General features: G+C 39.7%; 1 protein-coding gene and 1 long non-coding RNA gene across 3 annotated transcripts; one reads left to right on the top strand and one right to left on the bottom strand.

The window, feature by feature from the left end:
* Positions 1-274: 274 nt before the first annotated feature.
* GALNT18 (polypeptide N-acetylgalactosaminyltransferase 18) lies at positions 275-210,885 on the bottom strand. 2 transcript variants are annotated; one of them, XM_053946332.1, is made up of 12 exons: positions 210,636-210,884; positions 210,228-210,493; positions 120,037-120,229; positions 108,563-108,729; positions 77,438-77,621; positions 76,320-76,517; positions 73,430-73,544; positions 58,705-58,890; positions 54,195-54,332; positions 48,705-48,800; positions 18,351-18,515; positions 275-746 (listed from the first exon to the last, which is right to left on the bottom strand). In XM_053946332.1, exons 2-12 carry the CDS (start codon positions 210,460-210,462, stop codon positions 600-602), a joined length of 1,824 nt encoding a protein of 607 aa, XP_053802307.1. In that variant the 5' UTR covers positions 210,463-210,493; positions 210,636-210,884; the 3' UTR covers positions 275-599. The 2 variants fall into 2 exon arrangements, with proteins under 2 accessions (XP_053802307.1, XP_053802308.1); XM_053946333.1 differs by lacking the exon at positions 18,351-18,515 and having other exon boundaries at positions 210,636-210,885.
* Positions 210,886-220,057: 9,172 nt separating this feature from the next.
* Positions 220,058-224,378, top strand: LOC128789756 (uncharacterized). The gene is made up of 3 exons (XR_008431520.1): positions 220,058-221,424; positions 222,510-222,705; positions 223,579-224,378. It is a non-coding gene; the product is annotated as an uncharacterized LOC128789756 (long non-coding RNA).
* The last annotated feature ends 63,980 nt before the right edge of the window (positions 224,379-288,358 follow it).

A 288,358-nucleotide genomic window follows, 5' to 3' on the forward strand; every position in this document is an offset into this window, starting at 1 on the left:
TGGGGGCATAGCACCTCCACACCCCAGACCTTTCCCCTGTATTTGCACACCAGTAGCTACAGTGGACTAGACAGATGTCTGGAGAGGAAGAATGGAGAAAATCCTCCTTTGCTGTAGCTATTGGTGTGCAGGTAGAACTTTTTATCAAAAGTCTGGAGAATTCTGATGCTCTGCAGCAACATGCCGAGATCAGGCTTGGGTTAATGAAAGCAATGAAACCAGCACTTAACTTCCAAATGGATTTCCATGGAGACACCTACACAGTAATAGTGTTTAGACTTTTTTATTCAATAAAAGCTTGAGATATAAATATTCTCCATTTGCTTAATATTTACAGTTGTAAAATATTTTAGGATAGCCTACCCGTCACCTGTCATTCAGCATCTCTATAAATGTTGTGAAAACATAATTTTGAAATAAAAACTTCTTATTTCCAGCCCACAAACCCTATTTCCACACACTCACAAAATCAAATCAGAGACAAAAAAGGGGAGAGAAGGAACTGGGGGGGATGGGGAGCAGAAGGAATACAGTACAGCAGGCGACAATGCAGTACTTGCTACACAGTAGCAAAAGAAATGGGTACAAAATTTAGTCTGCTATAATGACAAGCTTCTCAGGACATTTGTTATGGACCAGCGTTGTCCAGTGCACTTCTGAAGGACCACTTGAAATCCAAATTCATTTTCATTGTTTTCCTGCAATTCCAGGCAGCGCTTGGATTTTCGGTTCTGGATAGGACCTCCCTGTAAAGATTGGGGAAAAAAGAAAAAGAATTGTTTGTGTTAAACACTGACCTTGTTGCATTGCTACTGTGGGGTAATATAAGATATAGAACATTCCAGTGTCCATCTACTGTGAAAAACTTGCCAGTCAGAGACAAGATCAGCGCTGGATTTGGAATGAAGGTTCCTCTGTCACAGGCTGGTTTAATCTCTGATGCAATTTGCAATAGTCTCAATTGCCTGGTTTCCATTTCAGCAAATGGGATTTCTGGAATTGAGCTGTGTTTCTATCCATGCATTTTAACCATAAAAAAGCCAAAAGCTTCCCTGTTTGCTTGAATTCCCTGATTTTGTGGTTCTGCTGCACTTCTGAACACCAAAATAAGGCAAAAGACAGCCATGCTGCATAAATGCAAAAACTGTTTAATCCTTGAATACTGAAATGTCTTTTATAATCTTTTCTTTTTACAGAAGTAGAGTAATTGCACAGAAGTCTGAAAATGGCTTTCTCTAAAGTACTTTGGACTTGTTGTCATGGTTTGACAAGGAAGTGAATTTTCTCAGGAAGTTGGGGTCAAACCAATCAGTGCTCAACTTTGAATATTGACACCTGGTGTGACCACTGAAGACACGGGCACACCTCTGAGAACAGGGGGTTAAAAGCAGAGAACGCCCAGGGGAACTCTCTCTTTGGTTCTGGTCTGTGAAGGATGCAGATCTCCCCTGCCCAGCCACAGGCTGGGTGGTGGAGGGGGAAGCCATGTGGCCTGGGAGAGGTAGGGAGTGAAGGGAATAGAACCGGGTCAGCCCCTGCGGACAGAAGGGTGGAAAGAAACTGAGATGTCTTTGTTCCCCCCACTCCAGAGGGAGAGAGAGAGACAGAGAGACAGAGACTGCAGCCACCTGGAAATTTGATATCATGTGCTGGCAGTAGCCGGCAGAGGAGAAAGTGAAGCAGGGTAGGGGAGGAGGTGCCCAGCCGTGGGAGTTCTGGGCAGCTGAGATTTCAGCTGTCCTGGGAGCCCGAGACTTTTAACCCCTTCTTGGATAAAGAAAGCTTTGTGAAACATTAATCCTCCTTGATCTGAAAGAGAAGAGAGACGGCCTGGGGCCTGAGATGTCAGAAGAAGATGGGGAAAGAATCCTAGGTGGGAGGAGATGATGGAGTGGCCTTGGCTGGACTTTTCTTGTATAGCCATAGACTGAACCAACTTCTCCTGCAACACAGACTGCATTACTGGGGGGATGCAATGGTTTGAGCCAAGGGAGTGACCGGCTGCAGTGACTGCCAGGGCCAGAGTGAGAGTGACCTGCTGCAGTGGTGCCAGGAGAGTGACAGGAGTGGAGTGAACAGAGGAAGATGAGGAGGGTGTGGTGGTGCCCTCTGTCTTCAGGGAAAAGAAGATCTCTGTTCTTGAGAACCTTGGCCCCAGGGGAGGAGAAAATGGGGGGCACTGTTGTCCCAAAATGAGAAACTGTTGTTCTTTGGTCCTTGGCAAAGCATCCTTAAAAGGAACCCTGTGAGCAGTTTCTGTCCATGCACAGGGGTGAGAGCACTGAACATGGAAGGAGGATGTCACACTGGCAGACCTTCTCTGGGTGGTGCCATGTGTGACCTGGAAATACCAGATGCTGCAATTGTGTTTCCTGGGGGGTCTATGGTGCAAGAGAGACTCCTCTCTCCCCTGATGGACTGAAAATTAATTATTTGAGGGGTAGTAACTTAATTAAGAGTCCAAGTTTTGTCTCACTGTTTTTTGTTGGAAATTGGGGGGGGGGGAGGAGGAATGTTTTAGAAGGTTTTCATTCTGAATTCAGTGTGTGTATTTTATTATAGTTGTAGGTTAATAAAGTTCTTTATTTTTAAGCTCAAGCCTGCTCTGCTCTGTCTCTGGTCGCATCTCACAGCACTCATTTGGGGAAGGTGTATTCTCATGGGGGCACTGGCATTGCGCCAGCATCAAACCATGACACTTGTGTAGAGAATTACTTAATCTCTAAATCAAAGAAAGGAGTTGGTGCAGATTAGTACATCTGAAGTATGGAAAGAGCAGAAGCATTGAAATTGCTTATATATACAATGGGAAAAAATAGTTGCTGTAAAAAAACCCAAACCAAACATGTGATTCCATACGAAAACCCACCACCTCATAGTTTTGTTCAAGTCTGTGTTATACCTTGCATTATAAAGTCATAGCTGGGAAGGGCATTGGCATAAACTGGGAAGGACTGGGAAGGATATTGGCATAAACAAGGCTGTGTGCTGTTTCAGAGCAGGCTGCTCCCCAGACAAGAGCAGCTTGTGCCATTCAGTACAGGCTTCATTTAGAGAGGTGGCTGAGGGTCCCCTCCTATCCCACCAGTAATGCTTAGCAAGAACTTTCTCTAAGATGTGACTTCTAAAATAGCATTTTGGGCCTGGTTAGTGAAATACAGAATTAGGTTTGAAAACTCCACATTTTAAATATAGTTTTGGATAAGAGGGACCATTTCTAGAATAATCCACAAAAACTCAAAACGTGTGGCTCCCATAAATCCTCCTGGTAGGTCTATGTGCAGCCTTGATAAAATTTCCACTGATTACTTTATTAGACAGACAGGCTTGCAGAGGCATTTTAATACACCTCCATAATGAAATGCTGAGTGAACTGTATTTTCCCACTGCTGTATAACTGTTATTGACATTTGTATTAATAACAGTAGTTAAATTTGGCTGTCTGGTGGGAGCATAAACTCCAAACTATCCAAAAACAGTAACACGCCATGACATACAAGAAATTTGAAGAAACTAGGATGAATATTTTGTCAATCCTTTATTTCTTCTCTTATCCTAGACACCCACACTACATCCCACTCACCCCCTCCCCACTAACCTCATTCCCCCTTTCCCTTGGTTACTTTCGCCTTCTAGAGATCATTGTAGTGAGGCTGATTTTTTTTTCTCCAAGTTAATTTAATGAGCTCTGAAATAGGTTATTCACATGTAAAACTCTGAGGTAATGGATATTTTCTCATTGTGAAAGGAACAGTTACCTTGTTTTCTTCTAGAATGACATGACCTTTCTATTATTGATGAAAGCTGTAGAGTGTGGTTTTCCACTGCGTAGACTCAGTGTTGCATGGCACCTCAGCTCTCTTGCCTTAAACTGGGAATTGGGAATTATACCTTACAAGTGTTTCTGCCTAAACCCAAAATCAAGATTAACTTCCTTGTGTTTTCAACTGGAGGTGCTTGTGTTGCTGTTAGTTATGCAAACTAGTTTTGTATCTTTGATTTAAGTCTCTCATCCAACTTTTGGTGCTTGAGACATTCTCAGCTCAGAACCTGCACTGGAAGCTGAGGAAAGTTGTCCCACTTTGTCTTGTTAGAAAACTAACTTAGTTGGGTCCATTACTTGCCTGATTTCTGGACTTGGGATATGACTCTATGCATGGTACTCTTAGGCTTCTCCTGTCATTCCTAACTTACTGGCATAAGGGGAGGAACAGAATTCCCTCTATCCATTTTTTTGTGAAGTACAGCACTTGGAGCTCTGTTAGTAGAGGAAGGCACAGTGTTAAGATTTAAAGACTGCCATGCAGAGTTGGAATTTTTCTGCTTAATTTCCATTTGTTTCAGTGGTTAAGGGTTTCTTTCACTTGAATGGTCCCAAATGCTATGTGGATTTGGGGGTAGAGGAAGGAGGATGTTCACAGTGGAGACAATGTTTTTTCATTTTTTTCTAGATTTTGTAGAGCAGATCTAGGTGTTATAGTAAATGTATTCATGAGAAACACTTTAATACAGGCAGCTACACAAACAAAGTGTAAACCATTCCTAAGGAAAAACAACACAAGCAAGCAACCAAAAAAACATATAAAGAGCCCCCTCACACTCCTTCGCTCTTTCTGATGTGCCCTCATGTGAAATCTGGCTTTTATTTCACAGAAACAAGTGAATTGGGACATAAAAAGCCAAGGAAGCTCATTTTGATGTGGGGGAAGTGCTCTGCATTGGCTACTGAAAACCACCCTGCTGAGTACATTGGAGTTGCTGTATGGAGTATAAAAGAGACACCAAAATTAAATAGTGTCTAATATGTGTGAATTGAGTACTGTACAGAGCACAGATGCTTCCAGCAAGATGCGCTTTTTTTAACCACAAAAGAGAAACGTGAAGGCTCAAGCCCTGTTAGGAGCTAAGCTGTTCTGTTTCTAAGAGATGAGAGCAGAACCACTGCTTCAGCCCATGGAGTGGGTGCAGTGTACACAGCATTAGATGCATTCAGCAGGCACAGAAATGAAAGAACTGCTCTCAAGTACAGGGAGGAATTAAAATTTCCTGTTATTTTTCTACTTAACTGTGTTCATTTTCACTCCTTCATATGCCCAATCCAAGCCTAGGACAGTGGTATTGTCCTGTCAGCTCTGAGTTGCTGACAGTGCACCTCATACAGGTTGCAAGGCCTGAATTAGTGAGCTGTGTAAGGATTAAAGCACACAAACTGAGTAACTCCAGGAAAAAAACTCAGCAGGCAGGACTGAGGCATCAAAAGCTAACACTATCTTTTGCTCCTCTAACTGGCTTGGCCTACAAATTAAAGCATTCCTGAATGGTTTCTGCAGTCTGTTGTTGTCATTAGCATTTGGAACCCTAAAGCCAAATGCAGGCAAAGGTGCCCTTTAAGTTAATTATTTTTTGCCTTTTTTTTTATAGTAAGCAGTTATCCAAACTTGTATAAAACTCTCATAATTGGATTTACTGCATGTTTGGCAAAAGGGTTTATTGTGTTACTTCACGCTCAGTGAAAGGCGAGTTGCCCGTCTGAGTTCCTTTCCCCATTCTAGGCAAGAGCTCTGCTTTCCAATTTAAAGGCAAAAATGGATAGCCTAGAGTCATGTTTTTAATCAGGAAACATTAAACATAAATCTGTAGGCTGAAACAAGTTTCAAGAGAAATTCTGCACAATTGAACAGAATTAGGATTAAGATCACTTATGATGAGAGACAGCTCAATGACAGTAGAAGTCACAAGAGGATAAGTAAGCAACCAGGTCAACTATTCTGTAAAAAATGGACCGAACGTGTCAGCACTAACAAGTTTGACTGAAAACTAAATGGTTTTTGCAAAGTAAATTAAAGAAATTCCTATGAGAAGCACAAATGTTCTCAGCTCCTGCTGGTACTCAGACACACAGAAAACTGATCGAGTGCTTTGTAAGTGTACTTTTAATGTTAATACTGTCTCAAATCAACATCCTGGTACACAGAGTGGAAAGCAATGCTTTTGACTTCCTTTAGAGTTATTGCACTTTCTGCATTTCTGCTGATGGAAGAGATTTCCTTACCAGTTTTTCATTAAAGCAGAATTTATCCAATAATATGGCACTTAAGAACACCATTTGACGTGCCTGCAAACCCTTGCAGTAGCAAGTTGTGCAAAGTAATTAGACAGTTTTTGCTAAACTGTTCTATGGGATCTTTTTTGGTTTACTGGGGGTGGTAGATTCACAAACCTGATCACTTTGTAAGACCTGGTCACTTGTAGAGAAGAAGGATGTTCAATGAGCGCTGGAGGTTGTCAGCATTACTGAAAATCAGACTGACGCCTATTTTTAAAGAGTTACTCTAAAGTGAACACTTTTCCTTTCAGAGTTTAAACCTGCTTTTTGCTCATCATATTGAAACTCATGTTATTCTACCTGAAAGAGAAAAAACATGCTTGCCTAAACATGGGTATTTCAGAAAAAGGTCTTAAAAGGTTAATAAGTATATCCAGCCTCCTATCACATACACTGTATAAATCATTGTATTCTCTAGTCTATTAATTTTCTATTTGGACCTCAATCAGTGACCTCAAATATTTACATGTTCATTCTGCCTTTGAGGCAGAAAATCCAATCTTTGCTGTTGTGTTAATACATTTGAATTGAAGAATTATGGTGAGGTGTATGAGACAATCTCCACTCCAAAGAGAACACTTGATCTCCTTGTGCATTTCCCCAGAATACTGGGGTAAATTTTCAGTGACTGTTGGTACACCAAATTTAATCCTAAAGAAAATTACTCAAATTATACAAGGCTTTTTTTTTTCCTCTGTGTGATTCACTTCTGTATGGATGTTGAAGCAATAAGAAAATGTTCATAGGAAGACAGGAATAATTTAACCCATCCAGTAATTTATGCATTTTCAGTATTGCCAGTTTCTTGGAAATATTGAATGATGCTATTCAGTTTAAATTTTCTGCTTTTTAGCTGTAAAAAGGATATAGATATATATAATATAGAGGTAACTAACTTCTTGAATCCAAAGAAGTATGACAAATTTTCCAACTCTTTGTCTGACAGGTGTGCTGTAAGTAAAGCAGACTCTATAACATATCTTTTGCAGTTCAAATCCTTCATCAATTAACTTGAACTATTTAAATTGAAACATCTCTCACTGAAGTATATTGATAGCTGCCCTTACTCAAAGACATGCTTCCTAATATATTTTATATGAGTACTGTGAAAATAAGGTGCATTTAACTGCTTTTATGAAGTATCATATAAAGCAGGTTTATATATTAAAAATATATTGTTATCTGTTCAGCTATTTGGATCTTTATTTACAGGGTAGATAAGAAAATGAGAATTTTTACAAGACTCACTTAAAATGTGAATGACTCACTTAAAATGTGAATTTATTTTTCCAATACTAAACAAAATTAATTACTATGTAAAATGTAAACTTAAGTGGTGTTATAATAGGGATCAGCCAAACCATTTCTTAAGGAAAAAGTAAATTTATTCCCTCCTTCTGCACTCAAGTTCTGTTGTCAGGTAGCCACCCAAGCACTTACATCCACCTGCTGGTACTCAGTGTGTAAATACTGTGAGACATCCTCTGACAGTGGGATTAGACACATCATTCAACAGTTACACCACTCCAATATCTACATCACAATTTTGTCTCATTCCTTTCCCAAGACATCTGAGTGTTCAGGTTTTACATGATCATAAATGCTAGATTTTAATAATGCTGCACTAAATTTTTAATACTGCAGCCGTGACAAATCAAATGAAGCAGCCTCATCTGTATGTCCAGAGCAGTTTTAGTAACTAGACATCTGTGCAATCATTTTCTGTTTTGTTTACCTCTAGATTGGATGGTCTGATTTGCTTACTCTCTCCAGGATGTAGAAATAAACTACACTGTTAATTAAGGTATTAAAATAAAAGCAATTAAACCTGGTACAAGGAAATGCAGTTTCATACAGAGAATGTAATTGGAATAGAAAAGAAATTACAGAGATGCAGCATAAAAATCTGCAAATGGAACACATGGATCTATACCTATCACTAACATTTCTCCACATATATATTAAAAAATTATCAGAGATTTATAACAGGTTGCAGTCCTGTTAATAGCAAGATTAAGAAAATAATAACTTGAAAATTATTGAATTCAAGCCTTTACAGAAATACCAAGAAGCTCTTTGGGATATGATAGCTGGAAATGTGTTCTACTGCAGAAAATTGGAATAAGACTACAAAAACAGAAGTTTTAGAGAAGAATATATTAGCCAGACTAAGATATTTTTCAGAAAGTAAACATGAATTATTACTCTATCAGCAGTGGCCAGGAAATCTTCCTGACATGCTTGAAAAACATACAGAAACAACTATTCCAGGTTTATGATGTGATTTTTATAATTAATTATTGAACACTGTCTCAGGGGTGGAGGGTGGCTGTGGTAGAGTGGAAAGCAGATTAAAAAGGGAATCCCTTATCCATACATAGCCCTGATAATTATGGCTAAATGTAGAATTTACAGTTGAGTGCACTGTTTGGTTTTTATTTGGCAGCAAATCCAGATGATGATGTATTATGTTGATCTTCTGAGAGCCAGGATTACCTAGCAAGTTTTTTGTGGAAAAGGAAGAACTGTCTTGATGCTCTGCAGTTGAGGATGATGTGCTTGATTTTTCTGACCACAACTGTCCTGAGTAACCAGTAACAGGACTCAGAAATAATTGCCTTTTTGGGTACTTAAAGGAGTAAGCTGCAGAGATGCATGTTGGTGAGGGATGATTCATAGATTGATATTTCTGATTTTATTTTCCTCATCACTAAAGAGAATGATGTTCACACTTGTGTCTTCCTTTTCCCTAATTTGCCTGCTTGTCCTACTTGGTAGCATTCAGACAACTCCATATGAAGGACCCACCACATTCAATGCTCACTGGCTACTTAGTGCTCCAACTTTGATACTCAAGTACTAAATTAGAACTTAAGATGTGTTTCTACACGATGTCAGTTCACAGCAACAACTACAACTGCTACATTTTATACTCCCTCTAGTAGGAGAAGAGTTGGATATAGGCAAATACTGCATTTTAAACACCTCTGGAGTTGTGTGTAAGACTTGACCTACAGAAAATATCCAAAGTTAATGCTGTACCCAATGTTTTCTGCAGGGTAATTTTTTTCTAAGTAAAACCCAGAATTCTTTACTTTCTTTTCATTTATTGTGCCATGGAACAGCTGCTTGTGTAGTGAAACAATATCTTGATACAACCAAGAAAAAGACAGGAGTGCTGGAGACATTTGATTTATTTGTTTTCATACTGCATTTTGTGAAAAGCTCAGAAAAGTTACTTTTTTCATTCTGAGATTACATAAATTATTTCTGCAAACAACTCAGGCTTGATTCATCTGCTGTGATCTAGGCTTGCTTCAAGATGTTTAAAGTGTAAGACAGAGAAAGGCAACAAAGATGTTTTGAAGTGTGATGGACTATTCAGATGGCGGGGAATTACAAAATATAGTAACATGAAATAAAAAAAGGACTTTGCCTAGTAGGGGAATGATAATTAGTGGGACCTGCCTTTAGGGTTCAAAAGTATGCATACCTGTGAATAGCAGTGAGGAACTGGTAAACAAAGTTTCTAAGGAAAAAAGGAGTGTTAAATTAAACATTTGCTACAGCTATTGGTGATTTATGAGAGTATAGGAAACCTGTTGAATTCATAGTCTCAGACATCAGTGTTCAGTGACTGACTAGATAGTTTTGATGGGCCAAGTTAATTTTAAGAGTCCTGATACCTCTTTTAAGGCATGCTGAGATGATCATTCAGACAAATCAAGCCTCAATCTTCACAAAGAGAGCAAATCAGGGGTCAAGAAGGGAATCCTCTTCTTGGACTTACAATGATCTGCTGGCTCACAACAGAGCTCATTTCTGTGGAACAGCAAGCACTGCCCCATTGCCTGGGGCAGTCTTCTGGATGAGGTAATTAATCCCGTTAATTAATTTTGTGATTTGTGATGCAGCAAATTGTATATTCCTAGGTTTTCCCTTCCTGTTTGGTTTTAGTAAAAGTAATATCACTGTGGTACATAGAATTGCAGAAGTGTTTCAGTGGCAAAAGACTTTTTAGATTATTGAGTTCAACCCTTAATTCAACACTATCAGTTTCGTAACCAAACGAAACCATGTTCCTAAGTGCCACTTCTATGTGTCTTATAAATATCTCTGGGAATGGGGACTGCACCACTCCCCTGGGCAGCCTATTCCCCTGCTTGACAACCCTTTCCTGATATCCAGTCTAAACCTCCCCTGGCACAACTCGAGGCCATTTCCTCTCATCCTATCACCTAGAAAAGAGACCAACATGCACCTGGCTACAACCTCCCTTCACACAGAGCAATGAGGCCCTCAGGAGCCTCCTTTTCTCCCAACTAAACACCCCTGTCTCCCTCAGCTTTGTTCTCCAGACCTGTCACCAGGTGTGTTGCCCTTCTCTGGACACATTCCAGCATCTCAATGTCTTGCTGATAGTGAGAGGTCCAAATCTATACACATTCACATCTTGCAGCTGTAGCTCATGCCTAGGAGCACCTCACTGCCTTATTCTTTCTCTTTTTCTCTCTACAGATGAAAATATTGTTCTAACGTAGCACAGATGCAAAACTGATGTGAAGAACACAACTCCACATTGCTATTTACCAGCCTTAGCATAGGTTATACCTAGTTATTCTTCTTCAGACAGATAAATGAGAAACTCCTTTCAGCACAACTAGGAAACCCAAGATTTTTATATTTTTCCCAGACATGTTAACAGATCTAAACCCCATAAACCTTTGGAAATGAGATTATTTGTGAGAAATAACTCCCTTGGAAAACAAAAATACTGAATGACAATATTATTTCTTTTTTGTGTGTGTTGTATTCAATTAACCTAAATTTTCTAATCTGAATGCTCCATAAGAAGGAGGCTTAATGCATTTTAACCCAGAAACTGAACTACTTGCATTATCATTATATGCTTATGATTAAACCAGTCTCTAGGGACTAAGAAATAAATTGAATGCAAAGTGAAGAAAATTAGGAATTGCACCAGTATTTCAATTGATCTGCATATTCTAACATGGGATTTTAGGCTGGGCTCCTTGGGACTCTGATCAAAAACTAGTGCCTAGTTTTTGAAAATAGCTTTTTCCCCGCTAACCACACAAATCTGATTATAACTCATATTGGGAAAGTAATGTCCTTGCTGCTACAGCACAAACCTTGTGCAGTTTACTCAGACAGTAATGAAAATAATCTGTTTTTCTGTCTGATGTACTGAGTGTCACCATTCTTGGTTTCAGGACACCAGGCTTGATGGCCTGATCATTTCACTGAATAACAAACAGTCTTTTCTTGTCAATTTTTTCATCCTGATTTATCTGATTTCCAAGGGAACATTTTTCCCATCTTCTTATCTCAGACTGTAGATGATTACTTGGTAGCCAGATCTTGCTTACATACATACTGCTTTTGTCTCCATTGGGATAAAAGATGCAACTTTTACTGACTTGATAGGGACAGAGTTTTGTTTTCAGCTGGGAATTTAGAAATAATAAAAGCAAAACCCCTTCCACCCCTCCCACAGCTGGGGAATGCAGAACCCAAGCAGAAACTGGTGTGGTAATGCAAAGGAGGAACCAAAAGCAGAGTTCAGATCTCCTGAAACTCACACCCTTCACTTGGTAAGTGCTGATTATCACTCAGGTTGTAGGAGACATTCTGGATTTGGCCACTGCTTTGCATGACTGACATGACAATACCATGCAGTGCCTTGGCAGCAGCTGTCATCTACAATTGTTGGATGCAGCCTATCTGGACAGCTGAAATTAGGAAGAATCATGTGCAACTCGAACAAATAATTTCTTTGTAAATAAATGTGGCATTTAAAATTAGATGCTGAAATATGCAAATAGGCTATCTGTTTTGAACGAAAAACATGGGTATGTGTGAACTTTCTTCTAAATTAATTCAGCACAAGTGTCTTTGGAGCTTAAATGTAGTTCTCAGGAGAGTAAATACTGCATAATGTGATATGCTAGAAAAGATTTGAAATGCGCCCACTAAAAGCTCGTTTTACTGCTGTATTTCACACCAACTTTCTAGCTGGCAAGTTCTACACCAATTTGCAAAGATTAAAACTTTCTGCTAGAAAATTACTCCAAATAGAAAACTAAACTGATACAATGAAATTTTGGTTACCACTAGCTACGGCAATAATTAACAAGTACATTTAGCATCAGTTAGCAATAATTGCCAATCAAATCTCAGTTGTTAAAACACAATATTGTATAGTAATATTTCTATTCCATTTTTTGTGCTTTTTTTTTGCATATACATTTTTGGTTTTAAGTTGCAGCCAAGTATTCAAAAAGGAGAAAGCCTGTGTGCATTTAGATTTTTGTACTTCTCCATTCCATTCTGCATAAATGATACTAAAATTTATAGTAAGACATGGTTCATGGTGAATAAAAAAAGAAGTATTTTAATACACCTCTTTTAAAATCCATATTGTCATATTAAAATATAACAAGAATATTAAGTTGCACATGTTAGAGACCAATTTACTAGAGAAAAATGCAAATTGAAACATTAACTATAGTTTTCTCATGTCTAAGCAGAACAATGGTTCAGCTTCCTCACCCTCCAGCTATAATACCTTGTGCAGTTATCCAATTAGTTCAAATATTAAGGCAAGCTGGGGTAATATTTGATCAAAAAATTGGCAAAGAATACCTAAACATAGAAATGCTGCTGATGTACTGGACCTCTACACCAACACTGAGCCATGGGGGTTGTGGAAGGGCTCTTTTATGTCTGAGGTTCAAAACTCCACACTTGGCAACACTGGTTACTTAAAAATCAGATTGCCTCACTAAAAATACAGGGCTTAACCTAGTCTATTGGCTCATTTAATCAAATAATTAGGTTCTGTTTTTCTTTATATTTCTCCTGCAGGATCAAAGTCTGTATCTCTTTTAACAGGATCACCATCCCTTTCTGTTCTGAGCTGCCAGGCAAACAGCTCTGCCTAATTACAGAGTTCTATAGCAGTACAGCATGGCTTAAACTACAGAGACATACTGAGAGTATTTGTATCCCTTGTGGTTAGAAATACCACATAAATCCAAACTCTTGATAAATCAATGATGCTGCTTTGCCAGCCTGTGGCTCCCAAAATGGAAGAATCTGATGAAGTGGATGGGGGCCACTGTTCCTTTAGACACACAGAGCTCTACTGAGATGAATCCCTCTTGCACGCTGATGTCCTTGGCTAATGGATGGGATGAAAACAGGAGTGGACATGAGAATTAGGCTGCTGTATAATGATGTTGGGCTCTGCTTCTGCACTCTGTGTGCTCAGCAAGGGGGCATCTGAAATTGGTACAGAGACTCTCTTCTTTCTTCCCAGCCCACCAGTTTAATGTTGCCATGCAGCTGCACTCCTGTACTTCCCTGGGCTGTGGCTGTGGGTAACATAGTACCGCACAACCTTTATTTTTATTAGATAAAGGTGGGTAAGAGTAATTTAAAGGCAAAAGTCTTCAGGAGGAACAAGACATAAATTCAGTAATTTTAAGGTCTATTCTTTCTTTATACAGCTAAACAGAAGATCTCCTTATCTATTACTTAATACCTATTTAAATAAGATCTAAATCATCATATTTATCTAAGGAATACCTGTAACAACTCAGTAATTAATATGCTTGTCTATCTTCCCTTTTCCTTCCCAAGCAATTCCTACTATGATATTTAGGATATACGTGTTGTAACTACAGCTGTCAGCAACAAATTTTATTTACAGTTTCTGGCCATAGCAGAGACCACTCCTTCCAAGCATTTATGAATGGGAAGATATCCTGTGGAAACCTTCAGCAGTGACCAGAATCACAATTCTCCACACCATGCACAAGCAATGTTATCAGAAGATATGGGAACAGGATGGTGCTGAGAGCAGCACATCTTCTCCCTCCCATGAAGGATGTGGTGAGTGTCCATCTCTATAGATGCAGGTTCTTCCTACCTTTCTATGGCAACCACACTGGAAGCTGAATTACTTAAATTAACTAAGTATGAAACAGCTGTAAATGATTAATCCCAAGTTTTTAGCTCAGCCTGGTGTCTTTTCTTTTGCCTCTTTTTACACAGAGCTCTCCCCTGTTGCATTTCTCAAAACAACAAAAAGCAAGACCGTGGCTTGTCTGGTTAGAATGGAATAGCCACATACCTGTCCAACTGAACAGGAACAGGACAGTTCTAGATAAAGAGTAATTACAGAAAAACTTCCTCCTTTTGCCTTTGCTATGCCTCTGGAGGAGCCCTAATGAGGTAAGTGAACTTTCTAACTGATCTGCTACCACCCAGATGAGGCACACAGAGACAAATTTCACTTGTAGGGCAGGCAACTGACTCTGCATCAGCAATAAACCTGGGAAATCAGATTGGAGACTGAGAGACTTCTTAAAATCCCACAAATTTGGGATTTGTCCTCCAAAAAACCTGATTGCAGCGCTGAGAATTTACTGCTTCTCCAGAACATCAACAAAACTAATCATATCAGAGAACTGATATAATGGCCACAAGCAGTTTCTACCAACAGATGTCCTGAGGTCTCACCTGCCCAGGTGCTCTGGCCTTCATTTTCCACAGCTCGTAGCACCTTCTCTGCCACCTACCAGCCCCTGCAGCACCATCACTGCAGCAGCCCCAGCAGCTTCACTGAGCACAGTGACAAATGCTGCTGAGCTGGTGCTTTGTGCCAGCAGTTGGTTCCACGGGAGCTGCTGCTGCTGCCAGCAGTGTCTGCACCTGCTCCTCGCCAAAACCAGCTCACAGCCTGAGTTTTTGCTTTCCTCATGCTTCATGATGCCAAAGCAGCTTCCTTGAGACCATGTTTCAAATCATATTTTACTAAAATTCTGACCTTTTTTCTTATTCTTGCCTATATCTTCTCTGACTCATCTAATTTCTGATCACTTACTGGGTTTTTTTTTGCTACAAGCTCTAACTTTGTTCCAATTAAATGAAAAAGTGGTGAGACAGACTGAACTAGATGAGCTGTCAAACACCTAGAAAACATTCCAGCATAAAAGTATTTCCAAAACAAACATTTCCCTAAGAGAAGACTTGACAAACAGCCTGAACAATAAAATTCCTGAACACCACCCAGCTGATGGGATTCTTTTCTGGGCTAGTTTACATAATTTGACATAATTACTGTTATAAACACTTGAAGAAGCTTTGCAAGCAAGAATGCCACCAAAGCCTACATTTTTTTGGGTCTCATTGCATTTGGCAGCTGTACAAAACTGTGGAGCATAGAAATGTGCACAGATAGATCCTGGTTATAAAAACACATACTACAAGCTTTGAATGCTCAATGCAAGTTTCTGTACAGGACAAAGATACCAGAGGTAGTGATTCCCTCCAAGTGCCTGCCCATCAAACCACAATTCTGTCCACAAAGTAGCAGTGGACATCTGGCTGCCTGACTCCAACTGCCTGCTACTGAAGATAGCCAGGGAGTTTGAAATTTTAAAACCAAAGTAAAAGATAAAATAAAAAAAAGAAATCAAGTTTGATGTATATGCCCAAGCATATATATATATATATATATATGTATGTGTATACACATACTTCTGACCTAAAAGATGTGACTTAATAATTAATTAAATAGTTCTTTAATAGATCTACAGAAGCAAGGAGTCCCCTGAGGATAACCCCATCTTCTACTTTTGTCATGTGGAATTCACTCATCATTACACAGTACAAAGGAGGAGGAAAGTGTTACCTGAAGGATTGTTTTTTTTTTTTAAGCTGTACAGTTTTCTATCAACCAGACTGCTGTCCATGTCCCACCACAGACTATTGTGGGGCCTCTCAGATTATAGTGTTTCCTTATTCAAACTAATTTACCATAAATGTCTGTAAAGCAGGGAAAATATAGATTTTTGTGCTGGTCAGGGAAATCTAGTTCAATTGGTTTATCCTACTTTGGGTGGTCAGTCTGTTTCCTGTTCCCCTTCTGAGACAATCCCTACTTGCACTGCTGTATTTTTATTTTTACTTACCTATACTATCAGACATTCCCATGGAATGGCTCAAGAGCCCAGAGAAGTCAAAGCATAGCTGCAGCTAAAGGAAAGTGCTACAACAGGCTACAACCAGCATCTACATTTGAATTAATAGTTCACAAATTTCAAGACAACACAAGCATTCAGTATGATACTCACAGTAGTCCTGCTCACTGCACATATGGAAAAAAAATACCAGAGCTTTAAAAAAGTAATAAAAAGAGTCTTTTTAGAGAGAACTTCCAAGACAGTTGCACAAATACATCTTTTCACCAGACTAAATGGATGCACTTCAAATGGAGTTCATCAGTTGATCTTGGCAAGCCCTGATTACATTAACTTTCTTCTAACTTACAGAATGTACCCCATTGAGCAATAATGACATTTTAATTGTACTGGGTATTAGCAAAGTCTTTTTTTGAACAGAAAACTTTTAATTACTTCATTTGTCTCTTAATTTATCATGAAGAAACAACTAATTAGCTTTCACTTCTCTCAGGGAGAGAATGTTCCTTTGCAGAAGGAAGAGAGAGGTCATAGAGTTGAGTTTACCAGTGCTGCACCTTCACTGAGAGATTGTAGCTGGAGTATGGAATTGCAACAATCCTAATACTGCTAAATCCCATTTTTAAAGATTTTAATAGCTAATTTATCAAGGCCTTCTACTGCTGCTCCCTGCCCCAAAGTAAGATCTAACATAATCAGTATTATGAAATAGCAGCAGTATCCTGGAGTAGAAACCATTAATTGTCAACAAAACTTTGGGGTATACAGTGCAATCACTGGATAGGTGGACCATGCTAAAATGTTACTGAAATACTCTTCAATTTTAATTATACTTTTTAGAAGTGGTACAAAAAAAATCAAGTGCAGAGTTGGATACAGTGAGGCTCCCCTCATGAAAGGACTAGTGTTAAAATTGGTGAGACGATATAATTAAAACTTTGCCCTTGAGTGGCCAATTTAGGGATATAAGGTCTGTTGCTTGAGAGTTACCTCCTAAAGACCTAGATGACTTTCAAGTATAAATTCAAAATAAGCTAATACTTTGCTTTACTGATTAATGTCCAGATGCTTTCTGCACCAAGATTGATACTAACAAGTATTAAAAAATGTCTTAAAGCATATGGATAATGGCTATTAAAGAAATTACTGAGTTGACAGAAAAGATATTTGCAAATCCACGTGGATGTTACAGAAAAATTAAATGCAGGGAAAAAAAATGCTTTTATTGGTGAGCCTCAGCCTGTGGGCTGGAGTACTCAACTAGATTTGTTGACTCAAAACTGCAGAGGAGCAACTGTGATACCAAGCAAACTCACACTAGCTATGACATTTGCCCCAGAAGCTACATCATGCATGTGTTTTAGAAAGTAATGTCATTTCATTTCATTGATTCACCAGTGTGCCAGCACCTGACATGGCAAAGTTCCACTGTGTTAAACTTACCTTTGGAAAAACTCATCTTTCTTTGAAAAACAGAATTTGACTGTCTTTGACTTCCAGCCATTGGAACATGTTTTGTTTTCAGGGTAACCTATACCCCTCTGTGGGAACACTGAGATGCCTTGTGTCACCCTTCCATTTCCTCTTAGCTAAACCAGAGTGATCTCCTTATGTGGCAGAGCACCTTTTCTAGCCCCAGAACCTTTGTGGCTTCTTTACTCTCCCTTATCTTTCTAAATCCGTTATGAATGCAGACACCAGGCCTGGCCTTAGTGTCCTATCAGCATTCTCATCACTATGAAAGCACCTCTCAGCCTTTCCTTGAGCCTCTTTCTGCATCTCTCACACTCACGTGTAAAAGCATGAGCCTTTTTAAAAAAGAAACTGCAGAACTAGCTCATTATGAGGCTCTTACCACCAATGATCCACTACCACCATTTCTGAGCGGCTATTTAAAAAAAAACCAAAAAAACAAAACAACAGATTTCTGTTCCTCCTTCCTAAATAGGTTACTTTGCATTTGACTCCACTGAAATAACCATTCCCCCCCCCGCCCATAACAGTACTCTGCCTTAGAAACAAGTTATTAATGGTGAACTCAGAAAATATAATACAAGTTTTGTACCCTACTGAGGTAGCTGACATCGGGATCAAACTAAACACCACTTCCTGGCTCTAGTGCAAAGAAAGCAAGGATAAATTTGGTTGTGTTCTGTTAATAAACAGATTACTCACACTTCAACACAGAAACAGAGCTTTAAAACTTTCTGAAATGGCTGCTGGGTAAGAATTACCTGAGTAAACTGCCAGTAAAGCTTCATTCTCTTGGCTTTGGCATAATTGCATTCAATGAGCCTGGGCCTGCTGTTCACATCCACCAGGCATCTGTTGTCATCATCGTCGATCGTGGGGCTCAGAACACCCACGTGGAGCTGCTGACTGCTCGTGTAATAAACATTCTGCAAGAGGAAGCACAAACAGGATTTGTGGCCTCTACACAGAAGCAGCACTTTCACCCAAAAGCTAATGGCAAAGATAAATACGCTGAAGAGCAGTAGGCTGACCCCATAGTGGCTTTTAAATTATTTCCTTTCATGCAGGAAGCAACACAATATTTTAAAAGTTGGTCTAAATGAACAATTAATTGCTTAAATACTGGTAAGTATTTAAGAGGAAATATGCAAATACAACTGATTATTGTCTCATCATGTGACTTTTTACTTCTGTTTTCTATGGCCATACTGAGGGTCTTCAAAGAGGAAGATACACACACCCTGGGATTGGCTTGAATATGGCCATCAGCTCTGATTAGACTATTTCATCTGAGCATAACACCTCACTGGAGAGGTAAAAAAAGAGAACAGCAGCACAGGAGTTCAGAGCATCTCAGTCTTTTATAGTACAGATAAAAAGATAAATTAAAGTTTTCTGCAAACAAATGCTAAAACCCACACTTGAAGCAGCTACTGTATAGAAAAAAAAATAGTTGTTAGCAACTGGTGACAGATACAGGCAGGAGAGAGAACAGAATGGCCACGTTTCAAGGCATTTGTTCTCATTTTACTTTTTATATGTCAATACACACAGATACAAGAGATAAGGAAAAGGGACAGACATGCTCTGTATTTCTAGCAAAGAAGGGCCCTCAAAGGCCTCAGGGATTACACCTGGGACCAAAGACATGAGTTTATTATGTTATGTACATTCTTCCTACTCTGTTTGACTACGAAGATATGTGAAGGTTTCTCTAGAAGAAAGAAAAAGAAGGGGAAGGATGGAGGGGATATGTCCTCTTTCAGATTGGCAGGTTACATGTAAGCCCAGGAAGGTAACACAGGACTATGCCAGGATTGCCTGATTGCTAATCACAAATAGAATTTATTTTTCTAAAATCAGATCTTTTTCTTGGAAGGACCATGAGAAAGATGAAATGGAAACATCATGCTTTAGGTGTTAAGTCTTTGATAACTCAGTGGTGGCAGAGTCACAACAGACAAGAGTGGACAGAAGCACCAAATTAATGCCCCTGTCATTTACTGTAGCTATTCTATTTGTCTGTAACAAAAGGGAAACTGGAAATTATGCTGGGTGTATTTGGGAATCTTTTTGGTGCCCAGATTTTCCTGGTATTTGTTCATTGTTGATGTTGTAAATTGTTTTATGTGTGAGTGTTCTCATTTGTGAAAACTCTGGTAAAATAGGAGAGAAAGCAGAAAAGCCAGGTGTGACGAAAGATTTTGGAGTTTCATGTAATAAACAAACAAACAAACAAATAAATAAAATGCTGGAAGCAGTCAATGCAAGGATTGAATACAATCACAACAAATGGTGGTGTTTTGGGCAAGACTGTGCCCCCTGTTTACCCTCCTGTAACACTGCCAGGGCATATGTAACCTGCCAGAGCTGCATTAAAGTTAATTAAGTTACTATTAATGGTTTAGACTAATCCAAGGTTTTGCCCCCTTAATGAAGTTTCATTGTTTTCACCCCACATAAACAATAACAAGCCTGAGCTGCCTGAAGTGAGGTGAGTGAAAGTTTTAAGAGGTTGAACAGAGAAAAGTTGAATAGTTCAGTCATGCCCTACAGGAGCAGAGCAGGGTGATAAAAGGAACTGGCAGAGCACATTTCCAGAATGGATGGTTATGATTGAAGTAAGGATTGAAGTAAACTGTAAGAACTATAACAAGATCACACTGCATCCACAATTCAGGTTATTAACATTCCTGCAAACAAAAACTGATGCCTTAGAAAACTAATAAACATTTAGAATGCACTTTCTAGACAGGCCAAGAGCAACTATTTTAGACATGTATATAATATATTTAGACAAATTTTTTTGGAGAGACTGAGGTAGTGACAGAGCACGACTGTAAGATCAAGATCTTAAAAAGGGACTGTTAGGACACCCTATAGATGAACTTTTTGTTGCAGCTCGTTTACCTCTTACCTGAAATTACTACTAGAAAACAAACTGAAATTGTCAGTTATGTAAATTTTTAACTAACAGGAAGGGGTATTTCATTGCAGCATGTTGTCACTACTGAAAACATGATAGAAGAAAATAAAGGGGGGGTTGCAATTTTTTCTTAAGGATATGTATCAGTCACTGGAAACAAATGAGCAGGCTTGGCTGTAACTCTGAGAAGCGCATTCTCTGGCTTAAGGTCTGCACAAAGAAAGCAGTGTGCCTGCAAACCCTCGCGGCTGAGCTGTTTTTATCAGCTCACACACCTCAGCCTTTTGCAGCATGGCCTGAAGGCTGCAGGTAATCATTTCACCTTCTGGAAGGACAGAGCAAACCCAGTTCACACTACAGCTCTACCAGCTTCTCCTGGTGTCAATGCAGCAATGGCTCAGCCTGAGCCTCTTTCTGGGCAGAAGCAGAGTGGTGGCTCTGGCTGGAGGAACTACTCAAATTTGCTTGTTGGCAAAACTGTACAGAAGCAGAACAATCAAACAGATTTAATTAGCAGGTTGTTAATTAAGGGAGCCTACCTGCTAATATAACTTCATTTTTCATTGTGGGCCAGTCAGAAAAAGAGGTGAGAAATCCTGAATTCTCACCTAAGTGTTGGGAAAGGCACCTTTCAGCTTGGTAATTGGCATGTAAAAATAAGCTCAAACTAAAACAGAATGTGGTATGGTGGCAGCCTGTCCAGCAAGGCTCTTCCAAGATGTTGCTTTGCTTATCCAGTAATGTGGACAATATTTAACTGTTCTATGTATCATTACAAACATTTTAGTCTCTTATACAATAAATCCATTTCTTATTTCACTTTGGAATTGAAAACGTTGCACAACCTTGCAGCTTGACTGCTGTGTTCTTCTGCTGGAGGAATCAAATCAAAAACACACAAGCTCTAAAAATTCAATTTGAGCAGCATGTTAGCCAACAAGGAGGTACTGGTTTGTGTTGCACTTGGCCAGAAAACTTTTCTCAAAACCTACCAACAGTCCCTGGTTCCTCTCCCCCACCCTGAGAATTAAACCATCCCTGCACTGAGAGAACACAATAATAACTCTGTAGGGATGAAGGGAGGAGATCCATTTGGTAAAAGAGCATTAACTACTACTGATTACTGTTCTAATCTGAAACCTAAAGCTAATAAACATGAAACCATGGTAAAGCCTCCCTTTAAACAATTTCATATATTAAAAATACTTTAATTGCTTTCATACAAGACCTTCCTGTTTCTATTTGCTTACTTGCATTTTCCAAAATACTTTTGCAAGTTGTTTTGTTTTGGGGTTCTTTTCGGGTATTTTTGGGGTTTTTTTTTGGTTTTTCTTGGTTTTGTTTGTTTGTTTGTTTTTGTTTGTTTGTTTTGGTTTTTGTTTGTTTTGTTTGGGTTTTTTTTGTTTAAGGATGGTACACAAATTAGCTGTCTGGAGCAGGCTGTAGGAGATTACCTGAGTTACATAAACTGAATGACCCCCTCAAAATGTACATGTTAGCTATGTACACTATGCCTTTTTATTGAACATATTTTAAATTGACCTTTAGGTAAAGTATGGCCTTACAGATTATAACCATACTCATGCTTTAACATCCTGTAGCCGTACAAACACACAGCTTGCACTTGTGATTTAAACAAGCTGTTAAATACATCCTCCTTCTTTAGGAGGATGCTTTTAAGAAGCATCAACAGGCACACAAGCTGTTTTGCAGTGCACTTCAGCACAAAATGGACAATTGAGGCTCTCTTGTTAAAACCACTTGAAAAGATACAAGTGAAATGCATTTCACTAGCACATTTGTCCTACAATATTGTGAACATCATCAACCAACACAACAGGACAAAAATTCTGCAGTTATTCAGGGCAGTGATTTATTGAACAATCACTCCAGTACTGTCCTAGAAATCCAAATGACTGAACGCTAAATATGAACTGCTAAGTTGTTGGGGTAACTCTGAAAATTTTACTTAGAACTTGGACTTTTTTTATTTGAGCTACAACAGCAAATGTCACAGCAGTGCTTGCTCAAGGGTCTAGACCTTAGACAAAAATGTATTTTGTTCCACTGAAGTCAAGACACTTGCTGTATGCTGATTTATAGCATTCATTCCAAGTTCCTTAGCAAAACAAGCACACATTTTCACATCACCATCAACACATACTCCCGGAGGAGCTACTGAATTTCCACAGGAAGAATCCTGCTTGAATATTGGTACCAAAGCACCAGGTAACAACTCCCTTTGTCTGTAATAAAATAAGCCTCCTTACATTTCATTAGTCTGTTCTAGCCCACAGCATTTTACCAGCTTGTTTTTTCACTATAGAAGCACTGATGTACAACGATGTCTCCTGGGCACCTGGCAGGGAGCACTTCTGTTCAGGAAATCAGTTAGGTTTGACAAAAGGCACTTACCTTCTCAAAAAGTGAAGCTCCAAGGATTCAGCATTACTGTCAGTGAGAAACTCTAAAACCCTGGGCAGGATTTGTGATCCACAAAGTCTCTCAGAGTCAACGTGTGCCCTGAGCCTTTGGTACTGCCACCCCTCCTTCAAGCATTCTCCCAGGTGGGTGCTTACAGGGACAGGCTGACTCTGGAGGCAGCCATGGGCTGCCTGCTGTCCTTGCAGGTCCAGCTGCATTCAAGGACCTCAGGAAACTTTCCCTGGAAGCCTCCTGGGGCTCACAGTGGACTAAAGTGATAGGAAAGAAATTCTTCAAAACAAAACCCTGGGTTATCAGTCGAAAGGTTTGCAGCAAGCAAATGAATAAAGTAACAGATGTTTCCGACCTGGGTCTGAAGAGAAGCACATTGGCTGCCTTCAAAGCATGACAGAGGTGTCTGCCACAAGGCTTCTGTTCCAGTCTCTTTTGTGTTCTCAAAGACCAGCCTCATAACTAAACTCTTCATAATTAATCTTCCCTCACACTGTAAAATGTGGGGATTTCTTGGAAATTGTTTCCAGGATTTTCAGTATCTGCTGAGAAACCTGGCTTGCAAATACCCTTATATCTCTAAACTGGCACCTTCCAACTGAAGAACCAATTAGTCTGTAGCTTTATTGAATTATTTTACTAGAAGTATCCTATCTAAAGCCATCGTTTAATTTCTATTTGCTCTACCCAATAATCTCTCTGTCTATTCACATTAAGACAAGCAAACTGAGATTGGTATCACATAATTAAAACTAATAAAATGGTTCCCGAAATCCTCATATGAGGTTAAAGTGTGAGATTTAGTCATGGCATACTTATTTTTGCTAAACAATTTATCTTTTTCTCTTAAGAAAAACATTTATTTGTCCTGAAAAAAGATATCTAAAGGATGAGAACATGAATGAGTGGTAGTTGAGAGCTGCATAGGATTCTCAGGAAATCAGCATAATGACTAGGAACTATTAGAGAAAATTAGGTGTTTTAAATGTTCTCCACACGTGCATTTCAGGTGAACTAATTTGCTCAATGTTGTTTTTTTCTATTTAATCTTCTAAGCTTAACATTAAGCTTAACATAAAAGTTTGCTTGACTATCAAGAAAGCTTACAATATTGCAATGAAAACAAAAGCTGTATTCAGTACTGCTGCTCAGACCAACTCCAGAAGTAAGGAGAAGCAGCTTCACCCTTTGTCATTGCACCAAGCCATACCCTTGCTCATTTTTGGGGAATGCCAGGACTCCCCTCTCTCCTGATGCAATCTCGTGTAGCAAATCAGCAGGGAAGAAAAAATTGAGTTTATGCTTGGAGTCACAATCTCCCCTAAATCTCAGTTGTTACATTCAGAACAAAGGGTCTTTTGGCCCTTCTACTTCACTCATCTCCTCTGAGACAAATTCTGCTTTCAGCTGTAATCTTGAAATATCACCTGCACAGCCCTCTCATTGCTGAGAGTTCACCCTCTGCTCAGCTAGCGCTCCCTGAAAAGCCCTGCACAGCTCACACACAGATGCCAGGGAGCACAGCACGAAGCAGAGCTGAGCAAGAAGGCTCAAAATCAGAAAGTAAGAGTTAGTGATTTATAAAGGGTTAGAGCTGAGATAACCTAGCACGTGCATGTAGAATACTTCTTTGCTGGTATTCAAGACCTATGGCAAGTTTTGGTTGCTTCTGTTTTACACAGGGGGATGGTGCTAAGCATGATCCACAGAATTTCCTCCTGTACTTCAGCTCTGGCCCAGCCTGGTCAGACAGAGCCAGACCAAAAGTCTGAGACAGACCTCACTGGTACAGATCAGCCACTCAGTCAGGGCCTGGCAAACTGAAAGGTGCTGCTGCTCTTTCTGAAAATCACCAACTTGATTGCCTTGGCAGGTTTTCTGTAGGGCTGCAAGGATAATTTTGGTGCAACACTCACATATTGTGTGCTGTTTTGTAGTGGCAAAATGCAGGACAAACCAAAATCTGCCATGGGAGAAATGAAACCCAAGGCAATTCAACCAACATTTTTGCCCAGTGAAAATGTTTCAAACACCTACACAAGATAAAATCTGCACAACTCCCCATGATGCTGTAGAGTACAGGGGAGGGTAAATGAGCTCTGCTTACTTGGACACAAATGCACACTTTTGGCCTTTTCAATGATGTCATGTAGAACTTCTGTCCTTGAGAAGTTTGCTCTAAAAGGTCAAATTGTGATTCCCATTGCAATTAACACTGAAATTCCACTGACTTTGAGTGCAATGAGATTTTTGGCTCCAAGTTTGTTATTAAACTTTGAAAAGTCAACAGACTTTATGAAGACTTCAGAGCTGAAGTGGGTTGGCAGTTGCAGTAAATTATTCATAGGAGCTGGTTTATCATGTAGCAAAAAATTACACTTAGATGTTCAACTTAACACAAGATGATTATCTGAAGGATAAATTGCCAACTCCCCACTGTAAGTTTAGAGCAATACATACCAATTTTCAGGCTGAAAGCCATTTGTAATCCTTATGGCAATGTTCCCAGATGAAATCACGCTGGAGACTGGTACATGACTCTGCATTTATAATGAGCAAACTTAATGCTCACCACCAGCAGTATTTATTTGCTACTTTGCCTTTGGCATAACAACTGAGGGATAAAAAGCCTGATTCACCACTGCTTTATTCCATCTTTGAACCATATTTTTTTCCAAATGAATCCATGAAGTCATTTATTGTCAGGATTAATATATTAACATACTAGGTCCAAAGTCTCACAGTAGATTCATACTTGACTGTAACTCTGGCTAAGGAGCAGTCTGGTGGATTCTAGTAAATCCTGACTTAGCTCCCATTGCCTCTACTTGCCTGTTGGTATTGTTCCTGATTCCTATTCTGGCATTTCTTGCTACATGAATACATCAGAAAGAAAGAGCTTTCCAACCCTGAAAAGAAAATGCCCAACAGAATCCAAGTTCATTCTGAACAACACAAACATATACATCACTAAGATAAAAACCAAGTGTTTTCCCATTTACTATTCATGTAGGAAGTGGCAGAGGAGAGAGGCTGTGCTGTCTTGTAGCAACAGCATCTCTGTTTCTTGTGCTGCCCTAAAACACTGTTGAGGAAGGAAATCATGAGAACATAGAAATTATGTTTATAATAGAAATTATGGCTGAGAATTATAACTTATAATAGAAATTATGGCTAAATATAATAGAAATTATGGCTGAGAATTATAGAAAGTTACCCCTAAGCCACAGGTCAACCCTCAGAAGATTCACACTGGTTTTGGAGGCAGGTTTTCAGCCTGATGATTCAACTTTAAAACCATTATGATGATATTTTATTCATGTTGAGGGATCTTGCCTTAGTGAAGAGCTGACAAACAGCTCTGGTATACCAAGTGTAGCAACACTTTAACTTAGATTTTAATTGTATTAAAGTGCGTAAGAAAGATTCACTATTTCACTTCAGTGTTCAGATTTGTATCTACTGAATTAAGGCACCAGCATACTGATTATCTGACCTACCTGCTGTTCCTCATGCCCATGCACTAATTAAGACCTGAACTCCGAGCAATAATATTTGATAGTAATAGAACCAAGGTGCTCAGAAACTTTGAATACATGCTTAAAGACACAAAAGTGTTAACATTTTGATAGAAAATACACAGGTACTAAATGCCAGACCTTTTCTTTTTAATTTAAATTCATGAACTCATATTGCAGTGGAATACCTAATTCTGATGTTGCCTACTTTGGTATTCTGCTTTGGTTTTAGTTTAAACAAGCAAACAAAAATCCTATTACTTAAGCTCCAGTTTTTAAATTAAATAAAGCTGTCACTCATGGGTTTATATATGCTCTCAGTATTTACTGCCATAGTTCTCCTAATTCTGGTAAGTACAGAATTAACAGGCCTGATAAATTAGAATTGTACTTGATTTGCCTCCTAATGTTTCTCTGAGTTTTGCTCTTTTCTCTGTACAAGATCTCTACATCTCTTCCACAAGGGAAAAAAAAAAAAAAAAAAAAAAAAAAAATCCAGAACCATTCTGGCATCTTTGTCCTGCTTTTTTAAAAACATGTTGTCTTATGGCTCCTGTGACTTGGACCTATCTGCAGTTTCCTTCACCCTTTCCCAAAATCTCTTTAACCTTCACAGTTTTCTTTGTGGATTCCTAAAGAACCCCATGTCTTTCTTATCCTGTTTTCTTTTCCTTCAGCATATACTCACCAGGAAACAAACAGCCTTTGTTTCCATATGCTGATGCACTGGTCCATCCTTTAAAGCAGAACCGACTTCTAGACAAAATCTGAGCTAGTTCACTGCCATCTGTGTATAAACATTTGGTAGCTCAGCATCAATAACTTTGAAAGCAGAATTTTTTACCTTTTGATAGCTAGACCTCCAGATTACTATGGGCACAGTCAAGTTCACATAATTGTGTGTTTATATAATACACATATTCACCTTGAACCTCTTCCCAATCATCAAATCTTGCCATACAGCCTATTTTTCCTGCAATAAAATACAACTTTTCCACTTAAAGGTGTCCGTTACTGGTTTCCTCACTGATGTTAAGATTCATGCCCACTTCAAATCCCTCCTGAATGCTTCTGAATTTCAGTTTTCAGGCTGCCTTTCCGGAAGGCAATATCTTTCCTCTTGTTCTGTTTTCTACACTGCTTAAACTTGCTTGTCTCCATTTTCAAAGCCCTTCTGAACTCTTGTCATGTTACTTATCAGCCAAGCAAGTATCACTAGCTTATCATCCAGCTCTTAACTGCCAGCCTTCACTGCTCTCTGCCCATTCCACAGAATTTCCCAAATGTTCAAAAAGAAAAAAAATAAAACAGTAATTTAAATTTTTCTGATTAGCCCAAAGCATTACTCAAGAATGCTCTGTCAATATGTCCTAGCATTCCCTTCTCGTCTCCTCTTTCTAATACTCTATTTGTAGGCTTTAGCTCTTCAAGTCAAGGGTGTAGGTTTTATTCTGTGGTAGTAGAGCACCTGATATAAAAGACATCTGGGTAATTATTGGAGTGCCTAGAACTGCAATAATAAGCATAACAATAAAAAAGATGCAGTGCCAGGGATGTATCATGTAGCTTATCATTCCTCAGAAAGTGGTTCTTCTAGTGGTATAACCTTCTGAGAATTTTCTAAAAAAAATTGTGTTATTTCTACCACTATTATGTTTTCTAAACTAAATTTGATTAAATTTTTTGTCTATAAGGGATAAGTTAAGGCAAATTACAAACAAATGACACACCCTCTTAAGATGCTCTATAGTAAACACCTTGATCTCAAGGGCTTTGAGGTTCTTGATTGTTTGTTTGAGGTTTTCAGTTTGTAGACTCATTTAGTTTTGCTTTCTAATCCAGCCCTGTCACGTTTAATTTCGTGTGGCAGTGAGCAATGACTATGGATACAGAGGTCCTTTAATTCCTCTTGTGTTCCACAAGTGCTGTAATTTTTCATCATTTTGTGACAGGAACAAAGGAAGGTAGTTACTGTACAACTCTGGAAGAATCCCCAGCTCCCTACAGGTATTTCTTAACACATAAGCCTACTCTTTCTCCTGGCTTCACTGAAAGGAATCACAAATCTGTTTCTAAGATCAGATGAGTCTCACCCATTCTTAGACTCACATGTGCATTTGATGTCAGTTTTCCAGGGGTACCACATTTTCACCAACACATGCAAATTCAAGAAATTAATTATCTAAAATGTAGTTACTTTTTGTGCTGAAGACAATAAAATAAAGACATCAGAACTTCTACACTGTGAAAAATGCATACTTTACGATTGGCTTTTCGCAAATATTACAATGAATATTATATGTGTAATGTTAGAAAGTTATGCTGTATTAATTCTCTTAAGTAGTGTGTTAAATATATTTTTAGGTTATAACACAATGTTAAAATAGAAACTATGCTATGTAAGATACTTTTTAACTAGCTCAAGAAAGAGATGAGATAATGAAGAAATTCTTTGCACAGAAATAACAGCGAAAGGGCCCATAAAGAGTTATGGCCTCCTGGTCAGAAAAGACATTCTTCCACCTTCCCTCTGTCTTTATGGAACCACCAGGATTAAGGGGAAGAAGTTGACAAAAACCAGAAAAGTTCTTAATTTGCAAGGAATTTATGCATCATGCATGAGATATATGAATATGCAACAGGCTATTGCTTTTAAGGGTTATTCCTTTGTTCATGCTTGTCATGGCTTAAGTGCCCAAGAGTCTGTAATTCTTTGCTTTTTTATTGTCCTGTAATTGTCCTAACTCTAAATTTTATTACTCTAATCATATTACTATTTTTATAACCATTTTATTATTATTAAACTTTTAAAATTTTAAAAACCAAGTGATTGGCGTTTTTCACATACACGGAAGTGAACCAACACATTTTAACCTAAGTTGGTTAGTGACAATCTCTCTTTTCTTGGTTTTTTTTAACTACTAGCAAGGACATATTCTTGTGGGAGGATGGGAATGGAGATAATGCTGAAGGCAGTCTCACCCCTGAGGAGTTGCAGCTGTGCTAATTACCAAAGAGTGGGAACAGCCCTGCCCTTAATAGGGCACAGCTGTGTCCAATAAGGATGGTCCAGTAAGGGTGGGTGTTATAAAAGCTGGTTAGCTGGTAGAGAGGGGAGCTGGAGTCAGTCAGCTGTGATGCTGCCAGGGGTAAGGGTCAGGCTGTGACCTTCATGCAAGCACCTTTGAGAGGACAAATTGAAATGCCAAACCACCTGCAACCAAAGAACCCGCTTAGAGACTTGAGTTACAATGGCAATGCCAAAATTAATATAAAAATTAAAACTAAAAGAATAACTTAGAATATCCTAGCGTGTCAGAGCACTTTGACAAAAGTGAAGCCCTGAAGTTTTCACTTAGTCCTATTAGCAGTGTTTCCTTCAGCAGCAGTTTTAACCTCCCACTTGATCTCCTAACCTCTCTGAAATAATTATACTCTGAAAGTCTTATTATGGATATTATGAAAGTTGTGAATTAGTTAGGAACACAACCCATCTGGAGACCCACAGGATGAGAAGCACCAGTGGTCTGGAGCACTACCAGTGTTCCAACACAGTGAGGAGGGACAAAAGCCTCTGCAGTGCAGCAGACGGCCTCAAACACCAAAACAAAAATAATTTCACTCTGTTCAAACACAGGAATGTGAGAAACTCAGCACAGACGCACAGCAATCACACAGACAATTTTCTTCAGTGTTTTGTCTCTCACCTGGTTTCAGGAATTGTCTTACAGCTGAGATATTGCTATCTGGGAATGCCATCTTAAAGGCTTATTACTTGCAGGTACATTGTGCATTTCCATGAACAGAACATTCAGTGCTGCAGTTTCAGTGACAAACAGCAGTTTTTGTATCAAGCTCCACCACTTGAGCTGCTCAGTGGGTACTCCTGTAGTCTTTTCCCAGGTTAGAATTAGTCACTTTTCAGAGTAAAACCCAACACTATTCGCCTCAGGTTATCATGTCATACGTGCCTACATTGACAGAAGAGGCAAATACTATATGTAGCCTAGTTTCATGCTCAGTAACATTATTTTTAATAAACTATAACAAATGACATCTCTGTCACATTTAGCTGCCTGCTTTGTCATAATATGAATAAAATTTCAGACATCTGATGTCTGAGCTGTGATGTGCTTTTCTTTAAATTACTTATGTGACTTAACAGCCAACTTCACAACAGAGTATTAATGGATGAGACAGCTTGAATTCTGATGTTGCAGACATGACTGATAACCACCAAAGCAAAGAGTACATTTACCATTTTTTGTTGATTATCTCTGTCATCAACAGTTAAGCTTCTCTCTTTTTATAAAAGAACAAAGCCTTTCTTTCCCTTTGGGTTTGTGCTGATGGGGGCCTGTGGTGTGGCTGTTCAGCGGCAGGGGTGAGAGGTGCAGCTTGGTGCAGTCTCCATTTTATGGAGAACAAAGGAAAGTTACTCTGTTCCCACCTGGGCACACTCAGGAGTATTTTTCCTCTTAAACCATGTTAAGCCCATTAAGCTGAAGAAAATTTCTCCTATTTTAAATGGACAGCATCAAAATCCAAGCAAATCCTTAATCGCAGTAGCCTACAAAAAGTAAAAATATTATGCCTTAGCTGTAGATAATGTATTTCAAGTAATAAAGCCTATCACTTCAACTGATTTATTTTACTCTTTACTGTTGGTCTCTCTCTGTAGACTGACAGGAGCTCATGAAGTTTTATCCATCCCACCTGTATCCTCAAAGAAAATTTCTTTCCCAAAACACTTTTAAGCTCTCCAAGGCAAGTGGAGAAATATATGTGCCTTACTAGAATAGGCACTTTCCCGCCTGCCAAATGTCTTGAAGGAGTAGCTCCACTGTTTTAAGGTGACAGCAAATGACACTCAGAAAAAGAAATCACATCTAGAATTTAAATGAGGATCCTGAACACTGTGACCTCATGCAGAAGTTGGAGCTTCGATCCTGCCTGAGTTTATGAATAAATTGCAAAGTTCACAAGGCTCTGCAAGTAAGATTGAGATGTGTTTCAGGCTGGAATACTGTGCTCATATCTCAGAGATTCCTCTTTTCTTCTGCTCTTCTGGCCCCCAAAAGAAGTGCAAAAAAAAGCATCACCTAATACATTTCTGTCAGTAAATGTACTTTTCGTGCTAATGGCATTTTTAGTGGAAAAATGGAAAAGAAGAATGCCATTAGAAGCAACTATACACCAAGATTTCTTACCATGAGTATTTAAGTCTTAAAAGATTTTCTAAACCAGGAACAAATAAACAAATAAAGCAGTTCAAAAAGCAAAAAATTGCTTTGATGTCAAGGAGGACATTAATTCAACTGCCTGAGCTGTGAGGGAAGCCTTACTGTGCTTGGCTGAGTGAGCTTCACTTCTCCTACAACTACAAATGGTGCCAACTCTGTGTTGTGCCCCTTGCACAAAATCAGGCTGTAAACCTTGGCAAGAAATGAAACTGCAAATACTGTGATATGCAAAGGCATGTTGCTTAATCATGCAAATTTTATTCATTTCATTTAATTTCATTTCTGGGCCATTCAGTCATACAGTGAAGGCTAGATATAAACTCAGGCCTTCACAGGCTAAGCAGAAGAGGCTCAGATTTCTGAGTAGCAGCTTATCAGATGGATGAGGCAGCAAAATAAAACCAACAACTCTAAACCCAGGCTGTTTAAATGACCTTCAAGTACAACACTGAATAGCTAAAATAGCTCTACTAAGCTCCAGGCTGCCAAGATACCACTGGGCTGTGACGCTGAGCTGCTCTCAGCACCAAAGACAGATTATGTCAGGTTTTTCCCTGCATTTTCTGCATGTCTTAGGAGGCTTTATTTTAATATCTGAAGCAGATTATCCAATAACAGTATCTACAGGACACAGACTTAAAGAAAAGAAAAAGCCTGCTGTCTTGCTGTTTAGAATGAATACAAAAACTAGGCACATCAGGCACTCATAATTAAAAGTCACTGCATAGTCACAATATAAATAATAGTTCTTTCAGGACTCTTTTAAGTAAATTAATTTTACAATATCCTTTTGATTGTTCTAAACCAACAACAATGACTACTGTTAGCTTCTTAATTTACATATGAATAGAAACACGAGTAAGGATTATTACAATTGTCTGCTGTACCATAAGCCATTTAGTGATTTGTATTATTTTGTGCAGATTCTCCCTAAAGCACAGATCTCTGGCCCTACACAGGCCCTTGTTATGGTTTGACACTGGCGCAATGCTAGTACCCTTATGAAAATGTACTTTTTTTAAATAAATGCTGTGAGATGTTATCAGGGACAGAGCAGAGCAGGCACAAGTTTAATAACAGAGGAAAAAAACTTTATTAAACTACTACTAATACAGAAAACACATAAACTAAATCTAGGATGAAGACTTTTTAAAACTACTTTTCTTTCTCTTAATTCTAAACACACCTAGCCATGAAACATCACCTGGGATTCTTGATTAAATTACTACCTTTCAGGTAATCTATGCTTAAACTATCAAGGGAGAGAGAAGTCTCTCTTGCACCACAGGCCCCCCAGGAAACACAGCTGCCCCCCTGTGTTTCCCTGTCACACATGGTAACTGCCCGGAAGAAAAATCTGCTAGTGTGACACTCTCTTTTCTATGTCACAGTGTTCTCACTACTGTGCATGGACAGACTGCTCATAGGGTTCCTTTAAGGATGCTTTGCTACGGACCCAAAGATATAACAGTTCAGTTTTTTATTTTGGGACTACAGTCCCCCCCATTTTCCCCTGGGGCCGAGGGGTCTAAAAACAGGACTCATCTTCTTCTTGAAGACAGAGGGTATCACCATTCCCTCTTCAGCTCTTTTCGTTTTTCGCCATTTTTGTACTGTTTGAAGCTGAAACAGGTCTCCCTGGGTCACTACTGCATCCCTCTAAAATGTAGTCTCTATTGCAGGAGATTTTGGTTCAGTTTATGGTTAACAAGAAAAGTCTAGCTAAAAAGCTACTTCATCATCTCTTTTTACTTAAATATTTCTTCTTCTAACATCTCAGGTCTTGGACTATCTCTCTTTTATTACAAATTAAGGAGGAGTAATACTTTCAAAAAGCCTTCATTCTTTCGAAAGGGTTAAAAGTTCAGACTCCTTGGACGGCTGATATCTCAGTCTGGCATTCCGCTTCTTACGTTGGGCATTTCCCCCCCCTTCTCTTTCTCCTCTGCCGGCAGATTTCTAGGTGCCGCCAGGCTCTCTGTCTCTTTTTCCCACATGGGGGGGGGCAAAGGTATCTCTGCTTTTCTCCACCCTTCCGTCCACAGGAGCTGGCTGGGTTTTAGACCCTCAGCCCCCTCGGCCTACTTGGACAAGGCCGCGTGGCTTCCCCTCCCCCACCTAGCTTAAGGCTGGGCAGGGGGGGAGTCTGCACTCTCTGACGACTGGAACTAAAAGAGACAGTTCTTCTGGGAGTTCTTGTTTTTAACTTCTTGTGTTCTCAGAGGCGTGTCTATACTTTCAGTGGTCACTCCAGGTGCTAATATTTAAACTTGACTACTGATTGGTTTGACCTAACTTCCTGGAAAAAATTTATTTCTATGTCAAACTACGACAGCCCTCTAGGGCTGGATGTTCCCTCAGAGGGCAGGGGTGGCAGAGGCATGCACTGGGGAAATAATAGTTTGGGAATTTATTAATAATTAGTGGAATGACATTCTCCCCTCCTTCCCAGGGGACACTGGACCGTGTCCACAACAGAGGGAATGCTGTGCTAGAACACTGCCAAGAGGAGACAACACCACTGCAGTCCCACCCTATGTATCCCCCCCAAACTGTATGGAGGGAGGACAGTGACCCTCTCAATTCCTAGAGACAGCTCCAAGGCCCAGACAGCCTGTGCAGGAGCTCAGGAAAGAGGCAGTTCACACCCTGTCCTTGTCCCAGCTGGGCTGTCATGACTGTGACATGAATTAAGTGTGGCAAAACCCCAAAAGAGCAGAGCTAGGTTTGACCTAAAACCACACTACTTGTATTTAGCTTTCCCTCCAGACTAAATCAGACTGAAGTAAAGCATCAGATTTTCAATCAACAAACTGTTGGTCCAGATCTCCCCTTGGTACACACCTGGAGGACACAACTACAGTCAGCTACAAGTCATTCCTTCAGCATGCTCTTTTCCAAGCCCACTGTTGTCGGCCTCTTAAACAGAATCTCGGGGCAGAAATTTGTCAGTCTCCAGTACAACTCACTCTGTGACTTGTACCTATCAGATTCACTGGAAGACAGTGGAACAGTTAAAATCACTACTCACAGTCTTGATCATTCAATATGAAATCTCTTTGTATGCTTCAAGCCAACAGAGCCCTTTCCTCATGAACTAAATTTCATCAGCCCTAAAAGGAGGTGCCAGAAAATTTTGTTCCTTCAACAGTCACAGAACAATCTGGGAGATGAATGGGAAGCTGAGGTGACAGGCTACATCCTTATCTGAGATGCTGAATCACACTGATGTACCTGATCCTGGTACAGTGATGAGCACTCTCTAAATAAAACTAACTCCACATTCTCTATGGCACATGGGGCACCACACCAGATTTACTCTCCTGTTGCACAGAGTATTTCTCAGACATGTTTGCAGCTGCTTTGCATTTAAAGTCTGATTTAATTATTATTTAATTAAACCCATTTCATGGCTGTTACCCAGAAAGCATTTCATTAGGCACTGACTGAAATCCTTGGGCCAGCCTTATTGAAATTAGAGCTTTAGTCACTGTCCTGTTATCCCAAAGCACCCAGAGTTTATCCTTCATGATCAGCTGGGGGACTCCATCCCCACTGTTATTTACTCTATTGATTCACTGCTGCCACTGTTTCTTACTGAAGATGAAACATTTCATGGGTTACTCTGTTTGGTTATACTTACCTTATATCTTTAATGCTTGGTTTACTCCTTTAAAGAAGAGATGTCAGAAATATAAGAGTTTCTTTTATATCTTTCTCAAGTCTTGGGGAATTTTTAGCCTTTTGGGGAAGTAATGGACCTGAGATCATGGAACCTTTTTTTCACCCCTATCCAGACAATGTATTTGTCTTGGAGGTGGCAAATTTGGGAAGAGATGGAATTATTTTCCCTCACAAGGGACTCTTCTCTTGCCCAAGATGAACTGGGCTTCATCTGCAATTATGGATAGAATAGGAAAATAAAATATAATGAGATATTTTCCCTGCTCTAGCTAACCTTGCTTAAGCAGGGGGGTTGGACCAGATGAACTCCCGAGGTCCTTTCCCACCTCAAATATTCTGTGACTGGGGGAAATAGCTTCCCATAAGAACAAGACTGAAAAATGCTGATGAGCAACGAAGTTGGAGGGACAGGAAGAATCCTAAGAGGTAAATGTGTTAATTAACAAAAAAATTAATCAGTACTGATGTTCAGAAGTCTAAACAGTGCCAAAGAAGCTGAAGTAAACATCAAACCTGACACAGTATTTGTAGCTGGTGTTGTTTCTTCTTAGTGACCTTAACTACAGTGTTATCTCAGGGAATACTGATCAAATTACAGAAGTCCTTCAAATTTATGTGCAGCAAGTTGAGTCTGCAGAGGGCAGATTTAACTTACTTGAAAACATGTGACATAGGTTATTAGAAGATATTTGGAAGCCAGAAATGGATGCTCTGCAGCATACAGTTACTCCATGATCATTAGGTGTGGCTCCTGCTGAAAGTGGGGAAATCAGGTATCTCAGAGTGCTAGCCATGTCACACATCTGGCAGAATGACAGGCAGCTCACTTGACAGCTCATATTTAAATGTGCCTTGAGTGCTCAAGAAGGTCCCAAGAGTCTCAGTCTATTTTTATGCAAACACTCACTCCCGTTACTATCATATTGAATTTAAAAATGCCATTTGGGGAAAACAACAACCTGCTCCAGAAATGCTTAAACCCCCCCCCAAAATTCAGAATTGCTAACAAGAATGGGGTTAAACTTGATGTTTAAATCAATGCAGTAGGTGAAAGGACTTAGTGTTGTGACTGCATTGGACACAAATAAATTAAATTATGATTAATAATAATTTGATAATTTGATCCAGCAGTGCTGACAGCACACAACCCTGAGGTTAGCAGGTAGCCAAAATATGTCCCATATAATGAAAACATATACAGGCACAATTTAGCAAAGGAAACCTTTTTAGCACACTGTATCCCTCTAATGCAATGGTATTTGATAATTTCTATTTGAACAATTGAAGATTTCCTCACATAAACATATTTAAGGACAAGTAAAAAATTTAAGGATTTGGTTCTGTGTTAATATAAAATAGAAGATCAAATAAAACCCCCAAACCAACATGAAATTTACAGCTCTCATTTACCATGATCTACTTCTTCCATACTGAGTTCAGTCCCTGCCCTTTTGGTCACAGACCTCCATCCCACAGGCAAAGCAGCATTATCTAAAAAATTCCAGGTTTAATGCAGTAACCTCTGTTTTATCCTTTTTAAAAATTTTTATTTAAATCTCATGTTATTTTTACTAAAACTAGTGAGTTCATGATCTGTGTTGCTGTTTTTAACTTCCTAAACTGCCATTTGTGAGTCAGTCAATGCAGACTTCACAGTTTTAAGGCTAATTTGAGAGCTTGAAAGCACCAAAAATAACTGCTGAAATGGAATATGCATGCTGAACAAATCACTACATCTTTAACACAAGAATAACAAAGCTCCAATGTCCACAATCAGTGCAGTTCCCTGCCAAAAAAACCCCAAAGTTAATTCTGTAGTAACATCAGAATGACTTAAATGCATTCCTCAGCTTTTCCACTTGATTGCTTTGAGCCTTTATGGACAGCCAGCTGAGCAGACAGGCTTGGCATAACACAGCTATTGCTGTATAATTTGTGCAATCACACTTTAGGAGAAATAAAACAAAAAAAAAAAAAAAAAAAAAAAGGAAAATTAATTCAAGAAATTCAACAGCTATTTTTAAAGCTATACAAAAATGCATTAAACACCCCCCCACCCCAATTTCTTTAAAGGCACACCATTATTCTAGATGAACAATTAAGTGTTATTTCTGAACCCTCTCAACTGAACTGAAATTCCAAGAAGTCCTAGCTGTGATTGCCACTTGGCTGACATGTCAGTGGATTCATAAGCCAAAAAGGATCACCAGTTTTTCACTCTGCTCCCCCATATGCATGAACTCCATATTTCCATGTGCTTACCTCTAAGTAAGATTTGTATTGTATTAAATTATATTGTATTAAATTATAGTTTTCAGAGTTGTGTCCGCTTTGATGATGTCAACAATTGCTTCCTGTGATGGCCACTGACCTGCTCTGACAGGAATATGCACCTTATTCCTAATAGGCATCCAGCTGGCTTTAATTTCTAGCCATTGGCTCTTGAAACCACCCTAGATTAAAATCTCTCGTATCCCATATTTTCTTTGGGAACAATAAATCCACTTTGTAAATATATTCAGGTTTAGACTGAACTCAACTCTTGCTAAGAGCTAGTTTGATTGCTGACTTCAAATAAATTATCTGACAAACATAGCTCTTTCCTTGGCTTCCAAATCAATGCAGGTTTTCTTTTTTCAGAGTTACTCATAAATATTCAATCAACATTTTATGTGAACAAATAATTTCTGACATTCTCTGTGCTTCCCAATTGGACAAATGATGGTTAATCAGCAGGACAAAAAAAAAATCCTCTATTCACAGAAACACACTGTGGATACAATCACTCCATAAACATTTCTGCAAATAACCACATTCTGCAAGTGCAGAACAGTATCAGGGAGAACCTAAGCTGAAGCTGAATTGCTGATCAGAATCTGAATGAACACTATGGAAGTAATATGGCTCACGTAATTACAGAGGGAGTTGAATATGCTTTCATGGGAACTGAACTTGGTCCATGAATTCTAAATGAGCCAGTGGATGACTTCAATTAACGGACTGACATAATAAAATTATCAGTAAAACTAAAGTAACTATAAAGTGAATTTTCCATTTACTGTATTAACTACCTTCTCTAATAGTTAATAACATACTGTTAAGAATTTGAGAAACAAAAATCTGACCTTCAGAACTTCTCTGTCTGATGAAGTAACAAGAGGCAGTGTAATATTAATCAAAAGAATGTTTAAATTGACAACCATCCCACAATTACTACATCATCCATCTCCAAGTGCTCTACATGTGCTCCAATAACTGTTAGTTTTATGCTGAATTTAGATTGTAAGTGACAATTGGTTTTAAAAACTGCTGATTGAACTGCCAATTTGCAATGAGAAGAGACATCTTTAAAATATGGATAACTCTAGTAACAGCTACATAATATCCAATTCTGATTTCAAATTAATGCACTTACAAAACGTGAAATGCTCCCATAGTATTAGATTATGAGACTAGACTGCAGGTACCCAAAACAGCTGCTCTGTTTCTCCAACAGTATGAAATAAAACCATTTCCAAATTAGCAAAGGAAAGCCCTTCCTTTCTTTTGTGGTTGTACTGCATAATCTCATACAAGAAGTGCTCATTTGCCAAGTGGCTGAGGGAGAGCTCAGAGGGGGCAGCTTTTGGCCCCAAGGTCAGGACAGCAACCAAGCACTGCAGAAAGGGGCAGCAGCCTCAAAACCACAATACCCTGAGTATTCTGGGGGGGTGTGGGCTGCAAAGCCCTTCAGCACCAACCCACAGCTCTGAATCCAAATCCAAAATCTAGTGTCAGGCTTATCATCTAGTAGCCCAGCAATATTTCACCTCCACATTTTCAAATATTTCTGATATTTTAGCCTGCTGAAATCAATTTGGCCAAAACTAGCCTTACCAAAAAAAAAAAAAAAAAAAAAAAAAAAAAAAAAAAAAAAATCACTTATTATAGCATAGCACAAGGGAAAAAAAAGAGAAGACCCCTGGAAATGTATGTGCATTTTTATTTCCTAGATGAGAACAGTTCTAAACTGTTGTGTAATATTCAGGATAATGACTCTAATCTTTTCTAAATTAAAAAAAGTACATGAGAGCTTGAAATGCTCTGATAATTTTAAATTCTTAGGCACTGCAGTTGCACTCAACAGTTTATTTCAATTACATTTTCAATGAAGGGTTTGTTTTTATTACAGATATTCTGGGCAAATTGCCTTAAAAATGTAAACTAGGGAAGAAAGCTCTTACAGTGACCATGAGAAGCTCAATAATAATTATTTGAATAATATAAAATTAAAAAAAACTATCAAAAGAGGGCATTATATAGCCTGGAAATCAATTAGGTTTATATTCCATTTGCCTTCTTCCTGCACCAGCCTCACTTATTTAACAAAATGCTGAATAAATTGTTTCTGGTCAAACTGTAAAGACAGCAGATATATGCCCCTCTCCTTCCATATCAATAACAGACATATCAACTGTGGACAAGACATCCAGAAAAGATGATGAAGATGGATATAGTCATACAGAAAGGCAACAGAATTCAAGATGAAGAGAATAACCCGAAGGCTGAAAGGCAAACGCAACTCCTAAGCAATACAGAAAAACAGGCAAGGTAATGATAACATGACACACAAAACACGAAGTGAAAATACTTTAAAGATTATTAAAACAAAATTCTGTGAGGAACCTTCTGTCACATACGTTGTGGAGGCTGGTGGCCCTACAAAAAAAGGATCCATTACGGTTCCTTGGAGAGACAGACCCTAAGTTGGAAAAATCTCCCCTGATCAAGGCGACTGAGCAGACCCTCTCCCAGGATGCTCGTGACAGTACAGCATCATCAACTAACCAGTTTTTCTTAAAAGCAATAAATAAAAACCCTCCCAAAGACATCACACAGTGAGAAAGTCCCCAGTCTAAGCCATGTGGTCCAGCAGAGGGGAACAGATGTGTTAATTGATTAATTGATTAACCCCACTGTCTTTCCACAGGAGAATCCTCTGTGGTCTCAGGGTGGTGCTCTAAGCACTCCACAAAATCCCTCACTACTATTTTTTTGCTGACACAATGCATTATTCTTTTCTGCAGTAATGTGATGAAAGCTGAGTTTATCAAGTCTAGGCAAATTACATCAGATTTTTTTGCCAGTTGAAGTTTCTATTATCTCTATGGAAATCCTGCTTTACTAGGCAAAAGCTGAGGAACTGAATGTCTTTGATAGCATTTTCTGAGTACCCTTCTGACATTGCTTCTGATCAGCATTTGCAATTTTTCCTCCCATTAAAGGTTAACTTATGCTTCTCTGTCTTTTCAGCACATCTTCCAATATATGGAAAATTGCAACAGTACCCCTACTGTAAAATATTAAATAGTTCTGCTATCATAAAAGAGCTCTTATCCATTCTCTAAGATGAGCATTTCCCTCTTATTTAGAAGAATGGATGAGTGAACAGATACAGTGTATTACAGACAACTGCTCTCATTCCTGTTACATTTTGTGGTTAGGAGTTTTATTTGCTTTTTCAAACACATGTCTTCCGTGGCACTGGCCAAGTTATCTTTGACTCTCCTGCTGCATCTATCTGCTTAAACGAGCAGTCATTTCTCAATCAGAAAAATACTTGGTCATTCTTTTTTTCTTAGAGCCTTCTAGGCTCTAAGTTTTGCAGTAATTCAAGTTCTTAATACTCTTCCTCACAGCACTTAAAAGAACTGAACTACTTTTTGAATTCTTGCTTTTTAACTTCAGCACAGGTGCTGAAACCTCAACATCAAGATTAGTGCTTTAGCCAGATCACTAATTTCACCTTACAGTGGTATTTTCCTTTTTCATTATTCATGCTTACCTTCAGCAGTAAGCCTGTACACTACAGAAGAATACAGATTTCAGAAGCATATAAGACATTTTAAACTTCCTTTTCATTCTATTCTATTGAAACAAAGATAAAATTTCTTCAAAACAAAACCATTTCTCCAAGACTACAAAAATTCTATCTGCTTCCAAATGAGAAAATCAATGTTACTCATAGGAAAAAAAAAGATTATTTTTCAACTCTTTAATTTCACCATGGCTGGAGTTTCAATTCCAAGTGATCAGTTCTCTCAATTCTCACAGGTACACTCAATGTTTTCACACTATGGTTTCGAACACAAAAATAAATAAGCAGAAATATCCATTCTATTATTTCCAAATTGAGGGATGTAAAAGATATTCCCTCTGATCCAGAATAATGCAGTTCTACAGCTTTTCCCCCTCTGCTTTTGTTTTCAATCAGCAAAGTGTAACATACAAAAGACCTATCCCAGGTCTGAAACCTGAAGAAGGGATCTCTTGCTGATTCTTTTGAATTCCAGTGCCTTGTACCCTCTGAACAGAGAATGACATTCATTATGTCTGATACTTTCATAAAATGAAGAGGCAGGTTGGTCTCTGTCCTATTATTATAAAGACTCTTATTCAGTTGCAAAATAGAATGTGCAAATCCTTCAGACCCATCAGATTCACACATATAAGCTACAAATTCAACACCACGGATCTTCACCTGCAATGAAGAACTCTCTTATTTAGGTTGGAAAAGACTTTTAAGATTGAGTCCAACTGCAAAGTTAATGCTGCCACAGCAAGTACAGAAAAAAATCACTCATGGCAAATGGCTCAGTATAAAACTGCTCCAAACCCAGAAATCAGATTAACAGATTCTCCCTCTGAAACTCTACTGAAGGAAATGATGAGAATTTGGCCAGAATCAAGCTTAAGGGGAAAAAAAAATTTAAAAAGAAAGTATTATATAATGTGAAATATCTTCATCCACAACACATCCCCAAGAAGAAAGCGTTGCACTGCTTGTGCTAGGCCAAAAGGACTGGTTGGTTTTGGAAGCCTCTGAAACATCTCTGTAGCTCCCTGATGTACCTGTCATATATTCTAAAGAGGCTGCAGCTTTGAATTAATCTTCTCAGGTATACATAGGAAAACTTGACTTTGAAAAGGATTGCAAAAAACTATCACCAGATTTTGCTTCCCTTGCAAACAAGGTCACAATTCCTATTAACTTTACTATGATCAAAACCAGGATTTATGCACTAAAAGAAATCAGCAGAAATATAAATAGACTTAATAAACTACTCGGCAGGAATGTCTTATATAAGACATTAATTGCCACGACAATTTACAGAATATGTTTAAAATCAAAAATATAATTTAATAATGCTGATAACCATGCTTGCCAGGCAGTTCCACTGACTCTCTACATTATCTTCTATAACTTGGGCATCTACCAAACTGGGCAATCTAGACTGGGGGGAAAGAAAAAAAAAAAGGCTATTTATTGTGGAAAAGCATCCTTGACCCCAGAAATCAAGCATGTACATAAAAGTTTGAGTTGGGCCCAGTGCTTAGATCATTCCACAAGAGTTCATAAAAAAGGCAAAGGACAACCTGTAAGACAACATGAGCTGGCAGTGCTGTCAGATGCAGCCCCTGGAAGAGGAGCACATACCCTGGGAGTCAGACTGCCCAGCCAGGCTGCCTCTCTGCATGGGAATAATGACAGACTCACTTTGGCTGGACAAAGAGAGGAGTGTGCAAATCCCTCAGATCCACACCATTCAACACCATTGATCTTCACCTGCAGCGAAAAACTCTCTACTTCAGGCTGGAAAAGACAGTTAAGATCATAAAGTCCAACTGCAAACCTAACACTGCCACAGCAAGGACTTGCTCTGTTCATGATCTGACTGCTCACTGAAAAAGTACCTGGACCAGGATAGAACTGGATGCTTTGTACAGCTCAGGTCTGTGCAGCCCTCTGTGTATCTGCACACATGAAAGGCTCATCCTCAAGGAGGTGATGGCCCAGCTCAGCCTAACAAGTTAGAAAGAACTGGTGCTGTCAGGTCAGGCTGCCCTGTACACAGCTGCTGAATGTCTCTAACATTTGCCTCCAAGACAAACATGAACACCAACCCTAAGTTTTCATGTAACTGAGAGCTGGTAAACAGCTGCTGTGCTCCCTTTTACTGCCTATAAAAGGCTGCCTGAAATGTTTTTATTGTAGACACTTCATCTTCACGGCAGTGATTTTTCAACTCTAAAGGGCCAGTCATTGATCCATCTGCAGGTTTTGTTGTTTTCTTCCTTATTCCCTGACAGTCCGCATCCGTTGCATCTGTTAAACTGTTTTCTTGCACTGAGTCTCAGTTTGCAATGCTTATGTGTTTTACACACACACTTAACAAACTTCTAAATAACAGAAGATATTTTCTGAAATGTATGAAAAATATCTGTGTATGAAAAACCACCATGCTAAGAGATTAAATAGAAGAAAACATAGCTTTTATAAAAATATGTATTATAAATACTTCAAAAGAAGCATTCATGAACCATACAAAGAGTGTTTGGAAGTTTCTGGGAGTTTTTTGCAACTACTCCCAGTACTTCAGACACTGTACTTAGAATACATTATGCTTTCAGGCCAGAGTCTTGTACAGCGTGAACTGGCACAGCTTTATGTGTTGGCAGGACTCTCTTCCACTGCCTTGAGTGGAGATGCAATAATTCATACCAGGTAGGGCTGTAGTCACTGGTGTCAGTTCCGCAATCTCTATGAAATATGAAATTATATAAATGGATGTCCCTTCTCACCTGCGTTTCTTTTCTAGTGATACTCCCCATTTAGTCTTCTGACCCTGGACCTCAACTTGAATTCCTCAAAATCTAACTGGTTTCTATGGACTTTCAGATGTCTGGATGAGCTTTGGGGTTTAACTGCTTATAAATTTAGAATTATATGAGCCAGAAGCTATTGAACAAGGGAACAGAACTGCCCATTATCCCCTCAGTCACAAGCAATTTTCAAAGTAAATTTCTACTTAAAATATCACTTCATTGATTGATGCTACTTATTTATTATATAATAAAGTCTCTAATAATATGGTATTTAATTATCATAAAAAGAATGTTTTAAACTCTCACTCAGGAGTAGTTTTAATGCAAGTGACATGCTGTCATCAGCCTGCCTTCAAGATTACAAACCTGGCTAAACAGCAGTCTTAAACAACAACAACCAACCAGGCTCAGGCAGATCCCAGCACCAGGAACGGAATGCAGTCAGGCCTGGGGCATGCATTTACAACAACCATCGCTTCCATGCAGAACAGGGGCACAGCAGGAAACAGATCTTCTAAGACCTAAATGTAGGACTGAATTGTTGCTTTACTTTAACAAGTTCAGGAATTAAAACACTACCTTTATCCTCTTCTATATAAACCACATAAAAAAAACCCACAGCAAGACCCCTAGAGCTTCACATGAACTTTATGTTTTAGTTACTCTTTTGCCAGAACTGTTCTTCTGCCTTCACATTTATCTCCTCTCACTGCCACCTCATCTCCCAGTTTTCCTGATTCTCTTTACCATCATTCTGATGGGGAGCTGTTGTGTTTTGCCTCTGAGCTGATCTTATGTGATTAAAGCAACAGGATTTCTACCATCACTAAACAGTCTATTAGGAGCCTGGTTTGACTCCTGCAGTTAACTACGTTACCATGTTGCATTTACTTTTTTGGCCGTTTCAACAGTTGCAGAAGCTGGGTTTTGTCCAGCTGTGCTAAGCAGCTACACAGCAGGAGAGGCTTGATGTGGCAGGCTAACACAGACACTAAAGGCCCCTTACAAACAGTGGCCAGCAGCACATCAGAGGTACCAAAATCACCTGATGGCCTTGGTCTAACAGCTGCATATCTAACAGCTGCCTGGTACTGTGGTGGCTGGAGGAGCAGCAGCAGATGCTCAGGTGTGATGGCAATGTTCCTGCAGGTGAGCTGGGGACTTATGCCAACACTCTGTGAGCAGCTGTACAGATGGAGCAGAAATGACAGTGTTGCATTGGGCAGAGACTGTCTAAAGGCAGGAATGGAAAGATGTGATGCTTAGGGAGAAATACTCTTCAGCAACAGAATCAGGGGAGGATGAGCTACTTAGACAGCCATTGCTGTTCAGATGCCACCACTTAGACAAGGATCCTCTCAACAGAAACTCTAATTATCTGGGCAGCATTTTGTAATGAATTCGTTCTTACCAGAGGTAAAGGAATAGCAATTCTTCCCTTAAATTCATGTGAGTGCATTGCAGGATCATCACCTTTTTTGTTTTTTCCACTAGTCAAACATTCAGGGTGCTCTACTCAGCGAATGCCACCATAATTCTTGAAGTGTCCAGACTCTGGGGACCAGGACAAAATACAGCTGCCCTAGAAGGCACCCTCTGAAGATGAAGGGAGGGTAGGAAACACACCTAATCACGGATTGTAGTTTTTCAAGTGCCTTCTGTCTTTTCAGGCCAAGCCAAACACTCTATTGTGAGGAATTCTTTCATATTAGTAGTATCAGAGGACTACAGAAATGGACAGATTATATTATTATTTTCTATTCCATCTTAGTATTTAACCACACATAAGATTTGCATCAGTTTGTCTGCAGAATGGAAACATGAAATAAACACAGTTTATTTCCTCCACTCCAAGATACTTGCAGGAATGAACTGCGAATATGCCAATGTTACTTACAGTAGACACAGAGTGGACTGTGGAAAGGTTTGGAAATCTGAATCACAGAAGTCTTACCATCACTAATCCTGATTCTATTTTAAATGAATCAGAAACACCATGGGAAAATATACTGCTGATCATTTCATTGCAATATTTTAGGATATTTCCTTGCAATTTTCTACTGCTTCTAATTATGAAGCATTGTGTTTTTGATACTGTCTAAAAAAAAAGGAGCATGGAATTTTAATATCAGGTATGCAGTTTTCTTTTTTAATGACTTTGATGATTTCTTTCCTATATAAAGCCTATTAAAAGGAAACAGTAGCTGTACCTATGATTGTAAAACAATTCCTTGATGTCAAACACCTTATCTAAGCCACTTCTCCTGCAAAAAGATGAGAATTCAAAAACATCTGAAAGCACTTACTGGAGGAAAAAAAGACAGTTACCCAATTCAGAAGAGGGGCTGTAAAAGTAACTAATAATAGCAACTTAACTGCATATGAGGGAGTGGCTCCTGGCAGTCAGATATATTATTGCACATCTAGATGCAAGTGTGCTAAGTGGTGGCAGCAATAAAACTGTAAATGGAATAGCTACAACAGAAAAATTTTGCATCCAAGCTAAGAACAGCATCACCCAAACACTCAACCAGGAAGTCCTGAATCAGGGCACTAATCTGTTTTTGTAAGGACTGCCAGGTAGGAAAAACAGCCCCCTTTATACAACATTTCACCACTACTAGAATAAAATTAACATCTTGCCGGTATCTTTTGTGGCTATTGGCAAGATCACTAAGATTAAAAGGAATATTTATGCAAATATTTCCAACATGCAACAGAAAAAGTACACGGCTGGGCTACAGCTCTGCTTAAGCAAGAGATGCAACATTGCAGTGGAAATCTCGTAGAGGTACGCTGAGTGATGTTAGTTCTTTCCCTCTTAATAGCATAATCCCTAACACAGAAAAAGTCTAATTCTGTTTTGAAAAAGTTCTCAGTCATTACTGGGATCTTACCCAAATATGGGCCCTTTTGGATGTTGTTTTTAACATCAGTAACAAGTTACAAAATGAAATGTTACAAAATGAAATACATAGCAATGGGGAGGAGACGCAACACTTTAATTATGAAGGAGCAGAGTCTTGTCTAGAAGTTTCCCTTGTCTCTTTCTCCTCTGCCATTTGTTTGCTGCTATCTCATTTGTACAGAACTTGAGCTGACACTCAAATGTGCATACTGAGCCGTGCTAATTGAAGTGACTTTGGTTATTGTTGTTTGTCTCTCAACTATAATTAAAGTTTCTAACTGGAATTTACAGGCATGCCTGCAGTGTGTTGTTCTCATAGATGAGGTGCCACCAAGCTATGGTGCCAGGGGATGAGGAATAATGGCTCTGGCTCAGGGGTGAATTGCACAGTTCCTTTGCAGACACTGAGGACTATCTTGAAAAGCTTCTGCAGGCCAACAGTGCAGCAAACAGTGCCCCACATCATTCTGTGACAAATAAGGCACAGCCCATGCAGTAAGTGAGTCTGATTTTCAGATATTTCTAGCTTCATCATCCATAATTTACTCAAGCATGATGCCACTAGTGATCAATATTAAAGGTTCTCAGCAAAGGAAGCCAGTGCAGAACAGAGCTGCAGCATGTGCAACTTGGCAGGAAAGTAGAGAATGGTATCTGCAGCTCACCAAATTAATGTTTCCAGTTCACTATGAGGTCCAGGCACAGGGGACAAGACCACCCTGCTGCTCTGTGTTTTATTTCTGAGATACTGTGAGGATTCATTTGCTGTATAGTCAAATCAGGTAACTGACAACTCCTGGGTAGAACCACATTCCATAACTCCATAGGGTGGAGTGTTATGGGGTCCTTTCAAGAAAGTAAATATAAAACATAGTCAAGTAGAAAAATCATTCAAACTGGAGGGTTTTTTCAGTTTCTCCGGTCACTCCCACAAATATATCCATTTCCTTTACATTGTTTTTGCATATGTTACTTTTAAGATTAAGTCATCTGCACATCTGTCTTTGACAAGCATGTTCGAGGCCATGCAACGTTATTTTTCCTGTCAAGATTTGCCTCAAAACCCTTTCACATAAGCCCATGTACTTAGCTGGGGAGACACATGTCTTAACCCTCTTGTCTGCCAAGTTAGTAATTCCAGCTGTTATGTAGGAAAATGGAAAGGTTTTCATAATTTGAGTCTTTGGCACATATTGCAGTAACAGGACAACAGCAGAGAAAGATAAAAAGGAGATTTATAGGAGGGGTTTTCACAAGAACAGAGTTTGGAATTTGACACAGCTGTATGGTGTGAAGAAGGTGGCTGTGCATTTCACATTTGTGGAAATGACACATTTAATATATAAAGTAAAAAACCACATAGCTTCAGATAATATACACATATATATATATATATATATATATATGAGTATACCTATGCATGTATGCAGAATGTTTTAAAATGCATTGCTTCATTAATATGACATGCACAGTTAAGGATCAGGAATGAAAGCTTTTATCAGCAAATCTGGGTCAGTGCTGACTCTCATATTCCTTAAATTCTTTCAAAATTTATAAATCAACTTCTTTATCAAAGCATTATTATACCACTGCTTCTCAATTTACAGCAGAAATAATGCTGTCTCTCTATAAAACAGCTACTAAACATCTTACCAAGGGATTGTTGCAGGAAAACAATGACAGGTACAAGATGGTTCCTCCCACACAATCTGCTAACAGCAGCAGCAAAATCAGAGATCATTAGACAAACTAACCTGTGGTGTCATCCCGTGGCAGATATACATGATTGGGATATTCTCTGTGTCTGGCCCTTGGTCAAGGCATAAATCACTTTTCAGGGAATTCTGCAGCTAAAATAAACAGAAAGAAAAATAAATCAAACAAGTTTTACATGAGAAAAAGATGGTGTGATTACTTTCTTTTCTTTGAGAAAGTAAATAGTATGTAGTTGAGGAAGGAAATATGCAAAATTAAAAATATGTTGCAGTGAAGAGAAAGCGTCTGGACTAAATTCTTCCTTGCAGATAATCTAGCACCACTGATTTCAATAATGTTGCACAGAGTTTCATGCAGGGTATATTTCAAAAAGCCTTCAGAGATAGCAATAATTTATTGATACATGTTTTAAAAATATTTAGTCTCTGGTACACACTCTATACAGAACCTGAATGCATCCTGCTGAGCAAGACAGATGAGGTATTAAACAGCTTTTAAGAATCACTCATGAGAGTCTTCTGATTTCCAGAAATAATTCAAAAAACTGCTTTCAGCTGACATCTGGAGACTTCAGGGCAATTGTTATGCACCAGCTCCCCTGATTATTCTGTGCTAACCCACGCACAGCAATGAACAGACTGCAAAGTACTTGGCCCTGGTCAGAACAAAGCCCTGTGAAAAACCTGGGCTATGCTGAGACAGAGTTTTCTAAAACTGAAGTGCTAAATTAATGAGCACAGATAGCTGGGAGGTCTGTTCAGAGTGTGAGGACAAAGATGTGGACTGCATACCCATGGATGTGTATAAAGGTGTTCAGTGCTGTATAGACTGGCTCAGAGAACAGGAGACAATTGCCTGATGGAGTGGGGATGTGGTTTGCAACCACCTGTGATTAACTGGGCAGTTCTGTCAGCTGTGCACAGGGGCCTCTTTTGAGGAAACCGAATTATATCTTTAGAAAGGAAGCCTAGACCTGCACATAGGAGGAGTGGACAAGCCAGAGGCTGAAGCCAGGCAGTGAATAAAATCAAAACCATCAACTCATCTCTACAAGACTTCCAACTCTAAACCTAACTCTAAATCCAGTAATGGACAGGACATGTCTCAACACTAGAGAGAAAATATGCATTAGGTATCAATACTGGCATTACTCTCAAGAATTAAAGCCTTGAGAATTACATAAAATCTTCTCTCTCAAAGCCTTCTATTTCTTATTCATAATGTAACCATACCCATGACTCTAATCACAAACAGATGTCTAAGCACCCCTCTCTGTCCAAACCAATGATAATTATCAGCCTTATTAATTCATGGCTGGGTCTATCACTACCTGTGAGAAACAACCTCTCACATTAAAATTTCAAGGGTTTATTAAACCTTAAAAAATACAACAAATGACCGAATAAGGAGAAAGAGCAGCACTGGGAGCGTGGAACTAAACCACCACGTGATCACCCACAAAGTGGCTGCTCCACCTTTTATACCTCTGGTGTTCCATCATGTAGCCCTAGCCCCTCCCAAAGTCTGGCAGTCAATTCTTCTTCACTGTCCATTGGTGGAGACTGCTTCCTTGCAATTTGTCTGGAGGTCAGGTGTTGCCATGCCGTGCCTCCTGGTACTTACCCTGCCCTCCTCCCAAGTGCCCTGACTACCAAGGCCATCCAGTGACAACAACACAAGGAGGAGAGGAAAGAGGACCATGGGGAGAACATACCACAATAACATAACTATGCATCAGTAGAACTCCTCTTAACATACACATAATATTTATCCCTTAATTGCAAGAGCCAACCATCACATTACCCATCTATAACACTACCTCTGTGTTTTCAAAACCTCTTCCCTAAACGCCAATCCTAATGCTTGTCCTAGTGCAAATGTTATAAACTTTTCCACAACAATCCCCATAATAAAGGAAGCAAAAAACCAGAAACAAAACAGCCATGGACCTGTTAACTAATAATGCTGTTTCAAAATCTGAGGCCCAGATTCTCAGGAACAATCCCTTTACAAAATCTAGAGGCTCTGTGGCAACCAACAATTAACCTGAGTAATGCAATTTTAGCCTACCAAGACTTAGTCTTAAAAACAATCCAAAACATAACAGACAATCCCTGTGCTAAAACTCAGAAGTAATTATTGTTACACTGAATACAACAGCTTTTGGCCCAGTGACATTGCTTTCTTCTAAATAGGAGGGTACTGCACAATTTAGAAAGAAGTTTGCTTCCCAAATATTTACTCTGCCACCAATCCCAACCCTAGCTATGTTCTACAGCATAAGCTAGACCTGAATGCTGCAACTATTTCCCTAGCTCTCACAGAACATGAGGAAATGTAGGATTCAGGAAATAAATATGTGGGTTGCCTATATCCTAACCTTTACCCCCACTCTGACAGCTTTTTCAATTACTCAGGATTTTTTAAAATTGATGATAATGCTATAGTAGCAGTATCTCTTTTCTGAAAAAAAAAAAATGAAGCCAGTTGATGAATGGAAGCACCTGACTTGCTTTGAAATATCACACCTTTCTCTGCTATAAGATATGAAAGCAAACAGCAAAGCAGACACAAAAGAAGACCAGACATCCAAATGATTCTTTTACTAGAAGGATAGGGGCGCTTAATCTTGTATCATACAACAGTATTTCATAAAACAATGAGCTGTGTATTTCACAAAACATGCCTTATCTGTTGTCATAGTTGTCCACTACTTCCTTTGTGATGGTACAAACAGGGCCTGCTCCTCACATCTCTCTCAGCTGATGATAATCATGTGCATTATTGGGCAGTACCTAAATCATAGGATCATACAATGGCTTGGGTTATGTTGGGGGTTGGGTTTTTTCTGTTCTTTCCTTATGACCTGTGGAATTTCTTCCCATTGTGCTGCTAAGAAGCTCTGATGACTGGGTGCTTGAGAGGAACTCCTTTGGTTTTTGGGAGTTTCTCTGTTGGGGGGGTGGGGCAGAAATACCACGAGAATAGGGGTAGGTAAAAAAAGATGGGTTTTCGATGAAACAGAGTAAAAATTTAACAGGGTAGAAAATCCATTTTATTTGAGCTTGCTAACATAAGTAAAATATGCTGTTTGGTAACTGCAGCACTAGCAAAACTGCCCCAGCTGAGGAGAAAGAATGCAAATTTCCAAGCTAAAGAGATCAGAAAGACTCCTCAGACCTTGAAACAGACAGTGCAGAGTGACCCAGGAGTTCTCTCTGTACTTTCTGACAAAAACTGAGTACAAGTGTAACTAGCTGTAAATGTAATGCGAAATCAGCAGAATGAATATGCATGAACCTGTTGTGAAATTCTATGAATATGTAAGTTAGTAAGGGGTAATAAAAGAGGATCAGGAGTTCTCAGGGGCGCACATGCCCTTTGAAGAGAAATCCCTGCGTGCACCCAGCGCTATAAATAAAAACATACCGTTCCCTACAAATCTCTATTAGAATTGTAGAGTCTTAATTTTTCACCACAATTCAGGGGGCAGCTGCTCTCTCGCTCACTCCCATCGGAGGAGGACGGCCAGGCTGTCGCTTACCGAGAGGAGAATTTACCAGCACTGCTGGAGCTCAGCCCTGAGGGACTGTCTTGTAAACCAAGACAGGTTAGAAGACATATTAAAGATTATCTCATTCCAACCCTCCTGCCGTGGGCTAGGACACCTTCCACTAGACCAGGTTACTCAAAGACCCATCCACCCTGGTCTTGAACACCTCCAGGGACAAAGAGTCCATGATCTCCTGGGCAACCTCTTTCAGTGCCTCACCAGCCTTAGGGTAAAGAATTTCATCCAAATATCTAATTTAACCCTGCCTTTGTTCAGTTTAATGCCATTCCCTCTTGTTCTATCACTACACATCCTTCTGAAAAGTCCCTCTCCAGCTCCCTTTAACCATCTTTAGGTACTGGAAGATTGCTCTAAGGTCTCCCTGAAACCTTCTCTTCTCCAGGCTGACCACTGTGTTCAGTATTTCTGTAAAAAACTCTTCTTACTCTTTCTGGTTGACGAAAATCTCTCAGCAGAGTATAAAATCATTGTTGCTGATTTTCCTTTTGACTTGCACAATGTGGAGTTGATCCTAAGATGAGTACTTTAGCTCTTCCACAGCCCTTCCTTTATTTATATTGTATCATTTCTACCTGAAAAGACTTTTTTTGTCCAAAGCCACCTACAAGCAGAACCATGCATTGGTTAGCTGCTAAGCCTCCTTCTCCTCAGGAAACTCCACACTTGATTGGATCACAGCATCACTGAGGGCAATTCCATGGTGTGTAGCAGAGGCTCCTTGCACACAGGTGTGATTTTGGCATGGTTCTGAACTAATTTGGGAGGTAACTGTTAAGTCATACATTTAGCAATGACCTAAACCTTTGCTGGAAGTGCTTTTCCTGTATGATTGTATGAAAAGCCAGCATGGTTATTTTAACATATTATCACAGCCATGGAACTTCACAAGAGGTACCATCCCTTCATTTGCCAAAACACAGCAGCTGCTCTATGGCACCCTCAGGGCTCTTCCAGAGCCACACTGGCCAACTGCACAGCTCAGTTTTCTGAAGACAATCCTTTCACTTGTATGATCTGCTCTCACATTTTCTAATTAGGATTGTCTTACAAAAAGAAGAAACTTAATTCAAATGATTTTTTTTTTGTGAAAATGACTGTGGAAGAGAATGCAAAAAGAACATCCTAGGTCTACTACCTTATTATGGGCCTGTTTTAATTTCCTCTGTTCATCTTCCATGCCATGCACACCTGCCCTCCCTGTTTGGGGCCCTGCCAGTTTCCAAGGGGCAAGAATTGCTTCTGCCTTAATTAGCACAATGCAACTCAAGCATGATTGCAACACAAACAAGGGCACTACTGTCCCACAAGTAATGATGAGCCCAAAATGCATGGATTTAGCTGCACTTTCTGTTGGATGCAACATAATTCTCAAACCTCTCTAGTGGTGCTTTATACATGGGATGTATATGTGAGATTTGGTTAACTTGGAATGTTAGTCTTTGATTGTGATACCTGTTCTAGGGTGGATCAGGATTTCCCTTAAATGGCTAAAAGTCTAATAAGGGAAAGCATCAGCCTTTAACGGTTGGATTTGATGGCATTAAAGGTCTTTCTATCCTAAATGACTTCATGATTCTAAATTAAGATCTGGCTACAATCTTAAGAAGGTTGCAGTTGAAATACTGAGTCTATTTTGCGAATTCCCTGCTGCCACAAACCTGCCAGCTTCAATGTGTCTGCAAAATCACACCTTGAGTATTTCTGTGTGGAATGCAAGCCATGAAGCAAACAAATAAACAACAAAAAAATCATGGAGCAAGATAATGTTCAGGACATCTCAGCAAAAATGACAGCAGAGAGCTGTCTCTGTCAACTAATCATATTATTTAACTAGTGACTTTAAATTGATCTGATTCTTTTACTTTGAGTCAGGCATTGTCTTCATTAATTACTTCCACTATTACACCCTTTCCCCCCATGTTTGTATAATGGGAAATGTAAACAAGATCCTTACCACCCCATAGGCAATGGTATCTGAGTACATTCTCATTTCTGGATACACGCTGACAAGATACCACCTAAAGGTCTTGCACTGGAGCTTTTTCCTTAGGGCCTTCCTCTCTGAAATATCACCAATATCAATTCCGGAGTCCTGCACATGAAACAAAGGGCAGAAAAAGTCAAGGAGACATCAGTGATACACTTCTGTGTAAACTACACACCCAGAATCTCCCTCATTGCAGAATCACGGAATAAACTGAGTTGGCAAGGACCCATCAGGATCATCGAGCCCAACTCCTGGCCCTGCATAGCACCATCCCCAAGAGCCAAACATCGTTTCGACCTATGCCAATAAACACGTTTGGGTTGTGAAGCGAGTCTGCTACCCACACATACCCCAGAAGTGCCCCAGGTAAATATGATACAGTTCATCATGGCAGGGTCTCTTTCATAGTCTGCTTTGGTGTATGTGAAATGTTGACGAAAAATCAAAACCCCACAATTCCGATAAAGATTTGTAGGGACAGTATATTTATTACAGTGCTGGACGCATGTGGGGAATTCTTGCCCTCCAAATGACATGCTGCCCCTGAGGACTCATGATCCTTATTTATTACCCCTTACTAATTTAAATAGGCATAGATTTTCACAATAGGCTCAGGCATATTCATTTTGCTGATTTTGCGTTACACTTACAGCTAGTTACACTTGTACCCAGTTTTTTGTCAGAAAGTACAGAAGAAAGAACTCCTGGGTCACTTTGCCCTGTTTATTTCAAGGTCTGAGGAGTCTTTCTTATCTCTTATCTCTTCAGCTTGGAAATTCACATTCTTTCTCCTCAGCTGGGGCAGTTTTACTAGTGCTGCAAAGTTACCAGACTAAACAGCATATTTTACTTATGCTAGCAAGCTCAAAGCAGCACATTTCACCTAAATCCAAATGGATTTCTACCCTGTTAAATTTTCACTCTGTCTCATATGGGACTACTCCTGTTGACTTCAGTGGGTTCAGATCCAATGAATATCACTGCTGTTCTCTAATTTTCTGGCACTTTCCAAATCCAAAAGGAGTTGGCAGGAAGTAGCAAGTTGCCCTAGAAACATGGGCATTGCGGGTGTCCCACTGTGGCCTAATCAATAGCGTATGACACTTTCTGGCCATTTCTGAAGTCTGGATTACTGCTTGACTGCAAAGAGCAGAAGCTCTGCTCACCTCTCTGAAATAACACTTATTAACATTCTTTTGTAATGTAAAAAGAGAAGTTGTTATTTTTGTTAAAAGCAATTGCTGAATATTCTCTCCTGTAATTTTTATTCTCCTTTTCATTTCTGGCTAACCTAGTTTCTACTTTTCATAAGATCAGATCACAAAGCATGACTTTCATAATGGCCCTGTATAAAAAAATCAATAATTCATCACATCAAAATCACACAGCAGAAATTTTTAGAGATGGATCTAAGTGCAAATTTGGCTGCTCTTGACATGAAGTAAAATGAGACATTTTGCTCTATGCTGTGCTCAATGACTTCTGCCTCAGAGTAAAACACAGGATAAATACATTTTCATAGGGAAATCTTATAATCTATCTCCTTAAACAACAGCCTTTATTGGGCCATGAACACCCCAAAGATTTTGACAAGATTAAAAAAATACACTGAAAGCACTGAATTTTCTTAGTTACACACACAAAAAAAAGGTATCTGTGTAAGTATCTATATTTCTGAGCTGCTGAAACAACCACTGCATCCCAAAGCACTGAATTAATGCTAATCTGGAACAAGTATATTTTATTATGGAAGCATTTTCTAACTAAAGTAAAATTGACTTCCACATTGACAAAGTATGCTAAAAAGTAGGAAACAGTGATCTGGCATTCACAGATTAGACGTAACACTTTTAAAAATGGTGACTCCCCTTCTCAAGCCCTACATCATCTGTAAAACCTTATGTGGAGCTACTCCTTAGGTGGCAATTTTTTTTCTGAATTTTGCAGCAAATGACTAAAGAGGCCGTATGTAGTGTGCTGAAAGACAATCAATGGGTCTTGTGAACAAATCCCACTCATGCACTACTCCAGCTGCACTTGCCTGTGTATCTGACACTTGTGTGAAGGAAAAGGAGGGTGCCAGCACACAAGCATTCCACTTCAGGCATTAACAAGGCTTCCTGGGATCAAGGGCTAAATGGGTCCACTGCCTCCCAAATCCTTTCTTATGCAACCCTGAAGGCACCAGTGCCTGTTCCCTCACAGTTCACTGTATAAGAAAGAGCATTAAGGGCCTCAGTAATCACATCCTTTCATGCAGCTGGAGAAGAAAAATAGCTCACATGTAGCACACTGGCTTTATCACCACCAATAAGAGAATGTGTTCCCCAAGGCTGAGAATATGATGGGAAAAAAACCCAACAAACAAAACCAGAAGCACAGGCACAACACGTGGAAAACACAGTTCCTGATTCTGGGACTTGAAGAATCTTTCCTCTGGGTTTCAAGTGCTTTTCTGAATCTATTTATCCATGTGTCAATGATGCAGAAGTCACCGTGGCAGCGGAGGTCTCCATTTGAAGCCCTCAGTACTTCAGAGAGAAGCCCACAGAGATCCTGAGAGGGTAGTCACAGCACACTGCAAAATGCACCTGACTCCTCTGGATTATTATTATTATTATTATTATTATTATTATTATTATTATTATTATTATTATTATTAGCGCCCAAAGACTAAAACCTTTGGAAACATCTGATTTCTCAGAGATCTAGGAATTCTTCCATGGAAAAAATCAGGTCCCGTGTTTAACACTTTGGAATAACATATATTGTGGAAAGTCCTGACTATTGTAACTAAATACATTTCTACTACCTACACAGTCGGTTACCAGTATTCATTAGCTTCCAGATAGAGAATTACTCCTGTAATTGTCCAGCTGCAACTTATCTTTGCATTCTTTATGAATTTGCTCTGTAATTGCATTCAAATTTGCAGAAGATTAAGCAACACCCCCATCACCTCTGGATGAATATGCTGCAAATCAGTGTATGGTGCTGTACATCCTCGTTAGCAAAAGGAATTTCTAAGTTTTGTGTTAATGTTTTGTTTGCAAGTCAAAAAACTAAAACTTGGATCAATCAATGAAGATGAAGCAACGTTCAAGAAAGTAATTAACAATATGAAATAGAAACTGAAATTTAAATCTACTAGGCTAATCACAAATAAAATTCATTTGGAATTGCTTTGACATAAAATAAGTAACCTTACCCTGTGCAGAAATGTCTTTACTCTTGTATGGACTTCTGTGCAACTACTCAAAACAGGGACATGCAGAAGGCAGTTTGGATTCTGTGAACATGGGCCTTTCAGAAAAGTCCTTTCCTATATCACGTTACAGAGGATTTTTTTCATGGTCATAGCAAATTAAGTGGCTAATGCTGCAACCTAAAATAGGACAATACTTCCCCACTTTGCCTTATCTAGTTTTAATCACGAGAGATGCAAGAAGCCACTGAGAGCAGCTGAACCAACATCAGTTCTTATGTATTTAGCTGATTTTTTCTTTCTAACATTTTCTTCTAATTAAACTAAAGGAGAAGTACAGCATTTTATTTTTTTACACAGAAATTGCAGAAAAACCAATTTCTCTGAACTGTTATCAATTTAGAGATATTTTATTAAAGAAAAGCTAATCTGCCCTTTAATTTAAGTCTAGACTTTGCTTTTGCTGTAATGATGAGAGCTGTACTCTAAGTTAAACTCCAATTCAATAGAACCATGCTTCCCAGCTTCTAGGTGGAAACAATCACACAGATTCTGAGTACGTACAGTCCCCTTGCTCTGAGCCCTTTAGCTCATAGCTGTTCACAGATTAAATACCAATGACTACAGAAATGAAGAACAGCTAAAATCAAACTGAACTGTGATGTTGGCCATCTGACATTATCTCTTCAATACAATGGACCAAGCAGTACTCATCCATGGAAAAGAAATCAGGACAAACAGTCCAGTGGGGAGTTGCAGCAAGAACCTGCAAAATGTCATGACACCCACCAAGCCACCTTCACTCTGATGTTCAATACTTATCAGACACCCCACACTTGCATCCATAGATGTCAACACCTCCTGGCAGATCTCTCCTCACAAATCTGATGGAATTATAGCTCTCTGTGATGGTAAATAGGAGACTAAAATTCAAATTAAGAGGTGCAATTTGATGGTTTTTTCCCCCCTCATTTCTGCAGCTACTAGTTTAAAATATCCATGAAGAGTTACCAGTGAAGAGAATGAACTCGACAAGAAATTAATTTTTAAGGAACCTAAAGACAAAAAAATTATTCTAGAATAAGATACGACTACCTATATATGTTTATATGCAATTGTGTATGTATGGGCATATACCTTATGCCTGTATGTGAGACATACATACATACATACAAATAAAATCCTACTAGAAAAAAATCAAAATTCAGGATAGTAACCAAAATGAAAAGGATCTAAAGCCAAAGCTTGGAAGCACTGGTCTCTGTGACTTACCTCCTGGGGTATGTTCCAGGCCATATAGACATGGCTCTTAAACTCATCCATCCAGACCTCAGCCACCCTCAGAGCGTTTCTCCGGACGTGGGCAGTCAGATCCTCTGTGTATGGTTTATGTGCTCTTTCGATGTGGGCAATCCTGGAGCAAGGCAGAACCTCAACGCTTCCTCCACACTGCCACACCTAGCAGGGAACAATAAAAGGACATTCTGCTAGTGGCAGCTCCCTACACCACTGCTAACCTCCAGCAAACACACTGGAATTGTTTTATTTCATTGTTAGAAAGGAGAAGAACCACTCAACACTTCTTGGACTATAAAGAGGTTGTGAGGGGAGGGTTATTACCTTGCCTTTCCATAAATTATTATTGCTACTTCACCTTACTACAGAGTTTCTACATTACCAGTAGCCGCTCATCGCACTCTGCCTGGATCAATTAAGTTGCTTTCAAGATTATTAATAAAATTATTTATAGGGCATTCAAAACAGTAAGACCTGGCTCAAGTTTTAAGCCTTGCAAGACTTTTTTTCTGAGGTTCTGCATAGTCCATACATGCACTACCCAGAATCTCAAACTAGGCAGCTTGTCATAATAGGGAAACAAAGACAATCAGCCTTTTAAGACTGCTGAAGTTTCAGGTTCTATGAAGATGAGGAATATAAATGCACCTTACTCTTTGCTTTAAACATGGTTGAGAAAGGACCAGGTTTATTCCTTTTGAGAAGGAGAGAAGAAGACTGAGACTGCCTAATGAAAATGTTGTGTGAAAAATTCCATCAGAAACTACTCTTATAATAGCTTTTTAATGTAGGTTACCCTACCTGCTCAATTAGATTTCAGTTTTGCCCACCACCACAACTGAGCTAAAGTACAGAGTATTAATCATAATTATTGCTTTCATTTCTGATTTACTCTTTCTGCTTTCAACAAAACAGAAAACCACTTTGGCAAACTTAAGAGTCAGTGAAGTACATGAGTTATTTTTTGTACCATGTAAGCTTCCTAACAAGATCAAGGCAGCCCATTCATAATGGTTGAGTGGATGCTGCTCAGGTGAAAGACCAGATGTACCCAAACTGTTTGATTCTACTGAACAAGTACCTGGGTGTCCCAGAGGCAGGTGTACTCACTGAGAAGTGACAGAGTTTGCCTTATGATACTGCCAGCAGAAACTCCTGAGGCTCAGTACCTCATACTAAGAGAGCAAAAAATGAGAATGAGGGTGCTTCTTTCTTGAACACTCATCCAGAGGGTCATATTCTGGTCTTCCTCCTGGTGGCCAGGGATGTGGGCTGGAAAAACATCCTGTTCTGGAGCTGATCTCAGGCCCCTCAGATCTGTCCACCCTATAGGCATATGCTCCACTAAGGAGGCACTTTGTTCAGTCATTCATTTTATATATTTAGACATCTGGCTTGAATACAGCATTTAGGCATTTGGCAGCTCCTGAGACCAGAAAATGTGGCATGAATTCAGAATGTTTACAAAGCTTTTTTCTGAACTGGTGCCTAATTGCATTCAGCATATGCTGGGAGAAGAGACAGAACCCTGGTTTGCAGAGCTCTGTAGAAAGGGAGCTAACCCATGAACCTGCTGTACAGTCAAAAGGGAGCGGAGAAGACTTCAGTACATCTCTGTGTCCAGAACTTGGAAGACCATTAGAGTAAATAAGCATAACCATTATCAAAATCAGGGCAAAACTGAGATGATCAGAAATATTTAAAAATAAATATGCAACCGATCTGGCACAAAAATAAATAATCCAGAAACAAAATTTGTGTTCTGTCTTTCTAAATATCATATGAAGTGGGCAATCCAGTTTAGCAATCTGACAAAAATAATAGTTTGTCAAACATTTAATTATAAACGGTCCAGCTACATCTCCTAATAGAGATTAAATGTGAAGTACCACCAGGCTGTGCTTACACAACGCCTGCTTTCAGTCCAAGTAATTTCTCAGTTCAGCATGGACATCCAGCTATAAATTGTTTCAGAGTTACTCACTGTACAGTGCCTAAATTAGTATCATAAAAGACAAGAAGGATGTAAAGATGGTCATAACTTACCCAGGACAGGGCAATTCAGAGCACACATGCACTGTGTACTCTGCCCAGCCTCTGCTCATTCCAACCAGGGATGGTCTTGAGCCAAGGCCAGCAAGTTAACACCAAATCTTTTGTGGGATTTTCAGAGTTAGGTCTCAATGCTGTCTTGACAACAAGTGGAGCCAAAAAGTTTACAGTCTACAATAAGCTGAATTTCCAAGCAAATTTCTAGGAACTGAAATTTGGAAGAGCAGTCACAATTTCAGCAATGATTCAGTTATCAGGAAACTATGATTTGACTTAATAATGAAGTGAGATGTTTTCAAAAAACAACCTGAGATGACCAAGTCCTTAACAGAGTTTGCAAATAAAAATTACTCACTACCTGAATAAACACCAATTAATCAAGTCCAGTGGCCACTCCTTTCTCCCAGACACTGTCAGTCTTTGTTCTATTTTCAAAGATTAATTAATTTTATATCAATTAATTAGATATAAACACAGAACTGCTAAGTTGCATTGAACAGTTTCAAAACCATATTATTTCCAAGCAAAACTTTCCTAAAATGCACAAAAATTAGCTACAGCACTCAGCAAGGAGCATGACCTTAGATACAGGCTATGAAACCTGGCCAAGTGGAAGCAGAGGCAATGCTTTAAAAAGGCAGAAAGTAGAATTCTGACATGCTCAGCTGGTCACATCTGGGACAAGCCAATGTCCCTTCTCTCTCCCAGAGTTCTTTGCTACTGGGATTACAATCCAGCAAGAAATCTCTTTTTATCCAAATGTTTCATTGCATTTAGGGAGTGGTAAATTGTTAAAAAAAACCAAACAGAAATGTAGGTAATGGGCATTAAAGTAGGACTTTCAAATGACATGATGCTCTCCTGGAATCTCATGGAAGTCAGGATCCCCAGCTCCCTAAAATATGCAAAATCTCCAGGCAAGGAATGAAGGGCTTTGCTGTTCATATACTAAACACTACACTGAACCACATCTATGAATACTAAATAATAAACATAATTAATTGCTACAAAAAAGCATCAGTTTTTTTTTAATTCTTCCCTGATTATATTTTAAATAATGGAATTTTTTGCAGTTTCTTTCTCTTCTAGACCAAATGTCCACTTTATTCTAACCACTCCTACTTCCCCCCATCTCTTTCACTCATTTACATTAATCCCTGGTGCTCTAACCATTGTGTTGGAGCTATTGTGGATAGCTGGATGGTTTTTCAAGAGAAAAACCTTGAGATGGTATAAATCTCGTATCAGAAGTGCACAGGAAAGACTAATTAATTACTCTGACCAAATACCTTTCAGTCAGATACAATTTTAAATTTTTTAAATTAATATTTTAATACTAAGAAATACATTTTCTCAAAGACCCTACTCCGAGGGAAGTTGAGAAGCCTTTTAGAGTGGCCTGTTCTTCCTCTAATAAAATTCCTGTAAACAAGAAGGAATAGTAATTGAGGGGTTAGTTCCTCGCAGCTTCACACATTTCCCCTGTTGATTTTGCAGCTATTTTTTGCTGTCATTAGCAATCTTTATTCAGGCTTTATCCACACCGAATAGCACCCTTCTAGTTTTCTTGGACTGCTATTTTTTTGATGGCTATAAACACATACAAAAGTTAAAAATCAGTAGAGCTTTTTCAAATTATCACCCATGGCTTTAGCAAGAAGTCTAAAGATAAGAGCTTCAAAGACTTTTTCAAACCACATGGAATGGCTTGAAGTAAAATGTTAGATTTCTGAGCATACTGTGGCTGCAATCAGTAATACTTAATGACTAACCTACTTGTACAGATTGCAAGGAAAACACTTCATTAATTTCCTAAACCATGGTTAAAAGGAAATTCAGCAAATTTTCCTGTTGCCCATGAAGATAATTTACCTATGATAGGCAAGCAGTGGAAATTGCCAGCAATAATCTCCATTTCCTGCCAAATCTTGAAATTTACATATGCAGTTGAAAAAAATAACATATGCTTTCATCACTGTGACACAATAAATAGTAATTCACATGTCATGCTGTAAAAGCATCAATTGCAAAACTGTACCAACAGCCCTCAGACTTTGCCCTAGAAAGTTTTGAAGTGTGAGGGTCAATGTATCTCTGGGAGAACTTTCCATGATTGCTGGAGTCTCAGATAGGCAAAAGGTTTGCTTTTATCTGGAGGAATTTCCTGAGGTTCTCGTCCTGCTGGTTTACATTGCAAAAACAGTCTTTCAGGAAAAGAACACAGCAACTGGAGTCTGCCTTCCAAAGAGCTCTGAGCCCACTTCAGTGCGTTCTCAATGTTCCCTTCCAAGGCAGCCTGAGAAAGGGCTCTTTATTCTTGAATTTCCTGAGGAGGTTCATATATTTGGTACAGCCCCAAGAAGGGCTTAGAGAGATTTCTCTTCTTGAAAGAGTTCCTTGTTCCTTCATCACTACCCAAAGGTAGTAAAATTCCATTAAAAAAATTCAAAAGGACAGTAGCAGTGCCAAGGCCAACACTTACAGAGCTGAAAGACTAAAATCAGCACACCCATGACCTAAACTAAGCAAATCAAAGGAGAGATGACAGGGACATTAAATGAGTACAGAGAATCTACTGGAGAGCAGGTGAGGGGGAAAGGAGGGGGAAACTCCCTTTTAAATCTTCAGTTGTTGTGGCTTACATGGACAATCTGTCCAAGCTCTAAGCACTTCACACTGTTAATTTACTGAATGTTTATTGGCACATCGTTATAATTGTGGCCCTAAATCTGTGAGAATTTGAGTTTACCAATGTTAAAGTAGCACCACTGAGCAAACAGAAAACAGGCGCTCCATGCTGGGAGAGCCAGGAGAGCAACTTAAAGTCAGGGAGAGGACACAGGTGGTGGCACAGCAGCTCAGCTGTGACTCCTCCTCTGTTGGAGGGGTACAGGACCTGAGTATGGGGCAGTCCAGGGGGACGGTACAAGTGAGGCAGCTACAGGAGCAGGAACACACCAAGTGGCTTCTCAGAGCAACTTGCGAAGTGCTGAAACCCCTGTCACCCCTCTCTCACTCCCTCCAGGCATCCCACAGCACTCGCAGAGCCATCTGTCACTCATGCTTCCTTACAAATACCCAAATCAATCTGGTTACAAGTTTTTTTAAGAAAATTCCATTCATATCTGGAAAACCGTTTTCACTACATAATTTAGTAAATCCTCTCCAATTTCACTTAAATGTATTTGAGTTTGCATATTTAATCAAAACAATCACAACTCTGAAGCCGATCCCTTTTTAAAATATTTAATTTATACTTCATTATAAAATGATATAACACTTCTTCATTAGAAGTTTCTTTTTATCTCTTTAATCACAGAGTGTACTTTTTATGTTATAGAACCTTAATCTAATAAAAAAATAAACCCTACAAGTCATCCAGCAGTTTGTTAGCATGTACTGCATTCATTAAATTTACACAGATCATGCAGTTTCTCCAAGAGCTGATGTGACCTTGTTTGATACCATCACCTCATTTGGACTGCAAACAAAAACCTTTTAATAATTAAGTGATTTCTCAAGAAGCTGAAGTAATTTCTAGATTCTGTGAAGGTTGCAAATTACAAAATTAGAAGTACTCATTAAAGATGCCCCGAAGTTAAAAAAACAGTCAGTGTAAATTAATTACTACTGTAGATACAAACTAATTAGTTACCAGTATCTTTGAAAATATATTTTTGGGAACAATTTATTGTAAAAACTACTTGTGAATCTTGTCAATCTTTGTCATTACCATTAATTGTTTACAGATAACCAGTACTGAGCTTGATGTTTTACAGACAAATATGAATAAGCTATTTTCATTCAATACCATAATCATTTTGAATCTGCATTTTTATTTTGGTATCTTGACAGGTGACTGCAGAAAGGACAGAGAGAGTTGTCAGACACAAAGATCACTGAAATCAATGATCATATTTCTAGTTGCTGTCAGTGGGTTTTTGATCATACCCTGGAAGTTTTTGGATTGTCATGCACATTTGTTGGGTATCTGTCTCTGCAGAGCTGGATGAAATATGTTAATATTTATTTAGGTAATATCTCCACTGAATTCAGATAACCTTCACTAAATATTTCTGATCATCACACAATCCTGTCATACTTTCAGGTAAACTTATTTATTTGTATGGAAGAACAGTCTTTTTTCATAACCAAACTGATATTTTAATGTGAAACTGTAAGTAACCTACAAAAACACACCCCCACAATCCAAAAGGCTTTTTAAAAGGAAAGAAAAAGACTTTAACATAACTAGAGCTGCTCTTCATTTTTAAAATGTAAATTATCCCTTAAATCTAACTTTTGAAGTCATCATTAATTGCCTCACAGGCCTCATTTTACATTAATTGTGCCTTCATAAAACACTCTCATTGAAAACCTAATACATGTAAAGATTCTTCCCAAATTAAATTGTCATTACTTTTCTTCCTCTTTTAGCTAATTGCTTCATTATGTACTTTTTATATTGTTTTGTTCTGCAGGGATTAATTTTGCATGCACCTTCATGAGCTATGAAACTCTTTACAGTGTACTGTTAAACTACGCATGGTGTGCTGCTGGTTTGAACTGCAGGAACCACTCTCTGCCTGTGTCACTTGGAGATAACACACGTGTCAAGGGTCACTGAAGGCTTATGGCTCCATTCACTTCTCTTCCAAGCGTGTCTGCCTCATTGCCAGGCACAGTAAATAACCCACACATCAATCACTACATTGCCAAGTTTAAGTTATGAACAGGAAGTAAAATAAATCACTTTTTGTCTTAAAAAGCACAAAAGCAGGAGAGTGAAAAACAGGATCACCATTGGTTTAGTATTCATGGAGCAATGTACTGCGCTGGCCATCTTTTATGGCTTTACCTTTCTCTCCCTTACCACAGCTACACTTAGCTTGATCAGTCTTGTTCATCTTGCACTGTGCCTAAAGACCTGGTCATAGAACACAGTATGCTGGGTCGGGAGGGACCCACAAGGATCATCACAGTTCAATTCCTGGCCCTGCACAGGACACCGCAAGAGTCACGCCATGTGTCTGAGAGCACTGTCCAAACACTTTCTCAACTCTGTCAGGCTTGGTGCTGTGACCACTTCCCAGGGGAGCCTGTTCCAGTGCCCAGCTACCCTCTGTGAAGAATCTTTTCCTAATATCCAACCTAAACCTCCCCTGACTCAGCTTCAGGCCATTCCCTTGGGTTCTGGTGCTGGTCATCACAGAGAAGAGGTCAGGCCTGCTCCTCTTCCCCTCACGAGGAAATTGTAACTGCATTGAGCCTCAGTCTCCTCCCAGGCTGAACAGAACAAGTGCCCTCAGTCCCTCCTCACACACCTTCCTCTCCAGACCCTTCATCATCTTCACTGCCCTTCTTTGGACACTCTCTAACAGTTTAATGTCTCTTTTATATAGCAACACCCAAAACTGCCCCAGCACTCAAGGTGAGGCTGCCCCATTGCAGAGAGAGCAGGACAATCCCTCCCCTGCCTGGCTGGCGCTGCTGGGCCTGATGTCCCCTAGGACAGGGCTGCCCCTCCTGGCTGCAGGGCACTGCTGACTCATATTCAACTTGTCACTAACCAGCACCCTCAGGTCCCTTTCCACAGCGCTGTAGCCCAAATACTATCAGTATTATTAAAGACTGAGGCAAGAGCTCCTGAAGAATTCCCTGCTCAGCCAGGCTGGGCTTTTGCCTCACTCGCTTGACTTACAACATAAGGTGCTGTCACACATGTAAAGGTATCTGGCTTTCACACCTGTGACCTGAACGTGCTGGATCCATCCTGGTGAACCCATCTCGGTCATCCACTCACTTCTGTGTCACCACAACAACCCCTTGCTCTCCCACACTGGTCTTCCTCTAATCTTTGTTAGATTACTAAATCAGTCTCAATCAATGAAATTAAATACTGGAGGAAAGCAACAAATATGGAATCTTCCCAACTTAGGCTATGAAGACTTGGAATACTAGACGGTACAATGGCAATGACACTATGCCATGACTTAAAAGTGCAGGAGGGCATTAAACATGAGGCTAATAATGCACTAATTAACTTGGATCTACCTGAGTCCATTGATTTGTAAGAGTATATTTACTATTTCCCATACCACTAAAAATAATAATTTCCTCTCATAAAACATCAATATATATCTATATTACTTCCCAGTTGGTAATGTGCAACTACACATGCACAGTTGGTGAAAAAACATTTGTGAGAAATCTCCAAGTGCCTCCTCATCCTTTCTTTTAGGGTATAGCGATGTCCTATGTTAGCTGCTGCTGTAATACTTTTCTTTCCTGTGGGAACAGCTAATAAAATGTTTTCTCCCCAGAAATTGCAAAACCACAAAACTGATTCACTAGTAATGTAGAATTACAAATGCTGTAGCTGCAGATTACCTGCTGAGGCATTCATGAGAAGAACAGAGGGAAAAACAATTACTCCAATGTAGGAGTGACTGAAACCAGAACAAGCCAAAAAAAAGCCAGTAATGTCATGACTGGCAGAATTTGGAGGCATGACAATTACTTATTTTATTCTCAATAGAGCCTTTCTTTTTTAACCTGTTGGAATTGCAATCCTGTAAATAGAGAATTTTAGCCTGTGTCATCTTGAGATTCAAATTGTTGACACAGTGAGGTACTTTGCAAAACAAAATTAACCTCAGGAATAATCCTGTGCACACTGATAAGCCACTGCTGGTTACACAGGGTGCTAGGCAAGTGCTTATGCCATACTTGCACTGCTAAGGAATTATTTTTGTCTTGGTGAAAGTGTGAGCTATGAAAAGCATTGGCTACATCTTGCAAGAAGTAACATTTGGTCAATATTTACAATTTTTTTCTTTCAGGCTTCAATCTAGAAATAGTCTCCTCTTAATTCACAAAATGGATAAAAGCAAAATAAACTGCTCTCTATTTAAAGCTTTAATGCAAATTTAAAGAGAAATCATTATATGAAAAAGCTGTATTTAAAAGTTATCTCAGAGTAACGACTACGGATATTTCTATTTTTGGACTTCTCAGCCCTCTGCCTTTACACATCACCAACCTTGTACTGTTGACCAGTATAGTAAAAATGCGGTGAACCCCAGATATGGGGAAGAAACGATGATGTCTGGCTCCAGATCAGAAGGCTGAAGTATAGCTTTATTAAAACTATACTATAATATATTAATATACTACTTAAAAAGATACTATTCTACATACTTCCTACTTACTTACCTAACTCAAAGTCGTGACTCTCTGCTGAGAGTCCAAGCCACAGCTGGATCTGATTGATCATTGAACACAAACAACCTTCACCGGAATCCAACCCAGCAATCACTTCAGGTAAACAATCCCCATACCACATTCCACGTGGGGAAAACAAAGGAGCAGAGATAAAGATTGTTTTCTCTTCTTCTCTCTGTGCTTCTCTAAGAAATCCTGAGAGACAGAATTATGTCTCTCTGTCCAGAGAATGTGAATGTCACAGAGCAGCACTTGCGATCACGTACTAAGGATGTTTTCTGTAGAGCAAATCATTCCCTACTGGCAAAAGATGTTGGCCTTCCTACTGAAAACAAGCTAAAAACGTGGCTTTAGGACTACAACAAGTGATGATAGCTGCAAGTGCAAGAATGGGGAATGTGTTGATTAACTTTCCTGAGGCGTATCTGGGGAAGATCTACATTGCTCAGAGGAGTGCCATGAAGGGAGGCCCACCAGCAAGGACAGAAAGGGACACCAGGCACACATGACACATCCCACTACACTCTCTCCATGCAAACAGTTCCACAAGACAGCAGTTTGGTGGAAAATCCCTTCATCTTCTTTGTTCCTTTCCTGACATTTCTACCTCTTGGCACACCAGCCTGTCAATCTGCCTAACAAAACAGTTTGTGAGGCAGCACCGTAAATCATGATCTGATTAACATTAAAATTAACCCTGCATTTGAAAGAAAATAAAAGTTTACTGAAGCAGAGGTGTTCAAAGGCAGCAGGTGTGGGGCAGACCACTGTGCTGGCAGGGCCAAAGCACCAGTGAGCAGCTGCAAGAATTAGAACAAGAGCATGGCAAGGAGAAGGAGAAAATGTAACCCAGTGTAGCCTATGTGCTGTGAAACTTCACTCAAGCTTGAATACTGTTGGTGCAGTTTAACATTATCCTCATCCTAAGCCCAAAACACAGTTCTACCAGCTGCTAGGAACAAAATTATCTCCACCCAGCCATGCCCAGACAACTGTGGAAGGGCTTTCTTTAATAAAATCAGACATCCATTTACATGCAGTATAGTCATGGTTTCATGTAACTTACAGCCTGTGTTAGGAAAACTGACAGGTAAAATTGCTGGAAACTTCGAGGTAAAGAGGAAAAAGGGCAAAATGTTTCAATATAAATACGGAGATTTGGGGCCAAGTGTAAGTATCTTCACTTGCTTGTGATTAACAAAAAGAACACTATCCCAAGGGCAATATTGTTAGAAAGATCTCAGGTGAGAAATCATCAGGATACACACACACTGTGGACTGGAAATGGCTGGAACATGTAAGCAGCCATCAGTTTCTATGCCCCAAATGGGAGAGACCCACTTAACTAACAGGTAATGAAAAATCATGATTCCAGAAGTATGTTGTGGGGGGGAGGTTAAAGAAAAAACAAGATAAGTAAGACCCAAAACCACATTAAAAAACCCCAAACAAACAACAAACCAAGACCCACCCCAAAACTAACAAACAAATAATAACTTCTGAAATTTAAAAACAATAGATCAGAGAGGAGGATGATAGACTTCACACCTGCTTGCTTTGCCACAGAGGGACCCTAATGTATGGAAAATACCCCAAAGAACACTGGGACTATTTTCTGCTCAAATAACTAATTTCTCAATCTCTATTCATTAACTGCATTCCTCTAGATGTCCAACATCAGAAACAGCATCAGCTTCACAAAAGGTCTGCAGACAAACCACCAGACTAGCAAGAAATGAAGCAATTAATTTCACTACAGCAATATACTGTACAAAAGTAGCATGCCACACTCAATCTAACTATAAATACAATTTTCCTCCTGGGTCAGCTGATGTAAAGTCCTGATATACCATTTAGTTGGAAGAAGACCCAGTCCTTTTCCCTTAAAGAGTTTTTACCTTCTAATAAATTTTCCTCTTACCCACTTAACAGGGCCATTATATCCTTGTGAACACGAATTCATCTGCAAGCACAAAGTCTTTGTGACACACAAAATTATTCTAAGTCAAAGCCTGGGCTTGCATTCCCATGACTCTGATGATGACTTAGTGTGGGACCTGAGGCAAATCACCGAGTATTTGTTAAGGCATCCCTAAAAGTGGCACAAATAACTTCTTGTAACAGATATTCGAGAACTTTATCAAGCATGTAGGCTGCTTGAAAAGACAGAAGAATTACTACAGGGCTGCTTTTGATAGAAAATCTTCTTCTGACTTCAGAAGGAATTGGAAGAGGCCTTTAAGAAGCCTACTGCAAACTAGACTTGAACCATCCAAAGCAGAATCTGACTGAATGCATCCAATTGATTGCAGAGGATTTGTAGGGTCTTCCATGGCCACAAGAACTGCTTGTGCAGGCACAACCCCAAAGCTGAGCCCAAGTGACACTGAGAAACACCAGCCTTACACTCACATTCTTTTTTCTACTTTAAGGCAGTTAACCAACACAGTTCCTGCTTGGTCACATGGATAAGAATGTGATTCCAATTTGCCCTTTAAATGCAATCTGGTAATTTAAAAGCACACTTAAGTCCATTCAATAGGGAATGATTGAATGAAAAAGAAGCACCACTCATCCTAACCTGAATTTACAAATATGATGCTTCTTCACAGTAAATGAATCTTTTAAAATCCCAGTTAAAGTGATTGAACTGCTCAAAAAGGATTCTATCAAGTCTTGCATCAACCAGCCTGCCTTTTTTTGTCTTAAGGGGCAAATAGATTCACAAGAAAACGTTTGGTCAAAGAGTAAATAAAGAGTTTTTTCTAAGAATCAGATGCATTTATGTTTTGAACTCATCTAACTCATCTGCCAGCTTCTAGCACGAGGCAAAAGATCCCTATTAATATCTACTTAGTAATATATGTTTAGTATTTTACAAATGCTGTTACAAATCCACAGACAAGGGTAAAAATCTTAGAAGTTAAAATAGTATTCCAAATCAGAGACCAACAGAGCTGAGTAACAGCTCTGAAACAAATTCAGAATCAAGAGAATAAACCTCCAAAGTCCTGTTTTCTGTGGCTTGTTATGGTTTACCAACAATGGATACTTCAAATACAGTTTCCAATAGTTGGGAGTTTTTTTGCACTCATGTAACACAAATAACTAGGTATTTGTGCAGACAATGAGGTGACAAACATTACTCCTGGTTGAGGATAAGTGGGAAAAGTCTCCATTTGTCAGGATCTAATTCCTCAGAGTAGTTTTACATCCTCTGGAACAAAATCAGTAATATAAGGACATGGGACCATGTTCTACTTACCATGTTTAAGATAAACAAGTAGCTCAAGTGATCCTAACACATGCTGCTATTTCTGCAGTTAAAAATAAACTCTCCAGTTCCTCTAGATGTTTGCTCTTACAAGCTTATGCATAAAATTTCCCTAGCAGGCCATTTTGGACAGACAGTGTCTGCTTGTCCATTATCCTGAATGATAATGCTTTTCACGCAGCAGAATACTAGAAAAATCTAGATACTTCTTAAAAAAGAAGGAAAATGACAATGAAAGATGAGGTGCATAGTCACAGATTGGAGAGCAGCATTTTAAAATGGAAACATTATTTATTGCACTAATATTGTAATTATAAGGTAGTTTTCGTAGAACAATGACTATTTTGATTAAGACATGCATCATTAGCCCCAAAGTGGAAAGTGACACAAGTAATCTAGAGATGTTCCAGTGCCCAACCACCCTCTAAATGAAAAACCTTTTCCTGATACCCAACCTAAACCTTCTGTGACACAATTTCAGGCCATTCCCTTGGGTCCTGCCACTGGTCACCAGAGTGAAGAGATCAGTGCCTGCACATCTACCTCCCCTCGTGAGGATATTGAAGACCACAATGAGGTCTCCCCTCATTGAGTCTCATCCTTGTATGATCTCAGACACAGCGAGGATTGTGAGAAGAGCTATTAATAAACTGTTGAACAATCTGTTTATTACAGCTCTGTAATTTGTTTTCATACAGCCAGATGCAAGCCAGCATAAAGTCAGATAAAGCAGCATATATTATGCTACCTTGCACACTACAATCTGTTACAGATGAAAGTATTTTATGTAGGTCAGGCACTGCATCCCTGGAGACAAAGAAAAACCCATAAGGAAATCAGAGCAGTGTTGGGCCTTATTCCAGTGATCCAGCCTACTCCAAAATTTCAATTATGCAGAGATTGTGTCTCTCTGATCTTGTCTATCAACATACCAACCATCAACTCCTCCAAGGCTAAGTATTGCAGACCAGACAGGGTACATCTCATGATGCAAACCAAGAGAAAACTCCTCGCACTCATGAGGAAACAATAATTTTTTGTCAGTTGTAAAAAGAACAGAAAAATCAAAGTGACGTTTATTTTCAACTCATTGCAACATTGAGTCTCAAAGTAAGTTTTTGGGAGCAGAAGGCAGTTCTCTGGCCCTCAGAGTGAGAAGACAGTGTTATTAAAAGAAGTAGTCTTGCATTTCTCTCTCCCTTTCCTTAAAAAAGTGCTCTGCTGTAGCTGAAAGGGGGTCTGTGCTTCACTCTGGCTGAAAAAACTCTTTATCTCTAATAGGCGTACGAAAAAGAATTTCAAGAAACCAGAACTAAAAATGAATTTTTTTTGTTATATCTTGCTGTCTCCAGAGATAATTCTACATTCTTACAGTAAGTTCCATTTTTTTTTTTTTTTTTGCTATTTTACAACTGTATGCTTTTATTCTGGCAACTAAAAGGCTCAAAACACAATGTTACCTTTCCCTTACATTTCCTAGCAGGGTTCAGAACTTAGTTTTGTAACACACCACACCATTTTTCATTACCATTGTCTACCTAAGAATTCCACTCTTATCAAAAACCTGAAAGATTCTCAAAGAGAACAGAAAGGTATTTAGCTGTGAAGAGATACAGAAAGAAGTACACAAATCATACAAAATACTGCATTATAGTAAGCAGGTGAAGAGTGTACAATGCAAAAAGAAAATATATGCACTTATGCACTTTATGAATATCTTAATTCCCTTCCATCTGGAAGGCAGCATAAATACCCCTATATTCTACTTTGCTCCACAGTGATTTTCCTAATTTAAATAAACTAAGTAATCTGAAAAGGTTTTTCCCATCACACTTGTGAGAAACTACTCTCCTTACTGAGTCTGGGATCATAGGTAAGCAGGGAGTTTTAGCTATCAATTCTGCAAAATTCTAGCACTGTTGAAAGAACATTCTTAAATTCTGTACTTCTACCCTTAATCTTCCCAGATTAAGTTCTGTAAAGAGAGCTATTGCTCTTTTTCCCCTCCTCTCTCCTCAAATAAATTTACATGTCTGCAGAGCTGTGGATCTCCTTTTCGTGCTATCATCCATGTTTTGGACTGCTTTCCCCCCTGCAATAAGAAGCAAGATATATTTTAAGTCACCAGTACTGGCTAATTATTTTCCTTACCCTGATTCCGAGCTCCACATTCTCTCCTCCGTATACTTCCATGCCTTCATCCAGTAATCCAATTTCTTGGAAGTATTCTCTATCTACTATGAAGCATCCAATCAATGCAGGACTTCTGGAAGAATAAATCATCATCAACAAAAATTAGCAGATAAATTATGAAGAATTTTATTATTCAGACACAGATTGTATTTCTCATTGCTAGGTAAAATGATGCAGCAAAACAGATTCTTAAGAAAGTATTTCTCAAAGAGTTTTATTGAGCCTTGCCTTCTAATACTCCTAATTCTGAAGAGAAATTAACACCATTGCAGGAAATTAGAGTTGAATTATTAGACATAAATATTCACCACAGCAGCTAGGATTTCAGTGCTAATAGTGCGAGATCCAGGAGCCACAGTTTTGTTTCAGTGTAGTCTCTGTCCTTGCTAAGTCCTCAAGTCTCTTGTCTTTGACAATTGCAAATGATACCCACAGTTCTGTGTGTTCAGCCAGAAGCCAGGCTCACCTAGAGCTAAAAAACTTGTGTCTGTAAGCTTGCCTAAAAAAAGAGGTTATTTCTTGAATAGGACCATCCAGGTAAGTTTTTTTAATACCGAATCAAGAAAAGTCTGCCTTTACCAGCATCGTGTAACATTAGTCCATTGTCCTGAGCCAAATCTAAACACATCACATAGCTTTACTGGATCAGTAAGCTCTATTTATGTCATGGTGTGAACCAACTGATTTTTACTATACAGAACCAATTTTAATCAGGTAAGAGTTCAGCCACAGAGGGTACAATTTTACCTTATGAGTAGAGAAGGACATAGAGTCATTTAGGCTTTTCATTTTTCACCTACCTTATAATCCACAATTGCAAGAAATAAATATGTCTTTTCAGATTATTATGCTGTTATCAGCCACTCTGGTAATGACAGGATATTAATTAGCAGTACAGAGGCAATCACTCTGCTTTTATTGAGAACACTCAAGCTACAGCTAGTGGACACATCTGTTTTCAAACAGTTCTCCAGAAATCTATGTATTAATGTCTCGAAGTGCTATAGTATCTGCTTTATAACAATTAAAGACCATTTCTGATGTATTTATTAATGAAGAAAATAGCAGTTAACATCAATACAAAACTTATGCTTCTTTTATGATAAGGTAGTTTAGATTTTGTTGTTGTTTTTAAGTATTTATCAGTGCCCGGCTTCCCTTTGTTATAATTCTAGAAGGATAATGGAGGCATGATAGAAACCATCCATCAATACACATGGCTTTGTTTGTTGGTGTGTTTGTTTTAATTATCCAACACACACATGCAGCATATTGCACTGAATTAAAAAAAAATGCACCAGGGAAAGAGCTAGGGAACAAAGCTGAAATTCATATAGGACACTCACACCCCAGTCCTCATATAGAACAGAGTTTAGGGGTAAAATGGAAAAGTATATTCGCTCATTACTTTGTGTTTCAATACTTTTAATTTTAAAAATCATAATAATTACTCTATGTAATTAATCACAGGATCATAGAATGGCTTGGGCTGGAAAGGACTTTAAAGATCATCTCATTCCAAACCCCAGCCATGAGAAGGCACATCTTCAAATAGATGAGGTTGCTCGGAGCCCCTGAGCAACCCTCATTCAGCCTGGCCTTGAACACTTCTATGGATGGGACATCCACAGCTTCCCTGGGCAACCTGTTCCAGTGCCTCACCACCCTCACAGTAAAGAATTTCATCCTAATATCTAACATAACCCTGCCCTCTGTCAGTTTAAAGCTGTTCCCTCTTGTCCTATCACTGCCTACTTTTGTCCCTTATCAGCTTTCTTGGAACCACTGTTTAGGTACTGGAAGGTGCTGTAAATCTCCCTGGAGCCTTTTCTTCTCCATGCTGAACAACCCAAACTCTCTCAACCTGTCTTCACAGGAACGTTTTTACAGCATTAACAGAGTTCATTAACAGCAGTAACTATTTCTAATTATGTGGAAATTATCACCCCTTTTTTGTCTGTGACAAACCTGTTCATTTTTATCTCTTGCTTTCCAATTCTAGGTCCTGTTCATGGGTCAGTGCAGTTTAGACAGTGTTAAACTGACAGAACCTGAGAAAAGTGCCTGCCTGTAAAGATAGAGCTACTGGATGAAAAACAGCTGCCAGTGCTATTTGAGGTTCTGCTTTTCATGTGGTGAAAACAGCCCTCACACTTTCTTTCTGCAGGGAGCTACAGCACAGGTAACAGTGACCTCCTTGGAATGAATGTGTATCTACAAGAAAGGCCTGTAATCTCAGCAGAGCTGCTCAGTGGGTTCAGAGGCTACTACTCCCCTCCCTGAGACAAAGGTATTGCTCTGTACCAGCCTAACAACACTCTGGACATGATAAGAAAGTACAGACTCAGATTGTCCCAAAGCAAGGACCCGATACAGCCTTTGCTCACAGCCTTTGCAATCATTGACTCCTAGGACACAGCACAGCTGTACACCTATGTGACAACATTATAAAGAATACAGTTATCAGATCAGCTCTGCTTATATAATGTAACTGCAAAGAAAATGCCATTTCTGGCCTGTAAGCACTAAATTAGCAGGTAAGACATTTGGAGAAAGCAGTGCTGGTGAGCAGCCCTGCCTACCATTCCACTTGGGCAGGAAACCTATTTAAAAAGATCTACTGAAAACAAAAGTTTCCTTTAAAAACCTTTAAAAATATCTACTGAAAACAAGAGGTTTTTTTGATGACTGTGTAGGCATCAAGGACAAAGCTGAAGAGGACAGGCCAAGGACATTTAAGTATTTGAACTTTACAGTCAGTAAAAGCTATTACATAGCTGAGCCCACTCGCCCCCTGTCACACCTAGGAGAGCTTTGCCAGTGACACTGTAATTTGGGCCACCGTCACCTTATTGGAGCAGTTGTGTTCTCGAGTTTCCACCAGGACTTAGGAGGGTTCAGATACCGGCACCACAGCTCCCAGTCAAACCCTTGTGCTGAGAGGGGATACTCCTCTATTTCAAAATTATCATACTTAATGTTATCGAATGATGGAGAAATTACTCTTTTTCTGTTTTCTTTTATCCTGGTGAGCACTGGTTCAGCCCTAAAAAAAAAAAAAAAAAAAAAAAAAAAAAAAAGAAAGAAAAAGAAATACAGTGTTAAGATTACACCAATACAAGCTGATGGAAATCATAGAGTAGTTTGGTTTGGAAGGAGCCCTTAAAGATTATTTAGTCCACCACAAATAAACAATACAGCAGCTTATGCCGTATTTTTCAGAAAGAGCAAAGTCTAAAGCTGTTACCCATTCAGAGCCCTCTCTGCTTCAGGATGGAATTTTGACAGTGCAGGATTTGCCCCAAATAACACACTGCAACATATTCTCTAAGATGCCCTCTTGTTAACCTTGATTTGAGCTGGTGGATGGAAGAAATGAGTATCTGCATATCACAGAGCATTTATACCCTTGCTACCAAGTAATGATAACTTCAGGCTCTCAACATTATCAAGAACATCAGAGTTAATAATAGATCTATCCTAGAGACAGAAGCTCTTGCCTTTTTACCATCATTTTTACTTATGGACCAAGGGAGATAGTAAATCCAGACTGAACAAGTTAAAATACATTATTTTAGTTCTGTTTACTTTTGCAGAGTGGCCAAAATAACACTTTTTTATACTGCAGAACATAAAAAAAAACCGTAATATTTTTTAATGAAAAGAAGGTACACTCACCCTCATGGGCAAAGGGCTACATTACTGGAGGTTTTTTTAAATGTGCAGTTTTCTAATATGATCTAATAACATTGTAATTAGATTAGCAGATTACTCAAACCATAAAAATGGATCTAGATCATATTACACAGCACAAACACATTTTTCCTACTTGCGTCCATGATTATGCCTGAATTTTCATTAAAAAGCTCAGAATTCTAACTCACCCTCTAAATGCAAGAGGAATGCCAGTCAGTAATTTAGCACCAGTGCTTGGTAAAGGTCAGAGGAATTGAAGGAGGCACATACCAACCCACATTGAATTCTACGTGGGCATCGAAGAGAGCAACGACCGGCGCTGTGGCTGCTCTCCAGCCGCTGACCCGGGACCGGATCAGTCCCTCCTGCTTGCTGTGCCGGACAACCTTGATGAAACCAGGCTTGTGGGCATTCACCTCATCCACATACTTCTGCAGCTTCTCCTTGAGCTCTTCTGTAGAAGGGGAAGAATTAGGTGTTAGCAAGAAATGTCAGCTTGACAAGATGTAAAAATCTGTTCTTTCAGTAAAACAGGAGTAGCCTTCACACAGCTACTCAAGAGTTCTCAAATAGTCAGTCTAAAAGGAGGCAAACAAAAAGGGGAAGGACCATGAATTATATAGCAACAAAAAAAATTCAGATATAACTATTTAGCCTACATGACTGCCATCAGAATCCTGACACTGTTTAATAGTAACATGCCACAAAATGAAGTGTCATAGCTACATAAGAGCATATTATATTACTGTAACAATAAACAAGGCACCTATCTTATATTCCAGGAAAAAAAATAAAAAGCCTAAGTATTTTCCATGAATCTTCTCTACCAATATTTCAAGAAAGAAAGACAAGTAAGAATAAAATGCATTCTTTTTCCTCTTTCCATTTTTCTTTCTCAACTTTGACAACTGGTTTCTGTCTTGACTAAGAAGTTAAACAACTTTTGCTCTTAGAACAAAGACCAGTGAAAGCTCTAGAGAAGAATCATTCCTAATTAAAATATAATAACTCTTAGATCACCAGCTATTGTATCTCTGGTTTAAAGACCACTGCATGACAAAATACAATATGTGGAGTATAAATACTGTGTTCACAATTATTATTAACTGAAAGCACTGTTGACTTTATTAGCACTCCTATGTTCTATTTACATTATGGTATCACTCAGAATTCCCTTTGGGACAATAAATTCCCTTTATTCTGAATCTCTCCACAAATCCAGGAATGTCTTTGCTGTGATGGAGAATAGTCACAATGGCTATAATGCTATGCTGGGCATTATCAAATCTGCCTTAAAGCTCAATGCTGATTGTGAAAACTTCAGCAAGCCACTTAACTTCTCCTGAGGAACAGGTTCCCCAGGGAAGTGGTCACAGCACCAAACCTGCCTGAGTGCAGGAAGCATTTGGACAATCCTCTCTCAGATACATTCTCATGTGAATTTTGGGGTGTCCTGCCATCGAGCCCATGCAGCTTCTCAAACCATCAGCATTCCTCTCTGGGAGCTGGTCACCCCAAACAGATCTGGACAACTGGCATGCTAGAATGGGTAATGGCACAGAAAATTAAAAGCAAGCACACTTTACGAGCCACATTAAACATTCATCCTTGGAAAGGAGATGGGTGTGTCCTCTCTTAAGCAGACAGAAGAACAGAGTTCATCAAGTCCAAAGACTCCTAAAGTCTACCCCTGTTTGTAAAGACTCTTGGACATCCACCAGGTGTGATGCAGCTGGTTTCTCAGGCCTTGCAGGACTGTTCATGCCATGTACCTTTATGTCAGTGAACTCTGCATGAAATGAGAACACCGCAGAAAAGTCCTGATACTTACAGGTTTTCATAAAAAAAAAGAATTAAAAAGAAATATTCTGCTGATCAGGTCCATCACAACATTTAAACTGCAGCAATATTCTAGGAATTGGCTGGATATATTCCCAAAATTTTCAACATTACATTGCCAATATCGATTCAATTTGTTTGTCTGTGACTGCATCACCTGGAATAAACAGTATGAGCCACATACATATCAAAGAGCACTTTTCTATTTTGTATTAGACTTGCTGCTTATTGATCAATATGCTTTTTCTCCTTTATGAAATAAAAAAAAAACCACATTAATTTATTTCTTGCTTGTGCCAAACCACATGTTCTTACTGCTCACCTCCTAACACACAGAGATTTGTAGCAAGCACAGAACTATCAAACCAACCACTAGCTAACAGCACATTAAATTGGAAAGAAGACATTTATGTTACGGTAATTCTATGCACCTAAAAATAGTATAAACCCATTCTCTATTCCCAAAATGCAACACTGCAGAGGGTGAATATCAAAACATGAGGATTAAAGCTTTGTTCTTGGTGTAAGTGGCTGCTCACAGCTTTGCAATACCAGGAGGCTTTATTTGCCACAACAATGCAGTATCATCACTGAGGATAAAATATGTGAAAGGGAAGTAGGCTCTAATCAAGGACTCGAAAATCAGTAGCCTTGACAGAGTCACTGCCCTCTCAGTCACTCCATTTCAGTAAGTGGGCTATTCTTACTCCTGCCTTACAACATTTCCTAATCTGGACTGACTTTAGAAGCTTGAGTAAACACAAAATCTATTTCATAGCTAGGTGTAGAATGGAAAGAGATGGAAATGGAACAGAACCCAAAACCTTGGCTTGCCACCAGCATGACTTCAGCTACACATTAGAGCTGTGACACTTTACTAGGCAGTGCACGCTTCTGATTTTCTGGTTACACTGCAGCTCTTTGCAAATGAAGTGGATGGCCTAAGAGCATCTCAGGGGAACCTTGGAGGCTTACCCATCTTCAGTCAGCATGGAGGAACCATCCCCTGGGCTTCAGGATCACCTCAGGTGGTTTAGGAAACTGCTGCTTTTTCCTTAATCTTCAACACTGGCACACAAGCAGTGACTTTGTGGCACGTGCACAGGAGACAGAGCAGTAGTTTGCAGTCAGGCACTTTCTGGCCTTTATTATTTAAAACAGATCAGCTTTGCTCTGCAAAGGCAGAGCATTTATAAGCACCCTTTGTCTTACAAGACCTATTGGGCAGATTCTCCCAGAAGAAAAGATAAGGCTGTGAAAAAAATTGATTATTTTCACTCAGCCACAGCACAGAGACGACATGCTAATGAAGTTTAGAAAGTCACAACTGAACACTTTAAAAATGCCCTAGCAAAAGAGTTGAGTCAGTTTTTCCCCCATGCATTCCATGTCTTCCTGAGTTTTACATGAGAAATCTGAGTTCAATTGTATTTGACAGTTTTAGAGCACCCAGTCCAACTGTCCTGAATGATGGGATTCTCCCCCCAGAACTATTCATACACTTTTCTATGGCTCTGATGGTCTTCAGCAACATCATTTTAACCCAAGTTCTTTTTTTTTTTCCCACTTCAAGATATGTTGCCTGAATAATAAACAGGCTTTTTCATTAATTATTGTGCTTCACAGTTTTACGTCACCACAGGGAGAAGACAGGGAATAAGCAAATGTGTCATCTTCAATACACTGTTGATTCAGTGTCTAATTATGGAAACAAACACGCTTATAAAGATGGATACATTTGCCTTTCAGCACAGAATCTCTCAAATAAGGACTCAATTTGACTAAGCTGAATGAGGCTCTGCAATTGGAATGAAAGAGCAGCCATATATGGAATGGGAAGATGGCACTTGGAAATGTTGCACTCTACCACCTGTCTCTATATGGTACAGATGTCTGGAGAGCACAGCACAACTCTCCTCACAAATGTAGGAAACATAATTAGTGTGCCATAATTATGTTTAATATTAACATAATTAGGTTCAAACTATTCTAATAGGTTGTTTATTTTTAACAAATTGACAAAGATTTTGTTTGTCAAGTTCTCGTACTTGGTATGACAAAGCAGTGCTAAAGGATTCACACAATTTTGCCTTCTTAGGAAATGGCAGAAACTGGACAGATGGAGCAAGGAGCATGAGGAGTCAGAAGGCATCAGACACCCCATTTTCTCAAACAGAAAACCATCTACAGATCATGCTTTTCATCCAGCTGCATGAAGTGGGCTACCTTTTGTAAGCCCCTGTCCCCACTAAATTGAGAAGTGAGCAGGCTCAGTGCTATCAGGTGCCTCAGCCCCTTAGTGTCCTACAGCAGCTGTGGGTCTGTCCCCAGACTTCAAATTTCAAAGTAATTAATATAAATAGCGTTGCCATACAAAACAAATTACTGCCTCACAGTCATGGAGAAGGAGCTTAAAGAACATCTAATTAAGGCTAACTTTCAGTAATTTTCATACTTTAACAAACTCCCACTCTGAGTGCTTGAATGCGCTTGCATGTCTCAGAACAACCATGTTTATGAAGCCTCACACTATGTTTGGCTGAGACATGCATTTTACTGACCTTTTTCTCAGCTGTAAGTTTGCCAAAAGAGCTAAAATAACAAATACATAAATAAAACAACACTCATAACACTCTGCATTTTCTAAAGCCTAAGAGTCCCTGCTGACTTTGGCCCAGCAATGCATGCTGCATGCATCTCTGCAAACCTTGTGATTTTCCTTTAGGGAAATATTTACTTTCATGTCAAATGCCCAGGAATTACCATGTCCCTCTTTACCTTGGCCCTTGGCACAAATGTGGCCTCTTTTACTGTGAAGGGAAATAATTACTTGTCAATACAGAACTAGGTTTAAATGAACAATTGGCCTCCTTGTGCCAAAACCAGTGGATTGACATGTTATATGAAAGGGGTAAAATCCTGCCAATTCATTTTTTTGTCTCTGTGTGTTCACTCAGCTGCCTAGAAGGCACACTCTGGTCCCCAGGTAAAGAAAAGTGTTGGACATTTCCTTGGATCATAAAGGACACTTTTAAAGGCAAATCATTACAGCACCTGCAAGAATACAGCAGGAGTTTATGCCTGCATTTGGAGCCAAGAGACCACTGGTCAGCTTGCTTCTGGCAAGAGTCCCAGAGCCTTCCTGAATTCCCTGTGCAGCAGGTCAGAACGGGATCCACTGCCCTGCAGGAAGGCAAAACAGTCACCTAGCACGGCTCAAGAAGTTGTTTTGCCACACTGGAAACATCTGTCTCATGAGGTACATCTTACTTCTGCATGAAAGACCAGTAAACTGGCAAAAAGACAGAATTCACACAAGCCAATTAATTATAAACCAAGTTTTTTCCATCCTCTTTACCCAATTATTTTTGGCTCTAAGTCTGAGGAACAGGAAGAGCTGCTTTTCCAACTTTAACATGTATTAACATAGCTAACTTTCTGGCAAATAAAGAAAGTCTATTATAACAGGTTTGCTGCAAAACCCCTCCTCTCTTCCCCCTAAATCCCTCTGTAGGCAACCAGCCTGAATTAATGTAATAACTTGAATTCATGGCAGCAGCTAGGCATATAAGAGAACCTGTTTTGTTGCACTTTATCTAATAGGACATGTGGATTACATCACTTATTTCGTATGCAGCTCAGTGCTTCATCATTTTTATTTTTCTTACCTCTGGTCTCTTATCTTTCATGCTTAAGTGATCACCTCTCATCTCTGTAGCAGAAGCAGATAACTCCAAATGGAAAATATTTATAACCAGACAGAGGCATGTCATTTGTAATGCACATGTGTACAGAGAATGTCTGCAGCAGAGGGTAACCAGGCTCAAGCAGATAAGGAGGGCCTGCTGTGCACACGTATTTAATAGCCCTGTGTTATCTGGTAATAGATAAACCACCCAGGGGAAATTACCAACATGATGCAAGGAATTGATCTGGACAGACATGAGAAACAAAAAAAGCAGTGGAATCCTTCTCCTCCACTCCCATACCTAACTTGCACTGTTGACAGAGATGCATAGTCTAATCTCAGAAATTCAGGCTATCAGTTTAATCTCAGAAGTTCAGGCTATCCACATGTAAAGATAGAGAGCGTAATGAACTTTTACAGTCACAACCTTTGCATTCAGCAAGCCCAAGTCCCAGTTGCTGTCAGACCTCCTCAGGTTTACTAAGATAAATTGCCTACAACAATCTATTACAGCTCACATCTTGGATTACAAGCCAAGGGTTTCTTTAGCACATGAACAGCACCCTTCTCCCACAATAAAGGCAGGGAAAAGAAATGCATTTCCCCTCTTACCTCTACACACACACATTCTTTGAATTTCCCAGGAGAATCTATACAGAGGAATGGGAAGTTTTCAAGGGGTTTAATAGGGGCTGCTTTGATCCATTCTCAGCTCCTTCACAAACATACCTCTGCATTTCACTGAATCCTCGTGTAAGGTCCTGGAAATCCTATACCAAAAGGACAACATACAGCAAATAAATCCACCTCAAAACAGCAATTAAACAGCTTCCAACAAAAAATAGGCTTTGCAGAAGAAATCTGTGCCAGCAACTCTTCCTTGAGTCATCTAGCAAACACGTTCACTGCCTAGGTTCGTTCTGGTTTTTTTCTAAATGATGTATATTTCCAATTCCAGCCATGAAAATGGGATACCACACTTCAGATCATTAAGTCCTACATAAAAATATCACTGTGTCTCAATAAATCCCAAAAAAAGTATGGAAAGAACCATGAAGATTATCTTTTGGAAACTCTGATAGATCAACACTCTGTTATGAAGGAGGGAGATACAGAAGAAATAAATATTACAGCTGTTATTTTTTGTTACTACTAATCTTCTGGGGTAATGTCTTTATTACAAGGGTTGTAAGTCCCTTTTATTTCCCTTCTATTGAGTATTGTTTGAGTATATATCTATCTTCACAGCACTCGATTCATGTAAGGTGCATCCCGTCTTAAGGATCACCAAGCCCACGTTATATCAGCAGTCTCCCAACATTTTGCAAGACAGAGACATAAACTGAGATGCCAGATGAATCTCCAAGGTGACACCAGAAGTTGCAGAAGGGGAGGAATAGAACCTGGATCTCCCAAATGCCAGGGCTGCAAATTATCACCGCACAATTTCCCTAAGGCTGTAATTCTGCATTTTGAGCTGTGGCCCATATGGAGCCCTGAGAACTCTGACTCAGAGCAGATTCGAGGGCTCCTCCACATCCCTGTGCCAGAATTAAGAGGCAGCTGATATCTGGGATCTTGCTAATGTCAACGGAAATGCACTGCACCAAAGGAACTGAACACTGCCCTTCCATCCCACCAACAATGGGAGACTCACATGCTTACTTCTGAGTACAAGAGCAGGGCTTACTAAAGGGAAGTGGTAGCATTTAGAGAGGAAAAGAAAACAAATTTCCTCTCAGGTGAACATTCCAGCTCTTCAAGAGGCAAGGCAGGACTAATAAAAAAGCACAAAATGTCTTTTCTTAGATTGCCAGTCAGGTGTGCATGTGTGGAACGTGCAAACACAACTAAACACAGAACAGGGACCTGCCAAGTGCTGCCACCAGCCACACAGACACCAGAGGGACAGAGGCTGCCATCTTTCCCTTCAGGGCCATACCTAGAATCCTAGAAAGGTGCTTAAATTTCAAAGGATCTTTAAATACAGAGCTAATTATATAAACTTAATGGTCCCACTTGATGTACCGATTGCTGGATGCTTGAATTAATCTCAGCAGGAGCACTGTCCCACTCCAGCTTTCAGTGCATGACTGCTTCCTGTTTAGGGGCTGTTATTGCATGGATCAGAGCTACAACAATGTGATCACAACAATGAGGGCAGGAATAAGCACTATTGCTGAAGTCAGATACTTACATCACATGTGATGCAAGAATCACTTCTGATGTTTGTTTGGATACAACAGTTTTAGAAAGGGGCTGTAGAGTGAGAGGCACAACAAGCACCAAGGCCATGCATTAGAGCTGACACATTGATGTAACACTGCTGGAATAGCATCAGTCAAAATTCTGAGTTCATAATTTCATTCCTTGGTGTTCCTGGATTCATTTGTAAAATGACCTTTAAATGTTAAAAGAAGTGCTTGAGAAATGCATTCTAGTCACAGCTGTTTCCAGTAATCCAAATGGCACCTTTTTGTTTTTTTCTAAATACACAGCATTTAATTCTAAACTATTTCTTGGATGTGTGTGGAAAATCACTATTCAGAAAAGAAACTAAATGCCTGAACAGAGCTAGATCAGATTGTATAAATTAAGAAAAATACAATCTAAAGAGCACATTAGAAACCTCTGTACTTACATAATCATAAGATGCAGCAAGCCTCTCACTGTACTGTAAACTTGATAAATAATCCTGACTCCAAGAAACAGCATGGCACTTCATGTTGTGATAACAGATTCACAAGGAAAAAAAACCCTGCCAATTAAAACACACTAGTCCAAATGTAACCACTTTATTTCAGGAGCGGATTCTGAGGAAATTAGTCACAAAAGTTGCATTAGAAATGGAATATGCAAATACTCAGTTAGAACTGGATGAAACAGAGGCAGCCTCTGCAATCCAATCCTTTAATTAAAACAGATCCAAGTAAACAATATGAAGTAATATTCACTGTTAAATAGTTATTTAAAAGTATGACACAGAGCACTAAAAGGTTTTGATTTTAATAAATAGGACTTAGCCTTGCATACCATTTTGATTTTTATTAAAATCTGACTTGGTATCAGATATTATAATCTAATTTTATATTTGTTGCATAGAATCCTTTCCCTGGGAGCAAACTAACATGCACAAAACCTGATGATACTATGAAAGCAATCTCGAGGGTCAGGAAAACAAATAACACTATTTCAAAGTGCCTTTTTCTTTTACCTTGCCCAAATGTAGAGTTACATTTGGTAGCTTTTTATTTTGACTGAATGACTCTTACTGTACCAGACAATGCCTACACATCAGATGCAAACTGTTCTGTCCATATTCCAAGCCAGAAAGATTGATTTCTTGGCTACCAGTGATCATGTTCTGTGTGACCTGCTATTATCTTCTCCTTTCAACGGCCACTTGCAGAATAATGTAATTCACACAGCAATAGCAATACAGCACCCAATCCACCAGGGAGAAATACAGCCTGCCTGGGCAGGAGGGCTCTTTTGAACAGATGGGATTGGTTCACAAAAAGGACTTGTTTTGTATCAGTAGAGCTGCAGATACAAGATGCTTATCGCTCAAGATGTTTCTCAAAATAAAAACAAAATTATCCCAATATGAGCAAATTTGGTCGTTATTCTAATAGCTAATACATCTCTGGCAATACAGCCAGAGTAGATCAGGTAATACCCCTTGCAGGTAAAAAATTTAAATGGGAAATACTGTAGTCACTGAAGTCAATGAGAACTTCTCAGAAAACACTGTTATATATCCAGGGCCCATCATGGGGCCCCAAATGCAACATCACACATGATGTCACTGGAAGTGCAAGTTCAAATCACACCTCTTAAGAGTCAGCTCTCATATATCCTCTTATTTTATCATACAGTCTTGAAAAATTCTGCCAAACACTATTTATTACCGGCATGGCCACCAAATCCTGCTCACCTGGCATAAAGGGAAGGAGCAGGACCTACCTGATCACCTTCTAAGCAAGCAAAGAGCTGCCTTCAGAGAGCACTTCCACTACAACCCTTCAAGGAGTGTCACCTCAGCAACACTGCCAAGCTCATTTGGGACAACCTGGGAGGCAGCTACTGTGCTATGTAAGTCATGGCTTTGAATTCACATCATTTGGAAGAACTTGGAAGTTGCAACTGCTCATTTTTGAAGTATGGATAAAATCCAAGTAGTTTTTACACCTGTAAATCTTCCATTCAGATCAGAAATTATTTGGTTTGAATACCACAAGAGCCAAAGGGTTTGTTTCCATCTACAGATAGAAACTGGTTTTTTGGAAGAAACAACTATGAACATTTTCAAATTAAAGCAACAAATTCTGCCTTGCTTCTTTATCAGCATATTTGCTTACTCCTTAGGAGTAACACAATAATGGGATGGTACTATTTGGTACCTGTGGAAAATCTCTAAATCCAGCACTTATGATCTCCAAGAAAACGGCTTATTACACTACTGTATCATCCACTGCTTCCTAAAAATCCTGAACTCCAAGTCTTAAAAGAACACAATATCACAGAATTTGTATCTTTAAATGTATCACCATGTAGCAAATTATTCCAAGCCTTTAATCAGTTATTATAGAAAATTTCTTTGTAGGCACCTAATCATAATCAATCCATTATTTCTAAGGACATGTTTGGGAGTTAATTGTTATATTACAACTGCTTTTTATGGCCTGCCTTTTTGCATCAGAAACATGTGAAGGACAGCAGCAGCAATCCTTATGGTTTCAGGAAAAAAAAAAAAAAAAAAAGGCTAGGCATTAAAAATAACCCAGGTAGTAACTTGAACTAAAATTCAACATACCTTTTCAATTCAGCACAGGAACAGCATTGATGTTAGCATCTTACTGCAGTCTGGGAAAGATTTGGTTAGATCCTGCTTAATTGACAGTATGTTATTTTAAAACTAAGGTATGTTAATCTGGCTGTTAGTATGCCTTCCAGCAGGGTGGAAACCCTGCCTGCATAAAACATGCGCACACAAGAGCACACACCAGCCTTGCCTTTCCTGCTCCCTAAAAGCAATTGGCAGTAGAGCCAGTATTTTTTTTTTACATTATAAGCAGTGGAAGTGCATTTTCACTGTACTGAAGTAAGACAGAATCCCACCAGCTGCAGCACTCGCTCCTGGATTTACAACCAAATGAGCAGCTGGAGGCTCAGGTGACTGGGCTGCTCCAGGTTTCTGCTTTACTCTGCAGGTGGCTGGAATTTCAGGGAAGGACAGCTCCTCCTGTGGACAATGGGAAGCAGGCTGGGCTACTAGTTCAAGTTCTGTTTTTATCAGCAAAAGCAGAGCTGGCTGGGCTGGCTGAGAAAGCAGGAGGAAATACATAGCAGTTCTTGACCTGTTGCCTGGCATTGCACTCAGGATCAGTCAGGCATTGACACCCAGCACTGCCAAGCGCAGCACTCCTGGCATGCTGAGGGTGAAGGTCACAGAAAATGGCCTGACATCAAAAACAATGCCTGGGCACTGAAATGCCTCACATCCTGGGAGAAAAGAAAAGTTCCACAGGTGAACTAAACTTAACAAAAACACTTTAAAAAGTCTTCATTTTTTTTTCATTGAGTGTTAGGCAAACAAGAGTTGAGGAGAATATTCTTGAATTACAGTGCCTCCTGCTAATATTTAGATATATTACACCAGCTTTGTTCAACATTCCTGGTAGAATTCACAAGAATTTCAGTTTGTTTCCTTTATTTTTTCTTTTTTTTTTTTTCTTTTTTTTTTTTTAATTTAATTTTAGCCCTTACTTCAAAATTTACCTTCTGAAGCAAGGCTTGAACACCTGTGGTCAAAGTAGAGATACTCTTGGGACCCATCAGTCACTGCCCATTAAGGACAACTCAGGATGTGTGAAACTGATTGTTCATGTGGAAAACTATGCACATGGGCACTTATATCCAGGCCCTCCCCCACCACATTTTTCAAATAGCTTAATTTTCTCGATAAATTGCAGCAAATTTAAATTACTTCCATAAGAACTCCCAGCTTAATTTTTACTGACATTATATTTTTACACATTAAAATTCTGAATCCTAACATTGACATAAAATATTACTTGGGAAATGTAAAGGTTTTTTTCCCAGGACATCTTTCTGTGAAGGACTGTTAGCATTAAGTACTACCTGTATCTCATTCAGCCAGCTGTGCTGTAGTCTGTATCTTTGCAGAAAACCTACCAGACTCCATTTATTATAGATATCCAAAGGCTTGAAACTACCTCCTATTCAATTCTTCCGGTATCCTGTTTGACCTTTCACTGTGAATAATGATTTTGCACAGATAATGGCTAATTTCCTTGCACTGGATTTTATTTGCAATGATTTGCAGTTTGATTTGTAGTATATCCACATTTTTCAGAATAGTTACTGCCTGACTTCTCCAATTTAAACCCTTTAGCATCTTCAAAAGAACGCTTCCTGAACAGCTAAATTTGTAATGGAATTCCACTATTCAATTTCCTCTATCTATGAGCACTAAATTTCTTACTTGTCTGCATACTGCAATATGTTGCATTGAAGACAACTTTGGACTGGGTAATGATCTCATTTTCCTGCATAGCATTCATCTCAGTTAACCTCAGAGGGTTTATACAGCTATATTCTTATGTCATAGGAGGAGGTTGCTTCCAGCTGTATAAACTCAGAGTTATAATTAATATACAAACCTTAAAAATCCTGAGCAGCATTTATTCCATAAAGCAATACTAAGAAGCTTCTTGAGGTGTGTGGCTCTTCCAACTCCAAGGCTCTCACATCACCCCCACTTTCTAAACCTGCTCTATGTTAAGTTAAAAATGTGTCAATTGTACCCTACATAGCAAACACAGCGATCCTACTGACACTGAGAGTGTTAAGTGGCCTAAACAAAGTGTAATTAATTTCTTCCTTATATTTTCTGTATATACCATCCAGTATGCTTAAAGCAAGGTTCTGATTATGGAAACAAGACAAATTAACATTATTTGAATAATTTATGATAACCACTAACTTTTTGGTTTCATAGCAGTACTACATAGATAATCTAGCATTTTCCACAGAGGAGTGGAAAATGCTGGATTAACAAAAAATCAAATGCAGCCACTTACATTCTGCACAGTATTTCTACCTGAGGGGTTTACAGATTCCTCCGAAGAGCTGCTTGTAAAACTGCTGTCAAAGGAACTGGCAGGGTTTGCTACCTGAGCTACAATCAGATAATGTGAAGAACCTGAACCACATACTGCAATTCCAATTAGGGAACTCAAATCAGGAAAATAAGTAACTCCAGTAAATGTAACAAACATAAGATGACAAAATGCCTGAAGAGGCAAACAAAAAGTGGTCACAGTTCAAATACTACAAATTGGAAACTAGTCAATGCTTCTGTCTTTCACCACAGACAAATCAGGAGAGCCAGTAGATTTCCTAACATCTCTCTGAAAAACATAGCAGGTGAGTTTTTTTCTTTTTCTATTTTTTTCATCCACCAGAAGAACAAAAAGCTCAAACCTACAGCAAAAGCAAATAACTTTCTGAAAAGCAAAAAGACTACCAGTTTCTAACAATAAGTTATTCTCAGTCTTTTTACTAAGCTGTATATGAAAGCTTATGTCAAGAGTTCCTTTTTTTTTAATTTGCTATGTGAGTGAATCTTTTTGGTAGCTGAAAAGCTAACACTGTACGTGTTAATTGGAAGCATTTGTGAAAACTAATTAAAATTGCTATGCTGCAATTGTGCTTCAGAAAAGGTTTTTTGTATCAAATCCTAATAAAGATTTGTTCATCTTGTACATGCCTTATTTAATCCCTTCAGGTGGATAAACAAAGAATGTATCAGTTGTATCTTAGCAGAGAGGGAGTCACTCTAAAGACATCAATTAGGGAGCATGGTACTAGTTATCCCTGGATAAAACTCAAAAGCATGCATGACCATGCCACCACTGTTTCCATGTGACCATTCCCTAATGAATTTGTCTCCCTCATCCTTTTGCTCTCATCAAGTCTATCCTTCCCTAATGATGTGAAATGGACCTGATATTTCATATGCACTAGCACTCACAAATCCCTCTGATACCAGCTGGGATTAAATGTATGTAAAATTCATGAGTAGCTGGATGAGCTACGTCTCCATTTCCTCTTGGCTGTGTCCACACATAACACCTATCCTTATCAAACAATGCCTTATTTTTCTCCACCCATCTGCTACTTCAATTTTGGAACCCATTGATCTCATTGGTTTGACTTGTAGTGTAATGAACAAAACCAGCAGGAGAATCAGGGAAAACATCTTGAAGGTTTCTCACTGAAATCCTGTCATTCTCTTCACTAAAATCCAGTCATTTCATCCTCTTCATAAACACTTTGTGTTTCACTACTACATGACCCACCACCATTAAAACCTCTCTGTCTGAAAGCCTAAAATATCCATGATCTCAGTGTTATCGGGCATACATGATTGGGATTTGCCACTCAGCAAGTAAAGACATCCTGTGAGGACAGGGCACCATGGCAGCTCCCAGCACATGAAGCACTGTGCAGATGTGTCACTTCCAGCTCTGGGAGCAGCTTGGCTGAGCTCCTTGGGGCACGGTGTCAGGAGCAGCTTGGCTGAGCACTGTGGGGCACAGTGTCAGGAGCAGCTTGGCTGAGCACTGTGGGGCACAGTGTCAGGAGCAGCTTGGCTGAGCACTGTGGGGCACAGTGTCAGGAGCAGCTTGGCTGAGCTCCTTGGGGCACGGTGTCAGGAGCAGCTTGGCTGAGCTCCCTGGGGCATAGTACCAAACCCCTGAGCCAGTTCGTGCACAGTTACCTCAGGTCTGCTGTCCTGCAACTGCAGTTCAATGCCAATATGGCATTCTTAAAATACTACCAACTATTCTCTTTGAATCTGCATTTTAATAACCATAGTCTTTTAGTCATGAGAGGTTGCTCTGGAGCTCAATCCTTTTAATTGTTGAAGAGAAGGCACTTTTACAACTCCTTAGCATCTGGCCATCAGAAATAATTCTGTGAATTGAGATGACAAGAGCAGCTTTGGTGAGAACTATTCAGCATCTGAATTAAACAAATACAGTCAGTGAGGCTCAGCTGGGCTCATAAATCAAAAGTGATTATGTTTACATGCCAAAATGCAGTCAACACTTTTTAAAGTTTTAAACTTGTATTTCTGGCTTAAATTTTCAGTCACCTTAAGCCTTTTTAACTAGTGTAATAAAGATACTACTGAGATTGGAGATTTTGAAATCTAACTGGACATGGTCTTGGGTGACTTGTTCTAGCAGACCCAGCTTTGAGTAGGTGGGTGGGACTGGAAGGTCCTCAGGGGTCACTTCTCACCTCAGACACGCTGTGACTCTGTGATGGAGTTCACATCTGCCTTGGAGAGGACACACTCACTTCTTTTGATGTACTTCTGATAAAATAAACAGGCAGTCACAGAACAAATTACAACACTGAGTAGATGGTTTGAGAGCAGTACAGGAACTGGGATGAGAGTGATTTGGCCCTTCTGTGAGCTTGCAACATCCAGTCAGAATTTTACAGAATCTGATTTTAATAACCGTATTTTTTAAATTTCCTAGATAAAATGAAACCCTGCCAAGAAACTAAGCACATGTTTCTGACACTGTAAGGTCAAGGTTTTTGAAACAGATGTCTAAAGCTTTACTCCTTAACCCTTGCTTTCATCATTGAGTAGAAATTTCCTAATTTTGACAGACCTGCAGAGACTAAACACTACAGCATCCAGTTGAACAAACAGACTCACCAGTTGCAAAATAATGGGATTGAGTCTGTTTCCTTGTTTATGAAACTCTGCCTACCAGTGAGTAAGTAAAGCTATAAAATGCTTCCACTTTAAATCTATGTAACAACAGTTAATAAACACCAATCAAGCTGTAGCTGATCTGTGTTACAAGTCTTCCAACAGCAACAGTTTGATAAAGAAATTGAGCTTTGCAATTACTTGTTTGCCAGTGGCAAATGAAGAAGCATTAATGTGAAGGAACCTGGTGATCTTACGCACCACAGGCTGCTATGCAAAGAACAAGCTGTGAGCCTTTTTATGTGAATTCTCCATACATAATTCAAACAGATTGCAGAGCCTGATGGTGATGGTTTTTCTTTCATAAACAGGCATCTCTGTTTAAAAGTACATCTCAAAAACATTTTTTCACGTGGAGACAGTCAATGGTGACCAAATACTTTGAATATTACAACATGAGAGATACTAAAGGTATCTCTAGCTCTATCTGTTGGCAGAAGAACATTCACAGTACTGTTAAGGGCTTTCAGAGAATCGTATTTTTTTCATATTTGTCCAGGTCAGATGCTGAGGTCAGAATTATTTACAGTAGAATGAAAATAAACCTACCAAATACAGAGAGAAGTTTCTACTGCTGGTTGCAACTCTGCCACCTTCCCTGTAACAGCAACAACAGCTTCTGAAGTATTTTTATGACAGGTCAGAAACTATAAGAGGTTTTTTTGAATATGAAATCCCTGCCAGAAAATCCACATGCTGACTAAGCAATGAATGTTTATGAACTTCACCTTAGTGCTCTTCTGCTAAAAGACCAAAAATAGTTTGACAAATATACCATCAGCCTGCAGCACTAAATGGATTTTGAGAGATCATCTGGTCTTTCTTCTTGCCCCAACACAGAGAGAAATTTGTTCCAATTAATCCTGACATAAGTTTGTCTCATCTCCTTTTAATTTTCCTCAGCAAACATTGTCCCATGCTCCTTATAGATAGATCAAATGAAGCACACTGTAAAGACAAATATATTAAAGGTATACCTAAGTCTGTTGTCTGGCACACCCCAAACCTGCAGTGATTAAGTCTAGATACCTGCATTTGAAACCATAAAAATAACTTCAGGCTAACCACTTACAAGAGCCACAAGCCATAAAACCAAAAACTGGCATGAAAGCCCTAAAACACTTTCTGCAACTCTCCACTGACAAGAATACCTTTTCCTCATAAATCTCAAGACCAAGAGCTACTCTTGAGTAACAAGCCCCTTTGAACATTCATAAATATTAACGCATTTCTGATGGCAAATTCATTGTAGCAACTTTGCTTTTCAAGCTGGTATTTCAGGATGCCCCTGGGATGGGGGAAATGGAATGACAGATAACACTATCTCCCATCACCAAGCTGCAAGAGAATCCTCCCACGAGCAATGCTGGATAGTCACACCAGTAGCCTGTAGGGGGATGATAGCTTTAAGGATTTGGCAAGACACATAGCTGGCTCTAAACCCTACACAGTCATCAGTAACATTTAAAAACTAGCTTTTATACAGAACACGGAAAAACCATCCAAATTTGCTCACTGCCAAATCACTTGAAGACAATCAAAAAAAGAGCAAAGAACTAGTTTGAGAAAAAAACACTTCAAATACAAAATTGCAGGAGGAATACAGGGAAGGTGTTAGGATATAAAGCTATCAATTTCAATAAAAGAAGGAAAAATAAGCATTTTAAGTCTTAAAAGGTAAACCAGGAAAGCGTCAAATATATCAAATCCCACAAGGACATAAATGATTCAAGAAAAGTATTTTACAGCACTTTAAAAAAAATTAAAATTTACTGAAGTCAGCTGATTGAGAATGAAACTCATCTACCATCTCAGACAAAAAGTCTACAACTGTCTTGCAATTTGCACTGAACTCCCTTCAGAAAGAAATTAATTTGGTTATTTAACGTATTCTCAATGTTAAAAGAATAATAAGATGACAGGAATTTGTAACTTGTCTAATAAATATTCCAGATAGTTGTCACAGTACATACAGTTCCCTGGATTTTAATTTTTTTTTTCCATGCGTATATCAAATATGTGATGAATTATTACTCTGTTTATGGAAGCCAAGAGATTGAAGTCATTGTTCATGAATTCTGGTACCATATGATACAAGTAATTTCACTGAATGTAATGGCATCAAGGAGGATGGGATCCATTATGCATCTAATTGCTGAATAGCACCTAAACCAAGGAATACCTCCCTGTTTCCACGTAGGAGCTTACAAAATAACACAAGTCACACAAGTAACCAGGCTTACAATATACACAGCTGGCTGCATGATTAGGTGTTCAGTCCATAAAGCACAAAACAGGACATTTATGAGGGTTAGATACTTTTCAAAAGGCGACTAAATTTTAAGTGAGATTTTCTTGAGCAGACTTGTTCCCATTTTAGCATCCGTGCCAGTAACAGCACATTAGCAAAAGAGTCTACTGAAAGAAATGCCAAGTAAACACATTGAGGAACCTGGAATGAGATGCCAGGGATGAACCCGAGCAAGCAGTGTAATTCCTCAAGTCTTCCCCGGTGGAGCTGCGACTTGGCATACATGGGAGAGGCATTTATTTCCTACAGAGAAAGGCAGAAACATCCTGCATGGCCACACCACCAACCTGCTGTCACTCCTGCCTGTCCTGGGAAGGCTCACCCATTCCAAGCAGATCCAGCCCTAGCACTCCTGGTCCTGTCTGGCAGGCACTTCTGCGCACTTCACTCACAGAAACAAAGTTTTGTCTCCTGGGGGAGATGAAACAGTTGGAATCAGAATTGTGCTAAAGTATGTCTTGCAGAACATTTACAGAGAAATTTGACTAATTTTTTCCAGAAGAATGCCAGACAGGGCATTGGTGGTGCCTTACCCTACCAAGCAGATGTGGAACTGTCAGGCAGCTATGCAGGTACTCTCAGGATTACTGTACCATACCTACAGTGACAGGCCAAAGATCTGTTCACTACTCCCTTCAAAACTGGCTATTTATTCTCTGTAATTCATGTATTTCTCAGCTGTCACTAGTTAATCCCTTTTGGGATGCTACTGAGTTTCTGGGCTGCAGCTTAGTCAACACGGGTTCTGCTGGTAATAGGATAATGCAGGCAGTTTACTCCTCAATTTCAACAGTATCTTTAATCAAATTATCCAAAACTCAAAGAGAATGACCTTCCATTTCTAAAAGGACCCATTAAAAATAGAACATATTTATTTTATACTTACTGGTGCTTTTATAGCTTTTTATCAGTCAGGAAACCACTGTACAAGTAACTGATTACACAGGTAACTGCACGTGGCATCACATTTTAAAAATATAGTACAAAGGCAGAGGAAACACTTTTCCCCTGCCACAGCCATTTATATAAATCACAGGAATTCCTTCTGTAATGGGTATGTATGGCACAGACAGAAATGCAGTTTCACACTGATACAAACTTTTAAAAATGACCAGAATCAGAAATCCACTCAGTTCAACTGGAGATGGGCAGGTTGGGGAAGTTAAAGCTGCAGAAAGCCTGGATCTGATAACCAGACAAACCTGCTGTGATTAAAAGTTTCTGAGTGTGGAAACTTAACCGAAATAAAATCCATCCCCAGCACACAGATTCTCTAACTCAGGTTGTATCTGGTATAAGCTAAGTGATCATTGTTCTGTATTAAATGAATCACCCCACTATTGCTCTATTAGGATGGGGAAAGACAGCCAGAATAGCAGTGGAGCAGAGTCCATCCAAAGAGTTCAGAATTTTCTAGAAAATATTCTATATGAACTCTAAGCCACAGGGTGCACACAACACTGTGCAACACCATAGAAATTCATGCAACTTTTGAAATATAGTTTGTCAAACATCAGAGCCAAGTCTTGATGCATAAGATCCTGAGCAAGATAAATCATCCACTGCTGTTTTTCATGTTACTTTGGTAACTTTGATAATCCAAACCCAGGAAGTCAAGAAAACTATTGAACATACATCTTCTTTTACAGTTCTACTAAAAATTTCCTCTACTTTCTTTCTTGCTGACCTGAAGTTGATTGAGCTATTATGCAGTATTATGCACAGTTGATTAAACCCAGTTTGATATACTCTGAAGCAAAAGGCATATTTTTCTAGGGTACTTTCCATTAAAGGAAAGCTGATTAGACCCCTTTTTTTTTTCCATTTTACTGCACCTAAGTAATTTCTCTCAGTGTTTCAAGTTCAGGGCCATAAAATGATGGTTAGTTTAACAGACCATTTTATTAATTCACCTTCCCTAAGGTTTTTCTTTTTAGATATTTTAAAAGACCCCTGACTTCCTAATTTTTGTGTGTGATTGAAAGAGTGGTAAAAAGAACAAATATTGGACATGTCTAACCTGTGCAGAGCTTGCAGTATGAATTACAGATCTCTGGAAGTGACTCAGGCTCAGTTTTGCAATCCTCTTCCTGGTAGACTCCGTTGGCTCCCAGATGGGTGCTCCAAGGAGCTGAAACTTCTGGTGAGAGCTTGACAGGATCACAGAGGTTCCATTTGGGAAGACAACAGGCATTTACTCTCTTGTGGTGAACCACTTCTAATTTGAGGAGATGAGCTATATAAGCTGACCTAGCACCACTAGGATTGGATTTCCTTCATTTGGTGAAGGATTAGATTTCTGGACTAATCATACAACTTTATGGATAATATTTTTCCTATGTCACAAGAAAGAACCTATATCACACTGTAGAACATAGGCTATTAATGAAAAATTAAGTCCTAGGAGTCAGCACCTTTCAAGATTGGTCCACAAATTAGAAACAACACTTAAAGGCTTTAGACATTTGGTAAAGATGGAGTAAGAGACATAAGGATAAAAAAAGCTATAGAAAAAATAAAAGTAAAAAAACCCTAAAACTTTTTAAGTAGTTGAAAAACTGCATTTTTTTCCCTTTTGTTTTTAAAAATAATTTTCAACTGAAAGCTTTCGTGTATCTAATCTTCTTTAGATTGAGTATCATAATTAGTTTAATCTCAGCATCATTTCAGAAAGGCAGCATATCAGCACCAAGAGCTTTCTGTGATGGAAGCTTGAACACTGAAATTATTGTACCATTCTCACCTCAGGGACTGTGACTGCACATCTCCAAAACCAACTGAAAAGCCCATTCTACAGCATGCAGTAAAACACTAATTTTGGCTGTTTTGCACTGGATTTACTCATCTGGCTCCTGCAGAAGTGCTCCTACCCATATGATGTCTGAAGCTTTGCAGAGTATTCCAGGCTGCTGTATTTCCATCTGAGAGAGAAACACCGAGCAGCTCCCATGGTCAATGTGTTTTCAAGGATATGAACTACCAACATTCCCTGCTATCAAACTCTTCCCAGAGCTCCTACTGGGGCATACAGTTATAGAGGCATTTACTCAGATTTCAGGAGAAGAGTAGATCAGTAACAGTTTAGTTGGAGTTACATAAAATACTGCTGAGGGTCAACTGAGTATCAGGAAACCTGTAAAGTACTTCTGTATCACTGTGTAACAACTGATCTTTTTAGGCTTGTAGGGTAAAACTAAAGTACAAATTCTCTTATTTCATCTGAAATTTCTCTTCCTATGATCTATATGATCATTCTGTGCCCACATGTGATGATGTTCCTTTTAACAAGCCATTGAGGTTTCCTCTAACTTCATTATTTTGTGATGTTCTTCTCCTCTGGGAGATATAATTACTGAAGCACAGAGACCCAGTAAATGAAAATTTCCAAAGTCAGATCTAGAGGAAAAAAAAAAAAAAAAAAAAGACAGCAGCAAAATAACCTAATAACCTTGACTATTTCTCTTGCTCTTAGTCAGTCTTTGGGCTCCCCAGGAGAAGGGAATTCTGCACAAAGTCTTTGCTTTTCAGTAAAAAAAATCTCCCTTTCTTTTAACCAACCTACCTTTTTTTTTTTTTTTTTTTTTTCCTTGGCTATGTTACAGCTGAATTTTTCTGGTGAAAAAGCTTTCCTAAAGTCTATTTTCACACATTGGACTAATGCTCTAAGCTCAGATGCCGTAAGATTTATTCCTAGAACAGGAACCTTCAGAGTCTAGCAGGTCTCCCTCTTGGACACAAGGCATTCCAGAGGTTGTCATGGCACAGCTTCATTCAGTTCTTGCCCTTTTACAGAACACTGTGCAGCACAAATAGCATTAATAAAGATTAAAGCTAACTGTGGAATACATTTTGTCTTTGCCTGTGAGATATTAACCATACACACAGTCACACAACTTTTGCCTCCATAGTCCTTGCATTTTATCTATTTGTGCGTGGGGGGAAATTGGTAAAGAGAAAAAAAACCATTTCTTTGGAAACAGAGATACCAGATGAGAGAACACACAAAACCTGACCCAGTGCTACTCAGTTTCACTTGCATGTTCCACACCGGTTGTCAAAGCCTATGAACGACCAACAAAGAAGTTTCAAGTGCACAAATATCCCTGAAATGCAATCTAGACATTTCATATAAGAAGCAGACCTTGGGGAGATGTTTCAAACTTGTTGCCTGTACAGTAATAACAACACTAGAAGGCAGGGAATCACAGTCTTATTTGACATGGGAATGTAAATACATTTTTCAAGTACTGACACTGCAGTCATTCATGGTAATAAAAACCAGAAATCATTGTTTATTTGCTGGCAGACAAGTTGTCAACTTGTTTATTTGCTGGCAAATTAGTTGCAACTTGTTTCTCATTTTAGAAGACCTTGTTGTTCTCCTTCCACTTCATGTACATGAGCAAAGCTTGAGACTAGGAGCAATAGGACAGGAGAAATAATTATCTCATAGCCTGAAAGACTGATAGATCATCTATTTAGCCCCAGAAATATCTTCAGGCTTCCTTAAATTTCACCATAATTTGATTAGCCATGCAGATTTTTTTTTTCACCTTCATAAAACATTAATGCTTTTAACATCTCATTTCTTATTTATTTTTTTACTTTATTTTTACAATTATTTCTATTTCTACTGTATGCAAATCTTCCGGTTATTTGTACTGTTTGAAAAGGTTGCTTCAAATGGAAGGCAGCAGCTTTTGAAACATTAAACAATTATTAGACGGGCACTGGGCCAAAGGAGTGTGTCAGTGAGGAGCAAAGGAATAATGCAGCAGCTGACACTGAGCTATCTGGAGAAAACTGAAAACACTTAGCAATTCCATCGAGGTTTTCCCTGCTGCCAAACGAAAACAACAATGATTCATGCTACCATGTTACTTAGCATTCATCATGATTCTGAATTACTCAGTTGAAAGTTCACACTGCTGTGCAGACAAACCCCTTTAAATTTAATGGAAGACAATATGTCCTTTGAGTTGGTATGTTTGAAAGGAAACTAATAAGAAAAAAATAAAAATAAAACCATAATTTTATTCACAAACTCCATTGCAAAATGCCATATGGATGTGGCAGGAGAATTCAGCTCCACATAGGTCCCCAGTCAGAAGCTGTCACTTATCAGATGGCCAGGAGAGTAAGATTTGCCCAGTCATGTAGGAAATTGGCTGGAGAATTTACCCAAAATCTAACTCTAGACACTTATGAAAATGAAAAAGAACAGGAAGGGTATTTATATTTTCAGCATATAATCTCTATCTCCATCCATACAAACTCATGCACCCCCAGACCCTCACAACAGAGTTCCACCAAGTGGTGTTAACAACTCTGGTCATGGAGACCCAACGAAAACAAAATTTTTTTTCCCAAATAAACCAGGTGAGGAAAAACAAGCAGGAATTTGCACTCTCTCACTGTCTAACCCCTAAGTCCTCATTTTTCCCTTGTTAATTGCATCATCATAAATGAAAGTTTTAGCTCTTATTCACATTCATCACATTTTCCATAAAGTTTTAAACTGAGCTTCCCCAAAGTTTTCCCAAGCTGCTACTTGCAGCACACTGCTTTAAATAGGCTGCTTTTCCAGGGTGAAAGGAAAGAACACCATTTCAGTAACATCCCCAGAAATCACTAGCAGTAAACAAATGAAGTCAAGTAATTTAAAATTTGGCCATCAAATATACTTAGAGAACACTTTCAAAGAACTCAATGCCAAACATATCTACAGAAAAGCAGACCAAAAGAAAAGCCAACATGAATTGTTTTAGTTCTTTTAGAATTCACATATCCTTTGTTAAAATGTTCTCTACTTAAACTTTAGGCTTACACAATGGTTTCACAATGCCTTTAAAATATCTAGCAATGCCTATAAATATGCCTTTGTGTGGTGACCAAAGATTAATCTGTAATTTATGAATACATTTTGCTAACAGATTTTTATCATTTAGTGATATGCTTGAATACTCTTAAATAGTTCTTTAGGCAAATCTCTTCTCATGTCTTGGATCCTTCAGCACACTAAAAAATTTTGAGGTTCTATCATCACAAAGAAATTGAAGTGTTTGAAATTATCAGCTCTGGCAGGAAGTGTTACCACTACATAAAGTTAAGAACTCAGCATTGTTTTTATGAAAGTTATCTTTTTATTCATTTTTCTTTTTAAGAAAAATATGCTTGGGTTGAGAAGAAAAGGCAAATTTTAATGAAGTTAATTTAAAAGGCAATTTTCATTTCTTAACTTTCTGTAGGACAGAATCCTTTAATTCCTTTGTCTGACATTACAGAGTATTCTCCCCACACCCTGTCAAACTCTTTCAATTGTAAGTGCCATTCTTTTGATAAGGAAAGAGAAAGAAATCCTTTAAGAAGTCATTCAGGCTCCTAAGAGCTTACATTACTAGAATATTTCAAATACAATTTCTGTTGAGGACTTCATGGGAAAAGACGTCAAAAGGAAATAATCTGATCAAAGCACAGTATCTTACTGACATCCCCAGATATTGGCACTTTTCTCATGAATGTTTTTCACTGCACCAAATCTATACCTGTGGCTGCTACTTGAATTTAGTGACATGTGCTTGAGAACATTATCAACAGAAACCATTCAAGCATTTTTGAAGGCAAATAATCTGACAAATGTGAGAGGGGGGGGAAGAATGGGGAAAGAAAAAGCTTTTTCAACCAAGCAATTTCTCAGAGTTCTCTAGAGATTAATTTTAAGGCTAAAATCACAGTGATGGTACTGAGAAGTGCACCAAGGCAGTATTTATGTGCTGGCATCCTCAGAGTCAGGATGCCAGCAGCCCAGAGCACCTCCAAGGCACACAGGTTGAATTCCTCATTACTACCAGAAGAGCTTAATCCAACCCTGTTCTCACTGAATGTGACTGCAGCCTTTAAGCGTGGTCACATTTGACACAGATCGTGCTATTTTCTGTAAGTTGACCCAAATCATTCTTCCAGAATACCACAAAATGCCAGTGTGCCGCTATTTATCATCACCTAGAATCTGGAACTGTAATTTATTCATCTGTTTCAGGCTTTGCTATGACCAAGAACATGAGGGCACACATGAGTATGCCCACACTAAGGGCTGTGTCATGAGAGGGTGGCAGGAGAGGAGTGGGGATGAAGGATAAGAACACCCTGACGGTGCATTGCACCGCTTGTCATTCAGGGGACACAGCAGATGTGGAATAGAAGTGCAGTATGAACTGGCACACCAGGATTCAAGGTAAAACAGAGCCACCATGAGACAAGGCTGGTCCTCTTGGACTTTGTGTATTGAATCCAACACAGGAAAAGGTATTCATCAGACTGCTACACTGCAAGTGTATCAGGACTGAACAAGCTAAATTACCTCACAGATGGAATAAAAGAAAAGATGACCATACATTAACTTTTGGCCCCTGCTGGCTAGGGAAGATTCAATTCATAGCATTATCTGAATGCTTGAATCATAAAGGCTGATGTCAGGAGACTGCAATAAAGGCTCTGTCCTGCACAGCTGCCCACTGTCCACTGATGTGGACAGTGATGTCCACTGATGTGGACAGTGGCTCTGCTATCAGCTGGCACACACATTAAAATGTTGCTTTTCCAGCCATACCAACAGACTGAACTATGGTGTATTGCAGATGATGAAAATAACTGTTCTGCTGAAAGGCCACTTTGCCACTGCCAGCACCCTTTGGAGCACACAGAGCTTCCACAGAGGCAAATGGTCTCACGGCACTGGAACTCTCCCAATTGCCCAGAAAAGGAAGGCTAAGAAGGACCTTCCACCTGAGTTATAAAGAAAGGAGACTGTGATGGTCCCCAACATAAAACTCCATGCTCCAGCTTTCACCCAACTATAATGACAAGGACACAAATGACAATGACACAAAGCCTTGCCTCCAGAAAGAGATGCTAACCCTGCCCCCTCATGTGATGGAATGCAAGTCCTTGAATCTGATGGACTATGGAGTTCAGGCATGGGGGAGTTAGGAAAGCTGAATGAAAAGTATACTTCATAATTGTTCTTAGATGAAAACAAAAGAAAATGGAAAAACATGTATGAAAAGGAGACAATAGAGAGAGAGAGGAAGGAAGCAGGAAGTGATAAAAATATGCCCAAAAAAAGGAAAGAACAGACTATTACTGGTGGTGGAGGAAGGCAGGGAGGGATGATTCAGGCAGGAGTTTAATTAATGCAGCTAAAAGCAAGGGAAAACTGAACAGTGAGATGGGGGAGATGGAGGAATGCAGTTTGTGAGAAAGTGCAGTAAATACTGGGATGGAGGAAATCATAAGAGGCACAGGTACCCTGGAATTTGAGAATATGCAGAATGGAGACCCCACCTGAAGGACACAAACTCACAAAGAAGGATGAGTTGTAGGGATTGGGAGTGAGGAAGTGAGCATTCAAAAGGGAAGACTGTCAGAGTAGAAGTCCAAGGAAAGTGGCCGAGACAGTACAAACCAAGGAACAAGACCACCCCTGGTTGAAATGAAGTATGAATGAACACAGGAGGAGAAAAAGGTATGAAAAGTGGTAAAAAAAAAATAAAAACAACCCCAAAAAAACTGCAAAACAAAACAAAAGACCCCCCCAAAAAAACCCCAAAACCCACTCCAAACCACAAAAAAAAAAACAAAAACAAAAAAAACCCCACAACAACAAAAAACCCAAACAACTCAAAAACCCCAAAAAACCACACAGGGGGCAGAATACAGACTAATTGGGACAAATGGCCTTATTCATCAGCAGTGTGCTTCTCACTTCATTTTCATATCCTACTCCACAACCTCTCCCCTTTAAAGCAGGAATCAAAATCATTGTCAAAAGGACTGACAACTAAGAGGAGACAACAGTCCACAACCAGTCTAGCACATCATATTCAGGACCCAGTGTCCTTATAAAAATCTCACAGTCTATTTACATTAGTGGTTCATATTTTTTCCCACCAGAATTCTGAACTGCATGGCCAGGACATGAATAAGAAGAACATTATGCTCTAACTTCTGGTGACGACTGGAACAGATGGCCACAGGACAAGGGTTTGCCTATGGTTATTTCCTTCTTCTGTCTTTTCAGATACATCCACAGTAGCTGGAACACCTCACTGCAATCCCAGCAGCAGCACACAACATGTAGCAGCAGATATATGCTCAAAAAATTGCCTTCATTAATTCAAGTTGCAGCCTTAAATGTTACTAAAGTAAAATGCAGAGTTTGTAACAATAGCCAACACTTTTCTCAAATCCACAAAAGGAACAGATTTCCTGCTCTATACATAAATATATGTTTCTTAGCATTTGATTCCTAGCCAGCACTGCACAGCCTTTTTTTTTTATGTCAATCCCTTCTGAGAGCTTGCTTCTGTAAAGACTGTGCAATAATGATTTCAGCATCAAGGCCATTAACCAATGCAGAGAATCAGTCTAGGCAGATAAAGTAAAGCCTTCCCAATGCATAAACAACAGCCCAAAAATGAATGCAGGTTTGGATAAACTTGGCCTATTTCCTTGGTTTCAGATGTTTCTGTTTGTCTTGCAAATTTCCTGACATTCAGGTAAGGGAAGAACAAGAATCCAAACAGAAAGAAAGCAAGACCAAAGGTTTTCCCCAGGAGATTGCTATCAACAGGTTTTTCATAGTTGTATGATCTACAAGTAAACCATCTTCAAACTAGGCTGTGCTATGAAATCTAGCAAGCATTTGAACAGCAGTCTTGATGTTTATTCATCACTGCTTTTGTAAAGAAAAAAAAAAAAAAACAGGCAATCTTCTACTCCCAAATATCTCTTAAGAATTACCACAGAAATATAACTTTTTAATGAAAAACTCTGGATGCTTTTTGAAAAGTTTCTTTTCAGTCAGTGTTTTGAGGACAACCTCTTACAGGTGATATGGTTGCACCTGACCCAGTTTTTACCAGTCTGTGCTAATTCAACACTGCAAGACATAAAATTCACATCCTGTGACATCCAGCATTATTACTGCAGTTCAATAGCTGTATTCATGGAAATCTCAGGACAAAATGAGAATTATTACACTGAATATGTAGGACTATTTAATTCATAAATAATGCTTCAAGGAAAAGGAAGGAACCTTGCAAAATCTGAGCCTCTACTGCAATATTATTAACTGTAATGTGAAATAAAAACGTCCTAGAACATGGTGATAACTGCTATAGTATTAAATTTTGCAAGGCATACTCTGGACACACTAATGCCCACTGCCTCCCCATGAAGCTGAACTCATCCTGGCTAACAACTAGCTTTTTTAGAGAGATTTCAAGTCATCTGAAAATACCTTCAAGAGGTACTTTGTAATGCAGTGGTGCTCAACGCCAGCAAAATGACTCAAAAGCCAAACCAGGGCTCCAGTGGCACAGAAGGTCACCACCCTGTCCCTAGAGGGCAGGATGCCACAAACCAGGGGAAATAAACCACAATGCCACTAGTCTACAGCTCAGGCAATTCTTCTAAATATGTTTCTGAGGTCCAATTAACCACCAGCAGTCATGGGTGTGGTCACTCAAATTTTTTTAAGCCTCTTCTCTGAAAAAAAAAAAAATTCCTCTGCTTTTGAAGTAAAAGAAAGAAAAATATATTGCCAAATTGTAAACTTACATGTACATTATCTCTGCAAACAGCACTCCTGAGGACAACGAGAAAGATTCTGATCTGACACTTAAAAATACAGTAAAACATCTGAAATCTGTGCAGTTGCTTAGTCACCAACATGACTAAGACCCAAATGAGACACAAATAAACAACACTGACACTCTGCTTGTTTTAATAAAACTTCTGTTCTCACTATACAATACACAGGTAGTCACTGAAATGTGCCTTTTTTTATCCCTCAATTAAGTTAAATTCTGCTACTAATGTACCTATCAGCATATATGAAACAGTTCAGAGCAATCTTCATCAGAATTCCACCAGAAAAGATGGTATGGTGAAATACACACAGTAAGCCAAGCAAATGGCTTTGTTAAATACAGGATCAAAATTTTAGGACCTGCAAAATCTATTTTCTACTTTTAAATGGCACACACTGGCCTTTTCACAGTTTTCTAAATCCAAACACTTATTTTTAAAAAGGGAAACTTCACAAAGAGATTAATTGAGGTCTCCTGAAACATAATTGGGAACTTGAAAACTGCACTGAGGTTTAGGGAAAGTCATAGATAATTTGCTTGACATCCCTTGAAGTACACGAAATAAAGTGCTATAGCTCATATTGTTCAAGACAAATGTACAGACTTTGGCCCTATACTTGAATTAATGGTTTCCAAAATCAGCCTTCTGGAATTTTAAAAAAGCCCCATCTAGTTCTTGTACTGTTCTTTTCCAAAATACAGGTCTAGAGAAATTTGGGATTCATTAAACCATGCCCATTTGGACTCTGCCAGATCTCTGGTCTCACTTTTTCTTTCTAGTCACTTCCCACAGTGTGATGTTTCCTGCCTGTGAAGCCCATGGCTGTGGCACCACAGAAAGAAATCTTTCATCATGTTAAGAGAAGCTGCCATCCCTGGTGAATGCCGGAGAGTAAAAATACCACTTATAATTAGGATTCTGACAGATCCCTGTGAGAAGCAGAGCTGGAGCCCACTGCAAGCACAAACCAAGTGTTTGCCCCCTCAGGTAAATTACAGGGAAACACAGAGTAACCCACTTATCTTACAAGCAGCAACACTTGCAAGCTAAAGAGCTACTAACAAAAACACAGAATGACACTAAATATAAAGGATTCATCTCAGCAATGCTAGAAGGGAGAAAAAAATGGAAAATGGAATACTGTAAAAGGAAAAGTAAGTTTTAAAATAAATATTTCAAGATTTAAACTAATAGTAGGAAAGCCCATAAATCATCTTTACAATCTCTCCCGTTCTGAAGATCCATCAGGTCCAAATATATGCCTATTACCAGGTCTTCAGCATACATTATGGGATAAAGAGGACTGTAGAAATCTAATTTAATACTGCAGGAAAGAGATGCCAGAGAAACGGTTAGAGGAGTAGCATAAAATCCTGCAGAGGATTGAATTTTTCTGTGAGACTAACTATAGCTCTGCACAGTGTGATTTTGTACAAAATGACATGTAACACCAAGCCAAGGCAGCCAAACCAAAGGTTACCTTCCTCCCAATTTCTGTCTCCCTGCTTGGGGCCAGGAACCCAAGGATTTAAGGCACTGGAGGGTAAAAAAGGCAAGCCTAAATAAAAGGCACAGCAAATCATAAAAATATTATACAGTACAGTACCGATACTGGTACTAACAAAAAAATGTGGCTGGACAGGTTTCCCTGAAAGATAAAGTAGTTCCTGTGATTTCTGTTCTATTTCAGGTATGAAATAATGAAAAATAATAATTTTGGCAAGTCTGTAGAGCACAGTGCAAAGAGTGTTTGTTAGCGAGCTCATCACAGTGATGACAGGCTCTCAGAAACACTGGTATTTCTGACATTGCTCTGCAATGTGCCCACTGCAATAACTGCCTGTAAACCACACAATATCAGACTCAAACTCTAGAAGCTGCTTTTACTCCACCTTATTTCTCTCCTTTTATGTCTGCTTTGTGGCCAGTTTATCAATGTCCAAAGACTTCAGGCCCTGCAGCACCAGCAGCTGCTCAGATTCTTTGAGTTCCCATTTGAAAGGTGAAGGAGTGGATTCACACAATCGCAGCCAAGTCCAGCAGTCAAAGCTGTGTTTCAGTGTTGTGTTACTTCCTAGAAAATCACCAGGTGTTGCAGAAGGGAGAAAACAAAACTTAAGACATAGGCCGACATCAAGTTGTTGAGTTTTGTGTGTAATTTGAAGAGTCAGGATTGCAGTTTTTCCTTCATTCACAGTCAGCAGAAGAGGATATGATGACATGCAGAGCCTGGGGTGGGAAACTTACTTACTTGCTTACCAATAAATTTCTTCTCTGTACAAATCTGAGACACATTTGTGATCAGCAGCAAGTCACAGGATTTAGCTACAGGGATATAGCCAGATAACAGCAGTTGTGATGGCAAGGAAAAGAGAAGCCCTTTGTTCAGCTTTTTCATTCAACAAGATAAATTCAGATTCTCCTTGTATTTCAGCAGTTCAGAATTAACCCCCAGCACAGCAGAATTTTTCTTTAAGTTCAGCATTCTGTGCTTATTAAAATTTCATCACTAAAGTTCCTAGAAAATAAGACTTGTAAATAGTGCCCAGCATGGCCTCACTGACAAGCAGTGAACCATCAGAGATGGGCACTGCAATCCTTCAGATCATGGAGAGCAACATCTGAGCACAGACAGCAGAGAAGCAGCAAGGTAAGTGCTGCTAATGAGGAGAGGAGAACTGGAAATCTAAAAGAGAAGTCTAAGAAACACAGGAAGACATTTTATACAAAACAGAGAGTACACATGTGGAATCATACAGTGGAAATAGAAGTGCAGAAACCATAAAAGCTTGAAAACACTCTCAAGCACTAAGAGTAAAACTTGCTAGGTCTTATCTATTGCTACATTCAAAACTCTGCCTACCAGACACCTCAAACATTCTTTCTTTTGTACACACTTTTAAAAACATGCCCCATTTGTGCAGAGTTCAAGACAGCCCAGCAAGAGTGTGGGATGAAGAAGGGAGAAAACCCACCCATAACATTTGAAAGACCAAAAGGATGAGCAAGAGCCCGAATTCAAGGTTTCTCTTGTATGATCCAGCCTCAGGGCAGGGAGGGGGAAGGACCAAAACCTCTTACCATTGTTACTGTTATCATCAACTAGGATGATCTCCTTGAGCAGGTGAGCAGGAGTGCGGTTGATGGCCGAGTGGATGGAGCGCAGGATCACCGAGAGCGCCTCGTTAACGAATATGAACACAATGCTGACCTCGGGAAGACTCTCAGGAAATGTGAGGTTTCTGCACCTGAAGGGAAAGGTTGAATAAAAGAAAATATGTAAAATTTTGGCAGTCACAATGCAAACAAAAAGTATTTCAGAGAAATCTATCCCCAGTTGTAAGAACACATTAGAAGATACAGAAAGAACATCCTGATACTAAAGCTAAGACAGATGGTGCAGCCAGAAGAAACACATAAACCAGTGGAAAACTTATCTGTAAGCACAGTCAAGGGGTTTAATCAGAAAGAGGAATACTCTCATAACCTGGTGGATTTTTCTTTCCTTTTCCAAAAAGATATATTTCAGCCACATTCCAACTGGATTATGGAAACAGCAGTATGGAAGTGCTGCCCACAACTTCAAAGCTCCTTAGTGTTTTAATGGGGTTTTTTTTCACCTCCTTCTTTCTAAAAATGATTCAAATCTTTCAATTATTTGAAAGCTCTTTTACCACTTCACCTTTTTAAACTGTGAGCAAAATATTTGCTTTTTAATAAAGCCAGAACTTAACTGAGTAAAAGGACTTAACTATTTTTCAGTGAAACAAATAATTCTACCTTTTTCTCAGATTTGAAACTATTTACTAGGATGAAATTAGGCACAGGCTGACCCAAGCAGAATTTTTAGGTAGACTTTGTAGATGGAAATTATTTTCTCTACCTTCTGACAACACTGAGTGGCTATCCTCTCCAGACACCAGGAACCCCTGAAAACTGTGGAAATCATAACAGCCAATATTTTGCATACAGAAAGCATGGATGGATTCAGTATTTTTACATGATGCTTGAATATGACTCCTTAACTAAATCTGCTCTTCAGTTCAAAGAGAAAAATTCTTTTAGGATTTTTTACTTTAATTTATGTAGCAAATAAATACAAAGAAGTATAACAAAAGCATTCCTCTTCATGTGCTGGATGTTGTACAAAAATTAAGTTCAAACAAGATGATCAATTTACTTCTATGCTTTTACAGGTTCTGAAAAAAGTCAGTGCATAGGACACATGACATCCAAGCTGACTGAGATAGCACAGTATTCAAAATTCAGCTGGTCAACCAATTTTCTAAATTCAGTCATTGGTTTAAAAGTGATGGAAATCACATTAAAGAAGCTATTTAATATTTTAGGTACTTTTCTCTCTGTCACCCTGCAAAAGAGTTATCAGGACATATAAAACAGAAAACAGAGTCTAGAAAAAGTAGTAACAGTTCAAGTCGTAATAAGTGTACAGTGTATTTTTAACATACACCTTTTAGAAACAAATAAGAAACCTCATTGTGGCAGAGATTCACAGCTTTTTTTGTTCCATAGCATCAATACCAGAGGGAAATAATTAAAATGCTGTTTGGATTTACTGATTCCCACTTGTGGCTTGATCTTCTGCGGCACAACAACCCAAAACTTTCTTTCCCAAATCAGTTTGTATTTCAACTGGTGTTTTAATCCTCTATTCATTGGTAAGACAGCTTTCAGCATCAGAATGAAAAGCTTTCTTTAAAGCATCCAGGAGTTGATTTTATGCAAAATAAAGCACTACCATAAGAGACAAGGGGAGCTGACTTTTCTTCCAGAAGGCAATTAGTACAAGGCAGCACTGTTTTTCTCTTTTAGCCAGTAATGCAGGAGTAAAAACCTTCAGCCAGGAGAGAGGGAGCATGAGTTAAATCTTCCCTGATCTCCCCAGAGAACCAACCACTAGCCAGCTTGGTATGATTATTTTCAGTCCCCCTTTTCAGGGTCATTCCACTTTCTGTGGAGCAATTAAACTAAGCTGGAGTGATACCAAGTCTCTCTAACCTCATATTTAGGGTAAATCCCTTGGAGGAAGGACCTGCAGCACATGTTCAAATGGATGTTTGTGTATTTTAAACCCTACACTCCACTTTTCATGGCTATGTCAAATCTTCTAGATTATAATGCCACAAAAATTCTTGTGGTCACTTTTTTCTTTCTTTTGCAAGCTAATATTTATTATTTCCTTTTTACTAGTGACAATTTGGCTGAAGAAACTAAGCAATTTTCACAGAGCCTGCAAATCAGGTGTCAGGGCAATTTACTACGATGCCATACAATCACAGGATGGATGAGGTTGGAATGGGCCTCGGGAAGGCATCCTGTCCAACCCCTTCCTTAAGCAGAGTCCCCTAGAGCCAGCTGCCCAGGAACAGCATTTTCCTGCAACAGCATATTCAGACAGGGCTGGGGTGCCTCCAATGGTGGAGACTCTACAACCTGTGCTTCAGTTTGTGCCCTCATCCTCCCTAAGCTTCTCTTCTCTAGGCTAAACAGTCCCAACTCTATAGACACACACTGGTTTCACATCTTCTTAAGGAGAAAAGATAGTTTCCACAGCTGCCTCCTGTACCCTAGAGTGAGTATTTTAACCTCTGACACTGTTCCTTAAAAAAAAAGATCACCTTGAGTGATGAACAATCTCTGGAAGTCCTGCTTAAAACAATCTCTAAAAGCCCTGCCCAGATGACTGAGTAGTTGAAATAGCCATAAATTTCCTTGGGCTGAGCACTGTCAAACCTGAGGCGAATCTTTGACAAATGTGAGTTTTAGGGACCATCAGGTTTAAGTGGCATTTGACAAAAGGATTTCCAATGTGCATATTTCAGGCTCAAAGTGGCTGGGTGGCCTCTGTACTTATAATCACATAATAATTCTTAAATACTAACACTCAATTTTGTCCAAAAGATGCTAAAACCATTACAGATCCAGGTCCTTGAAGAACAGACCTATTCATGCCAAATGGTGTGTATACATCCAAATTTTGAAAATTTGTCTTCAAATAGACTATGAACTAGTTAACAGGTTTAAACCTACTAAAATAATCTTCATTATTACCCTTTAAAGAACCTACAATGCTTGTTATTTTAGTGATGTGCTTGCAGCCAAAATGAACAGATATAAAATGGTCCAGCAAACAAATCTACAACCAATGTATCTTTAAGCTTGGGTACGGTAATAATTGTTATCTTCAGCCATAACAACGAACAAAGAAGATAAAATGATACTTTAGCAAAAAAACTCTATCTGGTAAGATATGGTACCTATTAAATAATTAAGAAAAAGGGAGGGATTTTTGAAAATATTTTGAATGGCAATAAAAGTATACTGAAAATAGTTTAAAGAAGTTGCTTCCTAAAATACTGGTGGTTTTTTCTCCTCTGTCACATAAGCTGAGCTTGAGATAAATGTAAAATATACTATTGCAATAAACTAGTGACAAATTATATTCCAAAAAGGTTCTTGATGACAAAACAGCCCCCAATACACTGCTTCCCTGCCATAAATCCATGCATAAACTGACAGGTTCAAACAAAATTTCTGCTTCTGATGAGTCTTCCATCCATTTAAAAGAAACTATTTGTATTGGTTTTCCCACCTGCATTCATTTACATATCACATATTTGCAATTTTTTATCACTCTGGAGAAAATTTTTCATTGCTGGCAACTTGTAAAGACAAGAGCAAAGCTTTTAATCCTGTGGATGTAATTTGATTCCCTTTTTGCACCACCATGCCTTAAAAGATAACTACAGATGACATGAGAGAATAGAATTAGACTCCTCTTTTGTCTAATTTCTTTAGTCTTTTCAAGACTAATTTTCAAGGAGGGTACATTCCCTTTTTCTTTTTTCCCATTAAGACTCATTCATTATCTTTACTTCCACCTCAAATTCACTTTTTGTTTCAGTGTGTCTGTAGTTTTTAAAAAAACACTTTTTCCTCTCTACATAATTTTTCATATCCGTTGATGACACTAAAAATGACCTACTTTTTTTTTTTTTTTAATTTAAACAAATCAGAATTAACTTAGCCCCAGATCCTGCACAGAATGTAAAGCACTTGTGCATTTTCACAAGTATGTCTGTCATCATCTTTATGCCAAGTTTTATGAGGAATAAAATTCCATTGATAAGTATGAGGAATAAAATTCCAGTGATAGGAAAGAACAAAGAATAGCTACAGAGAGAGAGAGAGACGAGGCCTGTATAAGTGCCTAAAATATGCTGAAGTGGGGAAGGGGAGAGGAAACTGTATGGATGGAAATCTCAGCTCCACAGAGCTCGGAGAAGGGAGAGGTTGCGTGGCAACCACAACGTGCAGGTGCCAATGGCAGCCCCGCCAAGGGCTCATCCCCAGCTCAGCTCGGACCTGCCTCTCACACGGGGAGGCTCCTCCCAAACTCAAAATCCACGAGGCACACAGCGTGTTCCAGTGTGACACTGAATTTCAGATATAGATTCCAAATGGCAGTTAGAGCTGCAATAGCGAGTATCGCTTCAACAAAGCTAAAAATTACCGCGAGCAACCCACTCCACTCAATTACATTGGGCTAATAGCACTAAAGTAGCAGTTGTCATGGTTACCAGAAAATTTAGAGAAACTCCTGGCGTTCTATTTCAAGCACAGCTCTGGTAAATGGAGGGCAGCATACATTATGAAGCTTCTTTCAAATATTTGTCCACAAGAAAACTCTATTCCTCTATGCATTGTGATAATTCAATTTAGCCAGTCATTAGCTATTAAAATTAGTTTACCATAACTATGCATTAAAGCAGCAAACCAAAAATGATTTCCTGTATTAATAACTTATCTCTGAGACCATCTACAAATATGTACATAGTTATGAACTCAAATTATTTTCTGCAAGCTTTGAAAAACTTTCATCAAGAGGATCACATCAAACAATAGCAAAACCCCATTGTTTTGTTTAGAAAAAAAAATGGTAGTATATATGCCACTCTTTTTCTGGTTTAGGGTTTTTTTTTGTGGGTTTTTTTTTGTTTCTTTGATTTTTTTTGTTTGTTTTTTGCTTAATATATGATGCAATAAGGATGCTACTAAAATATGTTTGCAGTTCAAGTGTTGTTTTAGCAACATACATGGCAGCAAGTTTTAGTTCCAACAGAGTAAGAATTTCTCAAAAGCACAAGCAGAAACAGAATGGTACTTTCTTCAAGTACTGGTGACATTTTGTCCACAGCCAAAATGGCCAACAGAAGTTCAAAATAAATGGGAGTGGGAAAAAAAAGCAAACATTCTGGCATAAATGAAGTAAGTCGCAGTAAAACACTGGCAAAAGAACGGAGTATTATGGTGTCAGTGATGAAGAGAGACGGGGAAGACTGATTCAGTGATCAGAATCCGATTTATTGTGGGATACAAACCCTTATATACTATTTTAGGGAGGCTAGTAATGTTTTAGTACAGTGACTGGGTTAATAATCGCATAAACAAATTTATGCATTTTAAACACCTCTTGCTTGCAGAAGTCTGATGGAATTTTCTTTTCCTGGTAAACCCATCTGGTTGAATCTTCTTGCAATCCTCAAAGTTCTGTTTGCTATTGCTAAGGCATCCTGTTATCAAATCTCTTATGCTAACCAGGTCCAAAGTTCATCATCTGTCTTGTTTCCCCCAACATTGTAAGAACACCTGCACAACTATTTTTGTATTTATAATTTCATTGTGTGATCATACTTCATTTTTCCTTTTGCTATTATCAGTATTTTAAGTGCTAACTGAGCTGTGCTAACCAGGTTGGCATTGAACATCAAATAAAAAGGTCTTTTTATTCCTGTACAAGTGTACATCATCATTAACTTGGGTTATTAGAGCAGCTTGAAGACTGAAGCAGATTTGGTATCACTGCCAGTGACATTAAACACTTCTAGAGCAGCCATTTGAGGAGGTACATCTCAACAGATGTAAAAGCTTCGGAAAACCGAAGCTCAGCTCAGAATCCCAGGGGGTGGCTGCTCAGGCAGTACACACTGCTGCTGGGAACCACTCTGATGGCAAAGGTGAGATGAGAAAAAGAAGAATCAGAGGTAGAGAGATAAGTAAAAGAGACCATGAAATATGACAGCATTAAACGTTAGGGATTTAACAAGAATGCTGAATACTTGGGAAATTTTAGGACTTCTGTCCAAAACAAAACATTACAGGCTTTTGTGCGCTTTTTAAATGACTCCTTTGAAACATCAAAAGCAACAAGCAATATTAATGTTCTTTTTTACCATTAGCAACAAAAGAACTTAGTCAGAAATTAACAAGGAGCCATATCCATCACTAACATAAACCCAACAGAACTGTTTCACAGGTACATGTTGGGGCAAAGGTTTATGGAATGCAACTCTGGAGGAGCTGGCTTTTGGGAGAAATAAAGATTACATACAAATGCCCAGCCTGAACCTCACTATTTGAAATAACTGGTTTTCTTATATCAATTTCAATAAATGGAAAAAAATATAGAAGTCTGATGCATGCTACATCCAGGATTGTGTTTGCCACCATAAGACTGATCGACATTTTGGAAAAGTGTACACATATAAAAAACCTTTGTCCCAAACCATATCACTCTCCTCAACTAGCCAATGCTTGATTTTTCTTCCTTGTAGTCCCATCTACATTCAGGGGACCTCTTGCCTGCTTTGTTTGTGCCCACTTTATCACAAACCTAATTTGCTGTCTTCAAGGCTTCTACCTTTGTCCCTTGCCAAACTGAGCCTCTAAATAATCAGTTTAGGAGTGGTGAATTGTTTGAAAGAAGTGCTTACAAAATAGCCAAAGCCCTTCTCTGCACAGGAAACAGGACTTTCTCAGATGACAAATTTTCCCAGATGACAAACTTTCAGCCAGGAAAAGGGGCAAACCTGGTTCAAGGTATACCATGCCATTTGACAATCTCCAAAGAATTAAAACATCTGAGCTTTAAATGCTTCTTTTGCCTCCCACCCTTCCTGCCTTTGCGTCTTTGTTTTGCTTCTTTGCTTTCTTCTAGTCAGTTACACTGACTGAAAAGGTTGGTTTGCATTTACTGGCCAGGTTTATTTGTATCAGACAGTCTGTGCAGGAGCCAGACCCTTTGAAACAGCTCCTCTGCTGGGATCCTGCTGCAAACCTTCTTTCCTGCTATGCCTCCCTTGCTCATCACATAATCAAAGAAGAATATTACCTCCCTCTCCCATGTGTGCTTCAGCACAATGGATCAGGCAACAGAAATGTACAAGCCAACAAAGTAGAACCTTAAGTGCATCCACTCAAAAGGAGTTTGGGGACAGTTTCAGGATCCCTAAACAATCTGAATTGTTATAATGAATTTCTGCATGAGCTTGTTTCTTTCACAATTCACTCAAAACAAGCTTTTTGCGTACTGCCTGCCCTACTGAAAGTAATAAGCACAACAGAATTATAACTAACACAGAACTATTATCCTCCGTTCCTGCACGCAGCAAGGGCAACACTACCTTCCTCAGTGCTTCCAAGCTCATTAGAGCTATTTGTCAGTCTGTGATGTAGATAGGTGATGGGCAAACAGATGCACAGAAGGGTGGGGAACAGCACAGCACCCAGCTTCAGCAGCACAAAATCAGGCCCTGGCAGAGACAGTACTCCACAATAAACCCTGCATGGTCTACTGAGTATTGCAAAAACTGAGCTCCCTTCACAGTGCGAGGATTACTTCAGGAGGATAAAGTATCCAGGGCATCTCTTATTTACTTCAAAGAGATTATTTTGGACTGTGCTGGGGACACCCTCTGCTAGCACAAATACTCACAGTGAAAAGGAACTAAATTCAGAATGCGACAGGAGGCTCATGGCTGTGCAGAGGGTCAGAAACCACTCTGCAGTACCTAAAGCATGACAAGGTCCTTCTGAAAGGTGTGACAACTGCCACAGCTTGACCCATCTGTGCTCTGCTGGATGTTTCCAACCAATGTGATGATCTTTTTCTAGAGAGGCCAGAGTTCAGAGGCTTGGGCAGAGTGCACTGCCCTAACTGCTAAATGTGTTCTATTGCCTCTTCCTGCCACCACACTGAAGAACTGGGCAAGGCTGGATTTTTGCCCTCTCTTCCATCTGTGTTGTGGCTCCACAATTTCTAATAGTCCTCTTCTTTTGTCATGGCATTTAGTGTTGACAATCTCAACCCTAGAAAATGCTGCATGGTATAATTTGGTGTTATTACACATGTGGGATGGCCTTTCTCTCTGCAGAACCTTGTAAAGACACACTGAGCTCCCCCTCTACGATATGTTGATGTGAATTCTCAGAGCACTGCAGGCAGAAAGGTCAAAGCTGAGTCATACCAGTATGATATAAAAGGAGTAATATCACAACTTTGGCAGATCACTTAATTCTCCTGCTCTCAACTGGGGCGAACAATGTGTGAATTTCCTTAGGTTTCAGTTGCGAATATTGTTGCCTTCCCAAATTCCTGTACTTCATACAATAGGTTCTGAATACAGACCAAATGACAGACCACCACTGAGCCCAGACAGAACTATGTGAGCTCTACCCCTTTATCTACCTGTCACAAGCCTTTGCTGGGATGCCACTGTCATGCTGACTCTTGCAGAATTACTGCTAAATCCAGGCTAATGAGCTTGGTTAGACCTCGGCTAACTCTGTCCAGAGCTGTGGCTAACTCTGTCCAGGTACTGTGATACCTCTTATATCTGTGCTCTCATGGATTTCTAGTCGGAACAGAAATACCACAACTGACTGAGGGCCAGCAAAGGTGACTTGCTGCAGGCTCTCTTCACACAGCGCTGTCCTTGGCCTTTACCCTGTGCTGCTTGAGCCCAGTACCTGCCCAAGGATAATTTAAATACAGCTATACAGACTTGGGAAGTGACTTCTGCACTTGGCTTAAAAACCAACTGCTAGAAATCCCAAAAATTGATTATTACACTGGAAACACTTTCATAGGGTAGACTTTTTTTCCCCACAACATTCATGCATGTGCTCTCACAGAAATGAGAATTTGCTTGTCAGAAGCAGGAATTCTTTTCTCAACAACAGGACTTTCAGAACACCTGTAGCTCTGCACTCCACGGGGTGCTGTAGATACAGCAAACAGTTTGCATACTGCCTGACAACACAATTCATTTTCCTCAGGGTCAGAACTTACTACATCCCAGTGTCAGAGTCCCTGCCTGCTTCCCAAGCCTAAAGGGTACACGGAACCTGCCTGAGCTACCATTACTAAGCTATTATTTTGTATGTATGTGTCCCTAAACATACTGTGATGTCTGTCACGTTTCTGGCAGTCAGTCAGCAAAGGATCAAAACTTGCACAGGAATTAGGATCATGATTCATTTCTAACTAGAGTTTCTTTTAAAATCCTAATCTTAATTTATTTTCAGCTACAGTAACATTCATTTTCTCCATATTTTAATTGCTAAAACACAGAGTTATAAAAAATTTATATTTAAATCATTCAGAAGAGTAATTTCAAAAGAGCTATAAGAACAGAAACATTTCTATCATTGACGTCTAGTTAAAAAGATTTCTTTTTCTTTCAGATCAGTTTACAATTAAAAAACAAAAAAAGAGACTGTCCCTACAGGCACTGCTGAAGTGATTCAACCAAAACACAAATTGCATGGACTTTGACTTCTTTAAATTCAGTATTTCAGCAAATCTGCAACAAAAATATTTCTACAATGCAATATGCAATAATATATAGCATAGATACTGCTAAAGTGCTGCCTGGGATGGTGTTCATGTATTTTTGCTATCATCAACTTAGTGTGCAGCAAAATGCACTACTGCTTTAGTTATTAAAATATTTGGTTAGAATAAATGAATACAGTCACATTTGACTCACTAAGTACCCGGCATATTTATTTTAATGATTTCTTTTTTTAATGAGCTGCAAAAAAAAAGCAGTTTTCCCTCCACCTGTTTCTCCATCTCCAGAGCTGCTGTTTGTTCAAAGCACCAAATGTATCACCAACGCTTCAAACAAGTTGAGCATTAAGTGTCTCTGTGAACAGTGCTGCCCAAACAGCCCTCAGATGCACTGAAGGGAAGGTTGTTCCCTCCCCTGGTCCCATCCACCTCCCCAAGCCATTGTGGAATAACCCTGGATGCGTTCACCCTGCCTGGCGTGCGCGATTGTGAGCAGAGACCTGCCCAGGGAAGGAGGATCCCTGGGCTTTTAGTGCTTGGCTCAAAGGTGTATTTCACCACTAAAACTGCCGACTGACCTTAATCAGGCAGTTCTGTGCTTTCAAAGAAAGCAGCTTTTATTTAGCCAGATTATCTCATAAAAGTGAAAACTGGCATTAAAAGGTTCTTTTAGCAGAAAAAAAAATGCTCGCTATCTAATGTGAATTGAAGGTGAGATGAAGCTTTCAACAGATGCTGAAGAAATGTTAATGAATACTTAGTGGGACTTTAACAGGACTGACTTTGGGCTCAGCAGCGCTTCAGAAGACAACTGAAACGTACAGCCTTCACCTATTTGATAAAAATTACTCATTCTGGCTGTTACCTGGACCTATGAGGTAAGCCTTGCAGGTGGAAAAGAGCTGGACAACCACAGTGTGAGCCCACAGGTGGAAAAAAGCTGGAATGCCACAGTGTGGGCCCAGAGGTGGGAAAGAGCTGGACAACCACAGTGTGAGCCCACAGGTGGGAAAGAGCTGGAAGGCTGCAGTGTGAGCCCACAGGTGGAAAAGAGCTGGAAGGCTGCAGTGTGAGCCCACAAGTGTAAAAGAGCTGGAATGCCACAGTGTGGGCCCAAAGGTGTAAAAGAGCTGGAATGCCACAGTGTGGGCCCAAAGGTGTAAAAGAGCTGTAAGGCCACAGTGTGAGCCCACAGGTATAAATGAGCTGGAAGGCTGCAGTGTGAGCCCACAGGTATAAACGAGCTGGAAGGCTGCAGTGTGAGCCCAAAGGTGTAAAAGAGCTGGAAGGCTGCAGTGTGAGCCCACAGGTATAAAAGAGCTGGAAGGCTGCAGTGTGGGCCCACAGGTATAAAAGAGCTGGAAGGCTGCAGTGTGGGCCCACAGGTATAAATGAGCTGGAATGCCACAGTGTGGGCCCAAAGGTGTAAAAGAGCTGGAATGCCGCAGTGTGGGCCCACAGGTGTAAAAGAGCTGTAAGGCTGCAGTGTGAGCCCACAGGTATAAACGAGCTGGAATGCCACAGTGTGGGCCCACAAGTGTAAAAGAGCTGGAAGGCTGCAGTGTGAGCCCAAAGGTGTAAAAGAGCTGGAAGGCTGCAGTGTGAGCCCAAAGGTGTAAAAGAGCTGGAATGCCGCAGTGTGGGCCCACAGGTATAAAAGAGCTGGAATGCCGCAGTGTGGGCCCAAAGGTGTAAAAGAGCTGTAATGCCGCAGTGTGGGCCCACAGGTATAAAAGAGCTGGAATGCCGCAGTGTGGACCCACAGGTATAAAAGAGCTGGAATGCCGCAGTGTGGGCCCAAAGGTGTAAAAGAGCTGGAATGCCGCAGTGCGGGCCCAAAGGTGTAAAAGAGCTGTAAGGCCGCAGTGTGGGCCCGCAGGGAGGGCGCCCCAGGACTCACGCGCTGGGCCGCAGGTCCGGCAGGGCCCTGTCCAGCGGCAGGCGGTCGCTCAGGTAGGCGTTGTAGCCGTAGTACTGGAACTGCTTCAGGGCCAGCCGCCTGTTCTCAGGGCTCAGCTCCTGCCCCCAGTGAGCAAAGAGAGACGAGTCCGTGAACGCTTCTGCAGGATTGTCTTCCAATTTTGGTGGAGCTTCTACAAGAGAAAAAGACAAAAGGAAACAGTAAGGATCTGCTATTTTAAAAAGTGTAACTTTAGCTCCACTTGCTGCTTGTAAGTCTTTCCATGATATGCCCTCACATACTCTTGTGTTGTTGCAACTATTAGCACGTAAGGCTCCAAATTTAATAGTCCAACAAAGTTAGGTATAAACCTGTCGCCGTTGAGGCAGGACGGGAACAGAAGAACTCCAAGAAGAGTTCACCAAGAACTCCATCAGAAGGCGAGATGAAAACTCCCCTTTATTTCCAATACACCACTCTATTTATAGAGAACATCATGCAGACTAATTTCATTGGTCTTAAAAGTAAAAACATCCCACACCATTGGTGCGCTCTGAATGACACACGGTGGCAGAACATATCTATAAACAATGTGAACAACAAGAGAGATAAAGAATTATTTACATTCCTTTCCAACTCTCTCCCAGGCCCAGCCTGGTAGAAATGTCTCTTTTTCTCTCTGACTGAGAATACCCATATTAACAATTCTTTTTTATCACAATCTGACTAAAGGCCAGAACCGATAAATCTAAATGAATTAAATTTCAGAAGGAGCTTTATCAGAAAAGAATGTTACTTTGCTTTTATATACTAAGATGAAATATTTAATTTCAGCCTGGATTATCTTGCTAAGAAATGAAGTTTTGAAGGGGAAAAACAAAGCATCTGTATGTAGTGCACAAAATGGCTGCCAGAGTTGGTGTGTAAAATAAGTTCTGTAAAACTACATATTCAACATAGAGAAAATTCACTGTACTAGGCATTCATGTTTAAATGGCAAACCAATTTCAGTCATGCAATAACTTTATGCTCCTGTTTACCAATCCAGCCTATTTGAATTTTTAGTCCATATTTAGATGCATACGATGATGCTACTGGGATCATCACTTTGTAGTATTTGCTTGATTTGCTTGATTAGCAAAGGTTTTCATTTCACAACATCTCTGGCTGTTATACTAAACAGAGAGGAGGGGGACATATACCTAGAACTCAATTTAAGAAGAGCTCCAGTACCATGAAATCACAGCATTCATTCTCAATGTTTAGTCACACAGAAAGTCTATTCAAGGTGTCTTGTGAGCTCTCTGTGACTGACACATCACAGTCAACCACATAATCTAACCAAGAGACGCCCTTGTTTCTGTGAACACTTTACAATCCACAGTACACCAGTAAAGCAAGATCAAATGCCTTAATTGCCTCCAATTTCTCAACATAAACTAGAGACACACACACACACAAAAAATATTTTTCTGGAAGTTATTATTATTTATCAGCAGTCACATTAACAGTGACCCAACCAAATGAAGAACTCTCCTTTCTAAAGGACTGTACTTACAAACACAGAGACTTACGAAAATTAAGGCAAATCTTCTGAAAATCTGTCAATTGTCCCCAAAGTCCTCCTCAGCACCCAGAGCCACCTACAGGCCTGAAAGCTGACTTAACCTTCATGGAAATGCCTGAAGACGAAAGTTTATGTACTAGCACAATATGCCATCAGAATCCTGACTCCCAAAGAATGCCAGGAAGCATCCTTTGATCGCCTACTAAAAAGAACCCAAAATGCAAAAACATAAGTTGAGAAGACTAGGTTATTTGATTTGTTTGAGATGTTCTTTTTTTTCCTGACAACACTGACAAGAAACTAATGGCAGTTGCTTCCTACACCATGTTCTAACCTCTGTAAACATGAAATGTTTCTTTACTTGTCAGTCTCCGAGCCTGAATTCAGGAATCAGCTCCAACTCTTCAAAGATGAAAGACAAGCTAAACCCTCAGTCAAAGGAGGAAACTATTCTGACACAGGTCCTGCTACCACACAGATAAATGTCTTAGAGAGGAGCTTGGCAACTACGCAATTTGGATAAGCTCAGATCATTTTAGAGGGTCATAACTTGAAAAAGGCAGAACAGCACACTTCAAAAATCACAACAACATGGGAGATCACAGATGTCTCTGTCTTTTCATGGATGAAGAGCCATCCCAGAAACAACTACCTTCACAGACTCACACATATATTGAATATATTTAATTTTATCTAATGATTTTGTGAATGAGAGTATTTCCCAAAGTGATCTATGAATCTCTTGCTGTTTTCTGATTGAAAAAGTGCTCAGTAATCCAGGTTGTATCTCAGTTTAAGATCTTCCAGTAATGGATATCTGTGAATTTAGTTTACAAGCTCTACTAAACCACTTACCAAATACAGTAATTTTTTTTGTATGCTAAGCAAACGTATTATTTCAATAAATTGCTCTAAAGGGAAAAAAAAAAAAAAAAACACATTAGCAGGAACTTTCAATTACAATTCCAATCAATGGATTCAAGCGTGCATCTCTGATGACAAAGCCTTTCTTCCTTTATTTGGCTGAAAACTCTTGGGGGAAGCAACTTTATTCAGCCAGTCTCTCACAAGAAATAAAAATAATGATTACAGACCATCAGCTACCTTTTGACTAGCCAACAAGTGCATTTGATGCCTTGTCCTCTGTAAACAGGTCATGGCCTGAGGTGTCACAGCCAGGCCTTCTTCCCACTTGCTCCTGCAGTTTGCAGAATGATGGTGGGGAGCAAAGGCCCAAAGCTGACCCATGAGCAGTACTGCCTAAAGCAACACTAGGTAGGCACATTCATCTGCTCAGTTAGTAGCAAAAAGGAAAGATCAGTTCCATTTCTCCTGTGGGAAGAAAGCCATGCTGCCATACCTGCAGCATGTCACTGCAAATGTTACCCGGAGGTCCTCCCTATATTAACTTTACATACCATTCAAAGCTGTACCCAGACACGAGCCTGGTATTAACTCCTGGCAGACTGACTCCCTGCAGTTAAATCAATTAGTAGCAGAAATTTATTACATAGATGTCAGCTGGCTGCACACCTGTGCCAAAGAAGTTTCCTTCCAGAAGACTGGCTGGTCATGGCATCAGTCTGGAATCAGTCACACACTGCTTACCTGAGCCAAAAAACCCACAATTTGTTTTCTAAAATCATCTGTGTCTCTTCAGTTCATACTCACATTTCCTAGTTATGCAATTAATGTTTCTAGAAATCCATTGCTTCATCTGATCTTTGTGACCAGCTGCCAAGACAGAAATTCACTCTCCACTTCCAATTGTTCATTGTATAAAAAAATAAGTCAGAGACACCAAATCAAAAGACACCACTGAGATAATAAGGGGTAGACATTTTGTTGTCTGATTGCTGCTTTGTTCTACAACCTCTGAAGAAAGCAAATATTTCATTTATTACCCATTAACATAATCAATTAATAACTTTCATTTAATCTCCATGAAAGCCTTTGAAACTCATTAAGAGAGACCCATTTTTTCAGCTCCATTCAGATGTCAACATTTCTTCCAAAGAAAAGTTACTATGAACAGGTTCACAATTAAGAGAAAGGATCAAGTCAGAAAGGGTTGCAAAAATAGTTGCAGAGACAGAATCAGACATGCTGTTTGTTCTCACGAGTACCTAAGTTTCATTTTACTCCTATCCCTTATTTGACTGCAGGTCTACTCACAAAAGCAGCAATATTTCACATCAAAGCTTTGCCATTGTGAAAATGCCTTCCAAGAAACAGAACTGTTTTATAAAGCCTGCAGTGTAACCTTATGTGCTGATTTCATTAAGTGGCAGTAACAAGAAGGTAGATACAAGTCAGCACAACCACCCTGTCTGGAAAAATACCCCTATTATGTCAGCTAAAGACATGCAGAAGGCATCAATACCTGCACTAAATGATACATGCTCAGGTGGAACAGGCTGCTCACAAAAAAAAGAATGAGTTGGAAATTATGCCAGAGAGTAGGAAGAAAGGCTTTGATCATGTTCTCCAGTGCCTGACCCTCTGATTTCCCAGCCCACAGAGGGAGGAACAGGCCATGATTACAGAGGTGATGCCACAGCTGTGCCTTGCCTCACCATGCAAGGTGGACTCATGATGTGCATCTAAGCAGACTATCATTAAAGGCAAAACAAAGCTCAGCTCTCTCATGAGGCCTAATGGCTTCAAACTCTGGCTCTGGCTCCCAGCACTCAAAAGATCTATATTCTATTTCCTGCAGGCAGTAGCCTTTCAGCTTTCTATGGAAGGAAGGATCTTTTCATCCTTTTCCTCTACAGGTGCCCTTCATCTGTTAGGCAATCCATACCCTCTTGCCAGAGGCCATTCGGTGTGACAGATAAAAATCCCAGACTTGCATTGGATCACAGAACCATGTTTATAAGTGGGAAAACTTCAACTAAACTTTGTCACACAGCAAGGTACACAGAGGAAAATCCAATTTTTAAAATCTATTATAATTCATGAAAACCCTTTTATCATCATTCTCAAAAATCATAGTTTGACAATTCCTGTCTTGCAAGGCTACTCCCGTGCAGGACCCTGCTATAAATCCTTTATCAGATGAGTGAACCTCTAAATGAAAACATCCTTGTTTGCATGGTGTGATGAAACACTGACAAGCAACAAGAGAAGCAGCTCACCAAGATGCACCACTGCATCAGCCATGGAGAAAAGTATACTCAGAAGACCAAAAATAAAATTTACAGTAACAGATCTTCCCTCAAAAATGTTTTTTACTTATTCTCTCACCTCCCCAAAAAATCACAATACTGCTGGCAAGGTGTCAACATCAATATAGCTTTGTGCTAAAAAGTGAACTTCATTGTTTGGAATATTCAAGTTAATTCCTCTTGGCATTCTAGTCTTGTTCCCAAAGAAATGACTTCAGCAGAAGTGCTCCTAAGAAAAAATGCCGTATCTAAGTGGGTTAAATCCTGCTACTACTGCTTACTTACAGCTTAGTAAATCATACTGAAGTTGCTAGGGCTTCCCAGAGAGACTGACAGAGCCTGTCAGACTCTGTCTGCACAGATGACAGAGCAGAAGAGCCCAAATCTTAAGAAAAATAAACCTCATGCGAACTACATACAAAACACACAACCATCCTTAGAGGATTCAGCTCCATATCCAATCTTTGCATACTCCAGCACACTCTGTAGTTAGTGTAAACATCAGACAGATCAGACAGACAGAGAATGGAAAAAAATCCCAACAAAAGAAAGGTGATCCTCTCCTCAACAGCTGTCATGAAATCATAGCACTATGAATAGTATACAATCAGACAAAACTTAAAAAATTAAACTGTGTATGACAGCACATATAGAAGGAAATGGTAAAATTCTCTCAAATTTAAAATTTTTTAGAACTTGAAACACAATTTATATGCTACCTTTACTGCATTTTAAGCAGCCAATACACATACATAATGGTATAAGCTATTAGCATGCTACTAACATATATTTTCATTTGTTTCTGTTTGAAGGCTTCTGTTTGGAGTTTTTTCTGATAAATAATGCCACACTTATTGTGCATTTGGTGGAAATTCAGTCTAGTTCTCCTGCTTAGTGTAGGTGTAGAAGAAGGGATTACAAGTGACCTCACCGGATAAATCACAGTTGTACTAATTACCAAAGAAGAAGAACAGCTTTGCCCTTAATGGGTTGCATTTGTGACTAATAAAGGTAAGTGTGATAAAAGGGGTAGGTTGGCCAGTCAGGGAGAGCCTGGAGGAAGAAGGAACGATCCAGAGAGATACACAAGAGGAAGGAAACACGGAAGAGAATTGCTGCTGTTTCAGAAGCTCTGCTGTGAGGTCAGGCTGGGTCTGATGGAGTTAGGGCCTGCTGTTGGAGCCTGCAGTCATAGTGGAGCTAGGTAAAAGCCTGTGGTCAGAGGCAGCAAGGAAATACTTGCAGTCATATTCCAGCAGGAATAGCCAGCAGTCAGAGTCTGTCATAGAAGCCAACAGTAAGAGCTTGCTGTAGTCGGAGTCAGGATGGCTAAGCTGTAAAGAAGAATAAACTGGGACCCTTTCCCCTTGTTAAATGAGTGTCTGTGTCTTGGCTCATTTCTACCCCTAATGAGAAGTCTACTGCAACACTTAGCACCCAACAAGGACTGATCTTTGTGCTGGTTTCCTGCCCTGGCAGACTTTGATAACCCAACAGCTCCTAAAAAGTCGTGGCTTATACAAACATCATATAGTCAACCCAGGACACACAAAAGTAACTTTACACCGAAGAAAGATGTCTGGAGATGACTCTCAAAATGTGCTCAGCGCTAGAGGGCAGTGTAAGAAACAGGAAAATTTGGGTCTTAAGAGAAATCGGAGGGTTTTGAAACTTCTAAAGAACTTGTTAAAGAGCTCTCAGAACTACAAGTACCAAACCGATAAGCCAGTAATTAACCAGCAAATTCCATTATAGTGGTTATTTCCTATGGGTGAGAAAAATGAAATGTTTATTATGTTATTGAGTCAATACTAAACTATTGGATGTGGGTGCACACAAATAACACTTTATAGGAACAAGGTCTTGGTAAGGGCTCTATATTTCTTCTGTATGCACTCCACCTGGCCTATTCTGATCTGAAAACACTATAAATCCTGAGCACTGCTGTTCCTACTAGATATGTTCTCACTACCAGCCTATTAAATTCCCCTTTAGCCATAACTGTGCCATGGATATGAATCAGGCCAGACAAGTCCATGCATCATTCTGGCAAAGTTAACATAAAGTTACTACAAGCCTGGACAACTTGAAAACAGAGTAAATGCTTCTAATTTACTGGAATGGGATTATCTAAGGAAATACAAATTTGCAAGTACAACCCATTTCCCCTTAGATGAAGACATAGAACTCTCTGACAGGTACTAATACTGCACTTTTAAGGCTTCTGTATCTATCAATATTTTGTCAGGGACCAATTTTGTTTTCTCCAATGTGTAAAAGGTGGATTTTTCAAAAAACACAGTATGAGGATATAAAAAAACTAAGGAGTACCAAGTTCCAAGTATTCAGACTTTCTAAAATACAATTTTCAGCTTGTCCTAAGCAATACCTCTCTGCATTCCTTCTACTTGGAAACCAGATTTTAAGACAGTAACAATTCATTTAAAGTAACATATAATTTCTTAACTACCTCCAAGATAAAGGGTGGTTAGAATAATTATTTATTGACTATAACTTAAAGGATTACCTTTATTGACTATAACTTAAAGTTTCATTAAAAGAAGTATGTTTTTAAATGGCAAAGTTATTTTTATCATTTTAAATAATTATTAGGGCATTAACTTAAATCTAATCTGTAGGCAAACATACCACAATTTTTGGAATAACAGTCTAAAAATACAATAATAATCGGACCAAACCTGCCTGAAAATTGATTTCGTGAATTTATTCAGTCGTGATACACAAATCTCAGTATCATAAACTGCAGTGTAAGTGCCCTGAACCAGCAGTGGTACCCATAAAGGAAAGAGAAGAATGAGATGGGCACAAGTACCTCCCTAATTTTCCAGACAAGCAGAGTGACAGCCTTGTTTCAGGTCATTGTTCTCGTTAGGAGGAATAAAACCCCCCGCAATGCTGATTAGATCAGATTGTCAAGGAAAATGCTAAACCAATTTAAGCCAATAATCTCCGATTTGTGCAATTTTGTGAGAATTATTGCACTGGCCTAATATGTTTCCGGTCTTGGATGAAAAAGACATCATGTTACCATCACACATAACTGCCATTCTTTTAATTACTTGTGATAATATTTTCAAAATGCCCAGTAAATTTTATGATAGTGAACCCTGTACAGATGAAAGGAAGGTACAACTTAAACCCCAGTTTTGCAAAACCAACAGTTTTTCATTAGGTTCATTGATTACACTGAGTATTTTTTCCATGTAAGATTGGAAGACAACAGCATTTCACAGATAAGAGACCAGTTTGCACCCTGGAAACAGTGCTGTGCCAAAAATTGAGATTACTTCTACTTGATGCTCAGGCACAAAGCTGAATTTCTAATGGCAACTTTCCTCACTTCCTTATCACCATGAAAGAAATAAGTGGAAACAGAGGAGATCTACATATAAAGCGCAGTTTGCAAAGGCAACAGAATGAACCAGGCTCCACATCAGGGCTTGGGGTCTGAGAGCTTTCAAAGAGACAGCACAGAGAGTCTTCTGCAAGACAGAAGATAAGAAGGTTTGGAATATTCCACTGACTGTAACTGCACGTGTTCCTAAAGTTAGGCATCTGCTAATGGGCTTACTAAAAAAGGAAACTCATCTGCATTTAATGAATAGCAGACCACATTTTTCTTCGGAATTAGTGGCTTTTGTATGAGTGCAGCTGAGAGGCTTTAAAAGCTCCGTGTGTTTTATATCATAAACCTAAATCTATGTCACCTGGAGTAAACATGAAAGGCATTTAACTATTTTGAAAACTATTTTGCCAGGAGCTGTCAGGCTGTGACACAGCTAATTAGTCATATACATACAGCTTTTCTTTTTATACAGAGCTGAGTAGTCACACCAAAAGTAAAGTTCACACAAGGAAACAGAACTCTTCTACTGTCACCCCACTCAAAGCACTGAAAATAGGCTTCCTCTTTCAGTAATCACACAAACTGAGATTTTTCTCTGCTTGCCAGGCTGTACTGAGCTCCCTCAGATTAGTTCTACTTCAAAAACTTCCATTCAGTTCTTTCAGTCCTCTGAGGAATTTTGTTTGGCCACTTTTTTGGAAATACAGAAGTTTTAGAGAGCACCAGCTCCCTCACTCAAGACATCCCTTACTTTTTTCCGAAGTGCTTCCAAGATTAGACATTATAAGCTGCTCCACCCCTTCCACCACCGTGTTCTTACCAGCACCTCAGTACACACTTAGCTATGTGGGCCTCTGATTGACAGGGCTCCTACTTAAAAAGTACTTCTCAAGCAGTTGCAGGCATTATTGCACAGTGGAGCTACTTCTCACTTCCAGGAGTTTTCCTAAGCTACTCCAAGAGACAGAGATGAGTTTCAGTTTAAAAGGAACCTGAAGAATTATGAGGAACAGGGCTGCTTTGAAGAGTCAGCGTGTTCTTCTGTAAAACCATCTTCTGTTCTCAGATGCTATGCTTAAAGCACTGGATGTGGACAAATGCAGCAACAGGGAGCAGGTATATTTTAAAGGTTCACAAGGTACACGTCAATTAAAAAAAAAAAGTCAACTAAGCATCACATAGCTTCTCCTCTTGTCAGAAAAACATGAATGACAATTTAAAAGCACTCTCCCATCTTTGATATCAAGTAGATGATTTGTGCTAATGTTAACATCAATAATACACTGAGCCTATCAAGATGTCAAGAATTCTCCTTGACATAGTAGAAAAAAATTAAAGAAAATGCAATCAAATTAAGTTCTCTGGTTTCACAGGTATTTGGGTAAATGATGTGAGATGATACTTTAGCTTAATTTTAGAAATAGGACAGTAAGTCAAAAAAACATGTTGAAAGGAGACAGCGAATCACGTGGACAAGCAGCAGTCTGCATCAACAGAAGGCAAAGGGGAACTTATAGACTGCACCCAGCAAATACTTTGGTTTGCTATTATTCTCAGCTCACTCTCTATCCTACAACAAGGAAGTTTAAGACATATCTATTACCTGAGAATTTTCCTCTATTGTCTTAATTTAAGAACGGCAGAAAAAATGGCTTTAAACTTACAGCACTCTGGGTTTCCTTTGGAAATTTAAAAAGCGGACTAATTTTTTTAAAAAATATTTTTGAAATTGCATTAGGTAGACTGTTCCTCTGCTTCAGTTATGTGAAGAATGGGAACATCTGGCTGGTTGGTTATTTCTGTTTTGTTTTTTTGGGGTTTTCTTGTCTGATTTTAAGTCATCACAGTCCAGTCAGATTATTAATTTTAGAAGAGAAACAAGAAAATCCCAACAAAACACGACAAAAAATACCTCAAAACCAAAATACAGCTAGATTAGAGAATGAAACAAACATAAAGCTAGAAATGCAGTTTTAAACAGAAATAAGAAGCAAGAGGGAAAATGAGGAAGCCAAGAAAAACTGGACTTATTGCCAAAATAGGAAACTAAATGAGAATAATGGAAAATTTAATTTATTATGCAAGATACAATAGGCAATTTAGTTGGTAATTTCTCATCAAAAGACTACAGATTTCCCTGCAGATCTCTGTGACTTTAGTGTGAGAAGCATTATTGAAAAAGTCCAAGATTCACAAATCAACCTCTTGCAAATGTGCTAAATCAACACAGAAGAAGAGAAGAAGAAACATCATCTAAGGTTTTAAATTTACTACCTCTCCTGCAACATAAACCAAAGTTACACTTTGATAAAATTCAGACACATCTTTTTTCTTCCTATCCTCACACCACACCTGATGATGAGCTTCTGGTAAACCCACAAAGCAAAGAGGATGAGAGGAAAAAAGCTCCATCCCTTACTGGCACATATTTTGGAGTTGTGCAAAGATTTTCTTCTATTTTTTTTAAATAACCCTGTGTATCACGCATCCTGAAGAGAAAATCAACTTGTTCATTTTGTCTATGATAAAAATGAAGACTCTTTGTTAAGAATGTTTCCAACCCTCACCAACACAGCATCCCAATTTAATCCAGGTCAAAGGACTATAAGTAAAAATGCAGCGAACCCCGAATGCGGGGAAGAAATGATGATGTCTGGCTCCAGATCAGAAGGGTGAAGGATAGCTTTATTAAAACTATACTGTATTATATTAATATGCTATTTAAAGAGATACTATACTATTCTACATATTTACTACTTACTTACCTAACTAACTACAAACTCGTGACTCTCTGCTGAGAGTCCAAGCCACAGCTGGATCTGATTGGTCACTGAACCCAAACAACCGTCACCAGAATCCAACCCAGCAATCACTTCAGGTAAACAATCCCCATACCACATTCCACATGGGGAAAACAAAGGAGCAGAGATAAAGATTGTTTTCTCTTCTTCTCTCTGTGCTTCTCCTGAGAGACAGAATTATGTCTCTCTGTCCAGAGAATGTGAATGGCACAAAGGAGCACTCTGCCTCTTGCACTGCACCTACAGAAACATCCACATCTCACTGAGTTACCACTGAGTCACTGTGTGCAGTGGTGAGAAGTATAGGTGCAGTAGGAACAAAGGAGTTCCTACTGATTTCTACCAGGTATAGATCTAGAAGAGCATTTAAAATATTCTACTACAGGTAAAATTCTCATCTAAACTACATTAAAATGGACAGGAGTAGAGGTCGTTTTATTTTTAAAAGCTGCAGAAGGATAGCACAGTTACATTTCATGTGCATTCAACAGAGGAGAGCACTTAGGAGATAGCTCATATACACATAATCCCAGAGAGGTGCTTACTAATCCTAGCTGCTCTAAACTGAAACAGAATTATCCAGGAGTGTCAGCAAAATGCCTTAAAAAAAAGGGTAATTAAAACAGACTTTCATGAGTTTTGCAGAATATCTTTAGTACTAGACAATCAGGGACTTTATTATCATTACTTGTAGTAAAGACTATTTAGGATAGATACTAGAAGAATATATTATGATAAAACAGCTGAGAATTGTGAGATATTCAATTTTGAATTTATATAGTGCTTTTAGGAATTGTTAAGCATGATACCAGATTTCATTAATCCCGAGGTTATGTCCAAAATGAGCAGTGGTTTTTTCATTTGCTCCACCGGCCCTGCAGGTGTTTGAAATCTGCAGGGTTTACAAATTAATTACTGGTCAGTCACTGGGGTGGGATGGGCTAATCAAACTCTATTTGAAAAAGAAAATGAAAAAATCATTTTACCATAAGAGTCAGGATATTAACTGCACAGTAGTAGTGAAGGAAGTTCTAGAAGCAGCCAGCTCTGAACAGAAGAGTAGGGAGAAGCTGATGTCCCTCTGAAATAACTGTTCATCAATAAAACCAGTGATTTTCTATATTCAAAGTACAAGTAATTTTCTCTAACAGCAAATGAAGTTTCTTAACAGTTTGTTTCCAATTAATCTTTGCTCCTGGAGAAAAGCTGCCCTTTAATACTTTGACACTTAAACACAGTTGGCAGTCAAGTAAAGGTAACGGCAGTGAAGGCTCCAGAAATTTTGTAAGCAAATCCTAGCTTGAGGCATTGTCAGAGAATTAAATATTTTACCTGGAAAATGGAAAATAAAATATTTTCATCCAGTAAAAAGGAAATAATTATGAGATTAATTGAAGCAATTTAGAAAGCAGGAGGTGATTTCTCTGGCACGAGAACTAAGGCTCATTGCCTTAGTCCTAACAAACAACTCCAAACCTTAGCCAGAAGAAATTCCCCCCCCCCCCCCCCCCCATAGTGTTACTTTGGATTTGGTAATCCTGCTGAGGAGGCACAGCTTCTTCCATGAGCAGAGCCACAATTTGGCCAGAATTTTGTAATGCCTCTACTTCCCTGTCCACCTGACTAAAATGCATCCATGCAATCTCTCTTCTTGTTTAGCCAATGGTCATTGTGTAAAAGTGGTCAGCAGGTGCACAAGAGTTGGAGATTTAACTCCCAAGTTGCTTTTGCATGTAAAGTTCACTTACCAGAAAAATATATAATCTGCATACTAAGAGCTTAACACTCCTAGCAAGTTTTGGCTGGGTTACCCAGGGCCAGAAAACTTGCCAATGCTTATTGAAACACTCCTGAAAGAAACAGACACTGATACCAAGGAAACTCCTACACTAGTTTGGCTCCATCCTAGTTTTGGAAGAGTGGCCTGCTAAAAGGTTCAGGAGAGCAGTGTTTCTGACTGTTACTAGTATCTCTCTGCAGCTGCATCTCTGCCAATGTAGGAGTCTAAAAAAACACATGCAAGGAAACACTGATGAGATCTTGCTCATCTGTTATGATTTACATGAGAGTAGGTTGATCAGAATCAGTGAATTGAGCAAAATCTTCTATGGTTTCTTCTCCAATAAATGTTGTTACAGAAGGTTCTGTCCCTTCAGACATTTGCATTAATAATGCTTCTTTGTTAATGCAATTTCCTTCAAAAGACCTAGCAAGCTGTGAAGGAAGGGGTGTCTGTTTTTCCATCATCCCTTTTTTGGCTTCATTTACCACCAGGTTCTCCAGTTCTCCAATACTCCAAAAAGTGGAACTACAGATACCAGATTTCCACATATTTAGGTCCTCAGCGTCACCTAGAGGCAGTGGAAGATTTGCCATTGGTATTTTCCTGTATACTTTCCAGTCTAATTTTACACAATCTTCATAAGCCAAACTGTCCACAGCCAGCAGCACATCCTTTGGCCTCCAGTGGAAGATGATGGTTGAATTGGGAACTTAGACTAAGACTTAGGCTACTTTTCTCCTCTTACTACTTGTAGTACCCTTCAAGAGCGGTAAAGGAAAAAAGAGGATTTAGTTTTCTTCCTAAAATAATTCCTTGGTTATCTCTGCACAGCTGAGCTCTCGCAGAAAAGCCAAAACGTTTTCCCCATGGATCTCATTTTGCCATTGTAAAACAGGAATAGCAACGCATCCCCTGCCTTGCAGGAGTATTAAAACAAAGCTACACTTCAGAGCTGCTTAGCACCAGCCATCACTGAAATGCTTACAAAACCAATAAAAATCTTCTTTCTTCACATTAGCAAAGACGTTAAGATCAGCCACTTTTCACAAATTCCTCTGCATCAGCAGACAGGCTGCACCAGCCCCAATGTTCAATTGCTCGCTGTCCCACAGGAAGTTAATCCTGACAATGTTGATTTCCCTGTTTCCACACCAGTAGGCTCCAACACTCCCTGCATTACAAGGAGCAGATGTTTATGTTACAATTCCATTGTCCTTAACTAGTATCAGAGGATTGGTTTTGTGTGTAAGGAGATTTACTAGATTTTTCCAACCTCTTTAGAGTGTGGCTTGTGAGGAATATTAGGTATTTCAGTAGCACCACTTTCCCTGCAAAGAGTCATGTGGACTCATATACTCCTTGTCTTACAGCCTGGTAAAAATTTGGTTCTGTGAACAATTGTTACCAAGAGGATTTCCATTCCTAACTGACTTAATCATACAGTAGGTTAGAATATACTGCAGGCAAATAATTTTGTTCAGGCAAAATCCCTTCTTTAAACTGTATCTTTTAGTCCTAACAACACGTGCACTTCTTTGCTTAATTACACAGCCTGCTTTACCCCCCTCTTTTCCCATTCCCATTTTTGTTTTTTCTTGCTCAGAGGTATGCAAACCATCTGTGCAGTTAACATGGTCTAATAACTATTTGCAAATCTGTTCCCTGAAAATGACCACCAAAGCTGGGAGGCCAAATAGTAAATAGTACCAGCTACTAAGTGTTATGATTTATTGTTATGATGCTAGAGCACTCAAAACTTCCCTGAAGTGTTCCTGAAAAGATACTTTTTAGGAGCACTTTATTTATTCTCATAACACTTGCACAGTGTAGAAACATACACTTATTTTATAACTTTTTTTTTTTTAAATTAAGTGTTTGGGATAGTTAAAGAAACCCCAGGGAATTTACATGCTCCATTTACATGCAGAGGAATATTCCAGAGTCAAAAGATACATCCTTGGCCCACAGAACACCAAAGCATGTTTATAGAGTCTCTGAAAGAGTCTGTCTTCAAATTTTAACACGGTTTTCTCTTAGATTGTATTTTGGGTATCTAGTATTAGAGATTTACATTAAATTCTTCTCGTTATCTTTTTAAAATAAATTAGTAAATGTACAAGGGTATACCTAAGTGAGATGCTACTTATACAGTCATATCACGAGCCAGAACTTTAGTAAACAGCACTATGATACTACAGGAGAAACACTGACATAATCTGACTTGGAGTACTACTGATGTAAAGAACATGTGCAGCTTTTCAACCACAAACAAGTGTTGCAACTGGAGCAAACATATACTTTTGACCAAAGCTAAAACCTGCCTCATTAAAAGAGCTCCCTATTCCATGTTTTGAGGGGGAAAAAAACCCTTAATTTAAATACACTCAACAGACTCGTAGGAGTTTATTTTCTCCTGGTAGCTCTCATATGCTGATGCTCACAGCTTCCAACACTTCAAAAAAAGCCATATTCTACAAAGCTTCAAACTTCTTTAAAATTTCTATTTCCGATTATTAACGTTAGCCTCAGCACAACCCTGAGTATTAGGGTACCTCTTAATATATTTCTTACAATCTATTTTTGCCATTGTAGGGAACAGTAGAAGCAGAGGACAGGTAAGAGCAAGAAGAAGAAGCACTTTCATTACATTCCCTCCACCCAGCAATGCAGAGGTACTGTGTGGAAAGCAGTAAATTATCCAGTGGGGGAAAAGTCATTGTAAATCTCTTTTCTCTTGGAGTAAAAGGACACTTTACATACCACAGTGTGGCTCCTTCTTGTGTTTTCTACAATGACTACTCAGATCTTCCTACTGGGGGCCAACTCAGCCCTTGCTAATGTTTAATTTAGATACTAATTTCTAAACCACACTTTTGAAGCAAACAGTCCTTAATGGAGAAGATAAAACATAAAGGAACACTGAAACAGTAACTCCAGCATTATTTTAACACATAAGGAAACTGAGTTATTCTTTCACAAGTATCAGTTAAATGAACAGCTTTATACAAAGTATATTCAAACTACAGGACTTACAAAATTATAATATATCTTTGCAAGAGGTAACAAAACATACTGACAGAAGAAAATAGCACTGCAAACTTAGGAGGGATAACCTAAAACTTTGTTTCACTTGTGACTGGCTGAGGGATGATCGTGTCTTGCCAATGCTTAACTGGATTTCTAAGGTCTATCTTTTAACATTATCGTCTGTCTTTTAGCCATACTTGACAAAGAAAATTAATTCATTTGGATTTATGCAAGCTTCATTCACAGAATTTCAATGTATAAACATAGAATTCTATTTTTAAATTTAGTATTTCCCATTAGAAAAAACAGGAGAGTGAGGAATGAGATTTTGTCATATTTGTCACATAATTCCATTTGATGTCATTCCTCTTTCAGTGATTTCTATCTGCATAATTTAATAGTTCATTAACATATTACAGCCATTGAATCTCAAACAGCTGCTAATGATCACATTTCAGCATCTGTTAGCATCCACTTGCTAAGATCTTGTTCTTCCCATCTTCCATCTGAACCACTTCCAGCAATTGGGGGGAGTGGGGGGGAGTGTTATTAAAATTAAAACAGCAGGGCAGAAGACTTGCACTGTAAAAAGCAAGACCCCAAATTTTCAGGAGGATGTTTCCAATCAATATAAATAGGTTTCTGTGCAGCTTTTAGTAATATTTTCCATGTGCATTATTTAAAAATAATCATACAGGTTAAGTTGTTAGGGCTTTTTTCTTCTCGTGTTTTCAAATATTAAAAGAGTATCTTCTCCTGTAAGGGAATAGCTCTGTCCATCTAAAATCATTAGTATTTCTTTTATGTCAGATGCTGCTCAGGTCATACTCTAAGTATTAAATAAAACCAGTATTTACATTAGAGTCAAGAGTATAAGCACAGTTAACTGAGCATGAAAACACATATGGATACCTCAGCCAGGAAATCAAGCTGCATTTTCTGCCCCGACAATCTCATTTTTCCCTTCTTCTTCCTCAGAGTAGCTTCCAAACAAGTCAGTGTTAGAAGCTGAAATATTTATCCTGTAAGACTGTGAAAAACTAGCTTTGGAGGACTGAAGAACCCACAAGGACATTTGCAATTTCCTCATAATTGCTGTTGATTCTTCATGATGAATCCAGGCAAAGTCAGGACTCTTTCCAAGGTCAGGGAGGTCACTGTACATTATTATTAAGATTAATGCCTATTTACACAAAGTCATATCTGATAATTTATTCCCTCAGATCAAGAAAGCAAATTACTCTGTAGCTGATACAAAACCCCCAAAAATGTCTGGAATTTCTCTGTTTTTACAAAGAACAACCTGACCCTCAGTCTTCATCTTAGCAACAAACACAAAATCACGAGGGCCACGTGAATCTCCAGTTTCCATTTAAATAGTCTTTGATATGCAAACTTACAATTTTCACAGCTTATTTCGTATTCAGTGCTTAATGAAAAACTGACTCAGATACATTTTCCCATAGCAGCCATAGAATAATGGGTTTTTTTTGGTTAAAAACTGTTTCTCAGAATCACAGAGCATTTCATCTCACGTTGGAAGAGACCCATAAGGATCACCAAGCCCACGTCCCTGCTCCTGGCAGGACTATTAAAAGTAAACCTGACTGAGAGCGTTGTCCAGGCGCTCCCTGAGCTGTGGCAGGCTTGGTGCCATGCCCACTTCCCTGGGGAGCCAGCCCCAGTGCCCAGCCATACCTGTACTGAGCTTACAGAAAGTGACACTGCAAACGTGCAGCTTGCAATTCTACATATGGGCAAGTCTGTGACACGCAGAGAAATGTGGCTGTCAGGCTGCCTTTCCCACATCCTACAGGCTGCCATGACCTACTGAATGTCAGCTTCTGGGTGATTCATGTTTCCATCAACATTGAACATCAGCTAGTTCTGAATGTGTAAAAAAAAGGAACATCCAGTAGGAAGGCATCAGGAAGCTCGTTCTGAGCAAAGAAACTATTGTAACCAAGACATTGAAGAAAAAAGATATGGATGAGAGCCACAAGGAATATTGGGGCTTATTAGAGAAGAAAAAAAATCTCCATTTTTAAGGGTACATGTATTGGAGATCTATTATATACCAATTTAAACACATATTAATTTATACTTTACTGATTAGGTATATCATAATCTATCATGGTATTCTAGTACTTCAGAAAATTTTGCTAGCTACACTTAAAAAATGTTATTTGGAAAAGTAAAGGGTAGATACAGCAGAGCACTCCCACAATTTCTACAATGAAAACATTTTTCTAATCAGTTAAAATTCATTGAAGCAAATATATTAATGCAATCTTTTAGCTTATATGTACATGAGATTAATTACTTGGATGAAAATTCAAAAACTTTTAGAAAGATCATTACTCTTTCTGTGAAATTAAATACCAAACTGTTCCCTTAATAAATGGAAGTCTTCACGAAAAGCCAATGAGGAACTATTGAATGAGAATTTAGATTAGCCTTGAGAATTCTGTCTTCAAGTTAGGGAAGCTGTTTGCATTCCTAACGGCCACCAGCACTATCAAGCTCAGTACTTAACGAGGGCAATCCAGCCTGGAAAACCAACTGGTAACTCAGAAAAAGCAGCTTTTAAGTCAAGAATGCTCTCTGGTGACACACTACTGATAATGGTTTTTATGTCAATTACTAGGAGAGATGTAAAATACTCAAAAGCCAGAGATTTTATCTGCAAGGTCAGACTACCAGATGTGCATGGCACTCCCCAGAATACAAAGGGAAACATTACTTGATTTTAGTAGTCATTGAGTGCAATTATCTATCCTCTACCTTACAAAAATTAAAGTTATCTATGGAAAAAAAGTATTAAAAGCATTTTCCATGGGTTTGACTGTTCTATTTATGCTTCTTTTTACAAACCCATAAAGCAACTTGTGAAACTATGGTCCTCCATACTGAGCAACTTGGTGATGGTGCTGACACATCAGCTTACTAAATTAGCACATACTCTCCAACTGCAGCTATGCTTGACTTCTTTTTAAAAGTCTTTGCCAATAGAAATCTTTCTCTAGCTCTGTGATGTTCTTGATGTGCAGTTAAAACCTTTACCATTTTTATTACCTATCCTGAAGGCAATTCATGACAACAGGCTTCCCAAAAAGTATTAATGTTAATTGATATTGCTCAAGCCCAACTCTGACTAGAAAATTTTACTTGATGGATATGAAAAAAAAGTTTCATACTGTTTTAAAGCTTTGACATGGTAATAAGTAAGCAAAGCTCCACTACACGAGGTATGTTGTTACCTTCCGATAGTTTCAAACCAGTATGTTTTCTTTTCAAATGCAGAAAAGCTGCTTTTGTTGTCCTGACATTTCAGCGAAAAGTTCCCCCATTTTCTCCCCAGCTCTGAATATGTTAGTAAGAAGCCTATTCTCCCACATGTGCTACAGAAACCTCATCCCACTGATCCCCCAGCTACCCCTTCAGTTTGCAGATATGCTCTATAGTCACAATATTTGTTTTTAAACTTCCTTCTCCTCCCATGTGAACTTCTGTCCTTCACATGAAGCTCATCTCTTTACAAACACTGCTCTGCAACAGTCCTCTCTGGGGCACATATCACTATTTAGACTGGTTTTCTCATGGTTCTTTTCCTTGATTCTCCTGTCAGATTTACAGTCCCCTTTGGAATGATGCCTGTTCTCCCCTGAAGAGATCAGGATCTCATTTTGGTACCTGTACTTGCTTTGTACATCACTCAAAAACACAGCGGATGTAATTTATCTGGAAAGAGTCAGAGGAGATTTCACAAAAACAATACAGGAAGATGATAAATCCTTTGTTCCCAGGACAAAGGGTCTCAGATTAATCCAGCTTAAAGAGATCATTTTAGGTCAAAGAGAAGCCAAGACTCAGTGTGTAAATTAAGGCAGAGAGACACATTGGCTTCTTTTTCCCTTCAGGCTCTATCTCCTGCAAGTGCTGTGTCCCCCAAAGGAGCCACCAGACAAAACAGCTCTGGTGGCAGGGGGTTCAGTTCTTTTGTAGATTCCTGCCATCTGCAGCTCCTCCTTCCAGGAACAGGAGTGCCTTAACTTCCACTGTACCATGAGGACAAGGACACATGTGCCAATGTCATGCCAGGGTACCAGTTTTGCCCAGCTTACAGAACATTTTGTTTTCACACGTGTACAGGGCTTTCAGGGTACCATTCTGAAAACAGTGCAGCTTGTTAAAATTCTCTGCCAAATCCCGCAGGACATGCCGAACAAGACCCACTATTGAATAAAATGCAGTGTTAAGAGCACTAGGTTGCATTTTATGAGACCAGCTATCAATTGTGCTTACTTGCAAAAAGTTTTTGAATTTACTACTTTTACTGATTCAGAAGATGGGCAATGATCCATATTTTATTATCTGCTTACATTTTTGAATATCCATCACTCTGGCTAGCAAACAAAAGCTTTCAAGAAGGTACTATCCAACCAAAAAAAGACAGGCAAGCTGAGAAAAAGTGACAGCAGGATGAAGTTATTTTCCATGAGATACACCTGGCTCGTGAAGCTGATCACATCAACTTGGCAGATGGGTGGAAGAAGCAGCCAGTGCAGACAGATAAACTATTACCTCTTCCAAAGAATCCTGAAGGTCAACCAAATACCCACAGTGATTTTGAGGTGTGATAGCTGGGTAATCCTCCTGCAGGGAGCAACAGCACTGAGCACAGCAGCAGGAGGTCCTGGCACAAGCTTTTAACAAGCAGCCTTGTTTTCAGAGGAGATCACTAACTGACATGAGTGCGACCTGTGCAACTCAGATTTGCTGGGTTGCATTCAGTTTGTAATCCTTTCAACCATAATCCATCCATAATAATTAATGATTGCAAGTTTAGTGCTTTACCAAAATGTTTCCACTTCCACACACAAAGCTGAAATCACTCATTAGCTGTAGCAAATCCTCCCTGTTCAGTGACTTGGTCAGGAATGCATTTTGGCAAGTGCTCTAAGGAGCAACAGATTCCAGTGCTCTCTTATAGTCTCAAGCATCAGGAAAGCTGTTTGTAGTTTCTCTTCATCAGATGTACACACCTGCTACCTCTGTACAGCTGAGCTGTACTTGTGCTCCTAATGACACCCACTGGGAGCTGGGAATGCACAGCCTCAGCCAGTATTCCCTACAGCAAAACAAAGACATTGATTTTCCAGTTCAGGCAATACCAGCAGGTTGCCTCCACTTCTTGCCCAGTTTCATCTTCAGCAAGACATTTGCATCTTTACAGTCATTAACCTCATCACTCCATGGTATAAAATACCACTTTATTTTTCATTTGTAATAGAAAGCTCTCTAATATTCAGTGTCTCTAATATTCAGCTGGCTTTTTAGTGGTTAAAGCATCCTCTATCAGGTGCTCAGATAAAGAGCTCTTTATTCTTTTCAAGATTTATTGTTTAAAACTACGGGTACATTTGGCATGTGATACCCAGACTCTAAGTGATCAAAACACAGAAGTGTCATCAGCCTCAAGCAGTAGAAAAAGTCTTCCAAAAAATGAAGTCTGCAGTTGCTGCTGAACTGGCTCATAATTAGCACATGGCATTAGCATTAAGGCAATACATTTAAATCCTTTAAATAAATAATGCCTTTAATATGGTCTAGAAGAGGGATTTTTTGAATTAATTTTTTTCTTGTTCCTATTATTTATGATGAAACACTAGCCTGGGACCAGAAATAGAGAAAAAAATGCTGAAAGGGTAAATGAGATACAGCAACTGAAATGAAAGAGCCTCAAGCATAATGCAGCAGTACCTAGCCAGAAGCTCTCTTCTCAACCTGCTGGACTCAAGGCAAAGGCTGTCAAGGCAAAATTTAACACCTTTAAGAAAAATCCAGGAGCACCCAACATACTTGATAATCAGTTTTTTAGTTGACACAATGTGTATTTATACATTTTTTGTAAATGCTGTATTTGTTTAAAGCATTGTCAGCTGTAGTTTTCAGAAGATCAAATGGAATAATAATTTAAAAAAAATCTCAAGAAAGATTACCGTCATCGCAGAGAGTTTACAAAATGGAAAGCGGGCTGTGAGTAGAGGAGGTTATAAATTTTACAGTGTTTTTTGATTTTACTCACTGAAGAATAACCTCAGATTCCTTGCCTGCAAGGAACAGAAACTCTAGCTCTGCTTCTTGACAGCCACAGATGGTAATAGGCAGCCTCAGCTCAGCAAGCCTTCCTACAAATGGATTCCTGCAATATTGACCCAGCCATGACACCTACAAGCTGCATCCTGTCCCAGATTCCCTGGCCTTCACCAGCAAATGCTGAGCTTGGTCCTAGACCACTGAAAATCCATACTCAGCCAGCCTCAGAGATAGCAGGGGGCTGTTTGTTACACTGAGGTGGGATTCCAGCCCCACTCATGGCATAACTGTGCACTCCCCACCCTCACTTCTCAAAATACCTTCCCAGCTATGACATACACGTCTTTTTTAACTTCTCAGTATCCAAAGCATAACATTTAAATAACTTCCCATCCCCAGGAGAACACACAGACTTTTCTGCTGTGATTTTTTTAGACCGTACCATAGAAATAGCTCTTCGAGTGCTCTTCTAACAAGACAGCTTGATAAGGACCACATTATACAAACAGCCTTGCATTCTGCTCCAACTGTGCTTCACCCAGGCCTCTGTGGTCAAGAAGAGAACACCTGTGAAGCCTGACAGATTTAAGATATGCCCCTTCCCAAAGCAGTTAATTATCAAAACAGATCAACGCTCTAAAATAACAAATGTAGGACTAAGCTTGCAGAAATGCCTCTGAAATCTGAGCAGCTCAGAAGGTGCTTCCATTGTCTCCCTACCTGTCTTTTTGGTTTTTAATAACCATTCACAACTCCAGACATGTTGACAACTTATTGAAAAGGATTTTTCTTCAGAGAAGTTCTCATCACCAACTGTGTACCATCTTTATTACATTGGTACTGACATTTAACACTCAATAAATCTGCAGCCCTTCAGTGGAGCTCTGCCTGACAGTTAAACTCAAACTTCTGCTTTTCCTTTGATACTTGAGATTTTCCAGGGACCAAGAGTTAGTTCCAGATCTGGCACTTAATTATCACGCAAGCCACTTGCTTATACTCCTTCCCACTGGCAAGATGAAAGGGCAAGGAAAAAAAAATTCCTAAGGGTCTTTCACAAAATTTCACAGCTGTTTTTCTCTCAACGCACAAAATCAAACTGTGTCATTCCACTGAGCTGCAGTTTGTAACTTCCCCAAGAACAATCACTGCAAAGTGAATGAGTAGTGACAGCTCTCCCAGCTAAATCTTCTTTTACAAGCTCATCATGAGTCTTGATGGGAAAGGGTTAGGGGATGCTGCTGATTGACAGTGTCTCTCTCAAAATGGGGTGCTATGAGAACTCCTCAGTTAAAAATTCCTGCACAGAAGCAACCCAGTAAGGTAGGAAAGGCAAAGCACCAGTGCATAATGGCTAGGATGGTTCTGAGAGAAAGCACTTCTACACTCCAGCTCAGAAACCTTTTATCCCAGGGGAAATGTTCAGATGTTTTTCAACTGGCAGCAGAACTCCCTCAAGTAGACGACTTCACAGGGGTTTGCAGCAGGGCTCAAGTGCAAAGCACTTTGAATTCACTGAGCTATGACAAAAAAGAGAATTTGGTTGACTCACCTGAACTGGCAGCACACAACTGATTCCAGAAGACTTTTTTATTTATGTTATTGGCAACAGCTGATAGAATTATGCCCCAGAAGCAATTCCCTTCAACTGTGTTTATTTTCTAAGTGTCAAAAATTAATTACAACCAAGTAATTTGATCTACAGCAGATTTCCAGAGAAGCCAAAGAGCAGAGATGCCTGAAACAAGGATCTGACCCCTACAGAGGACTGTCAAACCACCCCATCTCTACAGGTAACCCTTTGTTAATACAGGCATACAAAAGTTACAAACTGGAAAACCACACTTGTGGGTTCTCATCTGCTGGAAACTGCCACTTCTCCAGCACCAGAAACAACCTAATTCCCAATAATTCTACAGATAACGTGACCCCTTCACATCACAGATGCCAGTGAATGAAGAGTGTAATGCGACAGCTGGCATATTCCTTGGGGTTAGTTTCCACTCCAACTTGGAAATGAAGCATATGGAGTGCTTCACATGCATGCAATGTATGATACATGGAAAAACCCATTCTTGTTAGTTTTAGCTTTCTGTTTCTTGCCAGTGTTTCTTTTAGCCACAAACTCTTAAATTGACAACTTCAGCTTTCCTTAAGAAAATAAAATTTCGACCACTCTGACTACAGAACAAATCTGCAAGTCCTAAAATGAGGTTAAAAGAATTGAAATGCATCATGGAGACCCAGTATTTTTAAATTATACCTTTCTTGGTCAATTTTGTGATTCAGGTATTTGAGTTTAAAATGTGTAGACTTGATAATGATGTATTTCTTAATTACAGTATTTCATTTTGGCATATAACATGCTTACACTTTAATATCAAATTTTATTCTAGGTCGTAAAGAAATAAAATTTAGCTATACTCCTTCCAGAAGTCACTTTTAGCTTTTAGCATAGTACTCAGCATTAATGCCATTACTGGGATGTGAAGCAGTCCCTTTCTTCCTTTGAGAGACCGTAATTAATTTTTTTAAATAAAAGCATGAATGTAACAAGCAAGTTTTGCATACTGCAAACATCACATGGTGTCATTTTGACTATTTACCCACTTGTCCATGACAGGTTTGCTTCAAAGAAATGTTTGCAAACTTCAGTATGTCTCCATAATTGCCTCATTCTCCCCTGCTCTTCCCTAGCAGAGCCAGTCTGCTCTTTAGCCATATCTCCTACCTCAGGATAAGCACAAAGGACATCCTGTGGCAAGATGAAGACTGCAATGATCTTTTAGTTCTCTCTGCCAGTCTCCATTTCATTTTAGTCAATACACACATGCTCACAAAACATTTGGCACGAACACAGCGATTTTCCACCTGGTTCTTTATCATTTGCGTCGCAGTACGACAAACAGTTCTAGACACACAGGACAGACTGTCTTTGAGGAGATAATATTCTAATAGTGACTCATACACCATCTTGGCAAGTAAACCAAAGGTATCCCACTGGATCTGAGCTTTGTACCAGATTCTCCACAGCTTTCTGGTTTAAAGAGTTCCTTGCACTTGCATAATGTGGTGTGATACAGAGTCACCAGTGGCCAGGACTGACAAGAGGAAATAGTCTCAAATTGGGCCACAGGAGATTCAGGTTGGCTATTAGGACAAATAACTTCACTAAAAGCTGAGCATTGGAACCATCCCTGGAAGTGTTTAAAAAATGAGTGGACATGGCCCTTCATGATGTGGTTTAGCGAGCACGGTGCTACTCTGTCAAAGGTTGGACCCGATGCCCTTGGATGTGTTTTCCAACCTTAACGATTCCATGATTCCCAAACTCAAATATTCCAACAAAACAGGATGTTTCACAGCATTCCAATCCAGCAATAGGAGCAACTAACACCTGGCCCGAGATGAAGAGAGCAGCACTAAAGGCTACCCAAGCCTTCAGTAATGTCTTTCTGATAACAGTAATACAAGCGTTCCACCAGAGACACCGAGTCTGTAAACAAGGCAATATTTCACCTTGCACTTCTTCTCATTCACATCCATGAGCTTGCTCAATGGCTTATGATTTTTTTTTCTGGGGTTCTACACAATATGCCTTTTTTCTTTCTGGACTAGATAAATTGGGGAAAAAAGGCGGCCATTGCATAATTCATCCAGAATCACCTGCCATTACACAATTTAGCTCAAGATATGAGAAAATTCTTTACTTTGTTCATTTTCAGAGACAGAACTGGCCCTAAAACACAAGAGAAAATACCAAACAACTGTGATGACATACTGTTAATAAAGTGTTCATTTTAATTACCTTTCATTTTCCCTTATAAAAGAAATGACCAGCAGATATATCCTTCAACAAGACAAAATCATTCTTCATTAAAAAAATTTTCCATGGATAGTTTTCCATCATATATAACAAGGCATTGTGGTAGATTTATATTTGAAGCATAGTAATCATAGAGATGAAAAGTACAAATAGATATTTATTGACACTCCTCATGGATAATAACATTACTTATTTTACTGTAACAAGTAATCCCCTTGCCATCATTCAAGGGGATTTCTTAATGCTAAAATTCAACATTTTATCAAAAGAGTAAGATACTGGGTATATTCAAGTAATCAAAAAGTTTTCCTATAAAAGTCTGGAATTTCAACTACATACCTGGCAGTTCAGATTTCATTTTAACTCAGTTTTGATGCTCTCCACAGGGTCATATCCAAATGCTAAATTTCATTTTGCATACCCAGTTTTTTGAGGCAGTCTTCCTAAGGAAATCCTTATAAAGGATTCCTCAATTTTTTAATTTTATAAATTGTTACAGACTATGCAGATTGGATTGGTTTTCCTGATTTGACTACCCTCCCCAAGGACTACACAAATGAAACAAACCTTCAGGCTACATCTATGTTGCATCCGTTTTCCTTTTCTAAATGCCAAGTCTCTGATTAATTTGATTCTATCCAAAATGTGAACATGAAACACAAAGACTGTTTAATCCACCACACACTCAAAAAAAGTTTAAATTAAAAAGAAATGTAAGCCATTAATACTCCTGAAGTGAAAGGCACATCTGTGGAATTTCTTTTTTCACGCAATACTTAAATACTTAATACTCAGCAAATAAATAAGCTGCTATTCTATCTGTAAGTCTGGCCTATCACAAAATTTTAAATTATTCTAAGACAACGAGTTATCAGAAAGAACTAAATCTCTTGCTGAAATACATTCAGTCATGTCATTCTGTCAATGGTGAATGCAGAGCTCTAGAAGTTAAATTTTCCATAGTGCCAAAAAGATATTTAAACCTTCAACTGGAAGAATTGAAAAAGAAAGATCAGAGATTCAAAGTCTCATCTCACATAAGCACTTTGACTACTGATTGGTTACCACTGGAAGAATCAACCTATTCTCAAGTCCCTTTTTAATGATAAATGGCAAAAAGTCTTTGGAAGTCATTAAATGAAAAACTTTACAATCCCTGAAAGCATCTGATAATGACAAAATTGACTTCTAGACAGCTCTGCTCAATTAACTATATTCAGAGGGAGGTGTGTTAGCAGATACCTCTATATCCTTTTTAAAATAATGTTTAGCTCAGTGAAATAAATCTCTCTTTAATCAGCAACGCTTTAAAAGCTAAATTAGAGCTAGAGTATGTAATGAAGAGATAAAACTCTGAATAAGAATCAAAATTAATATAAAGAAATTAAGTTTAATTGCTTAAGGAGAGGGAACTAACTATCTAACTTTATGAGACAGTTACAAAAGGCAAATCACAGTAGTTGCACAGAACTTTTGCTCAGAGCCTGCTTTTCTTCTAATCTCAAATTTTCTGAGGACCCAAAGCAGAATTTCTGTAAATTTTCAGACAACACATAAAACCTGATCCCTCCAGGTCAGATTTGATAGAATTACTTAATTTAGAAATTATTATCTACTTTCCAAAGCATTGAAAACGCTGCTACAGGGTGCTCATGAGTAGCATAAATCAATTTAGGAAGTCTGTTAAACACCAGCACCTTTCCAATTACCCAGAAGAAGCAGCAAGGCTCTCCTTGAAAGGTACACAAATATTCATCTAAGTACACCACGACAGGTTAATTCTTTGTAATATAGCTCTAATGTACATCTATGGAAATTTATATTGGATATGTAGTGCCTTAGTCCTAAGAATTTGTAGAGGTTAAAAAGTCCCTGATGAGAACATCATAGTGCTGAATCATAGAGGATGACTGGATCCAAATCCCACTGAAAGTATCGGGAAATTTCTTAGGAGGTGTTGAGTCCTGAGAGCAATGCAAGGTGTGAATGCTTGAGCTCTCTTCAGGTAAAAACCCACCAGGTACCATCTATGGGTGCTCTGAATTACCAGCTGACACCCTACTGACACTCAAGGCAGGATTTGTCACACCCTACAAAGCTCAGCTCCTCAAATTCTGAGTTGCACCTTGCAGCCCAGCTGTGAACCAGCACCCTGAACTTAAGATTCCATTCAATGTAGGCTTCACTTCTGTTTGAAAAATGAATTTCTATTCAGGCAGCCTGGCTGCTGCCTTTGCAGCTTAATACAACAGCAGCTCTTCTTGCACTTTCTGAACGCACATAGTCTTGTTCTGCCAGCAGCCTCACAGTTGCATGATCAAATAAATTAATCCAGACCACACTGCCATTATTCAGAGCCACAAGTCACACAGCCTTTTCACCAGCAGGGCAACATTTCAATCTCACAGCTCTGACCATGATCACAAGTGAGCCCCTCTCAGCTGATTCACCAAAGCAAATCCCAATTGCACTGGGTTAGACACCAAACCCATTGACTGCAGTCTGAGAGAACATCCCCTCACAAGCCAAAATCAAACTTCTGGGGAACAGCAACTGGGAGAGATATAATGGAATTTCGCTGTCATTGCAGAAGCTTATACAGATTCTGCCATATCACAGGAACTAGTTGTACCTTAAATCCCAGCAAGAAAGATGGAAGAAAGGAAGATACTTAAAGTGAACATTCAAGTGAATCAAATGTCTGCATTGAATTCTTATAAAATTTGACTATTTTGTTTCAAAGGAATCGGTAATTTCAAGAAATCAGAATATAAGGTATTCTCAAAACCCTTCAGAGAAAAAAAATAATCTCATTTTCAGTCAGCATGAACAGTACAGACACATTAGTATGGATTAACCTTAAAGTACTGACAAAACAAGAAAACAGAATTTCAAAATACTGCTTCTGTGATAAAGTAGATATTTATAAATTTATACCTGGAGAGACAGGCACTTTCACAAATTAATTTACTTTCTATAGCTTTTTCTCCATAATCTATCTTTATGCATAGTTTCTCTGCATAATCAAATATTTCTTTCATTTTTGTTTTTCCTTTTCCCATTTTGAATCTTTTTTCTTTCTTCCTCCTCTTTCCCAAATGTCTACACAAAAAGGGAGATTTCTCTACCACTTGAGAAAGAGACAATACTGGAATAAACTCCTGACAACATGAATTAAACTCATAAGTTTTCTTTGACATGTTTCTAGATAAAATATTATAAGCATAAGAAAAGTATCTGTGACCTGAAAAGGAAGGGAAACCACTAAAACTGAAGTGAAAACATGATTACTTCTTTTTTTTTTTTTCCCCATAACCTCAGCAGATAATTGATATTACCAATTTAAAAGCTTAAAATTTTACATTTTCCTCTGTTTATTACTGAAGTATTCCATTTGAAGTAGTCTGCCTAATTTTAACTGAAACATAGAGGCTTGCCTTGTTTGGGTTTTTTTTTGTGGTTTTTTTTTTGTTTGTTTGTTTTTTGGTTTTTTGTTTTGTTTGTGTTTTTTTGTTTTTGTTTTTTGTTGTTTGTTTGTTTGTTTTTCCTGCAAGGAACTGGGGATATCTATTACAGTAGCCTGAGGACTCCATAACTTTCACACAACTGTATCTAAATCCATGTGAGGAAGATCCTAAGGGACTCTAATAATGAGCAGCATGTCTGCCACATGAAATACACTTACCCACACTGGGTGCAGCACGACTAGTCTACTGGAAAGCTTATTTATTTTGATTTCAAAACTGCAACTCAAAACTTGATGAGAAAACTTCCAAACTTACTTTCCTTCTTCCTTTATAATTTTGAAGAAATTAATTTGCACAAGTTTAAGATTCTTGATGATGTTGACCAAAATACTCCCATGTGATATAAAGCACGTGGTAAAAGTGTGCCATGATAACACTGCCCTGTGGGATCATTCAGTAAAGGAACAGGTGCCCCTGCTTTACCCATTTATTGCTATTTTCCTGCCCAGTGAACTGCATCAGAGCCAGGGCCGTGTAACCTGTGTCCTACAGCTCATTTCATAGGCTGTTTTAGACACACAGGAGATATCAATTCACCAGCAGAAGATATTTCCAGGTTCACTGAGGGTTTATTTTCACTCTGGAGTGGTAACCACCTCTGAAATTCCCTGAAGTACTAATTGCTGAAAGCCAGGAGAATATTTCAGGGAAGCTGATGTTCAACACATTTTTTTTCTTTCCTCCATATGCAGGCTCCTGCCAGAAACAGGACAACATAGCAGAAAAATCTTCCTATGAGTAGTTCTATATTAATTTTATAATACACACATTATACTATGAATTATGCACTATACAGTGCAGTGCTCATTAAACATGTATTATATAACACACTGACAATTCCTGAAGCAGGTTATTATGCAATTTAACTTATTAACCAAAATCCATGCAGCAAACTGATGCTATGAAATATGTGTGATTAGGCATTTTTAAAAAGTAAGCGAGTAAAAAGAAAATTGGGAAGAGAAACTTGATCTGCTTCTGCTTGGTAATTAACACATTTTTGACTCCAAGTGTCAGATATGCAAAAGCTGTAGCTTAAGTCCCAGAACAGTATTTTCATCAAGAGAAGGTCTGGCCAGAGAAACACAAGCCCCTTTGTTTCTCATGTAACGCTGGTCATGCAGAAACGAAACACATCACTTGTAGGTATTTGCAGGACTTAATTAAGAAAAGTAACCTTCTAGTTTTGTGCAATGGCCTGAAAGAGGCTAAATAAAAATACACATGCTTTCATCACTTTATCTGAAATGGAAGAACTATTGGTGTGGAATGTTGAAGAAATTAGTTACTACACTGAATTAAATGTAGTAGTACTGCTGTTATTCTGAATTTCAGTGAGAGGGAAAGGATTAACTATTCATAACAGTGAGGTAATTATTGATGGGAGCCTTAGTAACAAAGCAAAACAAGCAGATCTCTTTCCAGTTTTACATAAGATATCCTTTAGGATCTCTTTCTTGGTGAGCCTTTGCCAAAAAGTGAAAGCATGACAGGTATTAAAGAGGTAATTAATACAACACTTGTTTGTGCCTTACATTCCTTGTAAGGTAAAATGTAAGGGCATGTCAGAAAAAGAGGTCAGCTGTAATGTGGGAGTGAGGAACTAATCTGCAGTATGAGCTGTGGTGTTTGAGATCAGCACAGATTACATTAATCTGAGTGACCTGCCTGCAGTGACTCTGCCACGTGACACCCAGAACCAGTCATCATGGGGCTCCTGCGGATTAATGCTTCCACAGGAGGCAGGGGAGAGGCACTCAGCACAGCTCATCACCTCACAAGGAGTGCGACTGACAGCATAAATAAAACAGATTTCCAAGCCAAGTACATCTTGCTGAATTTCTGTGTCACTTTGGTGTGCTCGCATTCAGCATGAGCCAGCAACGACTTGTTTTTGTGCCTTGCTGCACACAACATTCCTTGGTTCCAAAGATAAGTTTACTAACAACCTCTTAAGGATGCAAACGTGAGATATCTCTTGTTTTCCAAGGGAACTCTCACCTCCTACTTGAATACAAGCCCTCTGGAGGAGTCTCATGAATAAATATCATTGTGGAAATCCCAAGGCCGTTGCTGAACGAACAGCAGCACCTTTCAGAGACAGTGTGTCAGTGAGCCCTTCCTTGCCTCCATGAGCTAAGAAATACACAGAGCCAAAAACTTCAAGGAAGGGCAGTCACACACACAAATGTTCTGCTTGAGTTGTATAAATAGCTTTCCATTCAGTGCCATTAAAAACAGTCATAAAACCCAGTTTATATTCCTGCACTATGCTTCATTTCCCAGTTTAGGCTTGGTTTATACATTAAAGGTTGTTTTCTCTCAGGCAAACAGAGATGACTATCAGTTCTTTTCATGGGACTCCACATGCCAAACTCTTTATAGCCCAGGGACTTCATTACACACATCTTCCTGCCAGAATGTGAAATTACTGATAGGAGCTTTTTTTTTTTTTTTTTTTTCTCTGCACTCACCAACCTCCATCTAAAAGAAATCCAACTACACAGTGCTTTTCTATATTCAGTTTTCTCTAGGATCCAAGTTCCTTGGATCCCATATTCCAGCTGGGGTTTATTTTTAGTCCAGATGACATTTGTTATAAGAGTCACAATTTGCAAAGAGACCTGGATCTAGTGTTTACTGTGGTTGGCATTAATTTCTCCGTGCAGCTGACAGTCCAGAATTTTGTGTGGTACAGGACCATTTCTGAGGACAATGGAGGATTGTATTAATTGATGAAAAAAAGACACCTGATGAACCACTGGGGTTAAAAGGGCTGAAATTCATTCATATTCTGTTCAGGTTCAAACCTTTGATTTCCACACTTCCCAGAAAAATACCATAGTGGCATCTTCCCTGCTAGCCTAGGTTCCCATTATTATATTTTTTCAAAGCTTATTCTTTACCTCTCACTACAGAGGCAATCAGAAAGGTTTGGGTTTGTTTTTGTGGGGTTTTTTTGGTGTTTTTTTGTTTTTTTTTTTTTGTTTTTTTTTTTTTTTTGTTTTTTTTTTGTTTTTTTGTTTTTTTTTGTTTTGTTTTTTTGGCTTTTTTTTTTGTGAAAGATAATCATGAATTTTTCTCTTCAAAACATAGAGGGACTTTAAAACAGAAGATGTAAACTGATAGGACTGTCAACTTCAAAGGACAGATGAATCCTATATTGCCCCAAGAAAGGCTACCTGGGGCCAAGACTCAGGTGATTTCCCTTTTAAAATACCCTTATATCTGAATGTGTCTTTGAAAACATTTTGATAAGCAGAGCAGGGTGAGGATACAACAAATGAATTTCCTCTCCTGGGTTATGAGAACTTGTCTTGCCTGCTGGTATCTCAAAGAAAGAAAGTTTTCAGACCTAATTTTAACCATTACAGAGCAAAGTAAGGTGAACACAGGGCAAGCTTGCCTGACTGCCTCTAAGGCACACAAGAACTTGTATTCCTTTTGGAACTGCTAAAATCAACTTTGCCCTGGTGTTGCCATGTGGGCTGCAAGACAATTATAAGATATACCCATGATCAGAGGAAGGCATCAAGGCCTGGAAAGCCCCAGGAACGTATTCAATAAACTGATTACTCAACATCTTATATTCCTACGTACCATTTCTCCACAATCATAAAGGGAGAGAAGGTCAGCTTCCATCAGTGTTCTCAGAGGCTGTGGAAAAACCCTTCTCTTTGACCTCTGTGGCTGCTCTACTGCTGTGAGTGCAGATCCTTACCTGGCACAGAGCAGAATCTAATTCTAGAAAACTACAGAGAGCATGGTGAGAGCCCATTCTAAGTGAGTAGCAAGTAACTGTGGAGTAAAAGGTTTTAAATGTATTTACTCAAAGTGAGTATATAACTGACTCTTGCTACATAAATTCACAAAGTGAGTAGCACTTCAAAAATTCATCAAAAGTATGTCCCCATTAACTTTTTTTTTTTTTGAGAAATATTTATCCTGTACACAAAAATCTATGTGATAGTAGTTAAGATACACTGGTTGAAATGAATTAAAAACAATACCAGTTGATTAGATTACTATCTTCATCTATGCCAGTTAAGGATTTTGTAACATCCATTTTACTAGAGACATCTGGATTTAAAAAAAAGCTGGTTTTAGAGGCATTAAAATACTTTTCACCTTTCATAAAAAGATGTTTTAATAATAAATCAGACTCCAGGATACACAGAGTACAGATGGAGTATAGCCTTTTGCCTCCATGGAACTGTCCTGTGGCCACTTGTTCAGAACACTGATGTTGCTCTAGAAAAAAACCCAACCAATAAAGTTCCTGTCTTTTTCAATCTAAGCCTATTTTAATTCTTTTTGCAGAACACAAAGAAACCAGGGTGAATATTTTGTGTCTGAACTGATAGGTCAGAGTGGTTGGTATCCAATTAAATGGCAAAAGAAATGAGGCATAAAGAAGAAAATTGTAACGCAGCCGTGGATCACTTCTGACACTTTCAATTAAGGTTTTGTTTAGTTAAGCACTTACAAGTTTTAATAAGTGTTTTCTCAAAAAATTAATTAAAATATTTCCCCTTAAGTTGCCTGACTTCACAAAACCCCTCCCAAAACCCTAAAACATCATATTTGTATTTGATTGTTCTCATACATTTTACTTCCAGATAACTGCACTCCAGAGCAACACTAAACTCTGATGCTGAATTCTTTGCAAACTAAACTCTGCACAGAGCTCTTTTTATTAGGAACATTTGCACGTCAAGATTCTTAAATTTGCATTATTAACATATTTTTAATAATTCCATTTCATGAAGGAAGGATTATTCCATCTAAGGAAATGCATCTAGTGAGAACTGAAAATCAACTTCAAAACTGAAAATCTCTCCATAATTAAAGCACAACATAAGTAAATCCCTAGGGTGAACTTCAGCATGGTAGTTTTGTCTGCTAATGCTCTCCTTCCTGGTATTTACTGAGAATGTGTGTCGATATGATAGAGGAAAAAAAAAAAATCAATGCATTTGTTCATAAGAATTTTACAGCCGTGCTTGTTCAAACACTGCATCTCTGAATGCGCTTCTGTGAAAACTTCTGTCTTTCCTTGCAAAATAATTTTCATTCCTGCTACTCTTGAATTTATCAATTACCTTCCCACTGAAACCATAGCTGGTGGAAGGAGTGGGAAGGTAGAAAACATTTTTATTTTTATTTATTCTTGGATGCATCAGACAGGTAGAATCCTTTCCCAATCAAAGACTGGTTTGATGAGAGCCACCAGGAATGAGAATCAGCACAAATTACAGAGCTTGAAATTACTTTGCTTCTGAAAAAAAAAATTAAAAAATCTATCCAAAGCACACTACAAACAGCAGGCCTGACAATCCAGGCCATACTGCAGCATCTCATGCTGCACTTCCTTGCTTTGGAACCCACAAGTATTGGCAGTATTAACCAAAACACTGGAAAAGCTCTATAATTCAAAATGTGCAACTGTTGTATTTCAAGGGTAGTTTCTTCCAAGAAAGAAAACAACACTACCTGTAGACAACCACTCCTAGGGCATTTCACAATTTCAATGTCATTATTTCTTTCAATAAAGCTTAATGTCCCTCTTGAAGTTGCAGAGGAAATTTGCCCAGCTTTCACTCCATCATAAGACAGGAGATTTGAGTCATAACATAAATATTCCAACAGTTTTGCACTTCCTATTAAACAGCACAACATTTCTACACCATCTAAAACAAGAGTAATGGAGTAGCTATTCTCACAAAAATAAAATATGCTTTAAAAACAATGACTTTGCTTTTATTCATTACAGTAAAAACTTTAAAATAGTTTAAATAGTGACCTATGTTATAATACTTTCTAATTTAATTTCTTTTAATATTTCTCAAACACAGCTTGGAGAATGTGCTTGTTGAAAAGGCAGGAATGTGCAGTTTATGAGTTACATCCCATTGATAAATCTCAGTCATAGAGAAGGGCTAAATTACTTTGCAAAATCATAGATGTTAATATCTAGTGGGCAATTAATTTGATTTCCCAAGAAGCCTGTTCCCTGACTAAATTAATGTGCACACATTTATGTTGTGTTGGACACTACTCTGGTCTATCCTCTTAATCAGAATTAAATAGAAGAGCTAAGACCAAGGAGAAAAGGGCCTCTCTTTCCCTGCCTAATAGCTTGATGCTGTTAGTGGCATCACAGCTATTACAGACAAATAGCATGATTCATATTTCAGTGTCTCGGAGTACTTTTGGGGAAAAGAGAGAATGGCATCAGGAACAAAAAAACAAAGAAAGAAGGAAAAAAACTCAAAATGTTTGCAGCTTTCACTTTGGAAAACAAAAGGTTTTCACAGGAGATAGGGCCACTTTCTCTGTTTCTAGTTTCATTCTCAGGAACAAGAATTACAGAATTAATTCCTCCCCTAACTTTCAGCCTCCTGCTTCCAGAAAGGTTGATTCTGACAAGACATTTACTCCTGCCTGGAAAGCAGTCAGACACAGTGGAAATCATCTTCTAAGTCTACAAAATTTTTACCATCATGTGCAAGAACTTGCACTGTTTGGTGCTCTCTCTCCAAAACAGCCTTCCAAATCGACCTCCAATGTATTACTTTTGTGCTGTTAGAGAATTATTTAATCTCTGTAACAATGCCTTCACTTGGCTTTGAAAGATCATTAATGAACGCAGCTATTACAACATCAACCTCAGAAATGCCATTAAAATATATCTATGTGTTTATTCATGCATAAAGGTTAACATTGAAACTCTTACTACCACAGTGTGCTGCTTTTCTAGTAAAAAAAAAAATTTTAGAAATATTTAAAAACTTACTTGCTTTTTAGAAATATTTAAAAACTTACTTGCTTAACAGCTGCCTACAGAGAGCGTTCACAATCATTTTTTAGTCTCAATAAAGTCCAGAATTCCAACTACATGCTATGATTTTGTGTCCTTTTTCCTCCATTTAAGATAGGTTCCCAGACTGATACATCACAACATATTTCCTATTTCTGGGATGTGTATTTAAAACAGCTTATTCACCATCAGTGCCAACATGCTGACATACCACAATATTTTTTGCATGAAAAACACTACTTTGTCCCTTGCATTTATGCAGCTAAGCAAGTTCAGGGGTTTTTTTTTGAAAGCAGAATTTTTGTTCCTTCCTATTTCTCACAGAAATCTATTCTGAAACTTACCCAGCACAGCAATTCTATTTTAGTTGATGTTACTCAGAGACCACCAGGCTAAACAATGCCAAGCTTCGGGCAAGTGAAGAACAGCCAACACCAGCAGTGCAGGCTGGAGCCCTTGAAGACTGAATAAAACATTGCTTTCTAACATCCCTACGTGCATAAATACAGCCACACTTTAATCATCTCCCCTCTGTTTAAATGGAACTCCATCTATTATGGTAACTGCTTCTTATATCCATTTCTGCTTGCTGAAATCCCCACAGCCTTGAAGTGCCCACAAGTGACGTTGAGCTCTGCTCTAAGCTGGGCTGCTGCTCGTGTTGGAAGAGGGTTCCTGGGTGGCCATGTGGGACAGGTCTCCTTTTGGAAAGATAACTGGGCTGAGGCATCAGCCACAACTTCAACGCCAGCTGTGCCCACCTCCCAGATATGCCAGGGTGTTGTGGGTCAGGGTTTCTGGTAGGGATTCAGCTGCTCTTCTTCCCTTAACCCCAAGCCACTGTAATCACACTACTGAGGTGGCAGTGCCTAATCAATTCTGGAAGTGGTACAGAGCTCCAGGAAGAGCAGTCTGGCAGGTGACACCCAAGACAGAGTCCATCCAAAATAGGTATGCAACTCACTGAACTAAGGGAATCAAAACCTCCTGTGGAAATCAGAGGTCTGATGCCTCTGAGCTGTTTTCAGATTCCCGACAGCAGTTCCATAACAGCTGAATTGCCATTCTGGAATCACTCAGCAGCAAGCAACCTCAGTAGTCCCCATCCCACACAAATTTGGTGGGAATTTGTGTCTTACTGTCAAAACAGGACAGAAAGGCTCTGCAACTGACTGGAAACAGGAGTCTCATTTGTCCCCTTCTTCACCCTCTTGGACAACCACAGCCCTTTGCTCTGGAAAACGAACAGTCCCACAGAAGTCATAGGCACAGCTCACATGATCACAATCTACCTTTTTTGTAGGGCTTTCTTTTTTTTTTTTTTTTTCTCACAAAAGAACATCTGGAGAAAAAAGAATCATGAAACTAAAGTGGAACAGAGGGTTGCTTGCTACTGCAAAAATATTAAGAGAAAGTTAATCCACTCAACCAACACTAAGTTGCATATGGATTCTGATATAAGGGACAGATGGCAAATAGCTGCCGTTTGTTAATGACTTAAATTGTCACTATAAACTGACACAGCCCTCACACAAGTGTTAAGATCATTATTCAATATTATAAAAGAAGTCTGAAGGAGTTGCCATGCTCAGAACAGCTCCAGCCACAGCAAAGACAATCTCAGGAAGAAAACCAGTGTCCATCTGAAATGCACCTAACTGGCCTCCAGTTGAATTGTCACTACTCTCTGTGCTGATTTCTCTCCACAGACTCTCATTCCACTGGGAGAACTCTGCAATTGCAGTGATTTGGAGAAGGCAGGTCTACCGTGCAAGGATATACCATCATTGCTGAGACCAGGGACTGTGGTCCTTCTGCACATGGGGTGCACTAAGTCCAAAATAAGAGCAAAGTGGGCAGTGTTATTGCTAAGAGGCTAAAATGCATTAAAAAAAAAAAAAAAAGGTAAACTGTACCTAGAGTAAAACTCATCAATGAGTTCTTTTCAGAGAAAACTTTCATACCTAGTTCAATCCTGCTCAGCAAATACTGGCTGACAGAAAAAGCCAGGAAAGCATTGCCAAATTATGAGGAAAACTCAGTACCCTAAGTGTGGAAAAGGAGATACAAGTTTCTTAAAATAATCTATTTTCTTTTTAAACAAGGAATAAATTAAAGCAGTACTTAACACAGTTTTGTTAAAAACATTCATTAGCTTTCTCTGAAACACAAACTTGGGCAAAACTTATTTTCCCATTTATTAGACCAGCCAAGTTTTCACTTGTTTTGTACATTAGATTATGTCTAAACATCTCCCTTGATTTGCATAGTTCAAGAGGCCTTTGAGATCTACCCTCTGGAACACAATCCCCTATTCTGCTGCAAAATAAGCATGTAACAACACAGTGAGCTACTGAGCTCCTCTGACACGGGGCCCTGGCAGCAGTGCCTCCACCTGACAGAGCTGGAAAGCCTCACAGGCAACACAGCAAACACCAGGAGAGATCTAGGACACAGGTACAGCCACGAAAATATTTGGCTCCAGTAGCTTTTTCATTAAGCAATAATGCAAAAGTACACCCATGGAATGTGAATGAAGGCCTCCTGCAATTAAGAGGATGATCTTTTTAGATGTCAATTTGTAATTTCGCTCTTCTAGCTATGCCCTGACGGACATGGCTGGCTGCACCTTACAAAGCTGAATTAGGCAGTTCATTTAAAAGGAGAGAAATTAAAAATTGGCCAGCAGGGTTGCTTCTCATGATTCCACCTCAATTAGACACAATTATTTCAGATGTTAGCACCACAGTCTGAAGATGCAGATCTCAGCTAAGTGACTCCCAACAGCTCCCCAGGTTCCTTTGCTCCCACGTTTTATGGGGCATGCAGGCTCTGTGCACGGATGTCTGGGTGTCCTAAGGAAAGTTTCTCTTGGAATGTGCAGCCTGTGGGAAGCTGGCTCCCACCCATGGATGGCAGATGGCACCATCAGAGCAGCACAGCTGTACTGTAAGTAATTCCTGCACTAAATGAATTACTGCCTCTGCTAATGGGAGCCATTGCCTCAGCAGTGAAAACAACAGAGCCCAAAGAAGTGGAAAGGCAGCAGTGGTGGGGACTGCACTGCCTGATCCTCTCTGTTACACATTCCTGGCAAATCCACCAAGCGGTGGCTGTCCCTGGGCTGAGAGGACTTACACAACCTGTCTTTCATCTTTCCAACACCTCACAGAGAACCTTCTGCAGAGCAGCCCCAAAATCCAATCTGTGCATTCCGCAGGTACATCTGCAATGCCATTTTGTAGGAGCAAGCCAGGCAGCCTATTTGCACAGAGGAGAAGAATCCCCCAATGACACATGGGCAATTTCCACATACTTTTGCCTGTGAAACAACAATGATGTTGTTAGGCATTTGAACTACACCTGAATAAAACCATTAATACACAGTTACAAATGAACAGGCTTAAAGCAATTCACCAGTATAATAGAAAGTAATGCAAGCTTTTATTTCACACCACAAAATATATGTCAGTATGTAAGAGAAGCAAGGCTGTATCAGTACATATTCAGAAATTATTAGGTCTGCTCTTTTCATGTTAACTAAGTATTATTTAATAATGGTTAAGCTACAATGCAAATATCAGCATTTCAAAATGAAAATAAGCAAAACACAAGGAAAGAAAGAAAACCCAACCTTGCTTAAGGGACATTTTGTCCTAGATCAAGGCTGAACACAGTGCATTATTTCCAAAGAATATCAGCCTTGAAGCCAGTAGGCAAATTTTATTTCTGTCCACCAAGAGGATAGCTGGACTATGGAACAAACAGAACCACTAAACTCTAAGTTAGTGCTCAGCTAAAGAAGCCTGCACACAGAAGAGTTTCGAGGGGGGAAGAAAAGAGCTGCCAAAGCATTAGTGACAACTGGGGGTATAATCATCTTTTCCAGAGGGTTCTGATTGACTTACACTGTTTTTCAAAGGAAGTCGGTCATTGTGAGAGGCCGGGGACAGGTACACAGGCAAGTCCAGCCACACATCCTCAGCACATGCATTAAGCCAACCAAAACACAGACCAGCAAAGCACAAGAGAAAAAAACAAGATTTCACCTCCGAGCTTGAAGACTTCTTTCCCATGTGGACTGAAGAATGGATTATAGGGAGATGCATAGACATAAAAATGCTCAAATACATTCATACAGCACCTTCACATAAATATTACAACAGTCAGCACATAAATGGGTGGGTGATTTGTGGAGTGAGGCCAATTCTCTACACTAATTTCTGCAGTCCATTACCCACTCCTGTTTGTAATTATAATATGCATGGCTCCCCACAGCAAGCTGAATTTGCTGTTACAAGGAATATAAAGCATGTGCTAATGGCACACAGAACAAAATGCAGGTCATGAGAAGGTCACAAGAAAGTAAAGCCTGGGGAAAAGATCAGATTGTACAAGCTCTTTTTGGTCTTACGTTCCATAATTTTGAGAGCATAGTGTATGATATGTTGCTATCCACATCATCCAATCCCCCTGAAGTATCTTGTATCACAGCTGGGAATAATCAAAGCCTAAAAATTGTATCCTAAAAGTCCTGTAAGAGCAACACGTCCGTTTTCTTGGAGACACTTAAGCACCTCCGATTGATTTGCCTTCCCCCATTTCCCCTCTCAGCTTCTTCGATTAAATGGTAGCTGTGTGAAAACTTGAGGATAGATGTGACTTTGGACATCATGAACTGTTTAAGACTGACAGATAAGAGCAGAAGCAGTACCCAGACACATCTGGCTCAGAGGAATTAGGATCCAGGCTCAAACAAGATTTTCAGTGTCAGCTGAGGTGGTGAAAGGCTAACTTTTGAGTACCCTAGCTGGTGAATGTTCTGGGCACCCCACCTTCCAGAGACACTTCACATGTCAATTGTCTGGGTAATCTTCTTTCAGAGAGAGAGGAAACACATGATTCTACCTCAGCAAGTGAGATTCAGTGTGCAAGAAAAGCACAGGGAGAACTGAGAACATGGGAAGAGCAAGAGAGTCACAGAAGAACAAAGGGGAAACACAAGATGGTTAAGAGAATGAGACATAAATCATACTGCAAAAAGGAAAAGTGAAGGCACACAGAAAAAAAAGCTCGTGTAGATCTCAGGCACTGACCCGAGGTGCATCTTTTGCAGCTACAGCTCACTGCACCCAATTCTATGAAACAGGACATGATACCTTTTTACCCCTTGTCACTGCCTGCAGTGGGGACAAAGCCAGAAACAATTCTGATGCCTCCAAAGATGACTAAAGTGGGGACCCTTCAGCCACAGCAACTGCAAGCAGAGAATTACTTCACCCTCCTCCCCTCTAACAATCAAGACCCCCACTGCTGTGACTGGAAAAACACTCATTAACAATTTGCTGGATTGGAGGAGCCAAAAAAATATTGCAGAAATAGCTAACAGACCAATTGAATTTTGTTGGATTAAAAAAAGAAGTATGGATGGATGCAAAGGCACGCCTCTCAAAAAGCCATTATGCCTTCTGTAATTTCCTTCAAGGATTTTGCTTTTATAAACTATTTACTTTTCAAGACTATTACAATCTATGCAAGTAATTGCACTGGAGCCATTGTAATGGTTAGCCAGACATTAGATTCACCACAAATGAATTTACTCATTCAACTTCTTCATGGAAGGACAACAAAGCAGTAACTTTATGATATTATTCCAACATTTAACTCACTTGGTACAATATAACTGATGACCTTACACTGACCCAAACCCCCCTATACCTGCAATAGATACTTCAATTTCATGCCCCAAGGAATTTTTAGGAGTTCTTTGTATCTACAGGTGAAGGGCAGCAAGCCCCACTGCTCCTGATATTGCACCTCCCACACAGGAGCTCTCTAACCTCACCCAGTTTTACACCAGTAACTCAAAGTTTACACAAGTCTTTCCAAAATTTAATCCAGATTAGGTTTGTAAATTCTGCATCAAACTCAATGATTCAACTATGTCAGGCTCTACTTTAGAACAGAAGGCATTAAGGACTAAATTTGAATAAAAAAAAAAAAAAAAAACACTTCTGTCATTTACTTTGATCATTAAAAATTAGTCTTCAATCTGAATTTACTTACTCTAAGGTTAAAACCTTTGCATCTTGCTATGTTTCTACCTAATGAACATACAATTACTCCTCACTCATTCAAACACAGGCAAAGGACAGTAAGACCAGCTTTTAATATTTTTTTTTTAATTAAAAGATAGACTTCAAGTCTCTGACTTGAAGAGGCATTGCTAATCATGGTGTCTAACCCCTTGGTAACCTGGGATATCAACACAGCAAACAAAAACATTTGACAAAAATCAACCTTGATATCATAGGTTCACCCTGCAGAAAAAAGCTTCACAAACAATACCTTGCATAGCAAGTACATGGTTGTTCATGTGCCACTGACCTGACAGCATGGATTAGGAGAAAACAAGATTAAATGAAAAGTCTGACTTGGATTTATTTTTCCCTGCTAGCATTCCAAAGCCAATGCCAGTGTTGGAAAGACAAAACAAACTGAATTCTCTACTGACCAATACGTCTTCAGTAAAACTGATAAATAGATTTTTATCACTGAGCATTTACACAGGGGGGACAGACAAGCCAGAAACAAAGAACCACCTCACCTGTAATAAATTAAGACTGTTGGCCTTTGTCAACATCCACTTGTTAATTTTAATCAAGGACATCAGTGTTAACAGCTGATGATTTCTCTTCCTAAAAGGAACAATTGGCAGCACCTGCAAAGGTATTAACCCAGTATCTGTTTTAAAGTCACAGATGTAATGATGCAGAACTAGTTTCAGCAAAAATTAAACTAAACAGTAACCCAGTATCACTATCATCTTCAGTTTACAGGAATGTGGATATTCCCACTGCACAGTTAGCATTGGCAATGAAACCCACCAAAATCTCTTCCTAGCAATTCAAAAATATCCCATTTTGCTTGTAGCATTTTTCATTCTAAGTGTCAGAAAATTAAAGTCAAAATCTAAGGAAGGAGGGTAAAAAAAGTCCATTTGCTGTTATTGTTGGTTTTACCCTGACCTAGGAAGCAAACAATCCATTTCTGCTCCTTAGGCAGGACATTAGATATCTCTTATTTTCGCATGGTTTCATTACTAACAATTTTTCCTCCAGTTTAGTAAGCAACCAAATAGTGACAAGCTTTTGTACAGCATCTGAGGTTTCTTAAATGCCATGTTTATAAATATTACCGCTGATACAAATTACTCTTGCCACCTGTCCCTTAAAATGTTAGGCTGCCTTTTAAATGTTTATTTTACCTGAAGTTCATCCATGTTGTGGAAGTTAATGAGCCTCCTAAAACTGCATCATAAATATCTCCCTCTCTGCAGCATTTCTTTTCTATAAGAAGTGTCTGGGGAACCTCTATAAAGATCCATCAGATGTGATAAGAGCCACAACTTTTTGCCAATTTGTACATCTTAAAAACGGAGTGAGATTCTTTGTAGCAGCTGTATACAAGGGGAGCTAGCACACAGATTAACTGAGAAGTGACATTTCTCTCCCATGTTCAAAATACAAACAATAATAAGAAAGTAGAAGGACAATTTCATTCCAGACTGTCTGCCTGTGGGCAGGAACCCAGGCTTGTACAGGGAGCTCTCAGGAGCACACCTTTAGAATTCCAGCCTGCTCATTACCTGTGGTTGTAAAAGAATCAAGTTTCAGGACTGTTTTGCAGCAGACATCAAAAACCAGATTAGGACTGTGTGTAAACCCTCTCTAGGTCAGCCAATTGCCTTCACTTTCCTCAGTTCTGGAACAAAACCACGGAAACAGATTTGGCTTTAAGGTTTATCTCTGCAGGTATATTCCTTTCACTGCTATCACATGGCAACAATTACACTGGGATTTGGTTCAATGCATAGGAATCTTGAGGGTTTTTTTTTTTTTCCTCTGAAGAGTCATCAAGGGAAGCTAATTGTGAAGAAATGTTTTGATAACATGATTTAATGGGAATAATTATTACAATTTTAGACTATTTTATTGTACTTTGCATTCCAGCTTTGCCAGACATCTTTCCTGTAGGCTGCTTGAGAATATGGACATAACACTCATCACGTGAGCAACCCCCCTGGCACCAGAAACCTCCAAGAACAGCACAGAACTAAGCTGCTGAAAGGAGCACTCATTAGCAACACTCCTTTTGGGAAGCAAGGGGAAAGGAGGGATAAAAGTTAAAGAAAATCTCAGGCATTTTGACATAATTTCTGAAATAAACACGAGCATAACTTTAAGGGTCATTACACCTGCTAGGCTGCGTAGCACAAAACCAGTGGTTACGATGCACACGCTCCCAGCTGCCTTGTGCAGAGGGGGGGTTTCTGCTGCAGTCCTCACTCCTGCAGCACTGGAGCTCCCACACCTGTGACCCCACCTGCCAAAGTGCACAGCTCAGCCACTGAGCTGACTACACTGTGCTGAGAGCACAAAGCAAAATAATAAAATCAGAAAGTCGGTTTCTTCCCCTCTACAGAGTATAAAAGGAAGCAAACAGATTTGCTAAAATGCAAATCGAGAAGGGAAACAGGACAGTTGCACAGCCACCAGTGACAGGAATCTCTATCAATTTAAGAAGGCCATTTGGCAATAGCTTAAATCCAAAGCTTCCACTGCAGCCCCTGTATGAATCAATTCTGTAATACACAGAAAATAAAAGAGCAGGTGTGCATTTGTGTTAGACTACGTGAAATAGGGGAATAAATGCACATAGCTTGACCTGTGAGATGTGATCACGCTCTATTTTTAAGAGCTTTTACAGAAAGGAAATTGAGGATTCAATATTAAATGAGCAAGTCTACATATGCACTCTAAATTTGATAGCCCTGCTTGTACAGTGGTAACTCCTGTACCTACTCAGACCAACCTAAATCCAAGACTGTTTATATTTTATTAGAAAAGAGAATAAATTTAAAGTATTCTGACTTGCTATGCCACTGCTAGATCATCATTTCACTCTGAATTTGAACCATTTACCACAGACCAACATGAAATATCACTACAATGTTTTAGGTCTAACCAGTTTTGGTACGAAGGTTATCTCCATGCAGGGGTACATCCTGGAAATCACTGCAAAGCACCCCCCCTCCCCAGCCTGCATTATATCCAGGGAACTGCCAGGGAATTCTAACCAGGACTATTAGTGGGTGCTTACCATTGAGGTTTTCCTGCTTGAGACTATACAGTGCTGCTGGGTGAAGAACAGGTCCTGCACTGCTCCCCTTCCCTTCCCTTTGCTGGAGTCACCCCCCTGCAGTCAGTGATGCTGACTTGGATACAGGTGGCTACAATCTGTCCCAGTATTTCACTTACCACTAATTGGTCACCTGAGGTTACTTGAGTTCCATCCTTAGTAATGAATGAAGTTTCTATATTTATGCCAAAAGCACAGAAATTTCAGAACAGCAAACAGAAAAAGGGTATATTCAAGCTAGAAGAAATTCACTCTTCCTCACAACACTTTGGCTAAATCTTTCTTGGTCCTTGCTAATCCTTGTTTCAATCTAGATCTGGTTAGACACAGTTAACAACATCAGAGAAATGATATTGTTGAAAAATGCACTCTGCTCTTTTGTAAGCTAAAAATAAGTTTTACCGTGAGAGGCTCCATAAATAAATCCTGAAGACCCTCTTAAGCCCCCATTCAAGTACATTTTGTAGGAGCTGAGTAAGGGCACTATGCAGAAACAGTGTGGTCTATCAGCCCTGCTGTGAATAACAACACTTGAGCACTTCATCTTCTGCAGTTCATGAGTATTTCACACAGGTCACCGTCCCCAGGGTGTCCTTCTCACACAGCTCACATCACTTGCTAGGGATCTGCCCACACGGTTTCTCATGTTTGCATTCCATGTAACGTGTTAATCCAGAAAAGCAACAAAAATGTGGACTGCATTTTAAAAAATAATAAAAAGATGTGTTTTGAGTAGACACTTCACGTTACAAGCTGCTTTTTCTTAGTGTCAGTTGCTCTTAGCTGATTTTTCCACTTCTAACATTTCTGCAAAATCACTGACAAGGACTTGCAGGAAAGCATAACTAAAGAGAGAGAGAAAAAGCAAGGCATATGTTAAAATCATACCAGATCTTATATTATTTCTTGTGATTTCTCAGACTGAGGAAAGATTACAATAATACATAATTGTTCTAATAATTGTTCTACATTATTAAAAGAAGCCAGTTTTTAAGTAACACATGGTATACATAAAATCATAGAATGGGGCAGGCTGGAAGGGACCACAGGGAGGATCATCTGGTCCAACCTCCCTGCTCAAGCAGGGCCATCCCAGAGCACAGGGCACAGGACTGTGTACACAAGGTTCTGGAGTATCTCCAGTGAGGGAACCTCCACACCCTCTCTGGGCAGCCTGTTCCAGTGCACAATCAATGCACAGTAAGAAGTTCTTCTTCATGGTCAGGTGGAACTTCCTGGGCATCAGTTTCTGCCCTTGCCTCTTGTCCTAGTGCTCAGCACCACCAAACAGAGCCTGGGCCATGCTCTGACACCTCCCTGCAGACACTGACAGACATGGATGGGTATCATGCACATTGCTGCCATCAGCATTGTTCACAAAATTTGTTCTTAACCTCATTGTAATGCAGGGGGAAAGCCACAAAGCAAACCACATATGGCATAAGGGTAATTAGCGAGACCAGAGAGTAGCAGTTACACACTAAATTAATAAATGCTATTTATTCATTGTTGTCTAGGCCTGTCCAAAAAGCTCTTCAGTAGCAGCCTCATTTCATAAGCTACTCACACAGTTAAAGTCTCAAAATGCACTCAGCTCCATCTCAAAATGAAAATCATTAAATATTTTACTAGATCAAGGCAGGCCTAGATCAAAGCTAATTATGCAAACACCTTTATTTCAATCATCTATAACAAGTTACCTTCTGCAGTGCTGCTACCACAGCTTTCCCAGACCATTCTGGGAGAAGAGTCATAGGTTTTGTTGGAAGGCTTGTCTGAAGGTGTTCCAGTATATGGGTTTGAAGGTTTTCTAATGTTTTCCAGCATCTCACTTATCTCACCTGGGATATCAGATGGCAGTCACTGGAGCCCAAACAACAATGTTTGGGGATTTTTCAGAGAACTGTGACATCTTTTCCTCTCAGGCTAACAAATCTACAGACCAAGAGCAAGTGGTGTCTTCCTTCACAGGTCCCCATAGTTAATGAAAACAGATTCCCAATGTGCAGGAGGAGAGCAAAGCTGGCATTGCAACAGGAGCAGTGAGAAACATCTCTGAATGCAAAGCCTGCACTGCACCTGTAAACCCCAGAGTCACACATTCAGTGCTTCCAGGCTTCCATGTTGTTTCCATGAATGAAGGGCAGCACATTACTAATATCAGCCTAAGGCAAATGGAATTACATCATCAGCATCCTCCCACAGACCTGCCTGACTTCTCAATCACCCTACTTGTTACTTGTTTTGCTGTTACTTGTAAAATTTATTGTACATTTAGATGAAATATGTATGAGGGCATCACACAGCAAAACCTCAAGCAGGCTCTGCCTCCTGCACAGGCATTCATCTTCCCTACAGGAAACCTTTTACGTGCATGGAGCTTTATCTTCCCTTCTGTAGTGAAATCTCAACAACAAAAAAAACCAAACCAAAACAAAACCAAAAAAAAAACCCACCAAAAAACAAATAAACAAACAAAAAGCCCTAACAGTTTTATTAGTTTTTCTGGCTGATCTTTTTAGCAAATATATTTTCAACCTTTGTGTCAGAGTGCAGGTTATATGAAAACAGTATGTGAAGAAATGCAATTTTGAGAAACAAAGAATACTAAAAATCAAAGCCATAAATAATTTTAAATAACAGTCTAACAATGCCTAGGAGAGTCTACATCCTAACTTCATTTACTCTTCACTCCTAAGCTTTAAAGACATTTTAGACACAATTCTGACAGAGAAATTCAGAGTACCTAGTATGTATTCAAGAGCCACTGAAACAAGAATATAATTTTTATATAAAATAAAGCATCATCAAAAAAGTCACACTGACAAGTGAGTCACCCTGTTTTGCATGCCATCTTTAGCTATCAATGCTACCATTGGTTATATAAATAAAGACATAATGTTAAGAAATTCATTTAAATTAGTGTCTCTGAGCAAAATGTGGATAGGTACAGGTCAGATGCACATGGCACAGGGATGGAACAGTGACCAAAAAAACCCAGATAAAATTGTTTCTACTTTAGCTATTTTCACAAGTTAACGTGAACTGTATCAGTGATGTGCATTTTTACTGTCTGTTAGCCAGGCTATCAAATCTCTACATTACATCACTGATTCCAAGAAAAAGACCTGGCAGAAGGAATGCTTAGCTTTGGAAGTGTTTGTCCAGCATGGTAAGCAGCAGAAGATCATGCTGACGGAAGGGGAACTGGAGGGAATGGGCATGGAAAACCACAGGTAACATTAAACACTGAGACCTCACCTATCTCAGTAAATCCATGGGGTGAAAATGCTTGAACTTGCAGAGGGGAATGGAAAACATTATCATGCATGCTTGCCCTGCTCTTGTTGTTTATGGCTGCTGCTCAAGACAGGACATCTTTTTTTTGATCCAGTACCGATAGGTAATAAAAAGTGCTGTAACAGGAAAACAGACTGGAGAGATGCTACAAAGACCACCATAACACTGCCTACTAAAAGTACAACCCATGCAGAAAATAACATTTGAATTTTAAATTCACTTTCACATCTAATGAAACTTGGTGGCAACATGACAAACCTCAACTGGCCTCAGTCTGTCACCATCTGAAGTGGCAGATAAGGTAGTATTCTGTGGGCTGAAGGGACTGTTGAAAGGAATTGTGCACTTACTCAGACCAAAAATAAAGTAGCGTGTAATTTTTTCTACATTCTTTTGTGTCCTCCTGCCCATCCACTCGTTTCATTTGCGTGCCATGATTGATTGTTGCAGTGCAAATCATTCAGGGTGGGAACCCTGACTGATGCTTGCACAGGGCTCCACACAGCAGCGAGCATTCCGTGCAAGCCCCTGGCCTCCACCAAAACAGAAATGGTGGGAAGTAAGACAGGAGAGCAGCTGAGGTAATGTTAATTCTCTGAGAGCAGCACTAGACTTATGGTGAGTGGCAGAAGGACCAGCAATGCAGGAGACATTTTGCCTCTGACACATGGCTACACAACTCACATTTTAGTCCTTTCTTAAAATTCACTCTCTCCTAAAGGGAATTTGTTCACGCTCTACAGCTCCACTTATTCTATATTAACAAATATCAGCTGCATAATAAAGTCCAAGTTTGGCTTTTATTTTTAACTGAATGTTCATCATCTCCAGCAACACCCCCATTTTCCTCCTGTTTGCTTCTCTCTTCCATGTCTCTTGTTGAGCCACGTTGGCTTCAGCCTAACTGAATACAGTAGATCCATCAAAAGGGCTCTCCTACTTCTGTCTGTAAAGGAAACTGAAGACCTGAGGCAGTGTTAATTCATTTTAATTCATGTTAATGTACAGAAGGCAATGAAGCTGCCACAGTAACAGGGCATCACTCTAACACATGGGGAGCTCTGCTGCCACTGGCTTCAAATGAGGATTCTTTTCCTTTTGGTAGCCTTGTGCTCACAGCACTTCTAACTTCAGTACTCTACAGTTTGCTTTACTGCTCACAGAAAAGTCAGGGTTTCATGCTCCCTCAGATCTCGCTCTGGTTTGGCATTCTTATATCCCAAGAAATGGGTACAAATATTAGCTGGGGAACAACATTGTTTCGTCTCTTATCAGAATGTTAAAAGACAATTTACAGTAGAAATACTATGGTGTTTTCCTTTAAAGCACATCACAGGAAAGCTGTGTTTTCAGGGGCTAAGGAAAAAGAAAATCTTCCTGCTACATGTCTTGGTTTTTGGCATAATATACAAAAGATTCAAAGTAACACCTTTCAAAATTTAGCTACTTTGACAACACTGTTGATGCTACATCTCTACTTGCTTTGGTGATATTCTTAGAAAGTTATGATATTATTATGATATGATTAATATTAAGATATTATCTTAGAAAGATATGTTGCCAATTTGCCTAATTTTTTTATATACCAGGGCAAAAAATAAGGACTCCTTTAACCTCACCTGTCTTTGCGAAACTACATTAATTCACACTGATTTAATTTGACTTACAACTCAGTACTGCTCTCTCATGTAGCTTTCAGATTTCAGAACAGATTTTTTTATGAATATTTTCAAAATTTCATTAATTTTCTGGTCCTTACTATTCTTCACATCTCATCTGTGCTGTATCACAGGATACACGATATTATTAGGATATTATCAAGCAGAATTAACATTCCAACAGCTTTACATTCATGTATCATCACAAAATGTTCCCAGAACTGGTGTTACTGACCCTATTCTCCAAGTAAAATCAAATGAGAATTGCATAGCAGAGGGGAATTAGGCTTGCAACTTCAGTGCAACAACAACAAAAAAAAACATATTCCCTTTGCCTTTCTAACTCTGAGATGTGTGTATAAATAATATTTTGGAGCAGATCCCCCAGAAAATCATTCTCCAATCCTCCAGCACACAAGGTCTGAAAAATAACATGGCTAAAGAGAATTTGTCTGATTTGCCTCCCAAACACAATGTGCTCTTGTTTTTCTTCACTCCCACTCCAGTTCTACACAAAACCTTTTCTTTCCACCAGCATAAAAGTGAGTACATCTTTTTCTGTCATACATGGAATTTTTAGCATACTTTTAAATAATTAAGTGAGCAGAAAGGGGAATATTACATGGCCTGTTCGTTATTGCCAGTTTTAACTTGATCTTCCTTTTCTGAATATCCTCCATACACCTGCCTGAAGTAAGTGCAAGAAACCACAGAAGGAAAAAATTGGTGGTTCCTTTTCAGATCTCTAGTCTGTTCTCTGCAATACGGACATTTTTTAACACTTAAAAGAGAAAAAAAAAGAAAAGTATTTCAAACGTAAAAGGAGATGTCTGCTGTTGGAAAGCAAGAAGCACCCATGTGGTCAAACTAAGCAATATTTGTTTGTGAAAAGCTGGCTAATACAATGAGAAGACTAGAAGAAAATGACAGACACAAAGCTTTGGAAGCAGTCTTATTAGAGCCCCAGAATGCCTCACACAATCAGAGGGAAAAGGACAGCAAGAGGCTTAAAACCAGAAAAAGGTGAGTGGATTCTAGATAACACTGACAGTTTGAAGGTTATCAGTATTTCCAAAAGAAAATTCCTCATCTCACTTCACTTAGTGCCACCCATGACCAAATGCAGTAAGAAATAAACCAAACTCTGCACTCAGCTTTCGTCCTCCCTCCCTCACCTTCCCTTTTTACAAAGGCAGAGTTCAGGGGAGCCAAAGCAGTAACTGGCTCCTGGGCCTGAGGCAAACACCCCTGAGGCAGGGATTTGTTCCTTGGGAAGGATGCCCTGGGTGAGCAGAGCGCCAGCCCTGGAGCTGTCACCTGTGTTTGTGCCCCTGCAGAAGCTGAGCTGTGACAGCAGCCAGGGTGGGACACGTCTGTCCCGTCCTGTGGCTGCAGGACCCAGCCACACGCCAGCCAGAGCAGGGAGCTGGACCCAGCAGAATTCACCTCATTTGGCACTGAGCATGGCCTGAGTGTCTGTGTCAGCCCTGCTCCTGCTCTCCCCTCCTGGCACGGGGCTTTGCACAGCTGAGGCACTCTGATCTCACACCTGCACGTCAAACCCTGACACCAGTCCCAGTGGCTGGTCACACTCAAATACAGAGACATAAAAAACCTCTGGGCATTTACACATCACTTAAGCAGCAGAAAGGACTTTTACAAACAGGAATTCTGCCCCTGCTATGGAGTTGTGAATTTACAAACAGAATCCATTAGTCCTGTGTGTGGATACACTGGGAAAAGAGTGAGCTCTACGAAATCCTGATGACAATACAGAAGTCAAGAATGAATTCAGAGCATAATGAAGCCACAAAAAAAATTCCAAGATCACAGTAACTGCATTTACTTCAAGCAGCTGCTGTCAAGCTCCTCAGCTTGAAATTAAAAACTGGTAATAAGAAATTATTATGAAACACAGAAAGGAAAATTCTCATGGTTTAGGGTAATTTTACGACTCATTTGTTGCCTGCAACATATTCTTGAGCAGTATTGTTCCACATATTTTGTAATTTGAAAATATTGGAAGATAGCAACTCTCCTTAGCCTCCTATTTCATCAGCAGCATCTCCTTCTGTATTTCACGTATTTGTGCTGCACCTCCTCCAAAGCAAAACAATGCACATGACCAATGCATGTGGATCTAACCATGCCTCAGCTTCCCATGTTTCTGTCTCCAGCTGACTGCTGCTAAGGAATGAAACATCAGACCTTGTAATGAGAACTCCAAAGTTGTTTTCAAACTCAGGGTTACCTCTGCAGGGCTTTTTTCATCCCCACAGGAAGTGTCTTATTCTGTCTGCATGTGGGCATTCAGTGCTTTTACTGACATGAAGCAATTAGGACATATTTATACAACCAACAGGAGGTAATCTGCTTTAATTTTTTGAAAGGGAAGGACACGGATAACAGGTGAGGAAAGAAGTGAATACTGACCTTGTCAAAATTGTTTTTTTTTTCCCCCAAAGCAATGAAAAAAACCATTCTTTCAGAAAAATATGGGGTTGAGCCAACAAATATAGCATTTGCATAATAAGTCCCAGCAGGCTACACACTACAGAGTAAATTGCTATTGGGAAATACTCCATATAGATGATAATTTTTTTGGATACTCTCTACAGAACAACTCAAGAGTAGAGATGCATAGAAGTTGTCATTATTCATAGAAATTATGTATACATCTCCACAAATGAAAAGAAACACAAGGAAATACATGACAAAATGTGCATATTATTGAAAAAAAACATTATATGTTTATACAAATGTAATCTAATATCTGTATAGTACAATCATGTAATATATGTATTTAAATTGTATGTAAATATTTAGAGATACACCATATATAGGTGCATTATATATAAAATATAAATAAAGTCTGTGGGTAACATGATGAAAATTGATGTGAAGTTGCAGTGTAACAAACAGTTGTTTTCTAGGCAAAAGCCTACCAGGTGAAAGGTACCAAGCCCCAAGAAGTCTTAAAAAAAGAACCAGTACATTTTTTCACACCATCGCATTAGATTAGCAGTGTGAAAAACTGCAAATAGAGAAAAGGCTGAATATGGAAATCAATAATTTTCATCAAAGCAATAAGGACAGACTGTCAGGCTTATGCAATAGAGCTGCTGCTCCTTGTGTTAACTCAGACGTTCTGCTGTCCAGCGACACTGAAAACAAGGATTGACTTGTCTCCCTCAGCCCAGTCAAAGACTGGCTGTATTTTACCTAATCCCACTGTAAACCTCTGGGAAACATGCTTACAGCACCTCTTTTTGCAACTCAAAGTCTGAGACAGTCAGCTTTTCAGCAAGTCAAAATGATTACAGAGTAATTCATCAGAAGATCTAATAAATAAAAAAAGATTTAAAAAAAAAAACCCTATACATCCCTTCTTTAAGCCTCCAATGTGAATTTATAAATATTTTTCCTAATACTTATCACAAAACATCATCAGTCTCAAGCTCAAAGTACAGATTCAATCACCACATGTTCAGGAGTGCAGATGGAATTTTCTATTCCATTTTCTCCCTCAGCAGTATCTTGACAGTAGGTGCTGCCTTGCATGGCCAGTTTAAGTCTATTTAGAATCTCATTCAACTCCAAAGACTTCTGAATGACTCCTGAGAAAATCTTTTATGCATGTAAATCTCAAGGGTCAGTTTGAACACCGCTCCAAATTTACACTCATCATATCTGGGAAGACTCTCATCTCTGGAGCTGTGGAAGGAAATAAAAAGACCCTGTCACCCTTCCCACCGCCCCCTCAAAAATCCAACAAACCCAACCTGACATTTTCAATTAATCCCCTCTTTCCTCAGAAGCTGAAAAACCACCAGTCATAATCCAATAGGGAGTTTACTACTAGTCTTCAAATGCAGACTATGGGAGCTTTTGGGAGCTCTCTAATCTTTAGGTGGGAGTCAAATACTATTTGAGTGAAAAAATAAGCTGATTTTCATCTTACTAATTACTTACCAGAAATTTTATCCAAAACCTAATGTCACTAGATGTGTGCTAAAATTTTTATAGAAGCTGAATAGGTTTTTCTTTTTATCTTTGTACTGAAAATGTTCATGATCTGGAACTGAAAAAAGTTAAGTAGTAATGTCTGGCAAGAAAAACATCACCTGTTTTGCATGAAGTTCCTTTTTTGCTCTAACTTCAAAGCCTACCATGTAATATTTCCAAATAAATACAGTAAAAAGAATCCAACATCCTAACTACTACTCCTTTACAGATGTTGAAAACTAAAAAATGGCCTAATTTTTTTTTAAATTCCATGTCAAAGTCTATAAAATGCAGAAGAACACAGATTGTCAAGACTGTCTGTAAAACTATTTTTTTTCTTTTTGCCTCTTATTAATTATCTTTATCGAGCACAAAACTCAAATAATTTGTATAATATGTGCTACTGGTTTTCACTCCCATTGAGATTTTGGTGTCATCAACCAATTCCTCTTTTCTAATATCCAGTGCAGGTCTGGGAGGACTTCTTTGGATCACAATTTTGTTTTGAACCATGGTGTAATTATGGCTTCCAATGAACTTGGTTGTGCCTTCACTCCATAATATACCTTAAACAGTTATAGAAGGATACATAGAATTTTCAGCTCTTTACCTATGCCACAGCTCTACTGCTTTTCACCTTTTTCCAGACAACACAGTGGTGAAAGAATGCAGCAGTGGGGAGCTAAAGAAAGCGAGGGATGGGAGGCCTTCCCTCACTCCTAAATCTGTAAGGGACCCTGTGATAGGTGAGACCCCTCCATCCCTTCTCACAGCCACCCTGTGCTCACAGGAAATGCTTTCAGACAAAAGCATACCGGAGTGCCCTGTGCTTTTCCAGGCCAGACTGGCCCTATCCACACTGAGCTTCTGCAAACAGCAGCAACCAAGTTGCTCCTGTCACCAGAGGACACAAGGAAAAACGACGCACCACAGCTTTGGTCACGATGAAGAGACTAATTTATTTTCTCTGACTCCAATCTTTTATAGTTCTCAAAAGGTGCCAGTGGATTGGAGGGTGAACGTGCCACCTCTCCAACGACACTGGACAAACTACCTTTCTCCACCTCTATGAAAGAATGCAAAACAATACGTTGTTTACAGAAAGTTGTATGGTAAAGTTCTCTACAAGAATATAAACTCAGAAGGCTTTAGAAAACTCTTGATAATCAGGGCGACAGCTCCAACAGTCAACCACATTCCTTTGGCTTCCTCCCCTCATCCCAACCTGTTCTGCTTGGAAACAGCTACACCCCTGGCTACAACTGAGCCTTTTCTCCTTCTTTTCCAGGTGACACTGCCACAGGGAAGTGACTGTAAAGCAGGGCAGACCCAAGCTGAAAAAGCAGAATGAACAATTCCAGCCTTAGTGTGTTAGGCACGCATTTCAGACTGCGGCAAAACCCACGAGCTCTCAGTGCTCACTGTTCTGGATCGAGCTGCAAGGCTTAGCCAGGAATTGGGTTAGAGTTACATAAACCCTAATTCAGAAAGGATTTCAGCTCATCGTCTGGTTCAACTAACACAATTACAGAAGCAGCTTTGTCAATACACTGAAAAGATTTATTATTTTGAAACATTTGCAAATGTTCCTGTTTCGTTTACAGTCAGATGGGAATTAGGACAGAGACAAACGATGCCCACTGTGTAGGCAAAGTTTCCAAAGGAGACAAGCAATGGGGAGGAGTTTGGGTTCATGATGGTGAGGAAGTGAACCCTCCCAAACTCACAATGGGGAAAAGACACATGCTGCTTCCCCTAGAGATGTCAGCAACTGCTCTGTTGACTGAAATGGAGGGGTTATGCAACATAACTTTGTAAAGTTTTTAGTTAAAGCTGCTATAAAATTCTGCAATAACTGGCCAGTCACCTTAAACCACAGAAGCATTTCAAGCAACTTATTTATTAAAAAAGCATGAAGAATAAAGAAGCCCTGTGATAGCCTCAGCTTGCATTGGTTTGCATGTCTCAGGAGCATGCAACTAAGCAAAAAGCATCTGAGGAAAAGCTCTGGACTCTGACATTATGATTTGCTGGCTAGCTCATCTTCTTTAACATCCACATGTCTACTAGCCCACAGAAAAGCTGTCTCATCACCACTGAGTGGGAGAAGGATCGATCTCAACTTTAGCATGTGCTACTGGACTTTGTATGACAAAACTCAGCATCTCAAGTTCTCCATCTCTCACTTGTTCAAGATCCTGTTTAATCCAGAAGCTGGATTCTGCCTCTCCTGAGTTACACAGACAAGAAAATAGACAAAAGCTTTGGATAAACCTTTCAGAATTAGGTGACATATAGTGTAAAGCTAAATAACTTTGATACTCAATAGATATAAATTTTCAAATCCATAATTCTGTTCTGTCTTACACAGGTTGTTTAAAAGCTATTTTGACTAGGAGAGGAGCACTTGTACTGTTTTATGGAAATGTACAATTGACTCATACTCGCAGGGTTTGCTTGATGGAAGAGACATCTGGAGCACAATTTTGTTAAGTAGGTTCTGTTAAAAGTAAAACCAAAATATACCTGAAAATACCATTTATATCCATTCAAACTATAGGGGCTGAATCAGGATTCAAATACCTCCAACCTTTGGCACATCTGAAACACATAGCATTGCTATTGCTAGACACTTCCAAGTGCTGCTGGTGTTCTACACATTTTCACACACCTGTGGAAGACACAGGAATCATTAACTAACACAGAGTGCTGGTCAGGACAGGAGCTGCTCACAGCAGTTTGCCTTCAAGTTTCACTTCTGTTACATTCCAATAACTGACAGGCATGAAAAACAACCTGGCATGCCTCTCATTTGGGGGTGGGATATGCTGCAGGAACACACTCACTCTTACAAAATGCATCAACACATTCACGACGGGGCTCTTGAGGATTCTTCCTCAAAATATAAAAGACACTTTTTTTTTTTTAAACCATAGGTGAATCAGTATTCACAGAGTAGACTTTGTAATTATAAATAAACTCTCTCACTCTCCAGTACTGGTCATAACACAGCTCCTAATAACCACAAAGAGATTTGCCTGTAGCGTGCAGCAAAATCCTGTTTAGTCATTACATCTTTCCTGCTCTTTTCCAACCAAAACCAGATTTAACAGACTTCTGAGCAGCCAGAAGACACGAGGGGTCTGAGTGGCAGTGTGAAAACACAGAACTGAGAGAAGAGGCAGCAGCTAACCAAAGCAATGGCACACCAGTGAGTCCCTTCAGGGTATCACATAAGAATTTAACATTCTCATGCAACAAGCCAACGTTGCACAGGTGGGGATTTCAGGCAGAGAGATCAAGGACTTTAAGACTTCGTGGCAGAACACACATGTAAATCTGAACACAGTCTTTCTGTCATCTCTTGAACCAATCTTTGGGGTTCTGTTTTTGGATCTTTGAAATTCTTCAGAGGAAGGGGGAAGAAAACAGGAATTGCCTGTATACCTCTGAGAAAAACAGAATGACATGTAAGGCAGCTGTGGGAGTATTAGCAAATCCTGAGAATAAAGATAAAACAAGAAAAACTACACATTACTTTGAGCCTTAGAAGAGTCTGGATTTAACTCAGAGGAAAGAAGGGAGAGGGTTCCTAGTCACTGTAATGAAATGCTACACTATCTGAACTGCAAAGCCGTGAAAATTGCTTCCTGTTCACATCAAATCACACTAAATGTGCATTTCACCATGGGATGAAGTTCAGGTGTTTAATCTACAAAGCACCTGAAAAATGCCTTTTTTTGAAATTATATCTGTACATTGTCTACTCAATTTTAATACATTTTCACTGCCTTGAAAAGTAGCACAAAAGGAGAGTAACACCCTGAAAAAACTAATGTGTTCAAAACATGAGTAAAATATCTTCAGAGAGGAACAGAGCTTTGACTGCATTTTAATTTCAATATTCCTCTATGACCTGGGGTTTCAGCCACATAGACATATCCCAGCCATAAGATGCAGCTTATTAGTACCAAACTGCTCCAGTGCTAAAAAGCATAATAAAATAAATCTGTTAGTAGTGAGTAACCATGAGAGAAGAGTTGGTAAGAAAAACCACAAATCTTCGGATTAAAAAGTTGAGAAAGTAAACTCTTCTTTCAGAAATAAAAAAATATGTTTCTCAGAATGTCACAATGTTAATGGAAGTTTTAGGATACCAGGATGTCTGGTGGAAGAAGACTTACAAATAAGTGGGAGATGATGGCTGAACTATGGGTGATGGAATTCTGGGGCATGGCAGCCATTCATTAAGCTACCAGAAGTCAGGTTTTCCCTTCATGTAGTGCAGCCTTTAGGCTCAAACTATTTGAATTTACTGTCAGAAATGTTAGCCTCAGTGCTTACTGGTGTCACAGCTATTTTGAAATAGGGATCAGCAGTGCCCAGAGATAACACCACTGCAGAATAAACACCTGCCAGCTAAACTGACAGCTCTTCAAAGAGGCCTCTGGACACCAATCCCACAAGAGCCAACAGCAGCTAAGTTAAGCTGGAGGTTCACAAATTGACCAAGTGAAGGGCTACCTCTCTCAGCCTGAAGGCTCACTGTCAACAAGGTTCAGGAAAGCAAATTCCTGCAGTCTGCAAGTAATTTTTCACATAAACTCATTAAGAATCTCTAAATCACGTCCTAAATTTAATTAATGCACGCATCTTACATGCCAGTTTGTAAACAGCAGTCAGGATACAGGCACCACAATATTATTGCTACATCAGCAGCCTCCACAATCACCATGGGTTTCCTAAGCAAACAGAGACACAAATGTGAAGTCACTCGGTTGATCCCAGTGGTGTGACATTACAGCCAAGCTAAGCAGTGACAAGTATGGATTTCCTGTATCAATCTCAAAATGTACCGGCCTGTGAATCCACAGAGAAGTGCATAACCCAAATTATTAACCATTCAGTGGTATTGAGTAAATTGGTGCAAAATGGTTACATTCCCATGCAGTGAATCCAACTTCCCCTTAGCATTTTAAACTAAATAAATAGTGACATCAAATTTAAAAAAAAAAAAAAAAATCAGTTTGAACGAAATGAGCAAGTCTTCTATGAAATCATAACATGGATCAGGGCAGCAGTCCCTACCCTCTAATCCTCTTTGTTAACAATCAGCTCCTTCACCACAGGTGAAATGAGGCCCCACTTCTTCAATCAACTCTTTTCTGAGACAGCACTCACTATCTACTTAAATATTTAGTCAAAGCTATTAAGTTTTACAAAGGTAAAAGGGTTAGAGAGCAGCAGAGAGGTCAGCTGCAAGGTCCTGGGGCAAAATTCAAGTATTCCAGAAATTACTACCAAAGTAAGATGAATGTACAAAGAAATAATGTCTTTAAGACAAATAAATGCCATTTTGTGTATCTTTTGAAACAAATCAAGCTTCTAAACATACTGCCTCTTCTGTTTCTTCATTATTTCCTCGTATAATTTAGATTGTAAAAAACCATTAGATTGAGCCCAACCTAACACTGCCAAGTCCACACTAAACCATGTCTCTATGGATGCAAAGAGATGTAAATCCAGTCAGGGCAGTGATACTGGACCTGGGACACTGTAAAGAGGTGCAAGACAGGAAACAAAGGATTTCTTAACATGGAAACATGCAAGAGAATGCAGAGCAGATATGGAATTTCTCAGGAAATATGTTTAAAAAACCCAAAATAGTTTTCTTGGGTTCATCTATGACACAGACATTTAAATGCATGAAAATTATTATTATTATTAATAATAATAATAACAATAATAACAACAACAACAACCAAAAAGAAGACTGAGCAGCCTCAAAGCCTCCCTCCCTCCTAGCCTTCAGCCCATCTGCTGGCAGAAGGAATTCCTCATCATGCATCAGGAATCCTAAGTAACATGGTCATGAAACAAGGGGAAGCAGTGTTTTGTCACTCTGCTTATGAAGGTAAGTGAAATATTGTTGCTGACTTTATTTACTCTGGCAACATAAAAAAGCATGACTGGAAAAGTCTGGAGCCTTCCCTGTCATTACTGCCCACCCATAATGACAGGAAAAGACATGGAACACCACCCAAAAAGGACTAAACAGGGCTGCCCTGGGAGGAAATGTGCAACTTCCTTATGTAATCAAATCAGAAGCTGAATATTCAGGCTCACTCCATTATCCTGAGGTGCTCTAGCACAGGTACAGTGGTGCACACATCTACCTCTTAATGAAAATAAATGCCAAAGCATGGTTCTTCTTTGGGGAGATAGAAAGTAGCTCACCCAGGTGTTTAAACATGCCTATGGTACATGATGGTTAACTTCCGTTTGCTTTCTCATCCTCTGCTCTGCAGGTTTGTTGATTCTGGTCATCAGGACTCAAAAGAAATGCTGGATAACGTGGGCAAAATATGCAGCTGTTTTAGAAACCTGAGATCATTTAATTAATAACAGCTTAGATTTATTTATAAAAGTATATACAGAGAACAAAGTCCTAAATAGAAAAACAAATGTTGCTGTGCTATTGCTGGCTACTTTCTTATGGCTTGGCTACAGCAGTCAAAAATCTCCACTGTAAGGGTGTAACAGCATCAACTACAAAAACCCTACACAGCAAAAACATTCTGTGCTTCTAATAGGTTGCTATGGAAATATTTTTTTCTTTTTTAATATCGAAGCAGCTTCACACACCCAAGCAGAAGATTGGTTGCTCAGACATTAGTTTGAGAAGCTTCCTCCATTTACAGGATGGTAATAGGCTAAAACCCTAATTTAAAAAAATCCCCCGAAACCTCTTGTAAGTTGATATGAACAAATACAAGTCTAAATTGACAACAGGGAAAATAAAGCAGGTGAAGACATAAGTTACATCCCATGAAAAAAATGGAATTTCATCAGTCAGAAGTTCTGCAGTTTGGTAGGAATTTATGAAGTTCACAAAAAAAAAAATTCTCAGCTCAGTGCAAACTGCATTTCAAGGTTAGGTTCTCAAGAAAAAAAAAATGGAAAATCAGTTAACTCATCTTGGCATGAATAATTTCTTTGACTGAGAGTATTTCAGCAATGCTCAGATACATGCAGAAGATTTAGAAAGCAATAGCAAAACAAGCCCACCTCAGTACAATTATAGTTTCACAACCCAGGATAGCTCAAAGGTGGAGGGATGTGACAGCAATTAAATGTATCAACCCCAGAGTGCAGAGACTCAGATCGAATTTGCAGCACTTTTACAGACCCCCTCAGGCACACATCCATCTCTGCTCCCCACCAGAAAAAGCCCAGTGAACAGCACCTTCCCATTCCAGGGGAAGGCTGTGAGGATAAACACATTGCAAACATGTGAGGCACCCAGACATCACAGCAGTGGGAGCCAACACATCCCCAGCGCTGGCAGAAGAGTCAGTGCCAAGCTTGGGCACACTCAGCTCCGCTCCTTCCTACACGTCTAACAGCTGAGCAACACCGCGGCTCGAAAAATAGGGCACAATGCCACACTGTCCAAGTTTCCAGCATCACCTGAATTCACCTGGGCAGTTTCACTGCAGAGGAATGTAACCAACTCACAGACATGTGCTCCTGAGAGAACCAGCTGTTTGCCATGTTCCTCTGCCAGCACTTGCTACCCCCACAGAGCCTGGGGTTTCTCAGCTCTGGAGACATCCTCTCCCTCCCCCATCCCTGCTGAAGGCAGAATGACTTCCACAGCAGTAAGGGACCATTACTGCTTTCAGCTACTGCCCCAAATCTGCCCTTCCAGAACACAGCCCTGTCTGCTTTCAGCTAACCTGAACATGGCACAGCAAGCCCAGCTGCACTTGCTGCTGACAGATGCCAGGAAAGCTTGTCACCCAGAAGTGACACAAATCTTCCTGTATTGTCCCTTCAGGCAGTCTGTAAGCCTATGGGAGTGCATATTTAATACCTCTTAAAGGCTTTTTAGGAGTTACCCAACAGGAACAAGGTCAAAATCCTTTTCAAGGATCCTGTCTTACCTATGGTGGAAGATATTTTCCTTTGATGACTCCTTCCCACCCTTCACTGGTGGTGTGGAATAATGGAATAAATATAATGGAAAAATACCAAGTTTTCAATGGGAAACAAAAAGCCAACCCAGAAAAGCAACCCACTCATATACTTATGGAATATATGGACATTTTTTTTCAAAGCCACTCACAGATACCTGATGATATAGCTACTATGATGCCTACTATTAAACACCTACCTTTTCTCATTAGAAACAGAAAACCTGCACTAAGAGAACAACTGCATCAAATTTGAACACAGATTAAGAAAAGGAGGTAATACTTTTGGAAAAGTCAAATACTGACTTCTCTTTTTCAAATTTCTGCAGATACGTGCGAGATTTAAATTTGCGTGTGAAGAGATATCAGAGGCAGTATATTGATGATTCCCTAACACCTAGCACATTTCAAATCAAAACACTAGAAAAATATGTATGTGATGTCCTAATTACACAGAGCAGTCACCCCAGTAATCCCTGAAACCAAAGGGCTTTGGCAAATGAAAATGCAAATAGGTGCAGGAGGGCAGAAGGGAGATCAGGTAGCGCTGCTCTTTGGAAGCCCTGGAACTCTGCTGTGCCCCAGCTCCTGCCCTCTTAGCTTTCAGTTCAGGCCAGTGCTTGCAAAAGTTTGAATGTGACTGTCAGAGGAGCTGCCCATCAGTATGAATGTCACTGCTGCAATCAGACATCCCCAAAAGGCAGAACTCAAGACTCAACTTGCCTCAAAGAACTCCACAACTAAACCACAACAACCTGAAACATCTGCTTCACCACAGGAACAACTGCAGAAGGTGTTACAGGTCTGATTTATGAACAGTATTGTTCCACACCTTTTCTTTTTTTCCTTAATTATCACTTTCCTACAAGGTACTTGAAAGCTTTTCTTTCCAATAACGAGCAAACCCAAAAGTCAGTGGCAGAATTGGCATGTCTAAGACCTGATCCAGCACTTGTTGAACTACACAGAAGAATTTTTTCATTCTTGAATAAAAATTCTTGATGACTGAAATTCAATCTAAGTTAGAAACTTTTAAAAGGTAATTTAAGCAGAGTCCACAGATCATGCACCAGAAAAACCCATACATGAGACTATACAGCATTTTCAAAGAGCAGTTCTCTTTTTAAAGCTCCAATGTATTCATTTGTAAGGAGCAGAAGTCTTGGTGATTTAACAGGCATTATGTGCTCCAAAGGTACATCTCTACCAGAGCTGGCTGAAAAAATGAAGAGCCTTAAATAGATTCCAATTACATGAAATGAACCATTAGGTCTTCTCAAACTTTGTCATTTTCCCTCAAGATCTAATATCTCAGTAAATTCAAAGACAGGCCTGAAAAAAATGGTACAGTGCACATTTTGGACAAATAACACTGAATTAGCATGTCCTTTAGCCATCTGTACCTTGAAACTGATTGCTGGTTGCATACAAACTAAATACATCTTCCTAGCACTGGCAAACTCCAATGCACAGTCTCTTGTAGCAAACCAAGACCAGCAAAAGAGATCACTTTTAGTTGAAGACATCACTGCTTTAAAATTTTGTTCAAGGCCTTTGTGCTAATTCCTACAGAAGATTTTTGTCATAAAACTTTCCATATCTCTCAGAGGCAAAACCTGCAGGTTTTTTATGACCAACAAAAAGAAACCAAATCCCAAAACTAAGAGTCTTGCAAGTTAAATTTCTTTCAGATACTGAGCAGCTTTCTCATCTAAGCTCTTTGTACCTTCCATATAATGGGGCTAGTACTAATAACTATACATGGTTCACAGAGTAATTGTTTATTCTGTAAACACTGTTTATACTCACAAATATAATTTGTTTTCACCCCAGACTGACTGTTAGGCTGAAATAGTATTTTTCACTGAATAAAAAATTCTAATAAATTCGAATGGAGAATGACTGAAATGTTTGACACTACATCTGTCAGCAGCTCCTGGCTGCAGTACAAAACTCAGCAGCTACTGGCACTGCAGAACAAAAGTTTGTCTAGTCTTAATTCTTTAACTGTCCTTATTTTAAAGACATTATTCTGGCCAAATTAAGGGACATTTTAAAACAAACTAATGTTTCATATAAAAATTCTGGAGAGCAGATGCAGTAAGAGTGATGTGCTATGCTTCTTGTTCACTGTAGCTTTTTTTACGAATTTCCACTGCAGATTTGTCCCCTAAGATCAGGAGGATGCTCCACTTTCCAGCCTCTTTTGCTGAGATTCAGAGTTTACCATCAATACAGTAAGATCTGAAGCTGTACTGCAGCTGAGGAAGATCTCCCACTGAGAGGTGGATTAGTCCTGGAGGTTTGAGTCATGACTACCCAAAGCAGGAAGCAGAGCCTTCACTCTACTCCAGCCACATCAGGGACAGACTCTCACATCCCAGATGTTGGGCTGCTTCCAGAAAGGTCCCACCTGATGCCATCACAATGGAAAATACATCTGTACACCTCTATGTTAAATACGATAACATATTTTGAATAACAAGTTTCAGCACTCACAGTAAAATTCAGAACGATTTCATGGACTAATGTTATACAATATAGACAACTTATTTTTTTTATTTCCCCCTGCAATTCCATGATTCCCAGCTGAAACAAAATTATTTGCTAAGCATTTAAATTTAAGAGAGTTTCACTCTATTGCTTGTACACTAGGGTTACATGAAAATACAAATTTTTTTGTGGTGGTGACCAGATGTAAGAGGATTTGTAAGGAGACTGAGAGGAAGAGGAATGTTCAGTGATATATCCAGAAGTAGATATTTAAATTTAGGAAATTCCACACCAAAGACCTACTGTACAATTCTCTTTTCCCCCCTGTTAATTATTCAGAGGTGCCAGACAGGACAATATAATGTCAGCCTTAATTTACATGTGACTTAACATGAACTTATGCTCCCAAATTCAATGTATGCATGTGACAGGAATGGATCCTCAACTCAAAACTTTATACTAACTTGAATTTCTTTCTTCTACTTTACAACTCGAATAATTAACCTACATCTAATCTGCAATTATTTCCTTTAATTGTTCACTGCTTAATAAATTCAAGATCATTCTGTTTTGATTTTATTCATAAATAAAATATTCATATAGTCTATACAAAGGGAAGCATTTGTTAGGGTTAGTGTCGTACAGCGTCCCAGTTTTACAAAAAGGTACTCTCATTTATATGCAATTTCCTATCGCTTCATGAAAAGAAACTGCTTTAAAACTACAAATTAAAAGATGAGTCTTTGGGGATGACAGCGATACTTTAACTGCAAGCCCTGCAAGACCAGACTCTAAGAAGACCACACACAAAGACAGGAAAATGGAGAGTTTAAAGAAAACTGTCATTGCTAAATCCTGGCTGTTACTGAAGTAAGAGCCTGGAGCCTTGGATATAATCTAGATATTGCAGCATGTAGAGATTTAACTAATTTGCACTCCAGCAATACCAAATATTGGCAGACACTAACTGGACATTTGCTTTATTACAAGCACGATTAGGACCCAGGTTTTATTTTTCTGTAGACAGTCTTAGCTGCCAGAAGAAAAGTGCCAATTCAGTTAGTAAGAATAGTGGTGACATTTTGCAATCAAATTTCCTTTAAAAAATATATGTAGTCATACCTTTCTTCCCCTTGGCTTTATTAATAATCAATACCATAAAAATATTCACACCTCTCAGACTTTGAATTATTTCCTTATAGAACCCACACCCTTCCCAAGCCCATTCTGCAAATTGGAAGGATTTGATTTTACAGTTTGCCAAAACTGTGGCATCAAAATAAACCTTTTTTCAGCTCATACCTTCATACAAGCAGGCTGCTTGTTTAATTAAGTGAGGGGTCTGGAAAGGGCATGGGTTTCAAGCTAGCACTGCTTTTACTTTGTCCATAGGGGCATTCATTAGATTTGAACATCAGTTGAAAACTCAGAATTTGTTCTTGTTTTTCAGGTGCTGCTGGGATAAAAATTTCAAGGGCTTATCATCCATGAATATCTCCAGGCACTGACAGTTAGCCAGCAGGACTTACCGGAAGGGAGAAGAACAAAAGCAGGAGGAAAAGTGCAGAAGACATTAATCTACAGAAAATCCCATGAGACAAGGTCAGTACATCGGTCACTGTCTGCCTGAGGTGAGAAATTCAATAAAGTCAGAGCCCTGTAAATCTCCTGATGAATCTTGGTAACATCTTTCATTTCAATAACAACTTTTATGGCTGGCAGAAGGTAAAACATTTTGTGATAAGCAGCTCTTGGAAAGTCACAGACAACTGCAGTTGCCAGCCTCAAAGAAACCAGAAACAGCTGTTGCCTTGAAATGTCTACCAAAATTTGGCAATTCAACAAGATTTTCCTAGAAAAGCCTCAACTGTGCAGATTAACTTTTTAACACAAGCTGTTTACTTGCATCACAATACTCTCAGGAGTCCCCGTCACATTTTGTGACAATTTTATTCTGTCATGTATGGCCACATAGGTGAAGAGTAGCTATTCTTCCTTAATTCCATATGCAAAGGGCGTAATTTATTTCTGGACAAAAACCTTTTACTACCACTTTCTTTCACCCAGGACTCAGGAAGAGCCTGTGCTGCTCCAGCCCCACTAAACCAAGAAATTCAACAAATTCCCCTTATCAGAAGTAGAATTTAAACAATACAGTTCACTTCTAACCATCATGACTGATCTAACAGTATTAAGAGTTTGGAACACCATGAACTGAACTAATTCTGTACTGGAGAAAAAAAAAATGTCAAAGGTTGCAAACTCACAAAAATTTTAGACTGAACTTTTGATGGCAGTCACTGGAAAATCACCTGCCCTGCAGCCACATATAAAAAGCTCATAGAAGAGTCTAAAAACTAATTTGAATTACATAATTTTGTGATGTCCATAAATTAAATATTCTTATCAGATCATGAATGAATCCTATAACCAGAAAAAAACTCCTTTATGAGATAACATACCATATGCTGTTTCACACACAGTTTAAGCACCCTAATTAGTATCTTACATATAATGAGCAGCAACTGTTTAACTCTTTGTATACAACCACAGTTAAGTGGACAGAACTAACCAGCTTTAATTTGCCTGATGCCTCAAATTATGCATCCATTTAACTTCAAGATGCACAATGTGCATGAGTCTTCTGCTTGTTTGCCTTTCTTTTTTCTTTGCCTTGAATCTTCCCTTTTTATGCTGTGCCATTCTAGAAGTAAATAAATATACTGAATAAAATTAATTTGACATGGAAAAAAAAAACAAACTTTAAAAGGTATCCTCAGGGAAATAAGAAGAAAAATATGAAAGGTAAATATTTAATAAAAAAGCACTGAGGTGAGACCTGCACGACTTTCAGACTCTCTCCTGTCATAAACACATCAAAACCTGTAATGTGACATTGCCAAGGCAGGTAACAAGTTGTGACAGCCTATTGGCAACTGTGCATAACATTATGCTATTCTACAGCACAGGGCTATTTATATTCATCTTGCCATTACCCAGCCCAGCTCATTAGGTTGTTTTGTCTGCAGATGAAGAACACACAGATATACTCATGGACCTGCATTAAACCCAGGCTTCCCAAATGGCAGCCTAGCCCTGTAACCAGAACCGCCCTTCCTGGACTGCGCTGGTCTTAATGAGAAATTAAACCCAGCAGAGAGAAGCCCAAACTGACTGTGAAAGGGCTGGTACAGCACAGGGCAAGGCTGCAGGAGCAGGGGCAGGGAGGGCCCTGGCAGCCCCACCAGGGTGGGTCTGGTTAATCCAGACACAGAGCTGCACAGCACAGCCCCTGGTACCAAATACACTGAGCACAGCATGTCCTCAGCTATGGAGACTCACATTTATTTTTCACTTGATCTCAAGAGAGCTGGAGATTATTTAAAGAATTTTAAACTATGCTATCACAGCTGCTTCTAGTTCATCTTTGTTTTGAGGGGGTTTATCCTCCCTAAAAACCAATATGCACATTCAAATGCTGGCATATGGCACTGGCTTTAAGAACAGATGCCCTTTTGGATCTCCAGTGGGTAAGGGATGACACACAAAATATTAAAATGACCTTAAGAGAGGTTCAGGTTACCTGTGAAACAGTTCATACTTCAACATTTTTTTGCAAATCTTGGACTTTATCTAAAGTCTTTAAAAATCAAAAAATTCCATAATCTTTACGTTACAGATTCCTTCTAACTGGCAGCATTTTAAATTATTCCTCTAGCTCCCATTTTTATTATCTCCCTGCCTTCACTTTTTAATGAAATGAAGAAATCCTTCAGTGTTTGTGAAAGCCACCAGATCAGTAGCCCCAGAGAACCAAGCCTAATTAAACTATTTTCAGTGTGGCTTCCCTTTCCTGTTATATAAACAGAGGCTGGCAACAACCCAAGTTGCACCGAGGGTACCCTAAAAGCCAACATCCACTTCCCACTGAAGCCAAGGGTCTCAACCCCTTGTGCTTTCCATTTTCCCTTCCCCAACACTATCAGAGAAGGTAATTTCCTGACCAGGAGAAATTATCCCCTTGGTTTTCAAAATGCCTTTCAGCTCCTGCACCACAGGCAAAACCCTTCCTGTTCTTGTAACTTCCACAAGAAAGAACAAAACACAACAAATCCTTCCTGTCCACGACTGCTTCTTTATAGGATATTTTTAAGCTGTAACCCAACTGCAAGCTTGTAACAGAGTATGCTGAGGTGACCCTGGCACTACTGTAATACTTCAGGATAAAGAGGGGAAAAAAGAAAACAATTCAGAACTTGTGCCTTACACATGATGTGTTATCTCTGTGATGCTGCACTGAAATCTGCACAAAACAAAAGAACCCAGTCTCATATTCCCAGTCCCCAGTGGAAGCAGCAGCCTAAAGGAAAAGCTAGAACTGAAGCACTGCTATAAATTGGTTTTTAGTACTCATAATGGCTTGTCATTCAAAATTCCCAAATGGCAGCAGAAATAATTTCCTGAATTTGTATATATAAATTAATATCTTCAGTCTGCACAGAAATACCTTGTTTGCTTACTAGCTTCCTGCCTTATCTATTAGCTTCTGACTGAGGTTCTGCAGCATTGCTACAACTGTGCATAATACATTCTAAGTATACTGTTTTAATTAAATGAGCCTGAGCAGCCCAAGTAAAAGGCTCAATACAATGAAATTTGAACTACCAGGGAAATAGGGGATCATTACAGATGCAACCAGAACAAGGAGCCAGTATGTCAATGTATTTATGTATATATTCACAAATACTACAGACAATGATAATCATGCTAAAATACAGAGATAAACATCTTGGGACTGCATTTATTTTAATGGTATATTTTAACCTCATATATGGCTGACACAGCCTACCTAAAAGGGCCACAGCACCTCACAAGAAGAACTAATATCCAAGATGACACACAACAAAATAGACATAGCTTAAAACTGGCCAACCTCACTCACACATAATTAACTCTATTGATTTCAAGAGATTTAGACTGAGAAACCTTTGAAGTGGGGCTGATCTCATTTGACTGTAAATATTTACAGGGTGGATATCTGCATGTGGATGAGTCAGCTCAAGCTCCTTTTACAGCATGTGGGTTATTAAGCTTCAGTCCCTCTACTGTTTGTGGAGAGAAGCAGGTGCTTCCATGGAGAAATGAAAAGAAATGCTCTAGACTGGGCTGGGTAGAGCATCTTCCTTTACAGGGAGCCTTGACCCAAACTTTCCATCAGCTAAATCCCTCTCCCATTCTCTATAATGGTCACAACAGGGAAAGGAAGTGAAAACCAGAGTGCTGCTCAAGATTTGAGGCAAGACAATTAAATAAAGTGCAGAGTCCTTTTTCATTATGAACAAAGGCATCTCTGAGCAGGAAGAAAGATAAGCAGAGCTCACACTAGACCTATGAACACCTTTATTGAAAGTATGCACTTTGTGCATGCTCCTGCTCTTTATCATTCTGCAGAAGAAAGACTGTTGCTAATTCAGAAGAGTTCCTGTAAAGCACTGATTTAAAATAAACAATTTAAATATTATTATGCAAGATAGCTACCCAAGTGAAGCAAAATATTCAAATGTTAGCAAGGCACAAAGTCACCCAAACTGCCAATCAAAATGACATCAGAATTAATTTGAAACAGTTAAGTTTAAGAATACACTTCCTTTAAAAATTAAGCTCTTGGTTCTTCGTTTCTCTTTGGAAATAATAAATGATTTTTTATAATTTCTATGACTTTTCTATATCTTCTGTGCCTTCATGCAAAATCAAACCATTTAGGATACCATTCAGCAGACTTGCACAAGGAATTAGCAAGAGACCCAAGTATATTTAATTGTCACTGGAGTATTATTACAAAACATGGCTCTAGGACAGCTTTCAGTCTCACAGAAACCTCCCGGGAGAAACGTAAGAGACTACAGAGGAACAGGAGACCCCTCTGCAACACTGAGACCTCCCTGTCCTCCCTCTTTCTGGACACACCACAAGATGTAGAAATTGAGATAATTACTCAGTTTAGTTGCTGATGATCTTAATTCAACATTTGCCTGCAACAGCAAATCCCCGTGAGCCTCATGCACAAGTAATAAAGGGGGAAATGTGAAATGCATGTCATGCCCTGAACACTGCTCTATGCACTGCTGCCCAGCTCCAAACAATGACCCTGCCACACGCATTTGAGGCAGAAGTTCAATTCAGAAGTGAACTCCAGACTAAGCACGCCTTTTAAAATAAATCCTGCCCTTCGTCAAGTCAAAGAGAGAGGACTCTTGGCCAAGTCTGTGCATTTGGTGTGGGTTTATTTTTTTCCACTCAAGTTGTGATCAACGGAAAAACCTCAGGCAAAATTCTAAAAGTTATCACAGTAAAACTACTGAATCAGTAAATGTACTATTCCAGTAGTACAAGCAAGCTTCTAGTATATGTTTTTCTCTGTTTTGTTGTACATTTGTGGGGGGGTTTGTTTCCCCCTTCTTCCTCTCAGCTGCACAAATTATAGAAGATACAGAAAAGCTGCACTGAAATTCTCTCTCAAGATGGTTATTTCATAAAAATGTTTTTCAAAGTTTACCTTGGACTTTTTTTGCAAGGGAATAAATGCATTTTTCCCAAGGTGAATAACTAACATTTGCCCTCTCCATCTTAACTGGCACAAAGGGATAAGCTGAACTCATCAATTTGACTGCCATAATAAATTTTAATGTTCTGCACACACATTTTCTTATTCTTATATGATTGAGAAAACCAAACCAAAACAAACAAACCACCAAAAAAAGCCCCAAAAACTTGTAAGAAGAAAATACTACGCATTCATAACAATCTGGAATATACAGAATAAACAACTTGAGCTTTCCTGTACTCGTAAAAACTCAACAGTAACTGCTCCAGCCATAGTTTTCAAAAACTGGTCAAGGAACAGGCTGCAGATTGGTCTGGAAAAATAACAGGGTCAGGGTGGAATTAACTTCTATCGATGCATAGTGAAGCAGATTATCCCAGTGTCACTCATGCTGACTGTGGCTTTACAGACCCAGCCAGTAGGATTGCAGGAGTCATTAGGATTAAGAAAAAAGTACTATGCAATTCAGAAAATATAATATTTTGTCTGGAAAACTTCCAGCTCCAAGACAAGGAAAACAAAATAATTAAGTAATTTTTACAAAGCAATTGGGAGGCTAACATAAGGCAGCATATATTCTCAAAATCAGAAAAATCAAACATGCAAATCTTGGATGCTTCTATTCTGAAGAGTCATTATGGGAAAACCTATGTGTGGAAGAGGAAATGGATGTACAAAATGTGCATTTCCATGAATTAAACTCCTGTCTCAGTAAAGCCTCTTTATTAAAATTGCTGAGCACCTAAAACTCAGTGAAACTTAGGGGTAGGCAACTTGCCTTGGAATCCTTTTTCTGACCTGGACAGAAGCACTTCTGGAGTAAACCTGCAGAACAAAGAGCTGGCCCCCTGACTTTGTTTGTACCTTAAGGCGTGCCATAAAGTCACGTGAAGAATCAACAGCTCAAAATGTTCCACCAGAAGGAAAGTGTTCACAGCACTGAGGCCATTTGCACAAGTTTAATGAAATTAAGATATTAACAGAGTAAATGGCAACTCAGCTCTTCCATAGGTTGTACTGCAGCTCTGAGTAAACACCAGCTTGGTCAGGCAAAGGCACAAGGGCCAGGGTTTCAGGGCTTTCAGAGGAAGGGAACAGGTTTTGCTTTTAAACAAAGATTCCTGGAGAGAGATGTATTAATAACTAAACAGAGCTTCTGGGTTGAAAAACCAATCAATAACATACATAAAGATCAGATATTCCTTAAAAACTGGCAACTGTGGGGTTTCAGAGGTTTTGTATTCACACACAAGAATTTCTATTTATATCCCTCATATCTGTCATTACTCTATCAAATTAATGCTAAACTCGAGAATTTCTAAACTGTAGTTCCTTACAGTGTTGTGTTTAAAGCTTGCAGTAATTCACAAAATATTCCTAGCTATGTAGCAGAATTGTCTTTATTGTTCTTCTACAGAAAGATTTACATGATTACATTGGTTTGAGGGTTGTGGTTTGGTTTTGTTGTTTGAGGTTTTTTTTGTAATCTATCTGTAAAGAATTTCATGAAAGTGAAATTTTAAAAGAAAAACAATTGGTTTCTGTCAATAAGCTGCTAGGCAGTTCTTACTAAGGCATGAATTAAAACAGGTTTTACTGTGAAAGTATCAGTTCACCATAATGGACAGGAATTCTTGTTCATTTATAGTACTACTACAGTTCTTAATGGCTTTGTTGCCTCTACAGTAAATTTTCATACTTCATTTGGGGAAGTTCTCCTAACAAGGAATAAAACATTTGCTATAGCACTAAATTATGTTACAGAAAACCACAGAAAACATAGGCTTTACAAAGCAACCATGCTGTAATTGTCAAGTAAGATTTTTTTACAAGTTTCAGTCATTGTCAAGACAGTCCATAACTCTACAAAAGCATGCTAGCTGAAATTTTGCCAAGGTAATATAAAGTACAGAGCTGACAGCACCAACAACTGATGGACTATCAGAATTCCCTTGCTAGATCAAACTGCACTTTTTTTTTTTTTTATCCTTCCTGAATTGGATATGGTAACCCTGCAAATGTGCCTGCCCTGCCACCTTGAAATAGCACACAATTTCAAAAAAGGGGGGTTAAAACTACATCTGCACCATAAAAATCCATTCCCAAAAAGAAACACAGTGCCTTCCTCGCACATCTTTACTTCTTCTTTACAAATGTAAAAGTATAAGGTAGTACTCCCTGTGCAGTGCAAAGCAAAAAAAGGAATTGCATCCAAACTAGCAACAGAAACAAATACCACAAGGTCCTCAGTCCCAATGTGTACAAAATTGTCACAAGGTCAGCTGGCATTTTACCAAAGCAGTTAGCATATAAATTGAACCTAAACAAGAGGAGATAAGTATGTCCTCTGACAAAGAAGATTCCCAACAAAAATAGCAAAAGAATTTCCATTATGGAAGAAAAAAAATGCACTTATTAAAAATGTAACAACATTTATCTTCCTGCTGCAAACATTCTTTTAGCCATTCTGTTTATTGCAAAGGGCCCCAAACAGTGTTAAGTTTCTGTGCTTTGTTTCAGAAAAATATTCATACACAGGCTGACTATGATGCATCCCAAAAACAATTTGCCATGTAAATATAATGATTGATTGAATTTGACAAGCCTCCTTCTAGAACAGTAAACACTGAAGCTTTTTTTTAGGGATATTAATCAGCTCAGCAAGTTCAATGTGTCACCTGTGCCAGAATGGAAGAAAAATCATCCCCACTTCCTGATAGAACAACCACCAGTAATATCCAAAGGATATTCACTGAAAGAATTACTCTGGATCCCAGCTATTCCAACAGGCAGGCTTCCAGCAGATACTCACCTTTCCTGTAACTGATCATCCCATTAGCAACAATGATCCTGCTCCAATGGCTGTGGAGGTCCAAATGGAAATCTGGGAGAGCTTTCTGCAATTCCCTACAGATGGGCTCAGGGGCCTGTCTGCACCTTAATACAGAGTGAAGACAGTGCTCACTACACTGAGAATATCTTATGTCTTGGAAATCTGCCTTTAGTTTAAGAATAATTAGAAAACACAGATGTCAGGGAATAGTTCACCAAAATTCTCAACTGCAGCTTGGCCATCAGCAGATCTTACTGACATTCTTACCTCCTGCTGCTCAGTGGCAAAGAACTTTACTGATGATTTGTTTTCAAGTTCAGGTTCCTCTAGAATGGCAAATGATTATGTAAAAATCAACTGGCTAACTGAAGTGGTGAAGTCAGTGCTCTGAAGGATGCAAAACCACCACCCTCGGCTGTAAAATGCTAGTTTCTTTTAGGAGGATGTCACACATGCTGAGCAAACAGGAAAAATCTTCAGATACTGACAGAAATCACCCTCCTCAAACACTGAAAACTTTATCTGTCCCATTGGGATGTTTTGACATTATCAAGCTTGCAATAAATAAGCCCAAAACGTGTCAAAAGCTCAGCCCTCCCCATTGACTGAGGCTCCCAAGCTCTGCAAGTGCACACATGCAACCTGGCAATTTTCCATCTAGTTTTCACTTATTTTCACATTCTCTGATCCTTGCAAATGGGACAGTTGGCTCCTGAAATTAACACTGGAGTGGTGAAGACCCATCCTCATGTTTCACTGTCCCATTCCCAGAGATGCTGAATCCCAACAGCCTCTGAAAGCCCATGTGATCCCATCAAGCTGAGCAAATGGACAGTCAGCTCAGACCATCTTCTGCACAGTATCTGGAAATAGCAAAGTACACTTGCTGTCTCATTTACTAATACTGCTGCTAATTTTGCTGTGTCCCAGTTTCTCATCCATCTGCAATCTGAATTCAGTTTAGATGATGGAAAAGGAAACATGCCACAGTACAGACCAGGATCTGGCAGTCATCTTAGTAGAATGAATAGTCCCATTTCTGCTCAGAAATTCTTCCCAGAAGCTTAGGAAGGACCTAGGACACGATTAAATAAATCAGATCACTGAGAACAAGAGCAGATAATGCCAGTTTTCCTTTGGACTTAGTTCTGGGGTTAATGCAAGCACTTTTGAAAATTTTGCAATGTTCAGGAAATTACTGGGAGCAAGTGAGTGTTCTTTCCCATGCACATTGTCTGACAGTGAATATTAATAAATGCAGCTTTTCAACTGGCACAAGAGAGTACCTACAGTGTCTCCCTCTATTAGCTGGAGGAGACTTATATGGATATAGTTATTTCCAAGATTTTTAACCTCTGATTATTTGACTGCTAGGTTCCAAAGCTACTAGAAAGGTAGACAGATTGCTTTCTTAATAATTCAGATTCAGAAATAAAAAACAGAAAGCTTATGAGATAACCCAGTAGGTATTTGATTCCTCCTTTTAATGCCAACTTTACTGGTAATAATTTTAAGCAATTACATAATAACTAAAATATATTGTGTGAATTCCTCAGAATTTCTATTAGCTGGTGTTTTACCTCCAGTTCCCTGTGGGAAAATTCTGAGGTATGCCTCAAGCAATTTAATTTTTTTTTCTTGGAAAGGTAATACACACTAAAGGAGATTAAGCACTGGAGGCTTCAAAGTAACTTACAGAAAAAAAAAAGTTCAAAACATATCTAAGAGACCTACAGAAATGGGACTTACTAGTTTTTCAAAAACATTTTACTGAAATTCTGCTCCTCTGACAGCTGTGTGCTTGGTCATCATTTCTAATTTTAAGGTTTTCACTCACACTAATGATTTGACTGCACTTTTTGTGTCAGGTAAGAGGCAGTGCCTAAAACATGTCACGGCAATCAAGAGCCAATTTAAAATATATATCAACAGTCATTCAAGAAGTTGCATACACTGAACAACTGGAAATAACTTGCATTCAGACCCTGGAGCCCTTCTTACAATTCTATATGGGGATCCAAGGCTGAGGCAGTCAAAGAATGGCATTCTTGAGAAAGCAGAAAGGAAGAATGTTGGCCAACTAGCTGCTTCCACATTTCTGGGAAACAAGTTGTAACAAGAACAGAAGGAGACTAACCTTGCCTTCTGTGGCTTTTTAGTAAAGTAGATCAAGTTGCTAGACAAAAATGAATTTTCATTTATGAAAATGCTATTTTGCATTATAAGTAATCACTGAAATTTGGCTGCGTACAGACTTTAGCAAAGATCTTTTCAGCAGTCACTTAGTTTTCAAAAATCTCTTTCTTTCAAAGAGATAGGCAGCATGGGAGCCCCTGCACATTTGTAACAGACATCCCATGGCCAAACTTATCTTTTCCTAAATACTTTTATCCCCAAGTTCCCAAACTGAAAACTCCTAACTTATTACAACACAGGTGCACAAGTTTTAAATAATCAGGGTAATGATGGGGGAGGGCAGGAAATGACTCCTAGAAAACAGAAGCTATTAATTAAGTTAACAAACAGGAAAAAAAAGGAAAGGAGAAAACTGGTAGAGGGGAAAAGGTCATCATGCTCTCCACTGGGCCTCAAGCACATGGCATTGCTGCAATGGTTTAAACTCTTTACATTTTCAACCAAATTCTAATTGCTTGACTGCAACCTCCTTTGTATCTCTAGTCAATCCATTTTAGTTCACATTTTGGGTTTGGAGGTGCAAAGGCAAGCTGAAATAAAAACTTTGTGAGACATGAGATGACTTGAAAACACATCCTGCTCAGTGCTGGGAAAAGGAATGTGGCCAAAACACCGTACTCAGGTCTCAACTATCAAGAACAAGAGTTACCTGTAGGAAAATTATTATTTATTTTAAGGGGATACAAGACTTCCCCTTAAAATACTGCAACTGAAAGATGGGAGATGTAAATGTGTAAATTCCTTCAGGTTGGGCTTTCTACTCCCAGCGTTACACCTGCTGTCTTAGATGACTTCATAAAATTGCCTTTTTTTTTTTTTTTCATCTAAAAGACAGAGCTACCCATTCTGATGAATGAAATAAACAGGACTTCTTGAGTTTATTTTAACAGCAGTGAAAAGGGTACCTTGTTTTGAACTGGCCCTTCCAGGTAAATTGCTTGAATAAATCCTTCTTGTTGCATGATAATTGAATGAGCATGGGGAATTTTGACAGCTACAGGTGTCAAGAAGTTGGGAGAAAATAACATCTGTTCTCATCAAACAGCGGAAAAACAAATTCAAAGTCACTCTTAATAAATGTGTAGCATAAACACTGAACAGAGAGCAAAAGAGATACATTTAAAATATTTTTTAAAATAAAATTACTCTTTTTTCTTGGCTGAATGTAGCAGAGCTAAACTGCTACATCCTACATTGTTGTTTTATCACTTTTTTCCTGTCATCCCTCTCACTGTCACAAGCTGCCATTGTGGCTAAACCCCTCTCATTCTCTGCATCACGTTCACAGTAAAAACAGCCAGACAGTGCCATGGCACTCACTGACACACAAGAACAGCCTAGCTGCCAGCTCAGCGTAAGTCTTAAAAATAGACAGGCAGCAGAGAACACATTGGTTAATATTTGCCATTGCCTGGATTTTGACACAGTATTTATGTCAATCCTATAATAATTACATTATCTTTTATGCTAGTGAATACTTTGATTCTTCTTTCCCTTGCCCATCTTCACGCTTCAGACCCAGGGCTTACATGGTGATCAGAAAAAAGCAACTCCACAGACAAGGAAGAGCCTCCCCAGATGAACCCAGCGTGGCCTGTGGGTAATCCAGGGCAGAATTCTAGGGCAGCAGAGGGGACAGAGAGAGCGAGTCCCTGCTTTTCATACTGCTCTGCACAGATCATTCTGCTCCCTCCCAGCCCCATAGAGCCTCAGGTCTGTGAACTACTGCAGCATGGCCACAACAGCAATTCCTGTGAGTCCAGCAGAGATAAGACTTTAGAGCAAGGACTTTCAGTGCGATCACATTGACTGAAAACTCAGTCCAGGGGCTCTCTGTTGCATTCTTTCTGTGGGAAGAGTGCAGTCTAAAAAATAATTTAATATCTATCAGTATCTTAAGGTTTTAAAGGTAAGGAAAAAATCTTATGACAGAACAGTCATTCGCAGAAGTTCCTTGTTCTCACTTTCAAATAAAAACCTTGTATCTTTTTTTAGTAACAGAAAGGGTGTAATGCACAGTGCCTTCAGAGATGACTTTACTACTTAAAAATTGGTCTTAACTGGACAGTTAGAAATGATAATCCAATTGCTGGAGAAGGAAATAGCCAGAATTATCTTCCGGTGAATCTGTGCTGGCACAAAGAGCACACTGAATAATTCTTTCTCTCTGTTCCTTCTTTCCCTAAGACAGATAAACAATTTTTTCAAGGAAGTTACATGGCATTCTTACCTGGCAAAACCAGCCACAAAAGCCAGGTTAAATGCACAAGGTTTTTGTCTTAACCTGCCAAGAAGCATTCCCTGTGGCCAACCCAACACTTCAAACACTCTGAGAGTTCTTGTTCCTGTAAGCATTCTGTTCTGAACTTCAGGACAGCCACTCACAGCCCAAAAGCTGCTCACTCAAGGATCTTTGTAAAAAACAGCAATCAGAAAATCGCTGGTGAGTAGAACTCAGCATAATCCAAAAAAAATATCACTCTCCATCACCACCTCACTGTTTTTTAGCATAACTTGGGGCTTGGGGATTGCTCTGTAACCTACACTTAACCCGTGGAGTTAGTGACTGTGGTTAGGGTATTTATTTCCCTGCTGACAGGCACACACAGGGTGCGTTGGGCTGAGTGGCTGCTTTTCCATCAATCCCTAGAAAAGGGATTGGTGAACAGGTGGTGAACACACAGCCACGTGGGACAGTGTTTGTAATTACACTTTTGCACCACATCTCCTTGTACCTCTCTGCTTTTTTGCCAGACAACAACTTCCCCATAGCATGAAGACAATACTGGTATTTCACCAGGTATTGCAACCTTCTGCCAGACTATAAGAGAAGCTTTTGTTTTCCTCTTCATCTCAGGACACAAATAGAAACAGTCTTTGAAATATATTTAGACTAAACTTTTTTTTTAAATGTTAATTTTCTGGAATGTTGCCAGTTCACTTTTAGCAGATGGTTTGCTATTTAATGTCTCCAGGCAGGCAGAAAAGCTTTAATCAATAGAATCAAAAGAAATGTTGAGAAATTACAAGCAATTTTACAAAATCAAAGGCATTTCCTACATATTGTCAAGCAGACAAAAATATATTGACAAGTTGTTACTGCAAGGAGCTGAGGAACGTTTCCCATATTACAATACTGAATTTTCTTTTACGTGCTTTCAAGTCTCCAGGTTTCCACATAACAAGGATTTTACCCTGTCATAAATTTAGAAATTCTCCAAGAGCAGCTTAATTAGGAAAAAAAAAAGGATCCAGGGCTGAGCAATTAAAAACCTACCCTCAAGAGCTGGCAGTGCCCACATGAAAAGCTTTACCTCTGCTTACATCTTTGAACAAGAAATCAGTGGTGTGGCTCCCCATTCCCTCTGGGGCCCAGTATTCCACCTGCATCTGCAGTCATCCAGGAAAAAGACAAAATGGGCAGGGATCAGCCTTGCCACCAGCTATCACTGTTACTGCAGAGAGCACTGACAACCACCTGAAAACCTGATTCCAACACTTGTCGGAGTCCAGGAATCCCTCTGGCTGCCCTGGCTGTCTCGAGACTCTAGCAGGGGTCCCAGAGACCCTGGCAAGAAGTCAAAAACATCTGTGGCTTCGATTTTAGCCTGTGGAAAACTGCCAGCTCTGGATGAGGAATTGCAAGTCACAAGGGTTTTAGTAGTGTGATATTTAAACTAACACAGGGTGGAAAAATAGAATTTTGGGGTTTTTAAGATAAGGGGTTCAGGGGACAAGATGGAGGGATTTGGGCATGCCCTAGCCTTTTCTTCCTTCTTCTTGTCCTCCATGTCTTGCTGTGATAGTGACACTTTTCTGTTGGTTTAAGGTAGGGATACACTGTCCAACATAAATATTAGGTATTGGTAATAAATTGTAATCACAGCATACATAACTTTTGATATAAAAGATAAACACCGCCTGAGAGGGCACGCAGAATGTTATGGCCTCCTTGCTAGCCAGAGCTCAGCAGGTCAGAGAGAAAATATTATAGATAAGAAGAAATAAACAACCTTGAAAGAGCAACTGGAAGCATTCCAAGACTCCTCATTTAGCTGCATTCGGGCTAGGGAAGCAGAAACTCTTTTGGATCTCTCTTGGGGTTACCCTGACCTATAGGAGCCCCGAGAGAGAAGAAATCCACAAACGCTCTTCAGGCAATACTTCCATCCTCTGCACTTCCAGGCTGCAGGAGTCTACTCCTGCTACTGCCACACTGGGATATTTTGCAAACACACTCCCACGTGCTCTAACCAAGCTCTTGCTTGGGTGCTTGCATTACCATTCACAAACTCTTTCATGTAAGCCCCTGTCAGGCAATGGTGAAGCCCCTTCCTACCTTCCAGACAAGACACATGGATCCTTAGCTCAAACATATTTTTAGAGAGAGATATCATATAGAAAATATTTTAGATATTTAATATTTCCATATTCATTTGCATGCAAAATTTTGTCTCAGTACTTAAATGAGAGTAACAGAAGCAGCACTGTGAAGGTGCTTTAAATAAATTTTATGTCTTTTTTTATGTAAAAAGGACATAAGCTGTGCTGAAAACTCATGTGTGTTGATAGAATTGCACTTACAGGAAGTACATCAATGAACCAATGAGATTTAAATATTTCTATACCAAAAGCATTCCTGTTGCAATGGGAGCAAGTGGGAATTATATGTATCCAAACATAAGTCTTCTGTTGTCATTTTGTTACAGCTTTTTCTGGTCTTGCTGCTTTCAGTGCCTAAATTCACCGGTGATCTTGGCATTGTGTACAAGTTTACACATCCCTTTGGAACTTGTGTTTGGGTTTTTCTATTGCTGCTTTGTTTGGTTTATGTGTAACACTTTTACATTCATTTTAAACTTGTACAGCTTTACAGCCACGTGAAAACATTAGCTAAACAGAAGCTTGAAATACCTCATTCTGTTTTGTCTAAGTTTAATGATGTCATAATCCTTTATGACTGACATCATGTTGTAAAGTCACAGAGTTCTAACTCTGAAAAAGCAGGATCAAAACAACAACACACAATTACAATATTGGAGACCAATAGCATCACAATTTTGGTTCCAGGCCCAGTATTTTGCTTATGATAGTCTGGCTGTATGCAAAAAAAAAGTATTTCTTACTTTATTAAAGGTGCTACACATGTTTTATAAGATCCATATGAACTAAAGCAAATAGATTTAAGTCTTTAATTTTTGAAGATTTGGGGTTAATTAACGAGCAAATATTTGTAGCAATCTACTAGATGTTATATTGGTTTTGAGAGTGACAGGAAAGCAAAAGGCTTTCAGAAGAGAATCAAAAATGGTGGGTTCCACTCCATGGAAACTCACTAGCACTAGTTGCACCATTTTCAATAAAACCAGTAGAGAAAGCAGAATTCCTACTCAATAACTGCAATTTCATATCAACTAAAAAAGGACAAAACAGTCAGGTATTCTTGTGCAGCCTGTAGCTTTTGCTGTACTTTTCTCCTCCTTGACCCTCCTTGTCCTCCAAACTGTTAAATGTGAACACATCTTCTAATCAGAAATTCCACAGAAATTACAGCATACTACTCCCACACCCTTCACTTGAGCAACTTAAAATATTCCTGTTAGCACAAGTAGAAGAGGGAAAGGCTGGCATAATATGATCATTCCATATACAGCTGGTAAAATTACAAATACCTCAGAGAAAGACAAATACACAGAATAAAGTTATTTTAAAAAATGATTCTGTGCTCAGTTCTGCAAGCCCTTTTCATTCTGTGCACAGAGAAATCCCAGAAGACATTTTCTCCAACCATAATTTCAATGCAATGATAATCCTGTAATGGATGAGTACAGACTCACTGAGTCTGCAGTGCTTGTAAAGTTTATCTGACAAGTTTTACCTCCAGCATGCCAAATCTTCTTGCAAAGCCTCTGGCAAGTCATGACTTGACACAAAGAGAAAAGCTTCAAAGCAATTTGAATCCACCATGAAAGCAGGGACAGGTAATTCTCTGCATTAGTTGGATGAATCATGAAAGAGATCTTTAGCTAGATTCAGATTACATATGAGCAAGTAACACAGTCTAAAAATCTATATTATCTCCCTAAAATGAAGACTGGAATGATCATTTATCTATGAAGGAAAAAACCCACAGAAATACTATCTTTTTCTTATGCTCTTCAGAAAGCTGCTTATAGAAATCCTATTTTCTCAGAGATCACCTGTGACAGCTCTAATAAAAAGAAAATTCAAACACTCACATTTAAAATATGGGGCTTGATTTATGAGATAGGAAATGTCAAAACCAAAACTGAAACAGGATTTCCACACCCCTACTGACATTACTAACACAAGGTCACTGAGCTCCTGAATTTTCAGCACACAAGCAGAGATTTAGGCAGTTGTGTGGTATTTAAAATGGGCTAATTAAAATCTGCACGTTGGCAGAGCTATCTAATCTCATACTTCAGGGTTCATGTCAGCCTCAAATCTGTGTCTCTGGAAAACAAATGTGGCTACTGCAGGACCTCCACACTCCCTGGGCTCTTCCTTGGGGGAGAAAGGACCTTGTGTCTGACTCTTCTGAGCAGCTCCAGCAGCCAAATCTGCCACCAACAGTCTGTAAAAATGGGGCCACAGCAGTTCTCTCTATCTCTGCCCTGCTCCTGCAGACCTTATCCATAGGGATGAAGGCTCCATGTCAGGGCTTCCACTACACATTCATATGGCACTGATCACAGGACAGCTGGGATTCCTGCCAGCTGCCACAGCATTGTTGTCATAGAAATAATACATTTTTAAAATCTCATGTGTTTAAGACACAACTGAAGTAGTGAATATAGCAAGAATCCCTCACAGACTTGAGAAGACAAATTGGCATTTTAAAGACAGAGTACTTCAAGGTAGCAGCTTGGACCTTCCACCTTCATATTCTAAAACAGAAATCAGAATATTCTCATTTGTTAATTTTCAAAGCCAAGCAAAGGAGATGCTGGAGAACTGTAATAGCAACCATCCGGGTTTCAGATCCTAAACATCTCTGCCTTTCCCTCAGAAAACTGAGGATATCATGTTAAAAACAGAACTTTAAGTACAAAACAGCAGTTGAGCAGAGAAAAACTGTGTAGAAAACAGAAACAAAATGTTGTTTCACAGAGAATACATCTGCATTGCACAACCACAGAACAGATTTAGATATATATAACAGCACCATGAAGTCAAAGCATTAAGTTTCACGTACTTGAGAATTTCAGTGTCTATGCAGAGTATCTGTTCACGCTAATCCAACAGCTTGTTAGTGAGCTCTTTATCAATTCCTAAAAGGAAGTTTCTAAAGAGGCTTTAGAGCTAGCACTGCAAGGCCAGGGGCAGCACAGAAAGATACCTCTGGAGATAATTAAATGGAAAATAATATAGCAGATGAATAAAAAGGGATTTACCTCAGAGGAATGAACTTAGTTTTCACAATATGAAGTTAGTCACTTTTGCATTAGTCAGAAATTAAACTTCACTAATTTTGTTAATTGTGGACCAGTTAATCACTTCACTGCTCTGGACTCAGGGACAATTCCAAGACACCACAGATCCCAGTCTCCAATCTCCAGGCCAAGTGTGGCTGACAACATCATCTTATGGCTGCATGTAATGAGGCCAGCCATTAACCAGTTACAGAAGATTCATGTCCCATTGTGTCCCTTTCCACATTCCATAATGCATTAATAGCTGATAATCAAGTTCCTGGGCTGTTCCAAAGACAAAAAAGGATCCTCCATCACCCTCAGCAGGCAGCTAACCCATCTTCACAACTGCCACTGCTGTCTCAAGATTTGACCCCAATATTTGCTTTTTTAAATCACCACAGATTTTCTTTACACATCATGTCTCTAACATTCAGATAGATAACATCAGCTTATCCCACCACTCCCCACACTTATGCACACTTTCACAGTGTAACGTTAATGACAAGACTTTCTGCTGAACACAGAATTAAAGTCAACTGCTTCTGTGTCTTGTCACAGGCAGGAGAGCAATGTTAGGTGGAGACAGGCAAAAACTGCCTTATGTGATGCCATGGGAGAGAGACTCCAGCACCAAGCTGATCTCACACATTACACACAATTCCCAGCAGCTGTGTGTAGGTCTTGCTTTATGTTTCTTTTCATAAAGAAACATATATATTTACTTCTATTCTGGTCACACAGATAAAAATCACTCATTAGTACTGAAGTGAGCATAACAAGCTGGCAGGAAAGACCTCAGCTAGAAGCCCTGCACTGCTGCAGGCTGCTTGTGCCAACCTGAGCAACACAGCCCAAAGTGACAGCAGAGTGGCACAAATGAAGCGCTGTGTGTAGAACCTGAAGCAGAGCAGCTCTCTCTATCCCTGCTCAGCCCATACATCCACTGCTCAAACAGTGCACTAAAAACCCTCCTCCTTCCACAAAGGCTGTGCCATTATGCAGAGATAACAAATGTCAACAAAAATGATCTTTTTCAGAGAAAAAGGCAAACTTTTCTAGCTTAGCAATGAGGGAATTTGTGGAGGACATGGAAGTCACAGCTCCGCTCCTGATTAATTTTTTTAACCATCTGTTGAAGACTTCTTCCAAGTGAACTACAGAACTTGTCATGATTGAAGGAAATGGAATCCAGGTGAATTCCCTTCCCAACTACAAAGCTATCATTCACTCTCACTCTGCGGCCAAATAAAACTTTCCTTGTTTCTGTCAAAAGAAACAATCTCAAATCTGCCATGCCATTCCCATTGTATGAACCTGAAGAAACAGAGCAATCTAGATGACAATCAGGAAAATTGAAAATAAATTTAAAAAAAGAAACCTCATTCTGAAGAAAACAGAATCGTTCAGTATCTAGCAATGAAATTCAGTTACCTTAATAAGGCCAAACTAGCACTCCTCAGTTTTGCCCACTGTGTCCTAACCCCACTGACATAAATCCTCAGTGGAAGAACTGGCAAGAATATAATTAGAAGGCAGCTAGAGATCGTCAAAGCACAAAAAAGTTAATTTTAGTAACAGTAATAATATACTATCAAGGTGTAGTCAACAGAATCAACAACATTAAGTCTTCAGTAGATTGTCCTTGAAATACCTACACCTCCAGTGCTGCTTGAAAATTTACAGCAAATTAAGTCTTCCAGTTGAAATAACTACATTAAAGCTTCTTTAGTGTGCTCATCCCTAAGCATGGAAGAACATGGAAGTTAAATCCCAATTAATCTGCACTGACATGCAGCCATCTAGAATGACTTGAGAAGTCACAGTCTAAAGAGAAAAAATAAAGGGATTAATCCTGTCACTCTTACATATGCAAGTAGTTGCTTCCATTGCAATTAGCTGCATTGGGACAGCAGATTTCTGTGCTTGTACAGAGACAGGGAATACAGAGCCCTCTGCAGTGGAGCAAGAGCTGAGGATTCCCAGGGCTGCTACCTGGTGCTCATTTTTTTCTCAGTAGAATAAATATGCTGCAATGAGTGATAAACATGCCTAATTGCTTTTGAGCTTGAGGGAAATAAGCTGAGGGGATTTAGCCATTTATTACTCCCAAAAGGAAAGTACCTCAGGAGTAAGAGACATGGTGGAGCGGCCATTTGAATCCTGGCAAACTGACTTTATGGAACCCAGCTAGAGTTAGTTAGCCAGGCTGCAAAAGACAGAAGCCATTCTTCTTTGTGCTTGAGATCAAGAAATAAAGGGTAGATAAGAAATATGACATTTACTTACTCAAATCTTTCCCAGGCTAAAATTAGGAATGTGGGATGACCTAGTTCCCAAGCTCAAAATATGCAGTTTATGAGATCAAATCATTTTACCCTAATACCTGACACAGGGACTGAGTGAATCACACACTGGAGACCTCTCCCTCGTCCAGCTGACCACAGACAGTGATCAGATATCCAACTGTGGGATAGCTAATATTAGCTCAAGTAAATCCACACAGCAAATCATTCTAAGCAGCAGAATGGAAGATAATGTAAACAGCTCTTCTCTCACAAATTTTCCCAAGTCCACACAGTGCCTGATATTCCACTGGCAAGAACCGATGCAGCAGCTTGCAAGGATGGAGGACCAAAGTCCTACTAGGACACAGATGTCTTAGTAACCATCCATCAATCTTAGCTAAAAATTCAGCTAGTCCAGAAATGAACTGTGTGTTACAACTTCAATTTAGATCTAGCCCATGTCTTAACTGTTTAGTAAATCTGTTTAGGTCCAAGGGGTTGGGAGGAAGAATGGGCGAGGGCAAGGAAGCAAGTTCATGTCATCAACTTCACAGTCTATAATCTTTTAAGATAATTCCTCAACAAAAAACATCATCTGATTAAAACTAGGAAAGCTGAAAAATACAAAAATGACATTGAGTAATAAGACAGACAGGATAATGTGCAGTGGTGTTTTGAGTGATATGGGTTTAATCATAGCTTAGTTTTTCAAGGAAAATTAAGCTATGAACTATAATGGCCTAAAGTGAGGCTGTAGAAAACAACACATTTCTGCCTTTCAGCTGGTGCTTTTCACTTTGTCACAGATACAAACTAAGTATCAGATGAAGAGCAGCCTGCCCACTCCCCTGATCTTCCAACTGCACATATGACTTAGGGCGAGTTTTTGGTGTCAGAGCCAATGCGTGATGCATTATTAAGATGAAGGATATGTTGTGATCTGTCTGAAGCACTCTCATATTGATTTTAATAACCTGAGAGTGTCTGGGGTTTCTTGAGCCACTTTGGTGTTTGTGAACTCAACAGAACACAGTTTTTCTATCCCATTTAACACTTGTTAACCTCAGCCCTCTGAAGTACACTTTCTGGGAATAAAGCTCAGTGCTACTACACAGTCCATGTGCCACACACCTCTGTCAGACATGAAAAGGGCTGCACTTTGCATCAAGATACCCATCTGGTCATTTACTCAGTTTCTTTCATGCACATAAACACAATTAATCTCGAAAAAGACACCATCCAAAGGAGGTGGGAACTAAAAGTTTCTCTCAGTGGGCTGCCTGCTAGCATGGAGCATATGCTTCCTACTGAAGATCTGGGCTGGGGTGGTGAAGAGAAACTCCTTGGTACTGTTTGTGGAGCATTCAGATGTAATTAGCACCACAATCCCACAACACACCGCCACAGAAAATCCTGCAGGTCGCCATCACTACAAAAAGATTAAGTCGCTTGACCAAAACTATCTTGTGAGCTGTGTCTGGCCACAAGCCAGGAACTCAGGATTCCCAGGTTTCAGTCAGCTCAAGTTTCAGCATCGAGCTTTAACTCCACAAGCTTCTTTTTTCTGTGGCCTGGGATTTCCCTGTCCATACCGTTCTTTCCAAACGCAAGGCATACCAGCTTTGACTCCCTCTGAATTTCTCTTATCTGGAAATCCCTTTTCAGTCTGATACTTTTCTTGTCATGAAAATGTCTTTTTTAAATACATACTTTAAAAAGGGGCTTATATGAGGGATATGAAGGGTATATGAAGGCACATCTTATTTCTTCTCATTTCCAGGACACTTGATAAAATGCTAAAGGAATTCCCAGATGGCATCTAATCAAACAATCAGAAAGCAAATTGAAATGAAATAGTATAACCTCGTGTGCAAAATGCAGCAGCTAAAGCTCCCTGGCATTTGCAGGATATCCTGTGGAATGTAATTCTATTACCTGTGCTAATTTCATGCCTGTTCAGCATTGCAGAACATCTGAGCTATTGAGACCTCTGTCCAACACAAAAAAGAAGCGGTCCAATGAAAAGTTTAATAGCAAACTACAGATAACCCTTATAACCATGTCTAGAACCATTACAGCAGCTGGTTTAATCAATTTCTGGCAACAACTCTCAAACATGTAATTTCTTAAAGCTGGCCTTCAGGTTCAAATCAAACCCAGTCAAGCTTGGGATATTTCTTTCAATAACTTCAGTGAATTTTGCACCATGACCCAGAATTCACAGCATCTCACGGTTCTAAACAAAGTCTGATTAAAGTAACATCGTATTCTACAGTATCTGCCACAGGAATTCCTGTGAGACCCCCAGTTATAATTATTTGGCAAATAAAAGTACAGAAAATCCACTTTGAGCTAAGATCTGTGATTTTTATTTTATTCATTTATTTATCTTAGTAGTTTTACTTAGACGAAGTAGTTTCAATAAGGCATGAGAAGCTTGTAAAGCTCTTATTTTAATGCCCTAATATTTTAGTACTTATCACCAAACTGTTCAATTAGTTAATTTTGAAAGACCCTCTTTAACTTTAAAAGAAGCATTATTTGAGGGAAAAAAAACATCTGGTTTAGCTTATGGATAGTCACCAAAAAAAAAAACCTTATGCTCTAATACATGTTATACTCTCCCCTGATTTAAGTGAACCTTTTCTCTACTAGTCTAAGAACTAGTGACCAAAGGCACCAACATGGTTAGTTTCTTTGAAAACAAACAAGGCTATTTGAGTTTCACACCAACAAACCTGAAGGAGTTATGCTCCAGCCTCATAAGGGAAGTCAATTAACTTTGTGTATCTCGCTCTTAGCCAGAGCCTTTTGGAAAATCCCTGCCTTCGTATATGCTTCCACAGTGCACTCCACTGGCACACAGACAAGAATACATTTCCTTCTAAAAATCCATTTCAGGAATCAAGAAAAACTTAAGGACCGTATGATAGAACTTAGAACTCGAAGAAGCTGCTATAACCCATTCTCCAGAAAAGAAAGGGGAGGAAAAATTATAAAAAGCAGCATTTTACTCCTTTGAGCAAGATGACAAGACTATCTGAGAAATGAGTGCATATACCAAATGAATGATGATATTACACACTTAGAAAGACATTAACACAAAGCAAAGTAGCTGGGCTTTAATAGCACTACAAAGTTATGTGTATTGACAAGCAGGGAGGCCAAACACAAATGGGGCTACCCACTCTGCTTGCTCCATTTGCTTCATATTCATAGAAGACCAGTTGGTCAAAGCTACTTGGAAGTGAGCAACACTTTTTGCACTGGTGACAGGTATCCTTAATCACGTGGTCTATTCTTCTTCTTCAGGTTTAGGAGAGACTAGAATTGGGGTTTGAGTATTTGGTGGAGGTTATGCAGAAGTAGAGAAAGATGGTTCCTCTAGATTTTGTACAGGTTCTCACTACCCCCAAGCCTCCTTACCATCCAATTCTCTTGGCAGGCTAAGAGAGTGCGTGGTATGATGCCATGCAGATGATGAAAGTATAAAGGAAGACACTAAAGATTCCCCAGTAAAGCATAAATCATGTAAAATCCTAAACTCACAGGAAATAATCATATTCTCTCCCAGTGCCTCCCCACTTCAACCCTTCTCCCAGGGCATCCATGAAAAGGCAATCAAATTAAAAGGCATTACATAAAGAGAGATCGCCCCGGTTATAATCCCAAGAGGCTCCCGGCACTACAGCAGCACTAAGGGAAAACCTTCATCATCCCAAGGAACACAGAGACTCAGCACGGATTCGCAGAGTCAGGCTTAAAGGGGGAAGAGAACAAGAATTCCACTAGCAGCAAATCATTTTGAAAAATAACAAATAGAAATTAAAAAAAAAAAAAATTACGAAAACAGCAAGATGGGAAGCGGGTCTTGGCTCCGAGCCCTCCCCGCGGACCCCTACTTGGAGAACGCACAGGCAGGCAGGGAGCTGAGGCTCGTTCCAGCCCCAGGCCGAGCCCCGCGGGTGGGGGCGGCTCCCACAGGGCCCCCCCGGCTCCGCCGCTGCCCGGCCGGGCTCGGGGAGGGCTCCTCCGGCGATCCCGCACGCTGTGCACAGCCCCGGCTCTTCCGAGCTGGCGCTGGCTCCGCCGATCGCGACAGACACGACAGACGCACACACAGCGCACACACAGCGGGAGGGGATGGAGCTGCACACGGCGAGCGGCGGGCGGAGAGGGGAGAGGAGGGCGAGCAAGCGGGGATGAGGTGGTACCTTGGATGTGCTGCTTGATGACATTTTCCAAATGGTCCAGCCTTTCTATAATCCTTAGTGTGTCCCCTTTGTCTTCCTCTAACTTTTTTTCTGAGACCGGCTCCTGCACTTTCACATAAACACTGGCAATGTAGTTGGTGACCCAGCCCACGTACAGCAGGCAGACGATGTTAGTCATTCCACTCAAAATCACGCAAGTGGACACTAAAGTTTTGGTTTTCCTGGTGCACACCATCCTGAGATCCCTCCATATAGCTCCAGAAATCCTGTGATCCACAAAACAAAAATAAGCTGCGGTGAATATAAATCCTTTCCCCCCTTTCCCCGAAACGGAGACCACTCCGAAGTCAGTAAATTTCCATGCAAAAAGTTCTCTAATCCACAGAATGAAAAATACTTATCGCCTACCTAGGAGAGGTGGGGGCGGGGAGGGCTGATAATTAGAATCCTGGCTTTGAGTACATGAAAATAGCTGAAAGTTTGCGATGGCAGTGCCGACAGCAGACAGCGAGGCGCGCCAGCCGCCCGGCCGCCCGCTGCCTTCAGGCACCGCCCCCCGCCCCGGGCATCACGGACGGCGGCAGCCCAGCGCCCGAGCGTGGCAAACTTTGTTCCCTCCGACGCCGCTTCCCATCTCGACCGGCCGCGGCGGCGCCCCAGCCCCGGGAGAAGCCTGCCGGGGAGCGGGGCTCGGCCGGGACTGACAGCGCCCGGCTCCAATGGCAGCGGCGCTGCGCGGGGGCGCGGGGCGGGGATGCGGCGGGACCCACCTGCTCCTCGAGCGGCGCTGGGGGCCAAGCCCGGCGCCTCCCTCGCTGCCTGCCTGCTTGCCTGCCTGCCTCCCTCCCTCCCTCCCTGCCGTGCCCGGGGCTGGCTGCGAAGGATCTCCAGCCTGGAAAAGCGGAGGCGGCAGCCGCCGGTGCCGCCGCTCGCACCCAGAGGCGTCCATGTGCCTGAGGGGTGAAACCAGAGACGTGCCTTGGGCTCGGCGGAGCTCTCGGCTCCCAGCGACCACCCACCACTGCGATGTGTTTGGCTTTGAGCCTCTTGGCGTGCCCGCTCCCCGCCGAGGCTGGGCTGAGAATACCGAATGGTTGCTCGCATCCGCACCGGCGAGCCCCGTATCCATCCGTTCATCGCCTCCCCCACCTCCGTAGGGATACGCTCTATCCGAGAACATCCAGAATTAGCTTCAGTATCAGGGGCAGGACCAGTAACTCACAATTTAGTTCAGCATACCCGTGCTGCTTTCCTCTCTTCACCTCACATTTTACATCATTTTTGAAAACACATTAAAAAGGCAAATTCCTCCCAGTATGAAATCTCATGGATTTGAGAGAAGGCACATGATGAATCTTTTCTATTGCTATTAAATAGGGACTTTTGTACTACATGAGATCATTTTCTTTTGATAGTTTCAAGACAGAAATGTAACCACCATATCCAGCATTAGAAACAATGAGGCACGTGTTAATTAACATTCTAAAATTATTTTAAATACGTATCCAAGGAAAGCAAGAATATCAAATGTTGTGGATTGACTGCACTCTGTAGTCACGCTCCAGAACTGATCGTGCCACCAGGGTCTGCCAGTGTGCAGAAAGACCAGCAAGGTACCAGGACTTATTACTCTGAAGCATAAACATGTGAGTGTTCAAACCCTTCAACAGCTCCAATGTACATTGCAACATCTTAAGACAAATAAAAGCAGATGATTTGTCTTTGGTCTACGGGTTGCTATTTTTAAAGTCATTGCAAGCAAGACTCACTATTCAAGAAAGAAGGCAGACAACTGTCTTGCCAAAAGGCAGAATGACTTCTCCCTTTCCATCAGTTGGTACTCCATAGAAACAGTAAAAATTACAAACACTCAGACACATACAAACCAGCACCAACAGAAGCTACAGTCAACTCTGCCAACAAAGCTGAAAAAACAAACTGCCCCCTCAGTCTTCTGAGCCTCTCTGAAAACTAACTGAATTTTTGCCCATTTTAAAAGTATTTCCCCTGTGGTAACACTAGAAGAGACAAGCCCAAGAGAACTCCCTTGGAAATTAGAATATATAACACACGGTATTTGAATGAGAATACAATATTTCCATTTTAAGGAAAAATATTTTCAATGATACAGGGAAGTTTGCAGGACAAAGCAGTCAATGAACAAGTTAAAGCTTTGTAAAAGACAAAACACTGACAGAATAGATTAGAACAGTTCCACCCGGTAAGTCAGTTAATCCACTTGGTCTGCAATAAATGTTTGTCTACACCATCATTTATTTTCCTATTTCCTGTCTTTGTGTAACACTTCAGTGTTACAGCTTTCCTTCTGGTAGCAGCTGAGTGCTATGGCTGAAGCCTTTAATAATAGTGTTACCTAGACTTCCTTTAATCTTTGTAAACCCTGCCTGCAGTCACAAACTACGAATTCTTCAGCAATTTAAGCAGAATCCAGGACTTAGCCTGGGACTTCTCAATTTAAAGCGCAACTTAACTGAAATCAGTCCAGGTAAGGGATGAGTAACAAGCATTAATAAGTCATAATTGCCATGGTATTGTATAAAAAATGAAGTACTAACTGCTTTTATAAACAAATATGAACAGTACTTGTTACTAATGACTGTAAGCACATCCATAAAAAGATGAATAAGAAGAAAAAAGATGGATAATGTGTCTCACAGCCTTAATAGGTTGCTTACAACAGTAGATAATTGATTAACCTACAGTAACTATTAACAGTTCTTTAGCCTTTTGTTCCCGTCAGCTCTCTGATCATGTTTAAAATGTATTTTCATTTATAACCACATTCTTTTACTGACAAAGCTGCACTCCTGTCTCCTAACTTGAGCCTTGATTTTACTGAAGCTACTCTTAAAACTGACTTGATAGCAAAACCTCCAGATGCTTTGATGCACAAAAAAATGAAGCGCTTGCTTTCATGCCTCTGGTAATAATATTCTAGACAGGTCTCTTTAAAAGTCTTCTTTTATGGGTTTATATAAAGTTGGAGGTATCTAAGTGTATGCCATTTAGAAATTGGTTTTGTAATTTTGATTTATTGTTTAGTATTACAATCCAGATGAGACCCCTTTGTGTGACATATTACATAAATACATAAGCAGTCCACTTTAATAATTTAATGGGAACAAAAACAGGAAAAGGAACAATAGGAGAATAGAAATGCTGCCAGCCTCACATTATAGTCAGGGAGAAAATTAGGTGGTAAAACCCTGAAATGTTTCTTTTTTGAACATTTAAATTATAGGGGAACACAAGGTCTATGAAATATTTTCGCTTAAATGAAAATGGTGTTTTCTGCTTCAGGTATTTAAGCTTGAGGCAGTACAATCTACTGTGCAGGTTATTAAAATATGTGTCTTGATCTTATCCTTGTCCTGATACTGCTGTGCTATGTCATGGTATGCAAATTATTTCACACAATTATTTCACATTTCTTAAAACAGGTATGTATTACAGGCTTTAATGTGGATTTCCCCCAACTACACTGCTGCAGTAGGGCACCATTTGAAACGGTGCTGAGGAAAAATTAACCTCACAATCTAGTAAATAATGCAAGGTAAGTGGCAGCTGTAAAGTGACCTATAAGTAATTCAGTTAGTATTTCTTATCATTACAGTTTGTGGAAGTGAAATGTTTAAGAACTCTATTTTTATTGCAGCATTTTGATGTGGATTAAAGCGTTTTTATGTGTAAGATGGTGTTTGAAACATCAGAACCAAAAATACTTAACTCATTTTATACTAACAAGTTTCTTACACCTCATTAGAAATCAGTGGAAAAGCTTAACTTTTAAACTTTATCACATTCTATTCAGATTCTTAGCTGAAATCCTATTAGTTTGTAGAGATATAATCTTCATTATTATCTAGTCTGAGGAGATTTTCTTCTATTATTTCTTCCCTCTCACCCATGGTTATCACATCTTTTGTTTGGAAAGGTGATAAAAAATTCCAAAGACAGTCACTAAGCAACACAGCATTTTACACTGTGGAGAGAGATGACTAAATAAATTTAGGAAAATCTGAATTACTCTGAGAAGGTAATTTTTTTGGAAGCTCTGATGTCTGAGCCTGCACCCACAAATCAAGACCTGTACATCTCAAGCAGAGATTACCCCTCCTGCAGATGAGATCTTCCCAACAATTCAAAATATAAAACTGGGGTTTTAGCTCCTCAAAAGAGGCAGCTTTTTCTATTTTGAAGATGAAGGTCAGGTGTTCAGTCCCCAGGGAAGTGATCTGATGATCTTTGGAATCTATTGTCCCTAGTCATCACTAACAATAATTTTAAACTGATCTTAAACTTCTATTAAACCGTAAAAAGATATATGCAGGAATTGCAAAGATGCCTTTGCATTTCCTGGAGCTGGGTTTTGGAGTAAGGGATTTGGTAAGTGGATGTTGTAAGATAATGAATAGGAACTGAATGCAAAACAAAAAGAAAGGAAAAAAACTTGGGGAAAAGCTGAATTAATGAAAAGGATGGAGGAAGACAAAAAAACCCAAAAACTACTTTTCCTTCTTATTCATTCTCATCATCCTTATTCCTCTGGCATTTTTTCTTTGTCTCTCTCTTGCCTTCTTTAGGCCCATATCTGTTCTGTCCCTTTACTATTATTTCCTGTCATCTTTTCCATTCCTCTTTTAAAAATCACTACATTTCCGTTTACTCTAGTTCTGTTACACATCACCTTTTGCAACATTTTTAGCAATCACCAGTTCATTTAGGTCTCCTTATTTTTCACTGCTTTACAAAGACTGCTCAGCAAAGCACCAACTACAGCAAAACTCAGCTCCACATTGCCACTGCAGCCTCCGGAGGAGGAGAGTGAATTAGTGTTGAGCAGAGACATCCAATGGCATTCTTACATCCATGAATCACAGAAGCACTGAGGTTGGAAAGGTTTGAGATCGTTTATTCCAGCCTTTGACTGAACAGCACCATGTCAAATAAGCCATAGCACCAAGTGCCATGTCCAGCTCTTTCTTGAACACCTGCAGGAAAAGGGATTCCCTCACGTCCCTGGGCAGCCCCTTCCACAGTCTAATCACCCTTTCTGTGATGAAATTCCTCCTGATGTCCAACCTGATGCAGCTTGAGGCTGTGTCCTCTCATCCTGTCACTGCTTGCCTGGCAGGAGAGGCCGATCACCACCTGGCTCCATTCTCCTGTCTGGCAGCTTAGAGAGTGGTGAGGTCTCCCCTGAGCCTCCTTTTCTCCAGGCTGAACACCCCCAGCTCCCTCAACTGCTTCTCACAGGGCTTTTACCCTCCAGAACCTCTCAGCTCCATTGCCCTTCTCTGGACCCACTCCAGCCCCTCAATGTCCTTCTGGAACTGAGGGAGCCCAGAACAGGACACAGCACTCGAGGTGTGGCCTCAGCAGTGCCCAGTACAGGGGGACAGCCACCGCCCTGCTCCTGCTGGCCACACCATTGCTGGTACAGGCCAGGGTGGCACTGCCCACCTGGGCACACCCTGGCTCATTTTCAGCAGCTCTTGACCAGCACCCCAGGTCCTTTTCCATTGGGCTCTTCTCAGCCCTCTTCCCCCAGCCTGTAGCAGTGCATGGGGTTGTTGTGACCCAAGAACAGGACCTGGTGCTTGGACTTGTTGAATCTCACACCACTGGCCTCAGCCCATCCCTCCACCCTGTCCAGATCCCTCTGCAGGGCCTTCCTCCCGGCAGCAGATCAACACTCCCGCCCAACTTACTGTCATCCATGAATTTGTCTTTCCAAACTGTTTTTCTATCAAAACCATCAAAAATCACTTCATACTGTAATTGATCTCTGCTATGCTGCTATATTAGCACTGCTATGATTTAGTTTTTTTCTGGCAGCATTACACTGCACCGTTTTTTTGCCTCAAAACTATCAGTTCATCCATCTCAAGTGACTCATGTGTGACCAGCAATTCAACAGCAGGAGTAAAAGATGCAACATATGGTCCTTTGTGAGTGGCATGTCTACAGATTCTCAGAGAAGCATTATGTTCCGTTCTCCTCAAAGCTATCATATGTCTACACCTTACACCTCCAATGACAACCTTGTCCCTAAGCAACTTTAAGTCTCTTCATTTTGCAGTGTTAAACTTTGGAAACATTTGAAACAGATTTCCAGAGATTGCAGCCCACTCAATCTCTGAATCATTCTATATTCAGATTAAAAAAAAAAAAAAAAAGTAAATGCAAAATACTTTTTGACATCTAGAAACCTTGGCTTTCTCAAACAATTCCTCAATGCTCTTTTATTTCTATCTTTAACTACAGTAATACAAATCATTGTACTACGTCAAACAAGAACTGAGGCAGCCAAATATCTTATTTCCAAATACTGTCAGGCTTTGAATATTAAGGGACAAGAATAGTCCTCTTGCCAGGCTTTGCCTGGAAGAGCTTCAACAAATTTAATGGCATAAAGGCTGTCTGTGTCAGTGGTTGCAAGTGATTGCTTACACTAGCTGTGCAAGCAATCACAAATTCACAAAGTTCTGAACTGGTACTTTCTCATATTCCAAAGAAACATGAACATATTGTGCGGGCCTGTCACAGACCCCCTTCTTAGATAGCTCTTGGCCAATGTGAGTCTCATATATGCAGCCCCTTCTCACATGACAGGAACTCCATACTTCAATTAATTTTTGTAATTTTGCTGTTTCATCAACTTGTCATTCAGGGTCATGTCTCCTTCCACCTTGTGCAGCTGGCTTTAGAAGTTACTAAGGCTATGGTACCCTCACTATTTACATGCTTGTCTGATCACATCTATATATGCTGAACAATGCAGATCCCAACCTCCCCTGCTTGTGACTGTCTTCTCTTTGGAAACTTATGATTTCTTCCTATTCTTTGTCCTTTCTGTCTTAATCAGTTTTTAATGCATGAATGGAGCTTCTCCTGAAGCATAATGGAGAACAAACTCTTAGGAAGGATTTGCAGCCCAAGTATCAATTAAATCCAGCATCAACTGTCATCATTATCCATGTTCTCTGATGTCTCAAAAAAGAAAAAATCCGTAAATAGGTGGAAAGCTACTTCCTTCAATTCCTCATTAGATAATTACTTTCCTAGACAGAAATTCCTTAAAAGAAGCCTAAGAATCTTCAATACTCCTTTTCCTCCCATTCCTGAAAGACAGGGGGTGTTTATTTCTTCCAAATTCTTTCTTTGCTGAAGGCTTGGATCTTCGTACTGTTTCAGAGGAATTGACACTGAAGCATTCAAGAGCATTATGCCAGAGTAAAGCGAGTTAATTAAGCCACTACTGAGGATTAGAAAGGTAGAGCCTCAGAAGTGACTGCAAATTCAAAATAGAGATCAGAGAAAATGGAACATAAAAGTAATTGTCCTTTTTAATTCAAATTGATGGTTAGAAAGAATTAATTACTTCTGTAGGTTCAGTTTATTGTTCAACCAGAAATTATAAAAAATTGTATGATTCTGCTTTACTAGTTTAATGTAAGGTAGGACAGACACCGCTGAATTCCAGTGCTGGTGAAATCAATTTAACTGGTTTAACTCTTCCATTTCCCAATCAACATTTTCCAGATCATTTTAAAGATGAGATTTGGCCAGCTGTCCTTCAGCCAGTGGTTAGAAAAATGCACAAAACCCTCTGTTAATGCTCTTTTGCCAAATTTACATCCAAATATGTAATTTAGCTGAAACATGAGTTTCTACAATTTGAGACTGCTGGAATGATTTTCTGTATGACACCTTTCATCAGATATTGCAGCCACAGCTTAAGCAAATGAACAATTCACCTTAAAATACTTAGAGTATGTTAGTAACTAATTCTTTTTCTCAGGTAGATGAAAAGGCTTTGATGTGTTTTTGTTTGGTTGGTTTTTAAAGGATTTGGTGACATCCAGAAGTTATCTTTTCTCTGATCTGTTCACTGCATAAAAACCACAACCAACACCACCACTCTGAAACACAAAAGAAAGCCCTTCTGCCATTTTTAAACAAAACTGACTCCACAGCAAGAAAGCTTCCAGTCCAGCTTGGTATTTTAACAGCTCTCACAGTATGAGAGGAGATTGAATGTTTTATTAGGTTTGGCCTGGAATATATCACACTGCTCCAAGAATGTCTAACAAAACACCTGTGCCCTGCTGCAGAGTTCTCTGATGAACTGCAGAGGGAATGGTCTTGTAATGCTGACAATTTAGATTAATATAACCCCTTGTACTGGGTCTGACTGAGGTAAAGTTCACAGCCCTCACAGTGCTGTGCTTTGCATTAGTAGCTGGACAGGTGTGGATAACAGACCAGTGTTCTGGCTACTGCAAACAGAGCTGACCCAAATTAGCCAAAGGGATATTCCATACCATATGACTTCAGCTCAGATGTATAAGCTATGGGAGAGAGGAGGAAGAGGGGGCATTTGTGATTCCTCAGCCTTTGCCTCCCTGAGAAACCAATGCTGAGGCCCTACTTCCTGGGAAGGGTCCAAACATCACTGCCAATGGGAAGCAGAGATTGACTTTTTTTTTCATTAGTTTATGCAGGCACAGATTCTTGCTTATTGCTTTCTTTCTCTAATAAAACTGCCTTATCTCACCCTGCTGGTTGTCCTTCATCTTACTCTCTCCCCTGTCCCATTGGGAAAGGGAGTGATAGAGCGACTCAGTGAGCACCTGGCATCCAGCCAAGGTCAACTGACTACGCCCCTTTACCTCACTGTTTTGTGGATTAGTCTGGCCTTAAGTTGCTACAGAATTTAAGAAAAACTTAAGCATACAATGAGGTCTCCCCTCAGTTTCCTCTCCTCCAGTGGAACAGACCAAGTGCCCTCAGCCTCTCTTCACAGTTTCCCAGAGCTCCATGGCTCGCTCCGCTCCTGGCTCAGTGCCTCAAACACAGGATGTCCTCCCTACAGCCCCAGCCTTGGGCAGCTCTGTCCTTCCTACTGAGCTCTGTGTCCAGCTCAGGGTGCCTCCTGTGCCAGCCACACTTGCTCCAGCAGTTGCTGCCACAAGCACTAGGCACATCACTGCCATTGCTGGGCAGCCTCAGGCAGGGCCACACTTCACTGAGCACCAATTCCAAGATCTTGGCCCAAAGCTACTGGAATCTAAATCCCAACTCCAGATACAAATATCACCGGGATTTAATACTCCTCTATTTGCTGCACTTCTGTATACATGATTTATCTCAGGAAGATACAGAGTGTGCGGAGCTATGTCTATGTTCCGCAACTAAAAAATGTCTTAAGAAATATGTCAGCTGACTACATATGCTCATTCTCTTTCTGCAGTTATTCTCTATGCATGTATAACGTCGTAGAACTAACACACAATTTCTGTTATTTTGGAGTTCCATTCTCCTCTGCTTTGAGGGATCTAGGCCTGGAGGTGGCCTGCAGATTGTCCTGCCGCCACAGACGCCCCAGCCTAGCCTAGAAGTGCCTTGCGTGTGCTGCTCCAAGTGCATCTTCAAAGGAAAGGCTGTGCTTCATGAAAAGCTCTTCCAGAACAAATCATCTCCTACTTTCCAGCCTCAGTCTTTTTTCTGCTCTATTTCTTGACCTTTCCTCTTGCACCAACTGTCTGTGACATGAACCAGCAGGTCTTTCCTGAGCTGCTGCTTTCTTCTTTAATGGACGGATAGAAAGAATCAGGAGAGAAGCCCCTCTGAATGTCCTAAGAGTTGAGCAGCACTCAATGGCACAGCCTCCTTTGCTGCCGGCAGGTCAGCAGCTCACCCCCTGCAGCTGCTCAGCCCTGAACATGCTGCTAAGTGCCATGTTCCTGCAACACTAGCTTGGCAGGAGGCTCAGGAGAAGCTGGGGAGAGGTGAGGGACGGGCTCGGGCAGGTGGAGGCAGGAGCCCACAAAGCCGTGGGCCAAGGTGGTGACAGGCGAGGCCTGAGAGCCGGCACGGGGCAGCAAAGCTGGGCATGCCCCGGGGCTCCTGGGCCTCCTGCCCAGACCTGTGGCCAGGGCCCCGAGGCTGAGCTCCCTCAGCCCCTGGGCAGCAATGGGGCCCACACTGAGCCCCAGGGAGCTGCAGGCGCACCTCTTGCTCCTGCAGGCTCTGCCTGGGCCAGCCCAGCCAGGCTCTCCCACAGAGGCCGCAGCCAGAGCCACGGGGCTCATGCCCTGCCCTCCTCGTTCTGTGTCTTGCAGCCCCTCAGCTTCCACAGGGAATTGCTGCCAGGGCCATGGGGCTCATGCCCTGCCCTCATCATTCTGTGTCTTGCAGCCCCTCAGCCTTCGCAGGGAATTGCTTCCAGGGCCGCCGCTGCCAGAGCCACGGGGCTCATGCCCTGCCCTCCTCGTTCTGTGTCTTGCAGCCCCTCAGCTTCCGCAGGGAATTGCTGCCAGGGCCACGGGGCTCATGCCCTGCCCCTCCTCGTTCTGTGTCTTGCAGCCCCTCAGCCTCCACAGGGAATTAATGCCAGGGCCACGGGACTCATGCCCTGCCCTCCTCGTTCTGTGTCTTGCAGCCCCTCAGCTTCCGCAGGGAATTGCTGCCAGGGCCGCTGCTGCCACGGCTGCTCAGGAACAACCGTGGCCTGATGGAGCTGTGTCTGCAGCACCCCTCTGCACACAAGGCACTGCCGAGAGAGAGGAGCCAGATGTGGCGTTTGGAAGAGGAGGAGAATCCGCTTCTCCCCTCGAACATGTCTCTCAGGCTCCAGCCCCGCTTTGGGCTAGTGGCACGTGGGAGGGAATGCATGACCAGTGCCAACACCAGGCACGGGGACATTCCTGAGCATAGCTGTGCTAAAGCCCCTCATCTTTAGTCATTGTTTTTAGGAAAGTTTTTACTTGGAAGTTGTATTTTTCAATTTTAAGAAAGTTGATGGTTGTTGGGCAATGGGGTCCTAGTATTTCCCGCTGTTAGTTGTAGCTTTTAAAAGTCTTAAAGTTCAATAAGGCTCAGGTTTTCCATACATTGCCATGATCTTTTGCTGTTCCACACGAGATGGGAGGCAGCAATTCATGGGTTTGCACGGGAGCTCCACACCAGCACTCCTGCACCAACATATTGCTACTTCCAAAAGACTTTCCTTTTGTTTACAAAATAAAGAGACATGCTTATAAGAAGTTATCACAGGAATAGAGAAGGAAGCCCTCAGAGGAACCCTTGGATGAGAGCCAAGAGTTTCTTCAAAAACCAGTATGATACTAGCAAGTGGAGATCACCCCATCTGGAATTCACAAATTTCTAGGTATGCCTCGACTCGGGTTGAACTCCAGGTTTTAGAACTGCGGAGGAGAATATTTCAAAGCATAAGCTTCAAATGACTTATAAAAAGAAAAACACTGAATTGTTTATTCCTTTTTTTCGTCTTAAGTAGCCTGCACACTAAGGAATATACTTTTTTTAAAATAAAATCACCTACTTTTATACAGTTCAAGACAGGAGAGGGCATGAATTTCTATTCACCTCTCCATGTTCAACACACAGCATGTTCACTCACAGAATAATAACCACCAGGCAGCAAAACTTCATGATCATCTAAAGAAACATGCAGCTGAATTGCCCTATGTAGGTATTCCAGTTTACCTTCCTGTTCTTTATGCTATTTGCTTTATAATGGCTGGAACAGTCTTTTCTGCCCCACAGAAATCTTCTTTAAAAACATGACTAGGTCCTGGAGTCTAGAACAGAACGTGTGAGCTCAAGAAAACTTTTGGAATTCTTACTGTTACTGAAATACTAAACACCACATATTTAAATTATAAAGTCCCCTGCAGGGTGGCTTTACAATGGAAATTTCATGAATAAAAGATATTCAGGAGTCCTATTTTATCCCATTGAACCTACACAGTTCAAAAAAGTTACAAGAACACATGGTTTTAAGAGTAAAGCGCAATCTGTTTATATTGTACCACACCTCTTCCTCAGAACATCTCAGTTGCTCATTTTCACCTACCCAGTTTTATGGCCTTGGTTTTGTTAGATAATTTCCTCTATAGGATTACATTCCACTGGCCTCTTGCCAAAAAACATTTGGACTAGGAGAGATGAAATCTTCAGCCATCAACACAATAGTGTAGCTGACATACATCTTCAGGCAACTGCAGTCTGACATCTATGAACAGCACTGTGCTAAACACAAATTTCACTAAATGTTACTAGGATGGTGTTTCTACCTAGTTGTTGATAAAAACGTGCAATATAGACTGTAAAGTGTGGGAATCACAGCAGACATTGCTTCTCTGTAGATTGTAAAAAATACTATTATTTTAGCAACAGAAATTCTGCCCAAGGCTCCTGTTATTTACAGCAACCTCACGCTTTCCCCTGCAGGGCCTGCCTCAACAAGCTTCTGTGTCTTTCACCAGAGTGCTAGAAGGTTCTGCTGCAAATGTTTCAGAAACAAAGTTTTTAAACCTGAGAACTGATGTCAGTTTTTGGCGGGTCCTCCTCCTGCATCTGGACTTCTCAGCTCAAGTCTCTCAGGAAGAAATGACGCAGAACCAGGATTCACATACTGATTTGTATGGTAAGCAACCCACAAAAACAACATTGTAACCTTTTGCAGTAAAATTGAAAGAGGAAAGGGTAGACTGAAGGTGGAGGTTTTTGGGAAAAGATAGGAAAACACCCTGAAAGCAAAGGGAAAAAACAAGGTACAATGAAAATGATACATTTAGTATTAAGTGTTCACCTGTGACTCTATGCTTTGGTTTTTGCTCTAAGGGGAAGGAAGGACCACAGGTAGGACTAAAGAGAAACATCTAATCTGATGTTTATTTCCTGGTGATACTAATTTCTTTTGCTTCTTGCTGTAAAAGACTTGGGGAAAAAAAAAACCCAAACATGTTTCAATGTAATTCTTCCTGCAGCTCAATCAATTTCCACCAGTTTTAACTTAGATTTATCTATCAGATTCCAAGCATTATTTCAATGCAATGCTGTGTTTTGAGGATGACTCATCAGTCAAATAATATTACTGTGAAATATAACTCAGTGATACCAGGCTGCAGAACACACTGCTAGCTGTTAAGAGCAGTACTAATTCCAGTTGCAAATTTTGATTATAGGAAAAACAGGTAGGCTTAATTTGGGAGTTATTTCCATTGGGATTTTCATTAAACAGGACCTCCTGTTTGCTATGCAAACTCTGAACAAGCTCATTATTTACCGTTTCTATCAGTAGAAGTTTTCATGCTTGTAAGTGCACTCTGACACATTCTAATAATTAAATGGCGCTGGAAACACTCATCATACAGCAATACAGTGAGTTTGGTGTTTTGGAATAGGATATCTGTTTGGGAACATGTTTTACGGCCAGTTTGTGGCAAAGAGAAGAACTTGTGAAATAGGCAATAATTGTCTTACTCTCCTAGCAACTTAGATTTTTTCTATTTTTCAGAAAAGTCAAACTGATATCATGTACCATCTTGAAAGTTCCGTTTCAAGGTCCTTTTTACAAGGCCTGAACAGAAAAGTTTCATGTCACTAAACCTTCAAGGGCAAAATAAATACCAAGCCCCTAAGAAAATTGTTCTAAAAGTGAGCCAGTCCTCCTGGACCTTTTTTTTTTTCCTTTCTTTGTTATTCAGAGTTGTAGGAAATAACTTCCCTTGATTTGGGGGGAGGTGTTTGTTGTTTTTGTTATTTTCTTAAAGCAAATGAAATTAATGGTTGTGACAAACAGAAAAGGAGGAGTAAAAGTAAAGCACCACCAGCTTCCTTCATTAAAGTTTGTTTTCCACTTCACTGTGTCTAGTAAAAGAGCCCAGGAATATCTCTACAACCCAGGAATGCTGCATTATTTTGTTTTGTTTAAATGAGGTAACACACGCCAATCCAGCAGCAAGAAAAGATTCTTTCTTTGCTGCAGTGAGAGTATGTGCAGCAAATAGCTTCCATTAGTTCACAGATTCAAATTTATCTCCATCACTGTCACAGAGAGACAAAACATCAATTGTTGGTCAAAGGCTAGAGAACATTTGGACAATAGGGAGCAGAAAATATTCCAAACTAATTCATGTCTACCATAAAAAAGATACCAATTTATACAAATCATGTTTTTAAAAAAATGTGGAGACAAATATGACTACAATAATCACATTATTTCCTTAAAAACCGTTACCTTTGGGCAACATCAACACAAATAGAATTAATAACTCGTTGAGAAATATTAATTTCTTTCCTTTCAAAAAAGGTGAAAAGCATTAGTCTCTAATCTGACTTTAAAGCCTTTGCCTAGAAACGAAATATGTTTTCCCTTCCCTCCAAGTTGTTGCACAGAAAGGCTTTTTTTTGTGGAAAAAATATTTTTTTATTTAAATTAAAAAATAAATATATTATTTGATTACCATTGTAACTCAGAGTTCATTCTAATGCTGTGGTACTTCTAATGCTGTGTTACTTCTAAATTCTTGACATTCTTAGAGTGAAATAAAAAGAAACCAGTCAAAAACATATACACTTCCAGTAAAAAAGAAAGAATCTGTGGACTAATTTAGAAAAAAAGTAATACAAAATTCTGTTCACAACCCTGTAGGATATTAACAAAACTTTTTGAAACTAGTAAATCTGTCATGCTTTTAAAAACAAAACTAAGCAACACAGCCAGAAAGGGGAAAACCTCCCACACTTTCCTGTAGCTCAAAGCCTAAGCTTTTAGAAAAGAACTGAAACATTTACTTTCAACCTTTAAGCCAGATTTAATAAATACCCTAAATCAAGACATAAGACATCACATAATTCATATCCATCTTTATGAACTATAAAGAGAGAATCTTTCATACCAGATCAGATCCGGTTCTTGCCCTGTTAGAGAACATTGCCAAACTGAACACATCTTGTATTTCCTTGCTTTGTTTATTGGATAAGGAGCTGAATTATGGATTCCTTTATAGCAATACAGCCACTCCAATCCACACATGGGGTCTCCTAAGACAGCAGGTGTTCCTCCACAAGCTAAGAAGAAATTGAAAAAACAAAAGGGCAATGTGGCCACTGCTCTCTGGCCACAGAGAGCAGGCACAACTTTCCTAGGCATTGTCCTGGGGAGGGCTGTGACAAGATCAGAGAAAAGAATGAGAAACAATTCTTATCTTCACTTGCTGCACTTGTTGTTGTGCACGTGTGGAATGTGTTATGGAGATTTGTTTACCAAAGGGTGATTTCTTAATTGGCCAATGGTGATGGTGTTTTGGATTCAAGGACCAATCTGGTCTGTCTATATCAGACTGTCTGTAAGAGCCATGAGTTTTTCTTAATAAGTGTAGTATAGTATAATAAAGGGATTGATCAACCTTCTGGAATCATGGAGTCAATGCTAATTATTACCCCATCGGGGATGCCCTGCTACAATAGGGCAAAGCTTCCCCAGGTTTTAGACCAGAATTTAGGAGACACTGAAGCTTGATGGTGCAGTGGGAAAATACACAAAACCCATGAATACCACTTAGGCACATAGTTTTCAAAAAAATGTGGAACCCCAGGCAGAGAGGGTAAGACTGAACAGTTTGTGAGGCTGACACAGCTGTTAACCTGAATGGACTTTAGGCAGTGGATGCCTTCCCCCACTGCAAGCTTTCATGAAGGGCTGGGAATAGCAGCAGCTGAAACATCCCAGATTGCAGAGATCGCAGGGAGCAGTTCACACCAACTGCACCACCAAGCATTCTGACACAATCTGAGAGCACTCACAAAGAACAGGGGTGAGTGACCTGCCCATGGTCCAGCCTCAGCCACAGAAACCCTGTGTCACCAAAAAGGGCTCATCTCTGGGGAAGATCATCTCTGGGAGGGGGAGCTGGCATCACAATTTATTTTATACTTTTTTTAGTTCTAATGTTAACAATGAAGGTTTCTATCACCTGCCATAGAAAGCTTTATAGCCTCATGTATATAAGAGACCATGAATTTGACATACATAAATAAATCTTTGACTGTATTCTACTTATTATAGGAATGATAACCCAGATTAATGTATGCTACAGTAGTATTATTAAATGTTAGGAATTTTTTTATAGAAAAGAGAGTTCTGACACCTAAAAGCTAAAGTTTTAGAATTGGCAAAAAAAAAAAAAAAATGTGCTTAGAGATTCTGTTTTTAGTTGTCCTTCAAGAGGAGAAGGATTTCTCCTCAAAGTCCTCCTCTCTCTCATTCCCATTGTCCATTTTCCTCACCATTGCCATTAAGAAATCCTGCAATGTTTTACAACTTTTAACGAGTTCATTAGGCAGCTAAATCAGATTAAACAAATAAAATACTACAAATAAAAGACAAATAATAAAACCAGGGAAAACATCTCAAACTCTGCAATGACAATTATCTCTCTATTTTAATTCATAAGGTGGGAGAACCACTGAGTTTACCACAAATGTCACATCATAACCTCTATCACTGGCAGGAGAAATCTAGAACCCTGACTGAAGTCTTGCTAGATGCCAGCACCAAAAGCTGACTTTTTTTTTTTTCTTTCCGCTAAATAAATATCTTTCAGAGCTGAAAGAGAACACAGATGGAAGTTAAAGGAGGTTTAACACTAATAATTCATGCAGCACTGCTGCTGGGCTTTGTCTTTGCATTTCACTAGACTGCTTTCTTTGAATGAATCTGCATCAGAGACCAGCAGTTTCATTAACTGGTCAAAGCTGGCTGGTTAGGAACATGAAATATTTGGCAAAACTGTAAATTAGGGTGTGTATATTTACACATTTTTCTTTGAGGGAAGCAGAGCTCATTCATAAAGAAACTTAATGGGCAGTAAATTTTATGGCATCAGTTAAAGAAAAAAAAATTCAGACATAGTTAGATGACAGATCAAGTATGAAGAAGTGAGTTCTGCAATCACTAAGCTGAAAAAGTTCTATTCAGGACATGTTTGTCCCCCACTGGTTATGAAATAGTGCAAAAAGGTGAAGACTTATCTTTCCTAGAGGGCAGTTTCCACTAACCATGTGTAAACATGAAATCCATGAGCACTGGCTGGAATCACTGCTACTTTTCTCTCCTAGTTACAGCTAGAAATTGGAAGTTTTCTTATTGCAGACTAATACAATTGTCAGATAGTTAGTGAATTGCAAGATTGTTAAACCCAAGGTTGCTCAGAAACACCAAGCACCTATTTCAGTGAAATGCCCTTTCATAGCAAGCCTTTCACGTCATGGATAGTTGTGGCAGCACATTTCTCTCTCTCTCAGGATTTTTCATAGAGGTGCACAGAGAAAACAATTTCTATTTCTGCTCCTTGTTTTTCTCATGTGGAATGTGCTTGGAGAATTGTTTACCTGGGGTGATTGCTTGATTGGATTCTGGTGAGGATTGTTTGGGCCTGGTGGCCAATCCAATCCACCTGTGTCTGAACTCTCGAGGAACAGGGTCACAAATTGTTAGTAGTTAGATATGGTAGTTAGAGAAAGTAGATTTGTAGTTTTAGTATCTTCCTTTATATAGTATATTTATGTATTATAGCAGAGTTATAATAAAGAAATCATTCACCCTTCTGAACTGATGTTGGACATCATCATTTCTTCCCACTGGGTTTGCCTGCATTTTACATACATAAAAAAGTAAGAGTCACGATTTCCGTCTTTCTTTCATGACATGAATGTACACCTTCCACGGCTATTACTCCCCCTCAAGTGCAAAAATGAGAACTTACAGAACTTTAACATTTAAGTTTAACATTTAAGTTGCAAAATGAAAAGCTTCTCCTATGTTTTATTGCATTTAGTATTCTACACATTCAGGCAACAATGCAGCCATTTTTAGTTTTGTCTGCCCCAGAGAATACTTGTGCTTTGAGCACCCACGCTGCAGCACAGGGCCAAAGGATCCACAATATCCAGCTTTACATTCCTTGAATCACTTTCAGACACACAGTAAGGACTGACCCTGGCTGACAAACCAGCATAGCTTAACTTAGAAAACTGAGTTTTCTTCACTTGCAAGAGAACTTTTGCCCTCCTTCTTTAAAAGAAATAGGAAGATGAACATGTGTTGTGTGATACATTGGAAAGGACTCTTTGTTCATCATTACGGAAACCGCAAGACAGAAAGGAGAAGCCTTGTGTAGATAACAGAAAACCGCAAGAGAGAAAGGAAAATACTTGTGTGGATAACAGAAAACCACAAGACAGAAACTAGATAGTATGTTGATTACTTAAGCTGACTGTGTAACTAGAACTTAGGCATATATAACATATGACCTTATAGGGAAAAGATCATTACAGGGCCGTGAACTTCCACTGAGGAGGAAGAGAGGAGCCTTCCTCAAACGACCACCAGAGAGTAGAAGAAGACCCCCTAGCAACAGAGGGTGCAAGCACAGAGTACATCCAGAAATACCACGGACACGGAAGAAAAAGAGTTTAAAAAGACTGTGGGAAGGGGGAAAAGGTGTGAGCCGTAGGTGGAGCGCTGACTCCCTGGCTGCACCCAGCATTGTTTGCTTGCCATTGCTTGCTGTAACCAATAAATTTCTGATTGACTCTCGAAAGGCTGAACAGATTATTTGCCTCAATTTATAACATGTTGGGGGTTGGGTTTTTTTCTGTTCTTTCCTTATTACCTGTGGAATTTCTTCCCATTGAGTTGCTAAGGCACTGATGGCTGGGTGCTTGAGAGAGGCTGGGAAGGGGAACTCCTTTGGTTTTTTTGGGAGTTTCTCTGGGGGGGCAGAAATACCATGAGAATGGGGGCAGTAAAAAAACGACCGGGTTGGGGACAGCTGCTCTCGTGCTGCTGGGCTTTGTAGGAGGACACTCGGACCTGTGGCTTGGGGAAGGGAGTTCGCTGCCACCGCCAAAACCAGCGGGGACCCTTTCTTCTGCTGCTGGGCCCCACATCCCCCTGCCCTGCCAGGACATCCCGCATGTTCCAGCTATTTGCCATGGAGTTTTGATAAATTCTCATGCACCACCCCAGGATTTCTGCTCATCCCTGCCATTCCAGCTTGCTGCTTTCCGAGAGTCCCAGGGGTTTGTGGAACAGAGCCTCTCCTCTGTCCCTCCCTGGCTCGGCCGAGCCGCCAATGCCACAGCAGAGAAGGCTGGGACTGGGTCCTGGTTCTGTTATTGTTAATGCTGCAGTTGTTGTTGCTTGTTTGCTTTATTATACACACTGGTAAAGAACTGTTATTCCTATTGCCATATTTTTGCCTGAGAGCCCCTTAATTTCAAAACTCTAAAAATTCAGAGGGAGGGGGTTTACATTCTCCATTCCAAGGGAGGCTTTTCTGCCTTCCCTAGCAGACACCTGTCTTGGAAACCAAGACAACATGTCACTCAGATAAGATTTCGCTCATGTTCAATTTCTCTCAGTATTTAAGACTCCCCCCACCCCTTCCCTTTACAGTTTATTTTTTGACAGGCATCACAGGCAAAAAAAAGACATTAAGGATGTCAGATTCACAGGACAAGAAAAAAAAATACCCTATTTTTTTTCAATATTGTGAAGTCACTGTGATACGGAGATGACCTGTAACACAAGCAAAATTGCAAAGGGACTTTTCTCTAAGAGAAAATTTCCATTGTGCAGAGGAACACTTCAGTGGCTCCAGTTAACATTAGTGTGCTCAAGCACAGGATTCTGTGACTTGCACTCTGCTAGTTTTGGTAAGAGATTTATAAATGCACGGATCACCACGTGGAACATTTGTCCATGGTCTCATTAGAATAATTGCAGGATCTGACTGGTTAGTGTTGTCATCTTATTAAGATTTTAGAAAAAAAAAATACCTTCTGTAATTGTTAATACAAAAAGTCTTTGAGACACCTTCTTTGCAGACAATAATGGGATAAAACAGCCCAACTTCCCTGTCCTCTAGAATGTAATTTTGTGTTTATGTATCTAAGGGGATCTGATACTAGCCATCAAGATTCAGTTTCATCTCTGAATCTGCCAAAGAAAACCTAGCTTACAGAAAATATCTGAAATTTATCCTCTGAAATAAAATGGAAAAAAAAAAACTAAACTAAAAAACCTACCAACCAACCACTCAGTCACTCAGTAAAGCACAGGATGGCATCAACACATATTCAATGTCAATGCCTTTCTTAATTCCTGACTGGCATTCAGAGTCCAGACCAATGTACACATCTGCCTTTTGTCATACAGAGGATGTCACCACACCAGTCTCTAGAAAGGCAAGAGAGAGGACACGCCCCTGCTTTCCCAAAAGGCAAGAGGCAGGACAAGCTTTCCCAAAGGCTTCCATCTACAAGAACCATCTCTGCATTGTGCTACTGCTTCACAAGGAAGGCTTCAGGCAAGTTCAACTCTTGGCAAGTAAGCCATAGCTGACAAATGCAAAATCACCACAGGCTGCTCCCTCAGCCTTCCCTCACACTCTGAATTATTCAGGTTTTGGCATTATGATGCAGTAATGACCGAGGTCTGTGCATGCACTTTCACTCATCATCAGGCAACACACAATTAAGTTCACTGTGGTGAACTTAAATAAAAACCACCTGTTCATAGGACAGGGTGGAGGTGATGGGATAGGAGAGGTTTACCTAAATATAGGATGCATCTAAGATACATCTACAATTCAAGACAGTGAAACAGTTTCACCTCCTCCAGGCTGGGAAAGCCTTATCAGAAGATTTTGCCTTTGAAACCAGTAAATGGAAAAAAATTACTACTTAGCAGCCAACCATTAAAAGACAATTGCACACTGACAAGCAAGTTGGTAGCATTTCATTGCCACTTTTATACAAAAATTAAACAGAAACACAAAGAAATTCTCCATTATTATTTTAGCGCACCCTTTTATTAACAGACATTTTCTTCAGCAAGTATTAAATGTGATAAATGTCATATTCTCAAGTTACTGAGAGCTGCTTTTCCATCCCATTCAGACTAAGTTCAACTGATTGTTGGGCAGATGGTGCGAAAGAACACATAATGTGTTCTCAATCTGACTGATACAGACTATAGTTTCAAAGCAGTGATTGAAGCGCTTTGATATACCATTTCCTCATCCTCCACCATCAGACAGGAAAGTTTCCTTAGTTACACTGATGCTGTCTCCTCAGTAAATTGCGTTCCAATTATTATGCAAGCCACGGAAGTCTATTTTAAGAGTCTTTGCTTTTATTACAGTGCATATGGAGGAGGTTTTCTCCTGACACTTGAATAATCTGTCTTCACCTAGCAGGTGTGTTTTCCTTTCAGATTTTTTAAAATAACCTCCTGAAAAATAATCAGGAAGATTGAAAGGGAACAAACTAGAATTCTGCTGACAGGCATATGCACTGTGTTTAACAGCGCCCAAGAACAGTGCCATGCTAAAAAAAAAAAAAATCACTAAACCCACACTTATGGCAGAGGAAGTGAACCAAGTGAGAACACCCATGCATTTCTTTTTCAGGTCAGCACACAGCTCCCATCCTCTGCTCCTCCTTGTGCTAATGGTAATAGTGTAAGGGTTGAAGCAACTTTGGTATCACTCACCACCCTAGCTAGAGCCAGCTCCTGGCTGCAGAAATCTTCTGAAGCCAGAGCAGCTCAGGTGCAAGGCTTCACTGCCTGGAAGAACACAGTTACCATCAGACAGATGTTCCTCCTTCAGGCATGCAGGGGAATAAATCCTGTCACAAGCAGTCCATGAGCATTCTTCAGGATCTTTAGAAGCATCTGTCAGGTTTTCTTCTGGCAAGCATCTTGGAAGCAGTGAACAGGTTGCAGCTGAAGAAATGCTTCAAGAAGCAAGCCACAGATGTACCCAACACCTTGAGAGAGCAATCCTTGGCCACTACCGAGTTTGGAGGCTTGTTCAAAATACAACTCATTGAGTGGTCCTTTTGCAAGTCCTCTGCAGCTGAATGGCTCAGACTGACAAAAATTTGAAAGCAGAAAAAAGAAAGGTGAGCTGAAAAATCCCTGTAAGAAGATGAGCTTAGCTGGGGTAAATGAATTTACCCCAGTCTTATATGAATCTAAGCCAATTCAATGAGATTCATTTAAAATAATCTCCCTTTAAGCTGTACAGCCACCAGTGACCTCCAGGCCTTGCATCTGTAGTTGGTTCAAGTAGGCTGAATAAGGAGAAAAATCCATAAATTATTTGAGTTTTCTAGCTCAGAGCTTTGGCCATGTTCCCAGTGAGCTCTTAATTATTTTAAGTCATTCAGCCACAGCAATGAAAAAACCTCCTCATTAATAAGAACTAGGTGTTTAAGTGCCAGGTTAGAGTATTACGAAGGACAGAATATCTCCAGTTTTCTGACAGAAATAAAACCTGGAATCTGGCCTTTGCTCCTCCTCTGAGCACAATCAAGATGATTTCATCAATACCCAGAACTATGAGACTGAGACTTCCTGTAATGCCTGGTGACCATCACTGTCAGAAGAACTAACAGATGGGAAGCAATTCACTGAGAACTTGGGCAAGAGCAGGAATCTCTCACAGGGAATCCTGGAATTTTCATGCTTGGTATTTTGTACCAGTGTTGGGTGGTTAAAAGTCTGTATATATTTTGCATATTGCAGACTTTCCTGCTTCTCTCAACTCTGCCTCTGTTTTGTGCCAGATTTCAAATGCCCAAATGCCAGTGGCAACACAGGATTCCTTCTCCTCAAGTTTGGGCACAATTTATTTGGCAAATGACTGTGTAGCATCACTTAACAACAGTTAAGGTTGTAAAAGACCTCAGAGATGATTGGATCTCTAACTGTTAATCCAACACTGCCATGTTCACCAGGTACACGTCTTTTTTTGTGTACTTCCAGGGCTGGTGATTCCACCACTTCCCTGGGCAGCCTGTTGCAATGCCTGACAACCCTTTTGTTGAAGAAAATTTCCCTAATATCCAACCTGAACTTTCCCTGGCACAACTTGAGGCCATTTCTTCTCACCCCATCATTTGTTACCTGGGAGAAAAGACCAACCCACCTGGCTCCATCCCCCTGTAGAGGGTGATAAGGTCTCCCCTGAGCCTCCTTTTCTCCAGATTAAACAAGCCCAGCTCCCTCAGCTGCTCCTCTGAATTGTAAAGGAGAGGGATACAAAATTAGCCACCTTCCAGAGAGACTCTTAGGCAATTCCTCGGTGTAGTGTTTGCATCTTGTGCCTCATGACTTAATCTGGTGACTTGAAGCCTATTGTCTTCTATTTCACAGGAGTGTACAACAATAAAAACATCCTCATCTTTTAAGGGGATGAAGCCAACATGGAATGAACAGACCACAAGGCTTGCAGATTTCAGTGCTCAAGGAAAGGCATAGCCAGGCAAGAATTTAAGCAAGCAAAGAATACAGTAACTCCAGGTTCTGAAGATTTAAGGAGTTTTACAGTACAACTTAGCTAAAACTAAGAAACTTAACACTCACTGCATTTTCATTGCTATCATTAGCTGAAATACATGACAGAAACAGTGGGTGCATTCTCCAGAAGGACTCATTAGCTGACACAAAGGTAAAACACAACTGCAGCTGAAACTTCCACTTGAAGAAACAGCACTGGTTACATAAAACACCCAGGCACCTGTAAGGGGGTCAACTTTAAGAATGCTTGGTGTAAAAAAGATTTCAATCCATTATATTCTCCATGCTTTCATGCAGTTTCCTTTAATTGAGAAAAGCGTCCCTTCACCTCCTGCTAAAAAGGTCCCCAAAGATATGTTAATTTTTCTTTAATGTATTATCTTTTCCATCACCACAACTGTCTTGTCTACCTTTTTCTCAAGGACTGATGCAATTGCACATAGTTTCCTGCATCCCATGATAGATTTTATTAATGACATCAAACGGTTTCATGCTTTGCCTCGTTATTAAGTTCTGTGCTGGTAGCGGATATTGCATTCCTTTGTGTGAGTTCTGTAATTTTTCTGAGTTTTGATAAGGCCATTAATCACAACACAACTATGGTGATGCAGACCATGCTGGTGTCCAAGACAGCACTACAATAACCACTCTTTAATAACCATTCTCCCTTGCCTAACACCTGTAGAGATTTTCTCTGCTTAGGTAGTAGTCTTTTTAATGAATATGGGAGAAGATGCAGACTAAACTAACATAATTGTGTTTTCTGTAAATTTTCCTCAAATCATTGGGATAGGGCTGACCTTATGAACTCAGCTCATTATTTTATATATTATTTGACCTCAAATCCTTATGACTTCACTGCTACCAACATCTGTCAATACTCAGACTTAAATGATGCAAAGTACTTGAAAATTCATAGTTAAAAAGGAATATAAATAGCACTGAAATCTTTGCTCCTCAGTAGCCTGACACTGAAAACCTTCTGCTGACTGCAAGCATTAGGTCTCCTTGCATTTGCTAACCAAAATCCTAGTTTCTTTCAAAATAGCTGCTGACAGGTCAACATCTAAAGAAATCACCCTGACAAAGAACACAATTGAACAGCATTTGGCAGGCTGCTACCCTCATTTCTCTCTTAATTTTTTAGGTTTTGTACCATTGTGTCTGGGCACTGAGAATTACTGAGACGTGCACTTCAAAATTATGTTTTCCATGACCCCACAGAGGTCACATACATGCATACATATATTGATATAGATGCATATCCATGTATAAAGCACAGGCACTGTGTTACATGTGAACCTCAAAAAAATTAGGAATGTAGTATTGTAGGGGCGGGGGGGGGGGGGGGCACATAGTTGAATCCATTTCCTTCTTGTTGCCAAGCTTTGTTTCCTTTGTAGCACCTACAGCCACCTGCTTTATTTGGGATGCCTGAAGTACAGAGGTTACCTATCCCAGGATAAAGCACACACAGCACGTCAGAGGATTAAAGCCCAGCAGATGTTAACTGCAGCAGGGTACAAAAGGAGCCCCTTGCATTACCCCTGCACACAGCCAGCCTACTGCAAGGCACTGTCTGAGCAGGGCAGTGGAGCTCCTGGGAGTCTGACTCCTTCCCTGAGCCCACTAAGTGTTTAACACACTGGGTATGAGCAAGTCTTTGACCTGTTCTCTACAGCAGCCAACAGCAAATAACCCAGAGAGAGCATGTTTTTCTCCACAATATTCTTCCAGCCTACAGAGATTTAGGGTTGGCTGAGTTCCTGAGTCAAAGGCTGTGCTCCGGTGTCCTACAGCCCTGACTGAATCTCCCAGAAATACAGGGAATTGTTAAAGCAACCCGGAAAGTAGGCATGCCCCAAACCTTGACAAATGAGCTGAGGAGCAGGCACAGAGTGGTTTTCCTCCTCAGTTCCATTTCTTTCTCCCAACCTTCCACCATTTGATGCCTCTGGCTCTATTAAAGGACAGTCAGAAGACATCTCTGACTGACCACCTCAGTCGCCTCTCTTCCATTTTAGATTTATCTGATTATCCCTTGTTCAGAGGACAAGGTCTAGGGCAGACACACGTGGCTGAATGCAGGAACTGCCTACTTCAGGCTGTGCATGGAGCTCTTTTTCCAGAGCTAGCACCTGTCTAACCCAACAAGCAGTGAGCTCAGGGGGGCTCCTGGCAGACAGTTCAGCTCTGAGTTGACCATGCACAGGAGCCAAGGCACAGGAGAGGGTGAGACTGCATTGTGCTGAGCAGCAACAAAAGCCACAGCAATGAAAAACTCAGCTTCTGTGGAACTCTGCAGATAGGACTGCTCTGTAACCTGGATGCTTTCTCCTGTACTACCATGAAGAAAACAAGCTCACCCCATCCATGGGTGGGTATAAATCACAGGTGATCTCAGGCACTGCCTTACAAATAAAGCTAAGGGTTGACCTTTTTGGGTGTGAAAAAGTCTGGTTTGCAGGTACAGAGTTGTCAGCTATGGCTTTGCAGCAAGACAAGAAGTGCACTCATCATGTTCATCTATCACACAAGCCTGTAACAGACAAGTAGTTTTAGGGCTCTCTTATGGAATGTTGCAGCTTACTGTGCTTGGAAACAGGCAATATAATTTCCCAAGTTCCAACAAATTCTATTAGTTACCCCACATTTAATTTTTCTTCAAGATACTTGCTAATACCATCTCATTTCAGAAGTCTCCAGATAGCCAGCTTTGGTTTTGTGAAGGGGAAGAAGAAAATATGTTTGTTTTGCTTTGTTGTACAACAAAGTTTACTCTTAAATCACTTTTAAGCTCTTAATAGTATTCCCATATAATGCACCTAGTGTTTAATAGTACAACAGTAGAAATAGAGCTCCTTCCTGGCTCTCTGATGGCTGTGATTCACTTCCCAGGCAGCCCAAAGTACATTAGCTGTGTGACTGAAAACAGGATTAGGTGTTCTGCCCATAAACTAATAAAAGCATGTCCTTCATGCAGCATTTCATGAAGCCCTCTCTGGTAAAGTGCAGGTGATACTGTGATAGAATTAAATTACACCAAGAGTAGGGGATCCAAAAGACAGGGACAGGAGTCACCTGGAACTTGATGCCAAAGGAGTGGGTATTACACACCAGGGAAGAATTCTGATCCAAACATCCCTATTCTTTGTGTGAAACTTCAGTGAAGCTATTAGAACATAAGCCTGTATATAACTGGATACAGTGACTGGAAAACAAACTTAAAAGATGGTATGGGCAAATGTACCAGAAATACAGGAAATTATTACAGTAGCCTGGAATGTAGAGAAGGCCCAGCCCTTGACAACTGCTAGGTTAATCAGAATCAAGACACACTCTACATTGTTATTCCTCTGGAATGTTAACCTTGCTAAGCCGTCACACATTTTGGAAATCTGCCCATCAGTTATGGAGTTCATGCTTTCATAACAGCAACAACATCTAAAATGAGAGAGAAAGCAAACCCCAAGCAAATATTTTATTTAGAGCAGTATAAGTGTTAGTGATAGCAGAGCGCTCTTTCTGGAAGTCAAATCACCAAAAACTGCTCCAAATCAAGCAAGACTACAATGACTGATCCTCCACTCTCTTTCTTTTCAGAATAATAAAACCTGTGTTGTTTAGAACCATTTCTTAAATTTGAGAAAGGGAAGGTTAAGAACAGACGTCAGAAACCTTTTCAGTTGCAAGACCCCATCCCCAGACCCACGCAACCCATGAATAAACCCAAGAGGATCATGCAGTGCCGGAACACGCAAGTCCTAGAACATACTTTTGTGAAAATGAGCCAAATTTATCTGAGCATAAGCTAGAATTAGAAAAATAGCAGATGGCAAATTGCAGCACCACTGAAATTCTAACAGCTTGTTTTGAAATGTTAATTCTTAAAATAAGGCTTTAGAGTTGAAATAGGATTCTCTAGAGATCCAGGAAACTTGGTTCAGACACAGGAACTCAGATTATTGTCAAAAATTGACTGGACATTATTAGCCAGCTGCATTTTTCTGTGTTCTCCTCACATCAGATGCTGTTCTAGGTGTTCCTCTGGCAGTCATAATTGGGAACTTTTTTTAAATTTTTAAGCTATTATCACTTTGTACCATTTACCCCTGCCAGGCTTGAAAGAACTCCTCACACCCTCCTTCCCAGCCCTGAAGTTGGCTGTACTTCAGATGCAGTAACTTCACAACCTCGTTGCCACTCGGCTGAGGGTCCAAATTTCCTCACAGAGACCAAGGTGCATTATTGTCCCTTTTAGGTCACAGCTGCATTAATGAAAAGGTAAAGGACTAAAATCCTTGGGATTAGCATCCTGAATGAAGCCAAATTCCCTGTAGGCTTCCTGCTTACACTGAACCACTGATTCACACTGTGTTCTTTGCTTTCCTGGGAAAAACAAACTAGTTTTGGGAGTAAGGGGAAGAACCTCCCCTTCCATACCTTTCTTCTCTCCTAAGCCTGTTCAAGAATTAAAAGTAAACAGGACAGATCTTCTTTTGTCCTCCAGGAAATGCTTTTCCCCCCTATACTACCATCAGACAAATCGAGGATACTCCAAAAGCCACCCTGGGCACGCTGCTATTCCCACGTCCTTGTGGAAGGACAAGCAACACAGGAAAGCCTTGCTTTGAAGTTGCCAGCCAGGGCTCTTCATGGCTCAGAGGAAATGAAACACTTGCATTGTCAATCCCTCCCAAAGCAGCTTGCTTACAGCTCCAGGGGAAGAAGAACTCAGGGAATGAAAGGCAGGAGCCAGAGGCAGGAGCTCAGGCTGGTTTGCTGGGAGCACAGAGCCTCACCCTGCTGCCCCTTGGACACAGAAAAAGCCTGGCTACCAACAAACACAGGAACAGAATTTAAAAGCAGAACACTCCCCTCTAGGGACTGATCTCACCACCTGCATAATTAATCCTCATCGCCTACCAGCAACTTCGCCGGTGGTGTAGCTGCTGCCTCTTCTGGGAAATCAGTGTAGCTCCATCATCCTGGGTCAAAAACATTCCTCGAAGCAACACCTCCACCAACCATCTTTCCCAATGCCATGCTTCCTCTTGGAGCAAAACAGAAGGTTCTGGCCAGGTGGGCTCAGCCCTTGGCCCAGCTGCTGGCACTCCCTGACACAGGTGCTGGCACTTGGATGTCTCCAATCAGTCACAGCTTGTAATTTAACGAGCTGAAAGGGAAGGCAAAGCGAATACCAAGTTGTTTAATAAGGTGATTTTTTTCCTCATGGGTTGTTGCTGAGGCCAGAGCTGCGAGCACCCCACAAATGGTCCTGTAGAGACCACTGAGCCTGCCTGTATGGATTCAGTGACATGGTAGTACTCCTTCTGACTTCTAGGAGCTGTCACAGGAGAGTTTCCAGGTTTTTGTCCTCGAGTTTCCTGCTGTTCTATTCCCATACTATAAATAATTATTTGTATGTGTATTTTCTCTTTTTTTTTTTTTTTTTTTTTTTTATGTTTCACCGTAGAGGTGGATTTATCATAGTCAGTATTTCTTAAGGCACAGCTGTTTCAGCTGACAGTGATCAAGGCTAACATTGAAGTCAGGTCACAATTTACATTACAAACACTGATTTCTGGAATCTTACTACCCTTGCATAAAAATGTTCTGCAAGCAGAAATAAAGCTGTGGAAAAAAAATTGAAAGAACTAAGAAAATTAAAGAACAAAAACAGTGACACGGTTTTGCACATACTAACACTGGTTTTATGAACCTGTTTTCACTTTTCACCAGTCAGCAATCTGACCCTTTAAAAATCATATTTTACCAGTGCAAAACAAAGTAGATACATGCAGATGATGTCCAAGTGCCCATTAGAAGGGACTGGCAGCTGCAGCCAAAGCTTTGTGGCCACCAGGACAGGACAGTTTGTACTGCTTAAACAAACATGCTAATGAAGGTTTGCTTTAGAAAAAATGAGAAACATTTGAGCACCCTGAACATTAAATCCTCATTTAATGATGGGAAGTGTTGTGTTTCTTTCCAACATCCAGGCACAGTGCCACAACTTCAACAAGCTGCTTAATATTCTCTCTAATGCCTAAATCTATGTGATGGATATATGGTGCCACATCACTCTCAGCTGGGAATTGCCTGAACTTTATTGTTTTCTGTCACAGTGTGTATGCTCCTACAATGTTTTAGTGATTGTAAAAGATCAGTAAAGAAGGAGTACTTTGAAAGTCTTTGAAAAGGAAAAAAAATCCATGAGGGAAATTCAAGCAACAGTAAACCTGAGACCTGTTGTGCATCCCGAAACATTTAATGAGAAGCAGAAGCAGCCTTTCAACTGTGACAAATAATGAGAGATGCCACTGCAGGACCACTGCTGGAAGACATTTAAGAGAGCATCAGAAGAGTGAGTGCTCAGCTTTCGGGAAGCATTTTGTTCCCAGGGTCCCATCCTTGTGGATCAATAGAGTATTTATTGTTGGCAGTAATTATGAGTTACTGCTGATGCTGTTACATGGACACCTCAAAGGCATTTTCATCAGTCTTTACTTCTCAATTAAAGTTGGTGTGCAAAGGCTGTGGTCTAAATTCAACAGGAACATAAACAGCACAGCACTTTTAACATATTAATGATGAACTGGGGTCTTTGGGGCAATTTCATCCCGTCCTTGAGGCCAGTGCTGGCCCATGGGGCAGTGCCACTCTGCCTGCAAGACATTTCACCACAATGCAGTGTAAATGGCAGAAGTAGCTTACAAGAGATGAGTGGGATAGTAAATATTTCAACTGGAGAATGCAGAAAACTTGAAACTGAATATTCTTGATCCTACTTGCTAACACACACTCCTGGGAGACTCAGGTTCTGCCTTCAAACTGGATGGACAAGTGAATTAAGAGTGAAACAAGCCTGTGTTCCTCAGTGTCTATATGGTGCTGCCCACCTCCCTTGTGCTTCTGGAGGGCTGTACCGGTGGGAAAGACAGGAAAAAATATATAACTTTGCATCAGCTTTGACTTGGTAGAAGTGCCATGATGTTTAAGCTACAAGCAGTTTTTCATATGAACCACGGCTGAAGCTTCAGTGGGTCCTGACCGTGACTGGGTTAGGTGACAGCTACAGTCTCACAAGAGAAAGCTCTCATGAAAAGCCTCTGAATGCATGAGCCTGTTCTCTCAGCTGCTGAATTTCTTCTGTTTTATCTCTTGCTGTCCTCAAGGTTACTCAGCTTGTCTTTATCATACTGCAATTCTCTTGCACAGTAACAATGTTTCCCAGCTGTATTCCAACAGGACGTTTCATTAGCAAACCCTTCATTATTTCAGGGAGGTCATTAATGAAAGCCTCACGTGTTTGGCCCCAGGCAGATTCCTTGAAGATCTCTAGCAGTCAAACCCCCTCTAGCCTCATAACTCCTCCTAAGGAGGTGCCAGCCTCAGCTTACATCCTTAAATCCTGAAGCTTCCTCATAATACCCAGTGTGTGATTTATCTTAATCTGCTAAGCACTGAATTAATAGTGCATTGTAACATTATAATGAGCCACTTGCAGAAAGGTGTGGATTTCTTAAAATGCAGCATTTCTATCCTAATGCAAGCAGGAAAGGGATGATGGCCTAGGAAAACAACAACTTATGAGAGGACTAGAAGGGAAAACATTTGTATTGTATCAGAATCAGACAAAACAATATGAACTGACCTGAAATATAGTGGTCCCAGTAAAAGCCACACACTGTGATCCCAGCAACATCAAAGAGGTAGCAAAAGGCTCATTAATTTATCAGGAAATAGTAAAGAAAAGAAATGGTTGGTTTTTTTTCCAAGAAGCAGAAATCTTGTTGTGTTACACACTTTTATTAAAATACAACAATGGATGAACATTAATTAACTCATAATGCATATTAATCAAAGAGAATGTTTCATTATTGCCCAAAATAAAACAAAAGGCCTTTTTAGACTTGTGTGGCATGCCAGATAATTAGCAGAGCCACCCACCAACTTGGCCAGCTGAAGAAAGGAATATTCACCAGCCAGAACCACCATTTGAGGGAACCACCATTTTTGGTCCAGTCACCACCTGGTTCTTGCAGCATGGAAAGGAGTTCTCATAGCAGGGTGAATCACTGACCTGGCTTACCTGGAGCCCCTGGAATGAGTAAGGCATCAGAACACTTAGTGAGTGACAATTATCAAAGTATGGGCTACACCAACTTAATTGAACAGCTATAGGAGTTGGCAGGGAGCCTGAGTTCTTGTGCTGCTTCCCGAAGTTGTTAGATCAGGATCTTCTTTCCTCCCCATTCTCCTCCACTCTCTCATCACTGTTCACTCACCCGCATTACAGTGCACAACCTGTTTCCCCTGTCCAGTCCAGAATTCTGTCACATCCACCTTGGCACCAAGCCTTATTTCTTGCTCTTTGTGCCATCTGACCAGTTCCCTTTCTCTGTTTTGTTTCATTTTTAAACTCCTGGCAGATTTTTATACTCCTTCATTCTATACTATACTTAACAGTAGGTCAACTTGTAGTCACAGGTCTTCTTTCTAATCTGATGTCTAAAAGGTATCTGGCAAGTTTATTTGGGGCACACGATCCTGAAAAGCACTGTTTATGTTGGATAAATTAATAAGTAACCCAAGCCAAACATACCTGTATGCAAAAACTACATTGGAAGCTTTAGTTGATCTGTTATTACATATACTATAAAAATACCTGAGTATAAGAAAAAACATGCAAATTACTATTCAATTTTTTTTAAATCTAAAACATTATGAAGAATACAGTACAAATAAGTTAAGATTTCTTAAATATGTTTATATATTACTTGTAAGAGCAATTTAAAAGGATATGAAAAGTACAGCCAAGAATTAATGAATTAGGAGATACCAGGATTAAAGCTGCACAAATTCATTATGATCTACAACTTTACTGCATGCACAGTTTCTACATGAGCTGTGCTTTATTCAGATTGCTCTCTTATTGACCCGCTCTCCACTATTTGATTTTGTTCTTACTTGTTCACTGGGCAAAAGCCAGCCCTGTACTCAGCACACACTGTTCCATTACTGCTTTAAAGGGGCAATATTGGCCTTCAGTGGGTGTGAATCTTGCTCCCTGTCCTCCCACATCAAGCTGATTTCCCAGCAGAGAGGGCATGTCTGTCCCGGGCAGTGGGGAAGGGTTAACGTGGCTCTTCAGTACCTCCCTGGCAAACACAGATCCTGCTGCCCGCAGCAGAGGATGCTGCAGAGGGTAACAAAAGCAGGTTAGATGAGCACCATGCCCGTGCTAAACCCCTTGGCTCCCAGGAAAGCTAATCAGAGCTGACATCTGTGCTGCCTGCAGTGCCAGAGAGAAATGTCTGCTGGGCTGCCATGACACAGGCAGAGCTGATGGGCTCTGCCTCACGTCTGCTTATTATAAGGGGTATGAAATCTACGGAACATTTTTTTCCCCTGAAACTCTATGACTGAGTTGATACTGTTGATACCTACAGAGAAAAACCTTCCAGAAAAAAAAAGAGCGTTATTTAAGAAAGATATCAACATTACTGTGCCTTAATTAAAATGGCTTTGTGCACAAACATTTCTGGTGGAAGGGATGCCACAGAGGTGACGCTTTCCAGAAGAGCTCTAGAACCAGACTGTTTATTGGTCTAAAACACATCAAAAATTACTGGATAGACACTAGACAGTAGCTAAGGCTCTTTGTCTGAATTAAGCCTTGAGTGACTGGCAGCAGATACCCTTGACCAGCAATATTGATATTACAACCTATGGTATAATACCAGACTTTTACTAAGAAATCTAAGAGATCCTTTTATTCATGCTTTCACTCATTCACATTCTTAAGCCAGGAACTTCTTACTTCTAAATGAACAACCATGCTTAAATATCTGAAAGCCAATAGAAAATGACCATCTTTGGTGACACGTGATGAAAAAATCAAATCAGGTTTTTCTCATCTTTGTCACATAGTAGGGGTCACACCCCAGGATTTTTACCTCAGTAAGACATGGAAAATAACTCTAACATTCAGCTCTGTCTTCATTGGCAATGTCTTTATTTAACAAAAGTGTACATACCCGTTTGTTAAAAATGCTTGAGTTGGGTAATAATAATAATATTAATAATAAATAAGAATGTCGTGTTGAGTGTGTTGTGTCCATGTTAAATATATTCATAAAGCCCTAAAAAACAATCAGCATGTTTGTAGGTACTGCACACGCCATTGTTTTCAAAAATCTATTTTTAATTTATAAGATACTGTTTGGAAGTGCATTCTGTTTGCACGAAAGGCTGTGCTCAGTAAATCTCTGTGTACACTCAGAACTGAGGGTCAGCCTGGAGCATGCAGACAATCCTGTTTACTAATTCATGGAGTGTTTCACAGCGTGCCAGAAGGACACAACAGGAGTATTCTCACTTCTTGGTATTCTGCGGTGGTGGAGAGCTTATTGGATTTTCCTCAGTCACCTGTCACACCTTAAGCATTTCTAGATCATTAATGATCAATAGATCCATTTAGATAAGAATAATAATGCAGACAACTGAAAAACATCCAGGCTTCCTGGAAGGCTTGTGGTCACAGTCACAAATGAATTCTCTGTTCAGCCCTCCTAAGGAATAACTGCTATTGGAAGAGCACATTTTGGAATACCAGAGATGCTAGCTTTGATGATACCCTAAAAACTGCAGTGTAAGATTTGTGATGTTTGTTCAAACACTGCACAATTATGCTTCCTTTAAATTATCATCTTTACTGAGATTCTGAGCTCTGTTTAGACCTTATTACATTGTTGCATATTTAGTTACTACAGCAGCCTTTACAGTTACAAAAGTAAAAATGTTCTCTCTTAAGGAGCTTCTTTCTCAGTTTTGGGAAATGTTATTCCTAAGTCCAAAGCAGGAAATACCCAAGATCCAAGAACACAGAGCTCTTATTGTCCATATATGTGAAGTCACGTTCAATCTCTGCTTCATGTTCCCATCCCTTTTGCCCATCCTCTGTGCTTCCTGTATGTGTGCACAAGCAAAGATTTGGAATTAGATGGTGTGGGAATCCAGGGCATCCCTGTGGCTGCCCTGGAAGGTCTGGGACCCTGGCAGGGGGTCAGGAGCCCCCCTGTACAGAGCCCTGAGAGACACTGTCTCTGATCTCTGTCCATGGAAAAGAGTTTTCAGTCTTACAAGCTCTGAGTGTTTGATATAAGTAGCAATTAGTGTGGCACGGGTGCAAAAGTAGAATTTTAGGATTCTAGATAAGGGTTTCAAAGGGGGCAAGATGGAGGAAAATTGGGCGTGCCTTGTCCTTTTTCTTCTTCTTCATGCCCTCCATGTTTCACTGTGGTGTTGGCATTTTTCTGTTGGTTTGGGCTGGGGACACGCTGTTCAACATGGGTGATAGATATTAACATGTTATAGTAAATATAGCACACATAGTTTCTAATATATAATGTTTGTAACATCCCACTGAGGGGCAGAGCCCCGCACGCTGTCCTGCCAGACAGACCTGCTGCAGGTCAGAGAAAAAATATTGTAGATAAGAAAAAATAAACAACCTTGAAAACCAACACAAACAATTTACAACTCCTTCTTTAGCAGTGAGACTAAAAAACAAAGACTTTCTACAATCAGGCTCATTTAAGTATCACAAATCCCAACCAGATGGGAAAGAAGCAGGCTGCACTTTAATGTCCTGGGAAGTCAGGTGGACGCTGTGTGTAGGAAGGACAGTCCCGACAGCCCCACAGAGGAACTGTTTCCTTCCTGTGTTACATACACTCTCTGCTCCTGCACATGCCCCATGCACTTCATGCACCCCCAGTTCTGTCCCCAGCCACCCCTGCAGCTGCTTTGCTGCCTCCTGTGTAGGGGACATTCACTAAAATCCCTTTGCTGTCTGTCTGTGGCCACCCAGCCCTTTCTCACCACAGCAGCTGTGAGTCCCTGGTGTAGCAGTCACAGGCACCTCAGGCCAATTCAGGTGACCAAAAGAGTGGCTGGCAAACTCAGATTTCTCTGATTTCCCATGTTTCTCCAGTTCTGATGGAGCTCTTTTTCTCCAGCACTTTATCTACGTGTTCATTGATTTAATCTTCATTGCCAGGTTTATCATCTCTTGAAGGATGGCACTCAGACTCATCATCTCCAGCATCCTTTCCAGAGCCATTTCTGTGGACAGGACAGACGTCTGCAATATTCCTGCTTTTGTCATACTGAAATAACTTTTACCTTTTAAAATTATTTTTCTTCCCCATCCTGTGCAAGGTGCTCCTCAAACTCTCTCTTAACCCTCCTAATGTCCTGGTTACATTAGATCTGCCATATGGAGTTTCCTGCTCTATTCTGAAGGACAAAATTCCCATTACAAATGCCAGACCTTCCTATGTAAAAATCACCCTAATTTTCTATTTAGTCCTGTAGGGTTTTGCTGGACCACTCTGATTTCTTTTCAAATTTCAGCACAGTTTGTCTTGAATGCTAACACAGGATTTCTCAGAAGTATCTTGGCTACCTTGCTTTTTAGCCTGCTCCCTCCTTAATCCTTTTTTTCTTCATTTTAACCACTTGCCATATTAGTATGCAGTTCCCTTTCCTTAGATTGAACACTTGTGTTCTGGATTTGTTTGTTTAGCCTTTCCTGCTGCAGGGTTAAGCCTGATCATCCTGAAATTGCTGTTAGATCAGCTCTCCCCACGTGCTTCTGAAGCTGGTCCTGTGCACCACTCAGGACCAAAGTCAGGGCAGAGATTTTCTGGGATTGCAGACGAGTTGTTCAGGAAAGCAGCTCCAAAAATTGTATTTCTATGTCCTGTCATAGGTGATGAGGCATTTATTCTGTTGGTAGCTGATACATCCCCATATTAATGGCTGCTCTGACTTTGCAAGTGCTCTAAACTCTATCCTCTATCTATATCCTGACTGAAAGTGGGGGTAATTATACAATAATTACATTTTTATTATTACAGTAGGATACTTCCAACCAGAGGGATTTCAGACTGCCTTTTTTTACTTTTTCTTTTTTTTTTTCCCTCCAACCACAATAATTTCATTTGGTTCCACTGTATTTTAGACTCCAAAACCAGCCAGACAACTGCCAGCCCTCTGCATGCACATCCTATCCTGCCAATTTGTATAAAGCTGATAGGTTGGGAGCATCACATCCACCAATTATTCTCTTTCTGCAAGGTCTCTGAGATGCCTCTCGCATCACATGAAGCCAAGCACCCTGGTTCTCCCTTTTCATTTCCATGCTTCCAGCACTGGCAAGGTTTGCCCTTGGTCTGTTGCCCCCTGCACTGGACACTGCCAGCTGCCATAGGAAGGAGCCTGATTTGCCTTCCCTACTCACTGCACTTGTGATGCTTTCTCTGCATCTTTTTAGACATGCACTGAACATTGTCCAGGGGCATTTGGGGCATCACAGCCCAACTGTGCTCCTCTGCATCTGTCAGCTTCCTCACACTTCATAGCAGTTTTTTATGCCTTTGGGGTCATCAGCCTGGCTCTTTTCTAGCCAAGGTTTCAACCCTTCCTTCCTGTTCCCCCTCTTCTGAAATATTCCCCGTTCCCTAATGTATGTAAATCTCTTATGCCAGCATCTAAATGAAATAATTTCTGACTGCATATTATGTTAATTTCTGCTCATGAACAGCAACTGATCATCATCTTCTTAAGAACTCCCCCTTCTATTACAGATTAGACTGCTACCAGAGCATAGAATTTCTAAAATGTTTTTATTTTATGAAAGGTTATTAAGAGGCAGCTGCTAGATTATTAGCAGGCAGCTCAAGCATTATATTTATCCAGACAATAACAGCATCAACACTGTAGTGCAAGCTTCTCCCATGCAGTCCTATTTATTTGTTTCCATCAAGCCCAGGAGAAATTCCAGTAGGGAAAAGGGATTGTAACGAGTTTCATGAAGCCTCATTCATGCCAAGCTGTTACAGATAATGATTCAGAGGGGGAGAAAAGGATATGGGGCAGCATCCAGAAGCTGGGGAATAATAGAGTGGTAAACCATCAGTGCCTGTTTGCAAAGTTCAGATAAATACCAGGAAAAAAACATATTCCCTGGCACTTCATTACCCTTCAGGGTGCCAAACACACCCCAGCGTGTGTGTACAGGGGAGAGTTCAGCTCTGCTCTGCACCAGGGTGGCCTCATCTCGACTCCTGGGGGCAGTTTTGGGGTGCCACAGTATAGAAAACACATTAATGTATTAGACAATGTCCAAAGGAGGCCACGAGGAGGGTCTGGAGGGGAAGCCTTGTGAGGAAAAGCTGAGGTCTTCTGGGCTTGTTCAGCCTGGAGAAGAGAAGACTGAGGGGAGACATGGTGCTCTTCAATATTTTCATGAGGGGAAGAGGAGTGGCAGGCATTGATCTTTTCACCAGCGACAGGACTCAAAGAAATGGCCTGAAGTTCAAGGAAAAGAAGAGCATCCTATCCCAGAAATGGTTTATTAAGAGCAGAGCAGATACATTTTAACCTGCTGTACATTCCCATTCTCATTTGGACCCTGAATTCTGAACTCACAGGCACACTGAGCATAGGGAAGCCTGTTAAGGTATACCATCTATACAAAGGCAGGCCACAAACAGTAATAGCATGTAGTCAACACCAATTTGACTTTAAAACAAAAACCCTGTATCTGCACCTCTTGAAAGAATGATCCCTCCTATGGCTAGAACAGGCAAGTTATTTTGCCTCCCTTCACTTTGTTTTGTGGAGTTGTTCACCAAACCATGTACAGTGGCATATTTATGATGTGAAAGGTATCTGGCAAAAATCACCTATTCAGCAGAAAGTACAGCATTCTAAAATGTCCAGGCACTTCCCAGAGCTGCTCAGTCACATGGTAACTGCCATGGACTGGATGAACACTGGGAATGAATAAATTCATGATCCACATCTGTAGCATTTGTGGTTCCAAGTTATGTGTTACAATAGAAAAAGGATTTCCATAGCAGCCAGATGCAATCAATGGAAACAAGTAAAGCAGAGCTGCAGAAAGTTTTCTGAAAGAGGGGTCAGAGTTAATGGTCTCAGCTTCATGTCAGAGAAATGTCATAAAGCCTCCATCATACCTACAGCTAGCAGTGCTATAAACTGAGAATCAGAATGGGGAAAGGGTAAACAAAAAATTGATTGCACTGCCTGGTGTGACAAGCACATTACTCCTCACAGGATTATGCCACAGATTCCATGACAACAATAAGAACTAAGATATTTATAACTGTGAAAGCAAGCCTCTGTCTTAATGCCACAGTTTGCATTCACAGGCCAAGAACAATTCTGAAAAGTTTTGCACGGAGCAGGTGTTTAAGGGATTAGGTGTGCTTTGATTCATGTGTGAGCTGCAATGGGACAATGTCTGTGAAAAGTGGCCTTTTCCAGGCTGGTGACTGCCAGCAGTGCTGGGTGTGCTGAGCAGTGGTGAGTGTGAAACCTGGAGCACAGGAAGAGTGATCAGTTTGGAAGTGCTTGTTGTGCAGCAGGGAAACACTTCTTGATCCAGAACATCAAAACAGTCATAGCCTGAGCCCCTTCCCTTCCAGCACCACACATGTAATAAAAAAGGAGCTTGATGAGTCTGTCATTTCTCAGTTCTGTGTGGCCTGCACACAGCAGGTGTGCTGTGACTTTAGCATCACACCCATACATCAGAAAGGGAGGATTTCCTTGGATGTGCACATATTGATTCAAAGAATGAAATTAATGTCTTAGACTTTAATGAGCTGAAGGTTCCAGTGCAGTTTTCAATCATTCTGCAATATCCATTTTATCCTCAATAAGCAATTCTCAGTCTCTCAAAATTAAGTCAATCTACCCAGATTTAGGTCTCTTGCATACCCCTCAAAATCCAAGCATGGTGTGCACACTGTCTGTCCTAAAACTGTTAGTGACATTAAGATTCACAGATATTCACTACCCTGGGCTTTTTCACATATATTTTCCCAACATCTTTCTTCGCCCAGTCAAACACTATAATTTTTTATCCACAGTGACACAATTGCCATCAGCAAGATCCCACCAGTTGCCCTTTGCCTCAGTCCCACCACCTCTTCTGTGTAGGCTCCAGCATTCTTACAGCTGGGAGGTGAGCTCAAGCCAATTAAACATTCAAATATCTCAACTAATTTTTCTAATTTTTCTTTAATCGGCACTGTACATATAGCACATAAACTGAAGCCAGCACAAAGAAAGCAACAGAAATTAAGTAATCAAGGCTAAATTCTGTCAGTCCAGAGAAATTACAACAAAGAGGTGGGCCTAAATATTTAAAGAGAGCAAATAATATATAAATTGAGGTCTTGTGATTGGACAGTGTTAAGTTCTCACCTGTGGAAATGGTATCTCCAGTAATGCTAAGAAAGTAAAAGATTTTGTTTTCATAGTAGAATAGATGGCAAAAGATGTAGCTCTTCATACACCATGGTCTTCTGACATTTTCACTGGTGATGTGGTTGCAAAGGCACATGAGAACCTGGCAGATTTAAAAAATATAGTAGAATAGGCCTTCTTATGTGTGATATTCAATGAAAAGGAACAATTATATAATTCACTTCACAGTGTACAGAGAGTCAGCTTAGGATAGACAGAGCAGCCGAGTGAAGAGGCAGAACAGAAGAGGGTTTAAAAACAGCTCTCTCTAAAGATGCATTTTGATGTAGTGAAATGACACACATTCAGAATTCATAACCATTGAATCACAAAATACTTTGTGTTAGAAGGGACCTTAAAAGCTCATCTGGTCTACACCCCTGCAATGAGCAGGGACGTCTTCAATTAGGTCAGGTTGCTCAGAGCCCCTTCCAACCTGGCCTTGAGTGTTTCTAGGGATGGGGCATCCCCCACCTCTGTGCGCTACCTGTGTCAGTGTTTCACTACCCTCCTTGTACAAAATTTCCCATGTCCTGCCACTACAGACCCTGATTAAAAGTCTGTCCCCATTACCCTTATAAACCCTCTGTAAGTATTGAAAGCTGCAATGAGGTCTCCCAAGAGTGTTCTCTTCTCCAGGCTGAACAACCCCAGCCCTCTCAGCCTTTCCTCACAGAAGAGGTACTCCAGCTTCTGATCATTTTTGTGGCTCTCCTCTGGACCTACTCCAGCAGGTCCACATCTTTCCCATGATGAGGAGCTTGTCCAGGTCCCTGTGGATGGCATCTTGTCCCTCAGGCATTCCAACTGCTCCCCTCAGCTTGGTGCTGAGGTCTCCCAGGTCTCCAGACCTGCACTGGATCCCACTGGCTGTGTCCTTGGTGAAGATACCAAACATACTGGTGCCAGTACAGACTCCTGACAGACACTTCTTGTCATCCATCTCCCTCTGGATGCATTCATCCAACCAATTCCTCATCCCCACAACAGTCCATCCATCAAATCCTTATCTCTCCAATGGAGAGACAGAAGTCCAGAGAACAAATACTTCAGACTATTATGACACTACAGATTGTTTTATTGTTCAGAGCTGGCTACTCTAAGTTAGACAAAATTTTATTTATGTTCCTGATTTTCAAAAGTGCTGGGAATTTTACTTCTATCCCCAAAATAGTTTCTCTAAATAAGGACAAGATTGAGCTGGATCTGAAAGCCAAGCAAGTCTTGTTAACAGGCACAGCAGTACAAAACATCACTTTATTTCACCCAGACTTGACTTCTCCTCCTCAAGGTGCTTTTCTTCTCTTCCGTCTTCCTCATTCATCAGTGTGTACATACAGAATTCATCTTGAAACACCTAAATTTTTATCAGAATCTGCTTTCATCATACAAAGAGGAAACAGGCACAATACCAGTGTCTTGAATGGCTGCCTGGACAAGGAAACTGCAGTTGACACAGCCCAACCTGCCTGGACACCAGGAGATGCTCCTGCTCGTCCTGTGCAATATCCCAGCTGCACAGCACTCACCTGAAGATGCAGATTTGTCTAAGGCTGAACACCAGGAGAATGGCACAGGAAAATACTAGGGAAGAGAATTATGGGACAAATGTAAATGAAAGACCAACAACTAAATCTCTCACTGCAAAACCAGGAAAATAGTTACTCACATTATGTTGACTTGCTCCCTTCAGCGCTACTGCAAAAGTTAAACAAAAGTTCTTACTAATTTTGTTTAAATCCTGTGTAGTCATGAAAGGATTCATCCTGGCATTATGATAAATGATGAAACATAAAATTAGCATAAACTTATTTATATGAGGAACGCTGCTGACAGAGTACATGCTTCTTCATTTTATTTTTTCACGTTCCCTCTTTCCAGGACACTCAGCCAGTTCTCCCATCCATTACACCCATACAAAAGAAGAATAACTTCAATAAAGCTTGTATATATTCATCATCCTAACAAAGAGGCAGTATGTATTAATAAGCTGATTTTGACAAAACTGCTAGCTCAGAATAATAAAATTTAACCCAAACTTATCTATATTGCCTAAGGAGAAGACTACTAGTCTGAAAACAGACAGCACAGTGTATATGATTCTTTCTACTTGACTGTGCAAAATCACTTGTGTTAACAGGAGGAATCTGGCTGTATTTGTTCAGTTGAAGACAACAAAATGGATCTTTGTTCTGCTATATCTGGGCTGTCCCCTGTTTGAAACCAAGCTCCAACAAGAACTTTGCTTTCCCACCCCCTTTCTCAGACCCTGGCACTGTTCTGCAGCTTATAACTAAAGGCTGGAACTCTCCTGCATGGTGCAGTGAGCTCCACCTACAGCATTCAGGTGACCTCACTACTGCCTGGTTTAGGGAAAAAAAAAGGTCTGTCACTGCTTAAACCAATGGTCACATAATAGAGAGACTTATGCACCACACACAGAAGTCCCAAGACAATTCTGAAAAGAATTGCCTTGATGCTTTTGTTTCAGAAGTAAGCATGCACTCAAGGAAAGATGAGCAAATCCCAGAGTACGGCTGTCAGACAATTTAAACACTGGTAAAAATACTCTGTGTATGTAGATCCCCAAAAATATTTGTTTTCCATTTGCTTTCCTTTTGGTAATTAAAATTTTAAAAGCCTAAGATGGTAATTTTTTTTAAAAAGATGTCTTTTACATCTTGAACAATACTGCAGCTATTTTGCTATACAGCAATGTAAAAAAAACCCAAACAAACAAGTTAAATATTGGATTAGCAAGTGACAGCTCTTCAAAAATATTCTCATTGAAGTTGCTTGGAGCACCAGAATCTGGTTTCATGTTTTGAAAATTAAGTTACAGGGAAAGCTTCCTCCCTCTTACCATATCCTTGAGGACCTGTGAATGCTGTTGTGGGTGGCAGTGTGTTGGCAAAGCAAATGTCAGCAAACTGCCTCCTCTCACACAAGTGATTGATTTATCAGTTTAATAGAGCTGTAAATTGAGAAAAATGTTCCTCGAGCCTGAACAGTGAACCACAAGGAAATAATAGGCAACAAGCTGTGATGCAGAATTGAAAATGTAAGTACTTGAGATATACAGCATATGTTACATTTTCCTGTCAGGAGCCCACGGAAAATCTGACCACTCTGATTTCCTGCTACAGTGACTCTGCCCTTGAGTTCTGGTGGCAGAGCCTCACAGCATTAATGTTGGATGCCCTTGCTTTCATCTATGGGGAGCACCCACGTGGGTTTTATTACATTTTGGTCAAATTAAAAGAGAAAGAAGCCAGTACAAAGGAGCTAAAAACAGCACTACAATACACTGAACCTAGAAAGGAATCTCCAGCCATAAAGCAAAACTAATATTCTTTGCAATCACTTAGTGCTTCTGTATTTACAGAATCAAGGAAGTTTCTACTGTCTGTAATTGTTTCTACAAGACGTAAAATGTGTATAATTCCCAAAAGATTCCTTAAGTACTGTTCCCACTCCATCTAAATACATCAATGTCATACCCTTTTTCCCTTTGCAAAATACTGTTTCTGGCATATTCTGCCGTTTCTGTCTAGAATTTCTCTTTCCTTCTTCCCATTTTTGCAAATTTCACAGGACGTTTGCTATTTAACTCTTCAGTGCTGTGAGATGGAGCGAGCAGGCTGTGCTGGGAAAGGAGAGATGTTATCTAGCAGCCTGCAGCAGGAGAGCTGCCAGCTGCACTCAGCCCCGAGCCTGGAAACATCTGTAAGGGAGGAAAGGTCTCCTCGTCAGAAATTCAGCGCTCGCTCATGATCAATCATTTGTTTGTAGTGCAAAAAACAGTTTATAAGGAAAACCTCAAAACCTCAGCCATGGCCTAAGTATCTGAGATTCTGGTTTTAAGAGGTGTTAAAATTGGATAATTCAAGCATTTTGAAGATACATGCTGAGGTGGGAAGGGTTCAGTTTTAGACAAGTATTCTGTTTCAATTACCTGAGAACATGATTTTGATGCATTTTTTTCCTTCAGATTTGCTTTGACACAGTGACAAATATGGGTTTTTTATTGGAAGTAACAGTAGGTTTTCATTCAGTAGATGGGGGTGGATTTCAACACAAAGACTGTTAATTTTTCCTTTTTTTTTTTTGTGGTTGTAACTAATTCTGTTGTGTAAAAAGCTAATTGTTCTAAGTCTGATACAACTGGAACATCAGACCTCTATTCCATCTTTCACTAAATACTGGCAAATGCAGCCAGCGAAAGACCAAATACTCTTGGAGGTTCAGCAATGTCTCTGGAGATCCTCAAATCCTTCCTAGGGAGATGTGCCTTTGCAAACAAGTCAGGCACATCTTCTGCAACCTTGTCTGCCACCCGGGGGAAATAAAAAGACACCAGTCACATGGGACTGGCCTCATAACACAGGTATTTTGTTCTCCTGCCTGCTTTTGTTTTAAAAGCAGTGGTTGTCTTCCCTGTCCCTGTTGGAAGCACAAAGAGTTCGCTGCAGTGCAGCCTCTGCCCCATCTCCTGCTGCAAGGCAAGAGCAAGGAGACAAAACAGCCCAGGGAAATGTAGTGAGGGAAAAGTGGCTTCCCCCTGCCAGCACATCCATCCAGCAGCCTGTTTGAATCCCACAGTGCCTTTTCCATGTTGGCCTTCATTAGCTTTGGTGTCTCCCCTGAACCTCTTGAAGGGCTTTAATATGTTCAGCTGTGGCCACTGCAACCTTTTCAGTGTGGTTCCAACCCTCTTGTCCCTCCTGCCACAATCTGGAGAGATTTTTAGATTATATATTTAATTAGAAGTCTGAGCTCTGTACTCACCAGAAATACAAGTCAAACAATACTGATTTGCTTCACAGGAATTTCTTTTCACTACTGAACAAACAAATGCAAGAGCTTTCCCAAGTCCCTGTTACACCCATGGAAGTCAGCAGCCTTCTGTATTTAAAAGCAATCCAATCTGAAATACATCAGAAGTGCTAAAGTGCTTCTTTCTTTCTTCTTGTGATGGTCTAGGAACTTACCTGTGTGCAATGTCTGTCTATTGAATTAAGTCTTTAACATGCATCAAATATTACTGGAGGAGCAAACACTGCACCCTGGCACTTGCTGACTTTGCCTCAGTGTTTTTCTTGCCTTGCCTTTCTTTGTTAGAATTCAATCAGCAGACTGTACCCCCAGCCTTTCTTTGTTAAATAATCGGCTAAAAATTAGTTTTTACACAGGGGAGATAAATAGGATCAACTTCAGTGAGAAGACTACATCCCATGAAATTAAACTTATTTACTTGATTCAGTCTTTTAAAGTATCATAGCAGCAAATTTTGAAGTGTTGCTACAGCAAATGATCTGCCAAGCAGGGAGCTGCTGACTCACAGGGCCACTTGGAATCAGGATCTAATGGAACTTGTATTAAATTCTGTTTTTTCTCAGACTTTTGTCTCAGGAGCACATTTAAAAGTAATTAGTTAATGAACTTGAAAGGAAAGAGAAGCCCAGGTAACTCTAGAATCATATTTACCATTAAATTCAACATTTTTTCAGAAAAATATCGTTTTCCTGAATTGACTTACACCCTGGTTAGCTCATCCCAAACTTAAAATCTCATTTTAGCTTGAAAAATCAAACTTGCTGAGCCAAGCCAATAAATAATGCTGTTCAGCATGGGCAATAAATAACCAATTTAGCTGCTTTCCAAATCCATTTACAAGTAATCATGCAGACATTAAGCAGTTTTATAACTGATACCTAAATGGCCACATAATAATATATTTATCAGAGCTAATAATTCCTGTTGTGCTGGTAAATGGATGAGCATGGTTCATCACCATCCCTGATGGCACCTTTATGAAGTAAAGAGGGAGGCTGTCAGGGAGTCACTGGTACCCCCCACAAACAAGGCTTCTTTAATGCACTCTCTTTTTTTTGGAGAATAAGGCTCAGACACAGATGCCAGGGGCTTGTCATGCCACGTTATGACAGATTCATTCTCCCAGGTTTTGGCTGGAGAGTGCAGTGACTGCAGCAGGCTGGAACACAGAGGAAACTGGAAGCCTTTAAAGTAGAGCGCAAAAATAACACGTTTTTCCATCAATGTTGTCCATCTTGAAAACTCCTTGTGCCACTAGAAATGAGCAAAATTAGCTTGCAGCTGTCAATTAAAGCAGCTCAGTTTGCAGTTACAGTTGGGTAAGAAATTGTTTGTATCCCAGCACCGACACCAAGCAGGAGAAGAGAGATTCTGAAACTCCCTTTGTGCTCCTCAGGCTGTGATTCCCCCGGGCTCTGGCACAGGCTTAGTTAGGCCCAGCTCGTTCTTTTCTTCCCAGCATCCCTTCCTGGTCCTGGGAAGCAGCTGTGGAACAGAGCATTCCAGCTACAACCCCATCTCACCCATAAATTTCTATTTTTCCTACACTGTTTCTCATGTCAGGGCTAGAATTAGGGCAGGTGTGAGCTATTGCATGAATTTTCCTCTTCAGTCTTTGAGAAATAGCCATGGGCAAGGATATATCTTGAGCTGTTTCCTCTTTCTAAGTTCCCTTTCATACTGCTTGAGCTGGGAATTTCACATACGAGTCCTTTCTGTTTAATTTCTAGAGAATGTTCCTTGGTATTGATTGTGTCAAGATCTCATTTCCCCCCTGCTGCTCACTGAAACTTCTTTAAAAAATGTTCAAAAATCCTCCCCACTTAAGCTTCTCTTCATTTATCACAAAGTGGAATGAAGAGCATTTTAAAAACAAAGTTCACAGGCTTGTGGGCATTTGGCTAATACATTGTGTGTAAAGAATACAGATGGGAAGATGGATTTTTTGCCTGCTATCCTCTGCTGTTTCAGCTGTGTGCACCCCAGGCAGAGCCCTCCATGGCACCAGAGCAGCACATGAGTGATACCCTGGCCCCTGAGAGCAGGAAAAGTGACTCAGCATCCTCTGATGCCTTGTCTGGTGACTGTGAAGGGAATGATCACAGTTTTTACTGACAAGGCACAGAGAAGATATGAGGAAGAAACAATACTGCATCAGTGCCAGCAGCAATAGAGAAGGCTTGCTTAATGTGCCAGTAGCCTGAGGTAGGGAATGTCACTGAAAACTCACCTAAAATAATGTTGCATGTGGAGGCAAAGCCCTGTCAGTCAGCAGTCTCATTTATGGTTTCACAGCTCTAATCTAACACTGAAGAAAAGCTTTATTAAAAGCAACTGACAGTATCATTCCCTTTCCTGTCACCACCTTAGCCTGAATCCGTGTCTGTTACAAGCACACTGACACCATCTCACCTGGCACAGCGTTTTCCAAGGAAGAGAACTGCACCAGTGCTGCCCACACCTCTCCTCCTGCTTCCCCTCACTCCTCTGAGCAACCCTTACAGGAACAACAGCATCAAGCCAAAATGTAGAATTTAAGGCCTGTTCACCCCTTGCTGAAATAACCTCAGTCAGGGGTCATAGCCCACAGGTTGGCTCAGGCTTGCACCCTCCCTGCTCCCAGCCACGCTCCAACAGGGAATTCTCCTCTTGCTCAGCAGGACCAGGGTGGCCATAGCACTGGCTGTGAAACATAAACTTTAAGGAATTTAGAGATTTTAAAGGAGCTAAAATTTTAGTTAGAGATAAGCCTTCCTAGAATTAATTAAAATAAATGAGTAGGCCTTGATGAAGTTAAGAGTTAGTAGTTAATTAATAATAGATTGCTTGTCAACACAATGTTCAGTTAGCTGGGTTTATAATGAAGAATATAGAAACTGACAAATAGCTTTTAGGAACATAAGACAATTGTGGGCCTCCTCTGTTCTGAAACCAATTGAAGACAGGGAATGGGAGTTCTACCAAGGTTCATTTGTCATATTTGCATTGAAAAGGTAGAAAGGTCAGAATGAGGAAGACTTCATTTACTTCCTCATTTTGGGACCCCTCCCCATGAAAGGGACCACCGACCCATTTCAAGGAACAAACTACGCATGCTTAAGAGCTTTTGGAATGATTAGCAATGATTAGAAGCGAGGAATGGGATGCACCAAAATGATGAATATGTATTTGTATTTTGGGTATTCAATTCTGGTGTGGATAAAAGGACTCTGTAATCATTGGAAAGGTGCAGTGTGCATTTGGGAGCTGTCCCGCACGCTGCCTGGCGTCGCAATGAACATACACTGTCTAACTTCAAACTGTTAGAGAGTTTTTGTCCGTCACAGTTGGATATCGGTGCTAGATCAATATCCATATTTCTTTAATAAATCAGCTGGCAGCACCCAGCCTGGGCTCCCTGGCAACTGCCCAGATGGATTTTGGTATGGAGCTGACCTATCTTCTCCTGTCCTCATTGGTCATAAATCTAATAAATTTAGTGGGGAAAGATGTCCTGGGAATGTGACAGCCTGGTCAGACAGAGAGAAAACCAGATAAGTTTTCTCATGGCCGACTTGTGAGACTTTTAGGGAGTTGTAGAGAAATGATGATAGCTTGTTATTGTAAACAACCTGCAGGTGGTGTTTTTCTACCCTCTGTTTTCCTGTTTTTCTCAAAGATTGTTTCTAAGAAAGGTGGTTTGGTTAATTAGCCAGTTAGGTGAAATATATTGATTAATTGACCAATTAATCTGTTTGTCTGTATTGGAACAGTGTATAAAAAGAGAGATTTTTCACAGTAAAGCTGCTGCTGTGCTAACCGGCCTTCTGGTGAGTCTGTGTCATTTCTTACTCAACAGCGACAGATTTCCTCAATGTTCCTTCCTGTCTTGGGAAGGCAAGTAGGAGGAAAGGTTCCCTGCCCCTTCTTTTTTCCCAGCTAAAAGACAAGTAGGATTTTGGTTTCACAGTCTTTGCCAGGCACTGTCATTATGGAGCAGGAAAGCAGCTTTCCTAGGGCAGAACACAGGTTTGCCCTCACTGCTCAAGCTAACCTGATTTTGAGCAGAGCACGGCACATCTGAGCTGATTTTTGGTGGGATATCTGCCCAAGGGAAGAAGCTGTCTAAGCTAAAGTAGAATGAGGCCTTGGTTTACCCATTCAATTTATTTCAAGCTACTTTTTATTTAACAGTGATTAAAAATTAACAGTGATTGAAATATCAGAAGCTTTTAAATAAAAAGTACAATTATATTAGCACTAATAAATATAGCTGACAGATGAACAAGGAAGAATATGAGCTGCATGGCAGACAAGGACTTCTCCAAGTCCAAAATTTCTGTGATGCGATAGTAAGATGGTGATTTGTGACTAACGTGTATTTTCAATAAAAAATTCCCCTTTTGTTATAAAGAACAATGCTTCTTTAAAAGGTGATTCCAGAGTCTCTCACCAAAAATGTGTTTCTTATGAGCTGAATTAATTTTTGCTGACCTTAACAAATAGTCATCAGTCACCCAAAACATGTCCCCCAGAGAATCAAACAGCCAGCAAAACTTCACATAGCTCTAGAATTTATGTGTTTGAAGGATGCATTAAGTATTTCAAACAATTTCTGGGACGTTTTAGACCATAAAGTCTGCTTTCAACTGTCATAGATCATTGGCTCTGCTTTACAAGAAACATTGTTTAACAGGTTTATAACTTGCCTATAAAAATGTGCTCCAGGCTAAAGCTCAGTATAAAAAAGTCTCAGCTAAAGGGTAATTTTTTTCATTACAAGTTTTCCCTACTTTGTTTAGCTTTTAAGATTAGAGCTGCCTCCAAAAACTCCCCTTTCACTGTAGGATTATCACCAATACTGGGGGTTGATTTATGCTCTAAACTGCAGGGAAGGGAAAGGTAATCCAGATTTAGAAAAAACACCACAAAACCATCAGTAAATGAACACCTCAAAAATGCTGGAACTATAAGGTTTTACATGGCCAAGGTTTTAGATTTTTTAGGTAATGTGCTGGAACGCATCCTTAAAAGAGCTGTGACTCAGTGTGCACTTCAGACCATACAAAAGGATGTAAGATAATTAATGTATTACCATTTCAGGCCGGGGCATCTGTAACAGAGTGCTCCATCAGTGCACCTCTGCACTGTTGAAAGTTTGAGGTTCCTCAAGAAAAGAGGAAAAGAACCTGCAAAAGAACCAGCTAAAGCTGTTTGGTCTATTAATTCCATCCAATGCAAAGTCTCGGGGTCATCCCAGTGAGTGTCGCTTGGGCAAGCTCAGAACTAATTTAACATTTTCAGAAGCAGAAAACATTCAGCCTAATGATAATCAGTGAAGTCAGGTCCAGGGCAAGTAAAGTTCAGCAACTTGAGTTCATTTTTATGTTCAATTATTTGGCTCATAAAAGCCAAATAGGTGTTAATGCCTAGGGAAGAATAGGAATCATTAATATAAAGTGATATGAAACTACCATAAAGAGACAGCATTGGGATTTGTTGGGTTTTTCCCTTAACAGCTGCAGAAGGGATATTGTTGGAAAAAGTAGCCATATGCTTTTCCCCCCAGTCTTCAGCAGAGTGAGTGAAATTGCTGTATTTTTGTTAAGTTTCTGGACAAGCTGAAGCAGTACTGTTGGTTAGAGGGTAGAGCAAGGTGAGAACTCTCAGTGGAGAACTTTTGCATCAGAGATCCTGGGCAGTCCCAGCTATGCTGTGGTTGTAACACCCACTTCCATATCCATTTACAGGAGAACCTTTGGGGCCCTCTGTTCTTTCACTGCCTCATTGTTCTGGGCATACAGGGCAGAGTTACACTTCCTAGAATCACCAGAGACATTGCTTTGGCATTTAAGACACCCAGAGAAAACTGTCCTATTTCCAATGTTATATAAATACTTCAAATCCTGATCAGCTTCCTGCCCTAAAAGCCTCACAAGGGTGTCTTATGCTTCTTTCAGAATCGTGTGGTCACAAGTGCTACACGTACAAGCTGCTTTTTATATCCCCTGCAGCAGTATTTCACTGCTGGCCCTGAGAGACTTGGCAGCCCATCCACACCATGGCCAGGAGCTGGGGGTGTTCAGCCTGGACAAGAAAGTGCTCCAGGGAAACCTTGTAATGTCTTCTGGTACTTAAAGGGGCTACAAGGGAGCTGGAGAAGGACTTTTGAAAAGGGCAGGTGGTGGTAGAACTAGGAGGGATGGGTTCAAACTGAAAGAGGGCAGGGTTGGATTGGATATTAGGATGAAATTCTTCCACGTGTGGGTGGTGAGACAGTGGCACAGGTTGTCCAGAGAAGGTGTGGATGCCCCATCCCTGGAAGTATTCAGGGCCAGGTTGCATGGGGCTAGTGAAAGGTGTTGGAACTAGATGACCTTTAAAGTCCCTTCCAACCCAAACCATTCTATGAAACAATTCTGTGATCCTTTAAGTATTAACTAAAAGTGCAGAACAGCAATATGTTTCCATGCATCAGTGACAGAGTGCTTATGCCTCGCCAGATGAGCAATATTATGGAGACCATTGTGTACATCTTATTTTGCCCAGTGCGCTCCAAAAATCCCACAATCAAATCACAACATACCACAAAATCCTGTGGGTGGTGTGCAAAGGCAAGAACTTCTTAAAAACTTTCTGTAGAACCAAGCTATATTAACCTGCAAAACAGCACTGGTGATGCTCCTTTTACTTTTTATATAATTGCCAAGCTTTAAGTTGATAATTATTAAAAAGAACATATCAACTAAAACAATGCATTTGTTATCCAGGAGTTGCTAGCCATACACAAATGGTAACAGTGATGCTTTCACAAGTGGTCTGTGCCACACCAGGCAGTACCTCAGGATTTACACGAGGTGACCAACTTTGTCTTCAGGTTTTGTAGAATTACAGAAACAATATTAAAAGCTGAAGAGTACTGAAGTAGGGAAGAAGTTGGGATTTTCAGTGGCAACCCAACTTCATTCACAAGAGTGGAATTTACTGGTGATTAAGCCTTTTTCTGCTAAGTGAGGAGGACAAAATTCTAATCACTGTGATGAAGTTACAGCTAAGCCAAAACAGCTCAGCCCCACTACGGGTGAGAAGCACGTATTTGATGATCTGTCAGAGGGAGTTCTGCAGAGCCACAGCTCCCTCAATGACAGGGCTGAGGGGATGAAGTTGCCCAGACTGAAAATATACCATTTTGTGCCTAATTCTGTTTGTAAATCTCATCAGGAAGGGGATACAAGCACAGGCTCTATTTGTACTAACGAGAACTGCAACGCACACTAAAGAAAAGACTCACAGGAGAGACTCAAGGACCCGGGAGAGATTGTAATACTGTGTCTAATTTTGGAAACACTTCATGATTTGTATCCTCTTTCAATTCCAATGGAAATAATGAACGGTAATAGCAGGTGCACCAGCGAGTCCTGGCAGTTGTGACCTTTAGGAGAGGGAACTGGGATTTACAGATGGCAAGATTCATTGCAAGCACAGCACACCACACTGAGCTGCTGATTTTCAGGCTCACTACGATTTACTGGAATACCCCAGCCCACACACCAATAGTCCAGCACCCACAGGGAGGGGAGTTTTACTAACAAATATCCCAGTTTGCAATTTTCACCAGTAATTCCCAAGCCCCATCATGTTAACCAATATGATGTAAACTTACAACATTTTTCCTCATGGGATCATCAGCATTACACATTGCAAACCTAATACTAAGTCTTTTTCCTTGCACACAGACATTGTAGAAAAGAAATATGAACAGGATGCAGAAGTGGACCACCTGATACTAAAGCCCAGTGCAATTACAGACTTCTGGAAAGCAGAATTAATTTAGGCACTAATGGAAGAACTGGCTTTTGCTGCTTTCCTTTTGAAGGCATTTACCTAACTCACATGTCCACATCTCTTGTAATTTTCCTTTCCTCATAAAAGTGAAAAATAAACCCTGGAGGCATCCCATTTGTGAGCTGAGACATCAGCTTCACCATACATCTAAAGAATATTTGTGTACCTGCAGATGTACATAAAAAAACAAGCCTTCATTTAGGAATTAGTTATTACCTGCACATAGACATACAGGATGCTGATTGATTTCTGCAAGCAATAGGAACAATAAATTAGGTCTGGACTGGATATGCAATGCAGCACATTGAACCAGACTTCTCTGAAGCAGTTTGAGAACTTTATCTGTCCCCATTTAATTTTAAAACTGTTGTTCTAGCTCTCCTAGCTTCATCTCTGGTCTTTCTGGGACCTGAAGATGGAGACATGCTTCAGTTGCTGGGATTTTTTCTTTTGTCCCACAAAATAATGTGTTTTTCTTGACATGTGTGGACATGATGGAAAGAAGATAGATTACAAAAGAGAAATGTCTCCTTTCTGCCTGCCCTCAAATCCCCTTTATGGTTCCTAAATTCAAAGCAGTTGGACAACTACACCTGGGCCAATACATTGTGCTGCTGTTCCTTTCCTCTGTGTTTACCACGTATTTGATGCAGTAAATTCTGGGCACTGGTTCCTGACAGCCACAGAGGTTAACTGAGAAGTCTTCCTTGCTTGTCTGTACACAATGTTTTTCCAGCACTTCATACCCCAGAGAATCCTTCACTGACTGTACTCTGTGATCCAATGGGAAGTTCTTCACACATTTCCTGAGTAGAGAGAAAACCCATTTCAGTAAAAAAAAAAAAAAAAAAAAAAAAAAGATTATTTAAGTTTCAGTAGTGCAGTGCCACAGAAAAATGTTTTTCTGCCTTTATAATATATCACTGAAATGCTTTATTTACAGCAGAATTTGTTCCAGAGATTAGTGAATAAAATATGCTGTAGGCTAAGGTCGTAAATTTTCAGATCTCATCCAATGAGTTTTAAGATGTTAAGTACATTGAATTTTTAATTGAAAAGTAACTGAACTGCAATGTCATAACTTGAAAAGTCCAGAAACCTTACAAAGTCCAGCTTGCATACACTTACACTAAAAACATAATATGTATACTATTTTTATACGAAAACCAGAACACTACATATTTCTATACATGTCTGAATTTGCCTCCAGTTACTCTCAGACTTCTCTTTTCTTCCAGTTAAGTAAATTTACTCTCACATTCAAACCTGAAAGAAGTCCCAGAACAGCATGTAGCCTCTGAACTCCCAGGTCCAGAGGCCTCCCACTGCCTTTAATACTTTTTGCATCAGATCCTGAAAGAGCCTGTGTTGATAAATAACTTCATTTGTCACTAGAGTGGCCCATAGGCCTCTAGAACCAAAGTTTTATTAAACAAACATAAAACCCCCCCAAATTTAATTTTCACATTCATAAGGAATATATTTTTTCATATATTAAGGCCTTTTAAAGATAATTTGTATGTATTTTTTAAAATCCAATTTATATCACCTTGAATACTGAGTAAATATACATGTAACAATAACATATGCTGGCTTTTAATCAGCAAACTATTTAATAAACATGGTCCTAACTTTGTCCAATAAGCCTGAAACTCTTTTAATGAATCAAATCTAGAGTTAATCTGAGCCAAACTTTATTCAAGGATTTACAATAATGATAATCTTTGGGTATATAAGAAGCAGAAAAAGGTTTTGTTACCTTTAACTGATATTTACCTGAAAAAAATATTCTCTGTAAAAATATTTTTGCTCTGTAAAAATATTCAGTGTCGTGGCCCCTCAGCTCTAGAATAGCAAGGAAGCATTCCTGTAACAATGTTTCCAGAATGGAATGAATAACGCTCAGCATTTAATAATTCCCAACATTTAATAAACAATGGATAATTCCTAATCCTGATCTGAATGCATGACAGAAAAATCTCATGGGAGTCCCAGTTTGACCCTATTCATTAAGGAGCAGAATCTGCTCTCCTTAGAGATTTGTTCCTTGATGTGTCTCTCTGACTACAGGTGGCCAGGAATAGTCTCTGCACTAACTGTGCTGTGCTGTTTGCACTCAGACACAAATATAACACTGCTCAGTCCAAGCCAGCATACAGCTCATTTATATTTTACCTCAAATCAGCCCCATGAAAACAAAAGAAAGCTGTTCCCCCAACCTACTTCACCTCCCTTTGCCTTGTTCCGTGACATCAATTGGCAAGTTGGGGTTGCTAAAATATAGACCACAGCACAACCTTATTTTCTTACCTTCATAGTAATTAAAAAAAACCCAAAAAGCTATGGCCCACAAAGGCCTTATTAATTTCCTTTATTGATTGAAATGTAAGACACAAGGTGCCTCACAGCTCCTGAGCCACACAATGAAATAAGTGCAAGGACCAGCAATGAAAAACACTAAGTAATGAAACAAAAGAAATTATGAGAAGCAAAGCTAGAGATCAATATGCTGCTTTTCTGAAAGACTGTGCTCAGCTTTAAAAACAGAATAGTTTGTGCTGAATGTTTGATTAGCTATAGATCACTAAAGGAGGATTCCAGATCATCTGGAGTCTATTCTGTAAACTGATCTGGAAACCTCTAGCTCAAAAATAGTCCCTGTGTGAAGGCACAAACATACATACCACAACCTCATCAGCAAGTTTCTGGAATATATTTTAGATTAAAATATGCCACCTTTATCTCCTGGCAAACCTGAGATGAAAAATAAAAGAACCCAAATACCAAAGTATTAGAAACAATTGGAGAAGCAATTTCTTAAAGGAGCAACAAGAGGGAGGTTAATACCAAAAAGCCTGATGAGCAGCTTCAGCTTCTAAACATTAAAAGATGCAATTATTCAACAATGTCAGATAATCACCCAGATGATAAATATACATCTGCTGAGCTTTAACAAGGAGCTTAAAATAAGACTTGCAATATAGCAGAGGAACAGAAGCCCCCATTGTACTGGGAGGATACGGAAATTGGAGCATCACACAAACACCAAACAAAAGTTGTCCTAAAATAGAACTTGGAATAATGCCATAGTTAAGAGCTATAAATACAGAACATGCTGATGTATTAAACATGGCTTTTAAATACAGCTTTAATCAGAATGGAAAAGAAAGGCAAGTCAAAGATTTTGGTCACCATCAGCAGGGCAAAGAAAACTGAAATAACTCTAGACAGTGACTAGTGAAATACTTTTATTTTTATATTTAAATCAGGTTGGGTCAGACTAAAAGGCTTCCTCCCTGTTTCTATACCAATAATAGAACAATTAGCAGGTGTGTCTTGGAAGGAGAACCCAGTCTGTGTACAACACTTGAATTACAGTCAAGTGGTGCAGCATCTCCAAGGGCAAACAGCAAATAATATTCTGGAGGTGGTAGAAGCAAGAGGTCCTTTCAAAGCAGTGGACAATCAGCCTGCATAAGAGATCTTTGCCCCTAAGAATCAGGGAAAACCTTTCCAGAGTGTATTTCCTGGATTTTAATAAAGATGGTATCCTGGGAATCTAAAGACTAGGACTGGAATCAGAATTTGGTTCGTTTTTACATCTGGAAGGGTTTCCAGAAAGAAATTCAATGAAAAATAAAAGCTATAAAATATGAACTGCCTGAGTATTTAAAAAAAAAAAAAAAACACAAGATGCAGTCTGGAAGTCATAAATGTGTCTCCAACCTGGCCATGGCTGAGCAATGCAATCAGGCAGGGTCTTACCAGAGGGAACTCCAGGCAAACTTTCCACCCTCTCCTTCCATCAAGCACAGCCTGTGCCCACAGCAGAGGATCCAGATGTGGGGACGCATTTTCCCATTCTGACAGGGACTCTGCAAGTGGTGACAAAGAGTATGTCAAGCATGAAACACATTTCCCTATAACCCAGGTATGTTGTGAAGTACAAATGTGGTATTTGGAGCTTTCAAGAACTGGGAGAACTGCTTCTGGTGGAATCTCAAACAAAAATGTCAGGAAAATAAAAGGAAACCTATGGAAAAAAGGGAGTCTTAGGTCATTGCCTTCTGACTCACTTTTGAATCTTGTGAGAAATGGTTTGATGAGTTTAGAATTTATGCCTCTATCTATACATATTATTACCATTTTAGCAAGCTAAATTGATATAATCATATGGCTTAAAGATAAAGTAACACTAGTAAAACCTGCTAAGACAGTAAAATAGAAAACCCCTGAACATTTATCTCAGAGTGATCCCAGACATTTTCTCTAGCCATATTCTTTTCTATACATATTTTTTCATAGATTTCCTGTGCTAACAGTGGATCTGTTTTGAAAAACCTCAGCCTCTGCAAATACGTATTCTACTTCAAAAGAAAGGAAAATGGAGACTAAAGCTCATCACCCAAGTAATGGAAATGTGAAATGTACATGTAAACGTACATGTGAGATAAACAATACTCTTTCACTTGTTTACCCTCATCTCTCTAGTTTGTTTTCTCATTATACAAATCACAAACAAGCTGTGACAAAACCAGCAACTGGGAACAATTTCCAAATACTCCATGCTCAGGAACAGTCACTCATTTGACAGAGACCAGGCATAGAATTTTTACTTTTTATTCCTACCAGATGAAACTCAGCTTCTACCTAAAACTCTGTGCTTATGAAGCTGGAGTGAAAAGATCCCTGCTTTAAAATGATGAATGAAATTTACTGCTGCCAGTTGTGAATTTAAATACTTAAAATCGTCCATTAAGGTATATTTGAGCCCACAAAAAATGTCCTTCATTAGGTTCTATTAAATCTTACCTATTTGGACATGCATCTCTGTGCCTTCTGCAGCCCTAACATGCACTAAAAGGGGCAGCAACATTCCCATGATCTGAGATCACACTCCCTTTCTCTGTAATAAAAATAATGGACAGGCAGCCAGAAAATGCAGATATTATCCTCCTATAGCTTCCAGTGATATAAACCACAAGAACAAAGCTCTGGGAACATCCTCACAGCTCAGAGTATCTTGGTACTTGTGTGATAAACTCTGAGGTACATCAGGAATGCTAAATTGCAAGGGGTCCCAGCTTCCTCTGCAGGACAGGCTGGATGGAACTTCTTATACACAATGGGAGAGCCCCAGATAAACCAGATTGTTTGAATCTGAGCATTAAAAAAGAACAGAGAGCTTTTTCAAGAACATGGGCTTTGGAAGGAGAAGCTGCTCCTTTGGAGGCAGTGAGAAGCTGCTCGCTTCGGCCACAAACATCCTGCAAACTAAGGTGTTTTTATAAAAAATGAAATGACAGTTGTTCTGTGCAATTAGGTCCACACATATCCTCAGCAGATGGTCAAGGCATCTGTACTGAATTGAACCTGCTTCTGGATTCTAACAGGTTCCCCTGATGGATGTGCATCCTTCCCTCTCCTTTGGCACACTAATTTTATCACTCCCAGCAAAGGTTTCACTCAGCACTTAGAGACATGCCACAGCTTGACAGCTATACAATTTACCCTCCCTAACAGAAGACAAAAGGCACTTATGTCCCATTATCCTCACCAAAGCCTGGCCTGGCCTAAGATTGTAGGAACATTGAAATTTCTATTTTGCGGCAAAAAAAGCAAACTCAAAATTGACTATTTTTTCCTTCTTTTTAAAAGGATCTTGGTGCTTGATTTAGGGACCAATTCTCTTCTGTAAGGCAGCTGATGCAAAGCAGCATTAATGACTGGTACAGTGCCTTTCCTCACAGCCGTGTCACCAAGTTCTGTATGACAAACAGTCCTGAGTGGGACCTTTACAACTAAACAGCAGCAGCAGAGAAAACCAGACCAAGTCCTTTACAGAACGTGGTGCGGTGGCTCCAAGTGCCAGTGGAGCAGTTCTCATTTCCACCAGCAGGAAATGCAATCCTGTGCTTTTAGCCAGAGGATAGCTCCAGGATTGTGTGTTCAACGGGCTAAATAATGCCAACAGTACTTCTGGTTCATTCTGTACTGAAAAGGACATTCTGGCAGGAGACATCTTCCCAAATCCACTACTCACCTGGATCCCTGAGGCAAAGGTGCATTTCCATTTACTGTATGTGTAACAGGAGGTAATGAATAATCTCCCTTTTCACTCATTAGGCTCACTGTATTTTGAAATAAATTAAAATGGAACTGTGAGAATCTATCAGTCTTACAAACAGGTTTTTTCCTGTTTCAATGATAGGTAGATGAAAAGTGCATTTATCCTGGGAAAACTTTTACTAGTCTCATTTAATCTTAGCAGTCTCTCAATACATCTTTTTTTCCCCCTTAAGATATGATCCAAACCCTACTAGACTTAATAGAAGAGGTTTTCATTGACCTCAACAAGCTTTGAATCAGACCTGTAAATTAGAGTCTGACCCCTTTCACAGAATTTATGATTTTTACAGACTATCCCTGCAAAATTAGGACATTGTGGACTCCATGCTTTACAATTCTTAAAATAACTGCCAACAGATAGTGCAAACTATGCTGTTCATTTCAGGATATCCTTGAACCCTGGTTATTTGTCTAATTTTGCTCCAGCTGACCCCTTGACCCTGATCAAGCTTCCTTCATCACAGTAGTTCTAGGCCACCTGTCTTGCTGTCAGGTTTGGAAGCTCAGGCATGAGAGAAAAGAAAGAACTGCTTGGCCATCTAATCTCATATTAATAATTTAAAAGAGAGTTTTAGCAAGTTTTTCTTATACTATATGAAAGGAAGCATAAGATGAATGGTTAGCAGCAGTCATCCTTGACTATTATAATATGGAGCATGTAGCTAATATTTAAATAATATACACATTAATATGCAGAGAAAAAAAATAGTTTGAAGCAGAACTGATGCTCCCCAGGACAGGGGACACCCCCATGCTCTCAGATGACAGAAACAGCCCTTTAGGGGAAACAAGTTAACAAAACCAAAACAAACCCCCTGTGAATCACCTAGCTCAGCCTTTTCCACTGTGCAATAAGCAAATTCCTCTTCCACCTGCACTTCCCAGCTACAGTGTTCAGTGCCAAGACAAAAGGTGTGTGACTGAAGAGACATCACGTCCTGTTTACAGCCAGTCAGTGCCAAATGTGTGACTTCAGACAAGAAGAGAGAATGGTAAACCACACTCCAGTAATTCGCAGGCAATTCTACAACAGTTCATCCTTACTGAATTAAAGGATTACAGCCCATTGTCACACCTGTAAAGGCACTCAGAAAGAGGTGTTCTGATTTACTGCATTTTAACCACTCTGTTTGGAGGCCTAAGTGAGTCCACAAACAGGGAGGCAGTGAAAAGTCAGGGGTAGCAAACTCCTGTAAGCATTTCTGCAGTTACAGATACTGGTACAGCAGCAGGAAGCCTTTATGTCATCCTCAGACAGCTTTGTAGCACTCTCATTCAACCAAACCTTTTACCATTAGTATCATGTTGTTCTTGGGGGAAAATGTAGACAGGGCCAAAAAAACTTTTCTAAACTTTTTGCAGCTACTGAAAGACACAAAGAATAGTTAACTATTTCTTATTTGAGAAGCTATTTGACTGGCATATTTAATCAATCATTCTATAGGATCAATTTCTATCAGGAAAATAAAATGCTTCACTGTACCCCAGCTGACACAATAAGAGAATCCAGGTTTTATTCATATCTACTTGCAAATTACTCACCAGTCAGGGTGACTTTGCTGTTCTTTCATACTCTGCTTTGCCACAACTGCAGAGATTTTCACTGCTCTGAGCTTTGAGGTTTCCAGAGGGTTGCAGTGAGTTTCTCTATTGGAGGCTCCCTCTTGGTGCCTCCAGCCTTTCCACAATGTTTCCTAACAAATAGATCTCATTTTAATTAAGGGAGATAAAGAAACAGCCCAGATGCTCTGTAGTCACACAGGTCCCTGGTCAAATCTTGTGTCAGAGTAAAGCCGGTGGCAACAAAACATTGGCCTCACGTTGAGCAGCACACAACCAGAATTATACAGAGGGAGTGAAACACTCTGGGTTCACAGGGGTTTGTGGTACAGTTTGATTCCCTGGCAGCTCCTTCAGGTAAAAAATACACATTTACTAAAAACTCCAGAGATACCCTGGATGAATCTTCGTTCAGACATGATTTATTATGCCTACTCTTTGGAAAGGCCTAGTTAAGACAGTCAAAAGTGACCCAGAAGTTGATGCACCTGTTTAGCACCTGAATAACTTGTGGTTAATTACAAATACATATGACTAACACGAGCACTGTGATAAACTGATGTACTGTTGGAATTCACACAAAAATAATTATTTAGAGCTTTCCTAGCAGAAGAACAAGAGCAGGCGAATGATCACATTGAAAATAAATGTAGTCAAGTTTTCTAGGCAGTCTTGACAGCTGTCTCCTAGTGGGGATTTCCTGCAATGTATGCGTGGAATTAATCCATAATTTAACATTTATGCTAGTTTACATCTGTTTACAAGTCCTACTTCCTATTCAGTTGGGTAGCACATCAGCCAGGGGTATCATTATTAACTGATAACAACCTCAATTTGCAAATTATTTAAATCTAATGGGCTATATTTCATTACTATATTGGCTGTAATTCCAAGTCAACATTCATTAGTGACATAGTTCCATTTTTATGCAGACAACTATACATTGCTGAGAAGTTATTTGTAATATCCTAAATATTTTACTATGAAAGAAATGTGCCCTTTTGCCTAGGAAAAAAGGTAAGAGAAAACCCAACACCATTGTGTAAAGAAATTAAAAGGTGAATTCAGGACATCCTTCCTACAATCATGTAGAACACACAATCAAAGAGCAATGTGTCCAGACAAAGTTCTATACAGCAAGGAAGTATTCTCTCCCTTACATATCTGCTTCCTCACCATATCAAGAGCATACTTAGCCAAAACCTGTCCTTTTCTTCCCACTTTCAAGCCCTAAAGAGCCAATTACTGCAGCAAGTTATTAATTCATTTCCAGCCTGTGCCACACAAACATCTGAGTCAGAACTCATTTTTTCCACAGTACCAGGCAACAGGAGCACAGCACATCCTTCCATGGATCTGTCATAAATCCAGTGCTTCTCCAAGTCCAAGTGACACAATATCCTGTGTAAGGAGCAGAAGGACATATGAATTGTTCTTGCATCTGTAAGGACAGCAGAAGATCCACCCACAATAAACCCAAACTGAGCAGCTCTATGAAGTTCACTATTATTTGCATTTACAGACTGCATGTCCAGCCAGTCTGGACAGCTGCCTTCAGGACTAACTTCCATATTTCTCTCAGGGATTAAAGTTTGTGCCTTAACCCAGAGTCTGAAATGTGTCCAGCTGTTTTCCAAATTGGACTTTTGTCTGTCAGCCTGATTCCAGTCCTAGAACAGATCAACATTATAGTTCATTGCTTCCATTTTTTTCTCTTCCCTTGTGTGGACAGCTCCTGTTTTCTACCTTTAGTTGCATCTTTGTGGATAATGCTCTCCAGCTCTGGTTCCTCTTTCCAACAACAGAAGCTCAAACCTTATCTGGTTAGTCACTCCCACCTAAAAGAGTTACCTGATAGCAAGAAAGCAGCAAATATAAATAAAATGTGCACAATCTGTTTCTAGCAAGCCCTTTTCCAAAAATTCTTTTAGATAAGTAAAGCAAGTGAAGTTGCAGAAGTTTTTTCTTATATGGGTCACTGCCCATGAGCTATTAGGAAGTATCCCTTGCAATTTACTTTGAATGAGCCTTGGCAAACAGTAAGGAACACTCAAAAATCTCATGGAATGCCAGAGGCTCTTTTCCATTTCCTGTATTTGGTACATTTCACACCTTCCAGAGGATGCTTATTTAAGCATAAGACATCACCTCAAACTGCTTTATCAGGAGCCAACCATTCAGAGACTGAGACTTTAGTCCCAGAATTCTGCTACCAACAAAGTATAAGCCAGGAATTCTGAACTCAATAATTCACTCAGTAACAATTTTAACTTCAGCAAATGCTCAAATCCACCAGAATCCAGAGGGGAATTGTTTGCAACTCACCATGGTAACAGTGCACCAAGGCCAGCTATAAAAATTCACTCCTCTCCACTATATGAATTCTCCTGCAGGAATAAACAGAGTATCAACAACTCCTTCCCCAGCCCCTTTTTGATTCTAATACAGATGTCATTACCATGCTTTGGAAATGGTGTGGAGGTAATTTGTGATATTCTGTTGTTGGGTTTTTGTTTGTTTTTTTGGGGGAATTTTTGATTGGTTGTGGTTTTTTTTTTTGTTTTGTTTGGTTGGGTTTTTTTGTTTGTTTGTTTTTGTTTGTTTTTGGTTTTGTTTTGGTTTTGGTTTTTTTTGTGGGTTTGGGTTTTAAATTTTTCTTTTTAATTTTTAAATTTTTATTTCTATATCTAACCAGAACACTGAAGAGCCCTTTGTACAGCCCCTCTACAGATCATGAACAGGCCAAGCCTGCTCCCATTAATGCCAATAGAAGCCTCTCAATTGACTTCTGGGGACAAGAGCAGTTTGTTGTTAAGTACAGCAATATTTGTTTCACCTTCACCCATGTTAACCTGTTAAAAGGTTTATCTTCATGGGCAACAGGGTCTGCCCCTCTCAGAGGGGTTTTGCAAATGCATAGCATTAACCTGTCATTTGATTTTCTGCTTGAGCTGGTGTACACACTGAGGCAAAGAGCAGCACTAAGGTGTGTTGGTAATGACTCCCCTAGATAAATCCATACATATTTTATATTTTACTTTACAGTGTGACCCTTGCAGGTTAGGCTCTTATTTTCCCACAAAAGGTGATTTGCATCTAGTTGGCCTCCTTCCAGGAAGTGCACAGGGAGGCTCACACAGGACACCCTCAACGTTCCAATGGCCTCAATATGGCTTTTGGGTTTATGGCCAAAGCATCCCATTAGCACACAGCTCTATCAGCTCTAATACAGCTGTGAGTGTAATTATGTGAGACAAAGGCCATCCTTCAGCAAGGACAGCTGCACAGCATTAGCACTTTATTCTTACCTGATTCAGAGTATGATTTTTAGTTCATTTAGTTTGAAATAGGAAGCAAGGAAAACATCTGTGTCCCATCACAGTCTGCACTACACTGCTGCTATGAATTTTACTGAGTCTTCCTGCTCTGAATCCTCATGTTATCTCCCAGTTTTACCTTATACTTCTGATGTAGTCATTTATTGCAAAAGCATTCCTAAGCTATCCCATTTCTTTCTAATGTAACATCACAGATAAAAGCAATAAACAGGCTCAAGAACTGAATCCTTTCCTGCAGCTATACAGAGATTGCTGCAAGCTGTACGTTCAAAATGAATTGCAGTTCAAACGTGTTTAAAGTAATGATCTATTCATTCTCAGGTATGGGGGTTTGGTAGGTAAGTCAAATAAAACAACTTCTCTGGTTTGCCAGGAAAATGGCTGAGAAACATTTGATTATTTCCTGCCTATAATCCATGTCTTCTGAAGGAAGCAACTTCTGTCTCCCTGTGCTCTCTCTCAGGTGGGCTGTGGTGCTGCTTTATCCTTCCACCACTTCAACAGGTATTCCACACTTGATTTCTGCTGTCTGTGCTCTCACACCCCACACCTGTGCACTCCCACATGGTCTGAGAATTTGGTCCCAAACTTCTGACAATGCAGGTTTTAGTTTATGCAACTGCTTCACGTATAGTGGGCTCTTCCCTTGTGGCTGCTCATCAGTTCCCCAGGTCCTGGGTGTCCCTCATTCCTTTACTCCCTGCTGGTGCCCACCAATGGATCTGACTCACCTAATGGATTTGTGATTTGATAGTTTTCTCTTGCAAAAGCATTGCTGCTCTGAAGTACCCTGTGTACATATATTTCACACTAAGATGGCCCCTCTGGGCCACTTCCCTGCTCGCCAGTGACAGCAGTTATCTCCTCACTCTGCCATCAGTCACATTTTTAGCTCCCTCCCCACATCTGACAGCTCTTTGGAGAGGACCTTGCTAATCCTCACATTCCAGGCACCCCTTCCAACAGCAATTAACTCTGACTTAAGTTTTGGAACTGAGACATTTTTGCTGCTGCAGCAGAGGTTCTCCTCAGGCTCCAGGTCTCACAGGGTGACTGCAGGGAGCCAGAGCAGTGCTAGGATTTCACGTCATGCATGAACAAATCCAGCCTTGTGTCCTGCTCAGAGCTCCATGACAGTGCTGCTGTCTCCTGTTCCTCAGCATGCTCCCTGAGCAGGCACAGCTGCACATTAGAAGTTTTGCAGACGATACCATTTATGACTTTTTATAAAGATAATGAATACAAAGTATAGAAACAGATATAGTACTGCTGAATGGAGAGAACAAAAAATCATTGCTTTCTGCCATCTCTGCCTAAATTGCACCATGCTTGAAGGTAGCAACACTGGCAGAGCTGGTATTGCCCTACCAGGGTTCTGCAATCTCCTATCCAACACTCAAATATCACTTCACACCTCAAAAATTAACTCTGTACTGACACAGACCATTTAATTAATAGGACTTCAAGCCATTCATCAACAGTCACACAAACTCTGCTTTAACTAATGAGCCATTCTTACCATTTATGTAATGTTCACTGTTCTTAATGTTCAAACATCTCAATAGAAGCAGATTTCAAAAGTAATTAATATTCAAGTAGCTCAAAGCCTTAAATTTGCATGTTAATCTTTGCTTTCTAAGTCACATGGAAAGGTATTTGAAAGGCTGGGAGTACTCTGATCCTGTTGAAGAATAAAAGTGTTAGAATTATTAGATTTTCAACACCTTTTGGTCAATGGTTCTAAGATCACAGATCCCATTTTTTTTCCCATGAAAACTCTAGATCCTTCATTGAGAAATGGGACTTGAAACAGTTTGATTCTATTCCTAGTGCAGTCCTAGGAACTAGATTGAGGGTGTACAGCCTAGAGTGCTGCATAGCAAAGAAATAGTCTAAAATTATCAAGTTTTCAAAGCAAGATTTTAAATACATTCAGGGTTAAAGCATAATGTTGATTTTGCTGTTTGTGTGATTGTAGCAGAGACATTTCCTAGCAGAATAGGGGTGTAAATGATGGGAGGGGACTACCTTGATCACCCTGGAGTCCTAAACTATTTAGTATTTGTTAAATTAAAATAGAGAACAACACCCATTCTATCCATCCATACACACACAGCAGCTGAAATACACTCATAGCCTGTAATGTATATCTTTAAAAGATATAAAAGATAAAAACCCCTTCAGACATCCCACAGAAATAAAGAACAAATACATTTAGCAGCACCATATGTCTCACACAGCCAGGGAGCCACAGGGAAGCAGTTGAATTAAGTACAGGAAGTGAACTTTACTCCATAAAACAGAAGAGCATGGAAAAATAAAGATCCCAACAGCCTCTGCCAGTGTAAACAAGGATGAGAGGCTGGGAGAGAGGAGACAATTCCTTACTCCCCTCAAATCTGCTAACTGCACAACAGATGGCATTGCCAAGCATGGGTGGAAAACATAAACAGGTTCATTAAGATTTCCCATAGGAATAACAGTATGGCATGTTCAGACTTCCATCTTTAGTTCCTAGCAAAGAAACAAACAAACAAACCCAACAAATGTAATGATGAAACAAAAAAATAATGTATAGTGGAAAGACTGGGAAAAAAATTATTATTCAATCCTTCAGGTAATTAGTGTCAACCCTCAACTAAGATAATTGATTAAAACCAAAAGTTTAACAACTCTTCCTAATCCATTTAAATATTCAAGAACCTCCTAGGGAATCATATAACTCCTTCCTTGAATTCATCAAGATCTATTTTCAAATCCTGTCCTCTTTAGTCTTTTGCTCTACTTCAAAGTTAATTTCATAACTTCAGCTGTCCTGTTTACAAGTTCAGTTGCAGTGGTGAGCTAGCCATGAAAACACTGGACAGAGCACAGAATCCCACATCTCATCCTTACTAATGGCTTCGTTTAAGAACATTCAATAGCAGAGAATAGTGGAAATCTAGAAACTTTATTATCATTGTTTTTTTCAAATTAGCAAGAGGCATTTCATTACCATCAGGATTTCACATATGGCTTCCAAACACAAGGTGACAGGACTAAAAACGTTATCTGGAAAAATACTCCAAAAAAAAAACACCTCAGAAAGCACAAAATGTTACATAGGAAATATATGTAAGAGGTAAACAAAATTCCCCCCTTCCTCCTCAAGAATCTCACTGGCTGCCTTTTTCAGACATCAGTCCAACCCAAATAACCCCAAACTCTCCCATCATGTCTTCTCTACCAGGCCAGCCAGACAGAGCTGTCAGCCTGACTTCTTCCCCTGAAGAGGTCAGTTTTATTTTAGTTTTTCATCCTCACTGTTTTATGCTAGCTTTACCTTCAGTTGTAGTGTTGCTTCTCATTTCCTGTTCCCTAAATGAAGAGAAAACTAGGTTCTCAGTGCACATCCCAAATCCTATCTTCTTTCTTTCCTGCCAAAAATAACTCCTTTCAGCGAACTCATTGGAATCATCATACTACTCAGATTTAGCAAGGCTGTTTTGATAGCCTGTTTAAACAATATATTTGATGGTGTCCCATCTGCAGCTGGTCTGAACCAAACCAGAAATACTCACACAATATTTGTTAAGCTACTGTCTCCACAGTTAGAAACATAAACTCTGTAATACACATGGCATTTCCTTCAAAAGCCTTTCCCTGCTCATTTCAAATGCTTAACAAATACTGTCTTACTCAGCTGCAGTGAGACAACAAGATTTGCAAAAAGCAAGATTTGCTATGAAGGCAGAATGCAGTCTTCAAAGCCTTTGAAGCAAATTTAAAAGAACTAAGTTGAATTTTTGGTTCCACCACAGCATTTCTGGTTAGTTTGGAGGTGTATTTCACCTGCAAAGGAACAAATCAGAACACAGTCCAATGCCACTGAGCAGCACATTTCAGAACTGAACTAACATGGGAGACACATGGAAACGATCTTCAGGAGCAATGAATGGTTATAAACCACCACTTTGTACTCCATAGAAATATCAAGTGCCTTTTGTCAGGACCCTGCTAGTAAATCTTAACTCAGTATGTCGGCATTAAGACAGAATTTCAGGTTGTTATATTGCAAAAGGTATTGGGGATTTCCTTGAGCAATCTCTGAGCTAATGCCATCCATAGCTTTCACAAATGCATGTTACTCATTCAAGAGAAATCATAAACATGCTGCAGTCTTCTTACACCCATCCATTTTTTAGCAAGGGATTAGCATGTCACAAAGATTGTTACAAGCCTGCTTTGTGCCATGCACCTAAAGCTCTGCAGCAGCGTTGCTCAAAGCCATGAAGGCAATTTGTAAGTGAGAGGTATCTGCTTACCCCGGGCTGTTACACTGGAAGTTCATATACTGCATGGTTTGGGGAGTTTTTAGTCTTTCAGGAAAACACAATTAAAGGCTTTAGGCTTGCAGCAGCTGTTAGTGCCTGTTTTTAAAACACAGTCAAGGTTTCTGTTTCTCAGTTTATTGTTCTTCCAATCTTACTTCAAATATTCTCCACAAAACCTGCTGCCTGCTAACTTTTGCTGCTGGCAGTGCCATCAATATACATCACTTGAACACGTCTCTCTTCCCCTCTGAGACTGGAATTACAAAAGCTCTCCCTGCATATGTAGCACAGCTCTGTGTCTTGCAGAGAAGTTCTCAGAGCCCTCACCACGTTTTGGTTTCAATAATTTTCAATAACATCTGACCACATAAGCTTGCTATTGGTAATGGTGGAAATAACACAGCTTTCCATACTCAGTGCAGGACACAAACATCCTTTTCTCTTCTGGCTGTTCCTTCTGCTGCAAACACTCCGAGACAGTTCTGCTTTTCAGCTTTTACTCTTGCACAGGGCTTTCACAAGGAAATGAAGAAACAACTGCCCCCAGAACACTGAAATGCACATTCTTTTTTCAGCCTACTTATATGAAGTGTTAGGATACCGTCAGGTGCTTTATCTCCATTTTGTTACCTGTGAGAAAATTCATTGCAAGTATCTTTCCCTGACAGGTATATTTATAATCCTGGATTTCTGTAACAGCCCAGCCATAGACAATGAAACCACTGCAGTCAAATGTGCAGCTCCTGTTCCTGCTCCATGCCTGGTGAGAACCCTCCTGCAGCTCCTCACTGCAGAGCATCCACAGAGGCCTGCACACAAATGGAACAAAATAATCTGTCTTCCCCAGGACTGTGTGGAGTCCTAAACAACCTGTATGGATTAGGGGACATTAACACTTCTCCCAGGTAAGTTCACATTTCAAAGACTAAAAGCTTCCTACATCTCCAGTCCCATATTCCCATATATTCTGTCCACTCTTTCCATTACTTGGGATTTCTGCAGAAGTTCCTGTCTTCACTCAGCCTTTCTCCTGGCTTCATTTCTATCTGCAAACTCCTTTACAACTTCTAATTAATAAAAACTTCCCTTTTATTCTAAGGCCCTTCAGCTTCTTCTCCAACATCTCTGAACTTACTGTAGCTCATAATCATAAGTTTTTTACTTTCTCTTTCCTACATCTTCTTCAACTATGCAGTGGAATGCATGCACCTACAATATTTCACCTGCCAGGCGTGATGAACTTTAAATAAATATTTAATATATAATTTTATATCAAATATATCACTTGTAACCTTAAATGATGTCTGTTTTTACAGCTCTGGTGTAGCAAGGCATGCACCATAAAGAAGTTGGTCTGTTAGCAAGGTTTGGAGCTGCTGTATCATGTAACAGTTCACACTTCCTGAAAAGATCTTCCAAAAACCTCTGTTTTGCTTAATTTGTTACAAGTTATTCCTGAATAAGCGCCCCAAAGATCTGAGGACTTACAAAGAGGATTAACTTACATATTCTTCTACATTAACAGCCAAGCACTTTACCTTAATACCACTGCTTTTGGGCTTTATTTAACTCTCCCCCATCTACAAATGGCAGAATATTACCAAATTTCTTCTTAGCAATACTGTGTTAAGCATAACAATTATTAATTTATTGTGCTACTTTCTGGGCAAGCCAATATAATAGACAATGCTTGGGACTAAGTAATATGTATTGTAGTCACCACACAGATTACCACTTAAAAATTCATATACAGCAAACAGAACAGACACTAATCCCAAACATGCCAGTATAAAATCTTTGCAAACAATAGCTTGTGTTTTTCTGGTGTTTTTCAGCTTTTCATTCCACATCTGTTATAGCAGAAAGAGAAAGTGGAATCTGGCCCAAGGACTACTTCTAATAAATCCTTTCCTTTATTAGAAACAATGTTATTCACCATAGAGCATATGTTCCTCTAATTATGTTTTTGAGCAAAAGTATTAATGGCATTTTGGCCATATGTCTAGTTATCCTTCTCAGAGTAAGTTTGGGGATTTTTGAGACATTTGCATTATAAAATGGTCAGAAACTTTAATTAAAAGTTTGGGATTTCAAGGTCTTTTATCTGCAGTAAAATACAAGCCAAATAAAGACCCATCCAATGATTTTGAGCAGTACTCAGATACTCAAAATAATTTTTATGATTTTCCAACATTCTAACATTATGTAGACTTTTGAAGAATCTATTTTCCAATGGTGCACCTTTATCAGGATATGAACGAATGGAATTTTAAATGTTCACCTCTGTCTATCCTTGTAATTCTGAAATAAACCCTTAAAGCACAGAGAAGTAAAATGGGATGGCAATTTGAAACAGAACATATCACTGGTTTTGAGGGAGAAGTAAATTTTGTAATTTGGTCATAGTCAACAGTGTCTTTGCAAATTCTTTCATGACTGAAGCGAGATATTGAAAAAGGAAATGTTCCTAATTATTTCTATGTTTCTTCTGAAAATTTCTAGTAAAGAGTCAAGCAACTACCAAGATATTCTATGAGAATTGCACACATGGATCATAATATAAACTTGGATTAGTATTATTCTAGCAATGAAAATAAATAGGCCATACTAAAACCAAGTATAAAGTAAAAATTCATCATTTCCTTAAACCATCTGAGATCTGTATTGTCCTCGTTGCCTGCTTTTGTATTACATCCTCTGAATAACCAGAGGGAACAATGTTACCCGTAGTTTCTTTTAGTGCTTTGTACTTAGCATGTGTGGAAAGAACTGACTTTCAAGTCCTTAAAAATGAAATCTATTTGTTTTGGGTCAGGCAGACACAAATGCTTCTGGAATTAACACATGATAAAAGCTGCATAATGGAAGTTTTGCACTTGTCTTACAAGTGCCACTGTAAGGGTTAGAAACACCTCATTGCCCTGTGTCTTTCAAGTGTGCTTCCAACTAGCCCTGAAAAACACAGTAAAAGCCAAACCCTTTTTAAATGCCTTCTGGAAAAATAAATTGACTTAAACACAAGCACTAACACTTCTAGGTGAAAAGACAGTGACCCATAAATAGGATCACTGCTGATTAAACCAGTGAGACCCACTTATAACCAGAATTCTCATCCACTAGGAAGGGGAGAAATTAATTTCACACAGCCTAGTAAAAAAATAGCTTCTGACTTTTACCAGTGTGGGTGGGATTTGAATGTGATCAATAGCACATTTCATCACCAATCACCTTAATTATTTAATTTCCTTAAACGATCTCTCAATTTTCTGCTACAGCCTAGCCCTTGAATTATCTTCCTCTTTAAAAAGCAGGATGCCTTTCAATTTTCTTTGAAAGCCAGACTTGTCCTGCTGCCAGGATGAGGGAGGAGGCTCCTGGAGAATATCACAGGCTTTGTGTGACCAGGAGGTTAGATCCATGCTCTCTCACTTTTTTAAGCAAGGAGAGGGGGAATGATGGAGGTGTGCTGATCTGCAGCAGCCAAAACAACCTCCAGTGTTTGAAGCTGCCTTTCTGAAGCTCTCCCACACTGCTCTCCCTGTGTTGCAGTTTAGTCCTTTCAGCATCTCAGAAAGTATGTTAGAGTGGAGACACCAGGCTCTACAAATGAAAATATCAGGTGAATTTCTTTTCTTTCCTTACAATCCATGCTGGGTAGGGAGGAGAGAGCAGAATTCAGCAATCATTATCACCCAAAGACCTGACTTTATTCTCCCAGTATCATTTATATCCACAGCTTCCTTCCTTCAGCAATTTTAGAAAAAGTGTTCAAAGCCACAAAGTAAACAATACTGATGGCAAGTTTGTTTTTTGTGAGGCTATACTGAGAATTGCTGAAGATGAGGAGAACTGCACCCTAGGTACATTAAAGAACAAATTAAATACTCAGGTCATGCATTCCAGTTTGGTAAAGTTCAAATATATTAATTTTGATATCTCTGACCATTAAGTCCAACACCTTGAGCTGTTAGAAAGTTATACTTGCAGACTAAACCTGCCTTAATCCTAGAAGTGCAAAGTGACCACCTGCCAGTAAAACCATCTTAAGTATGGTGGATTTTGAGAAATTGAAAGGAAATGTAAGAATTTCCTTTTGTGCTCAGCATAAAAGCTTTCAAGAAAATGAAAATACAAGACTTTGAATATTTTCTTGTTGAAGTATTATTACACACCAGCCAATATTTCCTTGAAATAATAACAGTTGCTACCCAGGATAGCAAAGTACATCTTCATTACTATGAAAGAGGCATTTCTCTGGGCTGTCATGAAAAATGCTGTCCTGATTTTTAAATGAAAATGGTCTTGTTAGTGGAATATCTGAAGAAAGTTATAAAACAACCATATGAATTAGAAATTATTCTTCAGCTCAAAACTCATGCTGTAAAATCAAAATGGTAATAAAAAAAAACCAAACAAAAAGGTATCTATAGTCTTGGGAAGCTCAACTTCATCCAAAAAACACAGTGAGGATTCCTGTATTCCCAAGCTTTTTATTACTAATGGGTAAGGCCAGATTGGTAGACCTGTTTTTAGAATCAGAAACAAACTTGACCTAATTCTTTTAGAAGCTGATCTGTACTGCCCTGAAATAAAATAAAGGTGTTACCCCAAGATTAACTGAAGGTCAATGCTTCTAATGGCTCAAACAGCAGCTCTTTCATCATTCCTTATTATTTATATGGGGAGGGAAAAATATTAAAAACCCCATTAGAACCCAACTTTAATGACCTTTCTTTTCTCTGGCTTTATGTTCTTACCCTAAAATTCTGACTCAGCTACTGACTTCAGGGAGAGTGGGATCAAGCCTTGAATGAATAAAAACACTCAGTGGACATGGAGGGAAATATGTGTGAATCTGAAACTAAATTTCTGTAAGCTACTTCTGCTTAGTGCATTTGAAACAATCAAATGTTGCTGCTGAAATCTCAGGAATGCAACCACAGTATTAACCAGAGTCCCAGTAAAAATGACATAGTTTCAACACAGTTCCTCATTTTCATCGTAAACACAGCAGCAAATGAATGAAACACATCCAGTCCCGTGCCTGTTGCTGATCTACAAGTTCAGGTTACACAAATGAGCACAGCTACCCGAGTTTCTTTCACATACTGGATAAAATGGAAATAGTCAAATGTCCAGAGCCTCCTGACTTGTGCAGGTGATGTTATTCCCTGAAGTGATGCTGCCATCTTGTGAGGGAAAGGCTTAAATCCACTTTTATTTTCATTCCTGAGATGTATCCAGAGCGACTGGAGATCTGGAACACACAGGTCAGGAATTGGAGCTGGACATTTGCTCTCCCTCCCCAAAAACAGGTCTTTGAACACAGAGTGGAGAGGAGAAGCAACACTGTCCAGGAATTAAGAATTCTTCAAAGCAAGCTCACCCTCGGTCGAGCAGAACATTCAAATTGCCGTGGGACATTCAAAACTAAGGGAACTTGCATTTCAGGTGGAAATGAAAGCAAAGGAACCACAGGCTAAAAGTTGGCAAACTCCCTTTCTTCTAAATCCCACTGTGCAGCCGGTACCTTGTGCTGCTAGATTGGGAAACCCAAGCAAATTTTAAAAAATGCATTTTGCATGGCCAGATATTACATCCATCCATCAGTCCTTGACATTAGGGATCAAGGGATAGGGTACAGCTAAAGGGAACAAAGTAATTTCTTGAGTTTTTCACCAAATAACATACCATTGTTATTCTAATTCTAATATAATATCTTACATTTTTCTAAATCTCTCTATTCTAATTCTCCATACTCACATCCTAATGCACACACAACAGATTTCAAGACAAGAACCAGGAGCACCTACAGTTGGATTGAATTTAATAGCATGGGTTAAAGAAACACTGACTGCTATTAAATCTAGAATGAAATTTTCCAACAATACTTTTACAGCTGAAAATGCCACTTCAAGTGTTGCATGCACTCAGCATGAATCTATTTTGAAAAAGAAAGAAAGTAGCTTCAATATGATCAAAATATCCTGACTTCCTATTTGTGAATGGAGTATTTAAATCTTCTATTTCCACATTTATAATATGTAATGCAGAAAATACAATTTTATGTTTCATTTCTTGAAAGGAACTAGAAAATGTATGGTATTCTAGAGACCATACACCATAGAGTCTATGCAGATTCAGTTTTCATATGGAAGTACAGAGAAATGTCCTAAAATTAATTTTATTAGCACGCCTAAAGGTTTACTGTTGCTAGAAAAAAAAAAATCACCTGCTCTTCCTGGCTGCAAAATCCATGCCTTCCTGCAAGCCTCTCACAGAAACAGCTTCCTGCTATTTGGGTTTAGAGTTGTAGCTATAAGCAGTGACCTCTCTGCTCTCCCAATATGCAAATTAGTTACGTTACAAGAAGTTATTTTAATAATCCCTCACAGGTGAAATGAATCTGTTATTTTGCAGTTGGAGCAGCTGGTGAGGAGACAGTGCCCACCACTGCTGTTAGATTTTATTCTTGCTCTGTCACAGTCTGTTACAGCTCTGGGTCTTCATTTATTCCTTTGGAAAAAGAGTATAAACCACCACCGTGCCCTGCCTTTGAACAGCCCAGCTATTCACACAAATGTTTTGCTATCTTCTGAAAGAAAGGACTACAGCCTCAATTATCAGATATTTTGGCACTTACCAGTTGCAAACTATGTGTAATGTATTCATTAGCTTGTCACCACCCCAGCATGCATGGTGTGAGCCAAGAACACCTTTTTCTCTTGGCCTGCTCCTTCAGAAGGGCTGGCAGAAGAGGGGAAGTTCTACCCTAGGCTTTCCAAAGAACAGTTCTTCACTGGGAAACTGTAAACCAGACAATCTGGCCCTATATAATTATAAAATGTTTTTGTTGCCTGACTTAACAGCAAGATCTGCTCTTTGTAATTACTTGGAAGTGCACAGTATCCAGAGATATATTCGACTGCCTCCTCTGTAAAACATGTTGCCTTTTATTCATGACAACAATGACCCTGAATTTTATTTTTAATTCAATATACTTAGTGAGTCTGGAGTCTCTAAACTCTATATTCAATTATTTAAGCTGAAGTCACAGCCTAAAATAAACTGTGTTAATCAGAGATTAGAATATGTTGTACTTCTCCTCCATCTGCAAAACTGTTGTGGACTTGTGGGCAACAGCCTCTGAATCCTTTGATGCTCCACATGCCCATGTTAATTCCTGCAAATACGAATGTTTCTGGCCTGAGAGAGGAGCAGGTAAGGGGAAAGGATGATGTGACCCACATTCACAAGGAAAACCCGCTCGTATTTCCTGGTTCTGGTTACCCAGCTGAAAATTTGAACTTTTTAATCTGCTGGAGTCTGAGAACTCTTTGATAAATGGACTCAGGAGATGTACCTATTTCACTTGGAAAGCAACCCTGGCTGCCAGCATTCAAGTGTCCCTTCAAAGCTAAGGGGCTTTGTTTTTAATGTGATTTATCTCTGTATCTCACCTCAGAATGTTAGTCTGCCCTCAGGTATTTCACCTCTCCTACACACCTGAACTTACTGTGCTGTTTTGAACCTACAAAAAAAAAAAAAAAAAAAAAAAAAAAAAAAGCATTAGAATTGTGGAATACAGAGGTCATGTTTGCAAGGATGCTGTGTACACACTGTTCTTCCTCCAAAACATGAAAAGCCATAAAACCCATCCAGCAGACCAAGCAAGGCCATCTCCAGAGCCAGTAAATGCCCAGTGGGGACTCAGTGACCCTGGGTACCCAGTCAGGCACACCCAGCAGCCTCCTACAGGACCCAGGAACAGCTCTGACAACCTGGACAACACAAATTCTGCTCCAAACAATTCCAGAAGTTTGGGAACCAGAACGAGAACTAAGAGGTCTGAATCCCTGAGCCCCCCTGAGCTGATTTGAGCTTCCTACAATAATTCTCATGTCAGAAAAACCTTTTCTTGGCAAGCAGTGAACATTCACAACTCTACTTGAAGTGCAAAGGAGCTGAAATGACTAAGGTAATTCCAGAGTTACAAAATTCTACTTCTGGCTTTTTTTTTTTTTTTTTTTTCTTCTTTAAAGCCTTTTTTCCCTTTCTTCTTTTGAAGGAGTGTCAGCCATGGTTACATGTTCGTGGGAAAGACCTAGAAAAGTATCTCCAGCTGAGCTGAGCCAGGTATCCAACATATCTGCAGGGAGATGATCATTATCAGTATCGGCCACCATCATGAATATTCAGATTTTAACTGCCTGGGTCTCGTATTCTAAATGGACTTCTTTAAGCAAAAGTTCTGTCAGCAAAATGAAAGATCACTTTTTCAAACTTCTTACCAAAAAAAAAAAAATTAGAATGAGAATGTTTCTAAGCATTTTTCAGTAATGCAATTCAGCAACTTAAAATATCCATATAAGTTAAGATATAGCTCCCTGCTCAGCCAAACCATGACTCAGTAGGAGACATCTTGTTCCCTCTGATTCACAGAGTACATCTTGAGAATACTGTGGTAAAAACTTTCTATGCATTTATTATCTGGTGCATTATATGTGATGAAACTGTTTTTAGCTGTTTATACAAGTATGGTACAGGATGCAGAATTCTAAAAATTTCCAGGACAGTTTCTGGAAAAAAAGATTATTTCCTGAATCAACAGTTAAGGATTCAGACCTATTCAGGCTACAGTTGGCCCTCCCTCAAAAAATTAAACCAAAATACTAAGTGCTTCAACTTGCAGGTATAGTTTAATGTATTGCAAACATCAATTAAAGAATGACTACTTACCTAAATGGAGGCTTTAAGAGGGATATTTTCCTTTATAATGTCCACAATTGTCAACGCTTCACACAACCAATATCACTACTTCAAAGAATATTATTGTCCAAAATGAGATTTAAGAAAAGCAACAGACATTAAAGAAAACAAAATACAAAGAGAAGTTACCAAAGAAAGACAACTTTTTTAACCACTAGGCTGCTCAAAAACATTAATTTCTAGACTAAATTATCTTCACCTGAACTATTCATCATACTTAAGCTTGTACTGGATATTAAATGACTTCCTCTTTATTAATTTCTTCTTTGGTTATCATTCCTGGCTGTAGTAATTATTTCTGCACAGCAAATAAACACACAGCAATACACACTGTGAAATAATAACAGAGGAGGCAAAAATTAATGAAACCTTTCACCGCAGAAGTAAAGGAAAAAGGAATCCCAAATTACTTGGAATTTTGGGGAATGCAGGATATCACCTGCAGAACTTCTCTATAACAGCAGGAAACCTTCAAAAAGTGTAACCCATCCAGCACAAAGTCCGAAGAGCAAAGCAGTGGTGCTGAGGTCTTCTTGTGTTTTCTAGAATAACAAGTTCTTCTGTGAAAAGTAAAGCCCTTTAAGTATTTCACTAAGACCTAGAAAAGACAGGGCAAGGTTAAGAGCAGCCTAGCACTGTTCTGTTGGAGCTATGCCTTAAATATTTAAGGAGGTTACATCTGAAGGTTTAAAAAAGAATATATCAGTGGTGCAGATTGCTAGATGAAGGAGAAGGATCCCTGCATACAAATGCAACACTGAATTTTACATTAATATAGGGCTTTCTAGAAAATATATAAGCAGCACTAAAGAACTTTATTTAAATATCTGCATTATTTAAATCAAAACCAAGTAGGAATTCTTTTGATGAATAAGAAACTAATTTGCCATAAAAGATTAACAAGACAAGTAAAATATTTTCCTAATACTTACATTATTTTTGGACTAGTATTTTTGTTAATAGCCAGAACACACAGCATTTCTTTGACACACTCTGAACTCCTTTCAATTTGATAGACCCAAATCCAACATTCAGTTCAACCTTCTGCCTCTCTTTTTCTCGTTTCCCAACAAACCAACTGCACAAGCAGAGATTTGCTAGGTGTTCCTTGAAAATAAATACATTTTTAAAACAGCCTAAATATAGCCCACAGTGAGTTATTGTAGGACTTCACAGATGCCCAGGATGAACACATCACATGGTACCAAGGACAATTCCTACAGTATCAGAAGAGAACAGCACAAGGGTTTTTCTGTAATGCTGACAAAATCCTTCCCTGTTTAGCTGACCTTTCTTTCCAATTACAGAACCTAACATTAACATTGAAACATACATGGTTGTTGAGCTTGAGTTATTCAGCTAGAACCTAATTAAACTATTCCCAGTTGAGAAACTAGAAAAAAGTATATTCTTATAAGACATCCTAACTGGCAATAGAGCCACAATGAAGCACAGAGGTCTCTGCATGTTATTGTGCAGAAGGCTTGGGGAGAACACAGACCTCAGTAAGATAAATCAAACATTCTTTATCTTTGCTAGAGGTGTAATAATTTCAGTATAAGGGCACACTTCTTTACAATCCACTCACTACATTCTACTATACTGAAATAAATCAGCCCTAACAACTGCCAGTGAATCCATGTAAATACATTCCTTGTAGTTTGCTCAGCAGTGGAACACAAAGATGTTTTAGTCTTATTAAATTCCTGGTGGGTTTGGGTTTTTTTTTACCCTGTTTTCTGGCACTGGATTCACGTCCGGTGTCCTGGAAAACTCAGCATCTGAATCATCTTTGACTGTAAA

Source organism: Vidua chalybeata, chromosome 6 (genome assembly GCF_026979565.1).
Source record: "Vidua chalybeata isolate OUT-0048 chromosome 6, bVidCha1 merged haplotype, whole genome shotgun sequence".
Lineage (NCBI taxonomy): Eukaryota > Metazoa > Chordata > Aves > Passeriformes > Viduidae > Vidua > Vidua chalybeata.

Bases quoted from the DNA above. Each gene is read 5' to 3' on its own strand.
- GALNT18 (XM_053946332.1), bottom strand. From the start codon at position 210,462: ATGGTGTGCACCAGGAAAACCAAAACTTTAGTGTCCACTTGCGTGATT. The intron at 76,518-77,437 runs GTATGTGCCTCC...TTTTTTTTTTAG, and splicing joins GTAGAATTCAATGTGGGTTG to GGCTGAACCAGTGCTCACCA. The intron at 18,516-48,704 runs GTTAGTTTGTCT...TTCCTCTTGCAG, and splicing joins GCCACGGGATGACACCACAG to AATGTTTATTACACGAGCAG.